Genomic DNA, 288358 nt, shown 5'->3' on the forward strand with positions numbered 1-288358 from the left:
GCCCCTCTCCGCCCCTTGGGTCCAGCCCCCCTTCCACCCACTCCGCCGCCCGCCTCTCCCCGCTGCCTTCCCGCCCCCTCCCCTCCCCGACTGGCTGGGTCGGCTCAGACTCGGCCCCTCGCCCGCCCCGCTCCAGCTCTCTGCGCCTTCGACCGCGGCTCCGCTCTGCGCCTTCGGAGCGGGTTGCCCGGGTCTCCGGGAGTGGGCTGTTTTTGCGCGCGCTAGGCCGGCGACGCGGCAGGTTCCGGACGTCCATCTGTCCGTCGGTCCAAAGAGACTGTTCAGACCCGCAATCTCGGGATGGGGCGGGCTGTGCTGCTGTTCCTGCCGTGGCTCTTCCTCTCCGCGCTCTGGACACGAGGTGAGTGCAAGGGGCCGGGGGTTCGGGGCCGGGGCTTCGCGCCCGGGAGCTCCGGGGAGGGAGCGCGCCGATCGGGGCGCACCCGGCTGCTGGCGAGTTTGCAGACCCCTCCCCGCGCCCCAGAGGTGCCAGGTGCCGAGGTGCAGGGCTCCCGCGTACCCACCGTCCTGGCATCCTGGCTGGGTAGTGGGTGCGCGTCCCCGCGGAGCCGGGAGGGGTGGGCGCCGAGGGCCCACAGTGACCGCGGGGAGGGAAACCGAGCTCGGCCGGTTGCGCTGCAAGTCCTAAAGTTTTCGGCGGAGGGAAATGCGCCAAAAACTTCTCACTGGAAGTGGCTGTGTGTCTGGACCCCAGTTGCTGGCGGGAGTTCTAGGAGCCGCACGCAGACCCCATCTCCACTCTGGGCGACTGGAGACCCGCAGGCTGCGAGAGTTGAGGTCGCAGTCCCGGTGCAGCGATGCACCAAGGCCAAAGCGCGACCGGGAGGGACTAGTCGGGCTGCCCCCCACCCCGGGCCTTCAGGGACTACTTTAGCAGCGACGCCCTGTGAGTGGGTGGGGGGCCAGAAAAAGAGCACGCGCTCTTTTTACCCCTATTATTGCTGAACGGGATCTAACGTGCTTGGTCAGCGTCTAGGCGTATTACCTCTGCGCTGCTGCTGCTAAATCGCTTCAGTGGTGTCCTACTCTGTGCGATCCCATGGCCTGCAGCCTACCAGGCTCCTCCGTCCATGGGATTTTCCAGGCAAGAGTACTGGAGTGGGGTGCCATTGCCTTCTCCGTCTGCACTGCTAGGCATTCCAATATAAGATACTGGATTGGTAAGTAGAGGCACAGGAAGGCAGGTTTCATGGTTCCATTCTGTATCCGCAGCTTGTTTGGAGGGTCAGTGATTAACGAATGGGCTAGAAGTTTAACCTCTGAAGTACTTCTTAAGGAAGCTGGAAGAAACTTAACCAGGCTTTATGCTGAATAAACACACATCAAGCATTTTTCCTTAGCTTAAAGGTTTAGCTTTTATATAAACCTATTGTGGTCAAAGGTGTTTTTGAAGAGTACCTGGAAACTTCAATTATACTTAAGCAGTTTACTTCAGAATTTTTCCTGTGAGAATTTCATTGGAAAGCTGCTCAGTTGCTCAAATCAGAAATTCTTAAGCAGCTGCACCCTCTTGTTACACGTTAAATTACACATACAATTTATAATTTGAGGCAATGTAGCAATTTGAAGCAAACATCCAGAGAGTAAACCAAGCAAAGAATGAAAACAATTCTATTCTTTACCCCAACCACCCACCCCCCCACCAAACCCTCAGAAATTCCTCAGCATTGCTGCTAGATCCGTTTTTCATAATCTGTTATATTTTGCTACCAGGGAAGGCTGGCCATAAATAGTCTTGGATGTAGTAAATGTGGTGAAAATTATGGGAAAAGTAACAGAAGCAGTAGTTTTGGGGAAGATTTTTTTTAATGGAGTTTTTCTTTTTCTACTTTTTTTTAAACATTAATAATAATAAACCTTCTGTAGCTGATAATTACTTTAAGCAGATAATCATAAAAGTCTGTTAAAATCCACCCAACTGGAAGAATGTAAAGTTTCTCTAGTTTTTCTTCTCCTACCTTTTGTTTCTTATCTTGAACTGACCTGTGAGATGTCTGACAGTGTTTCATTTTGGGAAAAGTTCAAAGAATGGGATTCTCACTGGCTGAATGAGAGCAGACCTCTTGGCTCAGATGGTAAAGAATTTGCCCACAGTGTGGGAGAGCTAGGTTCGATCCCCTGGGTCAGGACGATCCCCTGGAGAAGGGAATGGCTATCCACTCGAGTATTCTTGCCTGAAGAGTTCCGTGGACAGAGGAGCATGGCGGGCTGCAGTCTGTGTGGCTGCAAAGAGTCGGACATGATGGAGTAACTAACACTTTCTCACACTCAAGGGTGCTGAAAATGGAAATTGGATTCCTTGTCTAGTTTTACGGTTTTCATATTGCATGTTGTGGCTCTAAGTGGTTTACTCACCAGACAGCAGAGCCAGGAGAGACAGGGTATGAATGTGTGCATAGACTCTACACTGTAGAGGAATGGATAATTACAATTTACACAGCACTTTAACCCTGAAATCTTCCCTACTCCTTACCCCCACCCCATACCCACAAACACCCTTGCACAAAGATAAACACAGAGAACTGAAACTGCTGAACCAGGGGCATTTCTGGGCTCTCCAGTCCTTTCTGTTCCGTCTCTGATGGGGGTGCCAGTGAGCAACAAATCAGCAAAGGGTAGCTCTAGAGGCCCAGGGGAAGCTGGAGGATGAAAATACAGAAGTGGATCTTGCTATGATTTATGGTGGTACCGATGAACCTATTTGCAGGGCAGCAGTGGAGACAGAGACACAGAGCAGACTTATGGCCCAGGGCTGGGGGAGGACCGAGAGGAAGAGAGGCATGGAGAGAGGAGCATGGCAGCACACACACTGCCACATGTAAAGGAGAGCCAGTGGGAATTTGCTCTATGACTCAGGGAGCTCAAACTGGGGCTCTGTGACAACCTAGAGGCGTGGGATGGGGTGGGAGGGAGGGAGGTTCAAGAGGGAGCGGAGATGTGTATATCTGTGGCTAATTCATGTTGATGTATGGCAAAAATCAAACCAATATTGTAAAGCAACTATCCTTCAATTTAAAATAAGTTTTAAAAAACGCAGACGTGGATAAAAGTGAAGGCATTGCAAGGACCTAACCAGTGATGAGGCTATGCTTGCCCCTTAATGCAACCCTTAGAACTAATTGGGCTTTTGTTCTTTTAATCTCACTTTTTTTTTTTTCCATTACTTATTTGGCTTCATCAAGTCTTAGTTGCGGCATTCAGGATCTTTGTTGCATCACGCAGGATCTTTCGTTGCAGCATATGGACTCTCTAGTTGGGGTCCAGGCTTAGTTGCCGGGAGGCCTGTGGGATCTTAGTTAACCGACCAGGGATCAAACCCAAGTCCCCTGCATTGCAAGGTGGATACCACTGGACCAGCAGGGAAGTCCTTAATTGGGTTTTAAAACTCTTCAGTGTTGCGGTTTCTCTCCCAAACTGAAGCTGGCACCGTATTACAATATACTGTAAACATTATCCCAGAAAGAACTTTAAGCTGTCTAGTTGCTCATGGGCTTTGTATAAACGGACTCACATGCTTTGGGAAAGGAAGCAGGTCACATTTCAAAAATAAGTGACTTTTCAAAAGTTATTCTGATCTGCTTCCTTAGAGTGGTGATTCTGTGTGTGTGTGTGTGTGTGTACGCTCAGTCGCTCAGCCGTGTCTGACTCTGCAACCGTGTGGACTGAAGCTCGTCAGGCTCCTCTGTCCACGGAATTTTCCAGGCAAGAATACTGGAGTGGGTTGCCATTTCTTTCTCCAGGGGATCTTTGACACGGGGATTGAACCTGAATTTCTTACTCTGGCAGGCGGATTCTTTACCACTGAGCTACCAGGGAAGCCAACATGATGAACAGAACACTATTATTTTTCAAAATGATAACTATTGTTTCAATCAAAAATAACTTCCAAGTAATCCTAGGAGCAGGGTCAGTAATCCTAGGAGCAGGTTGCCAGTCAGAGTTGGTTAAAAACAGTGCCAGTGAACTGATAATACACCACCAGGTAGAGAGGCTGAGCCTTGCTTTAAACGGGTTCCCCCGCCTGGAAATGAATACGTGCCAACCCGCCACTTTCTGCGTAGTGGCCAGAATGAGACTTTGAGGTTGAATTGGCCTGGGTGGCCTCCCTTTCGGCACCAAGGCTGGCAAGGGCTGGGGTCCTACCTCTCTTCTTCGACTCATTTTCAGTTTCAGTTCTTGCCGCTCCAGCCACAAAGGTCTTTTTGGCCCTTTTTTTGTGGAGGTTCCCTCTGGCTAAAATCTTCCCCAAGATGTCTGCACGCTAACTCATGCTCTCCTGAAGAGGCCTTCCCTCACTGCCACCTCTGCCATGCTCACACACACACTCTATTAAATAACTCTACCGCTGTCTGATGGGTTCCTCTCTGTTTTCCAAGCAGGGTGCTCATTTCAGGTGCTCAGTACCTGCTGTTGTTGACTCGCTAAGTCATATCCTAGTCTTTTTTGACCCCATGGATTGTAGCACGCCAGGCTCCTCTGTCCATGGGATTTCCTGGCAAGAATACTGAAGTGGATTGCCATTTCCTTCTCTAGAGGAGCTACATGACTCAGGGATCGAACCCTTGTCTCCTGTGTGGGCAGGTGGATATTGTAACTACTGAGCCACCAGGGAAGCATCTGCACAGGGAAGTATTTGCTCAGTATCTGCAAAGATCCAGGCCTCTGTGGGTCTCGCTGTGTCTTCCTCCCACTTCTTTCTCCCTTCTGGCTTTTCCAGAAACAGTTGCCGCAGCTCCCAGGCCCTTGTGCTTGGGGCTTGGTTGCTAGAAAACAGTTTTTCATTTCACTGTTATGCCAAAATGATTCCATTACTAGAAAGGTTACGGTAGATTTGTGGACTGTATTAAGGCCAGTAGAGCAAAATTAACATTTTTTTATAGTCTCGACTTAAAATTAAAAGCCAATTTTTCATGTTAAAGATACTGTTTAACAGTTCCTTGTCCAGAGCAGACTGCCTAATTCCCAGGTCACTGTGGCCCGGAGTGTCTTGACTTTGGCGTGTTGTTACTAGTTTAATCTTAACCCGAAACACGGGGCTCAGAGTGGGGGTGGGGGTGGGGGAAATGCATCTCAGCAGGGAGTTAAGTATTATAAAACGTGGAAAAAAAAAGCGGGTTATTCTTAAACCTGTGTGCTTCAAGGGATTGGAATGGAAATGTTAACAGGGGCTGACTGACCAAATGGGCTGGGCTTCCTGTCCTGCCTGGCTGGCCTCTGGGGAGCCCTGGGTGCAGTGACTAACTCTCAGGACCTCAGTTCCCTCAGGGGTCTAGTGGAAATCTTCGTTGTTTGTGGAACCGTTGGGAGGATAAAGGAGGCAATGTCATGTGGTAAAAGCTCTCAAACTATTAGCCATTGTTACCCATGCTCCCTCCCTTCTGAACTCAAATTTTGTAGTAATTGTTTTTCTTAAATAAAAGGTACTGGGGGAAAAGTTTCCCCTTTTCTTACTGAAATGTGTCCTAAATTGAAACCTGAAATATGAGGTCAGATCTGTGCCCGCCCCCTCCCCCCCCCCCCCCCCCGCCAGCTGGTCATAGCGCTTTGGTGGAGGGCTGTGGGGGGTCCATTCTGGAGCACAGAATTCCTTATTCTGTAGGACTGTTTCCTGGTATTTCTGTGAACAGAACCCACACTTGTTACCTCAGACAAGGCAGGACCTGTCCTGACTGCTCCCCTTCCTGCCCCACCATGACCCTCACTCCTTGAATTCAGGCTTAACTTGGTCCAGGAATAGCTTCCCGTCATGTGCCTCTCAGGAAGGTATAAAAATGAAGTCCAGTTCCTGCTCGGTGTTTCCCACACCACTCTACTCTAAAGTGGGTGTGGTTTTGTTTTGGTTACTTTTTTTTTTTTTGGTTGTTTGAGTGTAAACATCCAGATAATTCCTTTCCTTTTTTCCAGCTAAAACTAGGTTTGCCAAATGCAGGCTTCCGGAAGCTCTGTTTCTTGGGCGGTGCTCTTTGCCTGTGTCTGGGTGGCGCGTGCAGGTGGTCTTGTGGCAGATGGGCTGGGCAAGGAGCCCCAGGTGTGCTCCTGGTTTCCAGGTGCATCCTGCCTAGTGGCAGGTGTGAGCAAGCCCCCCAGGTACCCCAGGAGAGGCCCAGACTCCTCTGCCTCCCACACTCTGGGCATTTGCTAACCCCTGACCCAGAGGAAACTTGTTCTCTGTCTTGTTCCTGGTTCTACCCTGCTGCCTCCAGCTAAAATGCTGAAAATGCCACCTGACAGGAAGATCTTGCAGCCTGTTTTGGAGAGCAAGAATACTCAGAGTACCTACCAGCCAGCACTTTCTCCCTCCTGGGCCTTAGTTTTCTTTGAAGTGAGGCTGTTGAACTGTATAGAAGATTTTTTTTTTTTTAATGGACCATTAAAAAAAATAATTGTATTTATTTTTGACTGTGTTGGGTCTTCCTTCATTGCTGTTCGGGCTTTTTCTCTAATTGCTGTGTGGGTACACATGCTAAATCGCTTCAGTCCTGCCTGACTCTGTGCGCCAGATTCTCCAGGCAAGAATACTGGAATGGGTTGCTATGCCCGCCTCCCGGGGATCCCTCCGACCAAGGGATCGAACTCTAATCTTTTACGTCTCCTGCACTGAGAGGCGTCAAGTGCGGGCTACCCTCTAGTTTTGGTGCGTGGGCTGCTCATTGCGGTGGCTTCTCTTGTTGCAGAGCATGACCTCTAGGGTGCCTGGGCTTCAGTAGTTATGGCTCCTGGGCTCTAGAGCTCAGGCGAAATAGTTCTGGTGCACGGCTTTCGTTGCCCCTCTGCACGTGGGATCCTCCCGGATCAGGGATGGAACCCGTGTCACTTGCATTGGCAGACGAATTGCTTACCGCTGAGCCACCAGGACAGCGCGGGGTGTGGACGATTTTTAAAGTCTTACGTTTGTTACAGCATTGTTTCTGTTTTCTGTTGAGGCCTGTTGGCCCCGAGGCACGTGGGATCTTAGTTCCCTCGCCAGGGACCAGACCCGCACCCCCTGCGTTCGAAGGCGAAGTCTTAACCCCCGGATGAGCAGGGAAGTTCCACGGAAGATTCTTAACCACAGCGAAAGCCCAGGTTTTCCTTGGGCTCATGAGGCCTGGAAGCTTGGCCCCACCAGCTGCTGGGCAGCTTGCCCTCTTGGTCGCCATTTCCACTCTGAGCCTCTCTTAGCCAGCAGGATCCAGCGGGCGTGGCCTGGCTGCCACCTCAGGTCACCTCCTTAGGTCCCAGTGTTTTAAAGTGAAGTAAGGATGTTGCTGCTGTTGTTATTTAGTTGCTAAGTCATGTCCAGCTCTACTTGTGACCCCATGGACCATAGCCCACCAGGGTCCTCTGTCCATGGGATTTTCTAGGCAAGAATGCTGGAGTGCATTGCTGTTTCCTTGTCCAAGGGATCTTCCCCACCCAAGAATCGAATCCGAGTCAAGGAAGAATAGTTATGTCTTAAAGAGTTGGTTGAAAATTCTGCACTCCATTCTAAAACATTTTATTTCATCCTTTTGTCCCCACTCCAGTATTCTTGGGCTTCCCTTGTGGCTCAGCTGGTAAAGAATCCGCCTGCAATGCAGGAGACCTGGGTTCTATCCCTGGGTTGGGAAGATCCCCTGGAGAAGGGAGAGGCTACCCACTCCAGTATTCTGGCCTGGAGAATTCCACGGACTGTATAGTCCATGGGTCACAAAGGGTCGGACACAACTGAACGACTTTCACTTCACTCACTTGTCCATTTCATCCACTGTTAGATCATTTTTCACTTAATGGTAAAATGGATTTTGCATGAGTCTTGAGGGAAGACTGGGTGGGGTGAGGGAAGGAGCAGGGCAGAGGGGAGAGGGAGGAAAAGACAGAGGAGACATGTTGACCTTATGTTTGGACGGAGATCATACATTTACACCAAAAGCTAAGCATGTTGGAGTGACGTAGGCTTGGAGAAAAACCATTGCATTTCATAATCACAATGCATAGGTGTTTGTGGCAGCAGATTTTATGCTTGTGTGTTTCTCCCTGTCCTCAGACATTAATAGGGTCTTCTGGATTTTTCCTAGTCAGGCCCTTCATAGGTGTTGTCTAGCTTCTGGGGAGTCAAGCAAGGCCCGGCAATATCTGATCATCACTGGGTTAGAGCTTTGCCCCAGTTCACTCTGGGATGGGCCCCATCCTCAGGATTTAGGTCTCGGGCTGGAACTTGAGGATCAGGCAAGCGCTGTCTGAAAAGCACCCTTTTCTTTATAACCTGCTTTTGGGTGCAGGGATTGGGGGTGGGGGGTGACGGCTCTAGTTGTGTCAACATTCAGGGCCGGTGGACGTCTTAGAGTTTGCCTTAGCTCTGGTCCTTCCTCTCCTTGGACATACAAAGGAAAGCCTTGTTTATTTTGGAGAAGGGATTGTTTTGCTATTGTAAGCCACAGGGCTTTCAAAGCTGCTCATAGAAGACCGACCTCACTATCGTTTTCGAAAATGATCTTTTCTACAAGTAAGAACAGGCTGTCTTCATGGAGAATATTAGAGCATAAACTCGCTGAAAGTACTTTTCTGTCCCGGTGCTGCTTAATGAATGCGCAGTGAGGTGATGAATATTCATGGCCTCCCAAGGGTGGCCTGTTTTCCACTCAGCACAGTTCAGGGCAGGCTGCCTCCACACAGGAAGTGAAAGCACCCTTTGAGCCTCTTTTTTCTTTTTTTTAAAATTTGGGCACATGATTTGAAGATTTGTTGATGAAAACAATGTTCTTTGAAAGTTTGAGGACAAAGGAAAAAGGAAGCTCTTAGACTTTAGCAGGAAATCTACAGCATTAGGTTAAAAAAAAAAACACTTTGAGAGTCTGAAGATGTAAGTCCTCAGCCCGGTTGCAATGTGCAGGGAGAGTCATGCTGCAGAAATTGCATGTCTCCGTTGATCAAATAGGGGGCAGATAGGTGATTCTGGGATCTCTTCTGGGCAGGACACAGGTTGCATCTGAGAGATGTGGGCTGGAACAGTTTCTCTCCTCGAGAGTCAAACACAGGGCCTGCATGAGATCAACCCACCCGCCCCTGCCCTCTGCCTGACTCTGGCTATTAAGTGTCCTCAGGCATCAATCAGCCTAGAAATGGGGCCTGAGGCAGTGTAGGGTGTCCCTTAAAAATGAGTTGTGGGACTTCCCTGGCATTCCAATGGTTAAGACTCTGTGCTTCCACAGCAAGGGACACCGGCTTGATCCCTGGTCAGGGAACTAAAGATCCTGCATGCCTTTTGGCGTGGCCAAAAGCTAACTAGCTAAATAAAGTAATAATAAAGTCTTAATAATTCCCTGGTGCTCCAGTGGTTAGGACTCAGCACTTTCACTGCCATGGGCCTAGGTCAAAAAATAAATGAAGTCTGAAAAAAAAAAAAAGCCTTGCCTGTATGACTTCTTTCCTGTGGGCAGCTACCATTCCCTGCTGCCCTTGCTGACTGTGGCCCCATGAACTGCCCTCCTCTCCCCATCTCCCCACCCCCAGCTCTATCTGGAGCAACAAAAGAGTCTGGAAACACAGAGGTGTATTTCTGAGGATCCTGGACGTGCTCAAAATCCTTCAAGCTAGGCTTCAGCAGTACTTGAATTGAGAACTTCCAGATGTACAAGCTGGGTTTAGAAAAGGCAGAGGAACCAGAGATCAAATTGCCAACATTCATTGGATCATAGAGAAAGCAAGGGAATTCCAGAAAAACATCAGTTACTGTTTCATTAATTACTTGAAAGCCTTTGATTGTGGGGATCACATAAAGCTGGAATATTGTTAAAGAGGTGGGATTACCAGACCACCTTACCTGCCTGCTGAGAAACCTGTGTGCAGATCAAGAAGCAACAGTTAGAACTGGACATGGAACAGTGTACTGGTTCAAAATTGGGAAAGAAGTACGTCAAGGCTATATATTGTCACCCTGCTTCTGTAACCTGTATGCAGAGTACATCATGCAAAATGCTGGGCTGAATGACGCACAAGCTGGAATCAAGATTTCCAGGAGGAAAATCAACAACCTCAGATATGCATATGACACCACTCTAATGGCAGAAAGCGAAGAGGAACTAAAGAGCCTCTTGATGAGGGTGAAAGAGGAGAGTGAAAAAGCTGGCTTAAAACTCAACATTCCAAAAACGAAGATCATGGCATCTGGCCTCATCACTTCCTGGCAAATGGAAGGAGAAAAAGTGGAAGCAGTGACATATTTTCTCTTCTCGGGTGACTGCAGCCATGAAATTAGGGGACTCTTGCTTCTTGGAAAGAAAACTATGACAAGCCGAGACAGCGTTTTAAAAAGCAAAGACATCACTTTTGCTGACAAAGATCCATGTAATCAAAGCTATGGTCTTTCCAGTAATCATGTGTGGATGTGAGAGCTGAACCATAAAGAAGGCTGAGCACTGAAGAATTGATGCTTTCAAATTGTTGGCCTGCAGAAGACTCTTGAGAGTCTTTGGACAGCAAGCAGATTAAACCAGTCAATCCTAAAGGAAACCAACCCTGAATAATCATTGGAAGGACTGATGCTGAAGCTGACGCTCCAATACTTTGGCTACCTGATGCAAACAGTAGGCTCATTGGAAAAGACCCTGATTCTGGGAAAGACTGAAGGCAAAAGAAGAAGATGGCAGAGGCTGAGATGGTTGGATGGCCTCACCAGTTCAATGGATATGAACTTGGGCAAACTCCAGAAGATAGTGAGGGACAGGGAGGCTGGCGGTGCTACAGTCCATGGGGTCGCAAAGAGTCAGACACGACTTAAAGATGAAACAACAACGGTGTGTGGGATTGATGTTAATTCTTCTTTAAGCATTTGGTGTAATTCTCCAGTGAAATTGTTTGGGCCTGGAAATTTGTTTTGTGGGTGTTCGTTAAACTATAAATTCAATTTCCTTACCTGGCGCTGTTCAAATTATCTATTTTATATTGAGTGAGTTGTGGTTCAGTTCAATTCAGTCGCTCAGTCATGTCCAACTCTTTGTGACCCCAGGGACTGCAGCACACCAGGCCTCCCTGTCCATCACCAACTCCTAGAGTTTACTCAAACTCATGACCATTGAGTCAGTGATGCCATCCAACCATCTCATCCTCTGTCGTCCCCTTCTCCTCCTGCCTTCAGTCTTTCCCAGCATCAGAGTCTTTGCAACTGAGTCAGTTCTTCGCATCAGGTGGCCCAAGTATTTGGGAGTTTCAGCTTCAACATCAGTCCTTCCGATGAATATTCAGGACGGATTTCCTTTAGGATGGACCGGTTGGATTTCCTTGCAGTCCAAGGACTTGTGAGTTGTGGTAGTTGTGTTTTTTGAGGAGCTGGTCCATTTCCTCTATGTTGTTGAATTTGTATGTAGAGTTGTTCATAGTATTTAGTTATCATTATTGTGATTTTTACGGTGTTTTGCCAGGAAAGTAGGATTTATTGGTGGGCATGAGTAAGGAGGGGACAGTGCCAAGGCTCTCGGGAGTGCAGAGCCTGCCACTTGTCCAGGGGCCATGATTAGGATGTATTTAACCACACAGCTATCTGGGATGAGCTGCTTTTCTGTCACCGTGTCTTCAAACTCATCTGCAGTAAACTTGGTCAGTCCCCACATCTCGGAGATGTGGATCTTCTGGCAGCCTGGGAACTTGACCTTGGCCCTGTGACGGGCCGCAATCACATGCTCTTTATTCTGCAGCTTGTTGTGGGTGGACATTATGACTTGGCCAATGTGGACTCTGCCCACTGTGCCCTGGGGCTTTCCAGAGGCACTGTGTACACTTGTCTGGAGCCTAGATTGGGGACAGCATACTAGACCTGAGTGTCCACTGGAAAGGGCTGTCTGCAGGGTCCCTCAGAGCAACCCATGCAGGCAGCAGGCTGCAGAAACTACGGAGGAGGCTGCTGTGTGCAGCTGTTGCACACTAGACTCCCACAGGGCAAGGAGCACAGTGGGCTTAGTTGGTAGCAAACATAGTATTTCATTATTATACTTTTGACATCTTCAGAGTCTGTAGTTATAGTCCCTGTTTCATTCCTGATATTAGTAATTTGTGTCTTTTTTTTCTTTGTCAGTCTTGCTAGAGACTTATCAATTTTATTGAATTTTTTTCAAACAACTAGGTCTTTGTTTCATTGATTTACCCTATAGTTTTTCCTTTTTCAATTTATTTCCTATATTTATTTTCTTCCTTCTTTTTGTTTTGGGTTTGGCTTGCTCTTCTTTTTCTATCTCATGAGCACAGACTACTAAATAAAATTTCCTCTCAAAACTGTGTCAACTATGTCCCACATAGTTTGATATATTGTAACTTCATTTTCACTCTGTTCAGTGTATTTTTAAAAATTTCCCTTGAGGCTCTGCCTTTGCTCCACAGATTATTTAGCTGTTAGTGTGCAAGTATTTGGAAAATTTCTAGTTACCTTCTGTTATTAATTTATATTTCTTTCCATTGTAATCTGGGCATACATACTGCACCACTTTAGTTCTTTTAAATTTGTTGAGATTGGCTTTATGGCTCACGATGTGGTTTATCTTAGTTTATATCCCATCACCATTTGGAAAGGATGTGTGTTCTGCTGCTGTTGGGTGGAATGTTCTATAAACGTAGTCTAGATTCTTTTCATTGGCAGTCTTATCAAGTTCTTCCATATCCTGGTTTATTTTGTGCCCCAGTTCTTTTTTCAGTTGTTGAAAGAGAGATGTTGAAGTCTTCCCTATAACTGTTGATTTCTTTACGTCTCCTTTCAGGCCTTTTGGGTTTTGCTTCACATACTTTGCAGCTCTTTGCTTTGGCTCATACTCATTTAAGACTGCGATGTCTTCTTGGTAGACGGACTTTTATCATTACATAATATGTCTTACTGGTAATTTTCCTTGTTTTGAAATCTGCTTTATCTGATGTTAATGTAGGCATCCTGCTTTTCTTTTCGTTGTGGTTGTATGATTTTTTTTTCTATCTTTTATATTCAACTTGCCTGTATCATTTTATTTGGAGTGACTTTTTTAATAAATGGCAGATAGTTGGGTCATGTTTCTTTAATCTACTCTGGCAATCTTTGTATTTTAATAGAAGTATTTAGATCATTTATATTTAATGTGATTAGTGGTCTATTAGGTGTTGATGTTTTACCAGTTCAAGTGAATTATATAATTTCTACTTCCTTTTAAATCCCTTTCATTTCAGTTCAGTCACTCATTCGTGTCCGACTCTTTGCGTCCCCATGAACCGCAGCACGCCAGGCCTCCCTGTCTATCACCAACTCTGGGGGTTCACCCAAACCCATGTCCATTGAGTTGGTGATACCATCCAGCCATCTCATCCTTTCTCATCCCCTTCTCCTCCTGCCCTCAATCTTTCCCAGCATCAGGGTCTTTTCCAGTGAGTCAGTTCTTTGCATCAGGTGGCCAAAGTATTGGAATTTCAGCCTCAGCATCATTCCTTCCAATAAACACCCAGGACTGATCTCCTTTAGGATGGACTGGTTGGATCTCCTTGCTGTCCAAGGGACTCTCAAGAGTCTTCTCCAACACTACACTTCAAAAGCATCAATTCTTCGGTGCTCAGCTTTCTTTATAGTCCAACTCTCACATCCATACATGACCACTGGAAAACCATAGCCTTGACTAGATGGACCTTTGTTGACAAAGTAATGTCTCTGCTTTTTAATATGCTGTCTAGGTTGGTCATAACTTTCCTTCCAAGGAGTAAGTGTCTTTTAATTTCATGGCTGCAGTCACCATCTGCAGTGATTTTTGGAGCCCAGAAAAGTAAAGTCAGCCACTGTTTCCACTGTTGCCCCATCTATCTGCCATGAAGTGATAGGACCAGATGCCATGATCTTTTTCCTGATTGTTGAGCTTTAAGCCAACTTTTTCACTCTCCTCTTTCATTTACATCAAGAGGCTCTTTAGTTCTTCTTCACTTTCTGCCATAAGGGTGGTACTATCTGCATATCTGAAATTACTGATTAAGTCCCTTTAGCTCCCCAATTAAGCATAATTATCTTAAATATTTCTTCATCATATATAAAATCACATCAGTGTTACAGTTTTTCTCCAAACATCAGACATAGTTTAGAAAAAGAGAAGAAATTCTATTGTATTGATCAATATTTTTGTTTTCTGTATTTTTTTCTTCCTCCTAATGATTTAGGCTTTATTTTTTATTGTTTCCATTCTATTTGCAGAATATCCTTTAGCTATTCTTTTAGAGTAGGTCTGCTGATGACAAATTCTCTTAGTATGAAAATATTTTGGTTTTCCTTTCATTCCAGAAGAATTCTGAGTTGACATTCCTTCTCTCTTATCACTTAGGAAAATGTGCCACTTCCTTCTAGAAATTCACTGTCATTTGAATTGGTTTCCCCTGTAAGTAAGGTATCGTCTCTCTTAGTGCTTTAAAAACTCTTTTTATTTTGTCTTTAGGATTCAGAAATTTGACTGTAATGTGTCTTGGTGTGGATATGTTTGAGCTTATCTTATTTTGGATTCGTTCAGGTGTTTTACTTTGTAGGTTTATATCTTTTGTCATATTTGGGGAGTTATCAGCCTTTATTTCTTCAAGTGCTTTTTCAGCCTTGCCCTCTTTGTCTTTTCCTTCCAGAACTCTGATGATACAAATGTTAGATCTTTAGTAATGGTCCTACAGGTTGCAGAGACTCCGTTCATTTTTTTCTGTTGTTCAGATTGGATAATTTCCTATTGCTCTATCTTCTGGTTCACTTATTCTTTCCTCTGCCCCTTCGTTCTGCTATTGAGCCCATCCACTGAGTTTTTTATTTTGATTATTGTATTTTTTAGTTCAAAAGTTCCCATTTGTTTCTCTTCTCACTCTTCTAGTTCTTTACTGAGACTTTATATGTATTTGCTAAAAGGCTTCCTATTTTATTCATGAATTTCATGTTCAGTGAAGTCTTTTTTAAATATCTATTTCACTGCACCAGGCCTTGGTTGTGGCATGCAGGATCTTCAGTCTTTGTTGCAGCATGTGGGTTGTTTATTTGCGATGTGTGGGATCTTTGAGTTATGGTATGAGAACTCCTAGCTGTGGCATGTGCGATCTAGTTCTCCAACGAGGGACTGAACCCAGGCACCTCACATTGGAAGTCGGAGTCTTAGCTGCTGGACCACCAGGAAAGTCCCTCATTGAAGTATTTTTATGATTTCTTCTTTAAAAGCTTTTTTGAATAACTTTCTGTTATCTTGGTTTTTGTATTTCATTCAGTTTGAGACAGAATTTTTTTTTTTAATTGAAACCTAGACATTGAGAGCATTATGTGACTGACCCTTATGTGTCTTTTGTTTTACGTAGTTTCCTCTGAACTGCCGTGGGGGTAGAATTCTAGGTTCCCCAGTGGGTAGCCTTTTCCTTCTCCAGGGGACCTTCCCAACCCAGGGATCCAACCCGGGTCTCCCACGTGCAGGTGGATTCTTAACCAGCTGAGCTATGAGGAAAGCCCTGGGTTCCCCACTCAACCTCCATTGACATCTAAGGGTGGGATGTTGTTGCCAGTCAGAGGTAGGGTGGGAGTTCTGGCTGGGGAAAGGGTAAGAGTGCCTGATTACTTTATGACAGTTCCCACCTGACCGCCACTGACCCTAGGGGAGTAGTGAAATCTCTGACTCTCAACTGGTTCTCCTCTCATACCACCCTGCTGGGGACAAGGAGAGATGCCTTGTTCATGATGTGTGGGAATCCCCTATGGGCTTTACTAACAGCAGCCAGTGGGGTGAAAATGCCACCTCTCTTCTTGGCCTTCTCTGATACCACCCAGTGGAGCATTTGTGGCACCTCCTTATGGCCTGGTCAGGGTTCAAGTCTAGGTTGCCCACTTGACCTTTGCTGGCATGGGTGGGGATGGGGCCATGGCTTTTTCTGGATTGTTTGCCTGGAGAGGAGCAGTTTACTGTTTAAAAGCCTTCTGTCTTGCCCAGCTGCCCTTTCCTAGTCCTTTGATTAGAGATAACAGGCTTTTGTTTTTGTTTTTTGTCTTTGCCTGTTAGCATTTCCAAATCTGGGATGCCCTGAACAAAAGGACACTCAGGGAATTCATCACCATGTTGTTCTTAGGTCCCCCGGGTCCCTAGTCAGACTACTGTCTCTCCACTTTTCATAGTTTTTTTAAAAGTTCCTTTCATATGTAATACCCTGTGTTTTTAGGTGTACTTAGTGCAAGAAGTAGGGAAAGATCCATCTACTCTGCTTTCGGAGGGAATTCTTTGCCCTCTTATCACTTGGGAAAGATATGGACAAACGGTGCTGACTAAGGTGTTCGGACCTTAGAGATGGTGACTTTTTTTTTTTAATGATTTATTTATTCACTTAATTGTTGGCTGTGCTGGGTCTTCGCTGCTACACTCAGGCTTTCCCTGGTTGTGGTGAGAAGGGCTGCTCTTCATTGCGGTGCACAGGCTCCTCATTGAGGCGGCTTCTCCTGCCGTGGAACATGGGCTCTAGGCTCATGGGCTTCAGCAGTCGCAGCTCATGGGCTCCATAGTTGTGGTGCATGGCCTTAGCTGCCCCTTGGCTTGGGGGGGTCTTCCCAGACCAGGGATCGAACCCATGTTCCCTGCATTGGCAGGTGGATTCTTAACCACTGGACCACAGGAAAGTCTGAGATGGTCACATTTTTAAAGGAAATGTTTCTTCCTGAAAAGAATGGCTAAAATTAATAGGATTTCAAGTATTAGGGGGCTGGAGGATGTGTGTTGCGGGTGGCAGGGCAGAGGAGTTAAACTTGGGGACAGGGCATCTCTCCTGGGTCTTGTGAAAGCCACAGCTGGCCCTTGCAGAGAGCCAGCCCCAGACACGGGGGCCAAACTTTACCACTCTGGCCAGAAAGTGTCCCCTCAGCCTGTCTGTGACACTTGGTGTGCTGCCAAAGGGGAAAGAGAAGGAAAACCACCCTTGCTTGGGTAAACATATATTCCTGTTTCCCTGCCAGAGGCTGAACAAGCCAAGTCAGCATAATCGGTTCCATGTGTGCGCCTGTGGCAGTCCAGGCGTGACTGGCTGTGCCTTGGAAGCAAAGCAGATCAGCCGTTCCGGGTGTCATGCGCCTGGGCACTGCTCTCGTCTGCTGGCTGAGAGGGGCAGGCGTTCCACGTCTTCCTTCACAGGCCAGGAGAGCGAGTCTCAGAAGGACACGCGACTGGGGAAGGGAATTTCTGGTGGTCTAGTGGATAAGACTCTGGACTTCCACTGTGAGGGATGCAGGTTCAATCTCCGATCAAAGAACTATTAATAAGGTCCCACATGCCTCTGTGGTATGGCCAGAACAAGAAAGGACAAGTGACTGGTACACGGTCACCTGGCTTCTGAGTGGCTGAGCCAGACCTGAACTCTGATATCATACGTCTTGTTCATCCCAGGATCCCAAGCCACAGTGCATTTAAAATATCAGGGTTCCCAGGCAGGAGCCCCCCACCCCCAAGATGATTTGGTCCACCAGATGGATCCATTCCCTAATACCCTAGGAATTAGGTCTGACCCCAATTCCTCTAGAATCACTAGAGGAGATTTTTTAAAATCCCAATATCTAAGCTGTACTGCTGGCCAATAAATTCAACCTCTGGGTGAAGCACAGGCATCAGAGTTTTGAAAGCTTCCCTGGCGATCCTGACATTCTGCTGGTTTTGAGAGCATGGTGGAGAGTTAGGAGATAATGGTGAAGATTCATAGTCTGAATCTGGAGCTCTGTTTTCTGGGTGCATTAGTGCTCAACTTTCAGAAAGGACTGGACTTCCCAGGTGGCTCACTGGGAAAGAATTCACCACACAGTTCAGTCCCTGGGTTGTGCAGATCCCCTGGAGAAGGAGATGGCAGCCCACTCCAGTATTCTTTCCTGGAGAATCCCGTGGACGGAGGAGCCTGGCAGGGGCTGCAAAGAGTGAGACACATCTGAGCAACTGAGCACGCAAGCAACAGAAAGGACCAGGGGGTCACAGACTGCTGGGAAAGGTGCCTTTGCAAAGCACTTCTATTAAGAAAAAGTCAAATGCTCAAATCAAAAAATGGGTGCAAGCTCAAGTGGGTGATGGGGGGCTATAAAGCCCTTCAGGCTTCTTGCAACTTCTTTGGCTGAAGTGTGTGCACAGGTTCTGATCTTGGAAGGAGAGCTGTGAGCAGTCCTGAAGAGAGATCTTAGTTCCCAGCCCAGGAATTAAACCTGGGTAACCTGGAAAAACAAGAATTCTAGCCACTAGACCACCAGGGGCTAGAAGCAAAGTGGCCTGAGTTCTTGACCCTGTTTGAAAGCAAGAATGTTTCAAGGAGGCAAAAACTGCAAACAGACACAGTTTATTATTAGAGACACAGTATAATATATGGGAGAGACTGAGTGTGAGGGAAACTGGGTCTTGTTCCATTAGTCTTTCCCATCAGGAAGCTTCCATAAGCCTCTTATCCTTCTCTGTCAGAGGGCTGACAGAATAAAACCCACAGTCACAGAAAACAAATCAAACTGATCACATGGACCACAGCCTTGTCTAACTCAATGAAACTAACCCATGCTGAGTAGGGTCACTCAAGACGGACAGGTCATGGTGGAAAGTTCTGACAAAATGTGGTCCGCTGGAGAAGGCAAACCACTTCAGTATTCTTGCCTTGAGAATGAAAAGGCAAAAAGATAGGACACTGAAAGATGAACTCCCAAGGTCGGTAGGTGTCCAGTATGCTACTGGAGATCAGTGGAGAAATACCTCCAGAAAGGATGAAGGGATGGAGCCAAAGCAAAAACAACACCCAGTTGTGGATGTGACTGGTGATGGAAGCAAGGTCCGATGCTGTAAAGAGCAATATTGCATAGGAACCTGGAATGTCAGGTCCATGAATCTAGGCAAATCGGAAGTGGTCAAACAGGAGATGGCAAGAGTGAACATCGAAATTCTAGGAATCAGCGAACTAAAATGAACTGGAATGGGTGAATTTAACTAAGATGACCATTATATCTACTACTGCGGGCAGGAATCCCTCAGAAGAAATGGAGTAGCCATCATGGTCAACAAAAGAGTCCGAAATGCTGTACTTGGGAGCAGTCTCAAAAACAACAGAATGATCTCTGTTTGTTTCCAAGGCAAACCATTCAATATCACAGTAATCCAAGTCTATGCCCCGACCAGTAATGCTGAAGAAGCTGAGTTAAACAGTTCTATGAAGACCTATAAGACCTTCTAGAACTAACACACAAAAAAGATGTCCTTTTCACCATAGGGGGCTGGAATGCAAAAGTAGGAAGTCAAGAAACACCTGGAGTAACAGGCAAATTTGGCCTTGGAATACAGAATGAAGCAGGGCAAAGGCTAACAGAGTTCTGCCAAGACAATGCACTGGTCATAGCGAACACCCTCTTCCAACAACACAAGAGAAGACTCTACACATGGACATGACCAGATGGTCAACACCAAAATCAGATTGATTATATTCTTTGCAGCCAAAGATGGAGAAGCTCTGTACAGTGAGCAAAAACAAGACCAGGAGCTGACTGTGGCTCAGATCATGAACTCCTTATTGCCAAGTTCAGACTTAAATTGAAGAAAGTAGGGAAAACCACTAGACCATTCAGGTATCAACTAAATCAAATCCCTTACAAATATACAGTGAAAGTGACAAATAGATTCAAGAGATTAGATCTGATAGAGTGCCTGAAGAATTGGACAGAGGTTCGTGACACTGTACAGGAGGCAGTGATCAAGACCATCCCCAAGAAAAAGAAATGCAAAAGGCAAAATAGTCGTCTGAGGAGGCCTTACAAATAGCTGTGAAAAGAAGAGAAGTGAAAAGCAAAGGATGAAAGCAAAGATACACCCATTTGAATGCAGAGTTCCAAAGACTAGCAAGGAATAAGAAACAACAAAGAATAAGAAAACCTTCCTCAGCGATCAATGCAGAGAAATAGAGGAAAACAATAGAATGGGAAAGACTGGAGGTCTCTTCTGGAAAATTAGAGATACCAAGGGAATATCTCATGCAGATGGGCACAATAAAGGACAGAAATGGTATGGACCTAACAGAAGGAGAAGATATGAAGAAGAGGTGGCAAGAATACACAGAAGAACTATACAAAAAAGATCTTCGTGACCCAGATAACCACAATGGTGTCATCACTCACCTAGAGCCCAACATCCTGGAATGCAAAATTAAGTGGGTCTTATGAAGCATCACTATGAACAAAGCTAGTGGAGGTGATGGAATTCCAGTCAAGCTATTTTAAATTCTAAAACATGATGCTGTTTAAGTGCTACACTCACTGTGTCCTCAAATTTGGAAAACTCAGCAGTGGCCACAAGATTGGAAAAGCTCAGTTTTCATTCCAGTCCCAAAGAAGGACAATGCCAAAAAATGTTCAAACTACTGCTCAATTTCACTTATCTCTGCTGCTGCTAAGTCACTTTAGTCGTGTCCGACTCTCTGCAACCCCATAGACGGCAGCCCACCAGGCTCCCCCGTCCCTGGGATTCTCCAGGCAAGAACACTGGAGTAGGTTGCCGTTTCCTTCTCCAATACACTCATCTCACACGCTAGCAAAGTAATGCTCAAAATTCTCCAAGCCAGGCTTCAACAGTAGATGAACTTTGAACTTCCAGATGTTCAAGCTGGATTTAGAAAAGGCAGAGGAACGAAAGGTAAAATTGCCAATACCCGTTGGAACAAAAGCAAGAAAGTTCCAGAAAAACATCTACTTCTGCTGTGACTACACCGAAACCTTTCACTGTCTGGATCACAACAAACTATTGAAAATTCTTCAAGAGATGGGAAGACCAGACCACCTGACCTGCTTCTTGAGAAAACTGTATGCAGGTCAAGAAGCAGCAGTTGGAACCAGACATGGAACAACGGACTGGTTCCAAATTGGGAAAGGAGTACGTCAAGGCTGTATATTGTCACCCTGCGTATTTAACTTCTATGCAGAGTACATCATGAGAAACGCTGGACTGGATGAAGCACAGCTGGAGTCAAGATTGCCAGGGGAAGTATCAGTAACCTCAGATACACAGATGACACCACCCTTATGGCAGAAAGTGAGGAAGAACTAAAGAGCCTCTTGATGAAAGTAAAAGAGGAGAGTGAAAAAGCTGGTTTAAAACTCAACACTAAAAAAACTAAGATCATGGCATCTGGTCCCATCACTTCAAGGCAGAGAGATGAGAAAACAAAGGAAACTGTGACAGACTTTATTTCTTGGGCTCTAAGATCACTTCAGATGGTGATTGCAGCCATGAAATTAAAAGACACTTACTCCTTGGGAGGAAAGTTACAACCAACCTGGATAGCATATTAAAAAGCACAGAATTATTTTGCCAGCAAAGGTCCATCTAGTCAAAACTATGATTTTTCCAGTAGTCACATATGGATGTGAGACTTGGACTATAAAGAAAGCTGAGTGCTGAAGAATTAATGCTTTCAGACTGTGGTGTTGGAGAAGACTCTTGAGAGTCCCTTGGAATGCAGGGAGATTCACCCAGTCCATCCTAAAGGAAATCAGTCCTGAATATTCACTGGAAGGACTGATGCTGAATCTGAAACTCCAATACTTTGGCCACCTGATGTGAAGAACTGACTCATTTGAAAAGACTCTGATGCTGGCAAAGATTGAGGGCGGGAGGAGAAGGGGACAACAGAGGATGAGATGGTTGGATGGCATCACTGACTCAATGGACATGGGTTTGGGTGGACTCTGGGAATTGGTGATGGACAGGTAGGCTTGGTGTGCTGCGGTTCATGGGGTCCCAAAGAGTTGGACAAAACTGAGTGACTGAACTGAACTGAACTGAACGGACCAGTTAGGTGTTAAGAAAGAAACAAGATAATTGGCCAAAGGTAAATGAAGACCTGGAAGGACTGTCCTGTATAAGTGATTAACATCACCTCCTTACTGTGCACCTCCTCACTCAGTTCAGTTCAGTCCAGTTGCTCAGTCATGTCCGACTCTTTGCGACCCCTTGAACCGCAGTACACCAGCCCTCCCTGTCCATCACCAACTCCCGGAGTCCACCCAAACCCATGTCCATTGAGTTGGTGATGCCATCCAACCATCTCATCCTCTCTCATCCCCTTCTCCTCCTGCCCTCAATCTTTCCCAGCATCAGATTCTTTTCAAATGAGTCAGTTCTTCGCGTCAGGTGGCCAAAGTATTGGAGTTTCAGCTTCCACATCAGTCCTTCCAGTGAATATTCAGGACTGATTTCCTTTAGCTTAGACTGGTTGGATCTCCTTGCAGTTCAAGGGACTCTCAAGAGTCTTCTTCAACACCACAGTTGGAGAATCAGTTCAAAAGCATCAATTCTTCGGCTCTCAGCTTTCTTTATGGTCCAACTCTCACATCCATACGTGACTACTGGAAAAACCATAGCCTTGACTAGACGGACCTTTGTTGGCAAGGTAATGTCTCTGCTTTTTAATATGTTGTTTAGGTTGGTCATAACTTTTCTTCCAAGGAGTAAGCGTCTTTTAATTTCATGGCTGCAGTCACCATGGTCTTGTAGACCCCCAAAATGAAGTCGGTCACTGTTTCCTCTGTTTTCCATATCTATCTGCCATGAAGTGATGGGACCAGATGCCATGATCTTTTCTGAACTTTTGAGCTTTACACCAACTTTTCCGCTTTCCTCTTTCACTTTCATCAAGAGACTCTTTAGTTCTTCTTCACTTTCTGCCATAAGGGTGGTATCATCTGTGTATCTGAGATTACTGATATTTTCCCTGGAAATCTTGACTCCAGCTTGTGCTTCATCCAGCCCAGCGTTTCTCATGACGTATTCTGCATATAAGTTGAAAATAAGCAGGGTGACAGTATACAGCCTTGACGTACTCCTTTCCCGATTTGGAACCGGTCTGTTGTTCCATGTACAGTTCTGGTCCGTGGACCCTCCCCAAAATGTGTGTGCAACTTTTTTCTAAGATGGATCCCACCACAGAGGCCTATGAGTATGTGTCCGCACTTATTATGGGGTGGGGGTCAGCTCCCTTTTCCATCCCCAAGAAGCCATCCTGTGCATGTGTAGGCAGGAAAGTTTTTTTGACCTCTGGAGTGGACACCTTATCTCTTCTTTTAGCAGAGCTCAGCTTCTGCCACTAGCTTTGTCCTTGGAGTGTCTGAGTGAGAACAGAGGTTCAGTTTTACCCCACTTGACAAACACCAGGTGTCCAGCCCAGAGGCCCACCGTCTCCTATCTCAGTTCCACATTTTTTATTGAGCCAGTGTATTGGGGGGACCAACGGAAGTAGAATTAGCCTGATAATCGTGGGTTTGGCTCTGAGGCCCAGGCCCTTGCACGCCCTCAGGTCAGGGCTCAGAGAGGGTGGGTAGCAGGCTTATTGTGTTGGGGTCCTTGTTTGCCCCTTTGGACCCCCTCCTCACTCTGCTCTCTGCCCTAGGAGGCCAGTCTATGGGGGCGGGGGTGAAAATGAACTCCCTGGGCTGTGGCTCCAGCCAGTTTGTGCTGAAAGAGACCAAGTTGTATTTATTTAACTAAGTATAAACCACATAGGCATTGTTTATTTGAAGTTCCAGTATAACTGGGGCATCCTGCTTGTTAATCTGGCAACTATCCCAACCCTCTCCCCCACCGCACCCCACCCCCCATGTAGAAATTCTGGCCTGCCAGCACTGTTTCATACCAGCCCCACTTTCTTCTCTCTGTGCAGCGCTCAGTTCACTGGCGTCTCTGCTTTTTTCCTGCTGAGGCTGTGACCCCTCCAGGCATATGCAATCTACCAATTATTCCTCTTTCTTTCCGGAAAGCCCCTGCTGGGCCCCCCTCCCTCAGGTCAGCTCATGGTTTCTGCCTTGCAGGCTTTTGCTGCGCTGTTAAATTTTCTCCAAGTGACGGAGTGCTCTTGTTTACCATTTATAGTTTGGTAGCAGTCAGGTCGGAGGAGCCTGGTGGACTGCAGTCCATGGGGTCGCTAAGAGTCGGACACTACTGAAGCGACTTCACTTTCACGATTCACTTTCATGCATTAGAGAAGGAAATGGCAACCCACTCCAGTGTTCTTGCCTGGAGAGTCCCAGGGACGGGGGCGCCTGGTGGGCTGCCGTCTCTGGGGTCGCACAGAGTTGAACACGACTGAAGTGACTTAGCAGCAGCAGCAGCAACCAGGTCAAGTGATTTCAGGTTGAAAGGTTTTTGAAAAAATGTCCTCTTATCAGTGTTGCTTCTCTTTATCAGTTGAGACTCCTGTTTTCATAAAGTGACTTGATACTAAGTAGAAAGTTTTTGCTTGTTCTGGGTTTGGCCTCAGCCAGTTTTGGGGATGAGAGGATCAGGTTTTAACCAAGTAACAGGGAAGCCACTCAGGGACATGATTCAAATATCAGCCAGGGAGGGGGGCACACATGGAAGGGGTGTCCTCTGGTCCACATGCAGCCCTCTTTCCTGGGGTGGGGGGACAGGGGGCGTGACAAGGGAGGGGGACAGGGAAGTGGTCACCAACAGGATTCCAGGTGCCAGAAGCCTTTTCTGTGAACTGCAAGCTCACCCCAGAAGGGGGCCTTTCTCCTTCCAGCCATGGGGGCTGCTTGATAGCAAATGTCACCCTGGGACAGAGGGGCTGAGGAGCTCTTAGCGCCTGGGCGAAGCACATCCTGGGCTTCCCGGGTTACTCAGCGGTAAAGAACCCATCTGCCAGTGCAGGAGAGGTGGGTTCAGTCCTCGGGTCGGGAAGACCCCCTGGAGGAGGTAATGCCAACCCACTCCAGTATTCTTGCCTGGAGAATCCGTGGACAGAGGGCCTGGGCGGGCTACAGTCCCTGGGATTGCAAAGAGCCAGACATGACTTAGCGACTACACAGCAAAAGCGCATTGTCCCGGCCCACTCCTGCTGTGCAGTGCGGGGCATGACACCCCTGAGTTCAGCAATAAGTCCTCACTCTTGCAGCCTCCTCTGGGCCTTCGGGTTTTGAGGCTGAATTTCAGAGAGGTCCGCTCATGTCACCAGCTGTTCTGTTGTCTGAAAAGGAGTACAAAGAGCCAGATGTGGGCTATATGACTGACGCTTCAGCCCTGCCCTTATTTGACCCATCTGGCCAGGGCGCTTCCGGTCCCTCCCCGGGTCCTGGGGCGATAAAGCAGGCGCCCGGAGCAGCAGTCTGCATTCTCGCTCCCGCCCGGGCTGCTGCCCTGCCCAGCTCTCCTCCCACAGCCTGGAGGGCCTCCAGGGTCAGGAGGGGGCGGAAGGCTGCCTCTCCACCCACTCCTCCGAGTCCTGCCCTTTCAGTAGCTGCTGCCTTGATCCACCTTGGGTTGCGGTCCTACAGCTTCGAGAGAATCGGAAGGCTCTCCTGCTGGGAGAGGGTGGTGACCAGCCCCGGGAGACTCCTTCGAGCCAGAGTTCTTTGGGTATCACAGACCGGAAGTGTGACTTTTCCTCTGCTTCATGGGTGGCAGTCATGTGGCCGCCACGTTGCTGTTCTATGCATTGTCTGAGACAGACCTCACCTGTTAGTCCCAGCACTCATCCCACAAAGCCCCAAAATTCCTCCTTCCGGCGTTCAACAGGTCGGGTTCAGGGCTTCCCTGGTGGTGGTCCAGTGAGTAAGAATCCACCTGCCAGTGGAGGGGACGTGGGTTCAATCCCTGGTCCAGGAAGATGCCATGTGCCAGGGAGCCGTTAAGCAGGTGCGCCTGGCACCTGGAGCCTGTGGCATGAAACGGAAGGAGCCAGTGCGGTGAGAGGCCCACGCACCACAGCTAGAGAGCAGCCCGTCCTCGACGGAGAGAGGCCGGCACACAGCAGCAAAGACGCAGCACAGCCAGAGAAAAACAGACCGGGCCAGGTTCAGAAGCAGGCAGGGCACAACAGCAGCCAGTGTCTGTGCAGTTTGCTGATGGACCTGGGACATCTGATCGTTGCCTTCTCTCTATACCCCCCACAGGTACTTTTGTCCTTGAAGAGGATCAGCCAGTTACAGAACTTTCCCGAGGTCACCTCTCAGGCATCCCGGGACTGGGTGGGCCTCGGTGCTAAACACTGAGCTACTGGTTAGCCCTGAGTGTCACTGCCCATCAACCTGTTTGCTATCATGCACGCTCAGCGAGTGCTCAGCAAATATTCATGAATTTAAGGGTGGGGCGCACTATGTGATCACACAGATAATAGCCTATTTTTTTAAAATTTATTTTATCAACATATAATTGATTTACAATGTTGTGTTAGTTGCACGTATATAGCAAAGTGATTCCATTATATAATGTTTTTATATTCATATTCTTTTCCATTATAGTTCATTACAGGACACTGAAGATAGTGCTCTGTGCTATACAGTAGGACCTAGTTGATTATCCATCTTATGTATAATAGTTTATGTCTACTGATCCTGATCCATCCTCCCCCTCTCCTCTCCTCCATGGCAACCACACACGTGCTCTCTGTCTGTGAGTCTGTTTCTGTTTCATAGATACGTTCGTTTGTTTCATGTTTTAGATTCCACATATGAAGGATGTCACACGGTGTTTGTCTTTCTTTGACTTACTGCGCTTAGTGTGATAATCTCTAGTTCCATCGTGTTGCTGCAGATGGCATTATTTCACTCTTTTTATGGCTGAGTAATCCACATCTTCTTTAGATCCAACCAGTTTCATGCACTGGAGTAGGAAATGGCAACCCACTCCAGTGTTCTTGCCTGGAGAATCCCAGGGACGGTGGAGTCTGTGGGGTCGCACAGAGTCGGACACGACTGAAGCGACTTAGCAGCAGCAGTCCATCCTGGGTGTTCATTGGAAGGACTGATGTTGAAGCTGAAACTCCAATACTTTGGCCACCTGATGCGAAGAGCTGCCTCATTGGAAAAGACCCTGATGCTGGGAAAGATTGAAGGCAGGAGGAGAAGGGGATGACAGAGGATGAGATGGCTGGATGGCATCGCCGACTCAATGGACATGAGTTTGGATGAACTCTGGGAATTGGTGATGGACAGGAAGGCCTGGCGTGCTGCGGTTCATGGGGTTGCGAAGAGTCTGACACGACTGAGCGACTGAACTGAAACTGAACCACATCTTCTTTAGCCATTCATCTGTCGGTAGACATTTAGGTCGTTTTCTGTGTCTCATCTATTGTCAACAGTGCTGTTGTGAACATAAGGGTGCATGTATCTTTTTGAATGAGTTTTGTCCAGATATATGTCCAGGAGTGGAATTGCTGGACCATGCATTCAGTCACTCAGTCGTGTCTGACTCTTTGTGACCCCCAGACTATAGTCCACCAGGTCCATGGGATTCTCCAGGCAAGAATACTGGGGTGGGTGGCTATTTCCTTCTCCAGGGGAGTCTTGCAGACCCAGGAATCGAGCCCACACCTCCTGTGTCTCCTGCATTGCCAGGTGGATTCTCTATCACTGCGCCATCTGGCATTGCTGGATCATATGGCAACTCAATTTTTGGTTCAGAAAATAGCTCTTTCCTTAGTGTTCCCTCATGTACCAGTTTTGAGTCTGAGAGGCTACGATCCCTCAGTATCTGCCCCTCCACAGTTTCGCTGTGGTTGGGGGAAGACGTGCTGCTGCAGAGCCCTGGCTCCAGCCCCACCACAGTCCCGCTTCTGGTCATAGCAGTGTCCCCTGCCTGTATTACACTCATTTATCCCATAGATGCTCACTGCACGGTGACTCCATGCCAGGCATCAGCCTGGGTTCAGAGAATGCCAGTTCCAGCCCTCAGGGAAGCTACAGGTAGATTTGTTCAGAAGAACTTGGCAAACCCCACACAGTGGACAATAGATCTAATCATGTACTCATTGGCTAGAGAAACATTTGCTAATCTTATCTCCTGGAGCCTGTCCCCCGACCTGAGCACTGGAGGAAGATGGTGGACACACAGTCCCTTGTCTTTATGAAGGTGACCTTGGAATCTGGTCAAGGGCCGGAAACGCATGGGAACCGGGCAGGGGCGCTCCATGACCAACTCCAGGATGGGTGTGGCCCCTGGGGTTGGCAAACCCAGCTGCTGGGACCCCTGGGCAGCTGCGCTTGGACGTGAGTGGGAGGCCGCTCATCCGGGTTGCTCAACTGTGTCTGCTTGTGAGGCAGAACGTCCCACTTTAGCTACTGTCCAGTCCATACGCGGAAGTAACCTTAAAAGAAGAAAAGAGGGGAAAGAAGAGGAGGAACGGTTTCTGCTGAATTTCACAAGCAGCCTGCTTTTCCAGCTGTTCCATGGAGAAAGGATGAAATCCTCGTTAAGTCTGGGGCAGTGGTGTTTGATACATCTCTGACATGGGCTGAAAAAATGGTCTCCACAGTGGGGACCATCAGGCAGGCCCACCACGTTCACTGTGTCATCTTGAAGATGCTCTAATGAGAACGTGGTAATAATCAAAAGCTTTAAAATGTTTGACCTACTTTCATCCTCCCACCATCGCTCGCTCCCAAATAATTTTAAAGTGTTCTACTTCTTCGAGGAAAGACAGGGAGGGGCATTTTACAGCCGACGTAGAACACTGAAAGATTAGCAGCTTAAAATCGCATTTATTTTTAAAAAATGATTTCTGTTTACTTGTTGATTCTGGGTCTTCGTGGCTGCACGGGCCTCTCTCCGGTTGTGGTGAGCGGGAGCCACGCGGTAGTTGTGGTGTGCAGGCCTCTCTTTGTGGTGGCTTCTCTCCTTACTGAGCAGACTCTGGGGCACGTGGACTTCAGTCACTGCAGCCCCCAGGCTCTAGGGCACAGACTCAGTCGTTGTGGCCCAAGGGCTTAGTTGCTGTGCAGCACGTGGGATCTTCCCAGACCAGGGATCAAACCCCAATCTCTTGCATTGACAGGCAGTTCTTTTATCCCTGAGCCACCAGGGAAGCCCAAGTGTCATTTGTAATTGATCATTGCCCTGACCCTGGGGTCCAAAGCCTTGGACCAGTTCTCATTGTGCCTTTTTCCACATTGTCTATGTTCATTTAGCCAAGGCCACCTCATAGGTCATGGGTCTGGGGAGGCTATGCACAGCATAGCACCTGCTGTGAAGCCCCGTTTACACTGAAGACTGTGTGAATGGCAGCACCCCACCCCAGACACACCTCTTGCCAGAGCTCTGCAGTGAGGACCTCACGGAGTCCCCAGCGTCAACCCCTGTGAACAGCGATTCTTAAGGATTGGGCCGTGGCAGGTTTTATGGATCCACAATGAAAAGGGAAAATAATTTAAGTACCAACAGCTAATTTTATTGAGTGCTTATGATGAGCCAGACATAGCAATGACTCTCTTATTTCTGTTGGTGATCCTGTGGGACACCATTGTTACCATCCCCATGTTCCCAATGGGGGCCCTGCGCTTCAAACCACGGCCAGGATTAACCTGCCAAATGGCCACTTCTGAGAACTATTCTGAGTCCGGAGATTATGTCCTTCCTAAATATTTGTGTCCGATTTACCTCTTTTTTTTTTTTTTAAGATGTTTTTGACATGGACCATTTGTTAAAAAGTCTGTGCTAAATTTGTTACAATATTGCTTCTGTTTTTTGTTTTGGTTTTTTTGCCTGGAGGCATGTGGAATCTTTGCTCCCTGACCAGGATTTGAACCTGCACCCTTTGCACCTGAGGGTGAAGTGTTAACCGTTGGACCGCCAGGGAAGTCCTGTGACATTTTTTTTTTAGTGCATTTAAAATTTTATTTTATTGAAGTATAGCTGATTTACATTGTTTTGTTAGTTGCAGGTATACAACAAAGTAATTCAGTATTATATATAATGTGTATATATATATAATGCGTATATATATGTCCGTTTTCACATTCTTTTGCATTATGGGTTATCACAAGATATTGAATGTGGGCTTCCCTGGTGCCTCAGATGGTAAAGAATCTGCCTGGAATTCAGGCAGCATGAGTTCAGTCGCTGGGTTGGGAAGATCCCCTGGAGAAAGAAATGGCAACCCACTCCAGTGTTCTCGCCTGGAGAATCCCATGAACAGAGGAGCCAGGCAGGCTGCAGTCCATGGGGTCGCAAAGAGTTGGACACAACTGAATGACTAACATTTTCTATTGAATATAGCTCCCTGTGCTATACAGTAGAACCTTGTTGGTTATCCACTCTGTATATAGGAATTTGCATCTGAAACTGACCTTTCCTTTTGGAAAGATGGTAATGCTGAGCGCTGCCAGGATCAGCCCTGTCTGTCTCCAGCATCCTTTCTCGTAGTTAGGCCTTAATGCCTTCCTTCTGGCTTTCCCACTTCCTGGCCTCTCCTTCTTGCTCCTCTCCCTCCCTCCTGTGGCCTGGTCAAGCACAGCTCTGATCTCCCTCCCCTGCTCAGAAATCTTCCAGGCATCCCTCCTGCCTCAGCTGGGATTCAGGGCTCTCCACGTTCAGCCTAATTCCATTTTTTTTTTTTTTAAATTTTTATTTAGTTGGCTGCTCTGGGTCTTAGCTGTGGCGTGTGAGATCTAGTTCCCTGACCAGGGATTGAATCCAGGCCCCCTGCATTGGGAGTGAGGAGTCTTAACCACTGGGCCACCAGGGACGTCCTCTAATTCCACTTCATCTCTTTTTCTCCTAGCACAGAAATGCCACGCTGAAGCTAAATTGGTATTCCCAAACTCTTAGGGCCTCTTCCTTTCCGTCTAGTTTTCCACCACCTTGGCCCCTTGAAACCCTGTCTCTCTTCCCCTACTCCTCCTTGAATTCATTCCTTTACTTAGTCACTCAACAAACCTGTAATAGTTTGAGTGCCTGCTAGGAACTGACTACAGTGTGGGGCTTTCAGTCAGTCCAGCAGCAGAGAGAGAACTGGGGAGTTATTACAGCAGATGCTACCAAAGTGGTGGGTCCGAGTCCCTGACGTGGGAGCTTAACTAGACAGAGTGGGGTGGAGCCTGGGGAAGGCCTCCCCACAGTTAGCTGTGTCCCACCCCCTTCAACTCCCGGGACTCTCTGCTCCCCCTCTGCTGGGACATTCGCCTTTCTGTATCCCATTTGACAGTCACAGCTAATCTTAGACCTGCAAGTGCTGTATAAATAATGTTAGCAGTTAAATCATGCTGTACCAGCTTCTGGCAAATCAAATTCTGGAGATGAGTTATCTTTTAAACCATCCATAGTGATTACAGGTTTTGGCTGTGCCCCAATCTCAGTGATGTCATCTGACTGGGGGGCTTTGCCATTAGTTTGTTCGGTGAGCTGCTCAGCTCATGGAAAACTAAAGCTTATACCCTAAACTGTAATCAGAGGTTATCTTGCAGGGTTGGGATTATAAAATAGGTTTCCATCTTATACTTTCTGTGCTCCCATAAATATTTGAATTTTTTACAGCAGACTTGTACTACCTTTATAATTAGAAATATTCAGTGTTTTTAAGGAAATGAAACAAACCAAAAGAAGCATTACCCTCTTCTCCCAGTCTACTTTTTTTGCCCTATGTTTAACATATAACAGAAAAGTTGGAGACTTCTCTGGTGGTCCAGTGGTTAAGACTCCAGGCTTCCACTGCATGGGGCATGGGTTTAATCCCTGGTCAGGGAAGTAAGATCCTGCATGCCATATGGTGTGGCAAAAAAAAAAAAGAAAAGAAAGAAAGAAAAGTTATTTGGACAAAACCTCTGACTCCCAAGCTCAACAAATAGGAAGTGCTTCAGGTAAGCGGGCCTCTAAGAGGCACAAGTGAATTGTAAGTGTTTTGAAGCCTGTAGAAAAAGTATTCTTGAGGAGGGTCTGCAGACAGACCAGATAAATAGTCAGAGCATCCATAACTGCAGAAGGGACCCCAACATCAGAGAAGGTGGACTTCACCTCTTCCTACCATCCCTGTGCGAAAATTTCCCTGGCGTGAGGGTGACAGGAGGGGCAGGGGCCCCTCTCGGTACAGTCACTCTGATCTCGACTCCTTGGAATAAGGGACAGCTCCCATCAGAGCACACTCATCTGTCTGGATGACTGGGCTCCAGGCCAGCCAGCAGCTGACTCACAAAGCCCTCTCCCAGAGGCTGCAAAGGACACCTGCACTCCAAGAGCCCCTGAGACCTCAGCCTCAAGAACAAGCAACAAGCTTTACCTGTTTTTAGAGTGAAACCTCTTGTCCTTCAACCTGGAGTTCACCCAGAAAGCGCCTCCCAAGTACAGCAACCATGAGAGTCTCCCTGGTGGGAGAGAGAGCTGGGTGGAGAGGGCTTCTGTCAGGAAGTCATTGAGGCAGGAAGTCCAGCCCTCCACTGAGGGGTGAGTGTGGTCCAAAGCGACCTGCAGGGAGGAAGCCAGAGGAATACATTCTGATTCCTCCTTCTACCCCCAAATCTGCTTGTACCTCTATCCACCAAATAAGTACTTAACTGAATACTTTCATTAAAAGTTACTTGTTGTTTATCTGAAGTTCAAGTTTAACTGAGCGTCTTTTTGTTGTAATTTGCTTAATCTGCCCTCTCTGCGTGTGCGCGCGCGCGTGCACACACACACACACACTCTCTCTCTCTCTCTCTCTCTCAGAGAGCCCGGGAGGTGTGATATCCTGAGAGTGGTAGGAAACACAGCCCTTGTGCAGGACTAGGTGGCTCTGTGTACCCCCATCACTCACCCACAACATGCCAGCCTGTGTCTCTCCTCCCTGCCTGTTTCACCACCTGTGGTCAATGTGCTATTTTAAAAAATGCTCCTTCCCCCCATGGAATGTGCCTTTTGTTTTTGGCCATGCCACACAGCATGTAGGATCTTAGTTTCCCAACCAGGGATTGAATCCATGTCCCCTGCATTGCAAGAGCTGAGTCTTAACCACTGGACCATCAGGAAAGTCCTGATGTGTTTGAATAAATGACAACTATTAATAGTATAGAATGTATGTTCCAAAACTGCCATTAACACTAAGAGCACAACAGAAATTTTAGAAATTCTTGTGGGTCAGATGAAATCAGAATATTTCCAGGTCTATTCCAGCAGGCAGACGTTTTGCTAGAAGCTCCAAGTCACTGTATAAGCACACGATGACTTTTCCCCCATCCCTGGAAATGGGTCTTGCTGAGGCACCAGAATTGCAAACGTGCCCCTTTGTGGCCAGCAGCAGCCTTTCCCAGACTGTTGGCCGAGTCTGCTGTATCAAGTCCTGTGACTGACGGGGCAGAAGGGAGGCGCTCTCAGGCGCCAGCACCTGCCCGCCTGCTGGTGAGTTAAGGAGGAGGGATTTGGAATGAGTCGCAGTTCCAAAAATGAGTGAAGGTGGTCAACGGTACAAACTTCCAGTTTTAAAATAATTAAGTCCTGGGGGTGTAATGTCGAGCATGCTGACTGTAGTTAGTAATACTGTATCGTAGGAAATTCCCTGGTGTTCCAGCGATTAGGACTCTGTGCTGTCATTGCTGAGGTCCCAAGTTCAATCCCTGATCAGGGAACTAAAATCCTGCAAATGGCTATTTGAAAGTTATTAATGGTGGATCTTAAAAGTTCTCATCACAAGAAAAAAATTTCCATTTGTGAAAATGGATATTAACTAGACTTATCCTGGCAGTTATTTTGCAAAACTATACAAATATGGAATCATTCTGCCATACAGCTGGAACTAATATATTATATATATGTCAATTGTATTTCAAATTTTAAAAATTTTGATGGTGAAGATTATATTTCTTAAGTTTTCTATAGAAGGAAGTCTACAAATGAATAAAATTGTGAAAGAAAATATTCACACTATTCATGTGTGTTAAATAAATTCTGATCATGATTTCTGAGGATATTGAGGATGCCCAGTTCTCTCTCATGCTGGCCTAAAAAGTTGGGAACCTACTTGGGAAACTCCATTATTTAAAAGGCTAAAAATCCAGGACTTCCCTGGCAGTCCAGTGGTTAACACCCTGCCCTTCCAATGCAGAGGGCGCGGGTTCAATCCCTGATTGGGGAACAAAGATCCCACATGCTGTGTGGCTCAGCCAAAAAGTGAAAAAGTTAAATAAAAAAGAGGGTGGGATGAATAGAGAGAGTAGCGTGGAAACATATACATTACCGTATGTAAAATAGATAGCTGGTGGGAATTTGCTCTGTGACGCAGGGAGGTTCTGTGACACCCCTAAAGGGGTGGGATGGAGGGCGAGGTGGGAGGTGGAGGGTGGGAGGGAGGTTCAAGAGAGAGGATGTGTGTATGCTTATGGCTGATTCATGTTGATGTACGACAGCAACCAACACCCTGTTGTAAAGCAATTATCCTCCAGTTAAAAAATAATTTAAAAATTTAACATGGTGGAATTAGCAATTAGATTAGATATATGTTAGGGAACATGTTGACAGGGGAGACTATCCATGATATATTTTCAAGAAAAAAGGAAGTTTTTTCAAGTTCAGTTTGATCCAAGTTTGTCACATATGTGTTTTTTATGTGTTGAAAAAATGAAAGGCTTATACCTAAAAAAAAAAAAGGGCTAAAAATCCGATATTCTGTTTTGCAGCTATTGCTGAGATGAAGGAAGGAACCAGCCCCAACCTGCTGTTCTCTGGTTCTCTCCCAGGAAGCTTACAGGCTGACCACACGCCATTTTTCTTTCCTCACACTGGTCGCTACCAGCCCACCGCTGTGTCTCCACCCATCCAGCCTGGAACACCAATCCCTGGAAATGTAGCCTTTCCCAGCGTGACCTCCGCCAGGTCCAAGCTCCTACCGCCTCTTGCATTTAATCATACGGTTGGCCATATAATACTTTCTGAACACAAAGATGTCAAGTTTAATTGCTCCATCAACATACCTAACATCTACCAGGACAGTGCAACTATTTCTTGGTGGAAAGATGGGAAGGAATTGTTGGGGGTCCATCATGCAATTACTCAGTTTTATCCGGATAATGAAGTTACAGCAGTCATTGCTTCCTTCAGGTAAGTGTTCTCTCTCCCTTTCTTTGAAAATGTTATGCTTTTGCTGATTCAAAAGCAAAAGGCTTGTCAGTAATCAAAACAGCCTTTTGTTTTCTATGTTAGCAGCCTCACCAGTCCATTCAGAGTGTAGATTAATAGTCAATTGTATTGTTGATCTCTTTTCATTGGATTTTGGCCCCAGTGGAATTCTTGGTGATCAGACGTTCTTCCCAGCTGTCCTGCAAGTACCCCCAAGTCCTGCTGGACTCCAGAACTCTCCCAGTGGGTGAGAGCTGTGTCCTTGCCTGGCATGAGGAGACATCAGAATCGTTGGGTGGGCGTGGAGCTTGTCAAACAGTGCAGCCCTGCATCCCTTTCGTTTGCTCCGTCTCTTCTTCCTCCCTCCTCTCCCAGCAGCCCTTGTGGCTACAGATACTGGTACTGATGTTGACCTCGTGTTGGGGCGGAAGAACCCCGAAAGTGTGAAGTCTGGGAAGCTGAGACAGACCTTCACGCACTTGGCTCTCCATCTCAACATTCCACTTTGTATTGGCCCAGGCAGGCAGAGTGAGTTGAGGGAGAGACAGCAATAAGCCAGGCCAGGACGTAACCCAATAACCCATCATCCCAAGGACTGAGTCCATATACGCCAGATCCTGGAGACAGTGAGACAGTGGCTCCTCTTCCCACCATCCCTTTTCATTCTCTCTCTCTCTCTTTTTTGACTGTGTCATGTGACATGTGGGATGTTAGTTCCCCAACCAGGGATCGAACCCATGTCCCCTGCAGTTCTGCAGTGGAAGCATGGAGTTAAACCACTGGACCTCCAGGGGATTCCCTCCCTCTTCATTCTCTCCTGTCTCCTCTTAGCCAGGAGGGTGTTTGTTTGTGGGTGTTTACGTCAGGACCGCCCAGCATATGCAGGTTTAGAACTAGGTGGACTGCAGTCAGGCTTACCAGGCGGCACTGGTGGTGGAGCATTCTCCCGCCAGTGCAGGAGATGCAAGAGACGCAGGTTTGGTCCCTGGGTTGGGACGATACCCTGGAGGAGGGCATGGCAACCCACTCTGGTATTTTTGCCTGGAGAATCCCATAGTCGGAGAAGTCTAGCGGGTGATAGTCCATGAGTTCGCAAAGAATCAGACACGACTGAAGCAGCTTAGCAGGCATGCACAGACTGTAGTCACTAAAAGCTCAAGATGAGGTCGGAGCCCGGCAGCGATGATGCAAGAGCCTTTTCTCTGGGACTCCTCCACGCTGAGGGGAGCCTCTTTGATCTGTTGTTTTTACTTTCTCTGACCTGATGTTTGGGCCACTTCCAGGCTGTGTCATGTCTTTGGGTGAATCACTGTATGTTTCCTTTTCAGAAAAACCACCTCTGAGTTACCACAGACCTGATGACTCCAGTTGGAGTTTAGTGTGTCAACACTTCCATAAGATTCCCCCCCTTTTTTTCTGCATTTTCTAAGTTATCCTGGTCATCATCAAGGCACAGAAAACAGCTTGCGTCTCTTTCATTGGTCGATTTAGAGTCTGGCTTGATCTCCTGGGCTGCCATTCTCAGCTAGTGACTGAGACCCCTCGGGAGGCTTGACTGTATTTTTTTCTCCATCATCTGCAAAACACAGATGTTTTTCCATTATACAGACATAGCTCCTGATGGGAGAACTAAAATCACCATTTCATAATAAATAAGGTTAAAAGGCCTATAAAAACAAAAGTCCGACCAAAGTCTTGGTCCCACCGAGTATCATTTAGAAGGAAAGCACAGCCCTGCTGTCTGGGCTGGGAGTTTCAGCTTGGGGTCCTGCCACTGGCTCCCATGAGACCGTAAGTGAGCCTCCACGTCTTTCTTGGTCTTCTTGCTAAAGAGATGGAATTGGATCACCTGACTGAAAGCTCTGAAGGGCCATGAGATATTCAAAAGACTTGGAGAATTTTTACACCTAGAGTAGGCAGTCTTTTTTTAAAATTTAATTAATTTATTTTACTTTACAATATTGTGTTGGTTTTGCCATTCATTGACTTGAATCCACCATGAGTGTACACGTGTTTCCCATCCTGAACCACGCTCCCACCTCCATCCCCATCCCATCCCTCTGGGTCATCCCAGTGCACCAGCCCCGAGCACCCTGTCTCGTGCATCGAACCTCGACTGTCGATTCATTTCACATATGATAATCTACATGTTACAGTGCCATTCTCCCATATCATCCCATCCTCTCCCTCTCCCACAGAGTCCGAAAGTCTGTTCTATACTTCTGTGTCTCTTTTGCTGTCTCGCATACAGGGTTATCGTTACCTTCTTTCTAAATTCCATATATATGTGTTAGTATACTGTATTGTTTTTCTTTCTGGCTTACTTCACTCTGTATAATCAGCTCAAGTTTCATCCACCTCATTAGAACTGATTCAAATGTATTCTTTTTAATGGCTGAGTAATACTCCATTATGTATACGTACCCACAGCTTTCTTATCCATTCCTCTGCTGATGGACATCTAGGTTGTTTCCATGTCCTGGCTATTATAAACAGTGCTGTGATGAACATTGGGGTGCACGTGTCTCTTTCAATTCTGGTTTCCTTGGTGTGTATGCCCAGCAGTGGGATTGCTGGATCTTAAAGATCTAAACGTAAGACCAGAAACTATTAAACTTCTAGAGGAAAACATAGGCAAAACACTCTCCGACATAAACCACAGCAGGATCCTCTATGACCTACCTCCCAGAATATTGGAAATAAACGCAAAAATAAACAAATTGGACCTAATTAAAATTAAAAGCTTCTGTACAACAAAGGAAACTATAAGCAAGGTGAAAAGAGAGCCTTCAGAATGGGAGAATATAATAGCAAACGAAGCAACAGACAAAGAATTAATCTCAAAAATATACAAGAAACTCCTGCAGCTCATTTCCGGAAAAATAAAAGACCCAATCAAAAAGTGGGCCAAGAAACTAAACAAATATTTCTCCAAAGAAGACATACAGATGATGGCTAACAAACACATCAAAAGATGCTCAATGTCACTCATTATCAGAGCAATGCAAATCAAAACCACAATGAGGTACCATTTCATACCAGTCAGAATGACTGCGATCCAAAAGTCTACAAGTGATAAATGCTGAAGAGGGTGTGGAGAAAAGGGAACCCTCTTACACTGTTGGTGGGAATGCAAACTAGTACAGCCACTATGGAGAACAGCAGAGTCTTATTTTGAACTTAGGTCTTTAGATATTGGAAGGTGACTAGGTGAAATTTTGAGAACTTTAGAGAAAAATGTATACTTTTGCACATATTTGGTTGAACTCTCATAAAGTTATTTGGAAGGGAAGCAAATCTTATGTGACCTCCCAACTGAGCAAATTTAGTGATCAGAATTCTTACAATGGATGGACCCTCAGCTGAACCGAGTAATATTTGGAGCAGCATCAAGTCCACCACTGACATATTCAGTTTGTTAGTGTTCAGGTGACACTGTAGCTGTGGGTAATTCAATGAAGTAAATTAAAGTAACTTGATCAAGATGATCAATATCTGTATAATTTCTTTGCAAGATAGAAGGATGTTGGAGAGCCTAATTTGATGTCTTTTAGATGAGGACCCTGAGGTCCTTATAAATTAGGATGACTGGCCCAGGGTAACTAGATAGTAAGCTGGGAGTAAATTTAACTAGGGAGCCTGATTTGCACACCTCTCCTCATATCCTCTCTTCTCATGTCTCATGGGCCCCAAGGAAATCCACTCTGGTTCTCAGCAAAGTGAAAAGTTAAAAACTAGTTCTAAGCTTTCAGTGGATGCCATCTTACCAGGAATTCATTAGCTTGCAATTTTGTTGGAGATGCCACTAAGAGTACTGCATGGACCACGTTTATTTAAGCAAATGTGCAAATGAGAGATGACTACGTATAGCAGGGATCAGATGTCTGTTAGTATTGATAGGGTCAAGAGTCATCTGGCATTAATGGGTGTAGGGAGCACTCAGTGTCTGGTTGGAGTATTCCTAATCAATAGCTTGGTGGTTAAAACAGAAAATCTCCACCAACACCCCTCCTTACTCCTGGCCCCATACCCCCCACCCCATGCCTAATCCTGGATGGTGCATCACTCGAAAGTAGTTGCTAGACCTCCGTTGTAGGACTTGTCACCAGGCTGGACGTCTCCCCCTTGACACTCCAACCAGTATCCTACCCCATCTACACCTGATATCAGCTCAAAGCATAGGGTATCCATTCGTCTAGCCTGGGAACCCTGCATAGCCAAGACCTCCTGATGAAGTCTCTAAAGAAGAGTGTAATTCCTGGGGCAGTTATTTCTAAGGGCTTCCAAGTTGGCACAGTGATAAAGAGTCTGCCTGCCAATGCAGGAGATGGAGGTTAGATCCCTGAATCAGAAATATTTCCTGGAGAAGGGAATGGCAACCCACTCCAGTATTCTTGCCCAGGAAATCCCCATGGACAAAGGAGCCTGATGGGCTACAGTCCTTGGGGTCGCAAAGAATCAGAGACGACTTAGAGACTAGACAACAGCAGTTAGCTCTAAAGTCTGGTGTAAGGTATAGAAAAGCTCTCTGGCTTAGGTTGAAACACTCATCAGGTAAAAATTTCCAGGAAGGCACCAGCCTTCAGATAGAAGACTTGAGGAGACCCTCCCTCTAGCAAAAACGAAAGCTGATAGTCCTGTGTATCGACAGGCCCTGCAGATTTACTCACTGGGTGGTTCATGGCAGAGGGAGAGTGTTTGATATTTGTTTTCTTTGTAGTCCAAGAGTTCCCAATGCTCTTTAAACTCTGGCGTCCTTCCCAGTGGCTCAAGCTGCACGGATTTTACCTTCGTAGTGCGTTTTCCTGGTGAACATGGTAAATGGGTAGTTTGGGTTCCTGCGTGCTCCTTGTGCCTGAGAGACTTGTGTTGGCGGGCCCCTGCAGGCTCTTAAGAGCCAAGACCCTTGCCCCACCCTGCCCCAGCTGGGTCTGCCTGATGCCATCGCTGGTTGTTCTTTATCCTGCTGCTGTTGGTGACCCCAAAGATGGAATCGTACATGAGAGATCAGCCAAACATCTAGAAAGTAAGGACATCATTTGTTCAAAAAAGCCATCAGTTGGAAAAGCTAATTTTAGCCACAGATTGCTGAGATTTTCAGACTTAGTTTATATGAAATTCAAACTTCTTTTCAGGTCAGATTTTGTACCAGATTCCTGAACTCAGTTTTTCCATGGAATCCTGTCAGCACCATTTGAATGACGGCTAGTTAAATATCAGTGGATCTTTGTATTCTTTTTTTAGTATTTTTTTCTTTCATTTTTAATATTTGTTTGTTTGTTTTTGATTGTTGTAACATACATATAACATGAGCTTCCCAGGTGGTTCAATGGTAAAATAATCCACCTGCTAATATGGGTTCGATCCCTGGATTGCAACGATCCCCTAGAGGAGGAAATGGCAACCCACTCCAGTTTATTCTTGCCTGGGAAATCCCATGGACAGAGGAACCTGGTGGGCTACAGTCCATGGGTTCACAAAGAGTCAGGCATGACTTAGCTAGAGATGTGTGTCCTTGTAGGATGTTCTGGGGCTATGTTAGCTGAGGGGATCTTGGTGGGGACGAGCTTTTGCAGCTGCCAGCCCCTCTTCTCACCTTGGCTCTCTCCAGATGGTTCCTGTCTAGACATCGGGTCTGGGGCTATGGTTTCTTTGGTCTTCTCCCGTTCAGATGTTTGACCAAAATCTGTTGAAATTCTTAAACCTTTATTAAAAAGTGCCTGCACATGGTAAAGTAGTCTGTCTATCCCACTCTGGCCCCCAGTGCTTTCCTGATAGGGAGCAGAGGTGGCCCACTGATTGGGTAGCTTTCCAGAGATATTCAATCCACGAGTCCTCTGTGTGTGTGTGTGTGTGTGTGTGTGTGTGTGTGTGTGTGTGTGTGGTGTCTCTGTGTGTGTGTGTCTGTGTGTGTGTGTGTTGTCTGTGTGTGTGTGTCTGTGTGGGGTGTGTGTGTGTATGTGTGTGTGTGTGGTGTGCGTGCATACCCGCGCCAGGCCCCAGCATGGTGTGTTAATCTAATATATTAGAGTATTACACATGGCTGTGGTTAAATCAGTACCCAGGGTTCACAATTTCTGTGGCTGTGGAAATGCTATTTTCAGCCGAATCATGTCGTCAGACTGTAATTACATTGGCCTTCTTGTCGAGCTTTTTGATCTTCCTGAATTTAATAGTTTCCTTGCCTGCCTGTTAGTTCACTTAATTTTCTAATTTTTGATTGCTCATCCTCCTCCACGTTCAAAAGGAAAATAAGCGTGTCCTCTCAAAATGACACAATTCTCAGGACTGGAGTTTTTTCCTTGGAGGTGCCAGACCTGGAACCGTTCCTTTCTCTCCAGGCCTGGGTCTGGCTGAGTCATCTTTGCTCTTGCTGTTGGGAGCCTCATTCCTCCTGATTTCTAGCTCCTGTCTCCCAGAGCCCAGCTTCCCCTCTTCCTGGCTTACTCCTTCACTTTACGCGGCGCCCACCCCCTCCACTTGCTTTCTGGGCTCTTGAATATCTGAAAATACCAGATTTTTCCTACTCTCACCAAAAGACAGTTTGACCAGATACAGAATTTAAAAGGAAAACAATTTCCTGCCGTTATCTTTTTGCTCCGAGAGTTGTTCTTGAGAAGCATGATGCTGTTCTGATTCACTCATAAATTACCTGCTTTTCATTTCTCTGGAGGCTTTTGGAGGTCTCTGCTTTATCTTAGATGTGTGACATGTCTAAGGGGCTCGGTGAAGCCCCTTGGTGGGTCTTTTCTCTCTTGCTGTGCTGCCCGGCCTAATGGTCAGGTTTGGAAAGATCCATATCTCCAGTCCTGGGCATTTTCTTGAATCATATCCTCCCCCTCCCCTCTCTGTGTTCTTTCTGGAATTCCTTACTCAGTCGTCGGAATGTCTAGATTGCTATTCTGTGAGCGGAGCCTTTCCTGCTGTTTCTGCCGGGGAGAGGGAGGAGATGGGGGACCACTTTCCCATCTTGAGTCCCAGCTGCACCCTGCCTTCATCCTGGGAGCCTTTATGTTATGTCTATAAAACAGAAAGTAGAATTATTTGGGAAAAACTGTTCCTGTGGTACAGATAAGATGAGTCTGGACTTGGTAATTAATGCAGACACAAATAGTCCTTCTAACCAGATGCTGCTAAACCCTGCCTAAAGCAAATGAGTAAAGACCAAGTGTTTGTTTTCAGGCAAGGCTTTATTGATTCTTTCATGTATTTCTTTCTTTAAAAAAAAAAAAAAGTGACCAAATATTTACTGAGTTTTGTGTTCTCCTGCTCTTCTCCTACTCTGAATTTTCCTTGCTGGCTGGCTGAAGACACGCCTGGACGTCCTGTGCAGTCTGATTCCCGCCGCCGCGTGTGCCGCTCCGTGGTTATCTGCGCCTGCTGATGTCCCGGGTTCTGGTGTGCTGCGCACCCTTGGCCTGGGTGCAGCCTCACTGGGGCTGTGGCCTGCCTTCCTCTCTGGCTGTCTCTTCCCCTCTGGTTCCTGGCTCACTGAGTCTTGGGTCTCATCGTCCACTCTGTTCAGCTCCTCCCTAGGTTTTCCTGCAAGAAAATGATGCCTCTTTCAAGGTGAACGTGTGAAATGAGTGGAAATGCTCTTCAGTAGCCATAACCTTGGTTTCCCTTAGAACTGCAAAGAAGGCTAGACTGATCAGCATACAGAATCTGCCAGGAGCTGTGTGCACTATCCAGCCCCTGGTTGTTACCCGCGTGAGCAGCACACCTGCTCGTCTTCCTCTTTCTTCATCCCCTTCGGGTAACCACGACATCCCAACACATTCTCAGAGAGGGTCCGCTAACCCCTTATTTGGAGATCTTTGTCCTGTGAGGTCTCTTTCCATGTTCTGGTGACCTCTAGGCACTCTGACATAAAGCTTGGCTTTGCTGGTGGCTCAGACGGTAAAGAATCTGCCTGCAGGAGAGTCGGGTTCAATTTCTGGGTTTGGAAGATTCCCCTGGAGAAGGGAATGGCAACCCACTCCAGTATTCTTGCCATGTTGCGAATTCCACGGACAGAGAGGAGCCTGGTGGGCTAGAGTCTGTGATATTGTAAAGAGTTAGACACGACTGAGCGACTAACACTTTCACAAATAAGTTGCATCGAGGAGCAAGCTGCTAGGAAGACAAGTAGACCTCTCCGCATTTTTCTTTTTTTCCCTTTTTCCTCTATCACAGTCTTCTTGGTTGTGTCTGATGCACAGAGAAGAAACCAGTGCTGTGGGACTACTAAAGGTGTCCTCTTTCAGGGAGCATCTGAGAGTATTTCAGAGTGTTCCGTACTCTCTCATCCCTTCCTGCCCCAGCTAAGAGGAGGTGTCACCTCTGTGGTATATCTCCCTGTTTGTAAACATGTTGAGAAATTGACAAGCAGGACTCTGAACCTTTTGAGCCAAGGCCTCCTGTTTATATCAGATATTTAATAACGTACCGTGTTTACCCTGTAATATGAGGAAAACAAAAGGAAGGTGACTGAAAATTAAATAGTATGAACATGAATGTGTAAATACTGGGTGTGACCACACCAAGAGAGGAAATAAAGTCCACGGTGACTTGCGCCATGCACACGGCCACTGCAGACAGAGATGCTGTAGTCATCCTTTTTCCAGACGATGGCCGAGTCACTGCCAAGTTCAAAATGGGACGAGGAGGTACTAGCCTACCATTTTCATGGTCCTGGGCAATGAAATGGATATTAACACCAGGCAAAATACTTTATGTGTGTACGATGGGGTTAGGTTCCAGTCTCTGAAGATCATTTGGGTTGTGGAAAAGTTGCCTCTGTCCCCTGAAAGCTATGTTGGCCCCTAGTTATGTGACCATCCAGAACAGTCCCACCAATTTGCAAAATGCCTTGAGAGGTTGTACTCTGATGTGGAGAGCCCTGGTGTAGAGCCTACCATAGAAATACAGACAAGTGAGCACACAGACGTTAGGCAGGGTTCTTAGGAGAAACAGAACCAACAGGATGCACACATGTGAAAAGAGAGAGAGCAAAAAAAAAAATTATTTTAAAGATTGATGTCATTTTAAAGACTTAATGTCACTGTTGTTGTTGTTGAAGTCGTGTCCGACTCTGTGACCCCCATGGACTGTAGCCCATGGGGCTGCTCTGTCCATGGGATTTCCCAGGCAAGGATACTGGAGTGGGTCGACATTTCCTTCTCCAGGGGGTCTTCTCAACCCAGGGATCAGACCCACATCTCCTTCACTGGCAGGTGGAGTCTTTACCACTGAGCCTCTAGGGAAACCCCCAATGTAATTGTTGCTCAGTCGCTCAGTCATGTCTGACTCTGTGACCCCATGGACTGCAGCACGCCAGGCTTCCCTGTCCTTCACTATCTCCTGGAGTCTGCTCAAACTTATGTCCATTGAGTTGGTGATACCATCCAACCATCTCATCCTCTGCCTCCCTCTTCTCCTTTTGCCCTCAGTCTGTCTCAGCATCAGGTAATTGTGGGTGCTGCCCAATCTGAAATCTGTGGAGTGTCAGTGGGAGACCCAGGGGAGAGCTGCTGTTGCAGCCTTGAGTTCCAAAGACAGTTTGGAGACAGAATTCCTTGTTCCTCAGAGGACCTCAGTCTAGGCTCCTAAGACATTTAAGTGACTAAATGAGACCCACTCAAGCAATAAAGGATAATCTGCCTTACTCTGAGTCTACTGACTTGAATATGAATCACATCTGAAAAATACCTTCACAGAAAAATATCTGCATCTAGAGTAATGATTGACCAAGTATCGAGGTGCCAAGACCTAGCCATGTTGACATACACGGTTAATCATCACAGTGAAAGACAAAGAATGTTGATTCCTGTAGTAGAAACTCGAAAGGTCATCAGTGAAATATCTTTGTGTTTCTCTCTCAAGCATAACCAGTGTGCAGCGTTCAGACAATGGGTCGTACATCTGTAAGATGAAAATAAACAGTGAAGAGATCGTGTCTGACCCCATCTACGTCGAGGTTCAAGGTGAGTCCAAAGGCCACGATGTCCAGTTGCTGCTTGGTGGTTTCTTTTAGAGCCTGCGTGAATTGCTTTGTGTATAATGCTCCAGAGTTTGGCATGCCCATTTATTTGCCATTGGGTTTTAAAAAGAATTTTTAATTGAAGTTGATATACCATGTTGTGTAAGTTTCAGGTGTATAGTAAAGTGACTCAGATATAGATAGATAGATAGATAGATACATGTATATACACATATACATATATGCTGCTGCTGCTGCTAAGTCGCTTCAGTTGTGTCCGACTCTGTGCAACCCCATAGACTGCAGCCCCCCAGGCTCCTCCGTCCGTGGGATTCTCCAGGCAAGAGTACTGGAGTAGGGTGCCATTGCCTTCTCCATATACATATATAGAGAATACATATATGTGTGTATGTATATATATGTACATATGTTTCATATTTAATCGCTAAGTTGTATCTGACTCTTTCGTGACCTCATGGACTGTAGCCCACCAGGTTTCTCTGTCCACGAGATTTTCCAGGCAAGAATACTAGAATGGGTTGCCATTTCCTTTCCCAAAAGATCTTCCCAACCCAGGGATTGAACCCATGTCTCTGTGTTGGCAGCTTTACCGCTCAGCTTTACTGCTGAGCCACCAAGGAAACCATGTGTGTGTGTATATATATTCTTTTTCAGATTCTTTTCCCATATAAGCTATTATAAAATACTGAGTGTAGTTCCCTGTGCCATACAGTAGGTCTTTGATGTTTAACTATTATATATAAAGTAGTGTGTTCATGTTACCCTCAGATTCCTAATTTATCCCATTTGTATGCATACTCTGATGCAAAACTTACAGATCTGTAAACACTGAGATTTTAAAGGCCATCTTCTTTCTTAGATTATAGGTAGTTGTGAAATAAACTGAATTCTTAAAGATTTAGCTCTCTGCTAGATACTAAGCCTGAGATAAAAAGGGATTGTGGACCTCCTTGCCTTAAGGTTATTTACAATTTAAAAAGCTAGTCTTAAGACTTCCCTGGTGGTCCAGTGGTAAGGAATCCACCTTCCAATTCAGGGGATGTGGGTTTAATGCCTGGTCAGGGCACTAAGGTCCCACATACTCCGGGGCAGCTAAGACCCAGCACAGCCAAAAACAAAACAACAAAAAACAAAACCTGAAGTCTATTTTAGGAGGCAAAATGCAGTCTATTAAACAGTTCTCAGTGCTGGCGCTAGATGCCACTCACCGGGTCAAGTGCCAGTATTTACTATTTAGTACCCTTTACTGCAGTGGTCTCCACCCTTTGCGGCACTGGGGATCAGTTTCATGGAAAATAATTTTTCCCCAGACAGAGGGGTGGACAGCAGGGCTGGGGGAGGGGGGTGGTTATGGTTTCGAGATGATTCAAGTACATTACATTTATTATACCTGTTGTTTCTATTATCACATCCGCACCACCTCAGATCATCAGGCTTTAGATCCTGGAGGTTGGGGACCCCTGCTTTCCTATGTTGCTTATGTGGACAGTGAAACCAGGGAGAATAAGCTAGTTTCAACTGTGCCTGGGATTCCTTTTTCAATCCTTAGGGTTTCTCAGGCACGTGATTCAGTGCAGTTCTGATGCCATGACATGACGTGGGCCTGGTAGGGGAGAACTGGGGCATCAGGCAGGAAGAGGCAATCTCTGCCCTCGAGGAGCCTGAACTCTCGTGGGGACATGAGCTGACGCACAGGTGAGCCAGGCCAGGTCCTGCATCTTGGGCCTTGCCTGTCTGGTTCGGCAACGGCAGGGCCTGCCAAGAGGGGTTTCGAGGAAGAAACATCTTCATTATCAACCCAAGTGGCCACTCCCCGCTGTCCCAGGGACTTGACCTCCAGGGTCTCTGCATCCCTGCTCGCCAAGACACCCCCATCTACAGTGTCATCAGGAGAATGACTTAGCTGCTTTCTCCTCACTGTTGTCCTCACAGGCTTTAGAGAAGGTGATTAGCTTCTCAGCGAAGTTTAAGGAGACTCGTCTCCCTCTGAAAGGCAACTGTGCTGTCCATTCTTGTCTAAACCTGAACTTGATACCTGCTGACGCTGCAGCAGGCGCAAGAGAGGGAGGGCCCTCACGGGGGTCTCTTTTGGAGCTTTGCTCTGAGCCCATCTCAGACTTCCCTGCACAGCTTCCCAGGTAGTGCTAGTAGTAAAGAACCCACCTGCCAATGCAGGAGGCCTAAGGGACACAGGTCCAGTCCCTGGATCGTTGGGAAGATCCCCTGGGAGAAGGACGTAGCCTGACCGGCACAATCCATGGGGTCACACAGAGTCGGACATGACTGAAGTGACTTGGCGGGCACACATGCACGGTCCCAAACTGGATGGCTATGCCAGAGAGTTCTGCCAGTATCCACCAGAGGGAAGGGTTCCTACGTTTGCTGCTACTCTGGAAAAACTATTCAGAAGACATTTTACTTGTAAAGTCCCAGGAAAAAAATGCGCAGGGTAGGAATGAGTTAGGTTCAAATGAAGTTTGGTAAAACACTGAAGCTTGAAAAAAAGAATCCCATTTTACCAATCCCATGTTATTCCTGCTGGGACTGGATCTGTGAACTCCCAGTCCCCAAATAACACAATTTAAATGCTGGAAGTCAGTTCGCTTGATCTGTTAACATTTTGGCACATGCCCCAAATAAGTACCAACTGGCTGTCTCTGAGCTGTTCTTAACGTCACTTCCCTGTGACCCCAGTTCTGGAATCAAAGTGGGAGATCTTGAGGTTGTAACTGTGTAACTCTGTCTACACTGTTTTCATGAGTTTAGGCTTGGAAAAACTGCAGTCTTACACAAGTGTACAGATTTTAAAATTTATTATCACCAATATGAAAGTCTCACATATAACAGGTTGTCCTCAAAAATGGACCACACCAGTCAGAATGACTGTGATCAAAAAGTCTACAGATGATAAACGCTGGAGAGGGTGTGGCGAAAAAGGAACCCTCCTATACTGTTGGTGGAAGTATAAATTGGTAACCACTATGGAAAACTGTATGCTGCTGCTAAGTCGCCTCAGTCGTGTCTGACTCTGTGCGACCCCATAGACGGCAGCCCACCAGGCTCCTCTGTCTCTGGGATTCTCCAGGCAAGAACAATGGAGTGGGTTGCCATTTCCTTCTCCAATGCATGAAAGTGAAAAGTGAAAGTGAAGTCGCTTAGTTGTGTCCGACTCTTAGCGACCCCATGGACTACAGCCCACCAGGCTTCTCCGTCCATGGGATTTTCCAGGCAAGAGTACCGGAGTGGGGTGCCATTGCCTTCTCCAATGGAAAACTGTATGGAGGGTCCTCAAAAAACTAAAATTACAGTTACCATGTGATTCACCAATCCTACTCCTGGACAAATATCCAGGAAAGATGAAAACTTCAATTTGAAAGGATACATGCAGCCCAGTGTTCACAGCAGTGCTGTTTACAATCTCCAAGACATGGGAGCAGTCTAAGTGTCCACCAACAGCTGCATGGATAAAGAAGATGTGCCGTATAACGGAATATTGTGTGTGTGCTAAGTCACTAAGTTGTGTCTGACTCTTTGCAACCCCATGGACTGTAGCCCTCCAAGCTCCTCTGTTCATGGGATTTCTCAGGCAAGAATCCCTGGGTTGTCATTTCCTTCTCCAGGGGACCTTCCTGACCTGCATCTCTGGCATTGGCAGACAGATTTTTGACCGCTGAGCCACCAGGAAACCCATAATGGAATATTACTCAGCCATGAAAAATGAAATAATGCCACTTGCAGAAACAGATGGACCTAGAGATTATCATACTAAGTGAAGTCAGAGAGAGAAAGACAAATATATGCTATGGCTTATACGTGGAAATGAAAAAAAAGATACAAATGAACTTATTTATAAAACAGAACCAGACTCAGAAAAAGAAAACAAACTTCTGGTCACCAAAGAGGAAGGAGTGGAAATTTCCGATGAATAGGTACACAACACCGTGTATCAAATAAACAAGCATAGCACAGGGAACTCTATTCAGTATCTTGCAACAACCTGTAATGGAAAAGAATCTGAAAGAATATATATTTTTGCATATGTATAACTGAATCACTTCACCATACACCTGAAACTAATACAGCATTATAAATCAAGTATGCATGCTCAGTTGCTCCGTCATGTCCATCTCTTTGCAACCCCATGAACTGTAGCTCACCAGGCTCCTCTGTTCATGGAATTCTCCAGGCAAGAATACTGGAGTGGGTTGCCATTTCCTCCTCCAAGAGATCTTCCCAACCCAGAGACTGAACCCACGTCCCCTGCGTCTCCTGCATTGGCAGGTCGATTCTTTATTCTGCACCACCTGGGAAGCCGTAAATCAAGTATACTTAAACTTAAAAAAAAAAAAAAAAAAGGCGGGGCAGACCTCGCACGTGGCTTTGTTTTCACTCTGTGTTTATTGGTGAGGAATCCTGCCAGCCTTTCCCAGGAGCTTAAGCAACACCTAATTTCACAACTGCCAGGCCTCCCTTCTGGAAAAACCAGTTCTGAATCACCATTGCTCCTTTGGGAAAGTGTCCTAGAAAGCCGGCTAGAGCTAGACTGGTAAGAATTAGATTCTGTGTGCTTTCTTACTCAACTTCATCAAGGTGAAAACTGAGCATTTCACACCTGGGTGGTGGACAGAAAGTAAAAGTTCAATCACTCAGTCGTGTCTGACTCTTTGCGACCTCATGGACTGTAGCCTACCAGGCTCCTCTGTCCATGGGATTTCCCTGACAAGACTACTGGAGTGGGTTGCCAATTCCTTCTGCAGGAGATCTTCCCAACCCAGAGATCAAACCCAAGTCTCCTACACTGCAGGGTGGTGGACAGAGAGGACTACTGCTGAATTCTGGTGTGGCTTCCGTTCACCTGGGGGCTGTGTCTTGACCTGTGAATCTCAAACCTTCTTCCACTTACCACTTCCTCCGCAGGGCTTCCTTACTTTATGAGGCACCCGGAGAGCATGAATGTCACCAGAAACACAGCCTTCAACCTCACCTGTCAGGCTGTGGGTCCACCCGAGCCCGTCAGCATTTACTGGGTTCAAAACAGCAGCCGTGTTAATGAACTTCCAGAAAGATCCCCCTCTGTTCTGACTGTTCCTGGTGAGTCTCAGTTGTGGCATTTGTTTATTGTTTGCTTTCTGACGGTGGAAGGGAGCAGAAGGTGGGTGAATGCTGTAGTGTACAGCAGCGGGCACTCGACGAGGATGAAAACACAGGTGGGGCAGCCCGGGATGGGGACCAGATGGGGAGGCAGGTGGAAGTCTCGGGGCTCAGAGGTCACAGCACAGGATGGGTGTCTGTGCTTACATCAATCAAGTGGCCGGAATCTTCAAGCCAGGGCGGCCGGGAAGCCCTGCTCACATCTCCTGTGGCAGCTGTGCGCCAGCTGGCCTGGCAGGCCTTGCCTTTCAGGAACCACTGATGTGAGGACCTCAGTGAGGTGGCGGCGAGGAAAACGCCTTGGTCATGGAGGCAGTTGTGGGAGGACTGAGTCACTGTGGGGCTGTGAGTGCCGTGAAGGTCAGCAGTCATCTGATTTCCATCCAAGTGGGTGTGGCCTGGCTTCGGGCCCAGCCCTCCTCCCACACTGCTCCTAGGGGCAGCGCCGTGTTCTGTGCTGCGAAATCCGATGGGCTCCTCTTTGCCTCCTCTCCTCGCATCTCCCAGCAACGTCCGGTAAGGTTACCACCCCCTAACCTTCCCAATCTGCGTGTACCCAGGGCGTATTCTGTGAGGATGCTGCACGCCAAAGGTGACCTTCCGAAACCACTGTCTTCCTGGCTTCCTTCCTGCCTCAGTGCTCTTCCTCTGCCCACGACAGGAGTTCTGAACATGCTGGGTGCCACAGGGCTCAGTCCTGGACTGCTTTCTGCTCCCTCTGAGGCACTCCTGCCTGGGAGATCTCCTCTGGATCCTGGCTTCATGACCATCCATGTGATGATGACTTTGAACTTGGTACCTCTGGCTCAGACTACCCTCCTGAGCTTCATGCTCCTTTCCTGGCATGTCCACTTACTGGATATGCAAGTGTGTTAAAATGAAACTCTTAGTTTCCACCCCCATACTCGGACTTGTTCTGCCACAGAGTTTCCCATCCACTCGGACTTGTTCTGCCACAGAGTTCCTCATCCTACTAAAGCGTGTCACCGTCTGCTCCATCCTTCCTGCTGCTCACTGTTTAGACTGACTACATCAGGAGGTTGCCAGTTGTCTTCCTACAATACATCTCAAATCTCTTTTCTGCCTGTCTGCTGCAGGACCCCGGTCCAGGTCACCACCACCTCTTACCAGCATCTCTGCAGTAGCATCCTACCTGGTCTCTTTGCTGCTGCTGCTAAGTCGCTTCAGTCGTGTCCAACTCTTGTGCAACCCCATAGACGGCAGCCCATCAGGCTCCCCCGTCCCTAGGATTCTCAAGGCAAGAACACTGGAGTGGGTTGCCATTTCCTTCTCCAATGCGTGAAAGTGAAGTTGCTCAGTCGTGTCTGACTCTTAGCGACCCCGTGGACTGCAGCCCACCAGGCTCCTCCGTCCATGGGATTCTCCAGGCACGAGTACTGAAGTGGGGTGCCATGGCCTTTTGCTTCCAGCCTTATCCCCACTCTTGTTCTCCATGGTAGGTCATGTCCCCTGCCTGCTGGAACTCTTCAGTGGCTGCCCGTTGTCTTTGACTCTCTCTCAAGAGGCCTATCTGCTCCTCATAGGATCTGTGTGCCCCGGGCCCCACTCTACTTTCCAGTTCCACCCCACCCGCTCTTTCCGCGCTGCTAATTAAGCGCCAGTCACACTGGTTGTCTTGTTTCCTTAGAAACATCCCCCTCTCCCTGCCTCAGGACCTTTGCACCGCCTCTCTGTCTGCCTGCAATGTCGTTCCGTTTGCCCTTCCTCCGTGACGTGTGCCAGGTAACGCTTCTGCACAGAGGTCCTTCCTGCTCGTGCTTCCGGGTCCTCCTCACTCCTGTATTGACTCTCAGGCATGGCACATATTCTTGTGGGCTTCCTTCGCTGCACATCACAGTCTGTCATTACCTTCTTTATTGTTTAATCTCCTTGTCTGTCTTCTTAGAGAACGTATGCTTAGTAAGGACAAGGGCTTTGTCTCTCCCAAGACAGAGCCTGACTCATGGCAATGCTCACTGAATGTTTATGGTGAGAATGGGCCAGCAAGTGATTGCCAGTCAGAGGTATTGTCTCTGAGTCACTTTTCTCACTCCTGACTCCTCGAGGAATGTTATCATTGTCTCTGCCTTCATCTGAGTTTTCTTTGAGTTTCTCTGAGGAATTGATCATCAAGTGACTTATTTGTTCAAAATCAACTTTAAAAAACTACATTCCACCTTCTCTGGATGATTGTTTTGAAGTCCTGTAAAGAACATTTATGGGGCATACAATGAAATACGTAGGTTAAATTGACATATAATTAAATGCATAGAACTTAAGTACACAATCAATGAGTCATGATAAATGTAGACAGTCATGTAACCACCACTTCAGTCAGTATATAGAGCATTGCTATATATTGTATATATAGCAAGTACCCCCTTTTCCCTTTGGGTCAGGCTGCCCCGCCCCGTAGGTGACCTTGTTCTGATGTCTAGTTTCATATATAAATTTTGCCTGTTATTGAAATTTACAGAAATGGAATCAGAAGGTATGTATTCTTTAGTGTGGGGCCTCTGCATCTATTGAGGTCATATCGTTTTTCACCTTTATTCTCTTCATGTGGCAAATTACATTGATTGGACTTTCATATTTTAAACCAGTGTTGCATTTCTGGGCTAAACTCTGCTTGGTCCTGATGGATTGTGATAGATTCCATTGGCTGGTAGATATTAAGTTAAGTATTTTTGCATTTAAGCTTTTTCTGGGATAACACCGACCGCTTGTACTGTGAGCCGGTTCTGCTCCTAATTACTGTGAGTTAGTGAAGACCCCGTGGTCAGGACAGCATCTGCCACAAGACTGCGCTCACCTCAGCTGCCATCCACGAGTCTCAAGGGAGTCCCCAAGCCACCTGTATTCCTTACTTACTGGCTGATCAATTTGGAGGTTCCCGCGGCCCCCTTGGGTTTCCCAAATGGCTCGGTGGTAAAGAATCCACCTCCAATGCAGGAGACATGGGTTTACTCCCTGGATTGGGAAGGTCCCCTGGAGAAGGAAATGGCAACCCACTCCAGTATTCTTGCCTGGGAAATCCCATGGACAGAGGAGCCTGGTGGGCCACAGTCCATGGGGTCGCAAAGAGACCCTCTGGTGTTGCCTCAGACTTTGTGACTAAACAGCAGGCATCATGACCCGTTTGGGCTCAGTGATTTTCTAGAATAACTCGGATCTCAGAACAGTGCTCTGCTTACGTTATAGTCTGTTTCACCAAGGATACACACAGGATGAAGTCTGGGCGGGTCCCAAATGCAGAGCTTTTCTGCCTTGTCGAGTGTCACTTGCTGCATCACTGTGTTCACAGAACAGAGCTTTGGTGTTCAGAATTTTTTTTATTGGGGCTTCATTATGTGGTATAACTGATTAAAGCATTAACCATGGTGGAATACTGTCTCCAGACCTCCCTCTCTTTTCTGGACGCCAGGAACTTGAGCTAATATCACGTGGATCAAAGCCCCAGCCTTCCCATCACATGATTTAGTCATTCTGGTGACCAGTCCCCATCTGGAAGTTACCCGTGGATCCACCTGATTTACCTCATTAGCATAACAAAGCCGCTCTCATTACTCAGTCAGTTACCAGGGACAGAGGCTAGTCCAAGTCTTTATCACACAACAGTGTTCATGAAGGAAACTGGTTTATAATTTTGTTTTTGTGATGTCGGTTTTGCCATCTGGGTAGCGTTGACCTCATAAAACATAGTTGGAAAGTGTTCCCAACTCCTCTCTTTGTTGAAAGAGCTTGGTAGCGTTGGTGTTGTTTTGGAAAGATGTGTGTGAAGTTAAGTGGAGGTTGTAACCTCTTGTGTTTTGAATATATTTTTTTTAACCTTGCTTTTTTTTAAAAAAAAAAACTTTTTATTTTATATTGGAGTTAGCCAGTTAACGGTGTTGTGATAGTTTCAGGTGGACAGCAAAGGGACTCAGCCAAACATATACAGGCATCCATTCTCCCCCAAACTCCCATGCCATTCATGCTGCTGCGTAGCACTGAACAGAGTTCCCTGGGCTACACAGTAGGACCTTGTTGGTTATCCATTTTAAATAAATTGAATGCTTTATTTCTGATAATGCAGTTTACGTTACCTTTTTGGTGAGGTTAATGTATTGGTTCATGTTGAGTCTGAGGTTAACTGAAATCCCCAAGCATTTTTCTCATAAATTGCTGCAAAATCAAGGCTCTCCTGCTTTTTGTATATTTAATTACTTTGAAATTTCAGCCCACCATGTGACCTTTATCCCTATGAAAATTTATCTCATCATCCCAATCTACTAAGGCCATTTTGAACCTTGATTCTCTTATTGGATTAGCAAATTCTCTCCCTGTTTCCTGTCTAGATTCTAATCTAACCGAGGACAAAACACAGTGGCCGTCAGGCAACCTCTGAGTTGATATCAATTCATGAAATCAGCTCTTTTGTCTACTTTTCAGTCAGCAGTAAATCTGCCTAATTTTATTTTTTCCACCATTTATCTCTCCATCTTGTCTTCTGAGATATTCTGTGATACTTTGGACTAGGAACTGTCCTGGAAAGGCTGGAAATCAGTTTGCAATTCATTCTGAAATCAGGCTTGACTTCCTGTTGGTGAGCTGAACTACATGCCTGTCCTCCTAGGCCAGGTGTCCTAGGCACCAATTTGATAACCTTCTCTAAAGTTCTACTGTGGATTCTGTCTCTCACTGATTTTGTACTTGCCAAAATCAGTATCATTTTTTTATGAAAGCAAGGACAAAGTCTGTCCATCTCTGTTCATCTAGAATTAATTTTGTTTTACATTTTGGCCACTGCTCAGCATGTGGGATCTAGTTCCCTGACCAAGGATTGAACTCACATCCCCTGCATTGGAAGTAAGGGGTCCCAGTCACTGGACCACCAGGGTGGTCCCCGTCTCTGTTCTTCTAGAGGTCTTCCTCTTCAGTTTTCTTAGCAAGTAGAAGGATCTGCAAAATTTAATCCCCAAGGCTATATGTATTGATATAAATTGTCTCAACTTGGTGACCTTACTTATTTCTAACTGGTCAGATATACCATTACAAGTGACGCTTATTTTGGGCTTTAGCTTCTTTACAGTCTTCATTTTACTTTCTTTAATTTGAAGATTTTTTTTTCCTTTTGGTTAAGAAGATAGACGTAAAATAGAAATTGAGCATTCTACAGGCTAATAGTATGCTTTCTAACATAGACTTTAATGGGATATGGTTACATGAAGCTACACATGTGATGAACTCACGCAAAGCAACACATCCGCACAAATGAGTCCACATGTAACTGGAAAAATCTGAATAAGCTCTGTGGAAGGTACCAGTATCAGTTTGCCGGTTTTGACACTATAGTTATTTGAGACATTAACATTGGGAAGGTAGGGTGAAGGACACATGGAACTCCCTGTCTGTTTCTGTAAATATATAATTAACATTTCAGAATAAAAAATGTTTTATACTGTTAAAATTTGTAGCACTGTGAAAGAACTACATTCAAACTTATTTACATCTATTCTTAACTTAGAAGACAAGTTAGTGAGATACCCGAGCCCCTTCCAGTAAGTAGGTGGTATTTAGGGAACTAGGCTGAGGCTGTTTTGACTTGAGATGGCTTTGCTGGGCTGTGTACCCACTCAGAGCCTGCCTGGAGCAGGCACATTTAGGAACAGGAAGATGATACAGTTTTCCCTCATGCTACCAGTTGTTTTTTCTTCTGTGACCTAAGTGCTGTCTTTAAGAAATGTAAGCGAAGAAGTACTTTGTCTAAAGGGCATGATTCTGAGCCAACAAAACCAGTCTCAAAGGTAATGTGCCGTGTAATTCCATTTAGGTAACATTCTCAAAATGAAAGGGTTATAGTGATGATGTACACATCAGCTCTTGCAGGGGTTAGGTTGACAGAAGGAGGTTTGTAAAAAGGGTGGCATGGGGGAGCTTTTTGTGTTTTGGCTCTACCACTAGGGCATGTGGGGTCTTAGTTCCCCAACCAGGGGTCAAACCCGCACCCCTGCAGTCGAGGCTCAGAGTCTTAACCACTGGACCCCCAGGGAAGGCCCTGGAAGCTTCTTTTTGGTGATGAAACAGTTGATTTGTATACATATTTATACCTGTAATAAAATTTCATAGAAATTTCATAAAAATCCCTCCTCCCCCTAATAAAGCAAAACCAAAAGCTAGTGAAATCTGAATAAGACCTGCCTGTATTTTAGTTACTAGTATTGGGCTTCCTGAGTGGTTCAACTGCAGGAGACACAAGAGATACAGGTTCGATCCCTGGGTTGGGAAGATCCCCTGGTGTAGGAAATGGCAACCCCCTCCAGTATTCTTGCCTGGAAAAGCCCTTAGACAGAGGAGCCTGGTGGGCTACAGTCCAGAGGGTTGCAAAGAGCTGGACACGACTGGACACCTGAGCACGTGTACAGTGTTCCAGAGTCCCTTGATCACGCTACTGTGATTACGTAAGATGTTGCCATTAGGGGAACCTGGGTGAAGGGCGCTGGGAACTCTGCACTAGTTCTGTAATTTCTTGTGAATGGAAAACTATTTCAAAACAAAGTTACAATCTTTCCCCCCAAGGAAGTACTTTGCCATCAACAAATGGAGTCCCAAAATAAAGAGCAGAACTACAGAAAGCTTTTGCTCTATGGTGTTCAGCGACAGGATGTGTTATAGCTTAAGTGGTTAAGATCCCGTTAACTAATGTCAGTTCACCATTGTGTGTCCCTAGGCAAGCTACTTGCCTTCTTTATATACGATAGGGATAATAACAGTGTCTGCCTCACAGAACATTTATGAAGATTCGATGAAATAATGTATGTAAGGGCTTCGGTACAGAAGCAACCTACAGAAATGACTCAGATGTTACCTGAAACAAATTTTTATTGGAACAGTTACTAACTCACTGTCCATTTTGAGCTACCTTCCTACCAAGATCAGGGACTTAGGCTGATCTTACTGGGTTTTACTTTTTAAAAAGGCTTTATTTGCTTCTGTATCTTTGGCTCTGCGGGGTCTTCACTGCTGCTCGGGCTCTTCTCTCAGTTGCATGGACCTGGGCTTTCCATTGCGGTGCCTTCTCTTGCTGCGGAACACAGGCTAAGTCACTGTGGGGCACTGGCTTAGCTGTTCCCCAGCATGTGGGATCTTCCCAGAGGAGGGAGCGAACCCCTGTCTCCTGCATTGGCAGGTGGATTCTTTACCACTCTGCCACCAGGAACGTCCTGGTTTTTACTTTTAAAATATACGTGTTTTATGTTAAAATCCACATTTAGAAAACAGCTAAGCTAGTTTTGCTTTTAGTTAATTGGCTATAGTGCTTTTTTTTAAAATTATTACTATTTTTTGGCCATACAGCAAGGCATGCAGGATTCTTAGTTCCTGGACCAGGGGTTGAACTGGCGCTCCTTGCCGTGAAAGCATGGAGTCTTAATCACTGGACTAGCAGGGCAGTCCCTGTAGTTCTTATTACTCGTTGTGATGACAACAGTAACAATAATAACTGGAATTTGTGTGTCAGTTTGTAATTCTTACAGTGCCTTCAGCAAAGAACCTCATAGCAGTCAATGATACAGTTAGATGTTTTCTAATTACCATTTTACAGATCAGGAAGAAATTTGGAGCAAGTAAGGGACCTGCGTGCCTAAGGTCTAGCCTTTGTGTGGCAGCTGGAACAAGCCTCATAAAACATAGATTAGGTCATATCAGTCTTCTGCTCAAAGCCCCAGGTTTCCCATCTCTCTTGGAGGACAAAGAAAGAAAGAAAGTGAAATCGCTCCGTCGTGTCCGACTCTTTGCGACCCTGTGGACTGTAGCCTACCAGGCTCCTCTGTCCGTGGGATTCTCGGCAGGCAAGAATACTGGAGTGGGCTGCCATTTCCTTCTCCAGTGGGTCTTCCTGACCCAAGGATCGAACCCAGGTCTCCTGAATTGGAGGCAGACACTTTAACTTCTGAGCCACTAGGGAAGCCTGACCCATATATTTCCTGACTTCAAACCTTCCCTCAACCTCCAGAATAAACTTGGCCCGTTCCCTCACCCCAAGTCTTTCCTCAGAGGACATTTCTCAAGGAGCCATCTCTGACCCGCATGTTTAAAATAACTACCACTTCTCCACACACCCTGACCGCCTGATCCTCTTCTGTTTTTCCCGAGTACTAATTACCTTCTAATACAGCATGCAGCTTATCAAACAGAGCAGGTCTTTGCCTCCCCTTACTTGCCCCCTCACCCATGTCTTCTGCCTGCCTTTTGTGTCTGGAAAACTTTACTCAAAGAATAAGTTTAATCAGAGAAGTGAGAAATGTGGAAACAAAGGAAAACAATCAAAGGAGACTAGATAATAATGATGTAGTCATTAAGCACAGTCAGGGAGCTTTAGCGCTTTCTCAAGGTCTATAGATAAGATTCTGAGCCACATCCTGTGAGCTGCCTTATAGATGCCTAGCTGGAGAAGTGAACTACATGATGAGCAGACTGTAGCCAGGACATGAGCTGCCACAATTCCTACAATTGGCCACAAAAAAATGGGAACAAATGGACCCTAGAACTAAAGATTAACTGCACCTAAGACAACCAAGGTGATGCTGGTCAGATCGCTGATGACCAGTTTGAAGATAACTTAGAACTGTGCTCTTCCTGCATGGAGACCGCCCCCCACAATCTGTCTCTCAAAGCTCTCACCTGCTGCTTGTTGGGGTTGGAAGTTGGGGAAGTTGGCCTTTGGACAGATGTCTGCCACCCTCCTCCACCCAGTTGCCGGCACCTGAAATAAAGCACTTTCCTTTCCACCAATCTGGCCTGTTCATTGGCTTTTGAGGGGCAAGCAGCTGGACCTGCAAAGTCCTTTTTGTAACATTTATTAAGGCTATTATTTCTCACCCTCTTTTGTCCTTGAGAATGTGAGCTTTATAAGGGCTGTATCTTTACTTTATTCATGGATAGATCCCAGGTGCCTGGAAAACAGCTGGCACATAGCAGCTACGCAGTAAATGTTGAGTGAATGAACTCAGGGCAGAAAGTGAGTTCCAAGTTCGTAAATGTAAGCCCTTCATTTATGCAGCATATTATTGTATTTCTCTCCTCTCTGGGTAGAAAGATGAACACCAGGGGAAAAAAACAAGACAGGATTGCTTAACCCAGAAGTCAAAGAAACACCCTAACTGTGCTCTTAGGAACTGCCTCCTCAGCAGTTCTGATTGTCTTTCCCTTGAGGGGGCATCCTGTGGCTGCATGTTCCCTAAAATATCTTTCAGACCTTGTGTCAGGGGCTGTCTTTTTTTAAACCAGCAGAGTACCAAGCAAGAGGGGCGCACACCGTCATAGTGAACTGGGGTGGGTGTCATGGAGTCAGGGGGTGTCCACGAGAAGGAGGCCTGGCAACAGGAAATGCGGAGGCGCTGCTGTCGGGGACGTTTGGGAGACTGGATGGGAGGGTGGAGACGTGGTGGGTGGGTGCACTTCTCCTTGGAAAGCCACAGGGTTGGGCTCTAAAACGTCAAGATCCTTTCTAGTCTAGTAGTTGAGGGAGGGAGACGGAGAAGTGATGAGGTAGCTCTCTTTCTTAGCCCATCTTGTTTGCGGCAGTCAACTCAAGTTTATAAATGAGCCTCCAAGTGGGAAGCTAATGTCCTTAAGCCAAAAAAAAAAAAAAAGTATCACCAGATACATTAAGCCAGGAAGCCTATATTTGGCCTAAAGTTCTCACCCATTCAGTTCTGGAGAAAGTTAATCTGGGTTGGAATCAGCCTCCGTTTCTCTTTGCTAGCTTCTGTTTGGCCTCTGGGCATTCACCACCTCAGCCTGCCGGATAAAACTACTGCCCTTGATGGTTTCGCTTCTTGTGGGCAGTTCCGAGTCGGAATGGGTGCCTTGTGCCAGGGCATTAGCTGCTGACTTTGTGTGTCCTCCGAAGAGAAGCACGGAGAGGAAAAATGTCTTCCTCCTTAACATAAAATCCTGTTCCGGGAGGAGTGGTTTCACTCTCGACATCGATCAACCTTGCAGGACTGAGAAACCATGGGCCTAACTCATCTTACTTTGGGATCTGTAAGGAGATGGTAGATCCCAAGGAAATAGGTCCATCCTGTCGTTTCCTTGCAGGGCCAGGCTTGCCCTCACCACCGGTTGTCAGAGGGATTCATAGATTGTTTCCAAGGGTTTCCCAAGAGTTTGGACAAGGATGATTGAAGTCAAATGACTGGTTTTAGCCTGCAGAAGTCTGCTCAAATATGTACAAAATGTAAGTTGCCTAGCAGCTCCCAGGGTCTTATGATCAAGCCAAAGCTGATTTTTCTAAACATAAGCCAGGTTTTGCCAGTTCACGTTGCCTGGTGAAACAGGCATGCCATTTGGGAACTAACGACCTGGAAGGTTAAAGGTGATACTCCAGCAGGAAAAGCCAAAGGTCACAGGCCTGCTTGTGAAAAAGTGGTGGGCAACAGGGGCCCCAGGTGGTGGCTTAGAGCTGTGGTCACCAGCCATTTTGGCACCAGGGACCAGTTTCATGGAAGACAATTTTTTCTTGGACCGGAGGTGGTGGATAAGGGGGATGGTTTGGGGATGATTCAAGTGCATTACAGTTATTGTGCACTTTATTATTATTATTATATCATAATAATATATTATTATATTATAAATAATTATGTATTATATTGCACACTCTATTATATATTATATTATTATGTATCTGGCTGTGCTGAGTCTTAATTAGTGGCACATGGGCTCTAGTTCCCTGAACAGGGATCAAACCTGGGCCCCCTGCACTGGGAACTCAGAGTCCTAGCCACTGGACCACCAGGGAAGTCCCCAAGCATGCCTTTTTATCCACTGAAATGTCCTTCCAGTAAGTAAGCCTGAAACTAGCATGTAGCTGACTATTCCATCACCCCTGAAAATTCCCAAGACATTGTCATCAGCTAAAGTCCATAGTTTATTCAGGTGTTCTTAGTCTTTACCTAATGTCCTTTTACTGGCCTAGGATTTGGTTGTGTCTCCTTCAGCTTCTCTTGGTTGTGACCGTGTCTCAAACTTCCCTTGTTTTTAGGGACATGGATGGTTTGGAGTACGGGTCAGGTCTTTTTTTTGTTTTGTGTCCCGCAGTTTGGACCCGTCTGACGTTTACCTCCTTTTTCTCATGGTGAGATTTGGGTTCTGTGCTTTGGCGGGGAGGACCCCAGAGGGGAAGTGCCATTCTCATCACGTCACATCGAGGGTACACTGTCAGCATGGCTTACAGCATTGCCCTTGATCTTGACTCTCCACCTGAGTTGTGTTTGTCAGTGTCTCACTTGAAAGTTTTTCTTTGATTCCCCTTTCCATATCAATCTCTTTGGAAGGAAGTCATTGGATTAATGTTCCTCTTTAGGAGCGGAGCATCAATATAAAAATCACTTGCAATTCTTCTGCATGGGGGTTTGTCTCTTCTCCCATGTATTTAATCACTTGTATATATTGGAAAAGGAGCTTCCTAGGTGGCTTAGCAGTAAAGAATCCGCCTGCCAGTGCAGGAGATGCAGGTTCCGTCCCGGGGTCAGGAAGATCCCCTGGAGGAGGGCATGGCAACCCACTCCAGTATTCTTGCCTGGGAAATCCATCCCATGGACAGAGGAGCCTGGTGGGATGTAGTCCATGGGGTCAAAAAAGAGTTGGACACAACTGAGCAACTAAACAACGGCAGCAGCAACAGATATCGTTATAGACTCATGGATAATTATCTTATACTTGGGGCTGCAATCTAATGCTACCTAGTTTTCTTGCTCAACTTGTTCCCACTTTAGTGATTGGGAGTTTTTTTAGCTGGCTCCTCTGTCTCTTGGCCACCGCCCCCACCCGTCCCTTTTGTGCGTGCGTGGGTGTGTGTGGGTGTCGTATGTTTTATATCTTGCTCCAGGCTCATCTTACATGTTTACTGCTCCAAACTGAAAATCAGCATTTCTCCGAGGAACTCTGGCTCCTTTCTCTGGCGAATAGTATTATAAGAAACCAAGGGGGGACTTCCCTGGTGGACCAGTGGCTAAGACTCCATGCTCCCAGTACAGGAGGCCTGGGTTTGATCCTACATGCTGTAACTAAGACCTAGTACAACCAAATAAATAAAAATATTTTAAAAAGAAAGAAAGAAACCGAGATCTCGGGACTTCCCTGGAAGTCCAGTGGTTAAGACTCTGTGCTTCCAATGAGGAACTAAGATCCCACATGCCACATAGCACAGTCGAAAGAATTAAAATGAAAATAAAGAAACCAAGGTCTGGATTGCTTCTCTTCCTTCCTCCTTAAAATTAATGAATCAACTGAATATGTTTCGCTTCTGAGATGTCTTCAAACCTCTGAAATGGTAGAATTTCTCTTCGTTCAGCACCAGTGTCTTCAAGTAATAGTGATGCCTTGTGTTTACATAATTCCTTAGGAATACATTGATATTTACTATTAAAAAAGGATCACTGCAACAGAAACTTCATTCATCAGAAGTTTTAAAAACTGTGACTTTTCTCCTGCTGTTTCTGGAGTCCTGACATGTGCACAGCGTGTAGCATAGGATATATGGGGATGCTAAGCACGGGGCTGTCTAGGCGAGCCTCATAAACCACTTTTCTTAATATTGGGGCCAGTAATTCCTACTGCAGGCTTCCCAGGTGGCACACTGGTAAAGAATCTGCCTGCCAGTGCAGGAGATGCAGGTTCGATCCCTGGGTTGGGAAGATCCCCTAAAGGAGGAAATGGCAACTGATTCCAGTATTCTTGCCTGGAAAATTCCATGGACAGCCCACGTGGTCGCAGAGTTGGACACGACTGAGGGATTGAGCACACACACAATTCCCATAGCTCCTTGCTGAAATTTTAAAACGAAATGATACTGCTTTGTTACCTCATGTCTCATCATTGGGAAAAAATAAAGAATTTTAATGAATTACAGATGTCTTTTAAGCCCATTGTTGCCTTGCTCCTGGTACCTAGGATTTAATCCTAGGTTTGTTTTTCAAACACCAACACACATTTTTCATTAACTTTGCATTTATGGCTTGGAACACTGAACCACGAAGTAAAAGGATGCCCAGACTCCCGCAGGATTCTGATAAACAGCAGCCTATCTCTCCACCCCTGGTCTCATGGGTCTCCTTCTCCTCTAGGTCTGACCAGGACCACAATCTTCAGTTGTGAGGCCCACAATCAAAAAGGGCTGACCGTGTCCAAAAGCGTGCAGATCAACATCAAAGGTAAGTGTCAGGGTGGTGTCTTGCCGGGGAAGGACACTGTGAGCTGTGCAGCCAGCTGCCTGGGATTGAGCCCTGGCTTCCCTTTGTGACCTTGAACAAGTCATTCAGCAACTTCAGTGTGCCCCTCTGTAAAATGGAGATAATTACAGAACCTATCTCTTCTTGAGGGTTCAATGAAATAATGCAAGCAGAAATACTCATAACAGGGCCTGACACTCGTCTGTGATCAACAGTAACTAGTTTAGTTTTCTGCTCAGTCAGAAAAGAAAATAGGCCGAAATGTTGACCCAGATCATCTTAGCTCCTCTTTCTACTCTTCCACACTGAACTAGCGCCCGTTGATCTAGGGATGGGCTGTGTCCTTCCCTGGGCAGCTGGAGCTGGGGCCCGTCCTCCCAGCAGCTGCTCTGAGGAGGGAGGAGGTCAGAGTCACGCCTCTCCTCCGGGCCCAAGGCTCTGGTCCGGCTTTCTCCTAATCTCTGTCGCACTCCTTGCTTCCCCTAGGCTGGGATGTAACAAAATGAAAGGCAGGTGTTGGAAGGCTAGTAGAGACATTCCAATCCAACATTCTGTGTCTTCCTCCCCATTCTGTGGGATCAAAGATATTTAAACCTGAAACTTTGGAAAATTGACACAGATGAACCTATGTGCAAAGCGAAATAGAGACCCAGATGTAGAGAGCAAACTGAAGCTGGGGTAGGAGGGATTGAGACTGATGTACATATACTATTGATACTGTGTATAAAATACTGTATAAAAAAGTGTTTAAAATAAATCATTAATGAGAGCTCAATATATAGCCCAGGGAATGCTACTCAGTGCTCTGTGGTGACCTAAATGGGAAGGAAATAAAAAAATAAGAGGGATATATGTATATATATAACTTATTCACTTGGCTATACAACAGAAACTAACACAACATTCTAAAGCAACTATACTCCAATAAAAAACTTTAAAAAAATAAAATAAAAATCTGAAACTTGAAAGGAAAACCTTTTGTTACCTTTTCAAGTCATCTCCTTAACCTTTCTCATAGAAATTCAAGGAAATGATATATTTTAGTATTTGTTTTTAATTTATATTTTAATTAATGAATGAATTTTTGTTGAAGTATAGTTGGTTTACAATATTGTGTTAATTACTGCTGTACAGCAAAGTGATTCAGTCTTTACATATATATATATATATATGTTTTTTTTAATATTCTTTTCCATTATGGTTTATCACAGGTTATTGAATATGTAGTTCTTCATTATCTACAATAGAACCTTGTTGTTTTCCATCCTATATATGAAAGGTTACATCTGCTAACCCCAGATGTAAACTTTACCATTGCATCCCTCCCTTACCCCCCTCCACCTTGGGGGTTATTTGTTCTATTCTCTACATTATTTGTTCTTAATTTAAATATTGAGAAGGAAATATTGAGTTCGTACTCCTTTTGTCCTTGGAGGAAATGATAGAGGGAAAAAGCAGAGTGTGTTTAATAACGAGTTAAAGGGTGGGTAAGGCGTAGCAGAAGACTCAAGGTACTGATGTCTGTTGCTGTTGCGCAGACGTGTCTGACTCTCTGCGACCCCATGAACTGCAGCACACCAAGCTTTGCTGCTGGTGTTTAGTTTCAGCAAATCAGCTGGAAGAAGCTATGAGAGGGTATTTTCTAAAATTTCGCTGGAAAGGAAAAATGAGCCAACCGAAAGTTATTACAAGAGGAACTGTATAACTTCCTTCCTTCATTACAAATTGCATTATTACAATTTTCAAAAGAAATGCTGGGAATTTCAGGAATCCACCAGTGGGCGTAAATTTATAAAGACATTTTCATAAAGCATCAATATCTTAAAGTTTAAAAATCCATAAAATGAGAAGCACTGCTTGAATTTTACTTTTCAGACAGAATCTCAACTAGGACTTTTAACAAGTCCTATTTCTGAAACTCAGGTTTTGGGCTTTCTTAAACATGTATGTCAAAGCAACCAAAACTCCCTGCCAATCTGTCATCAATTGAGGTGTATGTGGCCAGATTTGGATCTGGAAAAGCAGATAATGTATTTCGGAAAGTGAGTCAGACGGAAGGCTGGCTTTCTCACTCATCAAGCTGTGTGTCTCCTGGTAAAACTGGAATCCTGAACATACCCTGTGGGTGCTTAATATGGTCTTTTCTTCCCCTCATCCGTGCCTCCTGTCCTTGCCTTCATCACCAGTGTATCTCCCCCAGACCTCGTGCGTGTGTTAGTTACCTCATTTCAGCCCCATCGAACAGTGCAATCTCTCCCCGAGCAATAGAAGAGAGAGCTGAGTGGAGAGGGCACTGAGCTGTGCCACGGTGGGCCATGCAGCCGATTCAGTGGTGATCACTCTCCAGCCCATGCTGGTCTTCACGCTGGTCTGCTCCCTGCTCCCACAGCCAGCCACCAGCGTCCTGTTGAGATACGGACATACGGAGCTCTGGGGTGAGGCAGACCTGACTTCAAGTCCCCATTCTGTTGCTAGTGAGCTCTGTGAGCTTCGGCAAGTTTTTAACTTCTTTGGTCCGCACATTTCCCCTTCCATCTATGGAGATTGTAAGACTGCTTCTCTCATAGGGTTCTAATCATGATCCAGTGAAGTCCATAAAGACTCCTGGCACATGGTAAGCACTCATTCAAAAACAGTAGTCATCTTTTTGGATTATAAATGTTGTTGTGTGTGTGTTGGTCGCTTAATTGTGTCTGACTTTGCAAGCCTGAGGACTGTAGCCCACCAGGCCTCTGTCCATGGGCTTCTCCAGGCAAGATACTGGAGTGAGTTTCTGTCCCCTTCTCCATGGGATCTTCCCTACCCAGGGATGGAACCTGGGTGTCCTGCATTACAGGCAGATTCTCTACTCTCTGAACCACCAGGGAAGCCCATAAATGTGGTTATTAATGTTAATTAAGAGTTTAGGGACTTCCCTGGTGGTCCAGTGGTTAAGATGTTGCCTCCCAATGCAGGGGGTGCAAGTTCAATCCCCAGTTGGGGAGCTAACATCCCACATACTTCACTTTCAAAAAGTCAAAATCTAAAGCAGAAGCAATATTGTAACAAATTCAATAACAACTTTAAAAAACTAATATCAAAATATTACATATATCAAAAAAAAAGTTTAATGTATGAGTATTCTCTGGCGGTCCAGTGGTTAGGACTTCGGGCTTTCACTGCCAAGGGCAAGGGTTCGATTCCTGGCTGGGGCACTAGGAATCTTGCAAGCCATGTGGCGCAGCCAAAAGTAAATAAATAAATAAATAATGAAAGCAGGATCGATTCACAGATTTTAATACGTTAAAAACAGATCTGTGTTGAATGCTATCAATGATGTGTTGGATTCTATTAATAATAGATTATTAGTAATAGTCTATTACTAATGAATATCTAGCCACGCCCCACCTGTGACTGAGGTCATCACACACTCATTACGGCCTGCCTTCCCTCCCCACGAGCAGATGCACTTGGCTCTTTGGCTTGAGCTGACTCTCACCCATTTCCTCGGCCAGGAACGCTTCCTCCCCGCATCACACAGGCACACAGGCACACAAGCACACGCATGCACGTTCCCATGGTGCGCCTCTTTTTCTCAGGGCAAGCCGCTCCTCTGCGGTTAATGTAGGTCTCCCCAGCTTAGCGTTTAGCTGAGGGATGAAGACACCCAGGTCCAATTCCTGGGTCCAAAAGATTCCCCTGGTGTAGGAAATGGCAGCACACTCCAATATTCTTGCCTGGGAAATCCTGTGGACAGAGAACCCTGGTGGATACAGTCCATGGGGTTGGAAAGCAGTCAGACATGACTGAGCGATTGAGCACACACACAAAGGCAGATAGAGAAAAAATGGAAGTAGTGACAGATTTCCTCTTCGTGTGCTCCCAAATCACTGTGAATGGTGACTGTAGACATGAAATTAAAAGATGCTTGATCCTTGGAAGGAAAGCTACGACAAACCCAGACAGTATTAAAAAGCAAAGACATCACTTTGCAGACAAAGATCCGTCTAGTCAAAGCTATGGTTTTTCCAGTAGTCATTTATGAATGTAAGAATTGGACCATAAAAAAAGCTGAGCGCCAAAGAACTGATGTTTTCAAACTGTGGTGCTGGAGAAAACTCCTGAAAGTCCCTTGGACTGCAAGGAGATCAAACCAGTCAATCCTAAAGGAATTCAACCCTGAATATTCATTGGAAGGACTGATGCTGAAGCTGAAACTCCAATACTTTGGCCACCTCATGCGAAGAGCTGTCTCATTGGAAAAAACCCTAATGCTGGAAAAAATTGAAGATGAAAAGAGAAGGGGGTGACAGAGGTTGAGATGGAAAGGTAGCATGACCAACTCAATGGACATAAATTTGAGCAAACTCCGGGAGATAGCGAAGGACAGGGGAGCCTGGCGTGCTGCAGTCCATCGGGTTGCAAAGAGTCGGACACGACTTGGCGACTGAGCAACAACTGTCACAGCATAAGGCAGATAGAGGGCCATGGCTCTGCCCCCATTTAGAGCACCAGTGACAGCCCTGCACAGAGCAGGAGGAAACGGCTATCTCGCTGTTCTTGTCCAGCTAAAAGTTCCCATGTCATCAGTGGGCAGGAGCACAGGTCTGCATCCCACGTCTCTGGTCCAGGCAGAGTCATCCTGTCACTGCAAGACCAACCTAGAGGCTCGTATGATCACCCTCACCCAGAGGGTAGCTCCTCTTTAAAACTCGTGTTTAATTTTCCCAGTCTCGAGACGCAGACATGGGCTTGGCTTTAATGCACCTGTTTGGTAGCTGTGACCTCCTGTGGTTTATAATTGTGTCTGTGGTGTGTCTTTTGTCTTTTACGTAGCAATTCCCTCCCCACCTGCTGAAGTCAGGGTCCACAACAGCTCCGCACACAGCCTCCTCATCTCCTGGGTCCCGGGTTTTGACGGCTACTCCCCGCTGAGCGATTGCAGAATTCAGGTAACCTTTCTTGATGAAGAGAAATATCTATCTGGGGCTCAGTGACTCTGCCTGATTTATTTTCCGCCTGAGGAGTGGCACAGACGTCAAGTTGACACCCATGTTCAGAAGCCCTTGGCCTGCCGCCTGCCCCGTGTCCACCAGGCATGTGCCGTTTTGTGATGTTCTGCCCGCCTGGGGCGCTGTGCCCTTCTTTGTGCGTGGTCCAGGGCCCAACTAGAGGAGAAACATGTTTCTAAGACAGAACATCATGAGGCCAGGGAGAATGAATTTTTAAGGTACAAAAACACATCTGGCTTGTGACCAGGAGTTCAGGAAGCCAGGCACGCCCCAGCCTGGCTCCTCCTGCGTTGGTGGCCATAAAGGACAGCAGGAGACAAGTCGTCCTCACTACTGAATGGACCGACTCCGCCTCCTGGAAAAATCGGGGGTGACAGACCTTGTAGAGTCATCTCTCAGTATCTAAAATTGACATAAAATAGAGCTACGAGAAATATAGGTTAGGCATCCTAAAGTGGAGGCCTCCCAGAGGGTGCAGTGGTAAAGAATCCGCCTGTCACAGCAGAAGATGCACGAGATGCAGGCTCATTCCCCGGGTCGGGAAGATCCCCTGGAGTAGGAAGTGGCAACCCACACCAGTATTCTGGCCTGGAAAATTCCATGGACAGAGGAGCCTGGCAGTCACAGAGTCGCACATGGCTGAGCACACATACACATCCTAAAATGATACCTCGCCATGAAACAGACTCTGCTGCGCGCATTCACTCCATAAAAAATGGAAGGGCAGCAGTAACACTGTCTTCTTGAGTGCCCACACATGGCCTTGCATATGTTCGATCCTGGAGAACGTTCTGTGTGCACTTGGGGAGAAGGTGTGTCAGGCTATGGCTGGGTAGAGCATTGGCAACGTCTGTCAGGTCCAGATGGTTTATATACAGTCTTGTTCACTTATTCTGTTTCTTGTTAATCTTCTGCCCTGCGGTTTTATCTGTTATCGAAAGTAGGAAATTGGGATCTCAACTATTATTTTTGAATTGTCTGTTTCTCCCTGCAGTTCTCTCAGGTTTTGCTTCATGTATTCCAGGACTCTGTTGTTTTAGGGAACAACAGGGCCTGTTTCCCTGTCTGTGGGCATAACGGTCCCTATATATGGACATAAATGAAGCATGGACCAGCCTCCCTTTTCTGAAGTACAATTTCAATTGTACAAAATAGTGGTTCAGATTTCTTATAGATCATACTCCATTTATGTGCTGTGCAGTGCTTAGTTTCTCAGACATGTCAGACCCTTTGTGACCCCCTGGACTGCAGCCTGCCAGACTCCTCTGTCCATGGGAGTCTCCAGGCAAGAATACTGGAGTGGGTTGCCGTGCCCTCCTCCAGGGGATCTTCCCAACCCAGGGAACAAACCCGGGTCTCCTGCATGGTAGGTGGATTCTTTACCCTCTGAGCCACCAAGGAAACCCAAGAATACTGGAATGGGTAAGCCTATCCTTTCTCCAAGGGGGACTTCCTGGCCTAGGAATCAAACCAGATCTCCTGCATTGCAGGTGGATTCTTTACGAGCTGAGGTACACAGGAAGCCAATACTCTATTTATAGTTATTATAAAACGTGGTTATCTTCCCTATGTGGACTGGCCTTTTTAAAGATTGTTTCCAGTTACTGAGCTGCTTGAAGTGTCCAAGAGGATCATGAGACTCCTTCCTGTAGGAGGTTGTTACGTTCCCCCCGCCCCTGCCACCCCCAAGAAGAGTGGTTCTCAGGGTTGATGTGAGGTAGAATAGGGGGGTTGGGAAGTCTGAAAGCACCAGGTCACCCCTCCAGGAGGAAGACGGGTCTCCACAAGCTTCACTTGCTTTCTGTCTCTCTTCGCCCGGGCTTTGGGTGGCTGTGGTACGAAGAGCCGTCTGAGGCTGCCAAATTGCAGCCCCCTTGCCCATGTTGGATCCTGTGGTTATCCTGTCTTTGTCCCACCAGCTAGCTCAGACTGCCTTCACCCATTCTCCTCTCCATCTTTCCAGATTTAGCAAATAGAAACGTAGTTACTTTATAAGATAATTACACTGCTGACTTTGTGTCATATGTACACCCATAATTATTGGTTGTCTATTTGAACTTCGCTGGAGCAGCCATAAATAGATTCCCCACGTCCAAGGTCAGGAGCACTGGCTGCACTTCGCTGGACCGGCCATGTGGAGATACCCCACGTCCAAGGTCAGAGAAACCCCAGAGATGATAGGCGCTGGAGCTGCTGTGAGGAGATACCCCATGTCCAAGGGCAAAGGAGAAGCCCCAGCCAGATGGTAGGAGGGGCGATTCGCATTTAGAATCAAACCCCATTCCCGCCAGAGATGCCCAGAGGGCTCCAACAGACCTTGTGTGCACCAGACCCAGGAACCCACAGAGACTGAGGCAGAACTGCGTTTGGCGTCTCCTGCAGAGGTCCGGGTCAGCAGTAGTCTGCTGCAGGGGCGGGGCTCTGGCTGTGGGTATGGCATAAGTCCTCTTGGGGGAGGTCACCATTAACCCCACCATAGAGCTGCCAGAACTTGCGTAGGACTGGGAAATAGAGTCTTGGAGGGCAAACAGAACCTTGTGCACCAGGACCCAGGAGAAAGCAGCAGTGACCCCACAGCAGACTTGCCTGTGGGTGTCCGGGAGTGTCTGGTGGAAGTGTGGTGGTGGTCTGCTGCAGGGTTGGGGGCATGGACTGTAGCAGTACATGCATGGGACCTTTTGAGGGAGGTCACCATTATTTTCATTACCTCCACCATAGTTTCAGTTCAGTTCAGTTCAATCGCTCAGTCGTGTCCAACTCTTTGTGACCCCATGAATCGCAGCACGCCAGGCCTCCCTATCCATCACCAACTCCCAGAGTTCACCCAGACTCACGTCCATCGAGTCAGTGATGCCATCCAGCCATCTCATCCTCTGTCGTCCCCTTCTCCTCCTGCCCCCAATCTCTCCCAGCATTAGAGTCTTTTCCAATGAGTCAACTCTTCGCATGAGGTGGCCAAAGTACTGGAGTTTCAGCTTCAGCATCATTCCCTCCAAAGAAATCCCAGGGCTGATCTCCTTTAGAATGGACTGGTTGGATCTCCTTACTGTCCAAGGGACTCTCAAGAGTCTTCTCCACTTCAAAAGCATCAATTCTTCGATGCTCAGCCTTCTTCACAGTCCAACTCTCATATCCATACATGACTACTGGAAAAACCATAGCCTTGACTAGACGGACCTTACTTGGCAAAGTAATGTCTCTGCTTTTGAATATGCCATCTAGGTTGGTCATAACTTTTCTTCAAAGGAGTAAGCGTCTTTTAATTTCATGGCTGCAGTCACCATCTGCAGTGATTTTGGAGCCCAAAAAAATAAAGTCTGACACTGTTTCCACTGTTTCCCCATCTATTTCCCATGAAGTGATGGGACCGGATGCCATGATCTTCGTTTTCTGAATGTTGAGTTTTAAGCCAACCTTTTCACTCTCCTCTTTCACTTTCAACAAGAGTCTTTTTAGTTCCTCTTCACTTTCTGCCATAAAGGTGGTGTCATCTGCATATCTGAGGTTATTGATATTTCTCCTGGCAATCTTGATTCCAGCATGTGTTTCTTCCAGTCCAGCTTTTCTCATGATGTACTCTGCAGGAGTCTTTGGCCCCAGGTAAATAGCAGGGAGGGAACACAGCTCCACCCATCAACAGAAAATTGGATTAAAGATTTACTGAGCATGGCCCCACCCATCAGAACAAGACCCAGTTTCCCCCTCAGTCAGTCTCTCCTATCAGGAAGCTTCCATAAGCCTCTTATTCTTCTCCATCAGAGAGCAGACAGACTGAAAGCCACAGTCACAGAAAATTAACCAATATAATCACATGTACCACAGCCTTGTCTAACTCAATGAAACTATGAGCCATGCTGTGTAGGACCACCCGAGACAGACGGGTCATGGTGGAGAGTTCTGACAAAATGTGGTCCACTGGAGAAGGGAATGCAAACTACTTCAGTATTCCTACCTTGAGAACCCCATGAACAGTATGAAAAGGCAAAAAGATAGGACACTGAAAGATGAACTCCCCAGGTCGGTAGATGCCCAATATGCTACTGGAGACGAGTGGAGAAATAACTCCAGAAAGAATGAAGAGACAGAGCCAGAGCAAAAACAACACCCTGTTGTGGATGTGACTGGTGATGGAAGCAAGGTCCGATGCTGTAAAGAGCAATATTGCATCAGAACCTGGAATGTTAGGTACAAGAATCAAGGCAAATTGGAAGTGGTCAAACAGGAGATGGCAAGAGTGAATGTCAACATTTTAGGAATCAGTGAACTAAAATGTACTGGAATGGGTAAATTTAACTCAGATGACCATTATATCTACTACTGTGGGCAAGAATCCCTTAGAAGAAATGGAGTAGCCATCATAGTCAACAAAAGAGTCTGAAATGCAGTACTTGGGAGCAGTCTCAAAAATGACAGAATGATCTCTGTTCATTTCAAAGGCAAACCATTCAATATCATGGTAATCCAAGTCTATACCCCAACCAGTAATGCTGAAGAAGCTGAAGTTGAACGGTTTCATGAAGACCTATAAAACTTTCTTAGAATTAACACCCAAAAAAGATGTCCTTTTCACATAGGGGACTGGAATGCAAAAGTAGGAAGGCAAGAAACACCTGGAGTAACAGGTAAATTTGGCCTTGGAGTACAGAATGAAGCAGGGCAAAGGCTAATAGAATTCTGCCAAGACAGCACACTGGTCATAGCAAACACCCTCTTCCAACAACACAGGAGAAGATGCTACCAGATGATTAATACTGAAATCAGATTGATTATATTCTTTGCAGCCAAAGATAGAGAAGCTCTATACAGTCAGCAAAAACAAGACCAGGAGCTGACTATGACTCAGATCATGAATTCCTTATTGCCAAAGTCAGACTTAAATTGAAGAAAGTAGGGAAAACCACTAGACTATTCAGGTATGACCTAAATCAAATCCCTAATGCTTATACAGTGGAAGTGAGAAATAGGTTTAAGGGACTAGATCTGATAAAGTGCCTGATGAACTATGGACGGAGGTTTGTGACATTATACAGGAGACAGGGATCAAGGCCATCCCCAAGAAAAAGAAATGCAAAAAAAGAAAATGGCTGTCTGAGGAGGCCTTACAAATAGCTGTGAAAAGAAGAGAAGCCAAAAGCAAAGGAGAAAAGGAAAGATATAAGCATCTGAATGCAGAATTCCAAAGAATAGCAAGGAGAGATAAGAAAGCCTTCATTAATGATCAGTGCAAAGAAATAGAGGAAAACAATAGAATGGGAAAGACTAGATCTCTTCAAGAAAAGTAGAGATACCAAGGGAACATTTCATGCAAAGATGGGCTCAATAAAGGACAGAAATGGTATGGACCTAACAAGCAGAAGATATGAAGAAGAGGTGGCAAGAATACATGGAAGAACTATACAAAAAAGATCTTCATAACCCAGATAACCACGATAGTGTGATCATCCATCTAGAGACAGACATCTTGGAATGCGAAATCAAGCGGGCCTTAGGAAGCATCGCTATGAACAAAGCTAGTGGAGGTGATGGAATACCAGTTGGGCTATTTCAAATCCTAAAAGATAATGCTGTGAAAGTCCTTCACTCAGTATGCCAGCAAATTTGGAAAACTCAGCAGTGGCCACAGGACTGGAAAAGGTCAGTTTTCATTCCAATCCCAAAGAAAGGCAATGCCAAAGAATGCTCAAACTACCGCAAAATTGCACTTATCTCACATACTAGCAAAGTAATGCTCAAAATTCTCCAACCCAAGCTTCAACAACACATGAACTGTGAACTTCCGGATGTTCAAGCTGGTTTTAGAAAAGGCAGAGGAACCAGAGATCAAATTGCCAACATCTGCTGGATCATGGAAAAAAGCAAGAGAGTTCCAGAAAAACATCTATTTCTGCTTTATTGACTATGCCAAAGCCTTTGACTGTGTGGATCACAAGAAACTGTGGAAAATTCTGAGAGAGATGGGAATACCAGACCACCTGACCTGCCTCTTGAGAAACGTATAAGCAGGTCAGGAAGCAACAGTTAAAACTGGACATGGAACAACAGACTGGTTCCAAATAGGAAAAGGAGTATGTCAAGGCTGTATATTGTCACCCTGCTTATTTAACTTATATGCAGAGTACATCATGAGAAACGCTGGGCTGGAAGAAGCACAAGTTGGACTCAAGATTGCTGGGAGAAATATCAATAACTTCACGTATGCAGATGACACCACCCTTATGGCAGAAAGTGAAGAAGAAGTAAAGAGCCTCTTGATGAAAGTGAAAGAGGAGAGTGAAAAAGTTGGCTTAAAGCTCAGTATTCAGAAAACTAAGATCATGGCATCCGATCCCATCACTTCATGGCAAATAGGTGGAGAAACAGTGGAAACAGTGGCTGACTTTATTTTTCTGGGCTCCAAAATCACTGCAGATGATGACTGCAGCCATGAAATTAAAAGACGCTTACTCCTTTGAAGAAAAGTTATGACCAACCTAGATAGCATGTTAACAATCAGAGACATTACTTTGCCAACAAAAGTTCGTCTAGTCAAGGCTATGGTTTTTCCAGTGGTCATGTATGAATGTGAGTTGGACTGTGAAGAAAGCTGATCCCCGAAGAATTGATGCTTTTGAACTGTGGTGTTGGAGAAGACTCTTGAGAGTCCCTTGGACTGCAAGGGGATCCAACCAGTCTATGCTAAGGAGGTCAGTCCTGAGTGTTCATTGGAAGGACTGATGCTGAAGTTGAAACTCCAGTACTTTGGCCACTTGATGCGAAGAGATGACTCATTTGAAAAGACCCTGATGCTCGGAAAGATTGAGGGCAGGAGGAGAAGGGAATGACAAAGGATGAGATGGTTGGATGGCATCACTGACTCAATGGACATGAGTTTGAGTAATCTCTGGGACTTGGTGATGGACAGGGAGGCCTGGTGTGTCCATGGGGTTGCAAAGAGTCAGACACAACTGAGCGACTGAACTGAACTGAACTGAACTGACTTGAACTTTAAATATAATTAGGCGTGCTGTATTTTCTCTGGCAGTCCTAGCAAAGTTGGTCAGAATTGGCTCCACAAGTTGTATACTTTTATATTGTTTTTTTAATTGGAATATAATTGCTTTACAATATTGTGGTAGTTTCTGCTGTACAACAACATGAATTGGCTAAATGTATACATATATCTCCTCTCACCCCACCCACCATGCCACCCCTCTAGGTCATCACAGAGCAGCAAGCTGTTGATTAACAGTGTATTCCCATTTCTGATGGGACCAAGTATAGTTTTGTAGCAGATTCCCAGTTCCTTGTTATTTTAAACTCTGACTTAGTAACAAATGAATGCTTTGGACAAGATTCAGATCCACACACTAGCAGGACACACCCTCTCACTTCCTTTGGTCCTTGGTTTCATTTTTCACCCATTTTTGGGCTCTGGACTCCATTTCTATTTTCACCTCTCCCACGTAATCTTACTGTTTCATGCCCCAGGACCCACCGAGCACGGTTACAGAAACCGCGGCTTCTTCTAGGAACATGCCGTAAAGAGTGTCCCTGTGAGGGGCAGCAGGCCAGTGCAGTGCCCCGGAAATGGGCAGGGGTGGGAGCCAGGGTTTCTTGCAGCTTAGTTCCAGTGCTTGGACACCAGGAAGTAGGTGCAGACTTTAAAGAGAAGAAACAGAAAGTAGTTTCTGCCAACAGCCACCACCGAGATCAGCACCCAGCTCCTGGGCTCTCCCCTGGTGGCTCCTCAGGCCAATGGGCTTCCATCTTGTCACCCGGTGGAGCCTGTGGGTCTGAGTCAGATGTGAAACTCGAGCCCAGTGCACCCCCTCATCATATCCACTGGGGGATTTAGAATTCCAAAATGTCAGCTTGTGGCCCCTTGACCTAAATTTCAAACATATATCTCCTGAAATAACAAGATTGTATATCCACACGCTATAATTTCAAGCCTATTATTATCAGGAATACATTTTGTGGGTTTAAGATTTTTTTCCCAAATTGTTCTTGGTGACTTCTGTTTTGTCCAGTCCTATTTAGTCTTTTCTTATTTTTATCAGTACAACATGTTTTAGAAATAGAAATATGCATTGAAGGCTTCCCTGGTGGCTCAAACGGTGACAAACCTGCCTGCAGTGCCAGACACCCAGGTTCGATCCCTGGGTTGGGAAGATTCCCTGGAGCAGGGCATGGCAATTCACTCCAGTATTCCTGCCTGTAGAATTCCCTGGATGGAGGAGCCTGGTGGGTACAGTCCATGGGGTCGCAAGGGGTCAGACATGACTGAACGGCTAACACTGTCACTTCACTTTCGAAAACATACAGTGAAGGAAGACTCCGCATGATCCCTATCCCCAGATAGGAGGTTTCCAAGAGAAAAGCTGGAAGTTTCCATAAGACCAGATTTGCTGGGGATTCCCCCCTCTTGCCTATACATACAGAAGGCATCGGGAGAGGGATATGGAGAGACTGGCGGTGTTTATGAAGGGAAAGATGGGGTACAGGACTCAGAAGAAAGAGCTGATAGGTTTTCTAAAGCTTTGGAGAAAAGCTTGTTGGGTAAGGTACAGATGGTCGTTTCCTATATCTCTCCACCAAAAAATGCCATAAAATCTGCACCGTCTGTGTGTGCTTTTGGAGTTGGGTTGATATTGGAGTGGGAATTGGGGCTTAAGAATAAAGGGCGTGCTCAACTAGCCTCAAGACAATAGCAGAATTCCTCAGGTTACATAATGAAACGCAGATTTTTTTTTTTTTTTTTAATTAAGGGTCTCATCTTCTAAAGCAGGATTTAGGAAATGTTTTCTTTAAAGGGTCAGATTCTATATATTTCAGGTCGTTTTTGTATATTATGTGAAACAACTGCAAAAAAAAGGATCAGAAATTAAAGTGGTTCTGAGAGAGGAAAAGCTACTTTTCTTTTTGGTTAAATGTAAATTATAAGGATTATAGTGTTCAGTTCAGTTCAGTCGCTCAGTCGTGTCTGACTCTTTGTGACCCCATGAATCACAGGCCTCGCTGTCCATCACCAACTCCCAGAGTTCACCCAAACTCATGTCCATTGAGTCGGTGATGCCATCCAGCCATTTCATCCTCTGTCGTCCCCTTCCCCTCCTGCACCCAATCCCTCCCAGCATCGGGGTCTTTCCCAATGAGTCAACTCTTAGCATGAGGTGGCCAAAGTATTGGAATTTCAGCCTCAGTATCAGTCCTTCCAACGAACACCCAGGACTGATCTCCTTGCAGTCCAAGGGACTCTCAAGAGTCTTCTCCAACACCACAGTTCAAAAGCGTCAATTCTTCGGCGCTCAGCTTTCTTCACAGTCCAACTCTCACATCCATACGTGACCACTGGAAAAATCATAGCCTTGACTAGACGGACCTTTGTTGGCAAAGTAATATCTCTGCTTTGTAATATGCTGTCTAGGTTGGTCATAACTTTCCTTCCAAGGAGTAAGTGTCTTTTAATTTCATGGCTGCAGTCACCATCTGCAGTGATTTTGGAGCCCAAAAAAATAAAGTCTGACACTGTTTTGAAGATGATGATTTATTTGCTCTGTTACCTGCCACGGTGAGAACACTTATTTCAAGCGTTTTTCATCAGGTTCCCAGTTGTTGCTCAAGTAAGTAGCATGAGTAACGCACTGGTGGGAAATTTAGGGTGTGACCCAAAAGGAAGCAGGTACTTCCGCTCGGTGCAGAGGAAGGGCCGTGCACACTGGATGCGTGGATACCCCAAGCCTAACATTCCTACTACCTTACTCACGCCTGGTCCCCAATTTTTACTCTTCATTTAGGTCAAGGAAGTTGAGCCGCTGAGTCATGGCCCAGTCAGGATTTTTAACACCTCCGGTTCAGCACATCTGTATCAAATTGAGCAGCTGGAGGCTCTGGCGAATTACAGCATCGGCGTGTCCTGCATGAATGAAGTCGGCTGGTCTGCAATAAGCCCTTGGATTCTGGCCAGCACAACCGAAGGAGGTAATTCCTGGGGTTCAGAAATGAATATTGTGCCGGATGGCATGTGATGATATAAATCCTTCCTTATGGGCTGGTTCAGACTTTAACTTTTGTTTGTGCGGCTTTTGTCTCCAGAAGAGAATTTTAGGGAGATGACCAGTGAAAATGGGAAAGATGTTTCCTTCCATATAGTAAGCTCCCTACATACAAACCTTTTAAGTTTCGAGTTTTCACAGATGCAGACTTGCGTGTGGTTGCAGCAAGGAACCGGAACCTGTGCTATCAATGTCGCAGCTTGCCCTCCGTCTCCTGTTGCCGACGATCCTTCAGCTCTGCCATCTTCCACCTCCTCTCCCTCCTTCAGGCAGTAACTCTTCTTGCCTGTTCACTGGATGTTGACCCCTGTGTGCCAGCCGTTGTACTGTACTACTGTACTTTTTAAAACACAAAAAAAGTTTTATTTTTGGTTTGCTTTTTTATGTATTATTTGTATGAAAAGAATTATTGTAGGGTAAGGGAGTTAGAGAAGGTGAGGTTTGGAAAAAGAATGAGACCAGCACTTTACAGAAACAGATCACCTTCAATGAGGCGAGAAGGGGCAGCAGTCAGATTAGTGAGCTGCTGCACTAACCCAAGGAAAGAGCAAGTATGTATAGGCATGTATGTGGAAAGCTACTCTCTTAAAGGGGCCTGTTCTCTAAGGTTGTTCGGAGTAGATATCTCTTAAACGGCTGGGGCAAGAAATGCTAGAGATCAGCCAGAGGCTGGGACCGGCTAGGAGCTGGGTGTAATCAATCTTAATGTCCATTTTTTCCTTCCGGTGAGAGAGTTCTTTGTTTTGCATAGAACGGTGGGGATGACCCCAAGGGGAGTTTTAGCTCCAGGCTATTTTGAGCTGTGTAACTTTCCTTCAATTTTAAACCTATTACAGCATAGTACTATATAGCCAATTGTGTTAGTTGGGTACCTAGGCTAGCTTTGTTGGACTTACAAAGAAATTTTTATAAATGCCCTTTCGGAAAAAGAACTCGGTGGTATGTAGGGGAGTTACTGTATTTGAAAAGGGTTTAGTGACAAACCTTATACTTACTATGTATCAGTGATGTTTTCTTTTATATAGGAAAATATTAATAGTAGCACACTCTTTATAGCATATATTAATTAAGACATAACTGCCTCCCAGGTGGCACTAGTGAGGACCTGCCCACAATGCAGGACATGTAAGAGACGCCCTCAGTCCCTCTGTTGGGAAGATCCCCTGGAGAAGGAAATGGCAGCCCACTCCAGTATTCTTTTCTGGACAGTCCCATGGACAGAGGAGCCTGGCAGACTGTGGTCCACTGGGTCAGACACGACTGAAGTGTCTTAGCATGAAGCATATATGAAAGTTATTACTCATAGCATTAAAGTCAAGAAACTAATAAATATGAAGGCAGCTAATGTTCAAGAAGCACCTACTATGTGTCAATGACCATCTTAGGTACTTTATGTGCATTATTTCATTAGCTCCTTGTAGCAACCATATGAAGTAGGTACTGTTGGTTCTATAGTATTTTCTCATAGCAAATTTTATTTGCATCTGTAAACTTTCTGTGTACTGCTTTTGATTTCCAAGATCGTACATTTTTTCTATGAAGATTGAAGTGAATACTGTATTATAGTTATGTTAGATTTCAGTTGTGCAGTTTCTGTGATTTCTCAGTTTAGAGTTCTGGATTGCTTAGAGTCTTTCCTGCCCTGAACTCCCGCCTTACCTAATCAGTGCTCTAATTTTCATACAGACTGTGGGAAAGGTCTAGATCACAAATTGTTAGGGCTTAATCCTTGCACAAATGAAACGAGTGCCAAGGTTGTAGAATATCTTAAATGAGGAAGAAAAACCTTTGAGAATGATTTTTATCTGCTGTTTCATTTTTATTCAGCTCAAAATATTAACACTTTCTGGTTTCTGTTTTGATTTCTTCTTTGAGGTATTAGTTATTTAGGTGTCTAATGTAATTTCCAAAATATTTAAGGGGTTTTCCAGAGATCTTTGTATGACTGACTTCTAATTTCATTCTCCTGGGGTCAAAGAACATAATTTGTGTTGCTTGAATCCTTCAGTGTTTATCATGACTCATTTCACGGTCCAGAACATGGTGTACCCTGATAAATGTTCAGTGTGCACGTGAAGAGAATGTGCATCCTGCTCTGATCCGATGGTTTCTGTTGTTGTTCAGTTGCTCGGTCATGTCCAACTCTTTGTGACCCCATGGACTGCAGCACTCCAGGATTCCCTATCCATCAGCATCTCCCAGAGTTTGCTCAAACTCATGTCCATTGAATCGGTGATGCCATCCAACCATCTCATCCTCTGTTGCCCCTTCTCCTCCTGACTTCATTCTTTCCCAGCTTCAGGGTCTTTTCCAATGAGTCAGTTCTTTGCATCAGGTGGCCAAAATATTGGAGCTTCAGCTTCAGCATCAGTCCTTCCAAGTGAATATTCAGGGTTGATTTCCTTTAGGGTTGACTGGTTTGATCTCCTTGCAGTCCAAGGGATGCTCAAGAGTCTTCTCCAGCACCACAGTTCGAAAATATCAATTCTTCAGTGCTCAGCCTTCTTTATGGTCCAACTCTCACATCTGAACATGAATACTGGAAAAACCATAGCTTTGACCATATGGACCTTTGTCAGCCAAATGATATCTGTGCTTTTTAATATGCTATCTAGGTTTGTCATAGATGGAGTGCTCTATAAACGTCAACTTGGTCAGGTTTGTGGGTAGTGTTTTTCGAACAGTATTCTTAATGACTTTCTGCTTCCTTTTTCTATCAATCATGTAGGCAAGTGCATTAAAGTCTGCAGTTATGATTGTGAATTTACCTATTTCTATTTGCAGGTCTAGCAGTCCAGATACTTTAAAGTGCTGTTGTTGCTTTTTTTTAAATTGGGGACCCAACTGTTTTCTTATATATTTGACTGTGCTGGGTCTCCATTGCAGCAGTGGAATCTTTAGTTGTGGCATGTGGGATCCTGTTCCCTGACCAGGGGTTGAATCTAGGCCCCCTGCATTGGGAGTATGGGGTCTTAGCCACTGGACCACCAGAGAAATCCCTGAAGTTCTGTTATTTTTGGCATAAATGTTTAGTATTACTGTGCTTTCTGAATAAATTGGCCACTTTATCATTATGAAATGATTTTCTTTATTTTTGGTATTAATAGTATTATCTGTGAAATCTTTTTTACCTGATATTCATATAGGCATTTTAGCTCTCTTTTGATTACATGGTGTATCATTTATTCATACTTATTTTAACTAATTTGGATCTTTATAGTCGATGTGTGTTTCATGTCAGGAGTAGTTTACTTCACAGTTGTTGCCTTTGAATTGGGATAGTCAGCCCAGTGAAATGTATGTTATCATTCACACGGATTGGTGTGCTGCTGTCTGGTCACTGCGTCGTGTCTGACTCTTTTGTGACCCCATGGACCGTAGCCCGCCCAGCTTCTCTTTCCATGGGACTTCCCAGGCAAGAATGCTGGAAGGGGTTACCATTGCCTTTCCATCTCCTGCATGGGCAGGTAGGGGTTTTTTTGTGTGTGTTTTTTAAATCGCTGTGCCACCAGAGAAGCCCATGCATAGATTTACACCTACCATATTTTCTACTGGTTCTGTCTATAACTTCACCCACTTTCTTCTTTTGGATTCGTTGAATGTTTTTCGTTTCCTGTGCATTTCTCCGTGGCTCCTCATCCTTCTCCCCTTTTCCTTTTGTAGCCCCATCAGTAGCACCTCTGAACGTCACCATGTTCCTGAATGAGTCCAGCAACAAGGTGGCCATTAGCTGGATCAAGCCTCCCATTAAGCGGCAGGACGGGGATCTCGTGGGCTATCACATCTCTCATGTGTGGCAGAGTGCGGAGACATCCGTAAGTCTGAACTGTGACAGGGTGCTCTTGTCTCCGTGCATCTGTTGACGTATACTGCTTTAGGAACTTTGTTTTTGTAGTGAAAAGACCTGATATTCCTGGGTTAGGCAAGGCACCTTCCAGCGGGAGATAAACAGTGTTAAAATTGCTGGCTTGCTTAGTTATTCAGTCGTGTCCAGCTGTCTGTGACCCTATGGACCATAGCCCACCAGGCCCCTCTGTTTATGGGACTTTTCTGGCAAGAATACTGCAGTGGGTTGCCGTGTCCTCCTCCAGGGGGTCTTCCTGACCCAGGGATGGAACCTGGGTCTCCTGCATTGCAGAAGGGATTCTTTACCATCTGAGCCACCAGCTGCTGGAGACGAAGAAGAACACTGAAGGGAAGCTCTCCCTCCGAGGAACCTAGAACCTCCGTCTGAACTGAAGCTTGAAATGAACTCTGTGTCCATCACTTAGGTTCCCTAATCTGCCTTCATTTCCAAAGAGCAAGAGTTCAACACAGCTTCCCCTGAAAATTGTCCTTTCACTTTCATTTTAAAAAAATTGTTATTGGGACTTCCCTTGTGGTCCAGTGGTTAAGACTCTGCCCTTCCCATGCAGGGGGCACTGGGTTGATCCCTGTTTGAGGATCTAAGATCCAGCATATCACAGGGCACCACCAAAAAATAAAAACAAAAAAAAGGGGGAGGAATATGTACACGCTTCTGTATTTAAAATGGATAACCCGCAAGGTCTTACTGTGCAGCACAGGGAACTCTGCTCAGTGTTGTGTGGCAGCCTGGATGGGAGGGGAGTCTGGGGGAGAATGGATGCATGTATATGTATGGCTGAGCCCCTTTGCTGTCCACCTGAAACTGTCACAATGTTGTTCATCATCTATACTCCAGTATAAAGTAAAAAGTTCTAAAAAGAGAAAACTGTTACTAAAGCTGCATTTTCTTCATGCAAGGTGATGAAATTGGATATTTTGGAAGATATTCCAACTTACTACTCTAATGAAGATTTTTTTTTTTTCGGTATAGAATTTCAGAACTTTCTTGAAGTAGTCTTTGGGTGGGTTTACAGTTTGCTGAAAACTGTAATAACCCACCAAAGTGTTCAAAGTTTGTACCTTCATTATCTTACAACTGTTGTGTCGCTTCACACTAAAAAACTCCTGATATTTATTATATGGACATTTTCTGTATCTTTTATATATACATATATATATATATATACACTTGGCTGTGCTGGGTCTTAGTTACTGCATGTGGGGTCTAGTTCCCTTATCAGGGATCAAACCTGGGTCGCCCGCTTTGGAAGCATGGAGTCTTAGCCACTGGACCACCAGGGAAGTCCCCGTTTTCCGTATCTTGATGAAGATTTCAGCATTTTTTTGTTCTCTGTTTCTTGCTATCCCTTGCCTTCTAAATCAAAGCTTGAAATATAAAGGTCAGGATCAAGTAAAATTTGTTCTCCTTTAAGTTGGAACTGTGCCTTCCTCATCTTTGCACCATCTGAACACAGGACCTTGAACTTGCTTTGTAGGCAGGACACTACGGACTTCATGCATGGTCCTGCCTGACATCTAAACCAGAAGAATTTCTCTCTGTGAAGGGGACAGCCTTTTGATGAACGTGGACTAGTATTTCTTGTCCCATTCCCATGAAGTGTCTGTAGACCTGTGAGAATTCAGTGAGAAGACAAGTTTATAAATATGCTGCATATTATAAGCCCTTCTTCAAGACCCACAGTATATACTGGCAAGTTCAAGGCTCTCCAGTGTTCTACAGGAGATAAATCTGTTTACCTTTGACTTGGACACAAAGAGTCAGACCCGACTTAGTGACTGAACAACAACAGCCTTTAACTCATAATTGCCTGAACCATAGAGACTCACACAAAATTTACTTCCTGTGCCAGAGAACATCATGATAGTTGAGGTTTGGAAGCAAAGGAGAAAGCACTCTGCTGCTGCTAAGTCGAGTCAGTCGTGTCCGACTCTGTGCGACCCCATTGACGGCAGCCCAACAGGCTCCCCCGTCCCTGGGATTCTCCAGGCAAGAACGCTGGAGTGGGTTGCCATTTCCTTCTCCAATGCATGATAGTGCAAAGTGAAAGTGAAGTCACTCAGTCGTGTCCGACTCTTCACGCCCCCATTGACTGCAGCCTACCAGGCTCCTCCATCCATGGGATTTTCGAGGCAAGAGTACTGGAATGGGGTGCCATTGCCTTCTCCGAGAAAGCACTCTATAAGCACTTAATTCTGTTTTGCTTTTTTTTTTTCAAGCATCTTCTCCGCATTCCCTCCCCCGTGTTTTATTGGCTCAAGTAGCACACCAGTGGCTTTAAAACAAGATAAATAAGTAAGGCCAGATTTTTTTAAATGGAGCACATTTTCCCTGGAAGAGAAAGTGTCAGTGCCTTCCTAAATGTTGGTTTTAGTCACATCTCTTAGAATTGGAAAGAACGGGAGCCCACCCATGCTGGTGCAAGGACAATGGGAGGTGGTCAGTGTCACGGTTCAGAGCAGCTCCTGGGCAGTGCTCTGTGGGGACTGAGGGTGGGGATCTTGAATAGATAGTTTTGTTTTTTCTTCATGTGCTTTTTTCTCAGAAAAGTTAAACATTTATCTACTGTGTTCCCACAGTTTCAGAAAAGAGAGCAATGCAGCCATTGGGATAGTAGAGCATTAATTTTTCATTGCATACAGTAATGAAGTCATGCAATGATGCAATGGTACAATGCCCTAACTCAATGTAACTTTTCATTACATTTTTAAAAATTTATTTTTAACTGGAGGATAATTGCTTTACAATATTGTGTTGATTTCTGCCGTACATCAACATGAATCAGCCATAGGTATACATATGTCCCCTGCTTTCTGAGCCTCCCTCCCACCTCCCACCCCATCCCACCCCTGTAGGTTGTCACAGAGCTCCTCCTTCTTTTTTTTTTTTTTTAATTTGACTGCGCCGGGTCTTAGTTGCAATATGTGGGATCTAGTTCTATCCCATTCAGGGATGGAGCCAGGGCGCCCTGCATTGCAATGTGGAATTGTAGCCATTGGACCACCAAGAAGACAGCCTTGCTCTTCCCTTCAAGTGCATCCGCCACATGCTCCTCTGCTTCCAGAGGTTTCCCTGAGCCCTCCTGCACAGCTCCAGTAAGCCAAGACTCCCAAGGCCTGAGGATGCTGCCAGCCCATCCTGCATCCCTGCCTCCCTTTTGCCTCCCTTAGCTGTGGCCTGAGTGAGGAAGGGATGTGGTGGAAACACAGCCACTGCCCCTGGGATGTGGGTGGGACCACTTTCCTTAGAAGAACTCCTCTTGGAAGGACAAGGCCCCTGGTGCCTCAGTATTTCACTTCCTTTCCTTTCCTGTCTGCCCCCCCAGAAAGAGCTCTTGGAAGAAGTTGGCCAGAACCGCAGCCTTGCTCAGCTTTCTGTTCAAGCACACAATGCCACATGTACCGTGAGGATTGCTGCCGTCACCAAAGGGGGTGTGGGGCCCTTCAGTGACCCAGTGAAGATCTTCATCCCTGCACGCGGTAAGAGCTGGTGCCAGATCGGCTAATGGGAGTATCAGTCCAGGCGACATGTGGGTTGCCAGAGAGCAGCTGGTGGGATGGGCAGCTTGTTTAAGAATGAAAAATAGGGGCTTCCCTGGTGTCCAGTGGTTAAGACCCCGAGCTTCTACTGCAGGGCACAGGGTTCCACCCCTGGTTGGGAAACTAAGGTCCCACATGCTGAGTGGCTCCTCCAAAAAACAAAAACCAGAATGAAAAAGACCAAAAGGAAATTCTACAGTGATGAAGATAGCTGACAGGATAATACGCTTCACAGAGCTGCTGGTTCCCATGAGTCCGCCCACTGTCGCTCTCCAGGGTGATAACGTCCTAGGAAGTTTCAGCCTTTCAGAACCCAGAGTCCGACTGGACTTACCAAACAGCTGTTGGGGCTTTTACCGTGGTATAGATTTGCAGTGTTGTGTTCCTGCTGTACAAGGTGAATCAGATGTACACGTATATATGTATATGTGCCTGTGTATGCTTATTCAGTTGTGTCCGACTTTGCGACCCCATGGTCTATAGCCCGCCACTCTCCTCCGTCCATAGAATTCTCCGGGCAAGAACACTGCAGTGGGTTGCCATTCCCTTCTCTAGGGAATCTTTCTGACTCAGGAGTCAAACCTGTGTCTCCTGCATTGGCAGGCAGATTCTTTACCACTGAGCCACCTGGGAGGTCTTTTTAAATTCTGTTCATTCCTTTTCAGATTCTTGTCCCATATGGATTATTGCAGGGTATTGAGGAGAGTTCCCTGTGCTCTGTGTAGGTTCTTATTAGTTATCTATTTTATATATAGTACTGAATTTAGTTCACTTTTTATTATGGAGAATAATTGCTTCACAGCGTTGTGTTAGTTTCTGTGTAGAGCAAAATGAATCAGCCATATATACACACAAACCCCCTCCCTCCTGAGCCTCCCTCCCACCCCAGTATCCCCCTGCTCCAGGTCATCACAGAGCACCGAGCTGAGCTCCGTGCAGCAGCTTCCCACTAGCTGCTTCACGCATGGCAGTGCGTGCATGTAGCGCTGCTTTCTCCATTCGGCCTGGCCTCCCTCTGTGTCCACGCGCTCCTTCTCGACACCTTCCTCTCCTGTTCCTGCCCTGCAAACAGGCTCATCTGTACCGTTTTTCTACATTCCATTTTTATAAGTTAATATACCATATTTGTTTTTCTCTTTCTGACTGCTGAATTTAGTTAGAATGATGTATACAGGGCTGAATTTTGGATTAATGAGAGTGGCTAATCCTCAGCTCTTTATAATTAGCACTGTTTATTTGCTGGTGTTTGTTATAAGCAGTCCAGCTTGCCCTGTGATGAGTCATTCAAGCCTTGGGTAATGTGCTTCATAACTGGGTGAGAACATGATGGGTACAGAGCATGAAGCATTTCCTATAGAGACATCTTTAGACAGTGCTGGCTCACCCAGCTAAATGCTCAGCCCTGCATATTGGCCTCTGCGTATTGTTGGAGTGGCCTTTGGCAAGGTGACACTATGGTGCCTCGAGGGGCCCAAATACTGTGTTTGCTCAGATAGACCAGGGAAGCCGCCTTCTTCTGACTCTGACCTGCCCTAAGTTGTTTGGTAGTGAACCACTGTCATCAGCTCCCCACGGACATCTACGTGGATACGATTTGTACGTTTACAAAGTTCTTGCCAAATATGGCCTTTGTACCTATAGCAGACAAGACTTGGGAGCAGACCACTGAGTTCCCATCTCTCTGTCCCAGTGACCCTCAAACCTGCTCTCCCTTGCAGTTGCTGAATTGAACCCTTATTTCAGCTCCTACAGACCATAGGCTCTGTCCCTAGGGAACATTAATTACCTATGATGGGGACTCAGGGTATGTCTGCCTGGAAGAAATTCAGGGATGATTCTGATTCTAAAGGCACAGGTTAAAAATCAGAGCTAAACACAAGACATAGAAAACATACAGTTACCAAAGGGGAAAGGGGCTGGGGGAGGGACAAATTAGGAGTTTAGGATTAGCAAATAAAATAGACAGTAGCACAGGGAACCATATTCAGAATCATATAATAAACCGTAATGGAAAAGAATGTGTAAAAGAATATATATACATACACGTGTGTGTGTGTATGTGTGTGTATACAGGGCTTCCCAGGTGGCTCAGTGTAAAGAATCCACTTGGCAAGGAGACATGGGTTTGATCCTGGGGTCGGGAAGATCCCCTGGAGTAGGAAATGGCAACCCACTCCAGTATTTTGCCTGGGAAATCCCATGGACAGAGGAGCCTGGTGGGCTACAGAGCAGGGGGTCACAAAGCATCAGTCGGACACGACTGAGTGACTGAGCACGCAGACACACACATACATGTAACTGAATCACTTTTCTGTACACCAGAAACTAACACAGTATTAGAAATCAATTATACTTCAGTTTAAGAAAAAAAAATTAGAGTTTAAGATGACAGACTTTTCCTTGTCATACATAATAATTATAAAAGGCTTTGCTGTCCTAGCAGGCCTGCCTTTGCAAAGTTCTAATCTTCATATATTTCAGTTACTACAGTTTAGGTAAATCACAGCCGTTCCCAACAGTACAGTTCAAAGTTAAGTTACCAGCCTGTATCAACAGTGATTGTGTGTTCGTCTCCAGCAGCTCTGCAGTACGCAAATCACTCCACAAGCAACAGGTGTATCTTGGTTGTGACCAGTCGGGTCACTTCTCTCCAAGTCTGTCTGTGGTTGGTCACCATGCTTTCCTTAGTCTGTTCACACACATCTAAGAGGCGCAGAGCTGGGCTGCTTCCTTTCTCCCAGGGGCAAAACTCACATGACATTTCACAAAAGGAGATATTTGAAAGATGGAGCTGGTGAACAAAGGTGAAAGTGCAGAGAAGAAAGGAAAGGAGATGATGTTGGAAGTAGAGTTTGAATTGAACGTGTGTGGAGTTATGGAAGAAATCGCTGACCAGGGCATGTTGATGCTGCTACCATTTTGTCCATGAGATGAGCAGCCATTGCGTAGGATGGTCTTAGCCACATGAGTGAAATGGCTGTGCTAAAAAGGAGGAGGATGTCCCAGAGGAAGCTGCACTGGCCACAGTCTTCTCAAGTGTGCTGCCCTGCCACCCCCGTACTGGTGTACTGCACTGAGAAAATGCAGATCACGACCTCCTGAATGAGGAGCACATACCAGACACGTGGGGTCTGGTTAATTAACTGGGGGCAGGCAGTTAATTCCCTCTGCATCTGAGCCCCGACGTTGGGGAAGTGAAAACTCTGAGGTCATTTTGATGGGCAGTTTCAATACCCCCACACAAAGGAAGTAGAGTCACAAGATTGATTTACAAATCCCAGATGTGGGGGTGGGTGAGGGGGTGAGAGAGCCAGAGGAAGGGCAGTCCTCTGTCCCAGGTCACAGCAGGTGGTAGAGGGTGGGTAGCAAATGCCTGTACTTAACTTTTCAAAGGCTCAGCTCTAAGTGGTTATTTTAAAAGGTGCCCCAGGAAAAGCAAAGTGGGAACTTGCAGCAAGACTTCTAAGTTCAGATCCTTATCAAAATGTCCGGGCTCTGCTGTAAGAGGGATTGTCATACTGTAAAACGCCCCAGGAGTAACTCAAAATAGCTGTTTTCTCATCACAACATTTAAGGAACTCACAGAGGTATTTTACAGCATTGAAAGTGCAGAGGATGAAACACTGGAAGCTGATCCAAACTTGGAAAGGAGTTTGACATTCACCAGAGCATGGAAAATATTAGTACATTCTCTCTATATCCCAAGCTGTGTAACTAGAACCTGGCAAGCACGGTGCAAACTACTCTTGATACATTTTTTTTTTAAACAACAACAAAAAGCATTTTGATTCTCAATATTTCTAGTGTTTTAGAGTATACCAGTTAAATATTAGTTTTACTATTTTTCAGGTGGCCCAGTGCTAAAGAACCTGCCTGCCAGTGCAAAAGATACAGGAGGTATCAGTCCAATCGCTGGGTCAGGAGAATCCCTGGAGAAGGAAATGGCAACCCACTCCAGTATTCTTGCCTGGAGAATCCCATGGACAGAGGAGCATGGCAGGCTACAGTCCATGGGGTCAAAGAGAGTCGGACACGGCTGAGCACCTGAACATGCTTACTATTTTTTCAGTTTGCTATACATTTATAACTGACTTGAATAGAGTTTCCCTGATATTGTAAATCGACTACCCCGAATCCCACGGAGATGTTTGAATGTATTCTGTTTGTGTTTTACCAGGTTCGATAGACTTTGCTCCCTCATCTACCCCAGCACCTGGCAACACAGATCCTGTGCTCATAATCCTTGGCTGCGTTTGTGGATTTGTTTTGATTGGGTTGGTTTTATACATTTCTCTGGCCATCAGGAAAAGAATCCAGGAGACGAAGTTTGGGTAAGTTTCTCAGTTTAAAATGTTTTGCTCAGTGGTGTTGATGAAGTTGCCATGTGAAGTGATATTGCCTCTTCTGCTGGCCTTGCTCCTATATCCAGCTTGGTCCCTGTCTTACGCACCTCTTGGAGGCAGGCTGCTTCTTTAATTCGGCCAGTGTCACAAAGGCAGCCAATAGTGAAAGTTTTTTACTTGTTTCAAAGTCTCTTCCTGGTACTCTTCTTTCTTGTTTTTCTTCAGAAAGAAACTTAACATTTTTTAGGGCATTAAATGTTGTGAAGTATTTTGATACTCATTTCAAGATACATTAAAGTCAAAGTGCTAGAATGACATCCCATCATAATAGCATGAGAATAATAATGTTCCTAAGAAGAAACCCAATATATGTCCAAAAGCTTTGTGGAAAAATTTATTAAACTTTATTGACATTACAGAAGAAAACTCAAATAAATGGAAAGATGTGTACCATGTTCATGGATGGGAAGGCTCAGCTTTGTCAAGAGATCATTTCCCCCCAAGTTGACCATAAATTCAACTCAATCACCATCTAAATTGCTGCAGGGTTGTCAATAAAAGCTGATTTGAAAATGTATCTTTAGGACTAAATGGGCAGAGAGAATCATGACAGTTTTGAAATATACAAAAATTTGGGTGGAGAAGGCTAGTCCTACTAAGTATAAAAACATGTTTAGTGATTGGGACAGAGAGGTATTGTTACATATAGAGAAAGCTCAGTCTGTGGACATCACAGGGCGCCCATATCAGGTGGGAGTAGAATAAACATGAAGATTCTATTTCACATCTTTGCAGGAAGGAAAGAATATGAAAAAAAATACACACAGCCTGTTCTGTGCATTGAATGCAGAGAGCTGAGCAGGACAGACATGAGGCTGTTTAGAAGTCTGGCAGTTAAGAAGTGCAGAATAAAATACTCCAAGTGAAAATATTTCTATCAGCTAGGCCTCCACTACCTCATGGTTCCACAGAAGCTAAAAGTTTACCACCAGAACAGATATATGTGAATCAGATAAGGTCTTATCTGATTCAACCTTAGCTTGAATAACTTGGTACTGTTTGAGGTTGAATGTTCTAGAACTTCCCAGAGTGGAGTTATGAAGTACAGCAAATATATTAACAAAATTACAGGACTGCTTCAAATAGTTCAGAATAAAATTATCAGGAACCATTACCAGGAACCATTGAGCAGAGGCTGTAAACAAGTGATAGGTTGATCATAAATTATTTTTATACTAGAGTCAGTTTCCATGGGTTTTCACTGCAAACCCCTAGATTCATTTGTTCATTCATTTGTCCAAGCACCTTTCATTTATTCATTTTTAATGAAAATACATTAATTTCCTACTTATAAAATTAATATTCTTATAGTTTTTTTGTTGTTAAAAAATCAAATTATATAGAATAGTTGAAAGTAGAAGGTGAAACTTGTCTGTAACTCCATGGTTGATACACCATGGTCTCAGTTGCTATTTTGGCATAAATCCTTCCAAATTGTTTGCCTTGCATATAAATATATTATTTTTAACGTGTTTTCTATTTTAAAATAATCTATATACATAAGAAAAAGTGAGGTTAAGTCTATAATCTAGACTCACTAATTCATAATACTTTCATACCAATTAGGCTAAAGCAGTGACTAAATGGATTTTTTAAAATAGGCTTTATTTTTTAGGGAAGTTTTGTAATTACCAAAAAATTGAGAAGGCAGTATAGAAACTTTTCATATACATCACATCCAGGATCCCCTGTTATTAACATTTTATGTTAGTGCATTAGTGCATTTTATGTTAGTTATCTTTGCTACAATCAGTCAAACAGTATGAATACATTATCATTAACTAAAGTCCATACTTTATTCAGATTTCCTTTGTTTTTACCTGCTATCCCTCTTCTATTCTGGGGTCCTACCCGGGACACCACACTACATTTTGTTGTCATATCTCCTTAGGCTCCATAAGTTTCCCAGACTTTCCTTGTTTTTGATGAACTTGATAGTTTTCAGGAGAACTGGCCAGATATTTTGTAGGATACTCTCTGTTAGAATTTGTATGGTGTTCTCGCCATGATTAGATTAGGGTGGTGGACTATTGAAAGGAAGACCACAGAGGCAGAGTAGCATCTTCATCCTGTTACATCAAGGATACACACTGTCAGTGTGATTTCACTGTTGATGTTGATCCTGATCACCTAGCGGAGGCAGTCTCTGCCTAGTTTCTCTACCATAGTTATTTGTTTCTCCCTTTTTATACTGGGCTCTTTGGAAGCAAGTCAGTGCTTGCAGCTCACATTTACAGGGTGAGGAGTTAACACTCCCCCCATCTCTTATAGACAGAAAGTGTTAGTCGTTGTCAGTCATGTCTGACTCTTTGCAACCCCATGAACTGTATCCCACCAGGCTCCTTTGTCCAAGGGATTTCCCAGACAAGAATACTGGAGTCAGTTGCCATTTCCTTCTCCAAGGTATCTTCCCAACCCAGGGATGGAACCTGGATCACCTGTATTTCAGGCGGATTCTTTAACGTCTGAACCTCCAGGGAAGCCCTAAAATACAGAGTATGTATATGAAATATTCGGAATTCTTCTGCACAGGAGACTTGTTTCTCTTCCCCTCTTTATTTATTTATACACACACATATGCATGTATATACACAAGCATGTATATATGTATCAATTTGGACTCATGGATATTCCTTTTATACTTGGGGTTATAATCCAACACAACTTCATTGTGTTGCTCAAAGTGTACAGCTTTGGCTCTTGGGAGCTTATCAGTTGTTCTAAACTCTCCATGGTTCCTAGACAGAGTCCTAAAATGGATCTAAGGAAGAAGCTTGTTTCTCCTGGTGGGAAATGTTTCTGGCCTAGAAGAGCTCTCTTAACACGCAGCAGCCTAGTAGCATCTCATGGACTCAGCCCCAGCCTGGGTAGCTCTCTGTTTCTAGTCTGAGATATCCGTTATCTAATTCACCCAGGAGCGCCTTCACAGAGGAGGATTCTGAATTGGTCATCAGCTACATGGCAAAGCAGTCCTTCTGCCGGCAAGCCATCGAACTCACCTGTAAGTTGACTTTCATTTCTTTCTTTTGGCAAAAGCCATGATTATTGAGGGGCTTCCCTGATATCCAGTGATTTAGACTCCATGCTTCCAATGTAGAGGATGAGGGTTCAGTCCCTGGTCAGGGGACTAATTTCCCACATGCTATGTGACCAAAAAGAAATTATTAAGAACAAGCAAAGAACCACAGATTAATTGATGGATTTCTAACAAAAGCCAAAGGAGTTGAAGAATGTCTATCTTTAATGTGCAAAATGTCTTTGGAAAGCAACAAGCAGAGAATCCAACATGGCCCTGGGCTTCCCCGCCGGGCAATTCCCTGGAAACCTGGAGCTGTACTCGAGGTGAAGGCCCTGGGGTTAAGGACTCCTGGTGCTTTGAAACATGGGAGGAAGAAGGAACTCTCAGGGTGAGAGGAGAAGATGCGGGCAGAGGGACTTAAAAGAATCAGCAAAGCAACTGTCACAACCTCAGAGCTCATTTCCTGTTTTTTCCTGGCAACCAAGTCAGAGAACAACTTCCTGACATACTTTGTGACAATTATGGTTTGAACTTTGCTGAATCAGAGCAGCAACTCTTAGTCTCAAAAAATGGGAATAAACAGCTCTGTTCTTGAATAATTTCAGAAACAGTGTAGAAAGTATTTGAATATTATCAAATTCAAGTGTTTGGATGTTTGCCAAAAAACAAAACAATAAATAAATATAAAGATGATGGAATGCAGATTGCTATGGAACAAAAATTCATTTGATGTACTATCTTATTAATTCCTTCTGTTATCTAGAAGTTTTGAGGTTTAGGTGTCTATTCTTGCATTAAAAAAAAAAATCCTCCATTTGGACCAATTTTTTTCTCTGATGGGGGGATGATTTGGGTAAAATTTATCCACTGAGAGCTAATGTGTTATTTCTAATGATCCACATTATTTTTCGCTCTTTCAAAGTCTTGCTTATTCCTGAACTATGGCACAAACTGAATCATTTGCCGGTAGTTACCAAATTGGTCTCCGTTTCTTGGTTAATACGTCTTGTTGATAACATTGGTTGTACAGTATATCTACACCTTACGGGAAATCTTAGTCTTCAGTCTCCCCACCAAGTATTCCACTTAGCTCCTCCTATGTCATTAGAGCACGATTCTACGCACCATATGCAAAACAGACTGTGCCTTGTTCTCGACATGTTTCCCGTGGATTCTGTGCCAACTTCCCCAGCTGGGAGGGCAGGGGAGATGTCCTGATGACGGTTTCGTATCCCATAGTTAGGGGTATAATAGTAAATACTTAGAAAGAATATTGACTTGCCTTCCTCACTCTTTTAAGGGCAAAGCTCCCCTGCATGAATCGGATTGCCAGCTGCTGCTACTGCCCAATGGGAATGGTTCTGATTTTTATAATCGTTCAGGATTAATTTTGCCCTGATGGATTGATTTTACTCACTTTAATCACAGCGGGATTAAATATGATATTTCATTACTGACATTTGGCAGGGAGAGCTATGCATATGAAATGAGAAAACTGTTAAACTTGTTTATGGAACTTTATAATTTTAAGTATGTTCACATGAAAGGAAGCATCCTGACAGGTCATATGTGTTCTGCCACTCCTTCTATAGTACAGAGCTTGGGAGTCAGTGAGGAACTGCAAAATAAACTGGAGGATGTCGTGATTGACAGGAGCCTTCTTATTCTTGGCAAAATTCTGGGTGAAGGTAAGCAGTTTTTTTCTTTCAAAATATGAGTAAAAAGGTAAGCAGTTCACAGTCATTCTTTAAAAGATATATATTAAATAGAATACCATTCTTGTGACTTTAACTTATAATACAAATATTCATAGTTCTATTTTATAACTTTTAAAATGAAAAAGTAAACAGTGATTTCTGAAACTCAGATGTGACCTATGAAAAGAGCCTCAGACTTCCCTGGTTGCCCAGTGTTAAAGAATCTGCCTACCAATGCAGGGGCCGTGGGTTCAGTCCCTGGTCAGGGAAGATCCCACATGCCGCGGGGCAGCTAAGCCTGTGTGTTGCTGAGCCCCAAGCTCTGCAACAAGAGAAGCTACCACAGTGAGAAAGCCACACACCACAACTAGCGAAATCCCAAAGACCCAACACAGCCAAAAGTAAATAAATAAATAATAAAATTTTAAAAAGAAAAGAGCCTGTGTGAAAAGAGCCTCTTAAAAATGTCAATTCCCTTCCTTCATTAAAAAGCATCAGTTCGTACACTTTCAATGTTTTCCTCTAGTTCTTAAGCTTACTATCCTTTGCACCTGCCAAGTTACATAGGACCAAAAGTGAAGATACACATTTCATGTCAAAATCATCTTAGGATGAATGATAGAAGTATTAAGAGTTTGTACTTGACACATGTCAGTAACAGTTTCCAGGTTGTCTTATAAGTTTCCTGGATCAGTTTTGATGCATACTAAAGTGATGAACTGAGGTAAGTCTGAGCCAAACAAGCCTGTGACAAGCAGGAAGCTAGTGCACAGCCTGTGCCCTGGGTTGACCAGTGTAGGTGGCCTGGGCCGGCTCTGACCAGCTGCTGTGTGGAGGTCACTCTGGGGTCTCATGAAAATAACAGCTCTGGTACTATCCCACTTTTGTGGGCAAGAAAGATTTTGCACAAGGTCAATATAGATGTTTTATTTCACAGGAGAGTTTGGGTCTGTCATGGAAGGAAATCTTAATCAGGAAGATGGGACCTCTCAGAAGGTGGCTGTGAAAACCATGAAGTGTGAGTTAACCCCAATTGTTCTAGAGGCGGGCAGCTATTTTAGTGTCTGGTGCTTCATCAGGCCAGTGATGGATGATGGAGTTCATATGTCATGATCCCTATCGAGTCACAGAAGGAGAGCTACTATAATGAACTGTTCATATGTGCATCATATATTCTTTTCTTTTTTAATGTTTTGTTTATTTATGTATTTATTATTGAAGTATTGTTGATTTATGGGCTTCCCAGGTGGTGCTAGTGGTAAAGAAACTGCCTGAAATGCAGGAGACAAGAGTTTGATCCCTGGGATGGGAAGATCCCCTGGGGAAGGGAATGGCAACCCATTCCAGTACTCTTGCCTGGAGAATCCCCATGGACAGAGGAGCCTGGTGGGCTACAGTCCATGGGGCCACAAAGAGTCGGACACAACTGAGTCACTGAGCGTGCACGCACACAGTTGGCTTACAGTGTTTCAGGGGTACAGCAAAGTGATTCAATTACACAGATATATTTTTGCATATTCTTTACACTTGCCAGGGAAGGGGAAATTTGCCTCCCCACCCATCTTAAGTTCTCATGGCTGGCCTAATAATAAAATTGACACAGGACAGATTAAAAGGAGAAAACACATAAATTTTAATTAATGTCCAGGAAGATCTCATAGAAATGGGACTTAAAAAGTGGCCAAAGGAGGCACTGTGTAAATGTTTTAGAGAAACACCACCATTGTAAGGAAATGACAGGACAAAGAAACTTGAGTTTGAGATGTCCAATTAAGTGAAGAATCCAAACAGAGTTTGGGCTTGGGGTAGTCAATTTAAAGACCTATCAAGGTTTGTTTATACAGGCTTCTTCAGCCTGAATTCCCTTTCTCTGGTGATAAGGATGTCCTTCATCTTTCACGTGAGAGATTTATTTCCTGTTTTCAGGAAGACAGAAAGGAGGGTCAGAGCGTCCCTCTTGCATTAGCTGTTTTCTGCTGCTGCTGCTAAGTCGCTTCAGTCGTGTCTGACTCTGTGCGACCCGGTAGACGGCAGCCCATGAGGCTCTGCCGTCCCTGGGATTCTCCAGGCAAGAACACTGGAGTGGGTTGCCGTTGAAGTAACTGTAATTCAGAATAATCCGTATGCATTATGGATTATGGCGTATTTTGGGATGACCCACCCTGAGCCCCGACACACGAGGCAATAGCGTTTGTTGTTTACTCCCTACCTCCCTGCCTCTGTCACCTAGTAGAGATAATGATTCCAAAGTAAGGCGTGAATTTCCAAGGCAGGGTGGATCTGGTAGCAGCATCTGACCCTAGGGGTCATTCTGGCTTAGCTTGGTGGATTCACTTCCTCACATGAGGGTGGCTGTGTGGGTCTGCAGGAAGCTGTGGGCTGCCTGGAAGAAAGGATTCTCAGAGAGAGGAGAAGTGTTCTTTGCCCAAAGGCATAGGAAGGAGAGCTGTGATCACAAACTACAGTCTCCAAGTGAGCTGAGGAGAGTGCCTACATCTGGGTCAGGAAGGGCCCGAAAAGTCATCACAGAGTCTGCTTCCAACCCATGAGTGGTAAACCACTGTTAAGAGTCTTCAGCAAATGAGAAGCAAGAGCGTTCTGGAACGTTCACTCTGGTTGCAGTGCGGAGGAGGAGGAACTATTAATACAGCGTTGGCAAAAATAGTGATAGACGCCAATTAGGACACTCCAGAATCTGTGCTGGAGTCCAGGGAGACACCGGCTTGATTCCTGAGTTGGGAAGATCCCCTGGAGAAGGAAATGGCAACCCACTCCAGTATTCTCACCTGGAAATTTCCATGGACAGAGGAGCCTGGGAGGCTACAGTCCACGGGGTCTCCAAGAGTCGGACACGACTAAGCGACTGAACACGCACAGGACTTCCCTGGTGGCCCTGTGAGTAAGACTCTGTGCTTCCACGGCAGGGGGCACTGACCGAATCCCTGAGGGATCTCTGGTCAGGGGACTAAGGTCCCACGTGCCATGCAGTGCGGCCACAAAATAAATAAATAAAAGCACCTTTTAAGAAAAGAATGAAAGAAAATAGAAAATTAGGGTCATTTGTGTAGGAATCGCATCCATGCTAATGAGCAAAGGTTGAAAGCCCAGTCGTCTCTGGCCTCCAAGTCACACACTCATCTACACTGGCCTGGAGGGGTTGCACCACGGGGGAGGGTTTTGCCCACCATCACACTTGGTTGGTTGGGGCAAAGTGGGCAGACATTCCCTGAGTCTACTTTGATAGGAGGATTAGAGGCACAAACCCTGTACTACATGCTTTTATATGTGACTCCAGACAACACTCCACTCCTATTACTGTGCATTCCCTAAGGTGTGCCGGCTTTATGTTTGATTTTTTCCCCTATTTTTTTGGTGGGGGTGCACCCTGCAAGATTTGCAGAATCTTAATTCCACAACCAGAGACTGAACCAGGGCCTTTAGCAGTGAAAGTGCAGAATCCTAACCACTGGACCACCTGGGAATTCCCTATGGTTGATTTTAATTGTAGCAGCTCAGTGGTAAAGAATCCTCCTGCCAATGCAGGAGACATGGGTTCAACCCCTGGGTCAGGAAGATCCCCTGGAGAAGGGAAAGACAAACTGCTCCAGTATTCTTGCCTGGGAAATCCCATAGACAGTGGAGCTTGGCGGGCTACAGTCCATGGGGTTGCAAAGAGTTGGACACAATACAGCGACTAAAAATAACACAAAATACATCATCCTGAGACGGGTTCCAAACAGGAAAAGGAGTATGTCAAGGCTGTATATTGTCACCCTGCTTATTTAACTTACATCGTTAAGTAGTGTACATTGTGAGAAACGCTGGGCTGGAGGAAGCACAAGCTGGAATCAAGATTGCCGGGAGAAATATCAATAACCCCAGATATGCAGATGATACCACCCTTATGGCAGGAAGTGAAGAAGAAGTAAAGAGCCTCTTGATGAAAGTGAAAGAGGAGAATGAAAAAGTTGGCTTAAAGCTCAACATTCAGAAAACGAAGATCATGGCATCCAGTCCCATTACTTCATGGGAAATAGATGGGGAAACAGTGGAAACAGTGGCTGACTTTATTTTGGGGGGCTCCAAAATCACTGCAGATGGTGATTGCAGCCATGAAATTAAAAGACGCTTACTCCTTGGAAGGAAAGTTATGACCAACCTAGATAGCATATTAAAAAGCAGAGACATTAGTTTGTGAACAAAGGTCCATCTAGTCAAGGCTATGGTTTTTCCAGTGGTCATGTATGGATGTGAGAGTTGGTCTATAAAGAAAGCTGAACACCGAAGAATTGATGCCTTTGAACTGTGGTGTTGAAGAAGACTCCTGAGAGTCCCTTGGACTGCAAGGAGATCCAACCAGTCCATCCTAAAGGAGATCGGTCCTCGGTGTTCATTGGAAGGACTGACGCTGAAGCTGAAACTCCAGTACTTTGGCCACCTGATACGAAGAGCTGACTCATTTGAAAAGACCCTGCTGCTGGAAAAGATTGAGGGCAGGAGGAGAAGGTAATGACAGAGGATGAGATGGCTGGATGGCATCACCAACTCAATGGACATGAGTTTGGGTAGACTCCAGGAATTTGTGATGGACAGGGAAGCCTGATGTGCTGCGGTTCATGGGGTCGCAGAGTCGAACATGACTGAGTGAGTGGACTGAACTGAACTGAAGAATCTTTTCAATTTACAGTTCAGAGACATTGAGTACATTCATATTCTTGTGCAACCATCACCACCATCCACCTCCATAACTTTTTCACCTCACAAAACTGAACTGCATACCCATTAAAGAACAACCCCCATTCTCCCCACCCCTTCTTGCACCTGGCACTCACCATTCAATTTTCTGTGAATTGGACTTCTCTAAATACTTCACAGAAGTGGAATCATACAGTATTTGTCCTTGTGTGACTGGCTTATTTCACTTAGCCTAATTATAGAATTTTAAATGTTTCTTTTGAGCTGGCGTGATTCCAGAAACTTGGTATGAAAGTGCATCTAGTTCACAAGGCAGAATGGGGCAGCCAGACTTGCAAGAAATGTGCTGAGAGAGAGAAGCAATTTGCTCTTTTTGTGAGGCAAAAATCATTGCAACAGACCAGTTGGATTCTATTTTAGATGTGGTTTTTTTTTTTTTTTTTTTTTTGCTATTAATAATCAGTTCAGTTCAGTTGCTCAGTCATGTCCAACTCTTTGTGACCCTATGGACTGCAGCATCCCAAGCTTTGCTGTCCATCACCAACTCCTGGAGCTTGCTCATACTCAGTGTTCATTGAGTTGGTGATGCCACCCAAATATCTCATCCTCTGTTGTCCCCTTCTCCTCCTGCCTTCAATCTTTCCAAGCATCAGGGTCTTTTGCAGTGAGTCAGTTCTTCACATTAGATGGCCAAAGTATTGGCATTTCAGCTTCAGTGTCAGTCCTTCCAATAAATATTCAGGACTAATTTCTTTGAGGATTGACTGGTTTGATCACTTAATTTTTAGAATGGTTTTAGATTTACAGAAGGGGGCTTTCCTGATGGCTCCAGCAGTAAAGAATCCACTTGGCAATGCAGGAGACATGGGTTTGATCCCTGGGTCAAGAAGATCCGCAGGAGAAGGGCATGGCAGCCCACTCCAGTATTGCCTGGGAAATCCCAAGAGGAGCCTGGTGGGCTACAGTCCAACAGAGTCATGAAGAGTTGGACACAACTTGCAGAGTAAACAGCAACAGCAGGTGACATTAGGGTCCAGCTTGGGTTGTATGTTCTGTAGGGTTTGACAAATGCATTATGTCCTGTGTCCACCATCCCAGGGTCACACAGAAGTTTCACCTGCTGAAAATCCCTGTAGGCAACCGATTCATCCCTCCCCCAACCAGTCCCTGGCAACCACTCTTACTGTCCCTATCATTTTGCCTTTTCCTGATTTTACTTTTAAAGAATAAAATTGCTATTCCTCTTTCCCCTTCCCTGAGTAATAACTCACGGCTAACCTTTTCCATCTTTTCTTTTAGTGGACAACTTTTCGCAGCGAGAGATTGAGGAATTTCTCAGTGAGGCCGCGTGCATGAAAGACTTCAACCATCCGAACGTCATTCGGCTCCTAGGTACTCATGGAAATGCAGCATTGGGTGGCCGGAGGGCCTCGGCTGATATGCTCTAGGCCAAAGCAAAAATCTCGGGGGCAGATAAACATTATGCTTTGTATAAGCCCAGAGTACTTCATCACATTGGGTTTTTGTGAATTCCCTGGCAGTCAAGTGATTAGGACTCAGCACTTCCTCTGCAGGAGGCCTGAGTTCAATCCCTGGTTGGGGAACTAATATCCTGCAAAAAAAAAAAAAAAAAAGAGTTGGTTTTTCTCCCAAAAGACTTTTTATGGTTGCATTTTTCTGAAGCTGGTTGTAAAAATAGGCCTGAATTTCCTGGACACCAGTGAACTCAGGAATGTTTAGTGTCCACAGAATTCTAAGTTGCTGTGGATTAAAATAGCCTCAGTTACCCCCACCCCCACCCCCCGCCCCCACCCTTACAAGGTTTCCCTTATGGCTCAGTTGGTAAAGAATCTGCCTGCAATTCAGGAGATCTGGGTTCATTCCCTGGGTTGCAAAGATCCCCTGGAGAAGGAAATGGCTCCTCCAGTATTCTCCCTCTCCAGTATTCTTGCCTGAAGAATTCCATGGACAGAGGAGCTTGGCGGGCTACAGTCCATGAGGTCGAAACAGTCAGACACGACGTAGCCCTTGAACCACCACTACCACCCCGCTTACAAGACGTGAAAGCTGGTTATGCTGTCATTTGTCTTGATTTCAGGTTGCACATGAATCAAATGCTAGTAGGGTAGAGCTGTAAATTAGACAAATTCCACAGATCATTTTCGAAAAACAATTTTTCTTAAAACTTTTTTTAGCTCTACCAAGTGACATACGGGATCTTAGTTCCCCTCAGGGATTTAGTCTGCTCCCTGCAGTGTAAGCTAGGAGTACTAACCACTGGACCCCTAGAAAGTCCTGAGAAACAGTTTTTAAATCAGTTGAATCAAGTCCCATGAAATTGTCAATACAGAGCCCAAGAAATGTGGCTTCCCTGGCGGCTCAGACAGTGAGGGATTTGCCTACAATGAGAGACACTGGATTCAATCCTGGGTTGGGAAGATCTTCTGGAGGAGGGCATGGCAACCCACTCCAGTATTCTAGCCTGGAGAATCCCATGGACAGAGGAGCCTGGCGGGCTACAGTCCATGGGGTCACAAAGAGTCAGACACGACAGAGCAACTAAGCACAGCACAACCTAAGAAATCAGTACTTGAAAAGATATTAACATTTTTTTAACTTACTAATTTCTTGGGATTTATGTTGGCAGTTTCATGGGATTTGAGTCAGTGATTTAACAATGAGAATTTGGTTTTGTGACACCGTTTACTAACAAATACTCAATGGAGAGCTGGTCTCAAGTGGTTGGTGTGTGATGTTCTTCCAAAAGGGGGGAGCAACCTAAAAATAATTGAATGTTCTGCTGACTTCTTTTTTTGCCGTCCTTTAACTTGATAAATGCTATATTCTTGGGGGAATTTTCAATGTTTATTATGATGGACACTGCCAGAGAGATGGGAAAACTAATGTTTGGAGACAGTATTGTGTCAAAGAAACTACTGTTGCTCATTTGTAGCTGTTGACTTCGGCAGAGTCTGAGGACAGTGGTGTTTAGTCCTTGACTACCATGTGCAAGAGCTTTGCGAACCTGACCTCAGACAGACTCTGATTCAAGCATCTGTGACAAATGATGTGGAGCTTTCCTGTGTATAACTGTTAACATTTAGAGACATGGATTTCACCTATAGGCCCTCAGAATTAATTCTTCCAATAGTTTTAAGTATTTGGTTGCAGGGGACTTAATATGATTAATTATTTAACTGTCTGAAACTAGTTTGCCCTCGAATTCTCTTGTGGTCACCTCCCCCTCAGTTTGACTCGGCGTAACAAAAACTCCATGAGTTTCTACAGCTATACTTGTTTTTGTTGTTTAGTCACTAAGTTGTGTCTGACTCTTTCGTGACCCTGTGGACTCACCAGGTTCCTCTGTCCATGGGATTCCTCAGGCAAGAATACTGGAGTGGGTTGCCATATCCTTCTCCATAGCTGTACTTGGTATTGATTACTTTTTTGAGAATTTTCATGCAAAGATTGGCACTAGTCTGAAAGAAAAAAAAATACCAAGAAGTGGACCCCAGTGTGTGTTCCATATTCTAGAACACAGAGTGTGTGAGTTATGAGTGTTTTTTTTTTTTAACTGTTCATTTGAGAGTGCGTGGTTTCAATTACCCAGCGCTCCTGCAGCGCGTTTTCTGGTCACTGCTAACAAGGGCTCTTTGTAACTTACTCTCTGGTTTTAATTCCAGGCGTATGTATAGACATGAGCCCTCAGGGCATCCCCAGGCCCATGGTGATTTTACCCTTCATGAAATACGGGGATCTGCACACCTACCTCCTCCGTTCCCGACTGGAGGCAGGACCGAAGGTAATTCATCACCCCATTGTCTGAACAGTACTCGGGGCTCCCGCCACAGGGCCAGGACAACCTCAGCGTCTAACCTAGAAAGGGAAGCAGGGGATGCTGGCTTTGTCCAGTGCTCACTGCAGCCCCTGGGTGTTGATGTAGGGTGTCTGTCGTCACAGCAGACCTGCCCACAGGCTTCATCACTCTCATCTTATGTGGGGGAGAAGCCAGCTGGGAGTGGAGCTGAGTGGGCCCCTCTTGCTATGAGTGGCTCTTTCCTTCAAAGTCTCCTTTTGTGGATTGTTCACTATGGAATCACCAGATGTCGGAGCCATCTCAGTTCCCAGTTGCACGGAGCTTTTTTCAGAGAACCGGAGGGGAAATTGGTTGCATCCATCTTTCTATTTGTCCCGAGCCCCTCTGTCCTCAGAATCAGAAAGCATGTTAGGAGTGGGTGGACCTGCCTGCCTACCTTCCATGGTGCCCCTGAGAGAGGGCCACCCCTGAGACCCCACAGGGCAAGCCTTGCCCTCAAGCCCCACAGCACAGAGAAAGCAACCAGAAACGGGCCCTTAGACTGCAGCACCTCGCCCCCCAGCCCCAGGTGGTGGAAGGGGTCCTGATGAGAGAGCAGTAGCAACGTGGTACCTGGGAGCGCCGCAGGGGAAGGTCCTCATCCCCCGAGACACGCGGACCTGGAGGAACGGCCACTCACCAGAAAGTTTATCGAGACAGCTGGAGAAACCACAGACCTGGGCTTCTCTGGTGGTCTAGTGGATGAGAATCCACCTGCCAGTGCAGAGGACACGTGTTCCATCCCTGGTCCAGGAAGATCCCATACGCCACGGAGCAACCAAGTCAGTGCTCCACATCTAGTGAGCCTGTGCCCTGTAGCCTGGGAGCCCCGGCTGCTGAAGGCCTGCACCTAGAGCCCGGGTCCCAGCAACAGAAGCCGCTACAAGGAGAAGCCCCGCATCAGAATGCTGAGTAGTCCCCGCTCACTGCTACTAGAGCAAAGCCTATACAGCGAAGTCAAACCTAAAGTGAACACGGACTTCCCCGGCGGTCCACTGGTTAAGACTCTGCACTCTCAGGACAGGTGGCCTGTGTTCCATCCCTAGTCAGAGAACTAGAGCCCACCTGTTTCAACTAAAGATCCCACGTGCGGGGATCGAAGACTCCAACTGCTGCAACTAAGACACGGCACAGCCAAATGAATAAATAAAATACAATTATTTTTAAAAACAAAATAAATCTTAAAAAAAAAACATAAAACCTGAGACCAGTTTACAGAGAACATTTTCTGGAGCCTTCTCTCCTGTACCTTGCTTCCCCTGTTGGTATTGTATGCAAGTGTTATGGAAACACCAAGAGATTTATTTTCTTTCTCTTGGTTTTGTCCTGTTCTTTTGAGGGATGGCGGGAAGAACCTAAAAGGGAAGGAGTTCCTGCCTTCTTCTGGCTCCCGTGGTGGTCCCATGCTCATGCCTGTTTTGGTTTTTACAATTCATGTGTTTATTTTTGGTTGCTCTGGGTCTTTGTTGCTGTGCTTGGGCTTTCTGTATTTTCGGTGGGTTGGGGCCGCTCTTCCTTGTGGTCCAGGAGCTTATTGTGGTGGTTTCTCTTGCTGTAGAGCACAGGCTCGGGGGGGTGGCACCTTTGGTGGTTTAGCACGTGGGCTCAGTGGCTGTGTCCCGCGGGCCCGGGAACAGCTGGGCCTCAGTGCTCGTGGCACCCGGGCTTCAGCTGCCCAGTGGCTTTAGTCACTCCCTTGAATCTTCCAAGATCAGGGATGAAACCCTTGTCTCCTCTGTTGGCATGTGGATTCTCATCTCATCAGTTTTTTTTTTAATGGATCATACTTGTTATGATCTTGGACTTGATCATTTGTTATGTCTAAGGACTCTTTGCCTAACCCTAGATATAAGAGATTTTCTTCTATGTTTTCTTCTAAAAATTTGTTTACATGTTGTGTTTGAGTCTGTGAGCTATTTTTCATTACTGGGGTGAAATTTAGTCTGTTGCTCTTTTGTTTATAGATGACCAGCATCATTTGTGAAAGGCTGTCCTTCATCCATTCATTGCTTTTGCACCTTTGTCAAAAATCAACTGTGTGTACACGTGTGGGTCTGCTTCTGAGTTCTCTGCTCTGTTCCATCAAGCTCTGGGCCATCCTTTGCCCTTACCACATCATCGACATTACTGTGGTTTTATTGTCGTAAGATCGGGTAATGTGATTCCTCCAAATTTATCCTACTTTTTCAGAATTGTTCTCACTATTCTAGTTTTGTTGCTCTTCCATGTAAATTCTAGAATCGGTTTGTCTGTGTCTGCCAGAAATAACTGCTGTCATCTTATGTTTTTTTGAACAAAATAAGTAAAGAAACAAAAAATAAAAACGTTTTTAAAAAATAACAGGTAAGGAAACAAGTACACAGCATTTTACTTGCTAATGAATTATTTCTATTTGCAAAAATACAGGTATATTTCCAATGATGAAAACCCCCAGGTTGTTATAAAAATTTTAAAGGGGTATATTTTTATATTTTACTACCTTATAGCCACTGGAAGTCACAAAATGCTTCATAGGCAAACTAGAAAATCAAGCTTCTATTCAAGTCTCTGCTGCCTTGTCAGTCAGGTCCCTGGGAAGAGGTGCCTTCTGTTCCTTCTGGAGTGGTCTCAGTCACGCGAAGATGCTTTTTCTGCAGGACTTGGTGCCACACTGTTCTTTGCGTTCGTAGCACCCCTGGTCTTCTGATCCATGGACACTGGACGCTTCTCTATTAATTTAGAACTGATTTAATTATTTTGCTTTATAGTTGTCAGAGTATACGTTTTGCACTTCTTTTGTTGAATTTCTTCCTAAGTATTTTGTTAATTCTTTTGTAGATGTTTTCTTAATTTCATTTTTGGACAGTTCATTGTTTAGGGCATAGAAACGCAATTGAGTTTTGTATGTCAACCTAGTATCCGGTGGCCTTATTGAACTCATTTACTAGTTTTGCTCCACATTCATCTTTTACATGACCTTTGGTCACAGTCTGCAGGAATAATGTAGTTGTGCTTGGGAAAAAAATGACACAAATCAATAGCACCTGATATTCATTATCCTTTCACAAATGTCAGCAGATTTGATATTTCTTAGCACCCAAATCCTTTCCTAGAAATTAGAATATAGAAAACCAAATGCCCCAAATATACAGAATAGAGGCATAAGGTTTCATGCCTGATTTGCTTACATTTTCCTTAAGGGTAAAGGATAATGAAAGCATTTTGTTATACAGTCTATTATTGATGTGTGTCTTAGTTGGGAAATATAAATCATTGAAAATTCAGTGTCTTGGGACTTTCCTGGTGGTCCTATAGCTAAGACTTCACGCTCCCCGTGCGGGGGGCCTAGGTTCAAGCCCTAGTCAGGGAGCTAGGTCCTACATGACACAGCTAAAGATCCCAGTGCCACAGCAAAGAGCTGGCACAGCCGAAATAAGTCCGTTTCTAAAAATTCCAGTGTCCTCATCAGCACCACTTCAGAAGGCTCAGGTGCCGTAGAGAGTAGGCCATGACAGTCCAGCCCCCTGGGGGAGAATGTATCAAGGATGGACTCGTTATGAGTTCTGTGAACTTGTGAACCCTTCTCTTTAGGGCTCCGATTGCACTAAAACCTTGGATTACTACACAGAAGTCTTGCTGAATCAGCACCCTCATAATTAATCCCAACATGGAAGATTTTCTAACACACAGTCTGGTTTGATTTTTACAACCTAGGGGGAAAAATACACACTAGACTGTTCAAACTTAAAGAAAGGCCCCGTAGAGAAACAAAAATGAAAATTCCTAAATCCTTACTTGTGGTTCTTTGGTCCCATGATAAGGAGTAAAGACTGTCCTACTTTCTGTCCAGAAGAAGAAAAGTATCTTTCAAAACATTTTAAAGTGAAATGATAGCAGATGTGGGTGCATAATTGGAAACAGCTACTTCTCAGAGCGCTTTTTGCCATCCAAACCCTAGACCTTCCCCCCTCACCCTCCCCAACTGAAACCAGACCTCCCCTCCTTTCCCCTGTTGGTCCCACTGCCGCTCAGAAGGACACAAGGATCCCATTTGACCTTATGACTTGTGAAAAGACTATTACTCACTGTCCATACTCCTAAAGAAACAGTAAAATATGATATTTACAAGACGTTTTAGGGTTTGTTGATTTTGTCTGTGTGTCTTCATCCCTTTTCAAAACCTCATTTGTGAGGTTGCATGCATGCTCAGTCTCCTGAGTCGTGTCTGACTTTTTGTGACCCCATTGGCTGCAGCCCGCCAGGCTCCTCTGTCCATGGGATTCTGCAGGCAAGAATACTGGAGCGGGTTGCCATGCCCTCCTCCAGGGGATCTTCCCGACCCAGGGAGCAAACCCTCGTGTCCTGCATCTCCTGCATTAGCAGGCAACTTCTGTACCACTGAGCCACTGACGTTAGTGATGTGGAAATTTCCTTGTTTCATGGCCACACTTCTAAGAAATAAAGCCATCATTTTCCCCCTCAAAGGGAAATAACTCGGTTTCCTTTTAAAAAAATAATCTGTCAGGAATTGCAGCAGTTAGGACTTGGCACTTTCACTGCCATGGCCTGTATTCAGTCTCTGTGCCACTCAGTCATGTCTGACTCTTTCTGACCCTATGGACTGTAGCCCACAAGGCTCCTCTGTCCACGGAATCCCCCAGGCAAGAATACTGGAGTGGGTAGCCATTCCCTTCTCCAGGGGATCTTCCCGACCCAGGAATTGAACCTGGGTCTCCTGCATTGCAGGTGGATTCTTTACCATCTGAGCCACTGAAGAAGATTCTCTGAAGAAGGAAACGGCATCCCATTCCAGTATTCTTGCCTGGAAAATCCCATGAATGGAGAAGCTTGGTGGGCTATAGTCTATGGGGTCTTAAAGAGTCCGACATAACTGAGCAACTCGCTTTAAGCTGCACAACAGAACCAAATAATAATAACAGTCTCTCTCCTCATGTCTTCCACCCCCTAGCATATCCCCCTGCAGACACTGCTGAAGTTCATGGTGGACATTTCCCAGGGAATGGAGTATCTGAGCAACAGGAACTTTCTTCACCGGGATTTAGCTGCTCGAAACTGCATGTAAGAGTCCTGGTCCGTCCTGGAGGCGGTTGGGGCCTCATGGTGGTAGATATTGGTAGGAGTGCTGGGTGGCACGTTGCTGTTAAAATACAGAGGAGGGCTGGATTTGGGAGAGGGACAGTGCGGCTGGCCCTGGAGACGGAATTTCTACCACCCTGAGATACAGCTGGGTTTTCTGCTTGAGGATTTTCACTATCTCTGCCTCCAAGAGTCTGGTTGACTTCCAAAACTTTGCCCTGTGACATTTTTAAAAAATTCTTTACTGGAGTCTGGTTGAGTTGCAATGTTGTTTTAGTTTCAGGTGTACAGCAAAGTGAATCAGTTGTACATACACTCATATACCCACTCTTTTTACATTATTTTGCCGTTATAGGTCATGACAGAATATTGAGTAGAGTTCCCTATGCTAGGCAGTAGGTCCTTATTATCTGTTTTTTATATAGTAGTGTGTATATATGACTACTTTATTTTCACACTCTGATGCAACTCGGAGTCCTAGCTGTGACTTTGGGACCCTCCCCAACTGCCATCAGGTTTTTTGGATCCAGAATTACATATAAGTCAACTCATCATGCCTGAGAAATCCCACGGACAGAGGAGCCTAGCAGGCTACAGTCCATGGAGACACAGAGTCAGGCACAACTTGGGGACTAAACTGCAATCATGAAGACAGTCATGAGCAGCATAACAGTTCTGTCCCTGAGTTTTCATGATGCTATCTTGTGAAGCAGTTTTGTCCTGACTACACCAAAACTTTCCTTCTGCAGCGAAGAGATAAGGGCTTATACAAGAACTTTGAACATCAGCTTCCCCTTCTCTTCAGTCGACTTCAGTACCCATTGTTGATGCTCAGTCACTCAGTCGTGTCTGACTCTTTGTGACCCCTTGGACTGTAGCCCACCTGGCTTCTCTGTCTATGAGATTTCCCAGGCAAGAATACTGGAGGGGGTTGCCATTTCCTCCTCCAAGGAGTCTTCCTGATTGAACCTATGTCTCCTGCATTCCAGGCAGATACTTTACCGCTGATCCACTGGGGAAGCCCATTTTTTGTACTTATCCTGACTGTTTTCAGCTGCATTGGGCGCGGACCTGGGATTTAAGGCTTTGCCTCTGATGTCGCTGAGGATGTAAACTCACTCTGTCTCTCTCTGTAGGTTGCGAGATGACATGACTGTCTGCGTGGCGGACTTTGGCCTCTCTAAGAAGATCTACAGCGGTGATTACTACCGCCAGGGGCGCATCGCGAAGATGCCTGTGAAATGGATCGCCATAGAGAGTCTCGCAGACCGAGTCTACACCAGTAAAAGTGATGTGGTATGTTCAGAGCTTTGATTCGGGGCCTCGCATTGCAAAGATGAAGGCAAGTGGAAAGAAATGACCTCAGCTGGTGCCACAGGACCAGTTACTCTTTGATGAACTGAGGATTGGGGCAGGCTCACCCTTCTCTTTTATTTTTTGCTTGATGCTTTAATTCTAGGTGGGATACTAGATTCTGGTGAAGTAGCCTGACATGCAAAGGCCCTTCATTTATCCCCACTTTCCTCTGCTACAATATAGTGACTAAGATATTCCAGATTTACATTAAATTAAATGAATTCATCCAGTAGCTGTTTGAACCAAGATGCTGTATAAAAGGTGCTGTGTAACGACAGATAACCTTAACCAGAGATTTGGGAAAAGAAAACAGGGCTTTCCAGGTGGCTCAGTGGTAAAGAACCCGCCTTCCAGTGCAGGAAATGTGGGTTTGATCCTGGGGCTGGGAAGATCCCCTGGAGGAGGAAATGGCAACCCACTCCAGTATCCTTGCCTGGAGAATTCCATGGGCAGAGGAGCCTCGTGGGCTACAGTCCATGGGGTCACAAAGAGCTGGACAGAACTGAGCCCACATGCAGAAGAAAACCCTTGCCAACACCAGTAGGAAGAGAACGTTAAACAGAGCAGTGATGTGACAGAAGCCTAGCCTGCCTTTGTCTCATTTCCCAGACAACTCTAGTAGAAATGGGGAGCTGTGCCGTTCCAACCCGTGTCACTGCCGCGTTGGGAGAGCGGCGTGTCCCTAACGTCTTTGTCAGCTCTGTGTGCCGTTGCCAGGGCTCTGAGGAAATGGCCTTTCCCAGTGAAGAAGTCCATTCAGCCTTTCTGGAAAGACTTGAGCCCTTATGTTGTCGCTTTATCCTCAGTGGGCATTTGGCGTGACCATGTGGGAAATAGCCACACGAGGAATGACCCCCTACCCCGGAGTCCAGAACCACGAGATCTATGACTATCTTCTCCACGGCCACCGGCTGAAGCAGCCCGAGGATTGCCTGGATGAATTGTGAGTCAGTTGCTCTCCATCTTGGGGCAGCCGGCAAAGATCTGGGGACACACGGCCACTGGGGTGGGGCCGCTTACAGGGGGGCGTGGGCAGAGGGTGACAGTCACAGACACTGGGACCAGAAGCCGCTCGTGGGGGTAGGTGGCGTGTGCTCATCTCCGGTGAGCCGACACGTGCCCTCAACACCTGTAATCACCTCTAGGAAACTCAGTTGGCCTTCTGTGTGGGTGGAGGCAGAACCCGCAGGTAAAGAGAGCCAAGGGTAAGGGACTTGAGCATCTGCAGTGTTTGGTATCCACTGGGCTTTGGAAAACAATCCGCCATGGGTATGACGGAGGACTGTAAATCCTCCGAGACACAGGTTGACTTCACAGTGCATGGGGTACTTGGATGATTCACTGCTCTCTCTCTTTTCAGGAAAGGTTGGCTTTATCTGTGAGTGGGGACAACTCTTCATCGCAGCTCTCGGGCTGCTCACTGCGGTGGCTTCTCACTGCGGTGGCTTCTCACTGCAGTGGCTTCTCCCCTTGTGGAGCACGGGCTGGAGAGCTCAGGCTCAGTAGTTGTGACGCACGGGATCGTCCTTGCCGTGTGTGGGCTTCTTGTTGTGGCCCATGAGCTTAGCTACCCCGCAGTATCTTAGTTCTCCAACCAGGATCTAACCCATGTTCCTGCATTGGCAGGTGGATTCTTAATCACTGGACCACCAGAGAAGCCCCTTTGCAGATTTTATAAAAATAATTTCCTGTGGCTCCAAGGAGAGGGGCATTCTCACCATGTTTAACAAGAACTTTTCGGGACCGGGTACCTGCGTGGGCTCCATCATGGAATGCCTTGCCGGGCTGCCAGGGCAGGTGGGCCTGTGCAGGACACCCCCCCACACCCAGACATACTCACACTCGCACGCTGGCTCTGCTTTCTCACACCCCTGAGAAGTCCCCTGTCAGTTTGTTCATGGGCCTCCGACGTCCCATCTTAGCCAAACAAAAGGAAGCTTTTTTGATCAGAGCCTTACTCTGCTTGGAGGTGGTGGTGGTGATTATGGTTGTAAACCCATAAAATTTAGAACAGACACAGAAAACCCAAGCCCTTTAAAAGAAAATCATGAAATCCTAAGTTAATTAGATCTGGGGTTTCACGGTCATTTCTGCAATGGCCACGTGAATGAAATGTTTGCTTCTGCAGATGAGGAAGCCCTTTCCATGAAGCAATATTGAATAGGGCGTTTTGTGGCTGCTTCTCTCTTTGCTTCTCTTGTGCTCCAGGAGAAGCTGACTGTGAGGTCTTAGCAAGGTCTACGCTGTGTCACACTGTGGTCTCAGATGATTCATGTAGAGCCAAGGCGAAGGAAGGCTGAGTCGGTTTTCTGAGAGATTTTGTAGGTGAAAGAGCCTCAGTCTCAGCAATGCCGGGTGGCTGGGAAGCCGGATAAAGCAGCGACTCTGTGGTCTCTGTGCCCAGACTGCCCCTCACGCCACTGTGGGCTTGCAGAGGCTCTGGTGAACCAGGCCTGCTTCCCAGGTCCCCTCTAGAGTCTGGATGCTGGGCCAGAGAAGCCTCTGTGTTTCGAAATCTGGGGCCTTTTCTCTTAAAAATGAGGCAGGCCCTGCTGATACTTCCCTGGTGGTGCACTGGTTGCGACTCTGGGCTTCTAGTGCAGGGGCACAGGTTTGACCCCTGGTCAGGGAAGTTCCTCATGCCATGTGCTGAGGCCAAAAAGAAAAAAAAAAAAAATTCTTAATAAAAATGAGGCAGATCCTTCTGAACATCTCTGTTTGCTGTCTAAACTTAGTGGAGACAAGTTGACCCCTGTGTTTGGTTGCCCCTCGGTCAGGTTATAGCTTCCCTGGTGGCTTAGTGGTAAAGAAACTGCCTGCAACACAGGAGACCCAGGTTCCATCCCTGAATCGGGAAGATCCCCCAGAGAAGGAAATGGCAACCCACCGCAGCTATTCTTGCCAGGAAATCCCACGGACAGGGGAGCCTAGTGGGCTATAGTCCAAGGGATCACAAAGAGTTGGGTATGACTGAGCACGCAGAACACGTGCACAGTCCTTTTCCGGTCAAGTCTGAGAAACACAGAGATGCACGTAGCGGCGTGCACTTGGAGCCCTGCTCCCTGCTGCCGTCTCTTCTTGTGGCATCACCCCTGCCTCCGAATGCCCAGGCTACAGGCCCCGCTCCCCATCACCTCCAGGCGACATTCCCAAACTGAACTCACGGCCTCCCAGCTGCAGCTGCTGTGATTAGCACTGTCACTGTCCCCCGCTCCAAGGTGACACCCGAAGCCGCCGTGTTCTTCCTTTTCCTGCTGTGTCCCATCAGCCGGCAGGTATGGTTCAGGGTACTCCGGCCATCCCTCCCCCCAGTACAGGCCCACCTCCCGGCTATCGTGGGTTCAGCTCCAGAGTACTGCAGTATGGTGAGTCACAGGACTTTTTGGTTTCCCAGTGCATATAAAAGTTACACTGTAGTCTAAGTATGCAATAGCATTATGTCTAAAAAAATGATGTACATATCTTAATTTTTAAAACACTTTATTGCTAAAAAATGCTAACCATCATCAGAGCCTTCCTCAAGTCATAATCTTTTTGCTGGTGGAGGCTCTGGCCTTGATGGTGGTGGCTGTTGGCTGATCAGGGTGGTGGCTGATGAAGGTTGGGGTGGCCGTGGTGAATTCTTAAAATAAGATGATCGATCGACTTTTCCTGTCATGAATAATTTCTCTGTAACAGGCGATGCTCTTTGATACCATTTATCCCACAGGAGAACCTCCTTCAAACGTGGAGGCAGTCCTCTCAAATCCTGCTGCTGCTTTATCAAATTTGTTGTTGGTGCTGCTGGTATTGCTGTTGTTGTTCCGACTCTTTGCAACCTCGTGGACTGCAGCACACCAGGCTCCCCCGTCCTTCACCATCTCCCAGAGCTTGCTCAAACTCATGTCCATTGAGTCGGTGATGCTATGTAATCATCTCATCCTCTGCCACCCTGTTCTCACCCTGCCGTCAATCTTTCCCAGCATCAGGGTCTTTTCCAGTTAGTTGGCTCTTCAAATCAGGTGGTCAAAGTATTGGAGCAATTTCTTCCTCAACTGAAGCCTTGACCCTCAAAGTCATCCATGATGGTTGGAATCAGCTTCTTTCAAACTCCTACGTATGATGATATTTTGACCTCTTACCATGAATTACAAATGTTCTAATGGCATCTATCAATAGAATACTGAATCTTTTCAAGAATGTTTTCAATTTACTTTGCTCAGATTCATCAAAGAAATCTCTATCCACAGCACCTATAGCTTTACAGAATATATTTCTTGAGTAATAAGACTTGAAAATCTAAATTACTCCTTGATCCATGGGCTACAGTATGATATTGTGTTAGCCGGCAGAAAATAGCATAAATCTCGTACGTCTCCATCAGAGCTCATGGGTGATCAGGTACATTGTCAATGAGCAGCATTATTTTTAAAGGAGTCTATTTCTCTGAGCAATTGATCTCAACAGTGGGCTGAAAATATTCAGGAAACCATGCTATAAACAGATTTGTGATCCAGGCTTTGTTGTTCTCTTTATAGAGCACAGGCAGAGCAGATTTAGGGTAATTCTCCAGGGCCCCAGGACTTTTGAAATGGTAAAAAAAAAAAAAAAAAAGACACTGGTTTCCACTTAAAGTCATCTGCTAATTGCATTAGTTCCAAACAAGAGAGTCAGTCTGTCCCTTGAAGCTTTGAAGCTTTGATTTCTGCTCTCTGGCTATGAAAGTCCTGGATGGCATCTTCTTCCAATCAGGACTATTTTGTCAATTCTGAAAATCTGTTGTTTGGGCTGTCACCGTCCTTCATTATCCGAGCTACATCTTCCGTGTAATTAGCTTCTACGTAACACTGCTGCGTCACTCTGCACTTCTATATTATAGCGACGGCTTCTTTCCTAAAACCTCAGGGTAGTTTCACACTTTTCTTCTGCACCTTCCTCACCTCTGAGCCTTCATAGAATTGAAGAGAGTTAGGGCCTTGCTCTGAATTTGGTTTTGGCTTAAGGGAATGCTGTGGCTGGTTTGATTTTCTGTCCAGACCACTGAAACTCTTCCCTATCAGCAATAAGGCTGTTTTGCTTTCTCATCATTCGTGCGTTCCCTGGAGCAGCACTTTCAGTTTCCGGCAAGAATTCTCCCTTTGCTTTCACAACTCGGCTAACTGTCTGGCCCAAGAGGCTTCTGGCCTGTCTTGGCTTTCACTCTTGACATGCCTTCCTCACTAAGGTTGATCATGTCTAGCGTTTGATTTAAAGCGAGAGACGTGTGACTCTTCCTTGCGCTTGAACACTTAGGGGCCATTGCACGGTTATTAATAGCTTAATTTCAATATTGTTATATCTCAGAAATATAACAATCTCTCTCTCAGAAGAGAGAGGTCCAAGGAGAGGGAACGGGACCGAAGAATAGCCAGTGGGCAGAGCCATCAGAACACACGCAGCATCCATTGATTAAATCTGCCGTCTTCCATGGGCAGTTTGCGGCATCTCAAAAATATTATAATAGTAACCTCAAAGAACACTGAATCACAGGTCACCCTAACAAACATTAATAATGAAACAGTTTGAAATATTGTGAGAATTACTGGACTGTGACACAGTCTAATGCTGTTGGGAAAATGGCACCGACAGACTTGCTCACCACGGGGTTGCCACAAACCTTCAATTTGTGAAAAACAGGGACTTCCCTTGCAGTTCAGTGGCCAAGACTCCGTGCTCCCAATGCAAAGGGTCTGGCTTTGATCCCTGGTCAGGGAACTAGATCTTGCATGCCACAACTAGAGATCCCATGTGCTGCCACGAAGAGTGGAAATCTTTGTGCCACAGCTAAGACCCAGCGCAACCAAATAAGTCAATAAAAATTTTTAATTTGTAAAAAACACAGTATCTTGAAGTGTGATAAAATGAAATGCTAGAAGGAGCATGGGTTTATGCCTGTGGTGGGGGGGAGGGGGGGAATGCAATAAAACAGGGTCCACTTGTGCTATCAAACCACAGAAGCCCAGGGCTGGGCAGGGCCTAGAGCGGTCACACTTGTGGGAACCTAGGCACAGTGGCATCACAGAGCATGTAAATGAATGAGCAGTTCAGGGCCCTCTTTCCTGCAAGAGTGCACGGGCTATCCTTTCTCCTGTGTTCCTCTTTTCATCACCCTCAGGATCCTAGCATATCCTTTGGGTGGCATCCAAACCTACTTTTCTTAAAATTATCATCTGATCATGAAAATGCTGCTTAACACAATCTTTCCATGGTCCCCCATTTGCCCAGAGAGTAGAAGCCAGACGCCTGAGGGTCTGACCCATGGCAGGCGGGGCAGCTCAGTGGTTAAGAACATGGGCTGGGGCACCAGACACTCCTCAATGTGGGTCAGTTTCCCCCTCAAACTAGGAAGGGCCAAGCATCACCCTCTCTGGAGACTTGTCTATAAAATGAGTTTAACAGTACTTGTGTGGGGACATGTGTTGCTGCCAAGCTAACATGTCTAAAAGTACCTTAAATGACAGCTGTTAGTAAATACTACGGTCAGTCATTCGTTTTACTGGAGAAGGTAGAGGTCACGGGCAAGAGCAGGGGTCCCCGTGTCTGTGAGTGGCCGTGCCTGTCTGCTTCATGGGGCAGCAGCAGACGGCCAAGACGCAGCAGCCCCACACATGCCTGAAGCTGCAGCCACCCCAGATCAAGGGCTGTCTGAGCCCAGGGCTCACCTGCTGCTGTTATAGCACTGCCCTCACAGCTCACACACCTGTCCACCCTAGCCCACCTCTCGACTTCATTCCTCGAGGCTTGCAGGGCCTGGAATGATGGTGAGGGTGGAGCCAGGACACTGACCCCCACTCTCACCTCCATCCGCAAGCCCCTCCATTCCCTCCTGAGTGGGACAACCGGATGGTTGGCACGTGGGCTCTGGGTGCTGTGCTGGGGAGGTCACGTGCTCTTCTTCACTTCCAGGTATGAAATCATGCACTCGTGCTGGAGAGCTGAGCCCCTGGACCGCCCCACCTTTTCAGTGCTGAGACTGCAGCTAGAAAAGCTCTTGGAGAGTCTGCCTGTGGCTGGGGACAAAGCCGATGTCATTTATGTCAACACACAGCTTCCAGAAAGCGGAGAGGGCCGGGCCCAGGGCTCGGCACTGACTCAGCTGGACTTGAGCATCGATCCCGACTCCATCATTGCTTCCTGCATGCCCAGCGCCACCATCAGCGTGGTCACAGCAGAAGTTCATGAGCACAGACCTCAGGAGGGACGGTACATCCTGAATGGGGGCAATGAGGGATGGGAAGAGCTAGCTATGGCTTCCCCCACCACAGGAACAGTGGAAAAGAACCGGGTTCTACCGGAGGACACACTGGTGAGGAATGGGGTCTCTTGGTCCCAGTCCAGCACATTGCCCTTGGGGACCTCAGGGCCGGATGAACTTTTATTTGCTGATGACTCCTCGGAAGGCTCAGAACTCCTCATGTGAGGAGAGCTGAGATACTACTCCCAAACCCTGGAAATTCCTACTTTGAAGACCCTTGGTTTTTTTCTTTTGTATTTGCCTTCCTTAACAAGTAAGTGCCCCAGCTGGAAAGCACCATGTGAATGCTGTCAAGTAAGTCATCATTGTTTAAAGTACATAATATATATTTATTTAAAGAGATAGTATCTATATGTATATGGTGGAAAGAGACAAAGATATTCTATTTTAATAAAAGATGACTGGTATCATGTCACTTTTCTAGCAGATAGTAACATTTAAGCCCTAACAGCCTCATCTCTACGGCAGTTCCTGGATGTTAACATTGGCACAAATTTTTTTTTTTTAAGTTGTTTGTCTTTTTCATGACTATTAAATATTTGTAAAATGAAATACCCTATTTGCCATTGCTCCTGGTCTTAAGAAAAATCTGGTGTTCCCACCTGAATCATGTATTTGGTAAGAGTGATTCATGTTTAAAGTTTTATAATTAATGAATTCTCTGATTGGCTTCCTAATAAGATATGAATGAGGAAGAATGTGTGGTACTTACTTGAGACTTGGGAGAATATGGTCACTGGCTGCCTCAGTGCCTTTGCAAAGGACTTCTCTTGATGCCAGGCCCTTGATGCAGTTGCTCTGACCACTCTTGATAATGTTTTTTAAAGATATGGAAGAGACTTCAGTGGTGGCCCACTGGTTAAAAATCCACCTTGCTATGCAGAGAATGTGGGTTTAATCCCTGATCAGGGAATTACGATCCCACATGCCGCAGGGCAACTAAGCTTGGGTACTGCAACTCGAGAGGCCTCTCGTATGGCAGCTACTGAGCCATCGCTCTCTAGAGCCCATGTGCCACAACTGGAGAAAGCCCAAGCGCAGCAGCACAGACCCAGTACAGCCAAAAAAAGGTATGGAAAAACCCTCCAGAGAGCCCAGAGATGAAAAGCAAACAATATTAGAGGGTTGAAAAATACCATCTGCATGGAAAGATTTAAAATAAATCATAAGGGACTTCTCTGGTGGTCCAGTGGTTAGGACTGCACACTTCCATTGCAGAGGACACAGGTCCCATCCCTGAGCAGGACACTGTGATCCCGCTTGCCATGCAGCTCTGCTGAAAAAAAGAAAATCATAGATGAGTCCAAGAGGTAAAGCAGTTTTCTGTGGGAAGGCATGACTCATGGGAGGGAGATGTGGGCAGTGGACAGGAAACAAGCTTAGAGCTCAGGACCCCTCAGTTCACATCCCGGCTCCGCTGGGTCATAACAGTCATTGCTGGCTGAGCACGTCTTATGTCTCAAGCACTTTATGAAAACTACCTTAATCTGTACGTCACTAACATGGGTAGCGGTGGCATCATCACCCGTGGGCCGGTAAACCGAGGCTGGAAAGGTTGAGGGTCCTCTATGGCCCCTGTCTGGAGAGGGCGGGAGCCAGACTTCAGAACCAAGGGATCCGTTTCGGGCTGGCTCAAGCATGTGATCTGGGGAGTCTGTTCCAGAGCTTCTTGACCTTTTAACAAACACATGCATGCGTGCATGCTAAGTCACTTCAGTTGTGGCTGACTCTTTTTGGCCCCATGGTCTGTAGCCCACCAGGCTCCTCTGTCCATGCGATTCTCCAAGCGAGAATACTGGAGTGGGTTGCCATGCCCTCCCCCAGGGTAACAAACACATGGACAGCACTTACCATGTGGCCAGGCCAGGAGTCATTTAATCCTCATAGTGACCCTCCAGGCATTGTTTGTTGTTTAGTTGCTCAGGTCTGATTGACTCTTCCGAGAACCCATGGGCTGTAGCCCACCAGGCTCCTCTGTCCATGGAATTTCCCAGGCAAGAATACTGGAGTGGGTTGCTGTTTCCTTCTGCAGGGGATCTTCCTGACCAAGGGATTGAACTTGCGTCTCCTGCGCTGGCAGGAGGCTTCTTCACTACCAAGCCACCAGGGAAGACCAGGTAGGTACTACTGTTATCTCCATTTCACACGTGGGCAGATGAGGCAAGAGAAGGTTAACTTACTCTGCTAGTAAAGCAGTCAACTGATGTGATCACTTTCAGTGGTGATCCTTCCAGCGCCCGTGGCAGCCGGGCAGGCCAAGCCCTCTGGCATCCTCAGGCCTGTTTCACTCGTCAATAGCTTCCTGCGAGCCACTACAGCCTGCAGAAAGCAGCCTGTGGCCCTCCTAGCCTGGGTCCTCACCCCAGCTGCCAGCCCAGGTGCCCCAGTCTCCAGGGCCAGCTGACCCTATTGTTACTGAAATGCTCCAGACCAGAAAGTTCTGGGGAGTGGAAAGGAGTCTGCACTGCTGTGAGAAATGCCAGCACCACATTTCATCAGTGAAGGGAGAAATAAACAAAAGGCTGTTAGAACCTATCAAGGTAATTTCTACCTGTTGGAAATTTTTGAATGGTTATTTGAAAATCAATAAAAGATTTTGTATCACCTGCTTTGTATCATCTGCTTGTGCAAATAAAGTTTCCTGTTGGCGATGACTATCGAGAATGTCTTTTCCATGCAATCGGGATTTTAAAAGTAACGGAAACATGCTTTGGGGAAATCATGAACCAACTGACGAGTTCAAGCAAAAAAACCCAAGTTAAAAAGGTGTGTTCATGGCAACTTCCCTGGTGGTCCAGTGGTAAGGACTCTGCACTTCCACTGTAGGGGGCAAGAGTTCAATCCCTGGTCAGGGAACTAAGACCCACAAGGGCCAGGTGGCCAAAAAAAAAAGATATGTTTGAATCTGTTAAATAAAGTAGCAAATTGAAAACATACTTGGGGTTTTCATACACATTTAATGTCACATATCTAAAGTAACATGCTTTGTGTTTTGTATTTCTAATTTTAATTACATAATGTAAGCAAATATATAATGAATAAGTCATCAAATGCCCTCGGCTCCCCCAAATCCTGTCCAGTGTGCTCAGTACATGCTGTGTGGCCTGTGAAGGTCTGGGAAGCCAGGGTCTGTTCTGCTGTAGAGAGAAAGCCATGGCTTCCAGCTTTTCCTGAGACGTGGCAGAGAAATTAACTTTGCCCAACCCCACAGCGATGCACCAGGGCCTTGGGCAAATGGGACGTAATGGCAGAACACCTCTCACCACCTCCTTTTCACAAGAGGAGAATACAGCCGGACTGTTCTTCATCAGGGGGCTTCCCAGGTGGCTCTGGTGAAGAATCCGCCTGCCAGTGCAGGAGATGCGGGTTTGAACCCTGGGGTGGGAAGAGCCCCTGGAGCAGGGAATGGCACTCCACTCCAGTATTCTTGCCTGGGAAATCCCATGGACAGAGGAGCCTGGAGGGCTTCAGTCTTTGGGGTTGCAAAGAGTCAGACATGACTTAGCGACTAAACAACCCTTGCTGTTGACACTTGTAGTCCCCTAACCAAGACAGTCAGAACCACTGCATTCTTCTCTCGGCCACATTGGAATATCTAAAAGCTCTAACTTTCGGAGGACCTGATCCCTGATAAAGTGTTGTCCGGTCTTCTGATCGTGAACTGATACATAGCCTTTCAAGTTCGCTTTTGTATAAACTCAGATTACTTATGTAAGTGGCTCTTAGGAGCAAAGAGAAAAAAAAAAAGCCTGGGGAAGAGAAAGCAGGGAGAAACAGGTTGGGTCATTCTCTTTAGCTGGGCTGGGACCGAGCTGGGGAGGGCGAGCAAAATAAACAAACACCTGAAATGCTCTTGACCTTCAGGTTGAGACTAAGTCTGCCTGGGGAGCTGTTTTTCCCTCCCTTTCTTCCTTCTTTCCCTCTCTTCCCACCTCTTCCCTTTCTTTCTTCTTTTCTTTATCCTTTTCTTTGCTTTTCTGCCAACTCCTGCTCCACTCCTTTTTTTCATCTTTCTGAGTAGAAAGGAGAAGTAAGGATTAGGGCATCGTGAGTCAGTCATGCAGCCAGCAGCAAGGGCCAGACAGGAACCAGTCCTGTGAGCCTTCCTCCAGTCTTCTTGAGCCGGTCACTTTGTTCTCTCTGAGGCCAAGTGTCCATCGGTGTGCAGTAGAGACAACGCCGCCTTCTCCTGCAACCCCTTGGGTGGTTGTGTGGGGAAAGGGAGGTGGCAAAGTCTTTGAAAGGACCTTATACTCGTTATCAAGGTTTTTCCCAATTAGAGCCTTCTCTCCGTTCCATTCCTTATGCAGTGCAAACTCAGCATCTGTCACAGTAGAAACACTGTCCCTGATTATGTTACCAACTGCCTCCAATGTAATGGAAATCAACTTAAAATGCACTATGTGAGAGTTGCAAGTTAAGTGTTATTTGGGGCAAGACGAGAACTATAGCCCAGGAGACAGCACCTCACATAACTCTGAGAAAGAAGAAGGGGGAAGGTCAGTATATATGTGAGTCTGGCAAGGAAGAATATGCAGTCAAGTACGTGTTGAACTTTTTTCAGTGGGTGTTGAAGGTCAGCAGCTGCGGCTGCGCATGATTTAATCCTTTCGGAGGTGGATGGCAAGTGCCAATTTGTAGTTGACACAAAGTAACTCAGAAAAAGACTTAATCTGTGCCAGTGATGCACGCAGTGGGGACACTGGCAGAGTGCAGGAGATGGGCCCTTATGCCTGAGAGCAAGCGACTCCCTACACGTCTGTATAAGAACCATATCTGATGCCCAGATATCATTTCTATTGGTCTCCCCCAGGGGTTTAGTTATTTGAGCCTTGTTGACTATTCTCTTTCCATATATGGGTGATCAAGCAGTGGTGGCTTGATCAACAGGATTTGAGGACCTAAGTTGTCAGAGTGCCCTCTAGGGATGGAGAGACCCTCCCTCTGCCTCCCAGTCCCCCAGACCAAGCAGATTCCCCGCTTAGGAAATGGCCAAACCAGAGCTCTTATCTTACAAATCAGGCTGATGCTGGCCACACTTGTCCTAACTCATGACAGTAAAGACTTTTGTAACTTCTCCGTGTAAATGACAAAAGCAAGTTGGAACTTCTGATGAATCAGTGGGAAAATAACTCACCCGAAAATAAACCAGTTACAACAGCAACTTAACTTCTCTAAAGACATTTAGGTACTTTGAGTGACAAATGGGAAAACAGGAAGTTTTGCTTTCTTTAATGAACACTTCAGTAATGAATGGTGTTTCTACGTACAAATCTACATTAAAATGTAGATTTTATTTTCTCCCTTTTAAACCTCTAATGACAGAAGTAAAACTGCCAATACTATTTAACGTTAGCATGCCTAAATTACCCAATTCATTTGTATTGTAACAAAATAATTATTTTTGGAAATTGTGGCCCAAAGATCACTACTTTAGAATATTTTCATGTAAAATTTACTAAAAACCATTGAATTTTCACTTATAGTATGTGAATTTTATGGTATATACGTTATATCTCAATAAAATTTTTTAAGTTTTAGGACTTTGCTCTGCCAGATGTTTCATTCAGATCCTGCTTTATCTCTATCTTGGTGAACTATGGCCTGGTGAAAAGCAAGTTCTTCAGGACTCCTCAAAGTGATCAGTCCATGGTTATTCATTTTTGCTTAACCATTCAAGAAATTAGACAAAACTTGCAGTTTTTGCAATGTTTTAAATTAAGATAGTTTAAACATATAGAAAATTATACATATGTATATAATGTAGGAAATTAGAATACGCCACCTCAAAATATGCCACTTTGGCATAAGGATAACTTTTTTTTCCAATTATCTTTTATCTTTAAAACAAAATCTTATTGGAGTATAGTTGCTTTACAATGTTATATTGTATTCTGTTGTACAGCAAAGTGAACCAGCTGTGCGTACATCCCCTCTGTTCCCGATCTCCTCCCCATTCGGGTCACCACAGGGCATTAAGGAGAGCTCTTTGTCCCATACAGCAGGCTCTCATTAGTCATCCGTTTCATACGGAGTAGCGTGTAAACGTCAGTCCCATTCTCCCCCCTTGGTGTCTGTTCTCTACATCTGCGTCTTGAAGGATAATTTTAAGTGAGAATCAACAGATGCAGAAAGAAGGCCTCTCAAGCTTCCCTTATCTGACTAAAAGCAGAAACCTCTGGAATATGTGGACTTCCATAAATCTCCTTTCCAGGGCAAGTTTTATGGCTACAAAGCAGACAGAAAGTCGGGTCTGATATGGACCTGCATAACTGAACCTTACTCCTTCACCTTCCCCCAAATGTTTGCCTTCTGCTCTTTGCCACTCTTGGAAACATAAAACCCCTTTCCCTCTATCTTGTCACTTCCCTACAAATTTATTGTTCTTTATTAAAATACTCTGTAAATCCCAGGTACCAACCATCCCTTTGAGTTACTAATCACAGAGTTCTTCTATGTATATGCGTAATACATGTGTTAATAAACTGATTTTCTCTTGTTAACATTTCATCAGTCTGATTTGCAGGGTCCCAGATGAGAACCTAGGACCATAGAGTAAAAAGTTAAGTTTTTCCTCCGCTATAATAGAACTCTGGAGAAGGCAATGGCACCCCACTGCAGTACTCTTGCCTCGAAAATCCCATGGACGGAGGAGCCTGGTGGGCTGCAGTCCATGGGGTCGCTGAGGATCAGACACGACCAAGCAACTTCACTTTCACTTTTCACTTTCATGCATTGGAGAAGGAAATGGCAACCCACTCCAGTGTTCTTGCCTGGAGAATCCCAGGGACGGGGGAGTCTGTTGGGCTGCCGTCTACGGGGTCTCACAGAGTCGGACACAACTAAAGCGACTTAGCAGCAGCAACAGAATAGAACTCATGTACCCACCTTCCTAAATTCACCAGTATGAACATTTTACCAGATTATGGTCTGTCTTGGTAAATGATTGTGTGGACTTGAAAAGAATGTGTATTCTCTTGTTTCAGAGTTAAATGTTTGATTAAGATTAATCAGGTCAAGTTGGTTGATTGTATTGTTCCAGTCAATTATATCCTGACAGATTGTTTTGTTTTATTTCTGTCAATTATTCAGGGAAGATTATTGAAATCTCCAACTATAACTGTGGATTTTTCTCTATTTCTTATTAGTTTTCCCTTCATTTGTCTTAAGCTCTGTTAATAGGAACATAAATGTATAGGATCGTTACATCTTTCTAATGAAATGACCTCTTTATTATTATGAAATGACCTTGCTATATCCCTTATAATAGTTTCTGCTGTGAAATCTACTTTGATGTTAATATAGTCACTCCAGCTTTCCTCTGTACTGTCAGCAGGTCATATTATATTTCATTCTTTCAATTTTAACCCACTTGTGTCTTGATATATAAAGCGCCTTTCTTGTAAGTAGAATACAATTGGATACTGTTTTTTTAATCATCTGATGGTTTTTTAAAAAACCATCTGTTTTTTTAGCTGCTGCCTTTTAAGTAGGGCAGATAAACATGTATGGTAGATAAGTCATGTATGGATGTGAGAGTTGGACTATAAGAAAATCTGAGCATTGAAGAATTGATGCTTTTGGTGTTGGAGAAGACTCTTAAGAGTCCCCTGAACAGCAAGGAGATCAAACCAGTCAATGCTAAAGGAAATCAGTCCTGAATATTCGCTGGAAAGACTGATGTTGAAGCTGAAACTCCAAAACTTTGGCCGCCTGATGTGAAGAGCTGACTCACATTTGAAAAGACCCTGATGCTGTGAAAGACTGAGGGCAGAAGGAGAAGGGGACGACAGAGGATGAGATGGTTGGGTGGTATCACCGACTCAATGGACATGAGTTTGAGTAAACTCCGGGAGTTGGTGATGGACAGGGAGGCCTGGCGTGCTACAGTCAGTCCATGGGGTCGCAAAGAGTCGGACATGACTGGACAACTGAACTGAAACATGATTATTGATACACTTGGGTTTCAGTCAGTCACCTTGCTATGTGTTTTCTGTTTTATCTGTTCTTAATTCACTTTATTTACTTTTTCTGCCTTCTTTTGGAATAATCAAATTTTTTTATGATTTTATCTCCTATAGGTTGTTAGCTATATCTTTGTTTTTGTTCTTCAAGGTTTATAGTAGATATGCTTAACTTATAACAGCTTCTGTTAAATGATTTAAAATGTAGTATTAAAAGTCTTACAGTGGGGACTTCCCTGGTCCAGTGGTTGGGAATCCAGCTTCCAATGCAGAAGATGTGGGTTCAATCCCTGGTCAAGGAACTAAGCCTGCAAGCCACAACCAAGACCCAACACAGCAAATAGATAAATGCCCACTCATAGCAGCCTGGAATTGACAGTGTAATTGGTGCCTTCGGCCAAGAACTAACAGGTATGACTAAATAAATATTCCAGCTTGGGCTTCTCTGGTAGTTCAGTGGTAAAGCATCTGCCTGCCAGTGTGGGAGACATGGGTTCAATCCCCGCTCCAGGAGGATCCCACCTGCCCTGGAGCAGCTAAGGCCACGCACCACGGCTACTGAACCTGCACGCTGGAGCCCGGGAGCCACAGCTGCTGAGCCCACGGACTGCAAACGCTGAAGCCTGGGCACCCCAGTTAGGGAGCAGCCCCTGCTCACTGCAACAGAGAAAAGCCTGTGCAGCGGTGAGGACCCAGCACAGCCATACATAAGCGAAAAATAAATATCCCAGCTCCCTCGTCCCTGTGAGCTGACTCTGAGGCATGTGCCTCACATTTCCCGTAAGTCTCTTTTTGGGATACACCCCCCACCTTGCCTACAAAGATGCTGACTTGATAACTCCCCCTGTATTTTCCTTCCCTGTCACGTTTCCTCACTCCCTGTATCAGTGTGCTAGGGGAGTCAAAACAAAGCGCCACAGGCTGGGCCACTTAAATAACAGAAATTTATTTTCCTAGGCTTCACTCAAGGGGTCAGGGATCAAGGTACTGGCAGGTTTGGTTTCTTCTGAGGCCTCTCTCCTTGGCTTGTAAATGGCCGTCTTCCCCCTATGTCTTCACGTGGTCTTTTTCCTGTGTGTGTCTGTGTCCTAATCTCCTCTTCTTACAAAGACCTAGTCATACTGGAATTGTTGTTCTTTAGTTGCTAAATCGTGTCTGACTTTTTGTGACCCCAAGGATTATAGCCCTCCAGACTCCTCTGTCCATGGGATTCTCCAGGCAAGAATTCTGGAGTAGGTTGCCATTCCCTCCTCCAGGGAATCTTCCCAACCCAGAGATCAAACGGATGTCTCTTGCAACTCCTGCATTGGGAGGTGGATTCTTTACCACTGAGCCACCAGGGAAGTCCTGGGCTCACCTGTGTGACTTCATTTTTACCTTAATTATCTCTTTAAAGGCCCTGTCTCCATATATAGTTGCATTCTGAGGTATTGGAGGTTAAGGCTTTAATATATGAATTAGGGGGTGGGGATTACAATTCAGTCCATGACATTCCCCTCCTGGTGTTTACTGCACCTCTCAAATGAACTGCTCCCACCTAAATCCTTATCTCAGGACCTGATTTTGATCTTGCATGGCCTTGGTCTGCAGTGGCTGGAAGCATGATCTCAGCTCTGGCCAGAGACTGAAGTCAGGCCGTGACGGTGAGAGTGCCGAATCCCAGCCACTAGACCAGTGGTCAGTGACAAGCCCCTGGCCCATACGGCTTTGCAGGAAAGAAATTTCCACAAAGAAAAGGAAAGTAGTGAAATAAGTAGAATTTATTAGGAGGAAAAGGATAAACACACAGGTGGGCACAGAGAGAGAGCTGTGCCCGCATGGTGGTTTGGATCACCTATGTGGGGCATTTCTTCCAGGTTGCCTTTGGTCATCTCGCTTTGCTTGCTTCTGAATCCGTACTTGGTTTTTGTCAGGGTCCTCCCATGTGTGCACATGCATCTCTTAGCCAAGATGGATTCTAGAGAAGAGGCCTATGATTAGGTTGACATTACTCCATTTTCAACCTCCAAGGAGCCTTGCTGTGCATGTACAGTCAGGAAGGTTTCCTTGACTTGGAGAAAGAAATGTGTGGTCTCTTATCTGGGCAGGGCTTAGCTTCTCTCCTCTTAATCTTGGCGTATCTGTCCACAGGGGACAGGCTCCAGCTGTTCAGCCTGCCTCACTTCTGGGGGAATGCTAAAGAAATGTCTAAGAAATAAAAGCTCTTGAAAAGAACTAAGCAAATCCCCCCAATACACTCATGATATCCACACTTCTGGGCTTCACCTTGTATTGGTGGTACAGTTGCTCAGTCATGTCCTACTCTTGGACTGTAGCCCACCAAGCTCTTCTGCTCATGAGATTTCCCAGGCATTTCCCAGGTTCCTCTCCAGGGGATCTTTCCGACCCAGGGATTGAACCCACGTCTCCTGCATTGCAGGAGGTCTCCTGTATTACAGGCGGGCTCCGCTACTGCAGGTAGATTCTTTACCAACGGAGCCACCAGGGAAGCCCTTACCTTGTGTTACATTGTACTGTTGACCCCTTCCAGGTTCATTTCCTCACAGTGGTGGAACTACACTTGGTAGGTCTCTGTATCCTTGTCCAGGCAGTGCTTGGAGGTAGAAAATACCAATTTTACTTGATTTGCTTAAGTCAATGACGTTAGTTATAATCTTTCTTGGAAACTATGTCATAACAGAAATGCAGAAAGAAACATAAATACCATTCGTTCTTTAATAATGTAAAATCCCTACTATGTCCATTACCAGCAATCTGTACAAATGTGTGATAAATAGTACTGAGTAAGGCACACAATGTTTGTTGACTGATTAAAGTTTTAATGATTTATTTATTTATATAATTGATACAATTGTATTTTTTTGCCCATTGGGCTTGCAGGATCTTAGTTCTCTGACCAGGCTCCCAGCATTGAAAGTGCAGAGTCTAACCACAGGACTACCAGGGAATTCCCATGGTTTTAATGATTTAAATTATGTATGTGTGTATGTATGCATTTATGTATATCATCATCAGTTGAAGTTGGAAGATGAAAACTCTGGATTAAAAAGCCATTTAGACAGTGTTTTCTATAAAATATCTTCAATCTGCTAATGTTACCTACTGGAGAGACTTGGCTAGTGTTCCACTAGTGCTCTTGAATTTTGATGGTTGTATCACAAGGGGTCTGTATGAAGTGTTTGTTGTTCTTATTGTTTAAGTCACTAAGTCGTGTCCGACTCTTTTGTGACCCCATGGACTGTAGCCCACCAGGCTCCTCTGTCCATGGGATTTCCCAGGCAAGATTACTGGAGTGGGTTGCCATTTCCTCCTCCAGGGGATCTTTCTGACCCAGGAATCGAACCCATGTCTCCTGCATTGGAAGGTGGATTCTTCATCAATGAGCCACCAGGGAGGTCTGTGTGAAGCATTAGTAAACAATACAATTTAGATAGAACAGAAAAATATATGATATACAAGTTTCTTGTGAAAAGGAACAGTTAGAAATTCAATCTAGCTAGTCGCTTTGTAGAATGTTCATTTTGAGTTTATCTGAAGTTTCCTCATGATTTGATTCAGGTAATGCATTTCTGGCAGGAAAACCACAGAAGTGATGCTGTTTCTTTTCAGGGCATCATGTCATGAGACATATGAAGTCAATTTGTCCCACTTGTTGTGATGTTAACTTTGATCATTAAGGTGGTGTCTGCCAGGTTTCTCTATTATAAAATTACTACTTTTCCCTTTATAATTAATAAGTGTTTGTGACAGATACTTTCTTATCAAATTTTTAATTTTAGAATCCAGCTGATGATTCTTTCTGAATTAAGTCTCAGTTCAGTTCAGTCACTCAGTCATTTCTGACTCTTTGTGACCCCATGGACTGCAGCATGCCAGACTTCCCTGTCTATCACCAACTCCCAGAGCTTGCTCAAACTCATGTCCATCGAGTCGGTGATGCCATCCAACCATCTCATCCTCTGTCGTCCCCTTCTCCTTCTGCCTTCAATCTTTCCCAGCATCAGGGTCTTTTCCAATGAGTTAGCTCTTTGCATCAGGTGGCCAAAGTTTTGGAGTCTCAGCTTCAACATCAGTCCTTCCAATGAATATGCAGGATTGACTGGTTTGATTTCCTTGCAGCCCAAGGGACTCTCACGAGTCTTCTACAACACCACAGTTCAAAAGTATCAATTCTCTGGTGCTCAGTTTTCTTTGCAATCCAACTCTCACAACCATACATGACTACTGGAAAAACCATAGCTTTGACTAGACGGACCTCTGCTGGCAAAGTAATGTCTCTGCTTTTTAATATACTGTCTAGGTTGGTCATTCTTGCCTGAAAAATTTCATGGCTAGAGGAGCCTGGTGGGTTACAGTCCATGGGGTCTCAGAGAGTCAGACACGACTGAGCAACTAAATTTCTTTCTTTCTTCTTTTCTAGGTTGGTCATAGCTTTTCTTCCAAGGAGCAAGTGTCTTTTCATTTCATGGCTGCAGTCACCATCCACAGTGATTTTGGAGCTGAAGAAAATAGTCTCTCACTGTTTCCATTGTTTCCCCATCTATTTGCCATGATGTGATAGGACTGGATGCCATGATCTTAGTTTTTTGAATTTTGAGTTTTAAGCCAGCTATTTCACTCTCCTCTTTTACTTTCGTCAAGAGGCTCTTTAGTTCCTCTTCACTTTCTGCCATAAGGGTGGTGTTGTCTGCGTATCTGAGGTTATTAATATTTCTCCTGGCAATGTTGATTCCAGCTTGTGCTTCATCCAACCCAGTATTTCACATGATGTACTCTGCATGTAAGTTAAATAAGGGTGACAATATACAGCCTTGATTTATTCCTTTCCCAATTTGGAACCAGTCTGTTGTTCCATGTCCAGTTCTAACTATTTCTTCTTGACCTGCATACAGATTTCTCAAGAGGCAGGTAAGGTGGTCTGGTATTCCCATATCTTGAAGAATTTTCCACAGTTTGTTGTGATCCACACAGTCAAAGTCTTTGGCGTAGTCAATAAAGCAGAAGTAGGTGTTTCTCTGGGACTCTTGCTTTTTCCATGATACAACAGATATTGGCAATTTGATCTCTGGTTCTTCTGCCTTTATATTCTTTGCAGCCAAATACTTATATAAAAAATCATATTATTTGCAGGCAAAGATGGAGAAGCTCTAGACTGTCAGCAAAAACAAGACCAGGAGCTGACTATGGCTAAGATTGTGAACTCTTTATTGCAAAATTCAGACTTAAATTGAAGAAAGTAGGGAAAACCACTAGACCACATTCAGGTATGACCTAAATCGAATCCTTTATGATTATACTGTGGAAGTGACAAATAGATTCAAGGGATTTGATCTGATAGACAGAGTGCCTGAAGAACTATGGAAGGAGGTACATGACATTGTATATGAGGCAGTGATCAAGACCATCCCCAAGAAAAAGAAATGCAGACAGGCAAAATGGTTATCTGATGAGGGCTTACAAATAGCTGAGAAAAGAAGAGAAGTGAAAGGCAAAGGAGAAAAGAAAAGATATACTCATATGAATGCAGAGTTCCAAAGAATAGCGAGGAGAGATAAGAAAGCCTTCCTCAGTGATCAGTGCAAAGAAATAGAGGAAAACAATAGAATGGGAAAGACTAGAGATCTCTTCAAGAAAATTAGAGATACCAGGAGAATATTTCATGCAAAGATGGGGACATTAAAGGACAGAAAGAATATGGGCCTAACAGAAGCAGAAGATATTAAGAAGAGGTGGCAAGAATACACAGAAGAACTATACAAAAAAGATCTTCATGACCCAGATAACCACAAAAGTGTGATCATCCATCTAGAGCCAGACATCCTGGAATGCGAAGTCAAGTGGGCCTCAGGAAGCATCACTACGAACAAAGCTAGTGCAGGTGATGGAATTCCAGTTGAGCTATTTCAAATCCTAAAAGATGATGCTGTGCAAGAGCTGCACCAATATGCCAGCAAATTTGGAAAACTCAGCAGTGGCCACAGGACTGGAAAAGTTCAGTTTTCATTCCAATCCCACAGAAAGGCAATGCCAAAGAATCAAGTATGACAGTTACCAAATGATAATTTTCTAACTCCATTAATTCTTTATTTGTTGGTGTGTTACAGTAAGGAAGAGGTTTTTTTTTCTCTTATTTAATCATTCGTGTATTATTATTTATTTAATATTGATAATAGAAATTAAAATAAGTGTTAGGTGATATCTTATTGCGGTTTTAACTTCCATTTCCCTGATGGTTAGTTATGTTGAGCATCTTTTCACGTGCAGCTGCATTTCACTCTTGCCTAGGGTGGCCTTGAAAGACAAGGTCGAGGATGAAATCCTGTCCACATCTCCAGGGTGGGGCATGGGGATAGCGGCTTTAAGCAATGCATCTGGTTATTCACTTTTCATAGAAAGAGTTGTCTGAAGTTGAAACATACATGGATTTATGGGCAGTGGTTAATGGCTTGGCCGGCTGATCAAGAATCGGGAGGAAAAAGATCAGATGTGAGAGAAGGTCTGGGATAGAAGCATGGGAGTGGATCAGTGGAAAAGGACGTAAAGTGTCCTCCATTAATAACAATAATGGGAGCACCTACCGTGGAAGAGGCATTAGATGGTGATATGATGGTAACCACCACTGCATCTTTTAAATGCAGCACTAATTTCTGCCATTCCCCCCAGGAGATAAGATGGTTTGGTCAGCGGGGCAGATTCAGAGGCTTCTACTTAGCCATCTCCACTAAAACAGCTCTTCTCTTAGACACCAAGAACCAGTGTTAGGCAGTGTTAGCTATCAACTATGCATATTCCAATTATACTATCTGGAAGCAGGAAAACTACCAGATGTGGGTCTGTGGACCCAATAGATCGAACTATGGACCCAGACTCTCTTTATTACCTGGCCCCTTAGGCCTTCCATTCCAATAGGGAGCCAATACCAACTCAGACTCTGTCCTATAGTCCTTGGATTGTTTGGGCATCCCTCTTTCCCCAGTGTACGGTTGCTCAAATGAATTATCCCTTGTGGAGCCCTCTGGTCCTAGACCTCCTAACTTTTCTTCTCCTCCAGATGTTCCACAACTCACTTATTCCAGCCAAGAACCTTGGTTCCTCCCTTAACTCCTCTCCTTCCTAAGCGCCAATATCTAATCAATCACCAAGGTTGTTTTTTTTTTTAATCTCCATCTCCCATATCTGTGGAATCCATCCAAATCCCCATTCTCATTGAAGCTTCTGTGGTTGAGACCATCATCTCTGAATTACTGTAATTTATTCTTCACTGATCATACAAACCACTGATGTATTCTTAACTAATCATCTCATTGCCCTTCTTAACACAGTTTCCATAGGATAACCAAAATGATCTGGTCACTTCATCCTCCTTGCTTAAGAACCCTTACTGCTTCTCTGATGTCTTAGACTAAACTGCTTAGGAGGACCCTGATTTTCTACTACTGTTTAAATATTCCCAGTCTTCCCATTGTCCATCTCACACCAATGACTAGTCATCTGGTAGGTCTTTCTGTTCCTCTAGGCCCTTGGCATAGGCTATTATTTCCATCCACATAGCAATGATATCAACTACTTGTTGGGAAAGGCACAGATGGAATGCATGTGCAATCTTTATTATGCATTAGGCTCTCAATACAGTTTTCAAGTGGCTCAGCAGTAAAGAATCCGCTTGCTAATACAGGAGACACAGGAGATGTAGGTTCGAACCCTGGGTCAGGAAAATCCTTTGGAAGAGGAAACAGCAACCCATTCCATCTTTCTTGCCTGGAAAATCCCATGGACAGAGGAACTGTGGGGTCGCAAAGAGTCTGATATCACTGAGCACACACATACTGCACTGCTGGCTCTCAATAATTACTGGCTAAACAAGTGACTAGCAAATGGATCAGTTCCTGGTGGCTCAGACAGTAAAGAATCCGCCTGCAATGTGGGAGACCTCGGTTTGATCCCTGGGATGGGAAGATTCCCTGGAAGAGGGCATGGCAACCCACTCCAGTATTCTTGCCTGGAGAATCCCCATGGACAGAGGAGCCTGGTGGGCTACAGTCCATGAGGTTACAAAGAATCAGACACAACCAAGCGACTAAGCACAGCACAGGGTGACTGATAAGGCCATGTCCTCTTGACTATAAATTGGTCATATTTTACATTAATGATTGTTAAAACCAGGATTTCATTCTCCCTCTGGACATTATTTACATTTAATAATAAATGAACAATTGCAGTTCTCTTTGACAGCAAGACATTTGTTCACTTTTCACAGTTGAAAATGCCTGGTGAAGTAAACAATTAAGACAGACAAAAGCTTTACCCCTCTGAGCTTTAAACAGTAACCAGGCAACTTCATTCATTCTAAAAATTATTAACCATCCCACTGACAATATAGTCACAATACAGTGCCTTGGGTTCAACTGACCTGACCTCAAAGCACTTTGCAGGTACTCACCATGAATTTAGAAAACAATTTGTTTCCCATGAGATGAGGGGCTTGGGGTATGAACAAATGCAAAGGATCCAAGAAACTGAATCACACAGAGAACTTTAACTAGTAGCTAGTAGCTCCACCCTATAAGCCTCTGTCACCCTGTTTGTTTAACCTATACACTGAACACATCACGAGAAATGACAGGCTGGAATCAGCATAGGTGGGAGAAACATCAACAACCTCAGATATGTGGATGATACCACTCTGATGGCAGAAAGCAAAGAGGAAGTAAAGAGCCTCTTGATGAGGGTGAAGGAGCGAGTGAAAGAGTCGACTTAAGACTAAACATTAAAAAAACTAAGATCATGGCATCTGGCCACATTACTGCATGGCAAATAGAAGGGGAAAAGGTGGAAGAAGTGACAGATTTCCTCTTCTTGGACTCCAAAATCACTGCAGACAGTGACTGCTGCCATGAAATCAGAAGACGATTGTTTCTTGGCAGGAAAGCGATGACAAACCTAAACAGTGTGTTGAAAAGCAGGGACATTACTCTGCCAACAGTGGTCTGCATAGTCAAGGCTATGGTCTTCCCAATGGTCACATATGGTTGTGGGAGCTGGACTGTAAAGAAGGCAGAACGCCAAAGAACTGATGCCTTCGAACTGTGGTGCTGGAGAAGACTCCCAAAAGCCCCTTGGAGAGCAAGGAGACCGAACCAGTCAATCTTAAGGGAGCTCAACCCTGATTATTCACTAGAAGGACTGACGCTGAAGTTGAAGCTCCAGTATCTTGGTCATATGTTGCGAACAGACGACTCATTGGAAAAGTCCCTGATGCTGGGAAAGACTGAGGGCAGAACGAGAAGAGGGCGTCAGAAGATGAGATGGCTGGACTGCATCACGGAGTCAATGAACATGAACTTGGGCAAACTCCAGGAGATGATGAGGGACACGGAGGCCTGGCGTGCTGCAGTCCATGGGATAAGAGAGTCTGGACACGACTGGGCTCCTGAACAACAACAAAAGTTGACCACAGCCACGTGGAGTCTGGGACCTGAGCTTTCGGCCTCTGGCTAAAGCCACCTCCAGCTCAGGTAGATTCAGAGCCCCGCCTCCCCTCCCACCCGCTTCCACACTCCTGCCCCACGCTGAGCCCCGCCCCTCGCCTCCTCTGCCGGCTCCTCTCCCTACCTGGCTCCGCCTTCATACTTGGACCCCTCTTCCTCCCCGCCCCTTTTTCTATCCACGCTCGTGCCACGCCCCGTCCAGCCCTGAGCCCCGCCCCTCGCTTCCACTCCGGACCCCCGCGTTCACGTGAGCCTGGTTCAGAGCTCCGCCTCCCCTCCCGCCCCGCCTTCACACTGCGGCCCAACCCCTCCGGGCCCCGCCCCTCGCCTCCCCTCCATGCCCCGCCTCCCCGCCTGGCCCCACCTCCACGCTCTGGGCACCCCCTTCCGCCCCGGCCCTGAGCCACGCCCCTCGCCTCCCCTCCAGGCCCCGCCTCCCCGCCTGGCCCCACCTCCACGCTCGGACCCCACCCCGCCCCTCCCCCTCTACTCTTCACGCTCTGGCCCCTCCCCCTGCCCCCCTCTCTCCGCCCCCTCTGGCCCTGAGCCCAGTCTCCACGTCCCATCCAGACTTCCTGGGCCCGAACCCGCCTCCCGGGGGCGGGCCTGCACCAGGTGCGGGCTTGCGGTGTGGCGGAGCGCCAGGTGCGGCTTCCGCGTAAAGATGGCTGCCGCCTGCCGCGACGGGGTCTGGCTCCCGGCCCGCCGCCGCCTTCCTGCCCGGCGCCCGCTGCTGCGCTTCGCCCTGTGCCTCCTGTGCTGCGGCCCGGCGGCTGTGGGCGCCGTCCCCGAGGTCGGGCTCTGGACCGCGACGATCAGTGACGTAAGCGGAATGTCGGGACCCAGGCGAGGCGCGTCTCGGGCCCGCAGGGTTCTCTGGCCCCCGCTGGGAGCCAGTCCCTGGCTTGCTCATCTGGCCAGGCCTGCTCTGGGCGCCCAATAGGTTTCCTGGGCCTTTTGTCCGCTGTGGGCGGGGTGCGCCCCCTCCTCCGGCCAGACCTGGCCTGTGGGGAAGACGAGTCAGGCTTCTGTGCAGGGGGGCGGCTCTCCCTTCTGAACCCTGTTAGTGAAAATCATCTTTCCCGTAGTCCTGGCCTCTCGCTCTGCTCGGACAGCCTCTGGCTAGATCAGGCCCTTCTTTATTCAGACCTGAGCCCTGAACCGCTTGGCACTCCTCGCGGCATCTTTGGATTTGACCCCTCGTGCCGGGGTGCAGCCACAGTGCCACACCCGCGTGGCCACAGGAAGGGCTTTCCAGGGTTTCAGTTTCCGCATACATTTATAAAGCGTGTGCGTCTTTATTCCTCTCTCTCTCTTCCTCCCTCCCTCCCTTTTTCTTCCTTCTTCCTTCCTTCCAGAAGGGAACAGGCAACAGTCATGCCACTTTCCCTCTTTCTGGGTTTCTGAATTTCTCTCTGGCTCCTATCACAGTTCTGGGAGTATGTGTGGTTGGGGGGCGGGGGCGGGGGCGGGACATTTGCAAGGCTAGTCCGGAGGCTTGAGCCCGTGGAAACTCTTCCTTTCCAGGGCAGGCCATTTGAGAACTTGACATCCGGAAGTTTCATGTCTCATGTTGGGAGGAATGCCGGGGTAGAATTTTGGAAAAATTTGCTTAAGAGGGACAGGAAATCGAAGAGGCCTTACTACCACTTTTCTAGAGTCAGATGATTCATCCATCTCTGTTTGAGATGAATATTTTCCACATGTATAGAAGCGATGTCTGAATTCTTTTTATTAATTTATTTTTATTTATGGCTGCGCTGGGTCTTCCTTGCTGCCTGTGGGTTTTCTCCGTTTGCTGTGAGCGGGAACTACTTCTGGTTGAGGTGCTCAGGCCTCTCATTGCAGAGGCTTTTCTTGCTGTAGTGCAGGGTCTTTAGGACTGGAGCTTCAGTAGTTGTGGTGAGCCTGCAGCATATGGGATCTTCCTGGACCAGGGATCCAACCCATGTCCTCTGCATTGGCAGACTGATTGTTAACCTCTGGACCACCCGGGAAGTCTGGATGTCCGAATTCTGAAGGCAAAACTTACATTTTGAATTCCTCAATCAGAAAAAGAAAGTAATGTAGGAGACTACAAATTCTTTATATAGCACAAAAGCTACATAGAGGCTAGAGTATGTATCTTTCTGAATCTTTAAGACCCAGTGCAACCATTTCTTCCAGGAGTTTCCTGGGTTGGTGCCCTATTTTGTGTACCAGTCATAGAGCCTACGTATCTCCATTATTGAATTTCTCTGAACAGTTAAAAGCAAAATTCAGAGTGTGAGGTAAGGGAGTTAGAAGGCGAGGTTCAGAAAAAGAACAAGACTGGCACTTTATAGAACAGATCACCTTCAATGAGGTGAGAAGGGGCAGCAGTCAGATTAGTGAGCTGCTGCACTAACCCGAGAAAAGAGTAAGTTTGTATAGGCATATATGTGGAAAGCTATTGTCTTAAGGGGGCCGGTTCTTCTCCAAGGTTGTTCAGAGTAGTTATCTCCTAAACGGCTGGGGCAAAGAATTCTGGAGCTTGGCCAGAGGCTGGACAGGCTGGGAGCTGGGCCCAGCTAGGTATAGTCAACCTTAACGTCCATCTTTCTTCCGGTGAGAGAGTTCTTTGTTTTGCATAGAATGGTGGGGAGGACCTGGAGGGGAGTTTTAACACCAGGCTATTTTGAGCCAAGTAACTTTACTTCACAGAGAACCACACTTAAGGTTTCCTGCTGCTTCTGTAGTGAATAGCATAAACTAAGTCAGAATAAATTGGAAATAAATTGGCTGCAAACAGACTGCTTTACCATATTGTTAGATAAAAGACCAGGACACCAAAAGAGCATCTAACAGGCTTTTTAATGGCGAAGCCCTCCCGGTTGGGGTTCCTGGACCCCAACGAGGCAGTTCGAGGAAGTCTGCGACAAGACCGTGTTGGGGGTGGTTTTTATACGTTCGTTGCTAGGGATGGTCAGGCTAGATGGACAGGGGTTTGGATAGGTTGCCAGGCCGAGGCGTCGCCGGCTGACAGGTCCTTCTGCGTGGCTGGGGTGGGGTGGCTTTAGCCGGCGAAGTGTGCTGTCATTGGTCCCTGGGATCTGGGAGGCTCCTTCCATTAGGGACTTCCCCCGCTGGCGGAAGGGAGAGGAGGTCCAGCTTTGCACATATCTGTAAAGATCTTTGCCAAGTACACTTAGGATAGGGAGATTTCTAAAGCCATGGGGAGAAAATAACTTTGCTTCTTGCATGAGAAAGAAAATTTTTCTTTGGATCCCATATAGTCTTTATTTTTATTGTTTAGTCGCTGAGTGTTGTCCGACTCTTCTGTGAGCCAATGGACTGTAACCCGTTAGGCTCCCCTGTCCATGGGGTTTCCCAGGCAAGGATACTAGAGCGGGTTATCATTTTCTTCTCCAGGGGATCTTCCTGACCCAGGGATCAAACCCTTGTCTCTTGCATTGGCAGGTGGATTTTTTTTACCACTGAGCCACCAGGAAAGCCCCACGTGATCTTTAGTCCTGTGTAATTCAGGACAGTAGCAATCCATAAAGCTCTTTGCAAAGGGGAGGCTGATGTTTTTTTTTCCTCTCTCCTATTTTAATTTGTCACAACTTGTTATTCAGCACTGGAAAGGAAAGTGTAGTTTTCTTTCATTTGTCCTGCAAATTCATCCAGAGATGGTTCTTTCGATTGTAAAGGCTAACAGTTTAAGTGCCTGCCTACCATGTGCCATGCACTACACTGGCCATCGCTGTTGGAAGGATGTGTTTTAGACACAGCCGCCTCTCTCAGGAAGCTCACACAGTGATAGGGAGAGCAGATTCGTGGGTAGTAATTACACACATGGTGGCATTCTTGGGATATTACTGGAGCACTGAGGAAATCACCTAACCCCACTTTCTGGAGTTGGTGCCTGGCTGACTCTGAAAGGATGCGTAGATGAAGAAGGAGGCGGCAAGTATAGCAGCAGCCATGTAGAAACTCTTGTTGAGTCTGCTGACAAGGCAGGAGTGTTAGTTGGGATTGGACCACCATAAGCCTTCCGTCCATGAGCTTGGCCTTGAGCTTGTGGACAGGGATCTCAAACTCAAGGACCTGTGGGGGCTGAGGCAAGTCCTATCAGTGAGTGAAGCAAGTTACGTTTGGGGCTGGTGGGGAATGCTGTGAATTGCAGATGACATGCCACTGCTGAAGAGGGTGCTTGCCATTCAGCTCTAGCTGTGGATGCTGTAGGGCGGTCGGTACATTTTTTATCTTTTCTGGCTGCACCACACAGCATGTGGGATCTTAGTTCCCCAACCGGGTGTCAGTCCCTCACCCCCTGCAGGGAAAGAGCAGAATCTTAACCTTTGGACCTTCAGGGAAGTCTGTATATTTCTACTGTGTCAACTAATTCAGAAAAAGTTTTAAAAGGCTCCTTGTGGGCCCAACACAACCCATTTTGTAGGTTGAATTTATATGTTGGCCACCAGTAGCAATGTGGGAGTGTGGATGAGGGCGAGCCATGGAAGAGTTTAGACATCCCTGCTAATCACGGTGGCTGCTACCCAAGGGTGAGCTGTAGGCGCCAGTCTGGAGGCAGCGGTCCCAGTTAATTGCAGGAGCGTAGGCCTGGATCAGGGCAGTGGTGGCAGGGATGGGGTGGGTGCTTGCTCTGTCACTCAGTCGTGACTGACTCTGTGGCCCCTCTGTCCATGGGATTTCCCAGGCAAGAATGCTGGAGTGGGTTGCCATTTCCTCCTCGGGGGGCCTCCCCAATGCAGGGACTGAGCCCATGTCTCCTGCATTGGCAGGTGGATTCTTACCACTGAGCCACCAGGGAGGCCCTGCAGGAATGAAGGGAAAGGGCTAAATCTGAGAAGTGTCTGTGAGATAAAGGAGGCGTGCCTTGGAGAGGTCCTGATGGAGGTGAGAGACCGGAAGAAACCATGACTTGGGTGATTGGGGATGGCATAACCTACATACAGCCGGGCTGGTCAGCACCGGCAGAGCTGGTGAGGAGCAGAGGGGGAGGCGTCTGCTTAGTGCAGGTGAAAGAGGTTAACGCGTCTGCCTGCAATGCGGGAGACCTGGGTTCAACCCCTGGGTTGGGAATATCCCCTGGAGAAGGAAATGGCAACCCACTCCAGTACTCTTGCCTGGAGAATCCCATGGACGGAAGAGCCTGGTGGGCTACAGTCCATGGGGTCGCAGAGTCGGACACGACTGAACAACTTCACTCACTCACTCACTCACTCAAATGTGGACAGTATTGGACATCCCAGAGGGCATGACCTCTGGGTAATTGGGTATGTGGACGTGCAGCTCAGAGGGGGGATCTGGACCAAGGTTTTATTGATGTTGAAACTGTTGAGGAGGGATGGGATTTCCCTGGTGGTCCAGTGGTTAAGAGTGCACCTTCTAATGCAGGGGGTGTAGGTTTGATCCCTGGTCGGGGAATTAAGATCCTACATGCCTCAAGGACAAAAACCCCAAACATAAAACAGAAGCAATATTGTAGCAAATTCAATAAAGACTTTAAAAAAGAATGATCTGCATTTAAAAAAAAATCTTGAAAAAAACCATCAGGTAGGGAAAAGTGTTATCAAGAAAGAACCATTTCTCCTATCACGGTTTTCCTGTAATTCCTAACCACTTGTTCGTTTAACTTAATCTCTTCTCACAGAATTTTTATTCTTGGTGAGGGCAGACATGGACCAAACCAGTCAATCCTAAAGGAAATTAGCCCTGAATATTCATTGGAAGGACTGATACTGAAGCTGAAACTCCAGTACTTTGGCCACCTGATGGGAAGAACTTGATGCTGGGAAAGATTGAAGGCGGGAGGAGAAGGGGACGACAGAGGATGAGATGGTTGGATGGCATCATCAGCTCAATGGACATGAGTTTGAGCAAATTCCAGGATTTAGTGATGGACAGGGAAGCCTGGCGTGCTGCGGTCCATGGGGTGGCAAAGAGCTGGACACAACTGAGTGACTGAACTGACTGAGGGCAGACATGAAATAACTAGCTAGTACAAGGTTTCATTGTGCTTGTGTTAAGGGATGTAAGGAATGGGTCCCACGAACCTTGGAAGGGAGGCCTGGCCTGGTATGGGCCCTGGTGGAAGATGCCCTGAGGAAGGGGATTTTGAGCTGGGCTTTCAGGCGTCAGAAGGAAATAACTAGAGGAAGAGTAAATTTTCAGGTTAGTTTTCAGGTTGACCACTAAGGTCCTGAGGGCTGGAAGGAGTATTATGTTTTTGAGGACCAGGTCTTGGGTATACCGGGCCCTGGGAGCCCCAGGGAGATTTGGTCTGTTGTAAAGAGACAGTCTGTGGTATAGTGCAGTGGTAAAGAATCTGCCTGCCAGTACAGGAGATGCAAGAGATGCAGGTTTGATCCCTGGATCAGGAAGATCCCTTGGAGAAGGAAATTGGAATCCGCTTCCTTATTGCCTGGGAAATCCCATAGACAGAGGAGCCTGGCGGCCTACAGTCCGTGAAGTGTCGAAGAGTCAGACATGACTGAGCGCACACACAGAGGGTGGTAAGCCACAGCTCAGAGAGAGGGTCAGCTGTTCTATCAAAGGTGCGTTTATGTTGGTGCCAGGAGAGCAGGTGCAGGCGCACAGACTCGCAGCCCTCCCTCAGCCCCTGTGCGCTGCTGGCCTCGGGCTGTGAGCCTTGTGGGGTGTCACGTCCGCTGCAGGGAGTAGATTACACGGGACAAGGCTCTGAGCCAGACAGTGATGGGACTAGGTTTATGGGTTGCTGTGTTTTTTCTCTTTTTGACCACACACCATGTGGGATCTTAGTTCCCTCACCAGGGATCAAGGCTGTGACCTCTGCATTGGAAGCATGTTGTCTTAACCACTGGACCACCAGGGAAGTCCCAGATTTACATTAAAGTCTACAAGCAGTAAATGCTGGAGAGGGTGTGGAGAAAAGGGAGCCCTCCTACACTGTTGGTGGGAATGCAAACTCGTACAGCCACTATGGAGAACAGTGTGGAGATTCCTTAAAAAACTGGAAATAAAACTGCCTTATGACCCAGCAATCCCACTGCTGGGCATACACACTGAGGAAACCAGAACTGAAAGAGACACGTGCACCCCAATGTTCATTGCAGCACTGTTTATAATAGCCAAGGACATGGAAGCAACCTAGATGTCCATCAGCAGAGGAATGGATAAGAAAGCTGTGGTACATATACACAATGGAGTATTACTCAGCCATTAAAAAGAATACATTTGAATCAGTTCTAATGAGGTGGATGAAACTGGAGCCGATTATACAGAGTGAAGTAAGCCAGAAAGAAGAACACCAATACAGTATACTAACGCATATATATGGAGTTTAGAAAGATGGTAACGATAACCCTGTATGTGAGACAGCAAAAGAGACACAGATGTATAGAACAGACTTTTGGACTCTGTGGGAGAGGGCGAGGGTGGGATGATTTGGGAGAATGGCATTGAAACATGTATAATATCATATATGAAATGAATTGCCAGTCCAGGTTCGATGCAGGATACAGGATGCTTGGGGCTGGTGCACTGGGATGACCCAGAGGGATGGTACCGGGGAGGGAGGTGGGAGGGGGGTTCAGGATGGGGAACACGTGTATACCTGTGGTGGATTCATGTTGATGTATGGCAAAACCAATACAATATTGTAAAGCAATTAACCTCCAATTAAAATAAATTTATATTAAAAGAAAAGAAAGTAAAAAAATAATCGATTTGGTCATAGTGGGGAGTGAAAGGATTGTTGTTCAGTCGCAAAATCGTGTCCGACTCTTTGCGACCCCATGGACCGCAGCACTCCAGGCTTCCTTCACCATCTCCCAGAGTTTGCTCAAATTCATGTCCGTTGAGTCAGTGATGCCATCCAACCATCTCATCCTTTGTCGTCCCCTTCTTCTTTTGGTTTCAATCTTTCCCAACATCAGGATCTTTTCCAGTGAATTGGCTCTTCACATCAGAGGGCCAAAGGATTGGAGCTTCAGCTTTAGCATCAGTCCTCCCAGTGAATATTCAGAGTTGATTTCCTTTAGGATTCATGGTTCAGTCTTGCAGTCCAAGGGACTCTCAAGAATATTCTCCAGCACCACAATTCAAAAACGTCAGTTCTTCGGTGCTTATTTTCCAGAATACAGTAGTACTTTTAGACAGTAGAGAGAAATGTTTTTAACAAGCTTTTTCTTTATTAGTTTTTAAAAATACATGTGTATATATATATGTTGGTTGCGGTGAATATTCGTTGCTGTGTGAGGGCTTTCTCCAGGTGCAGCGAGCAGGGGCTACTCTCTACTTGCAGTGCGTGGGCTGCTAATTGCGGTGGCTTCTCCTGCAGCAGAGTGCGGGCTCTGGGCGAGCGGGTGGTCGTGGCACCCGGGCTTAGTTGTTCTGTGGCATATGCAGTCTTCCCAGGTCAGGGATCAAACCCAGGTCTCCTGCATTGGCAGCTGACTCTTATCCACTTACCACCAGGGAAGTCCAGTATATTTATTTCTTAATTTGGCTGTACCGGGTATTAGCTGTGCTTAGTTAGCTAGTTACTAGTTAGATGTGGGATCTAGTTTTCTGACCAGGGATCACACCTGACCCCCTGCTTGAGGAGCAGGGAATCCTGCCTAGCCACTGGACCACGAGGGAAGTCCCTAACAAGATCTTTCCATATTTCTTTGTTTCTCATTACAGAAATCAGGACCTTTGATATTTAGGAAAACTATGTTTAACTCTACTGAGATCAAGTTTTCTGGTAAGTATAATAAGCTAATATAATACTGAAGTAACTAAATTATAAGTAAGCAACATATAATCTAATACATTAGTATAATATAAACTAACATGACACATTATGATATTATGTACTTTAAACTAGGCAGATGTTTTTGGGTGATTATAACATTTTAAAAGTCTCTTGATCCAGCAGAAAATGTAGTTATTTTCAAGAATGGATTTTTCTAATCTTGTCTCAGAAAATGTAATATGAATCATTCTTTAAAAATTATAGTTAAAGCCTAATAAAGGAATCTTCAGCAAAAAAGTATTTCACCTCTGTGAAATTTGACTTTGAATCCTTTTTAAAGTACAATAAATTCTTTTTATGTATATAGGAAATGCCATGATTGTGATGAAACCTTTGTGCCTCTGAAATCTGTCTAAATATACACGATTCTAGTATGAAATAAAAATTATTAGACACTGATATTTTAATTAGGATTTTAGGGGTTATGAAAGCGAAAATACTGCTCGGGACTCTTGTCTGTGTAAATACCGATATGTCATGACAAGTCATAGAGGGAGAGGTTTTCAGTATGTTTAGTGGGCTTCCAGGCTTTCCTAGTGGCTCAGCAGTGAAGAACCCACCTATCAATGCAGGAGATGCGGCTTCGATCCCTGGGTCGTGCAGATCCCCTGGAGGTGGAAATGGCACCCCACTCCACTGGTCTTGCCTGGAGAATCCCATGGACAGAGGAGCCTGGAGGGCCACAGTCCATGGAGGTGCAAAGGGTTGGACACGACTGAGCGACTAAATAGCAACAAGTGGGTTTACACTGGATCTTAGTGTTTTTTGGTAAACTTAGTGGGTTTACTGTGCTCTCACGCCTCTTGGTGTTTCCAGTAAGTTGACTAGGTCAGTTGGTCGCCAGGACAAAAGTCTGGGGATAAGGAGTGGTTTTTTTTGTTGGGTAGAGCAACTTGGCTTCGTGGACTCCACAGCCATGCCCATTTCTCTCTCATGCCATCCTCTGATAATCTGTTGGGCTGTCCTGCCCTGTGTGGTCTCTGCTGATGGAAGTAGGCGAGTCATTAGGTAGAAAGCAGAGGCGAATTCAAAGCAGCTCCCTGAGATCATAGATCTTTGGTCGGTGATAACAACTTGGTAAGAAGAAATCAAAGCCCAAGGTGGGTGAGGAAACGATTTTGGCATCTCAGTGCTTTAATAAATTCATGTCACAGTGTCTAGACAAGATTTAAAACACTGGTGCAGACAAAAAAGCTCTGTGGGGAGTAAAAGGTTATATGGACCGGTGAAACAGAGAATTTGGTTTTTAGGCTCAAGCGGTAAAGAATCGCCTGCGGTGCAGGAGACACAGGAGACACGGGTTCAGTTCCTGGTTCGGGAAGATCCCCTGGAGGAGGAAATGGCAACCCACTCCAGTATTCTCGCCTGGAGAATCCCATGGGCAGGGGAGCCTGGTGGGCTACAGTCCGTGGGGGGCGCAAAGAGTCTGACATGACTGAGCAAGCATGCAACCCAATGTGAATGTCTGAGATCAGGCTTGAAGTAGATCACAGTTTAGTATTAACATATCTAAAGGGACAGAGAGTGAGGCAGCAGGAGGGAGTTAGGAACAAAGGCATTTTTTTTTAAAATGAGGGTTTAGTCCGGTGAAAGCTGGCAGTGCCTCAGCGCTGGTGGGCAAGAAGTCTTGAGCTGTGACCAAGGCTCTGACAGGTGGCTGGCAGGGGTGGGTGCACCAGAGCCTCCTGCTCTGCCATGCTCCCATGTTCGCCAGGCAACCTCCTCGTCACGCTGGGCGTCCAGGAAGGCTTGTTGAAGAGTCAGTCGACCGTTACATGTCTGCTGTATAGTTACTATTTATTTTAAGTGAGCAATTGGGCATTTGGGTTTATACATGTGCAGCTGTAGTGCGAAAGAGGAGACAGCATCTCTGAGTTCTCACAGAGCAAAACTTTAGTGCCTGCAAAGTTAAGCATTGGTCCCTTGGATGTGTGTCTGTGCTGTTTGGTGGATCCGACTTCAGGCTTTCCCCTTGGTAGCTCAGAGGTTAAAGCGTCTGCCTGCAATGTGGGAGACCCAGGTTCGATTCCTGGGTTGGGAAGATCCCCTGGAGAAGGAAATGGCAACCCACTCCAGTATTCTTGGCCTGGAGAATCCCATGGATGGAGGAGCCTGGTGGGCTACAGTCTGTGGGGTCACAAAGACTCCGACACGACTGAGTGACTTAACTTTCACTTTCTTTAGGTGACCCCATATTCCTTCGCAAACTGCCTCAGGCGGTCATACTTCTGCCATACCCTCACGCCTCCTGGGCCTTTGCTGTCCACCCACCTCTTCCCTGGGTGGACTTCTGTCCTTTGCTCGTGAGCCTGCTGGGGCCCCATTCTTCACGCCCACCTGACTGTGTTAGGCACCTTGCCCAGGGCTTGCTTAATCCCCTCTTCTCAGCCCCCTCCTCCATCAAAGGTGCCTGTTTAACTGTTAACTCTCCTTTCCCCTAATTCCTCTTGTCAAGCATCCAGGGATTATTCTGGTTTACCATTATGTCCCTTCCTGGCACACAAGGGCTGCTGACTCAGTACTTTTTGGGTGGATAAGTCAGTGAAGAGAATGTTTCAGAGTGAAATAAACAGTGACTGAGCATATCTGGGTACGCAGTTTATTTTAACACTGGACTTAACATATAGATGAAATGACTAGTCTTACAGCAACATTTGGTTCACTGTGATAATGTAATGAACATCTGTCCATTTTGTGGTGATTTTTTGGAGGAATTAGGTAATATTTTACTCATTGTTTTCTGAAGGTAGCCTATTTTAAATTGAATTCTTGAAACCTGAAATTTAAATTGGGGTATATAATATTGTTTACAGTATTGTTACTACAAAATGAGACTTTCTTTTTCTAAACAGTTAAGTCGTTCAGTTGTCCCAGGCCTGTGAAGTTTACCATAGAGTGGCATTTGGAGCATCATACCTGTCACAATGAATATTCTGAGTTGGAAGTAAGTAAAATGCAAATTTTAAATGAGTGTAAAGCTATGAAGGAAAAATTACGGAGTATAAAGATTTATTTGCTCATTAAGTGAGAAGTCTAGGACTAGAGACTGTAGTTTTAGAAGTGCCACAGATTTATTTGGGGACTTAACAATAAATGCTTTAATTATGTCAAAATATATGCTTTCTGAGAATACAAATCTATCAGTTTCCTTGTATCTTATGAAAAACATTAGTAATTATTTAAATCAGAGTTATAGGAACCATTGATAAAGGGATTGTGAATCATACATAAATAAAAGCCAACTTAATTTAAAGAAGAAATGTAAAAATTTCATTCATCTCAGAGAATGAGTAGCAGGGAACCTAGGGCTTTGGTGCGGATGAGCAGATTTCATGAGAATGAGTAGATCTCATCAAGAGGTGAGGAGGGAGACGGGGGAGTGTGAGAGGAGGAAAAAGAGGCCAGGCAGGGTCAGTGTGTGCTTCCTAAGGAAATCACAAAAATATTCACTTAGATTGCATAGGACATCAGATTTAGGACATTTAATGTTGCTACTACCCTATTAGCTGATAAATCTTATTCAGATTTTGCCAGTGTCCCAAGAACGTCCTTTTTAGCAGCTTTTATGTTTTCTTTCTTTTTCTGATACAGAATCCAATCCAGGATCACCTTGTATTTCTGCAGGGTTTTTTTTTTTTTGGGCGGAGGTCGGGGGCAGGGGGTGGCTGTCATTCATGACATGACACCGATATGTACACTCGATTTATTTTTATAAAATGTCCCTCAATTTGAGTGTTTCTCACATTTTCTCATGAATAAATTCAGGTTATATTTTTGTCAGACATACCATACCCTGGAGAAGGAAAAGGCAACCCACTCCAGTATTCTTGCCTGGAGAAGCTCATGGATAGAGGAGCCTGGCAGGCTACAGTCCATGGGGTCACAAAGAGTCGGACACAGCTGAAGTGACTTAGTGTGCACGCACTAGAAAATACACTGTTCTGTCCCATTTTTGATGATGTTAATTTGCTCAGTCAGTTAAGGAAGTTTCTGTCAGTTTTCCACCGTAAAGCTGCTACTTTTCTCTCTGTTGTTAACAATAATTTGTGAAGAAATACTTTGTATTTACACGTACGTATCCTGTGTTTTCATCGGTCCTTGTTTTAATGTTCTTTGATTCTTGCCAGATTAGTTAGTTGTTAGTGATGATTGCTGGGGCTTCGCAGGTGGTGCTACCAGTAAGGAACCCACTAGACAGTGCAGGCAGATGTAAGAGGTGCAGGTTCGAACCCTAGGTCGAGGGGATCCACTGGAGAAGGGAAGGGTAACGCAGTCCAGTATTCTTGCCTGGAGAATCCCGTGGACAGAGGAGTCTGGTGGGCTCCAATCACAGAGTCAGACATGACTGAATCGACAGCCCTCACACACGTGACGACTGCTAAATGGTGGTTCTCCAATTCTATGCTTTCTTCCACATTTACCAGCGCCCTGCTATGAGAATGCACTCTCTCTTTTCCTTTATCTTTTCTATCAGACAGTCAGTTATCAAGATGGACTCACTGATTTTTAGTTGGTTGGGTGGGTTATAATCTCTTACTGTTTTTATGTATTTTGCTCAAATTGTCCCATATTTGGCCAGTTGTTGTTGTTCAGTCCCTCAGTCATATCTGACTCTTTGTGACCCCGTGGACTGCAGTACACCAGGCCTCCCTGTCCTTCACCATCTCCCAGTTTGTTTAAACTCAAGTCCATGGCCTTCCATTTGGCCATTGAAAGCCTCTTAATCTTTGCTTGGGAGCCTGGTTTTATTCATCCACCCAGGAGCCTGGAACCTCATTGTTAGTTGATGTGTAAATGAAATTTCCCCTGCATTCACTTGGGTTTTGCCGTCTGTGCTCTATGTTACTATGTGTTTGGGTTTACCTTTCCTTGTAATTGAATACTGCTGCTCTCTCTAAAATCCTTTATACGTGGAGTGGAATGAAAGTAATCCCAGGACAAAGTATTATACACAAAATTATATGCAAAGCTTTTTTTCTTTTTGGTATTTTGTTCTACTGAATGTTTCAAGTGTTCCAAACAAAGTAAATTTTTGGTATTGTTTAGATATTAAGTGAAAATAAATTATGACATAGAACTTTACCTTGCATAGGAGCTGTCACAGAAACATGAACTTCAGGTCACTGAAGACTTTTGTGGCCATTATTTCAAGAACAGTGAATGTTGGACAACAAAAAATGAAAATGTAGAGTGCAGCAGTGATTTACAGGTGTTTCCCCCACTGAATGTGAGTATCTGTCTCACCGTGTTGAGATCAGGTGTATTTGTTTCCCAGTGAATATAAGTGCCAATTTAACCTCTGTTTCACCAGTATTGTGATAAAGAAAGATCTTAATTCATCAGCTTTAGGTTCGGTTCTTCTGTGTGTGGCAGGACATAGTGAGTGAGATGTTGGCACCACCGGTTCCTGCCTTTGTGCCCTGTGCAGCAGCATCCTTGAAAGAGGACCCTTTAATCACCCTTTCGTGATCGACTGTCGCTGCACGCCTCTCTTCTGCCCACCCCAGGCGGGCCTCTGCCACCCTTACCCCATCAGAATAGCGCTCGTCAGGGTGATCTGTGACCTCCATGTTGTTAGACCCCGCGTCTGTTGCTCCAGCATTTGACACACTTGAAAACTGTCCTCTATGCACTTTCTCCTACTAAACCTGGAAGACTGGACTCTAAAATGTTGATAGTGATCATCCCTGGGTAGTGAGGCTGTGGGTCATTTTAACTGATTTTTTTTGTCCTGTAAATTCCGAAGTGAAAATGTCTTTAATAAAAATTTTGGGAATTTCCGCGGTGGTCCAGAAGCTAATACTCGGATGTGGGGACCTGAGTTCAATCCCCGGTCAGGGAACTAGATCCCCCGTGCCACAGCTGAGACCCCACATGCCTCAGTGACGACTGAAGATCCCAACACTGCAGCTAAGACCTGGCGCAGCCAGATAAATATTTTTTTATATCTTAAAAAAATGTTTTTCAAAGAGTTCTTTTAAAAATTTATGTTGTGGTATAATAAACATAAAGCATGCGTATCACAAGTGTAGGGCTTAATGAATTTTCACAACCCGAACCCACCCCCATAGACCCAGATCAAGTATAGACCATCTGAGCACTTTTAATCCCTTTTGGGTTCCTAACACCCTCACTGCCAACAGAAACCACTGCCCTGAAGAAGGAAGTCATTTTTCAAGTGTAGGATTTTGTTACGAGTGTTTAGGGTACAGTGAGATTTGTTCTCTGGTGTTTGCCTTCAAATCTTTACTTTTTTTGTAACAGCTTTCCCCCCGCCTCAATTTGTTAGAACTATTTTTCCTCATGGAAATGCAAAAGTATAAAATGGAATTATTTTGTTCTTTTTTCCAGAATAAACAACTAATATCAAATACCGGAAATGTCTCAAACCAGGAAGGATCAACAGTAAGTCACTTTCTTTGCCTTTAAATCAAATATATACAAGTTAGAGTAAGACTGAACAGAATCTGCTGATGGATAGATACTCATGATCCTAAGTAGGGTGAGTAGAATTAGGAAAGAAAAAAAGAAGTGTAATTTAAAACAGTGTATTTTCTTACATATGTCTGTGTGAATTCCGTACATACTTGTTTAAAAAATCTCTTTAAAGCCATAATTTAAGGGTAACTTCTGTGTAGTCTTCCTTTACTTTGAAAAATAAAATTGCACTGTCACATGCCTTAGACAGTAGAGCAGTGGGCTAGTCGGTAACACCTTTAGGGAAATAAAGAAACAGAAACTACGATGTAGCACCAGGTGGAGGGAAAATTTAGAATTGGGGGGAATTACTAAAAGTCAGAAGACTAAGAGGTTGAGAGGGTTATAGACAGTTGAGTGTAGGGACCGAAAGCAGATTTAGGAGAGCTTGATGTTTGCTTTTAGACTGGGACTCTGCTTTTATGGTCTTCTTCAACCGTCTTAGGGAATAGTCTGATAGTGGGAAGGCATTCAGCCTGCAGTGGTGCTGAGCCAACTCTTTGCTTTGTACACATGCTCTCACAGGTGGAGGAGTAGGCAGTGACAGGGAAGACTAGGAAATGCTCAGGAAGGAGGAGTGTGAGAAGTTTGGTCCAACCACATGGGGGCGTTGGAGGGCCCCAGGCAGTTCCCAGGCAGGCGGGTTCAGCTTCTCAGTGGGTCTGAACTCTAGCAACAGAGTGCCTGAAGGAATCTAAACAGTGTAGCCCAGCAGCCCCCGACCTTTTTGCTACCGTGGAAGACAGTTTGTCCACAGACCTGGGGTGGGGGGTGGTTTCAGGATGACCCAAGGCCATTGCACTTATATGCCAGCACTGATCTGCCAGTCAGAGCTCAGGCAGTAATGTCAGCGATGGGGAACAGTTGTAAATACGGAAAGCTTTGCTCGCTCACCCACCGCTCACCTCCTACTGTGTGGCCCAGTCCTAACAGCCCATGGACTGGTACTGCTCTGTGGCCTAGGGGGGGTTGAGGACCCCTGTTTTAGCCTATATACTGTATTTGAGTCATTTTCAATCATGTTATATGACATCTTTCTTCCCCTGTTTAATTTTAAAACGCACACATTTAAAAACCAAATGCTTGATGATATTAAACTATTTGAAAGGTAATATAGAATGGTAACTTTAGGAGGAAACCTGTAGAAATACGAGAAGTAGAAAATATTGGCAAGTGGAAAAGGCTTTTTCCCTCCTCCATCCTTTGGGTCTGGAAGGATGGTGGCGGAAAAAAATGGAGGAAATCTTCTGCTCCCCACTGTCCTGCAGCCCGCCTCTGTGTGTAAGGAGCCCGCTTCGTTTGTGTTTGCTGCATTGGGTCTGCCGTGCGGTGCCAGGTTCTCGGCTGCAGCACGCAGCCCTTCTCTAGTTGTGGGACTTAGGCTCCTCTTGTTGCGGAGCACAGGCTCTAGGGTGCAGAGACTCAGTAGTTGCAGCGCATAGGCCTGGTTGCCCCCTGGCTTGTGGGATCTTAGTTCCCCGACCAGGGATCAAACCCATATCCCCTGCATTGGAAGGTGGATTCTTAATTGCTGGACCACCAGGGAAGTCCCCCCAGTTCGATTCTTAACGGTTGATTTAAAACATGGTGAACAGTTGTTTAGCTATATCTTACAAAAGCAATTTTAAAAAGTAACTCAAAGGATTCTTTTTTTCTCATTTCAGGATGTTGTAGCGAAAACACAAAGAGATGGGTTTCATATCTTTATTGTTTCTGTTAAAACAGAGAAAACAGATGCAAGCTGGAATTTGAACGGTATAGTTAAACAGTATACATGTTTACAGTCTGTTTTTACTGTATTCTGTATTTTTGTCGTTAATTCAAATCTACATTCTCTGTTAAAATATATTATTCAAAAAGAAATTTCTTTAATCACAAAACTGAATAATCTGTTTATTTCTGGGACTTAAAACTTTATGCTTATCTTAACTCTGATATTTATTTTTTTAACAGACTAGAAATTCTGTTTCTTGAAAATGGCCATCATTGGGGGTTTAAAAATTTGTTCTTTAAAAAGTTCTAAAAAGAAACAAAAAACATGTGTTTGTAGCCTAGGAGTAGAAGTAGCATCTCTGGCTTCTGTGGCTTGCCCTGAGCTCCCCTGCCCGCCCAATGAGGTAGACCCTCTGTCACGGGAAGCTGTGGCTCCTGGTGCCTAGTGTGAGCCCAGGCTTGCATCACACAGTTTTCAAGGGAGCAGATGCTCTCATAGGTCCTGGAATTGCCTTGTTGCTCACTTTCTAGGCTGGGCATCTGCTGGGCTGACAGTAGCCAAACAGCATGTGAGCATCTTGGGAGTTTACAAACTGCCCTGATTGAACCACTGGGACACAGAGGTGAAGCCACAGTCTGTCTCTGAGGGGCACCCAGTCCAAAGGGGAGGGAGAAAGCAATGAGATGAGGGCATGGCTGCAGAGGAGACCCAGAGCTGTTCTTCCCACTGAAGCTGGTAAAGAGGCTGCTCTGGAGAATGTGAAGCAGGGCTTCCTCCTGGAGGTGCTGTAATGGGCCAGACTGGGCCACACAGGGGGCAGGGCCCCTGCTGCCACCCTGCCCCCCGCCTCCTTTCTTTGATACCAGGAGGCAGCTTTAAGCTTCTGCTGAAGAGTGAATGGTGCAGTAGCAGTTGCTGAGCCCTGCCAGGCTTGCGCTGTACCTGCCACTCTGTTATTGCTGTCTCAGACAACAACCCAAACTAGATTCTGGAGTCCAGTGATTTGTCCAAGTTACGTCACAAAAAACAAAGTCCTCAGTGAGGTCAGGGACTCAGCCAGGGCCCGTCTCTGACCAGGACTACTTTGCTCTCTGCATAAGAGCAGAAGAGCCAACTTAGCCCGTGCTGTGTAACACCATTTCTATAAGTGAAGATAGCTTGATAAGGTCACATAATCAGACAACTAGTAATTACCTAGTACTTTGTGTGTGCTAGGTAAAAATTTAGTGTTTGTTCACTTGGTTTATATTCTTGGAGCCTTAGAATGAGCTTGCATCGAAAAACTTATGAAAAACCTATTAATTTTAATACCTTAATTTCTTTATCCCCATCCTGCCTTCTCCAGTTTCTCTTTCTATGTTGGGACCTTATGGATATATCTCTGCGTCAGATTGGCCTCTAATGATTGTGAGTATCTCTGATAATTTTTTTCCTTTTTTAAAAAATGAGTTTTGTATCCTAATTAGAATATTCCAAAAATTTAAAGAGATCAGTGGCAGTGATTCCTTAGTAGCTAACACTGACACACCCTCTATTTCTGGTTCCATGGTGACTGGAAGATAAAGCATTGCAAACCTGAATGGAGAAATGCCAGTCTTCAGTTTTGTGCCAGCGCCATACTGTTTTAATTGTGACCTTGTAGTACAGTTTGAAGTTAGGGGGCCTGATCTCTCCAGCTTCGTTTTCTTTGCCTTGGCTGTTGTCTTTTGTGCTTCCTAGAAGTCTCAGTTTTCGAATGATCAGAAGGCTTGCCTGACTAAAGTCGCTTCTCTGCCCGCAGTTCTACATGGCGATGTGTATAGTTTATATCCTATATGGTGTGCTGTGGCTGGTGTGGTCCGCCTGTTACTGGAAAGATATATTAAGAATCCAGTTCTGGATTGCAGCTGTTATCTTCCTGGGAATGCTTGAAAAAGCAGTTTTTTATGCTGAATACCAAAACATCAACAGCACTGGGCTATCAAGTAAGTAGTGACTGTGTCCATGAACATGGTATAACCCAAGAGCCTCCTAGCATTCGTGAGCAGAGCAGAGGGGACTCCCCCTCACCACTCACCTTCATCCACTGGTTTGGGAAACCATAGTATAGATGAAAAGGACAGAAGCCGAGAAGAGAGTGTCAAAGTAGGTCTCTGAACTAGGATAGCATGTGTATGGTCTTTGCTTTCTGTGTTCTTGCTGACTTTCCCTGACTTCTCTCCTGGGGAGAAAAAAATTCCCTAAAGTTCAGCTACCAATGACTGGCTTAAAGCAGTACAAAATTCTAGACTGGGGACGTTGGGTGCTGCCAGTCCTTTTAACACATTTCTTTTTTTCATCCATCCTCTTTCTTCTTTCCCCAACAAAAAAGAAAAGAAAGTTTGGTCACAGGAGTTGGATGAGTAGTGTAGGATGGATGGCGCCTGCAGCCTTTTACAAAGAACTTCATGTGACCGTGGGAGGCCCTGTCCCAGTTTACACAGTGGGATGTGGGACGCCGGCCAAGCATTCAGTTGAGCATCTTCAGATGTGCCCCGGACTGCTGAAAGATAGAGTGCACTGTCTATACAGAGGCACTTCCCACTTCCAGTGGTTAAGACTCTGTGCTTCCAGTACAGGGGGCACAGGTTTGATCCCTGGTTAGGGAACTAAGATCCCTTATGCCTCGCAGTGTGGCTGGTAAAAAAAAGCGGGGAGGGAGGTGGCCAGAAAAGTAAAAATACAGTTGATTTCATCGCTGAACCTTTGAAAGAGAGATAGCTCAAAAGGATAGAAAGCACTCAGGATGTACTCGAATGGTCGGTTAGAATTGGTCATGGTGCAGATTTTCAAAGGGTGTAGTTATATCGTTCTTTATTTTAAAATCCTCTGGGGAAAAAAGGGTGAGTTGGAATGTAGATGAGAACAATACAGCATAATGTTGATAAGTATTGGTGCTGAGTGATAGTACATGGGAGTTCATTATATTGCTTTCTCTGTTGGAGAGAGAGAAAACTGTATTGTACTTTCTCAAAAATGAAAAGTTTAAAAGGACAGTATACAAAAGAGTAAAGCAAAGCCACACATCTAGGGAGGCATGTTGGGGGTGTTATTGCTCTCTGAGAAGTTTTAGTGATGTATAAGCACGTGTGTGTGTGTGTGCGCGCGCCTGCCCTAAACCAAATGAGGAAGAAAGGGTAAGTTGCTGCTTATGACTGGGTGTTAAAGCATTCCTGACTGTCAGAGGAGGCAGGTCAGCTTCTTTGCTGCCAGTGGTGAGGGGTCTCTGTCTGGAGAAGGTGGTGTGGACTTGGGTGAGGGGCAGCCGAAGCCTGAGATCTGTGAAGGGAAGGAGAGCCCACCTGCCAGCCTCAGAGCCGTCAAGGCCTCTGAGACGGCCCCACCAGGGCTCGGAATAGAAAGCCTGGGCAGCTGTCCTTGTCTGTGAGGAGTCCTGTGGAAAGAGTGGAGAAGGCAGTGGGACCCCACTCCAGTACTCTTGCCTGGAAAATCCCATGGACGGAGGAGCCTGGTGGGGTGTAGTCCACGGGGTTGCCAAGAGTCGGACACGACTAAGCGACTTCACTTTGACTTTTCACTTTCATGCATTGGAGAAGGAAATGGCAACCCACTCCAGTGTTCTTGCCTGGAGAATCCCAGGGATGGCGGAGCCTGGTGGGCTGCCGACTATGGGGTCACACAGAGTCGGAAACGACTGAAGCGACTTAGCAGCAGCAGTGGAAAAGAGAGGTGCCAGATGGAGCCTGGGCTGATGTTACTTCCAATTTCCCCAAGTGTGGACTCTGAAACCCAGGCTGTCTTGCTTAGCATTGGTCCTGGAAGGACAGAATCTAGAAAATCAAGCAGTGAAGAAACAGTGCTTGTTGGGACATAGCAAGGGTGCGCTAAGGATAGGTCAGTTGGCTAGTGCTTCAGCTAGGCAATTAGGCAAATGTATAAACTTATTGCACGATGTATCTGAACTTCTTCAAGGTATTGGACAAAGCCTCTTCTTGTTTCTTCTGGAGAGGATGGAGAAATGTGAGCTGAAAAGAATAACTAGGTGAATTAAGGGCCGGTTTCTGAGTGTCTTTTTCCTCCTTTCTGTCATCACACCAGAGCTCTCGTCATCTCTTGGCTGGATTCTGGTGTCGTCTCCTAAGCATTTTCCTCTCCTATGTTCCTTTCCAAGCCATTAAGTAGAGCAGTCTTGATAAAATAAAGCTGTCCATTTTATTCTAAGGGTCAGCAAGCTCTTCCTGCAAAACCTACACAGGAAATACTTTTGACTTTGTTGGCTCTGTTGCAACTTCTCAACTACTGTCCTAGGAGCGGAAAGATGCCACAGACAGCAAATGGACATAGCTACATTCTCCAATAAAACTTTTATTTACAAAGCACATGTCAGGCCAGATTTGGCCTATAGGCTGTAGCTCGTCAGTGCATTTTTCACTTTTTTTTTTGACTTATTTATTTATCTGGCTGTTCTGTGTCTTTGTTGTACAACATGTTGGGGTCTTTAGCTGTGGCATGCAGACTTTTGGTTCTGTCACGTGTGATCTGATTTCCTGGCCAGGGGTTGAGCCTGGGCCACCTGTACTGGGCGCAAGGAGTTTTAGCTACTGGAGCACCAGCGAAGTTCCACTCTTATTTTTCATTGTCATTGACTTCCCAGCAACTTTAGCAGCAAGACCAGACTCATGGCTGGCATAAGACCCAGGTGAATGGGCCATGCTTCTGTCCCGGTCTTACTTTGACCTCTCTCATTACATGCCTTGCTGCAGACCTGCCGCACTTTCACGTCTTGCAGCATTTTTTTTTTGGCCATGCCGTGAGGCATGCAGGATCTTACTTCCGTGACCAGGGATTGAACCCACACCTTCTGCAGTGGGAGCGCAGAGTCGTAACCACTAGCCCGCCAGGGAAGCCCCGTCTTGCAGCGTATTTTGCTTCTTCTCTTCCTTCACGCCGCCGCGCGTGCCGTTTCTTTTGCTTTTCCGCTCCCGCCTCTGAACAGTAACTCCTACCCAGCCTTCACCTCCATCGAGTCCCTTGGGCTGCATGGAGATCAAAGCAGTCCATCCGAGAGGAAATCAGCCCGGAACACTGGCAGGACTGATGCTGAAGCTGAAGCGACAGTACTTTGGCCAGCCAACTCATTGGAAAAGACCCTGAAGCTTGAAAAGAATGAAGGCAGGAGGAGGAGGCTGACAGAGGACGAGAAGGTTGGATGGCATCACTGACTCAGCAGACAGGAGTTTGAGCAAGCTCTGGGAGATAGTCAAGAACAGAAAGCCTGGCGTGCTGTAGTCCATGGGGTTGCAAAGAGTTGGAGGCAACTTAGCAACTAAACCACAGCAACAACAGCCTTCAAACCCTGGTGTAGATGTCACTTCTGAGCTTTTCCTGCCCCAGGAGGTGTAGGTCGCTCTCCTTGCCACCCTGGGACGCAGACGGTTTTCTCCAGCTTTTGCTGCATTCTGTCCTGCCCAGAGTCCAGGCTTCACAAGGGCAGGGAACATGGTGTTTCTTTTCCTGTGACAACCACACAGTAGGAGTGGAAATCAGTAAATGATGGGGACAACCTGGAGAAAAGAGAGCTCTTGAGGACATTATGGTTTTCAAGTATTTACAGGACAGGAAGGGACTCTGGGCTTCCCTGCTGGTTCAGATGGTAAAGAATCTGCAATACAGGAGACCTGGGTTCGATCCCTGGGTCAGGAAGATCCCCTGGAGAGGTGAAGGTGAGGTGAGGTGAAGTCGCTCAGTTGTGTCCGACTCTTTGCGACCCCACGGACTGTCGCCTACCAGGCTCTTCCATCCATGGGATTTTCCAGGCAAGAGTACTGGAGTGGGTTGCCATTTCCTTCTCCAGAGGATCTTCCTGACCCAGGGATCGAACCCAGGTCTCGCACATTGTAGGCAGACGCGTTACCATCTGAGCCACCAGGGAAGTCTCCAGGGTCAGGAAGGTCCCCTGGAGAAGGGAATGGCAACTCACTCCAGTATTCTTGCCTGGAGAATCCCATGGATAGAGGAGCGAGCCTGGCAGGCCACAGTCCAGGGGACTGCAGAGAGTCAGACAAAAGTGAGTGACTGCTACTACTAAGGAGCTCTAGTTCTTTAGCCTCAAGCCGGGGAGTGAGAACAGAGGGGAGCTTGAGGAGACCGTGCCCCATAGAGCCGATCTGATACAGAGCGAGTTCTTCAGGAGGTGGAGAATCCCCTTCACCGAGGTTGCAAACAGCATTAGATTAGATGACCTTTAAATTTAAATATGGCTAATTCGTCTGAGGTCAGAATATAGTTGTACATGGTACATGTGTAGAGTCTTGGCGACAGGTGTCCAGGTGGACCCAGAGCAAATGGTTTTCCTTCTTCCCCGTCAGCCCAGGGGTTACTGATATTTGCGGAGTTGATATCTGCGATTAAGAGGACTCTGGCTCGCCTCCTGGTGATCATCGTGAGCTTGGGATACGGCATCGTAAAGTAAGTGGAAAAGACACCTCACCTCCACCCTGTGATCACATCCATCTCCATGATAACCCCTGTGAAACTGGACAGGGAAATACCTGCCAGGATGTGTTTTTTAAGGGACTTTAAATTCTTGAATCAAGTAATTATTCGGGCGCGTCAGGCCTCAGTTGTGGCAGTTGGGGCCTTTATTGCAGCTTGGGCTGCTCTAAGGTGAGGGCTCCAGAGCGCACGGGCTCTCTAGTTGTGGCACAGGCCTAGTTGCCCCGAGGCATGTAGGATCTTGGTTCCCCGACCTGGGACCGAACTCGTGCTCCACCTCTGCACTGAAAAGTGGACTCTTCACCACGGGACCCCCAGGGCAGCGCCTTTAATGGGTTTCCACGCGCTGGCTGTTTTCTGTGTGCGTGCTCAGTGGCTTCAGCTGTGAGCAACTCTTTGCCAGCCTATGGACTGCAGCCCGCCAGGCTCCTCTGTCCATGGGATTCTCCAGGCAAGGATACTGGAGTGGGCTGCCATTTCCTCCTCCAGGGGATCTTCCCAAGCCAGGGATCGAAAGCACGTCTCTTATCTCTCCACTCTCCTGCATTGGTAGGCAAATTCTTTACCACTAATGCCACCTGGGAACTCCTGCTGGTTTATACTTTCCTCAAATAAAGGTACTTTTTATAATTAGATGAATAATCAACTTTAAGGATAATGGAAAATTTTAAATGATTCTTGAGGCTCAGGTCATTTTCTGTTTCCTAGGCAGCACAGTTAGGTGTTATGTTTGTGTTTGAGATATTGTAAGAGAGCATGCTCTGATTAAACACCAGGTCAGCAGAAATTTTTGTCTGAAGCCTGGCTATCCCCTGCAGATCCTATCAAGATCTTTTCTCCCTCTTACCTTTGAGTCCCTGGTTGTGAACATGAAGGAGTCTGTTCCCTAAGACTCTGATTCCCAGAAGCTCAAACCTGCACACTGAACCACAGCTACATCTTTTTTTCTTTTAGTATTTCTTTGTTTATTTGGCTGTGGTGGATCTTAGTTGTGGCATGTGAACTCTTCGTTGCAGCATGTGAGATCGAGTTCCCTGACCAGGGATCAAACCTGGGCCTTGGCATTGCATGCGCTGAGTCCTAACCACTAGACACCAGGGAATCCCGGAAATTTCAGTTCTATTTTCAAATTGCCAGTTGCTAAAAACCATCATCTTTGCATATTCCTGACTCAGTTATACTTTCAAAGAGTCCAAACTGTTCTTTAGTTCTTTTTTAATTTGAAGAATGAAAGCTGAAGTCTGTTAGGACTGTTGTTTGGAGGTATTGAGAGAGAAAGCGGTGGGATTCGATTTCCTGACATCCTGCTCTTTCTCTGCCCACGTCATAGAATCATGGATTATCTCTGACAAAACACATCTCAGAATGGTTTACAATGTATGTTCGTGAAAGACTTAAACAATTAGCTCTGCCAGTGACCCTTAGAAGTTGGCACTTACTTCTCATCAATCTTCTCAACCGTTCTGTAGACATAGTACTTGGGTTATGTTAATTATACTGCTTGGATTTCAGCAGCAAAATCTCCTGGTCTCAGAAATGTTGCCTCCAGAGTTCCCTGGTGGTCCAGTGGTTAAGAATCTGCCTTGCAATGCATGGGACGCTGGTTCAATCCCTGGTCCAGGAAGAGCGCATGTGGCGCAGCACAGCTAAGCCCGTGCTCTGCAACTGCTGAGCCAGGAGCTGCAGCTGCTGAGCCCTTACTCCGCACCTGCTGAAGCCCGTGAGCCCTGGAGCCTGCGCTCTGCAACGGAAGCCCATACATCACAACTAGAGAGAAGCCCAAGCTCAGCAACAAAGACCCAATGCAGCCATAAATGAATAATTTTTTTTTTTAATGTTGTTTCACAGGCATTGATACAGTTTCAAGTCCTAGAGAAGGAGGCCTATTTTTCCTGAGCCTGTTTCTGCCTGTTCCCAGGGAATAACCCTGCTTTAAACAGAGCCCCTCTATGGTGGGAGCTGACAGATGTGATTGGACAGTGACGTCCTTGGTGCTGGAAGCAGGGCTAGCTACTGTACTCAGATGTGCTTTACTTAACCTTTTTCTTTTTTCCTGTTTCCTTCTCCTCATTCCAGGCCTCGTCTAGGAACCGTCATGCACCGGGTCATCGGATTGGGGGTTCTTTATTTTATCTTCGCGGCTATTGAAGGCGTGATGAGAGTCATTGGGGTAAAAACTACATCATTCCACTTGCAATTTTTTTTGTTGTTGCTGTGAAATACAACCTTACTTTCTTATCTCCTGAGATGAATTTTTAAAGATAGGAAATTTGTGAAAAAGGCCCAATTTTGAGTACCCTGCCCCACACCCCGTGGACTATTTCTCTTTTTTAATATGTCCTGAAAGCAAAAGGCTAACCAGAGCACTTTTTAAAATGATATGGTTATGAAGGCACCACCTGGTGTCATCCTAGGAATTGTTAATAGTCCCATCTCACAAGTGTTCATGGTTATTCTTTATGAAGAATGTTCATCTTTATCATTATACGGTCTGAACACGTTCATTTCTCCCTTAACCCTGTGTTTAAACGTGTGAGTGAGCAGAAAGTTAATTTTACCTTCTAAGCACACAGACATTACACGTCATCGCTATTTTAAGTGTCAGGCACTTGCCCATTTTCCCTGACTCTGGTGGGCTCAGTATCGAGGGGATTCAGCGGCCCTGCTCTTGGAGGAACCAGGAAGAGGTAGTGTTCTAGGGAGGAATGGCTCTGGCAGCCAGGGCAGCAGTAGTTTACCCCAGAGCAGAGCGAGTGTTTGTATCTGCGAAGACCCCTAGATGTCTAGCTCTTGGTTTTCCTTCATAGTATGTTTGATAATGACTTAGTGATTAAGGAGCTTATTATATTTTTGTTTGATTCAGAGAACTGTGTGAATTTTTACTCCAAACGTCTTTTGGGTTAGATAGTGAAATTAGACCATTGTACACAGGGTGAATAACCTGTACATTGCCACATACGTTTACTTCACATAGTTTGATCTGATGTTTTAAAGCCGGGCATTTGTCCAATAATGTTAAAAACCTCACCCTTCTTCCAGTATCTTTGACATACGTGCGTTCTGGGTTAGAGACACCTCTCTTCATCTCTGACTCCTTGAAAGGTGCATTTATTATTACTTCTACATAATAGTGAAGAACTTTCTATTTACATATATTATTCATAGAAAGCTTATCTTTGCTGGGAAGAAAATAGAAAGGATAAACATCCCACGGATAGATGACGTATTTCTTTAAACTTTGACATGGTCAGCATCTCAGGTGTGGCAGTTTTGGGTGTGATTCTCTGTCAGCTCTTGAGTAGCATATGCATCCAGTCTGTGGTTTCAGCTCCTTTTCCTTATTTTACCTTTTTCACATCCTTTCACTTGCGGGGGGAAGAGGAGGAGCCCATTGCTTTAGGAGCCATGGCTGCAGGTTTGGTGAGGAGAGGGCAGAGAGAGAAGTGGTTGACCTGAGTTGGGTGGGACATGCTGTGTTTTATTTGCCACTGCATAATGGCAGTTTTACGTTATCTCTAGACAGGCTAATGACAAACTAACATTTGTGGCTACTAAAACAGATAAATTCCATGTGCTCAAATACAATTCTGTTAGGCAACAAAGTCTTTTATATAGCCTTTTATAAAATGATGAGAGGAGGTGAGCTGTTTTTCTTCATCAGATGATTACTATAATGAAATTATTATAATGAAATTTTTACATTCAGATTTTTTCCCTATTTTTATCTTTCAGGGTTCTAACCATTTAGCTGTTGTCCTTGGTGACATTATTTTAGCACTTATTGACTCCATTTTTATATGGTTCATATCCTTTACTGTGTCCTAAAATAGTTTGTTGTTGTGTCATCAAAATCATATTATTTTTAATTTGTAATAATAGCAGAGAGACATATAGTTATGCGTTATAGGAATTTACTTGAAGATGAAAATGTAACAATTCATCAATTAAAAAATATCTTTATTTTTTCCATTAGTTTAGCAAACTTAAATGAACACACTGAGGAATCAGGTAGAGCAGACAAATACTTAACTAGGAACAACATAGCAATAGCAATTGCCATCTTACAGAGGTGCTGTGCAAACAGGAAAGATAGATTAGTTGCAGGCTGACAGTCCAGAAAGACTTCAGGGAGATGGTGACATTTAAACTGAGACTGCATGGACAAAGGGAAATTTACTAGGGAAAGAATTAGGGTTTCCCGGAGGGAACTAGTGGTAAAGAACCCGCCTGCCAGTGCAGGAGACATAGAGATGCAGGTTTGATCCCTGAGTTGGGAAGATCCCCTGGAGGAGGGCATGGCAGCCTACTCCAGTGTTCTTGCCTGGAGAATCCCGTGGACAGAGGAGCCTGGTGGGCTACAGTCCATAGGCTCACAGAGTCAGACACGACTGAAGCAACTTGGCTTGCACGCACAGGAAAAGAACTGGGGAAAAGCCTTCTGGGAAGATATGAGGGGACCAAGAAAATACAGAGACAGTGGTAGAATATCTCAAACCAGCTGGCCTGTAAGTACCACGTGTGGGAGAATCTTAGAAGGTGGGCCAGAAGGGAAAGACCGAAGGACATGCTTCAGAGTTTAGAGTTCTCCGAAGGTGGAAAGTATCAAGGAGTTGAAGCTGCACAGGTGAATGGCATGATCAAATCTTCCAAGAGAGAACTCAAGGATGACTTTCTAAAAAATGTGTCAGAGGACTTGTGGTCCAGTGATTAAGACTTTACCCTGAAACCTGGGCAGGCAGAACTGCAGGGGAGGTGACCTAGCTCCTGGGCTTCCCTAGTGGCTCAGTGGTGAAGAATCCGCCTGCCAGTGCTGGAGACTCAGGTTTGATCCCTGGGTCAGGAAGATCCCGCGGAGGAGGAAATGGCAAGCTACTCCAGTGTTCTTGCCCGGAGGATCCCATGGACAGCGGAGTCTGGCGGGCTGGAGTCCATGGGGCCGTTAAGAGTTGGACACGACTGAGCAACTGCGCACACGCGCAAGCTAGCTACTAGAAGGGCTCAGCGTTACCATCGCCAGCCTTCATGTCTTTTCTTCTGTCATTGCATGTTTAGAAAATGAGCTTAAGATATCTGTTCGGTTTGGAATTATCTTATTTCAAAGCTTGAGTATGCTTATGTGAGGGAGCTTATGTTCCTCCATCAACTACTTGAGCTACAGACTTTGCATTTTAAAAACCTGTGTTATCTTTTCTTCTGGTCATTTACCATGTGTGTTTCAAAGAATTCTTGCTCTTAACCACCCCCAAGGTTGTTCATTGGGAAAAACACACAGTCATGCAAATTGGCCCAAAATTCCAGAGAAAAGTGGTTATAAAGGCTCTAATTCCATCTGGATTTGAATGAGGGTAACTTGCCACCTTTGTGGACAAATTTGGCTTTGGTCCAACACGTCATGAGCCAGATTCAGGTGGGGAGATACAGAAAATAAGGGGAAAGATTTAGCTTGCTCAATTATTGATATTTTTAATAAAGGTCTTAGAGATCAAAGTCATAAAGATACCCAGAAATTGAAATTCTCTTGGTTTGCATTTTATGATGAGAGAAAAGAAAGTTCAACCTGAATTTCTGATGTCTGCTCTTAGATTGCTATTCGGTAGTTTTCATTACTGAGATGCAGAGTCCACTTTCTCTGTACACAGAGGTGGTGGGTTTCCTAAATGATTACCAATGACAAGCAAAGAAGCAGGACCACATCCTGACAGAATCAAGTGCTGGAATCTTGACCATGCTTCCTTTGCTTTCGATGAACCTAATCTAGCTTCTTCTGTAAGAATCTGATTCTACCTACAGTAATAGAAAAAATAGCCTGAAAATGCTGAAAAGCTGTTGCCTCCTGCCTCTCTTTTCCTGCTTGTTTGTTTTATTTATTTTTTTTGCTCTTTTGCTGCAGGCAAATGATTCTGACCTTGTGCTTCTGGCCAGCCTCCCTCTGTCTCTTCTTGACTCTGGCTTGTGCTGGTGGATATCCTTTTCCAACCACAGCAGCAGCGCATGCAAGGTGACTCTCCCGTCAGGATGGTGGGACCTGCGTGCTTTCATTACTCCTTTAAAAGTATTCGGTCTTGATCGTGTTTATTGAATAACATGTATTTCCATGTCTGTAAGTCCTGACAGCAACCTTAATTGGTTGAATTGTGTTCTGATAGAAATTGATCTGTTGCAACTTAATGGGTCATTTGTTATTCATTCGCTAAATTGTGTCCAACTCTTTGTGACCCAATGGACTGCAGCACACCAGACTTCCCTGTCCTTCACCATCTCCCAGAGTTTGCTCAAACTCACATCCATTGAGTCGGTGATGCCATCCAACCATCTCATCCTCTGTCTCCCCTTCTCCTGCCCTCAGTCTTTCCCAGCATCAGGGTCTTTTCCAGTGAGTCAGCTCTTCGCATCAGTGGTAAAGAACATGCCTGCAGTGCAGGAGACACAGGTTTAATCCGGGGTTAGGAAGATCCCCTGGAGGAAGGCATGGCAGCCCACTCCAGTATTGTCGGGAGAATCCTATGGACAGAGGAGCCTGGCAGGCTATGGGTTCACGGGATCACAAAGAGTCACACATGACTGAAGCGACCGAACACAGAAAAATTGAAAAGCAGCTTTGGTAGTTTTAGGACTAAAATGAAGTTTTTGATTAATGAAGTATTGGGAATTTAAAGAGGAGGCATAAATCTGAAATCTGCCACTTGAATTCATTCCCCTTTGCTCAGCTCTGTGATGTATGTTCAGTGGGTGATCCCTACACAGGGCTTGGCAGGCTGCAGAGAAAGCTGCTTGTGTTTACAGAGCTCTGGCTTGAGCACAGCCTCATGGCTGAGGAGCTGGTGGACAGGCCTCTCTCTGCTTCTTCGTATCTGACAATGTCGCTGTTTACCTGAGCTCTGTGCTCCTGGAAAATAGCCACCCTTAAGACAGCCTCCACCCTTTGGTGTTTGGGAAAAGGCTTAAAAGCTGCCTTTCCCCATGGGACTTCAGTGAGCTTCCCAGGTGTTCCCTTGTTTACTTACAACAAGGCTAGACACAAACCTGTGTACCTAGTGACTAATCTGGACAAAATGTCAGACTGCACCTAATTGACTAAGCCTTCGCCTTCCCCCAGGTCCCTGAGCTTTCATCCACCCATAGCCCTCTTTCACAGCCCTTCCTGAGAACCTACAGGCCTCAAGGAAAGTCATAACCCCGAGCAACTGACCCATCAGGCCACCCCCTTCCCACACCTGCCACTCTTGAGTCCTATTTACACCTCCTTACAAAAGCAAAGGGCTTCCCTGATGGCTTAGTGGTGAAGAACCCGCCTGCCAATGCCAGAGATGCAGGTTTGAACCTTGGGTCGGGAAGATCCTCTGGAGAAGGAAATGCAACCCACTCCAGTATTCTTTCCTGGAAAATCCCATGGACAGAGGAGTCTGGCCGGCTGTAGTCCATGGGATCGCATAAGTCTGTTGGATCGGACACGACTTCCAACTAAGCAACAACAACAGTAATAAAAGCAAAGCCCTTCCCTGCCTGACCTTTGGGACTCCTACAGATCTTACAGTCAGAGTATTCTCCGTATTGCAGTAATCTCTTGAATAAATTCTCTCCTTACCTAAGTCGAGATTTGTTTTACTTGACATATTTCAATTTTTTTAAAAATTTATAAAATGGAATTGATAGATGACATGACTTCTTAATTATGATCATTCAGAGGGTAGAATGAGAATAGACCAGAAACAAAAAAATAAGAAAGAAATGGAGGCAGAAAACCACAAGCCGAATGCCATGTCCTGGTGGCATCTGTACCTAGCATTTAGTCTGTGTCCTGCTCTGTCCTGTGTTTCAAGAACTTGGCATTGAAGGAGCACAACACAGGTCTTGATCCTTACATGCTTTTTCCTTGAAGTTTGTTTACTTAGTTCAGACAGTGGTAAATTGTACAACAAAATCTGTAATAAAATTGCTATTGTGATTATACGTTAGTGCAGAAGACATTTTCTGTGTTTTTATTAGTTTTAAATTATAAGAACTCTGTGTAGCAGTAGTTTTGGAAATGTAGAAGATTCTTATTTCGTTTTTTAATCTTAACTATGTATTATTATTTAAAATTTTTCCCTTAACTCTTTTTCACATTTTTATAAGTTTGGCACAAACTATGAAGACTCTCAGGCTAAGAAAGAACACAGTAAAATTTTCTTTATACAGGCACTTTACAAATACCCTGATCTTTGCCATACTGGGTAAGTTATCTGATTTTTCTTTTATAATAAATTATTTTAGTATTGTATGTGTTTCCTTCAGAGGTTGACTTTTTTTTTTTTTTTGGTGTGTTTCAGCATCTGTAGTGTTTATGGTGTGGACAACTAAGACATTTAGGTTTGCAAAATGTCAATCAGTAAGTATAATCTTCCTATGTAAACAGTTTTCGTTTTTAATTGTACTGTTTTATTTTGTGTAAGTTTGAAGAGTTTAGTTTGTGTTTGTAGACCAAAATAATTGTAATAGAGATATTCCATTTACTTGGAATTATTTTGTGCAGGATTAGAAAAACATTTGTCTGCTTTAAACAAGTCTGAAACAAAGTTCCTCCTAAATCTCCGTTTCCAATTATACCCTTTTCTCAGCTTCTTTTGTTGTATTCTGAAAAGGAATCCTCTCCCTGAATTGTCTAAGGTAACAGGAAGTCGTTTTCTTCCAGCACACAGTGTGATTGGGTTGCTTTGTATCTAAGTGGGATTCTAAATCTTAAGTCTGACATGTTTCTAGGATTTTATACATGGTAATAGTATACTCATCATGAACATTCAGGAGGTATTCTCCTTGGATTCTCTAGTTAGAAGATACATTTCTTAGACTGAAAATCTAAAAGGCCCTTGTGGGGATTCCTTGATTTGGAAATAGCCTCTAGTTCTGTATTGGTGGTTGTTCAGTTGCCAAGTCTGACTCTGCGACCCCGTGGACCGCAACACACCAGGCTTCCCTGTCCTTCGCCGTCTTTCAGTTTGCTCAGACTCGTGCCCTTTGAGTCGATGGTGCTGTCCAACCATTTCATCTTCTGTTGCGCCCCTTCTCCTGCCCTTATTCTTTCCCAGCCTCAGGGTCTTTTCCAGTGAGTCAGCTCTTCCAATCAGGTGGCCAAAGTATTGGAGCTTCAGCTTTAGCATCGTTCCTTCCAATGAATATTCAGGGTTGATTTCCTTTAGGATTGACTGGTTTGATCTTCTTGCTAGTTCTATATAATGATAAAGAGCCCTGTGAAAACCCTGGACTTTTGCTGCCTTAGGGAAGATTTCATAAGAAACTCTTCTTGTCTAGAAAATAAATTAATTGACCTCTGAAGCCCCTTTCAGCTCTTAATTCTTTTCATGATACTGTTTAATTTGTTAGGGTTTTATTCGTTGGATTGATTATAAGGCTCAACTGAGCATTAATATGGATTTTAAGATAGAATTTCTTAGTTTTTATGTTTCTTGAAAAAAAAAATGTGCTCATTTTTTTTGAAGACTTACTGGTTGGAAGGGTTTCATTAGTACTTGTCATTATATACTATTTCAGTGGGAAATCTGTTTATAAAAAATTAACTTTTCCTGTTTGAATCATCCTTGTTATAGGATTGGATGGAGCGCTGGGTTGATGATGCATTTTGGAGCTTCCTTTTCTCACTTATTCTTATTGTAATAATGTTTTTGTGGAGACCATCAGCAAATAATCAGAGGTACCTTACATAGTTGGGCAAGGATTTTGTTCATCTTCTGCTACAATGTTAGAAAAGCATTACAGAAACCAGAGAAGTAGTCATTGCTGTTCAGAGCTATACAGTCAAGTGGGGAGACAAATATAACAAAAAGAAGACAGTGAAAAGAGAGATATAAGGGGGAAGAAAGGGGTCTCCCTGCCAGAAGAGGGAAGAGGGGTCCCTGGAATGACTGTTTCAGGTGTAAACTGAACATTGAATAGGTTTAAACACACTAGTAAAACTACTCCTTGTTTTTTATTTAGATATGCCTTCATGCCTTTAATAGATGATTCTGATGATGAAATTGAAGAATTCATGGTAACATCTGAAAATTTAAGTGAGTGATACGTTTTCTTACTAAATAACCATTGTATCAATTGTAACAAAGAAATACTGTGTCTCTACTTGTGATGCAAGGTCAGCAACACTTTTTTTCCTGTAAAACATTTTTAAGACTGTATCGGAGGAAAGCTCTGTTACAGTAGACAGTCACAAGAGGGAAAGTCAGTAATGAAATTTTCCAGATTGTTCCTGTAGTTGGAGCTTTTGTTTGCTCTTCATGTGGAAGTATTGAAGTCAGTACACTTGTTTTCCACAAGACTGATTTGGTATATATTGTACTTAGCTCCCAAATAATAATGATTGCTAAATTTCTCACAGCAGAGATCTTAAAATTCAGTGTGTTGGTTTTGGCTCCAATAATGATGGAATGAATTGTATTGGACAATCTTCCTGCTGATAGCTAGAATAAACTCTGGACAGAATTTTTTTAAATTAATTGTTTAAAGGCACTGGAGAGCAATGAAAGGGAGGCAGAAACTGGAGGAACTTTCATGTTGAAAGAAAAGAGCCGCACTTAATAAGTTCCACGTTTATAGAGCTTAGTCCAGAGTGTCTGCCCAGTCAATGAGACAGGCTAGAGCTCAAGCAGATAGGCGTAATCTCAGTGATGCAAGGAATTGGAGAGTAAAGCTTGAGGCTGTAAGAATGCCTGGAAATTGAGGGAAGAAATCCAGAAAAGAGAGCCACAAAGGAAGAAATTCCACAGTCTTTAAAAAGTCTCTCTAATCTTGTCTGATGCCTGAAAGGGGCATTTTGAGACTCCAAAAGGCCAGGGGGAAAACAATAGCTGTTTGGCTAAGAAGCAGAACAGAAATTTCAGCACATGCCCACTGCAGAGTTTGAAATTCAAATCTCAACAAGTTAAAAGTGCTTGGGTAAATCCCTTGGGTTTTCCATTAAAACCCCAGAAAGGCTACTCCTTAGAAATAAAGACCACAGTCTGGGACCACTGAAATTTACCCTAGTACTAGAGCTAAACTGAAATAAACCCTAATAAAATCTGAAAGCATGTCCCCCAAAGATTAAAGTGATTGAGCCAAAAATAAATAAATAAATAAAATAAAATAAAGTGATTGAGCCATAATCTGAATGCCTTCTGGAACAAAACACTTCTCAGAGATAAGGAAATCCAGAATCTATAAGATACCATGCTCAATGTCCCGTATACAATGATAGATTACTAGTCAGGGAATGAAACTGGAAACTGTGACCCATAGTTAAGGGAAAAATCAGTCAGTAGTTATCTAGAAATGGCCCAGATGGTACAATTAACAAGAAAGACTTTAAAAATAATTGTTATAAATATGTTAAAGAATCTATGGTGCTTTCAAACTGTGATGCTGGAGAAGACTATTGAGAGTTCCCTGGATAGCAAAGAGATCAAACCAGTCCCTCCTAAAGGAAATCAACTCTGAATGTTCATTGGAAGGACTGATGCTGAAGCTGAGGTCCAGTACTTTGGCCACCTGATGCAAAGAACTGACTCATTGGGAAACATCCTGATGCTGGAAAAGATTGAGGACAAGAGGAGAAGGGGGCGACAGAAGATTAGATGGTTGGATGGCATCACTGTCTCATAGACGGGAGTTAGAGAAAACTCTGGGAGATGGTGAAGGATAGGGAAGCCTGGTGTGCTACAGTCCATAGGGTTGCAAAGAGTCGGATACAACCGACTGTTGTTGACTGAACAACAACAACAAAGAACCTATAGGAATAGATTGGTGAAGGCAAGAGGAATTTCAGGAGAGACATGGAAGCTAAAAAAAAGAAGAACCAAATAAAAATACTAAATAAAGAATATCGGAAAGAAGGTGGAAGTGAAGTCACTCAGTCATGTCCAACTCTGTGACCCTGTGGACTGTAGCCTACCAGGCTCCTCGATCCATGGGATTCTCCAGGCCAAGAATACTGGAGTGGGTTGCCATTTCCTTCTCCAGGGGATCTTCCCGACCCAGGGATTGAACCCGGGTCTCCCACATTGCAGGCAGATGCTTTACCCTCTAAGCCACCAGGGAAGCAGAACATCTGAAGTAAATCCATAAAATAGGATTGACAGTAGACAAGTAAATTGGATACAATCAAGTAATAGTGAGCATCTGTAGACAAAGGAAAAGAAATTTTTCAAACTGAAAACCAGAGACAAGAGGCTAGAAACAAAATGAACTAACTTCTGTGACCAGAAAGACAGTATTAAGCAGTCTGCTGCTGCTAAGTCATGTCAGTCATGTCCGACTCTGTGCGACCCCTTCAGCGGCAGCCCACCGGGCTCCTGTCCCTGGGGATCCTCCAGGCAAGAACACTGGAGTGGGTTGCCATTTCTTTCTCCAGTGCGTGAAAGTGAAAAGGGAAAGTGAAGTTGCTCAGTCATGTCTGACTCTTCGGGACCCATGGACTGCAGCCTTCCAGGCTCCTCCGTCCATAGGATTTCCCAGACAACAGTACTGGAGTGGGTTGCCATTGCCTTCTCCGATTAAGCAGTCTAACTGGTACATAATTGAGCTCTAAAAGAGGAAGAGAGAATGAGGCATAAAGAATATTTGAAAAAATATTGGCCAGAAGATTTCCAAAATTGATCAAGAAACAAAAATGAAACTGACTGAAGGAAAAGCACTGAAAGTAGTACATACATGGAGAAATATAAAAAGTCACTATTTAAAAAAAAAATCTTTTTAAAAGTCAACTAACTTTTTGTAGCAAAAATAATAACATGAGATTTATAACATATGTAGACATGAAGTAAATAAAATCAATATTGTATTATAGTTCTTAATAAAGTAGTAAAGCAAATTGCAATTTGAATAGTAAAGCAAAATAGACTTCAGTAACCTATTTTGATAATTAAAATAAATGCAAGTGGGCTACATACTCAATAGGAAGAGATTGTCAGATTGTTAAAAAAAATATATATGAAACTCAGCTGTGTGATGTTTACAAGAGACACCTCAAAAATGTCACAGAAAGGTTGAAAGTATGGAAAAAGGTAAACCATGTAAACACTAAGCATCAGAAAGCTAGTGTGGCTGTGTAGTGTCACTTCCTAATGATAAAAGGATGAATCTATCAAGAAGACATAGTAGTCCTAAATGTGTATATATCTAAGGACAATTCTGTCAAATTTTGATTCATGAATTTTGAAGCTCTAAAGAAAGATACAAATAAGTTGATATTTTAACACTTTCTCTTCAGTGATTAATAAGACATGAAGACATATGTGTAACAATGTACAAGAACTGAGTAAGGCCATTGACCTTATTGATTTGATTGATATTTATTGAACATTACATTTAGCAACTGAACAATAAGTGTTCAAGTCTCCCTTACGTAAAATAACCCATGTGAGCGGCCATTAAAAATGTCTCCATATATTTCAGTAGTTGCAATCACAGAGTATGTTTTATGGTCACAGTGGTTAAATTAGATACATAACAGTATATCTACAAAATAATCAAATGTTTAGAAATTAAATAATATATTTCTAAGTAACTCATGGATCGAAGGAATGTTAAAAGTATTTCATAATAAAATGATAATAAAAACAAAACATCACATTTTATAGGATGCAACTAAACCAATTCTTAGAAAATTAATAGCTCTCAGTGTCTATATTACCAAGAAAAAAAAGACATAAAATCAGTGATGATATGCTTCCATCTTGAGAAGCTAGTAAAACAGTGGCAAATTAAACTGGAGTAGTTAGAAGGAAGGAAATAATAAAGTTAACTGTCTGTATCAGTGAAATAGAAAACAGAGAGAAAGAGAGAAAATCAACAAAGCCAAATGTAGTTTCTTTTAGAAAAGATAAATAAAAATGGATTAGCCTCTAGGTAATCTAAACCAGAAATAGAGACAAACAATATAGCAAGACAAATTTCCAACACTGGAAAAATAGATAAGACATTATTATAGTAAGAAAGTAGGTAAGGGATATTATGAAGAAATTGGGCATTTGGATAAAATGGACAAATTCCTTGAAAAATACACTTAAGAAACTACCCTAATCTAACCCTATGCCGCTAAATTGAAATAGCCCTATATCTCTTAAGGAAATTGGATTGAAGTTTAAAATCTTCCCATAAAGCACCAGACCCAAATGGCTTAACTAACCTTCAGATACTTAAGGAAGAAACATTCTAATCTTACACAAATTCTTCAGAACATAGAGATGGTAAGAATACTTCCTAATGTATTTTATCAGGCCAGCACAACTCAAATGCCAAAATCTAACAAAGACAAAAAAGAAAAAGTTATAGACCAATATCAGTTATGAGTAGAGACATAGTCTTTCCTTAAAAACATGCGTAAATAAAGTCTAGCACAGTATTGAAAGGTCATTATTGTCAAGTGGACTTTACTCCAGAGTTGCAAGCCTGTTTTAACATTTGGAAATCAGTCAATGTAATTCAACTAAAAAATAAGGAAGTAAGATGACGTAATTATCTCAGTAGGTACAGAGAGACATATCACAGAGTTCAGTACCTACTCATTTTATTTTTATATAAAAGCAATCCACTTAGCAAACAAATTAGAGAGTAGTATGAAAAAACTCCACACCTGAAATCATACTTAGTGGTGAAATGGTGAATTTTCTCCCAAGACTGGAAACCAGGTACAGAGATAACTGCTCACCACTGTGACTCAACTTCAGAACAGGAGGTCAGGAAAGGCAAAGCCCACAGGCCAGCCCGAAGAATACTAAAGGCATAAAGCTTGGAAAGAAGGAAATCTGTTTGTATTGGTAGACAGCAGGGTTATGTATGTAGAAAATCCTGAGAAATCTATAGAAAAAAAACACAATAGAACTAATAACTGAATAAAACAGTATCATAAGATGTATGTCCAGTACACAGAAATCAGTTGTTTTGTTTACATACCAGCTGGAAATAATTGTTAAATGAAATTTAAAATATGATTTACAATAGTTTCAAAAATAAAATATTTAAGAATAAATTTAATGGAAAAAATGGGCAAAACTGCACTGAAGAATAAAAACAGTGCCGAGAGAAATTAAAGAATAGGTGAGTGCAGAGCTTTAACATGTTTATGGATTGTAGCTCAATAGTATTAACCCATCACTTCCCTAACTGATACGTAAAATAGATTCAGTACAATCCCAATTGTAAGTCTGGCTGACTAAAAAAAATGGTTAAGCAGATTTAAAATATGTTTTTGTTGTCGTATCTAACTCTATGGTCTGTAGCCTGCCAGGCTCCTCTGTTCATGGAATTTCCCTGGCAAGAATACTGGAGTAGGTTGCCGTTTCCTTCTCCAGGGAATCTTCCCGACCCAGGGATTGAACCTGTGTATCCTGCATTGCAGCTGGATTCTTTACCACTGAGCCACCACGGAAGCCTTTAAAATATATATGGAAATACAAAAGATCTGGAAGAGCCTAACCGTGTTCAGTTACAACGTAGATCTTGAAGCATTATGCTAAGTGCAAGAAACAAATTACGAAAGATTGTACGTTATATGATGCTGTTTACTTGAAAAGTCCAGAATAGATCAATCCATGGAGATAGAAAATAGATTAGTGTCTGCTAGGGGCTTGGTTGGAGAAGGCAGTGGCACCCCACTCCAGTACCCTTGCCTGGAAAATCCCATGGACGGAGGAGCCTGGAGGATCGGACATGACTGAGCAACTTCACTTTCACTTTTCACTTTCATGCGTTGGAGAAGGAAATGGCAACCCACTCCAGTATTCTTGCCTGGAGAATCCCAGGGATGGGGGAGCCTGGTGGGCTGCCGTCTATGGGGTCGCACAGAGTCGGACACGACTGAAGCGACTTAGCAGCAGCAGCAGCAGGGCCTGGTGGAAGGAGTGAATTGAGAGTGACTGCTAATGGGTATGGGAGGTGGTGATGAAAGCTTCTGAAATTAATAGTGGTGATGATTGCATAATTCCATAACTGTCCTGAAATCCACAGATGTGTACCCTTCAAAATGGTGCATTTATGCTGTGAGAATTACGTCTAAATAAAATGAAATTAATGGTCTTACTCTGATTTCAAGACAAAAATTTCAAATGATACTAATCAAGACAGTGTGATATTGGCAGAAGGACAGAGATGTATCGGGTTATCGAAATAGAGTCCAAGAGAGAGATTAATAAATTAGGAGATTAAATGTCAGAAAACTTAAACAGAAGACTCCAGAAATACAGCAACACATATTGCTCAGTGGGTTTTGTTGTTGCTTCAGATTATTTTACCAATGCAATAACACTTTGAAGAATGTATTTGTCAGTCAGCTCAGTCATGTCCAACTCTTTGTGACCCCATGGACTATAGCACGCCAGGCCTCCCTGTCCTCACCAATTCCCAGAGTCCACCCAAACCCATGTCCATTGAGTCGGTGATGCCATCCAACCATCTCATCCTCTGTCGTCCCTTCTCCTCCTGCCCTCAATCTTTCCCAGCATCAGGGTCTTTTCAGACGAGTCAGCTCTTCGCATCAGGTGGCCAAAGTATTGGAGTTTCAGCTTCAACATCAGTCCTTCCAATGAACACCCAGGACTGATTTCCTTTAGGATGGACTGGTTGGATCTCCTTGCAGTCCAAGGGACTCTCAAGAGTCTTCTCCAACACCACAGTTCAAAAGCATCAATTCTTCGGTGCTCAGCTTTCTTTATAGTCCAACTCTCACATCCATACGTGACTATTGGAAAAACCATAGCCTTGACTAGACAGACCTTTGTTGGCAAAGTAATGTCTCTGCTTTTTAATATGCTGCCTAGGTTGGTCATAACTTTTCTTCCAAGGAACAAGTATCTTTTAATTTCATGGCTGCAGTGATTTTGGAGCCCGAAAAATAAAGTTCGTCCCTGTTTCCTCTGTTTCCCCATCTATTTCCCATGAAGTGATGGGACCGGATGCCATGATCTTCGTTTTCTGAATGTTGAGCTTTAAGCCAACTTTTTCACTCTCCTCTTTGACTTTCATCAAGAGGCTCTTTAGTTCTTCCTCACTTTCTGCCATAAGGGTGGTGTCATCTGCATATCTGAGGTTATTGATATTTCTCCCGGTAATCTTGATTCCAGCTTTGCTTCTTCCAGCCCAGCGTTTCTCATGATGTACTCTGCATAGAAGTTAAATAAGCAGGGTGACAATATACAGCCTTTATACAGACAATACATACTCTTTTCCTGATTTGGAATCAGTTTGTTGTCTTTTACTAGTGACAAATTAATTCCAATATAATAGGTTTTTGAAATTAGAAGTCTCTTTACAGAGTTATTAAATGTGAGGCTACAAAGGAAAATGTTATTATTTTATAATTTTATGTATTTCTATAATGTTTCTCATTACAGCTGAAGGAATAAAATTAAGAGCCTCAAAAACAGTTTCCAATGGAACAGCTAAACCTGCTACTTCTGATAATTTTGTAAGTACAGTATATATTTAATAGTCTTCAATACTTTAGAAATCTGTATGAATGTCACATTCATCGACCTTCCAGGGAACATTTTTCACTAGGTTTTTTGTATGAAAGTAAATGTTACCAAGTAGTGGTACTAGTTAAGTCTGACAGCTAACTGCTGTAAACCCTCACTTTTCTGTACATAATTCTGTTTATTTGTTTTTGACTGTACTGGGTCTTGGTTGCTGCTCAGACTTTTCTCTAATTGCAGTGAGTGGTCTGTCTGGTGGCGGTGCCCAGGCTTCTCTTGTTGCAGAGCACGGCCTCTAGGCATGTGGCTTCAGTAGTTGGGGCTCCGGGCCTCCAGAGGTCAGGCTTAATAGTTGTGGTACACAGGCTTAGTTGCTCCGTGACATGTGGGATCTTCCTGGGTCTCCTGCATTGGCAGGTGGATTCTTTACCTCTGAGCCACCAGGGAAGCCCTTTGTTTTTCACGTGCTGTCTTTGGACCAGAATTTCAGGCGTATACCAGACCTACTGAATTTAAATCTGCTTTTTAACAGGATTCCATCGATGAGTCACATGCATATTAAACCTTGAGATGCTTTGTTATAGTAAAAGTTTGTGTTAATTTTTCAGCATTTTTAAGTGATCTTTGAAGCCATTTCAGATGATGTTTATCTGTTGGGGAAGGACTGTTGAACCACATAAGCTCGAATAAAATGGTAAAATGTAGGGTAGAAATGAGTTTTAAAATGTTTTATGCATATTATTTATGTATAAAGTGGTAGTTATGAAAGTAATTAAACAAAATGGAAATGCCTATCATACAGTTTCATATTTGGCTTTCTTACCTCTGTTGTGGTTAATAAGGTGTAAAAATTTATGTACACACCTAAATTCTGACAAGATGGATGGTGTATGCAAGTTTCATTTGTTGGATGTGGTAACTTCTCTAGTTTTTACTTTTGGTAATTAGTAATTCTTTAAAGTATGTTGTTTGAATAGTTTTATGGTAATTTAACTAAGCTTTTAAAAGTGCAAGAGTTTTGGGACTTCCCTGGCAATCCAGTGGCTGACTCTGTGCCTCCACTGTAGGGGCACAGGTTCTGTCCCTGGTCAGGGAACTAAGACCCCACTTGCTGCATGGGCAAACAAGTGAAAGTAATGTACAACAGTTTTATTTATCTGCCTTTAGAACTATTAAACCTTCAGCTTGCTAAGAAAATTTCCTCTTATTTTAGGGATTTGTCTCAGTTTATTTTAAAGCTCAATTTTTGCACGTATAGCAAGGGAAAATGCTTTCATTTCTCGAAATTATGTAGCCAGCTCTTGATCAGAAGTTTGGAACCTTGTCTTTTCTTGATCGACTTATTTCTCCCTGAGATTCACTCAGAGAATTGGGTTCCTATTAGTACTGGCTCAGTTGCTTTTTCTCTCTCTCTAGGTAAGCAAGATATCGTTAATGCTAAAACCAGAGGATTCCATATAGCCAATTTGTCTTATTTTACATTGCAAACCAAAATATTCAGTATACCTTTTATTTTTCTTAGTCTCAGTAAAATGACTATAAGCACATTTTCTATAGAAAAAAAAAACGTAGGTGCCCTAAGTGAAAGTGTCAGTCGCTCAGTCATGTCCGACTCTGCAGCCCCATGGACTGTAGCCCACCAGGCTCCTCTGTCTGTGGAATTCTCCAGGCAAGAATACTGGAGTGGGCAACCATTGCTTTCGCCAGGGGATCTTCCAGAGCCAGGGATCAAACCTGGGTCTCCGGCATTGCGGGCAGATTCTTTACCATCTGAGCCCCCAGGGAAGCCCCCAAACTGACTTGCTTTGCTTTGCTTTTCTCCTGTAGAAAAATGAGCGTTAAACACAAACAGTTGGAATAAATAGGCTTTTATAAAGTTAGAGTATCTCTACCATCATCTTTTTCTTTTGAAAAATTATAAACTCATCTTATGAAATCAGCACATCAGCCATGACGAATGCTGGAAGCAAAACAATGAACACAAATCAGCGTCCATGCTGTGGCTCACCTTACAAATCAATGCTCTTTATTTTCAATGTGGTTTTTCAAGACAAAAAAATAGTACCTTTGCATCTAACTAAAGCCAGAGAAGTACAAAAATCCAAAGTCCAAATGTTTGACTATTTAAGAAAATCCTGGCATAGTTTCTGTGTGGCATGAATGAAGTTCTTAGGCTATGTAGAAATTAAAAGAATGGCATGCATTTAAATGTAAATACTTAAATTATATATATATTCTATTTCAGAATTCTGCTTCCAGGTGTTATTAAGCAAATGCTAATATGTAAATGTTTATTTCTACAGGGTGAAGATTTGAAGTGGGTGGAGGAAAATATTCCTTCTTCATTCACAGATGTGTAAATATCATCTGTTAAAGTTTGAATCTAACATTTAGGCTGTAGTATAAAGGGATAATTTCCATACTTTTTAATGTGCCTTTTAAGCCTCTCTCCTCTGTATGTCTCTGTGGGCCCCCATCACTAGTGGTGGACAGATTAACTTCATGCTGAAATGCAAAGAAAACATAGCCCTGCCTTGGCCTGTCTTTCTCCTCCCTTTTCAGTGCACAGCAGCTATTTTAATACTCCTGCCCTGTCAACCAACTCCTTTTTTTATACAAGTTTATCAGGGCCAGAGTCATTTTGTTTTCACTTTATAATATGGAAAAGTTCAAACTTTTTTTAATTTAAACACATGTAACCACAATAACATGTAGAGTGGGAATGCTTTTGGAGGAGAAACATGAGCTTAGGAAAACTAGCGTGCAGAGGAAGCCTCTTTGGGGACTTGGGGCTCTTTGGGTTCTTCTTTATCGGTGTCTATATCTAACCGCCGTCCCCGGGCCGCAGACTCGTGTCTGTATGTAACTGCAGTCCCTGGGTCACGGACTGGTATTGGCAGGAGGTGAGTGATGGGCAACTGTGAGAAGCTTTATCTATATTTACAGCTGCTCCCCATCACTCACACTGCCTCCTGAGCTCCGCCTCCTATCAGATCAGTGGCGGCATCGTAAATATAATATGCTTGAATCATCCCCAAACCATCCCCACCCCACCCAGTCCCCACCCCAGTCCATGGAAAAATTGTCTTCCCCAAAACTGGTCACTGGGACCAAAAAGATTGGGGGCCGCTGCTGTGTGACACATGGATTCCAGGTAGCTGTTTCCACAGCAGACAGCAGGGTGGCGAGAGGATGTTCCCACATACTGTTTGCTCCTTTCCCTGCTCCCGTTTGCTTCCTATTTAGACCGTTTCTGTCTAAGAAGTTTAGCTCAGTGCTACCCAAAATGCATGTGCTGTTTACATAGCAAGTTTAGAAACTGGACTTCACATCCAGGGGTATGTGAAGTCCTTTTATATGCTTCTGTAGAAATGGAACAAACATTTTACAAGTCATAGGACAGTTTAAACAGATCGTGAATAACCCATATGACCTAGTGTGTTCTCTGCACTCACATGCTGTCTGTCACGGCTTTTCTGTGTCTCTGATAAATGAGAAAGGCCAGCTTAGCGCAGTTCGCCTTCCGTCTCAGCACGCTGATTCCATCTCACTGAGTTTTAGACCGTCCTTTCCCTCACAGCAGGAGCCATTGCTAGTGTTTATCTCTAAATGAGGTGCCAAGCCCCCGGTGGGCTTTCTCCTTGGCCTCCAATGTTCTGGTTCATATTTCCCTAAGGTAGTCGTCTCCCCTGGGTTTTCCTTAACGGTGTTATTCTGAGCCACCTGAGCGCCTCCTCCCGCACATCTCTGAGGCCCCCACTTCACCTTCCTCCGTCTCCACCACGAGCCGCGCTGCCAGTAGCATCTTTTGGATCGTGCGTTGATGTGACTTTCTTGTTGAGACCTTGACACGTAGACCTTTCCTTTGGGCTCTCCCTCTCACTGGTCATCGCACACTGAGGCTCTCCCCTTGTCTTTTCTTCTTACCTGTGTTACTCTCTTTTCTGAACAAAGATGATGTTGTGTAGTTTTTTCTGTTTCCAGCGCCCTTCACAGGTTTGTGTCCAGTCAAGAATAACAATGACATAGGAATTAAATACTTGATTCTATAAATACCACCTTTTGTAATATGTTCACTCATCCACCTTTTTAAAAAGATGTATAATTTTAATTATGATTGTGTTTATTTAAAGTGTGCATGGTGATTTGACATACAGGTTCAGAGTGAGCGGGTGACTACAGTCCAGCCTATTCATCGCTCTTTCATTCTCACAAAAGCAGATGACACGTGGGTTTTCAAATTAGATAGCACATCGCTAGTCAAGACATTTGTCCAGCTATTCAAAGTTAAAAATTACAGGGCCTTAAAAATAAAAATATAATTGGTTGCCCAAGTGTATAGCTTAATACGGTTTTAATATAAGCACACTCATGTAGCCAGCACCCAGATAGCAGATCAAAAGCTGGAAGATCACTAGCACCCTAAAAGCCATCTTGTTTTCCTCCCAAATCATGACCCCACTCTCCCAAAGCTGCTGCCCTACTGATGTCTGTAGCTGTAGATTACTAGTGTTGGTTTTTAAAACTTGATCCCTCAAACCGTCACACCTCCTTTTGGAGGGCTCTACAGTATTCCAGTCCACCAGTCTGCAGCATGTGAAGAACAGTGCTTGTGTGTCTGTTGGTGACACTGGTGCTCATTTCTGTCAACTCTGTCTTCCAGGAATGAGAATTGGTGGATCGTGAGACATACTTATATTCAGCTTCTGTAGATTCACTGGCCTTTTAATAACTTTTTCGACTTTTTTTTCTTTTATTTCAGAGCTCTTCCAGTGTTAGTGGATTCAGATGAGGTAAAATATTTTTGCTTATGTCTCGGAGCTATTATGTTCATAAAGTAGAAATGAATCTCAGAAATTCTGAAAGTTACTTTTTTATATGATTACAAATTAAGCAGATCTAAAGACTACATTGAGTTATGGGTAAAGTTTTGAGGAAGTGGATCCTTGTTTAAAACAGGAGCAAGATACCAACGTAATAATAATATTAATATATAATAAATGCTTACTGGTATAAGAGGAGGGAAGGATTATTCTATTAAGTTTTGAGTCTAAATTTTTAACATCTTAAGATATAAGAGTTTAGAAGACTTCAAGATGGCAGTTTGTCCGTATTGATCCCTTACAGATATTTTCCTGCAGTAAACAGAGTTTTTAACTGATTCACATTTACAAAGTAGGAAATGTGAACAGACGATGTGGGTTTAGGGAGGTTTTGCGGGGGGATTAGTTGTGGGTCACCTGGATACTTCAGTACTTTGTCACACAGCACATTCCCACTGGCACTGTTTGTGGTGGTGTGTATGTTTCCTTACTCTCTCCGCATACCCCCACCTTCTCCTCCTCCCACCCCGCCCACCCCTGTGTCCATAAGTCTGTTTTCTGTCTGTGGGGATTTGACCATAGTAGGGTGGGAACTTCTAGGAAGGCTGCTGTATGCACACACCTTGCTACAAAACCATTGCCCTCGACCTGTTTACAGGGTCGAGTAGCAGTAAAGACACAGATGTAGAAGACAGACTTGTGGACACAGCGGGGAGAGGAGAGGGTGAGAGGGATTGAGAGAGCAGCAGGGAAACAGACATCACTGTATGCAAAATAGATAGCCAGTGGGAGCTCCCTGTACAGACACCCCAGAGTGGGGGATGGAGCGGGGGCGTGGGAGGGAGGGGACATGTATATACCTGTGGTTGATTTGTGTTGATGTATGGCAGAAACCAACACAACATTGTAAAGCAACTATCTTCCAATAAAGTCAATAATTACGCCCCCCCGCCGCAAAAAACTTTTGGACTCCAGGATGTGTATACCATGGAATTACTCTTAAAGGGGCATTTATAGTATTCATTTGATAAATTATTGATTTCTAATTTAAAAAGTACTTAAATAGGTTAAGTCAGACAAATACCTGGATGATTATACTCCATAAGTAGAAGTCTGGACTATATGGTTTTTATTTTTTGTATCTAATATTTCTGTGTATATTGTGGCATGGAAGGCACAAAATTGTGGCTACTTTATAGACACTCTATAGAGAATTGTATTAGGTTTTGGAAGAAGCATCAACATTTGAACGAATATCTCCCCCCCCGCCCCCGCCTTTTTTTTTAAAGGAAATTATGACCAGATCTGAAATGGCAGAAAAAATGTTCTCTTCCGAAAAAATAATGTGATGGAACCCAATAATGATGAAGGACTCCCTCAAGACTAAAAGAGAACTTCGTTTTGATAAAGTGCAACAAGTTTTTATTGCGTCATCTTGGAAATCTATGTGTGAAAATTAAGAATTCAGATGGTAGGAGGTTTCTGTAACCCTTTTTAAACTGACCCCTGAGTGCCAGTTTCATGTCCATTACATTGCCTACTTGGCAATGATCTGAGAGAAGTATTATAATAGAGATAGGTTCCGAGCTACCCTTAGCTGACGGGTGGCAGACATGTGGATTTGGGCATGTGGGTTCTCTCTCTTTTTTTTTTCTTTCTGAAAAATATGACAATTTTTTTAACAAAATATGACAATTTAAAATACCTTACTTACATCAACGTTCCTATTGTTCTTCGAAACAGTGATATGATTCTTCTGAGATATGGTTAAAGCAGTGTCTCCATCTGTTGGGTTTATAGTTATACATTGCAATAATAATTCTCTTAGACTTTCATGCTGAAGTGATTTGCTAATACTGAGTTGGCCAGAAAGTTCATTTGTTCCGTGAGAGGTTACAGGAAAACCTGAACGAACTTTTTGGCCAACCCAGTGAGTAAAACTCGATAAATGTTGGAACATAAGGGTGTATATATGGGTAGTCTTGTTCTGGATGTGCATATGTGTGTGTGCACGGGTCTGTGCAAAAGCCTTGTGTGCAGCTCACACCATGCACATCGAATTGTTGATCTTCTCTGAGCTCAGGGGAACACAGTTCATGGAGAGAGAGATCCCTTCTGAAAATCTGCTCGGCTTGTCCCCTCCCTTAGGTCGGGTGTATACGTGCTGCTGCTGAATGTGCCTGGGACAGGTGGGGTCACCTGGCCACATGGTTCCACCAGAGCACCTCTTCCCTAGCAAGCTGGGAGGTTCATTACCAGTGAGCTTTGAGGAAACTAGAACCTTCTATATCATCCTAGCATATTTGATTTTGTAGTAATGTATTTAACTACATAGTAAGTATATCACTATTAATCTTGTAATTAATTTTTTAACCTTAAACCATGTTTTATACATTATTTTGTTATATATGTAATGTGTGATTTGAAAATTTAAAAAAGTTTTGTTTTTTAATGCTGAGCATGCTAAACTTGAAAAACCATTGGATACAGTTTGACGGAAACGGTAGCTGTTTGGCTGCTTTCCTGACCAAAGATACAGGGCTGGTGGATGTTTAGAATAGGAATTAAAGTTAGAATCTTCTGTGTCTTTCTTTGAATGAGGTCTAACCTTTGGAGTTAAGGATGACTTCAGTTTTTGATGAAGAAGTATCAGGGTCTTAACCAGTACAAACACTTGAATTATAACCTTCCTTTTTTTTCTTTTCCATAGTGAAGCCACAGAGTGAAATGGTTTCTTTGAAAAGGCTACCTTTTGAATTGGTTTCTCGTTTGCTCATTTCATAGGGGTTAGTTAAAAAATAAAAAAGATTTCTAGTAGTAATGACTGTTGAAAGATACTTTCAGCTGTATTTTCAATAGTGAATATTGGACCCTGTTGTACTGAGAAAGGCGTGGCTTTCATCATGCTTTTGCTTTGGGACATCCTTCCCAAGAAAAAAATGTCTTAACAATGTGGGTTCCCTTTCTTCTTTCCGTTTCTGCCAAAGTAGTGGACTCCACCTGAGGTGTTTCCCAGCGTTTATGTCCATTTTTGACTGTGGTGTATATTTGGCCCTCAGCTCAGTTGTTTCAGAGCTGGAGGTGACCATTTCCTTCTTGTTCCTAACATTTGTATCTGGTACCACTCCCCAGATTTTGAAGCAGATTGATCGCCAACTCATATGGCTCCAGCTGGATTTTGAAATCCAGAATCCTGGGCTTCCAGCCGCAGAGGTGGTGGAGTATGAGTAGGCAGTCAGTGGGAAGTGTGCAGTGATAAGGGTTAACCTTGATAGTGTTGATGAAAACACTTCTTTCTGCAGCTGACAAGACAAATAATGCTGTGCCTGCATAGCTCAGCTACGTACCAAAATGCAGACTTTGCTCATCATCACAGAAAGCAGTATTTTCTCCTGATAACCTCATCAGAAATGTTTTCCAAAGGACATATACTGTGTCTGTCATCCTCGGTGGTCAGTGTTGTCTACTGAAGACTCAGCCTGAATCAGTTATTCCTATAGAGGGCCTTCTTGGCCCCCTCGTGTGCCCAGGAGGGGGAGCCCCAGAACTGTAGCCTGAGTTCTTACGAAGGACCCCCAGGGAGAAGTCACACTCAGGAACACCGTCACAGCTCATCACCATTGCTTCTGCACAAAGACTCCGGAAACTGGTGGTCGAGGTCTTTGAGGCTGCCACACCAGTTTATTCTTAGGATGCCATCAGAATGGGTCTCCTTATGAATGCAGGGATCTGAGGGTAAGAGTCCAGTTCTCTTTGTTTCTAGGCAAAATGCTGAAGTGTGCTTACTGTGCCATTTGTGTTAGACTTCTGTGATGTATGACGTTGGCTTAAAAGGGAGCTTTCACGTTTTAAGTTAGAGGAATATTAGTATCTGCTTTAAAGGAAAGTTCATTTCAAACATAAGGAAAAACAGATGAGTGTGTGGATTTTTTGAGCCCAAGAGATAAGATGTTCCTGTACTTTTCTTGTGAAGAAAATATTTGAAATCTTTCATATATCCTATAGAGAGTTCTAGACTTCCCCACTCTAACACAGTATATTTGCACTACTATAATGTGAAGGCTAAGGATATAAAAGATGTACATGTGATTGATTTTTATATCTTTTTTAAAGGGTTTGAGTCTGTTGCACTAAACTATACAAAACTGGTTTATGAGACATGTTATACTAGCTTTATAAGCCCCTTGTGTTGGAACTTGTGTCTTGGTATCGACCAACAACATGCGATAAGCAATGCAAAACACCGCGCCTTAAAGGAAGAAGTTTAATGTATTGGTTAAAGTACTAAAGAATGTATTTAAGTGACAAAAGGAGATTTAAGGACATGGGTATTATAACAGGAGCTCAAGAAGAAACTTCTTTAGAACTAGGAAAACAAGTATTTGGGAGGAAAATTTAGGGGCTAAAGTTGTATATTTTTTATTTAAGAAGTTAAATTATTGTATAATTTGGAAGACGTTGCTTTGAATGTAGCACAAAACTATTTCAAAGATTTTTATTTGAAAAAAACTGATGTATTTTTGTGCCTTAATATTTGTTCTGACTTAATAAAATGCTTTCTTGAGATTTCTGGATGGTTGATTCTTGGTAATATCTATGAGTACTAAAATTATTAAAATCTACAGGAAATGTAGACTCTGATAGGTGGTAGGACATTAACTTCTCAAAAGAGGACAGTAAACATGGACAGTGTTCAACCTCAGTAGTGACAAACGCGAAATGAAAGGACGAACTTTTAAAAGCTCAAATCGAAGTATTTGTAACAATTGTTTTGCTTTCAGTGTCTAAGGAAATGAGCACATCAATAGTGCCAGGCTTCTCTGTTCATGGGATTTCCCAGGCAAGAATACTGGCATGGGTAGTCATCCCCTTCTCCAAAAGATCTTCCTGACCCAGGGATCAAACCCATGTCTCCCGTCTCCTGCATTGCAGGCAGATTCTTTATGGGCTGAGCCACCAGGGAAGCCTGGCTTCTGCATAAAAGTGTTTAGTATAGCATTATTTAAAGTAGAGGAAAAAATAAGCAAACTAAACATCACAATAGAATGGTTAAGGAATTATAGTTTAACCAGCAACTCTGCAACCATTCCATTATGAAGACTATAACAACATAGAAATGTACTTACAAGAAATATGGCACCTCCCTTATGGCAGTGGTTAAGAATCCGCCTGCCAACGCAAGGGACATGAGTTTGACCCCTGGTCCAGGAAGACCCCACATGCCACGGAGCAACTAAGCCCACACTCCGCAACTACTGAGCCCGGGAGCTGCGATAAGAGAAGCCAGCGCTGTGAGGAACCCAGGCACCACAGCTGGAGAATGGTCCTTGCTCACCACAGCTGGAGAAAGCGCGCGCGCAGCAATGGGAACCCAGCAGAGCCACAAAATTTTACAAATACGATATAAAGTTACATGTGAACTCATGTAAACACCAAGTAAAGACAGTGGCAACAAATCACAGGGGCACTTGGAGTATTTAGGTTCAGCTGCTGCTGCAGCTGCTAAGTCGCTTCAGTGGTGTCCGACTCTGTGCGACCCCGTAGACGGCAGCCCACCAGGCTCCCCCCGTCCCTGGGATTCTCCAGGCAAGAACACTGGAGTGGGTTGCCATTGTCTTCTCCAATGCATAAAAGTGAAAAGTGAAAGTGAAGTCGCTCAGTCGTGTCTTCGCAACCCCATGGACTGCAGCCCACCAGGCTCCTCCGCCCATGGGATTTTCCAGGCAAGAGTACTGGAGTGGGGTGCCATCGCCTTCTCCTAGGCTGTAAATAATTATTCAATTACATTTCAAGAGGCTAAGACAAAAAGTCTGTTTCTCCTAACTTGAAGGATAGCTGCAGAGGTGAGCAGGGCAACCCTGCTCCACACGATCCCTCGGGGGCCCAAGGTGTATTTTCATACTGTGGGCCTGCCATCTGCATTCAGCCAGCAGGAGGGGAGGGTTGCTCCAGACGGGGCGTTTTGTAGGGCAAAACCTGAAAGTGGTGCCCATCACTTAGCACAGTTCATTAGCAAAACTCAAGTCACAAAGCCACACCAAACCGCCAGGTGGGCTGGGAAGTGGCACGAGCAGAATGCCTGCCTGCTCTTTTCTTTTTAATGATTGACTTATGTTTTGTCTACGATGGGGCCCCTGTTGCTGTGCGGCCTCTTCTCTAGTTGCAGTGAGTGGGGGCTGCTCTCCAGCCGCAGTGCTCGGCTTTCTCACTGTAGCGGCTTCTCTCGTGGGGCGCAAGCTCCAGGGCACAGACTTCATAGCTGTGGCTCACGGGTTTAGTTGCTTCGAGGCGTGTGGGATCTTCCCGGATCAAGGATGAAACCTGTGTCTCTTGTGTTGGCCCGTGGATTTTTTTTTACTGAGCCACCTGGGAAGCCCTGGGTCGTCACATATATGTATCAAAATGTAAATAAACATTCCACCTTTTGTGACCCAAAATGAAGGAAGGGAGAGGGAGGAAAGAAAGTGCCTAGTGCCCAGGCCTTCCCAAGACAGCTAAGGTTAGTGTTAACGGTGATTGTTGTACACATTACGGAGCTCAAACAGACTCCTCCATACAAAATTCAAACACATTCTAAGGTTTATTTACGTGTGTTAAAATGAAGTTACCCTGGGCTTCTCTGATGGCTCGTTGGTAAAGAATCTACCTGCCAGTGCGGCAGACCTGGGTTCAATCCCTCGTACAGGAAGACCCGACATGCTGTGGAACAGCTAAGCCCCTGTGCCACCACTACTGAACCTGTGCTCCAGAGCCCGGGGGCCGCAACCGCCAAGCCCGGGAGCTGCAACTGCTGAAGCCCGCGCACCTAGAGCCTGCGCTTCACAACTAGAGAGGCCGTGAGAAGCCCGCGCACCGCAGCCAGAGAGAGAGTAGCCCCCCGCCTGCCGCCGTCAGAGAGAAGCCGGCACAGCAAGGGAGACCCAGCACAGTCAAAGACTTTAAAAGTTAAATGACATTACCCAAGGCACGTCCCATGCTCCTTCAATGATGATGGATTGACAGCTAAATTCCTACTAACATAACCTGGTATGCTACTGAATTCAGATGTAAATAATTTTGACAACATTTCCTTTAAATCATTTTGGGAAAGCAATAAGAAGCTGCCAGAGAAGCCTGGCGTGCTGCAGTCCATGGGGTTGCAAAGAGTTGGACATGACTCAGCAACTAAACAACAAAATAAGAAACTGCAATGCAAGTTTCTGTACACGAACACTTTTAACCCTACCCAGCAGATGGTGCCAAACTATGTCTCTGAAGAGGTCTAACCTCAACATTTTTGGTCTCTAATTCTTGCCTTTAAAAAATTTGTAAATTCACTTTTACTTACCAAATGCCAACTAAGAGGCAAAATTTTAGTTTTAAAAAATGTACACTGAGTACCACCATCGCGGCAAAAAAAGGGAGCCAAGGAACAAGCAAGCAAACCTCCCCCTAAAACACTAAAAACCCCTTCTCATTTTGGTATGTTTCTAGTCTCTGTACAGAATTAGAACTTGAAAGCTTGGAAGGGGCCTATGAGCATTTTACAGATGAGAAAATGAGGAACAATTGACTCCAGGTCCCTCTGGCCAGATTTTGCTTTTTCTCACCTCTGGATCCTCAGGGTCAGAGGGAGAGAAATGCTACAGGAGGGTTGAACTGCACATCGAAACTCAAAATATACTTTCTATGATTTGTTTATCCCTTGCTTCCTCATTTTATATTACTGTATTACCTTTCACTCTAGCCTCCAAATTCTTATCTCAACATAAACAGTCATAATTCTGATTCTCTGCTTCTTAATTTGATAAGTGGAGGCATAGTAGAGTCCAGAAAAGACAGTGTCTATTTTATTTTGTTTTGGTTTTTTAAATTTAAATTTATTTTTAATTGGATATTTTATTTTTAACACTACTGAACATACTGATAAAATATTCAATTCTTAAGTTTTTGTTTGCTTTTTTTAAAAAAGAAAATTAAGTGGAGCATGAAGAAGCTGGACTTTTCACTAAGAAATTGCTTTTTAAATAATGCATTTATGATTATAAAATGTACGTGTAGATTTCAAGTTCTGATAATGGGGAAGTACCTTCTTTTGACTGCCTGGACGACAACTCTAGATACAATTAAAATAACTACGCTGAAGATACTAGAGAGAGGTAGGAACAGGGACATACTGGAAATACTGTTCGATACAGGGAATTGCACTGGGCGCATTTCTCGTTTTTATGGCGTTTACACTCAGAGCAGGCCACAGTGTGTCTCACTTGACGATTAAACCCAGTTATAAAACCTGAATTTTACTTGTTGAATTCGAAGATAGGAATTAGAAGAATCACAATAACTAGAAAGGGAACGGATTATTGAAAGAGAGAACCACGCTCTGTGTGTGCTGTGCTGTTCTGAGTCACTCAGTCGTGTCTGATTCTTTGCGACCCCAGGGACTGCAGCCTGTCAGGCTCCTCTGTCCATGGGGATTCTCCAGGCAATATATTGGAACGAGTTGCCATGGCTTTCTCCAGGAGATCTTCCCAACCCAGGGATCAAACCCAGGTCTCCTGCATTGCAGGCAGATTCTTTACGAACTGAGCCACCAGGGCAGCCCACATTCTGTGCATAAACTTCCCAAATCACTAGCTCGCCCTGAACTCTGTGTGTATGGTACAGACTCTTAACGCTAAAGCACAGATGGCCAAGAGGCACACGAAACGATGCTCAGCATCGCTGATCATCAGAGAAATACAAATCAAAACCACAATGAGATGTCACCTATACTTGTCAGAATGGTTATCATCAAGCATACCACAGATAAGTATTGGCGAGCATTAGCACACTGTTGGCAGGGATGTAAATGGGTACAACCACTACAGAAAATTGTATGGAGGTTCCTCAAAAAACTACAAATAGACCTGTCGTCAGTCAGTCAGTTCAGTCACTTGGTCGTGTCCAACTCCTTGTGACCTCGTGGACTGCAGCACGCCAGGCCTCCCTGTCCACCACCAGCTCCCGGAGCTTGCTCAAACTCATGTCCATTGAGTTGGTGATGCCATCCAACCATCTCATCTTCCATCGTTCCCTTCTCCTCCTGCCTTCAATTTGTCATATGATCCAGCTATTCCACTCCTGGGTATATATGGGAAGAAAATGAAAACAATTTTTAAAGATACACTCCAGTGTTCATAGCAGCATTATTTAGAATAGCCAAGATGTGGAAGCAACCTAAGTGTCTACCAACAGGTGAATGGACAGAGAAGTGGTACGTGTATACAATGGGGTATCACTCAGCCATAAAGAGGAATGAAATTCTGCCATTTTGTATTGTATGTGTATCTCCATCTGGATTTATCTAATTTTTTTTTCTCATGATTAGATTGAAGTTACACATTTTTGGCAAAAGAATGTCACAGAAGCCACACTTGTTTGTGCCTCAGATCAGAGGGTACAGGATATTGCCCCATTGATCTACTGTAAATTTAAATTTTTCCCTTTCTAATATATGTAGATACTTGGGGGAAGATACTTTGAGACTATGCAAAATTCCTGTTTCTGCTTACTTATTCACTGATTTCAGCATTCATTGGTGGATCATGCCTGCAACAATTATTACTGTAGTGCTTGAATGGTGCCTTTTCTATTTTTCACACTTTTTTCCTATATTTACTGATTGTAATTTTTTTATAAAGAAGAGTTGTTTCTCCTCCCTTTATTTTTATTCAGCTATGTATTTAGATCTCCATGGACTCATAGATTTGGTTCCACTTCATGAAACAGAAACCCAAGTACCAGTGACTTAACCCAACAGGGGTTTATTGTTTCTTAGATAACAAGACATCCGTAAGAGGCCCAGTATTGTCATGTCTCAGAGAAATCATTAAGGAAGCAAGCTCCCTCTGCTTTCTTTTTTAAAAAAGATTATTGAAGTATAGTTGATTTATAATGTTGTGTTTAATTTCTGCTGTATAACAATGTGACTCAGTTATACATACATACTGAAGTGAAGTCGCTTAGTTGTGTCCGACTCTTTGCGACCCATGGACTGTAGCCCACCAAGCTCCTCCATCCATGGGATTCTCCAGGCAAGAATACTGGAGTGGATTGCCATTTCCTTCTCCAGGGGATCTTCCTGACCCAAGGATCGAACCCAGCTCTCCCACATTGCAGGCAGACGCTTTAACCTCTGCACCACCAGGGAAGCCCTATACATACACATATATATACAAATGTATATATGCATTCTTTTTCGTATTCTTTTCCATTATCACAAGGTATTGAATATAGTGCTCTGTGCTATACAGTAGGACATTGTCATGTATCCATTCTCTATGGAACACTTGCATCGGCTAATTCCAAACTCTCAATCCATCCCTCCCCCGCGCCCCTCCCCCCTTGGCAACCACAAGTCTGTTCTCTGTGTCTGAGTCTGTTTTGTAGATAAATTCATTTGCATCATATTTTAGACTCCGTATCTAAGCGATATCACATGGCATTTGTCTTTTGCTTTCTGACTTCGCTTAGTGTGATAATCTCTAGGTCGGTCCATGTTGCTGCATTGCTTCATTCTTTGTCACGACTGAGTAGTATTCCATTGCATATATGCACCACATCTTTTTCCATTCATCTGCTGCTGCTGCTGCTAAGTCGCTTCAGTCGTGTCCGACTCTGTGCGACCCCATAGACGGCAGCCCACCAGGCTCTGCCATCCCTGGGATTCTCCAGGCAAGAACACTGGAGTGGGTCCATTCATCTGTCAATGACATATAGGTTGTTTCCCTGACTTGCGAGTTGTGACTAGTGCTGCTGTGAACATATGCCTTCTCTCTTTCTAAACCTCCATCCTAAGCACTTGACTGTAATCCCATGGTCATGGAGTTGCTGCTGCAATTCCAAGCACTGGGTCCATGCTCCAAGCAAGAGGAAGAAGGACACACATCTTTAAGACTGTTTCTGTTTGTCAAGAAATTGGCTTTCCTGGGAGCCTCATCTGCTCGGCTTTACTTACATCTCATTAGTCAAAACTGGGTCACACAGCCAAGGGAGTCTAAAGAGGTGGGGTTGGGGGTATTTTTACCTGGGTATATCACAGCCCTAGACCAAGATAGCATTGATTAGCAAGGGGAAAGATTAAGAGTGTCCTCTTGGTGCCTCGCCCTGAGTGTGTGTGTGTGCACAAGCTTCATTGTGTGTCTATTCACCTCATTTCCTGTTAGACCTACAACCTGGAGGGAAAAAATATTTTCAACTTATTGACAATGGTCACTCTATCAGCCAAAAGCCAAGAAATGGCATGCTCAAATGAGGATAATTTGTGGACGATTTATTTACAGGATATGGACAGGATGTACAAAGGCCAACCAGAGGACTGCCCTATCCCAGGGCCACTAATGAAGGCACTGTTGGTATCCCTTGGCCCGGGACAGGGGGAGGGGCTGTGGGAATCCCAAGGGAAGTGAGGGATGGAGAAGAGATTGCCTTGCAAAGAGCAGTGATTTTCTGTCAAGGGACACAGCCAGCTTGACTCAGGCTCAGGGCCTCACCCTTCTCCATCTGATCTCCCACTGCGCATTCTCAGGCTCCAAACACAGAGGACAGAGAGCACACAGGGGTGTTGAGGCCATCCCTTCAGGTTGCCCTCCAGGGCAGAATGCATCCGCAGGGGCAAACTGAGTGTCATCTGGCAGAACTGTCCTGTTTTGAACAATAGCAAGTACGAATAGGCCCAGTGATTAATTTCAACAATTCCTTGGAGGTTATTGTAAATAGGCCTAACTTGTACAAGTGTAATCTTCGCAGTGAAAATGTATCCCTGAAAAATTACCCCTAAAGCTAATTTTTATATACTTGGCTTTGAAAATATCAAACACTGGCCAACAAGAATAATGAGCAAATTCCTATGTTTAGTTTCAACTGCAGCAGAAAGCGTGCTCCTTGGGACCAGACACAGTCAAGCGTAAATCCTGTTTCTCCCGATTACTAACCTGATGTTTGATCTTGGGCAACTAAGCATGCTAAGCCTCAGTTTCCCAATCTGCAAAATGGAAATAATAATAGGACCCATTTTGCTGGGTTGTGAGGGGATAAACTAGAATATTCATGAAAAGCTTAATAAAGGGTCTGGTGCTCAAGAGATGTTGGCTCCTTCTTATGTTGTCCCCATGCAGGACCATCAGAGTCAATTTAGCCAAAGGTGAGTTTGTGGAACCCGGAGTAGCCCATGGCTTATTTTCACAGTTTGTTTGCTCTTAGCAGCCTTGGCAGGTATGGGCTGTGGAGGGCCTGTCTTGATGACCACAGGTCATGGGCTGTTGTGGACAGACAGACCAGGGGGCAGTACTGAGAGGGCAGTGGGACCTTAGAAGGTTCGTTCAGACTGGATGCTAGCGCATGGGAGAGAAGCCAGCCACAGGACAAGGGAAACAAATTGGTAAGCAGGAAAAAAATCTGTGTTGAAACTTAGGAATGCTTGAAAAGTAAAGAAGTAGAGGAAGAAAAAGGAGAAGAAGGGGAATGAGAAGAGGAAAAGGAGGTGGAGGAAGAGAAGGAGAAGGGGGAGCAAGGGAGAAAAAGCGCGCGAGAGAGGGATGAAGGAAGCCAGGAACCAGGAAAAACTCCGTTCCTGTCAACAAAATTTCTGAAATCCTATGACTGAATATTTAAGTCTTTAAAATGTGGGATGAAGGTTGAAGGTAGCCTGTGCTGGAAACAGCCCTGCTCTGGAGACCCTTGAGTCTGCAAACCATAGGCCAGTCACTCGGCCACTCCCAGCTTTCGTTTCTTCATTGGTGAACTCAGGAGTGTCTTCAGGTCCGCGCATCCATTCAGAGGGAAAGTTCTCAGGCACTTCTGCCTGGCTCCAGCGCAAGCAGGCTCCGGGCCGAGAAGCGTTGGTTTTGAGGGTGGCAGTTGCCATGTAAACATCAGGTGGGATAAAATACAAAATAAACACAGCCTCATTGACCAGAAGAAATTCTTCTCTAGGGGTGGAGGAGGGGAGAGTACAAAGAGGGGGACACGGGGCTTTGGCAAAGACAGCAAACGTGAGCGATGGAGGCAGAAATACCACGATTTCCATAGGCTGCGGGTTCCGCCCGGGGCTCCTTGGCCCCCTCCGCCTGGACAGGGAGGAGCAGTGTGCTGCCCAGTGCCCTTCAAGCAGCCTCCCCAGGAGCACCAGTCACAGCACACAGGCGCGCTCTCCTTCCCCCGGCGGCAAGGTGGCGGGGCAGCCCAGCCTGACTTCCTGGGTAGTGTCTGCCCAGGTGGCCAGTCTGCAGCAGGCCCCTCGTTTTCCACGGGACTCCAATTTTCCCCTCTGCCTTCCAAAAGAAAACAGTTCAACTCGAAGGCTACGTAGCCTTCTGAGCTCCGTGCCTTGAGCTCTGAATGGGCTCTGCTAAATGAAATTTGGAAACAGGAAAAATAGATTTGAGGATTGGCCAGACTTGGTGTGCACCATGACATCTGCAGTGTTGCCTTCTGAAAACACTCTTCCAGTAAGAACTTAAACCATGTTTTCCAGGAGCTTGGAGCTGAGGCCATCTGGGTCCTCCCACAGCCCCGGGATGCAGGGGGACTCAGACTGCTAATGTCTGTCCTTCCCAGCGGCGTGTCCCACCCAACCTCAGCAAAGCATCCAGTGTTCCCATAACCCTGCCTCCCAGTTCAAACTGTTTCTCCTTCCACTGGGGAGTGGAGGGCAGCAGCTGAGGAGGGCTGCTGATTCTGAGTCCCTGTGCTTGAGTGTTCTTGTACTCCGACAGCAGTTCTCGGGTGGAGAGCTCGGTCTAAGTTCATGCAGTCCATCTCGCGCCCACACTAGTCCTGTCTTCCGAGTGCCGGGGAGGCATACGTCCGCGCGCGCGCGCTCTGCAGTTGGACAGACCTGGATTTGAATCTCACTTGCTGCTGGATGAGGTCAGCCTCAGTGTCCCCGGGCTGGAGAGGGGCGGGTCAGGAGCGGCCCGGCGCTGGGATGGGCTCCCGGGCCCCGCACGCACGTGCGCGCCGCCTCGGCCGCCTCCCCCGCGAGGGCTCTCAGGATGCCGGCGCTCGTCCTCTGCGTCGCGCCGGGCCTCCTCCGGGAGCCGCGCGGGTTGGGCGCGCTCCCAGGCGCATTCCTGGCCGGGCAGCCCCTCCTCCTCGGCTTTGGCCGAGGGGCCGGCGCCTCCCCGCCTCGCCGGGACTGTCTCGTGCAGGCGGCAGCGGACGCTGGTGGCCGCGGGAGCTCCAGGTCCGCGCGCGGCGCACCTGGATCCGGGACTGCACCTCCCGAGCGCGGCGGGCCGAGCTGGGCTCCCGGGCTCCCGCTTTCCTCCCTACCCGAGCCGATCCGGACCGAGCGGAGCCCGGTTCCCCGCAGGGGCGGCCGCGGCATCGGTTGGGACAGCCTCGGCGGGGGCGGCAGACCAAGTTATCTCCCCTTCCCAAGCAGAAAGGTTCCGGTTGGCAAAGATGGTGCCCAAATGTCCCCGGGCACTCTTCCTTCTGCTGCTCTTCCTCGCCTGCCCCGAATCGCGGGCTTCCCAGGTCAGTGTCCCTCCCGCCAGTTCCCTGATCCTGCTTGCAGGGGAGGCCACGCCGAGGCCGAAGGACCTTGGCTCGCCACATTCCACCGGAATGCTCGGGACGGGGGCTTGGAGCCCGGCTGGGGCTGGGGTTGCGTTCCCGCTTCTGTCATCGGATGCATCGCGGGCCGGGCAGTCTGGGAGGACCGGGGCTGGTCTGAGCAGTCGGTGCGAAAGCCTCGGTCCGCTGGGGGAGAGAGAGACAGAGAGAGACAGAGAGAAGGCTCTGCCTGAGAACTCATGAGACGTTGGTCGTCCTCCGGTCTCCAGAAGAGCTCCGCGCTCACCCGATTAGAGTAGAGGATGTCTCCTGACTCCAACTTCCAACACTTAAATTTCTAACCGAAATATCCTTCTTCCCACCAACTTAAAAAAAAACAAACACTGCTTTTTTTTTTTTTTAACAGCAAAAACATTTTGTACTGGGAGTATAGCCCTGGTAGCTCAGATAGTAAAGAATCTGCCTTCTTCTATGTGGGAGCCCCAGGCCCTATCTCTGGGTGGGGAAGATCCCCTGGAGGAGGGCATGGCAACCCTCCACTCGAGTATTCTTGTCTGGAGAATCCCATGGACAGAGGAGCCCGGTGGGCTGCAGTCCATGGGGTCACAAAGAGTCTGACAGGACTGAGCAACTAACATCATAATAGCCAATTTAAGCGTGTGGCTCCCACCACCAACTTTCTTAGCAGTTCACAGCACTTCCAAGGCAGGGGTGGACAGGGAGGTGTCTGAAGCAGCTTCACTCTGAGCCTGGGGGACCTGAGATTTGGGACTAAGTTTCTTTCCCAAACTTACAGGCAGCTTTCTCTTAGGTTTTCTCTCCCTGACTTGTGGCTATTGGAATCCCGATGGATTTATGTACTTGAACAGATTCACTTTTACGTTAAACAGCAAGGATTGATAGTAAAAATTAAGATAAAAATGCAGATTAAAGGGAGTTCCTTGACAGTCCAGTGGTTAAGACTCCTCACTTCCAAACAGGGGGAGCTGTTTGGATCCCTGGTCAGGGAACCAAGGTCCCACATGCTGTAGCAGTGCTGTAGAAAAAGAAAAAAGAATTCAGTTAAAAGTGCACTGTCAAAGGTAAGATTCGACCTGCTGAATTCCAAGCCAGCTATCACCAGACTGGTTCTGAAAACCGGAGACCCCTCTGTCTGTGACCACGTGTTCTATGAGTTGTAGGGCAGCTACCCGGACAATACCATCCACAGCAATAACAGTAACAGCAGTGTGCGTGTGTGTGTTCAGTCGCTCAGTCGTGTTGGACTCTGCGACCCCTGCAGACTCTAGCCCGCCAGGCTTCTCTGTCAGTGGGATTTCCCAGGCAAGAATCCTGGAGTGGGTTGCCCATTCGGAAGGAAAGCTTGCCGAGTGACGGATGAACGCCTGTTTCTTTGCTAAGCATCTCCCACGCTCTTTATTCTCAGAGCAGCCTTGTGAGTTGGGAACTGTCACCACCCCCATTTTGCAGACGAGGGAGCTGAGGCCCAGGGAGTTTGTGACTTACTCAGGGTCATACAGCCTCATCTCTCTCTCTGGGCTCTAAGCCTTTTCTCTTCTCCACAGACTGTCACCCATGAACTGAATATCTGAACCAAGCAGGCATATCGGTGGCCACTTAGAAGACCTTGGGATGCAGGAAGGGAGATTTAGTTCAGACCAAACTTGGTCCATGTTAGTGTGGAAGGGGGTGAGTTGCCACCGCAGGGAGTCACTCAGCCACCAGGCCGCAGAAGGTCCCCACAAGGAACCCACCAAGCAGAACAATAGGGTTGCCCACTGCAGATTACAAAACAGAGCCTCAGGCCCAGAGTGCAAAGCCAGGAGCACAGGTAGGTGCATCCCTTAGTTGGCCCCCAACCCGGGGCCAGCAGAGGGGGCAGGGTAGACAGGATGCTGCGGGGGGGCGGGGGGTGGCTGTCCTGCTGTTACTTGCTCTCTCAAGGTTACCTGGACAAGGTGAGGCCTTGACAGTTCTCAGATGTTTGCAGCTGCTGTTCAAATAGGGAAGTAAGCTCTTTCAGACTGTGTCCTTGGGGGAAGATCTGGGTCCCATCCCTGCCCTGCCATGTCCAGGCTTCCTCAAATTCCTTATCCTCTAAACCTTGATTTCTTTACCTGCAAAAGCACCTGCCTTACTGGGCTTGGTGAGAGGGAAAGGGAGCAGAAGGGATTCTCAATGGAAGTTGGTTTAAAACTTCTAGTGAAACTGTCCTTTGCCCAAAGTCCTGTGTAGGCTGGGGAATCTCACCCCCAGTGCCTGTCTGGCTTTTCATCATGTCTGTCCTGAGTCACTTTGAAAGACTTTCGAGATCTGCTGTTGGAGAACCGGTGGTCCTGGAAAAGGAGCGGAGGTTGAGCAGTGTGGGGATCCCATAAATGCGGGCCCTTCTCAACACTGCTGCCCACTCTGTGGTCTCGCCCTGGGAAGAGAGACAGCCTTGCGGGGGAGACAAGAAAGGAAGGACGCTTAGCCAAGCCCCACGCCTCACCCTTCTCCCCCATGCTGGCCCTCAACCTCCTGAGTGGCTGTGGGATGCGGCTGCTGTAGTATTTCAGAATACTTCCCTCTCTCCAAAACCTCTCCTTGTGATCAGTTGTTACAGGGTTCCAAAATCCACTGTTAGAGATTCATTCTTTTGACTGTCTACTCCCATTGGATACATTGCTTTTTGGAGTTTATTGGGGGAAAAATGTCTTTAGTGTACATTTCCATGATTTTAACCATAGAGCTATGCTCTATATTTGGCCATCTCCACCACAGTCAGGAGACATAACAGTTCCACCACTCCAAAATGACATCATGATGCCCTATGTAGGCACATGTCTGCCCACCTCAGCCCCTGGCATCACTGACCTATTCTTCATCATTATAGTTTTTCATCTTCATAATGTCATATAAATAGAAGCAAAAAGTACATAGACTTTTGATTCTGACATAATGTATATAAGATCCTTCCATGTCATTCCGGGAATGCACGGTTCCTTCCTATTGCTGAGTAGTGTTCCACTCTGTGGACATATCACAGTTTGTCAGCTTGGCCATTGAACTTAATGACTCCATGCTATCAATTCCAATTTTGGGAGACTATGACGAGAGCTGCTATAAACATTCCCCATACAGCTTTTTGTGGAATGTAAACACTCATTTCTCTTGGGTAAATATCTAAGAGTGGGATTGCTGGGTCATTTGGTAAATGTATCTTTAACTTTGTAAGAAGCAGCTAGGCTATATTCCATTCAGTTTTATTGTTTTTCAGGATCTTCCCTGGTGGCTCAGATAATAAAGCGTCTGCCTACAATGCCTACCATGTGGGAGACCCGGGTTCAATCCCTGGGTCGGGAAGATCTCCTGGAGAAGGAAATGGCAACCCACTCCAGTATTCTTGCCTGGAAAATCCCATGGATGGTGGAACCTGGTAGGCTACAGTCCATGGGGTCGCAAAGAGTCGGACACGACTGAGCGACTTCCGTTTATCATTTTACGTTCCTACCAGCAATGCATAAAAAGCTTAGTTACCCTTCATCTTCACCAGTGCTTAATATTATTAGGTTTGTTTATCTGTCTCCAGGTCACTCTTATGGGTATGGAATGATGTCTCCTTTTGGCTTAAATGCCCATTTCTCTAATGGCTGGTAATACTGGCGTCTCTTCATGTGTGTCTTTGACATTTGGATAGTCTAATGGGTGAAGTGTCTATCCAGACCCTCTGCCCATTTTCCAAACAGGTGGTTAGTTTTCTTATGGTTAAGTTTTAAGTATTCTTTATATATTTTAATTAGAAATCATTTTTTCAGGTGTGTGAGTTGCTAATATTTTCTGCAGCTTGTCTTTTAAATTTTTTATTATTTTTTTAATTTTTAAATTTTATATTAGAGTATAGTTGATTTACAATGCTGTGTTAGTTTCAGGTACACAGCAGAGTGATTTAATTATACATATTCATATATCTGCTCTTTTTCAGATTCTTTTCGCATATGGATTATAACAGAGCATTGAGTATAGGGGCCATGCTCTACAGTAGGTCCTTGTTGGCTGTCTATTTTATATAGAATAGTATGTGTAAGTTAACCCCAAGCTTCTACTTTATCCCTCCCCCCTCACTTTTCCCCTTTGGTAACCATAAATTTGTTTTCTAAGTCTTTGAGTTTGTTTCTGTTTTGTAAATAAGTTCATTTGTATCATTTTTTATTTTTAGATTGTACCTGTAAGTAATATCCTACGGTATTTCTCTGACTCCACTTCATTTAGGGGGATAATCTCTGGATCCACCCATGTTGCTACAAATGGCGTTATTTCATTCACTGCAGCTTGCCTTAACAGTGTCTTTTCCAGAGCAAAGGTTTTTAATTTTGATGAAGTCCAATTGATTAATTTTTTTATTTTTATAGATTTTGCTTTTGGTTTTAAGTCTAAGAACTCTCTGACTTTGGATCATTAAAGTTTTCTTGTACTTTTTTTCTAAAAATTTTGTAGTTTTGCTTCTTTACATTTTGATCTGTGATCTGTTTTGAGTTAATTTTCATATAAAGTGTGAAGTTTATGTTAAGATACACGTTTTTAAAGGCAATTCTCAATTGAAGGGGCTTCCCAGGACGTACAGAACCTGCCTGTGAATGCAGGTGATGTAAGACATGTGGGTTCATGTGGTTCCCTGGGTCGGGAAGATCCCCTGGAGGAGGGCATGGCAACCCACTCCAGTATTCTTGCCTGGAGCATCCCATGGACAGAGGAGCCTGGTGGGCTACAGTCCCTGGGGTCTCAAATAGTTGGACATGACCAAGAACATACACATGTACATACATGGCATTTTAATATTGTTTTCCAGTGACATGAAATTACATGTCTTTCCATTTATTTAGATCTTCCTTGATTTTTTTTCATCAGTATTTTAAAATTTTCAATGTGAATATGCTTTGTTAGATTTAAAATCTAAGTATTTCATTTTTGGAGCTATTTTAAGTAGTATTAGTTTTAAGATTTTTTCATTTCCGATGCTATATTCCTAGACTACAGAAATTCAGTGGGCTTTTCTATGTTGACGTGGTATCCTGTGACTCTGTGGAACTCACTTATTAGCTATAGGAATTTCTTTGTGTAGATTCCCTCAGATTTTTTACATAAAGAATCAGGTTATCTGCAAATAGGGGCAATTTTATTTCACCCTTTTTTATACACGTGCTGTTTATTTATTTATTTAGCCTGATTACACTTATTAAACTTCCAGTACTGTGTTGAGTAACAGAGCGGACATCCATGCTGTGGGAAAGATGCGTTCAGCTTTTTTGTCTGTTTTTAAAATATTTTATTTATTTATTTATTTGGCTGCACTGGGTCTCAGTTGCAGCATGTGGGCTCTAGTTCCCTGACAAGGGATGGAACCCGGGCCCCTTGCCTTCGGAGTGCAATGGATTAGCCACTGGACTACCAGGAATGTCCCGCATTTAGTTTTTTAATGTTAAGTGGGATGCTAGGCTATAGGTCTTTGTAGAAGCCATTTGTCAGGTTAAGGTTTTATAGCATAGCTTAATAGAGTTTTTATTATAGTTCAGTTCAGTCACGCAGTCATGTCTGATTCCTTGCAACCCCATGGACTGCAGTACACCAGGCTTCCCTGTTCATCACCAGCTCCCAGAGCTTACTCAAACTCATGTCCATCGAGTTGGTGATGCCATCCAACCATCTCATCCTCAGTGGTCCCCTTCTCTTCCTGCCCTCAATCTTTCCCAGCATCAGAGTCTTTTCAAATGAGTCAATTCTTTACAACAGGTGGCCAAAGTATTGGAGTTTCAGCTTCAGCATCAGTCCTTCCAATGAATATTCAGGACTGATTTCCTTTAAGATAGACTGATTGGATCTCCTTACAGTCCAAGAGACTCTCAAGAGTCTTCTCCAACACCACAGTTCAAAAGCATCAGTTCTTCAGTGCTCAGCTTTCTTTGTGGTTCATCTGTACATGACTACTGAAAAAACCATAGCTTTGACTAGACAGACTTTTGTTGGCAAAGTAATGTCTCTGCTTTTTAATATGCTGTCTAGATTAGTCATAGCTTTTCTTCCAAAGAGCAAGTGTTTTTTAATTTCATGGCTGCAGTCACCATCTGCAGTGATTTTGGAGCCCAAAAAAATAAAGTCTGACACTCTTTCCATTGTTTCCCCATCTATTTACCATGAAGCGATGGAACCGGATGCCATGATCTTTCTGAATGTTGAGCTTTACGCCAACTTTTTCACTCTCCTCTTTCACTTTCATCAAGAGGCTCTTTAGTTCTTCTTCACTTTCTGCCATAAGTGTGGTGTCATCTGCATATCTGAGGTTATTGATATTTCTCCCAGCTTGATTCCAGCTTGTGCTTCACCCAGCCCAGCATTTCGCATGATGTACTCTGCATAGAAGTTAAATAAGCAGGGTGACAGTATACAGCCTTGATGTACTCCTTTTCTGATTTGGAACCAGTCTGTTGTTCCATGTCCAGTTCTAACTCTTGCTTCTTGACCTGCACACAGATTTCTCAGGAGGCAGGTCAGGTGGTCTGGTATTGCCATCTCTTTTAAGAATTTTTCAGTTTGTTGTGATGCACACAGTCAAAGGCTTTGGCACAGTCAATAAAGCAGAAGTAGATGTTTTTCTGGAACTTTCTTGCTTTTTTGATAATTGAACGGATGTTGGCAATTTGATCTTTGGTTCCTCTGCCTTTTCTAAATCCAGCTTGATCATCTGGAAGTCCACGGTTCATGTACTGTTGAAGCCTGGCTTGGAGAATTTTGAGCATTACTTTGCTAGCGTGTGAGATGAGTGGAACTGTGCAGTAATTTGAGCATTCTTTGGCATTGCCTTTCTTTGAGAATGGAATGAAAACTGATGTTTTCCAGTCCTGTGGCTAGTGCTGAGTTTTCCAGATTTGCTGGCGTATTGAGTGCAGCACTTTCACAGCATCATCTTTTATTATTGTGATGATATTATAGCATCATCACAGCATCTTTTATTATAAATGGATGCTGAATCTTATCACATGCTTTGTCTCTCTCAACTGATATGATCTCGTGGTTATTCTTCAGTCTGTTATTAAAGTGGATAATGTTGGTTGACTTTTTAAAATTTAATTAAAAACTTCAATTGTGGTATAATTGATTTAATTGTGGTATAATACATTATAATGTCATGTGATTTTCTAATTTTGAAACCAGCCTTGCACTCGCAGATAAACTCACAGATAAAGATCATGTCATCTTATACGTTGTGTATATTTCTGGATTCTGCTTGCTAATGTTTTGGGAGAATTCTTGTATCTGGTTGCAGGGGTCAGCAAACTATAGCCCATGAAACATATCCAGCCCACTGGTGCTCAAATCTGGCCACGCTGACTCCCTTACATGTCACCATCGCTGCTTTTTGCACTACTTCCGTACAGGTGAGTAGTTGCAACAGATACTCTATGGGCTGCAAAGTTGGAAAACTTGACTCTCTGGCCCTGTTTCTACAGACAATTTGCTGACCCCTTGTCTGTGTATCTCTTCTGTCTTTGCCTGGGTGCGTTACCATGATGACACTGGCTTCCTAAAATGAACTGTGAGTTGGCCCCTTCTTTCTGTTTTCTGGAAGAGACTACATAGAGGTGGTGTCAGTTCCTCTCACGGTGTTTGATAGAATTGACCAATGAAACCATGTGGGCTTGGAGATTTCTTTCCTGGAAGATTCTTAACTATGAATTCAGTTTCTTTGACAGATACAAAACTCCTTCGGGTAGCTTTTCTTTTTCTTGTGGGGGGATTTTTGGTAGTTTGTGGCTTTCAAGAAATTGTCCCATAGTCCCCTCTCTCTTTCTCTTGAGGCAACTATTTTCAAATGCCCTGGAAATTATTCCACATTTCTACGTAACTGATCTTCTGTGATGACAGATGAGCACTTTGTTCCATTGTTCGGTACAGAGCCAAGCAACCTACCATGATTTCGTTCTTGTGTCACTTTTTGGTTTTCCTCAAAGTTTTTCTCCTTTGCCCCATCCGTCCTCTACATAAGCACAAGAGTTTCCAAAACTCTCTTTCCTGGTCCCTATTCTGCCGGGCTCCTTGCCCCTGGATTCCAGTTTTGCTGAACCTTCTCTGGGCTCATAGCCCTGCGGCTACCCGGGGACTTTGGCCTGGACTGGAGTTTACGTTTTCTGGATCATATGCCTTCCTCTTTCTTGGCTTCTTCCCTTGTGTTTTTGAACACATTGTCAGGAAAATGATGATTTAATTCACCATCCTTGTCCTTCCCAAGTCACTTTCGTACTGTAGATGTTACATTTGTCCTTCTTTGAAACTTTAAAGCAGACAATGGTAGCAGCATTATCCCCACGCTGTAGACGGGGAGCCTGGCGCACCCGAGACAGTAGCAACTGAATCCTTGTATTAGGATCAAAGGCTGAGAGAGGAGCGAGAAGGGGAAAGGATGCCCCCACCCACTGAACCCCACTGATGGAGGTGGAGGGAAAGGAGGTGGCACGGGTTCAGTACCTCTTCCCTGGATGAGATGAAGGGTAGAAACATGGAAATCTGAACACATTCCATCCTGGTGTCGTGTTGTTATCAAGTAGGGTTCTTGGCCCTCCCCAGTCAACAGAAATTGACTAGAAACCAGAGAAGCCCAGACAAGGCCTTATGGGGCCCTGCTGCAGCAGGCAGGATCAAGAACAAGTGGGAATGGGGAAGCTTGTTCCTTATATGGGGGCATAAGCAGGAGTATGGCCAGGGGCATGTGGGAAGGGTGGCTTAGGTGCCTTGCCCACCCCTCTGGTGGTGTGGAGTGCAGAGGGCATACACAGTACCCTGCTTTTGCTCCAGGCTCCTCAAAAGTGGCAGTTGGGCCTTTTGGTCTCTATACCCAGAATCTGCCCCAACTATGCATGCACGCAGTTATTTTTAGTTTCATACAGCTTCTTTGTATTTCCCTACTCAAGGAGAGTTGTGTCCAGCGCTGCAGGGTCCCAGGTCCCAGCCTGTCTCAGTTGTGATCAGTTTATCAATGTCAATTCTGTTGCCAATTTAAACGGATAGCCTGGGGCTGCCTGGAGCCTTGGTTGGGATGGATTGTTGTTCACTTCGGAGCTCAATGTGAAAGAATACCGTGCTTGATCAGAGAGGTATCTGCCATGCTCGTAGCACCAGGAGTATTTGCCAACCCTGCTGCAGGGTTTTATAACCAGTCCTTGTATTAGAGGGCTTTCCAGGTGGTGCTAGTGGTAAAGAATCCAAGTGCCAAATGCAGGAGAGGCAAGAGACGTGGTTTGATCCCTGGGTCTGGAAGATCCCCTGGAGGAGGAAATGGCAGCCCACTTCAGTATTCATGCCTGGAGAATCCCATGGACAGAGGAGCCTGGCAGGCTACAGTCCATGGGGTCACAAAGAGTCAGACACAACCGAGCAACTGATCACCCTGTTTTAGAGATTCGTGGAGATGAACCACAGCTACCAGGATGTGTGAATCATTCAAATCGAAAATGAGTTATTTCATGAAACACATATTTGATGGCTGCCATGGTCCATGGGCTTCCCTGGTGGCTCATATGGTAAAAAATCATGTGATTGATATGTGGGAGACCTGGGTTCAATTCCTGGGTCAGAAAGATCCAACTGAAGAAGGGCGTGGCTGCTCACTCCAGTATTCTCGCCTGGGAAATCCCATGGACAGAGGAGCATGGTGGGCTACAGTCTGTGGAGTTGCAAAGAGTTGGACACGACTGAGTGATTGACACTTTCTTTTATGGCCCATTCACCGAGAACCAAACAGACAAGGATCCTGCATTGGTTCTGATTGAGCTGCTCTGGGTCTGGAATTGGCTGACCAGGTCACCAGTTTGAGCAGGACTCAGAGCAGCTGTTCTGCTCACGGGCTCCAGGCTCCACTCTCTAGGCCTGGGATCCTCTTGGTCTGTGGACAGCTGCTGGGTTAGCCAGGGCTGGGTGGTCCAGGGTGCCTCTGTTTCATGCAGTCCCCCGTCCTCCAGCAGGCTGGCCTGGGCTTTCCGCATGTTGGAAAGTGGCCGAGGGCTAAGGCCAGCAGGAGACACCAGACTTCCTGAGACGCTGTTCTGCCGTGAAGCTAACATTTCGGTTTCAGTCAGGCGGGGTGGGGCCAACAGATCAGGAGACAGTGCTGGGGAAAAGATAGCATGTTATTAACTTAGAGTTCTCGAGAGAAGGAGGTCACAGAGAAAACATCAGGCAGCGAGAGGGATGGAGACTTTGGGAAAGCCTGTACTGGGGGCCTTGAGACAGGGTAAGGACACTAACCGAGTCTGGACTGGCTAGTTGGAATAATGTGAGCGAGATGGCAGTATAAGGCTGTTTCTGGTTGTGTGCTGACGGACCCTGGGGTTGTTGGGGGGGCGTGGCTGGGGTGGGGTGTTCAGGGGGGTGGGCTCAGCTCTGGTTGGCTTGCCACCTAAGGTGTGCTGGGCATGGGCAAGGAGGGTGTTGTGCTGTCTGCTGCCTCTAGGAATTTGCTAGCCACCCCCCCACCCCCCGTGGAACAGTCCGTGCCAAGTCACATAGCCCCAGATGTGAAAACATCAGATTCAGAGACTAGACAATAAGGTTAATCCAGAGCCAGCCTTGGAACTGGTATATCGCTTCCAGTGTGTTCTGCCGGCCAAAGCAAGTCACAAGACCTGCCTGTGTCCGGAGATGGGAAAACAGACGACCCCCTGGATGGGAAGACCAGAAGAGCCCCTTGCAGGGAGGGCGAGATTGCCATTCTGCAGGCCTTCATGAGTACTGGTCCAGGGATTCACTCCCCACAGGCACAGGGTTTAGACAAATGGGTGGGCTCAGGGTGAGGATGGGTGACCGGAAGGCCATCCTGGCATTTCCCCTTTCTCCAGCAGCCTCCATCTTTCCTCGGCACCTTCAGGAGTGTGACTCTTTCCCAGTCCTGTCAAGGACTGCCCTGATCGCAGTGAAGAGCGGAGATCCCTTTGCTCCGCTGGGGCAGTTTCTAGCCCTCACGGGCATTGGTCAGTGCAGGCTGAGGGTGTGGACCGGAGGTGACCAGCTGGGGAAGGAGGCACTGGGTCCTTGGGCTGGGCTGGAGTCTTCCGGGTAGGAACTGATGCCCTCCTAGGCCTGCTCACCACGGCAGGTTCTGTTTGGCACCTGCCTTGATTCTCGGCAGAACCAGCCAGTGGCTGTGGAGTGCTGCCCCTGCCACTGAGGCAGCAGTCTTGCTTACATACGGCCACCCTGACCTGCCTGCTTGTCAGCTGCCCCAGGAGAAGTGTCTGTCTGCTGAGTGGCGCTGGAGACTGGACGATGCCCCTGATCAGCAGGGCCAATGGTGGGACTGCCAGGTTTCTACAAACTTTCCCCAGGCTTATGCAGCCCTGGGGCCATGGGGCAGACTCCCTGGGTGGATAGAACTTTCTTTGTCCTTTCAAAGCCTCCACCCAGTCTTCCCTGCTTCTTTGGGACTGCCTGAAACTTAAAATAAGGACACCACAGACTTTTTCATTTAAAAGAAAATTGTCGTTTAGTTGTTCAGTCATGTCTGACTCTTTGCGACCCCATGGACTGTGGCCCCCGAGGCTCCTCTGTCCATGGAACTTTCCAGGCAAGAATACTGGAGTGGGTTGCCATTTCCTTCTCCAGGGGATTTTTCTGACCGAGGAATCAGGGTCTCCTGCACTGCCGGTGGATTCTTTACCATCTGAGTCACTAGGGAAGCCCAGAACACATGAGTACCTATAGGCAAAAATAGACAAAACACAAAACTGCTTTCAGAAAAACATCAGACACTTTCAGTCATTTACACTGTAATGCGAAAACATACAGACCTGTCAGTATCAGCTTGGCGCTCTTTCTTGGACTGCATGATTAGAGGTTTTACCTTCCCAGAAGGAATCTAGCTAGTAAGATAGTGTGCTCATTCAACAAGTATGTCCGGAGAGCCTGTCCTGCCAGGTGATGTCCTGGGTCTGGGGAGGCAGCCTGTCTGTGTTCTGGCTCCCACTCTTCCTGGCTGAGTGACCCGGGGCAAGTTCCTGCCTTTTGTGAGTCAGTGCTCTCCTCTGAGATCCCTGTCTCATGGGGCTATAGGAAGGACAACGTGAATGACACTCAAAGAACAGATCTCAGTACGTGACTCGCCAAGCATGCAGAGAAAAACCAGACAGACCTGAAAGCATCCAGAGGCAGACAATGGAAATGGGGTGTGTACTGGAGGGTGGCCAGGAGGCTGCCCCACACTCGGTAGGCAGGTAAGGGCTCTCTAAGAAGGGTGCTTCTAGTGAAAGTGGAAAACTGACTTTCAAGGACCAGGGCCAGAATCTGGACAGAGCAAACGGCCAGTGCACAGGCCCTGCGGTTGAAATAAACTTGCTAAGGTTTGTGGAAACTGAGGGCTTCCCAGGTGGCACCAGTGGTGAAGAACCTGCCTGCCAGTGTTGGAAACATAAGAGACACTGGTTCGATCCCTGGGTCAATGGAGAAGATCCCCTAGAGAAGGAAATGGCAACCCACTCCAGTATTCTTGCCTGGAGAATTCCATGGACAGAGGAGCCTGGGGGGCCACAGTCCATAGGGTAGCAAGGAGCTGGACATGACTAAAGCGACTTAGCATGCCGCACAAGGTGTGTGGAGAAACACAGAGGTCTGAATGTTGGAGCCCAGAAGGTGTCCGATCTGGGCACTGTTGGAGGTGGCAGGGCTTGAGCACACAACGTGGGAAGCAGAATAATGCTCCCCTCTCCAAGATATCTATGTTCTTACCCAGGAAATCTAAGAATCTTACCCTGATTTTAGCCCAGCAAGACCCATGTTGGAGTTCTGACCTACCAGACTGTAGGATAATAAATGTGTTGTTTTAAGTGGCCGGGTTTATGTTGATTTGTTAGAGCAGCAACGGGAAAAGAATCCACCCTGTCAGTGACAAGGAGAGGAGTTTTCCTTTATTTTCATGGGTGGGGAGCCACTGGCGGGTGGAAACAAGGAAGTGATGCAGCGTGGCCTCTGACATCTGTCTTCAGGAAGCTTAGATTGCAGGAGGGCCCGGGAGGAGCAGGTGGGACACAGGTCCAGGACAGGATGGTTTTCATTTCACGTCTACCTGCTCACCCAGAAATGCTTGGGATTTTTTGCTAGGGAGGGTAGAAACATCTGAAAGTACACCACGTCTGTTATTCAGCCCTTCACAACTGTGCAGGTGATTTTCTCTAAGGGTGGGACTTCCAAAGCTCCTCCTCTCACGCGTGGCCCATCCTTTCCTTACCTTCTGCCTGTGTTGGTGGCCAAGACCAGGCCCCCGTCCCCCTCCACCTCTTTGCATCAGCCCCAGGAGACCAGGTCAGATCCAGATAATTCACTTTCACAGGTCTCGGAAATCTGGGTTCATGTGTGAATGTGCACACACCTGGGCCGATGTTCCCAGAAGGGTCTGTGCACTTGTGTTGGGAGGGGACTGCCAGGGCACTGAGAGGGTCCTCTGGCAAACTGGGGCCTCCTCTGAGCCCCTTGTCCTGGTTCTTTCGGGCTTAAGAAATGGGCAGAATGTGCTCCTCAAAGGATGGACTGGACACGATGTGGCAGGGAAGGTAGCCCCACCATCCATCAGCCAGATACCTTGAGCCTCAGTTTCTCTAAGCTGTGAAATGGCTAGGCCATGGTGCCCAGATATTTGGTGAAACACCAGTCCCTATGAAGCTATTTTTTAGATGTGATGAGTGTTAAATTGTAGACTTTGAGTAAAGCAGGTTACCTTCCATAAGGAGGGTGGGCTTCATCCCAAAGACTGAGGTCTTGGGAGAAGGAGGGCATTCTGCCTTCAGACAGCCTTTGGATATGCAACACCAGCTCTTCCCAGGTCTCCAGCCCCCACACTGCAGGAGCCAATTCCTTAAATCTCTCTCCTTCTCACTCTCTTGCTGCTGCTGCTGCTGCTGCTGCTGCTGCTAAGTCGCTTCAGTCGTGTCTGACTCTGTGCGACCCCATAGACAGAAGCCCACCAGGCTCCCCCGTCCCTGGGATTCTCCAGGCAAGAACACTGGAGTGGGTATGATGTGCATATATTTAGCTGGCCCAAAAAATTCATTAGGGTTTTTCCGTAAGATGTTATGGAAAAATCTGAACGAACCTTGGGGCCAACCCAATACAATTGGTTCTCCTTGATTCTGTTTTTTTCTGGAGAACTCTAAGATAACAGCCTGCCCCCTAAAATGCCCCCACTCCCCCCAGAAGTGTCCTTCCTTTCAGTGTGGTTGCTGGGTCAAGGTCACTGGGATGAGAGAAGTCAGGGAGTTATAATCTGCTTCTGATTTGGTCTAAAGTTTAAAAAAAAAATCTTTCAGAGAAAAATAACATGTGTGAATTCTACATGACTCACATGCAGAGGGCCTCAAGCCTTGGCTAGCAGGCACACGCTTGGCAAGTGTGCTCTATCCTTTCATAGACCTAAAGTCATCAAAACATCTGTGTTCCCATTAACAACATGCTGACGTGACGCATAGCTGTGGCTTAGAGGAAACCAATGCAAGACAGCCCATCCGAGGTCCAAGGGGTCATCTGCACCCGCTTGGAGGGGCCTGGGGTTCTGTTGTCACTGAGGTGGCTTTTAGAAATAGTCTCTTTGCCAAGACTGATGTGAAGATGGCCATCAAGCCAGGTCACGTGAGAACAGAGCCTCAAGGACACCTCCACCCACCAATCCGGCATGCCCTGGCACTTCAGTGCTTTGAGAACTGGGCTACTTTGTAAACTGAGCCCAGATGGCAAGGAGGCCTGGATGGGGTGGGAGGGTCCACCCACCAAGTCCTGGCACGGGCTTGCAATGAGCTGGGGACACAAACTGTCTTTTTCTGTGTCCAACCCTGGGCCAACAGGTGGGGTCTCTGAGCTGCTTAGTCTCCCAGGAAGAGGAGTGTTTAACCTCTGGAGTGTCCCCACCAGATCCATCAGAATCAATGTTGTAACAGGATGAGTTGGAAAGAAGATAGGCAGGACTTTCCCTGGACGTGGCGTGGGGTGGATGGAGTACACTTCTGTGACCTCCTTGCTCCCAGAAGCCTTAGACTCAGCCGCCTACCACCTGGCTGTCAACATTAGCTAGTGTGTTCTGGAACCATCTCTGCCACCTCCACCCCAGCTTGGAAAGAGCGGGTGGAATGACTGCTGTTGCTACTCCTCTCTCTGCTTCTGGTCTTCTCTGCAAACATCACTCTTGATGTTTAAATTCACTGGAAGGCCAGTGCTCTGAAGGAGAGTTTGATACCAGAAATGGGAAATCTTGATTTTTTTCTCCTCGAGGATAGGAGAGTTTCACTGAATGTCTTTTCTTGGTCCCATTACAAATAAGTTATTAATTCAAAGAAATAAGAACTAATTTTCATTATTTATTGTCAACGGCCTACGCCAAGCATGGATGGAGACCGGTATTGAAAGGATGCAAATGTAGGCCATTTGAAGAGCTCTTTGAGAAAAATATTAAAAGTGAGGGTCCTAGGGACTTTCCTGGTGGTCCAGTGGTTAAGACTGGGCTTCCAGTGCAGGGGATGTATTTGATCGCTGGTCGGGGAACTAAGATCCCATATGTGCACAGTGTGGCCAAACAGTAAAAATTTTAAAAAGTGAGGTCCTGGAAGAGACCTTGGAAAGTGGGGGCCCTAAGATAGGCCTTCCTTCCCTGGTGGAGACCCCTCTTCTTGTCGGCCCCATCCAGACTTGACCTTCACCCAGTCACAGCCTTGGTGAGCCTTCCCACCTAAGTGGGAGGTTCTTTTTTACAGTTAGGGTCTGGGACCCTGAGATGGGAAGCCAGCAGTCACCATGGCAGGGCCAGGCTGAAATGCAGGTGGGTGACACCAGATGGTCCAGCCTGTTTCTTGTCCTGCAGCCTCGCAGGCCCTTGAAGCCCCTCAAAGTCCCCTTGGCTACAAAGAAGGAAATGGTCCGTTCCCTTGTGTGGCGTCTCTTGGCCGAAAGCAGATACTGGTGGGCGTGGGAGGGCAAGTGGGCAGACAAACGGACGCTGACTGAAAGGAACACAGAGGAACAGAAGCAGACTGAGGTGCAGGGTCTGACTTTTGCTCTGCTCACCGGTGTGGAAACAATGCCACAGCTTGGCGCCAAGAATAAAGAGCTAGTGCGGGGCCTGCCTCCGAGGTCCAGCAACTGTCAGGGGACGCTTTTGCGTGTGTGAGTGTATACCTGATCCAAATGTTAAAACCACACTAAACGTGAACAGTGGTTGTCTGTGCTCATGGGACTTGTCCTTTGTTCTGATGTGTTCTTTTGGATTTTGAGTGGTTTTTCAGAAAGTATGCTTTATTTTTCTGACCAAGCAAATTGACAAAGTTTTCTCAGTTTGAAAAGGAGGGATGCTTAGGTTCTCAGCCCCCACCTCGTGACCTCATTTGTCCCTGTATGCCCATATAATGCGGACCTCTTGAGCCCTTGACTCGGTCTGAAGGTTTCTAGCCTGTCCCTCTGCTCTGCAGATGAATTCAGTTATGCCATTGCTGAGGTCCCTACAGGTAACAGATTCTAAGCGTGGCGCCCATGGGCTCCATTTCTAGCAGTTTGGGATCAAGGAGCTGGCCTGTTAGTAGCAGCTGCTGCATAAATCCATCAAACCTCAAGCAATCGTTCTTTCCACTGCTTTGGCACCCCGGTTCTGCCCCTGCCAAGCCAGCTTGCCAAGAGGACAAGGATCTCCCGTTTTTTCCCCTTGTGAATTTTATTTTTCCTCCCTCTCCCAGTTTTATTGAGATAAAATTACATAACATGATATAAACGAGTGATAGCATTGTATTAGTCCAAGACATGGGGCCTCTCCAGTGACTCTAGTGCTGAAGAATCCTCCTGCCGGTGTACGAGATGCAAGAGATATGGGTTTGATCCCTAGGTCAGGAAGATCTCCTGGAGGATGAAATGGCAACCCATTCCAGTGTTCTTGTCTGGAAAATCCCATGAACAGAAGAGCTGGGCTGGCTACAGTCCTTGGGGTCGCAAAGAGTCAGACACAAACAAGCACACATGCACACCACACAGTCCAAGGTATATACAAAATAATGATTTGATATACATATATATTGTGAAATGATCACCACAGTAAATCTAATTAACACCCATCACCTCACATAGTTGCAGTTGTGTTTCTTATGATGGGAGCTTTTGAGATCTATTCTTTTAAGGGACTTTCCTGGCAGTCTGGTGGTTAAGACTCTGTACTTCCAATGCAGGTGCCACAGGCTGCATGGCCAAAAAAAAAAATCTACTCTCATCAGCTTTAAAAAAATTCATTATTTACCTTTGGCTGTGCTGAGTCTTCATTGCTAGTGGGCATTAAAGTTGTTCGCATGTCTTAGCTATTAAAAATAACACTGCAGTGGGCATAGGGGTGTGTATATCTTTTCAAGACATAACTTTGTCTCCTTTGGAATTGCTAGATCATCAGTTCAGTTCAGTTGCTCAGCTGTGTCCAACTCTTTGCGACCCCATGGACTGCAGCACGCCAGGCCTCCCCGTCCATCACCAACTCCTGGAGTTTACCCAAACTTGTTCCATTGTGTCGGTGATGCCATCCAACCATCTCATCCTCCCTCGTCCCCTTCTCCTCCTACCTTCAATCTTTCCCAGCATTAGGGTCTTTCCAGATGAGTCAGCTCTTCACATCAGGTGGCCAGAGTATTGGAGTTTCAGCTTCAGCATCAGTGCTTCCAATGAATATTCAGGGCTGATTTCCTTTAGGATGGACTGGTTGGATCTCCCTGCTAGATCATATGGTAGTTCTATTTTTAATTTTTTAAGTAAACTCCAATCTGTTTTCCATTGTGGCTGCAACAATTTACTTTCCCACAAACAGGGAACGAGGGCTCACATTTCTCCACATCTTCACCAATACTCGTTATTTCTTGTTTCTTCTATAATAGCCATTCAACAGGAATGCGGTAATACTTATTATGGTTTTGATTCACATTTCTCTGATGATTAGTCATCTTGAGCATCTTATTATGTACCTGTTGGCCATCTGTGGAATGTCTTCTTTGGAAAAACTATTTAGAACCTCTCCCCATGTTAAAATCAGATTTTTGTTTCAGTTCAGTTCAGTCGCTCAGTTGTGTCCAACTCCTTGAGACCCCATGGACTGCAGCATGCCAGGATTCCCTGTCCCTCCCCAACTTGAGTTGGAGCTTGTTCAAACTCATGTCCATTGAGTCAGTGATGCCATCCAACCATCTCATTCTCTGTCACCTTCTTCTCCTCCTTCCATCAATCTTTCCCAGGATCAGGGTCTTTTCTAAGGAGTCAGTTCTTCACATCAGATAGCCGAAGTATTTTTTTTTCTGTTTCTTTTTTTGCTCTTGAATTATATGAGTTCTTTGTGTATTTTGGATATTAACCCCTTGTGAGAAATTTTGCAGATGACTTGCAAGTACTCTCTCCCATTCTGTAGACTGCCTTTTCATTTTGCTGCTGGTTTCCTTTGATGTGTGGAAGCTTCCCACTTTGATTTAGCTTCACTTGTTTATGAGTGCATTCATTGCCTTTACTTTTGGTGTCAAATCCAAAAAACAGTCATTGTCAAGACTGATGTCAAAGAGCTTACTGCCTATGTTTTCTTCCAGGAGTTTTATGGTTTCAGGTCTTATGTTTAAATTTTCAATATAATTTGAGTGAATTTTGTGGAGGATGTAAGACAGCGGTCTAGTTTCATCTGTTTGCATGTTACTGTCCAGTTTTTCCCAGTGTCAACTTAAAAAATATTAATAACCTAAAAGGTGAGAGTTATGTTTTATTTGGTGGGAATTCTTAGGACTTCAAGCCTGGGAGGCAGTATCTCAAGCAATCTGGCGAGAACGACTCTGAGGAGGTGAGGGGAGGAACCAGGCTATATAGAAGTTTTGCAACAAATAGCAGGTAGTCTAAACATCAAAAGATTATCGTTAAAGAAAACCAGATATCCCAAGTTAAGGAGTTTAGTGCTTTCTGTGTATGGGAAGATGCAAGTCTGGGCTCACTGAAATCGTTCCTTTCATACGCACCTCAGCTATCTGGGGCGGGTATCATGTGTTTTTTACTTCCTGAGCTTCCTTGGGGCTCACCATAGGGAGGGGCTATAGTCTGATGGCTGCGAGATCTCACGTGTTCTTCTTCCTGAGTGCCCTTAGGGCTCACAGGGTCACACTGGAGGCCTGCAATCCCTGATGACTGTGACATCCTTGTTTAACATGGCAGGAAATATTCCATTCCTCACTAGCACCATTTGTTGAAGAGACTGTGCTTCTGCCATCACATGTTCTTGGCTCCTTGGTCGTAAGTTAATTGACCATATATGCATGGGTTTATTTCTGGGCTCACGGGATCTTTAACACTTAATTCTGTTAGCATCACCCTAGTGAGGCTGGAGGCAGAGATGGCTAAGGTGTCCTGACCTTCCCTCATCAAGCCTGCCCACCACCTTCCTCCTCCATCTCCACCTTTGTGTGGCCTTAGTGTACTTGATCTGGGAGGTTTTCCCATCGTGCCTGGAGAGATGAGCATGTGCATGCTAAGTCACTTCAGCCGTGTCTGACTCTTTGTGACCCCATGGGCTGTAGCGCAGAGGCTCCTCTGTCCATGGGACTCTCCCCCAGGGGATCTTCCCAACCCAGGGATCAAAACATCGAACCCGTGTCTCTTACATCTCCTGCATTGACAGGCAGGTTCTTTACCACTAGCGCCACCTGGGAAGCCTAGATGTGAGCACAGCTCACCTGTAATGAGCACCTTGAGGCAAAGCCAGTGGCGCTTGCTGTTCATGGTGCATAGGTACAGGGTTCCAGGGCAGTGCCACCACAAGCAGAGCGCAGTGTGTCTGGACCTGGGAGCACTGAGTTTCAACTCACTTGGCTTCCCAGAGGCCCCTTTATTTCCGTTCCCGTCTTTCCTTCTGTACTGACTGGAGTACAATGTCCTCTATGCCAGGTTCCCGGCAGAAGCCTTGGCATTGATCTAACGTCTCCTACTTTGAAACGTAGCCCTTCCCTGTCCCCTGGGACTGCCCTCTCCCAGCTGTCACGCCCTGGAGGCAGCTGCTGGCCTGGCTCACTTCGTGAAGCTGTCTCTTCCACTCCACCCACCCCACTTCCTGTCTTCACCGCTCATGCTGGCAAGCTGGAATCCACACAGGAGTTAGAAATCCACTCCTGTGGGATATTTAGCTTGGGTCACAGGGTGATCAATCCCTCATGCAGACTAATCGAGAACCTTCACCACACAGAGGCTTTTGTGAAACAGTGGTAAAGAATCTGCCGGCAATGTGAGAGGCTTGAGCTCGATCCCTGGGTCGGGAAGATCCCCTGGAAGAGGAAATTGCAACCCACTCCAGTGTTCTGGCCTGGAGAATCCCATGGACAGAGGAGCCTGGCGGGCTACAGTCCATGGAGTTGCAGAATCAGACACGACTGAGCGACCAAACACACTAAGGCGTATGACAACCCCGGGGGCATGACTTGTGGGTGGGCGCAATCGATTGGAGTCAGCAGGTCCCCAGCCTGGTGCTGCCGCTCACAGGCCACATGGTTCAGGACAAGTTGCTTGACTTCCAGCCTCTATATCTTGACTGTAAAACAGAGACAGTCCCAGGCTTTCTTCACAGGGCTGCTGCCAGCCAGTAGTCCTTTTGTGTGCTCAGTAGCTTCAGCCTTGTCAAATTCCTTTCGACCCTATGGACTGTAGCCCGCCAGGCTCCTCTGTCCTCCTAGGAGTAGCATATAGCTTGGTACACTGTGAGGAACTTCACAGATGTGAATCACACATGCTATGGAGCAGCATCTCTGGAAGCAGCTCCTTATTATTATTATGTGTTTTTAAAGGGAAGGGAGGTGGGTGTGTGAAGTCTGATCTAGGTGGATGGCTGCACCATGCTGGGCAGGTCAGAGACTGCGAGAGGTCACTGCCCGGGTGCCCAGGGCCTGCGTGGGAAGGACCACAAGGAGGGAGGGAGCAGGAAAGCAAACAAAAGTTCACTTCCCAAAGGTTGTGTTTGAGGCCAGGCCCAGTCAGGCCCTGGTTTTAGGGTGGAGGCCAAGGAGCCCCCAAGGATTAATGAGCTCCAGGGGCATCAGGATTCAGCTTTGTCAAAAGCATCCATTGACCCGGAGCAGTGAGCCTTGTGTTTGGTGAGCTCTCCAAGGTGCGGCGGCCTGGCACCCGCCCTGAGAGAGCGGCCGCGGCTCTGTCTCCGCCGCGGCTCTGTCTCCGCCGCGGTGGCAGCACTCCACTGGCGATGCTGGAAGCCACCCAGGCTGCAGAGGCCACATGCCTCCCGGCTGCCAACCGCTGGCCGCCTTTGAAACCTTTTTTTCTAATTATAAAGCTAATAATCATTGTAGGAAAAAAAATTAAGTATTAAAAAATAAAAGCGGATTCACAAGCCTATCCCCAGAGGTTGCCGTCATCCCACTCTCCTTTGTTCCATGCAGGTCATGTGAGTCAGGCTGGACTAGGCTGTGCTGAGGTAATGTGCACCATGAGAACCAGGGCCTGTCCTGTCTCTGCCCACGGTACTCACCTCTCCTTTCTTTCTTTCTTTTGTTCCCAGTGAGGCAATGTTCTTATTTGTTTATTTATCTTTTTGCACCCTCCCCACCTTGGCATGGGCGACCTTCGTTCGCCGATCAACGATTGAACCTGTGCCCTCTGCGCTGGAAGCGCAGTCTTAACTATGGGACCACCAGGGAAGTCCTCACCTCTCCCTCCTGTTCACGTCCTGGCTCTTAAGGGCAATTAGGATCAGTGCACGTGCAGTCACTTCAGTCCCGTCCGACTCTTTGCAACCCTGCAGACTGTAGCCTGCCAGGCTCCTCTGTCCGTGGGATTTCCCAGGCAAGAATACTGGAGTGGGTTTCTGTTTCCTCCTCCAGGGGATCTTCCTGACCCAAGGGTCGAACCCACCTCTCTTACATCTCCTGCATTGCCAGGCGGGTTCTTTACCACTTAGCGCCACCTGGGAAGCCCCCATTAGGATCAGAAACCTTGAGATTTTTATCACTAGGCATGATACCAAGTGTTGCTTAAAGTTAGTCTTTATCGTGATAAGCACATGCCTCCTTCTTCTGTGTTTTGAGCTTTTCAAAAAGTGTTAGAACTCAGCGTTAACTTTAACTGAATGCTCCTTTAATTCTTCTTACTTGCCCTGTTGCCCTTTCATACTGTTCATGGGGTTCTCAAGGCAAGAATACTGAAGTGGTATGCCATTCCCTTCTCCAGCATTTTCCAATGCTGGGAAAGATTGAAGGCAGGAGGAGAAGGGGACGACAGAGGATGAGATGGTTGGATGATATCACCAATTTGATGGACATGAGTTTGAGCAAGTTTTGGGAGTTGGTAATGGACAGGGAAGCCTGGCGTGCTGCAGTCCATGGAGTCACAAAGAGTTGGACACAACTGAGCGACTGAACTGAACTGAACTTGCCCTGTTATATTTTTTAAATACTTAATTATTTATTTGGCTGTGTCAGGTGTTTAATTGTGGCATATGGGATTTCCTTGAGTCACGTGGGGTCTTCTATTGTTGTTCCGGGGCTTAGTGGTGTCAAGGCATGTGGGATCTTAGTTCCCCAACCAGGGATCGAACTTGCATCCCCTGAATTGCAAGGTAGATTCTTAACCACTGGACCACCAGGGAAGTCCTGTGCCCTGTTACATTTTTAAAAGAATGGGAACCACTGGGCTTCCCTGATTTGCCTGTTTTATGTTATATCATCCATCTGCTTAAAAATGTCCAAGGTAGAGAAAGAAAAAGTTCCTTGAGGCCCAGATTTCAGGGCGTTAACTTGGAGTGAAGAATTAGCAGGATGGAGGTGGGGTGGTCTTTGAAGTAAGACCACTCATATAAGGCACATTGCATTCAGGTAATTCTTCTACCACCCAATCACTTAGAGTCATCACTTCTGCCCTGCACTCTGAAAATCGGAGCTTTATTTTCGTTGAGGGAGGAACTGGGGAGTGCTTTTTGGGGGCCTCACCCGATATATTGTCGGGACATCAGCGGGGCCGCTTCTGTATTGTACTCAGCGGATCCCCAGGGTGTTAGAGCTCAGGGTCCCGGTAACCCCTGGCCCCCCATGCTAGTGGTGGTGATGAATATTTTTTCCTCTCCCCAGAACTGTCTCAACAAACAGCAGTTCCTCATGGCTATCCGCCACCTGCAGCAGTTGCTGAAAGGCCAGGAGACACGCTTCGCCGAGGGCGTCCGTCACATGAAGAGCCGGCTGGCGGCGCTGCAGAGCTCTGTGAGCAAGGCGGGCCCGGATACGCCCCCAGGTGGGTCCCCGGGTCAGCGCCCCGAGCCCCGGGGATCCTCTCCCTGCTCCCATCTCCCATGGCTGGATTGATTCCCAGGCCTTCCCGGCCTCGCCTTCTGTATGGGGCTGGGTGCTAGGAAGACGTGCCCGTTTCCCCCTATCTTCGGAGCTTCCCGGGGGACACTAGTAGTAAACAGCCCACCTGCCAATGCAGGAGACGTAAGAGACTCGGGTTCCATCTCTGGGTCGAAAGATCCCCTGGAGGAGGAAATGGCAGCCCACTCTAGTGTTCTTGACTGGAGAACCCCATGCATAGCTTCTCCAGAGAATGGTCGAAAGGCACAACTTTCGGAGCCTGCACCCCCATCAGGAGAGACCCTACTTGGTTCATTTTTCTTGTTTTGTCATTTAATAGACTATTTTTTTTAGAGCAGTTGTCAATTCACGGTAAACTGAATGAAAAGCAAAGAGGGGTCCCACATACACTCTCCTGGAACAATTATGGCTTCTCCACCATTAATATCTTGCACTCCTGTGGCCTGCTGGGTACAGCCCATGAACCAACACTGGCTTCTGTTTTCCAGGCATGAAAATTATTCCTTTTCCATGAGCCCCCTGTTAGTGCAGTGGGTTGGGATGGAGGGGCTGCTGAGGGCAATTTGCATTTGTCTCTGCTGTCCTCCCCTCTGCCCCCAGACCCCCTCCCCTGGGGTAGGACTCTGACAGACACTGGGCCTTTCCTGGTTGTCCCAGTAATGGATTGCATGCTGTCAAGTCCTGGCATGGGTGGCTGGCCTCTCCTCAGGGTGTCAGGGGTCAGGGAGCCTGTTGTATGTTTGTTTAAGTCATGATGACTCTGGTGGCTCATGCAGTAAAGAATCTGCCTGCAATATGGGAGACCTGGGTACAGTCCTTGGGTTGGGAAGATTCCCCTGGAGAAGGGAACAGCTACCCACTCCAGTATTCTTGCCTGGAGAATCCCATTGACAGAGGAGCCTGGTGGGCTGCAATACATGGGGTCGCAAAAGTCAGACATGAGTGATGCACTAACACTTTTGCTCACATGCACACAGGGTTATGGGGGGCTGGGTAGGGTTGCCATATATTTGTTTAAGTCATCAGCCTGAGGAATATCTAATGTCTTCACTCACTTAAGATGCTTTTCTCCAGGGCCTCCTTGGTGGTGTGAGATGGATTTCCTGGGTTGGATTTTCCACCTTTGCAGACTCTGGTAGCAAATCTAGAGTCTCCACAGCCCTGAGTCAACTCCTGTTTTCTTTGGCTGCATGGGTGCAGAGCTGGACCTGGTGGCCAAAGGCCTCACACTTTCCAAGGTGCCGAGAGGCCGCGGCCTTCGCTGGGGCTTGTCACAGTGTGGCATCCCTCCTTTCGGCTGCAGATGTGGAAACTGAGGCCAAGAAACGTGAGTTAGTGATAGTGGGTTCTGTTCTGGGGATTTTGTTCACTGCTGAGGCTCAACCGCACTGGTCCTTCCTGTTTTCATGGGATCAGAGTGCCTGCGGGTTTCTGGGAGTTTCCGAGAAAAGCCTGCAGAAGGGAATTTCTACAACTGCCCTGCCCATCTTTGAGGTCCCTGTCCATGAATACAGAAAATAAAAGGTAGGGGTTTTCCCTGGTAGTCCAGTGACAAAGACTACGATCCCAATGCAGGGGACCAGGGATCGATCCCTGGTCAGGGAACTGGATCCCACAACTGAAAAAAAAGATCCTTCATGCCGTAGCCAAGACTGAAGATCCTATGTACTGCAACTAAGACCCAGCACAGCCAAATAAATACACATATATGCATATGTATATATTTAAAAAGAAACATAGCTATGGTTAAATTACTAATCTTCTTGCTGCTGGGTTCAAGGTCTTTTTTTCCTGAGCTATGCGAGACCTTTTTAAAGTGGCCAGTTCTTGGGACATTCCTGTTGGTCTAGCGGTTAAGACTCTGCACTATGGTCATGGGTTTGGGATCAGGGAACCAGGATCCCACAGGACACACCTTAAAAAAAAAAGTGGCCAATTCTCTTTTTAAAGAATTGCTGCCGTGCATTTTGTCTCCCTCGTGCATTGGACATGGGGGCGGGCAGCTGTCAGCACCACCTTGCAGGGTAAAGGGCACTGACAGGTGCCCAGGGGAAGCCAAAGGCTTGCCCCAGATCACACTGCAGTTAGAAGGAAAATTACCTTTTCTTTTTTTTAAAAGGGCATTTGCTTGGGAATCAGGAAGAATAATTTCCAGTACCAAAGAATTCTTGGCCTTCTTTCTGGTTTATTTCTGAGTATCTCCCTCCTATTTTCCCAGCCTTTCTTCCCTGAAAACTTCACAGTCCATCAGCTTTAGGACTTATCTCCGCAGCCTCATTCCAATAACGTCCCCAAATCGCCAGGACTGATTTCCTGCTGAGCTCTTTCTTACACGTTACATCCTCTGGGATGGTGGAGGCCCTGTAGGCTCACCAAGAGACGATCATGATGAAATGAACCAGCCAAGGGGCATGTCTTCCCACCCAACAGAATCCTTTGGCTACCATTTGGGAAATGCCTGAAAATTGATTTTTATTGAATCTGTATCCATTCATTGGGACTTCCCAGGTGGTGCTCTTGGTAAAGAACCCACCTGCCAATGCAGGAGGCACAAGAGACGTGGATTTGATCCCAGGGTTGGGAAGATCCCCTGGAGGAGGGTACATCAGCCCCCTGCGGTATTCTTGCCTAAAGATTCCCATGGACAGAGGAGCCTGCTGTGCTACGGTCAGTGGGGTCACAAGGAGTCAGACACAACTGAAGCAACTTCGCATGCACGCATGCACATCCATTCACTAAGTCTGCTGACATGTATGTGGGACTGCTGAGGTAGCTCAAATGGTAAAGAATCCCCTGCAATGCAGGAGACCCAGGTTTGATCCTTGCATTATGGAGCCATGTGGAGATATGATTCCATCCATTCTGATACCATTTGCCTGTGAGTTGCTCCAGTGGGTAAGTTTTCTTTCTTTGAAGGTTTTAAAAATGTCTCTTCCCCATAGAGACCCTACTCCTTTCCCCCAAAGCATTTTAAATCCTCTTCAGCACAATGCAGTAGGAGATATTTCAAAGAGAAATATAAAGTCGTGTACTTGCAGGGAGTGAGCTGGAGGTGCCCAAGTGTTGGGATGTGGGTTTGCCTGGCTTTCTGCTCACAAGGTCATTACTGTGGGTGCCCACTTGGAAGTTCACTAACAGAAGGTCACGTGTCAATTGTCAAATGTTCCCCAGAACCCAAAGGGCACTGAGCGTCCTCAGGGAGTGAACCGGCTCCCACTCTTCTCCCAGGACACGGGGGTGGGGATATGGGGCAGAGATGCAAGTGGCTGCTCCCCCGCCCCTGGAACGATATGCAGACAGATGCTGTCTGCCTAGTAGATGCTGAGCCATTCTCCATCACAAACTACAGCCTACACAGCTGAAGCAACAGCTTTGTTTTCATCTGTCTAAAACCCTGAAAGTATTTTTTACAAATGACATTTGAATCTTACCTTAAAAACGAGTTAGAAGTGACTGAATTTCCAGCTCAGACAAATCCAAACCCAAGCTGTCCCCACTTGGGGCAGGCTTCCTTTAGAGCAGCGTGGACCACGAGTGGAGCTTGGCTGCAGATTGGGGAGGAACAGGGACCGTCTCCCCTCTCCAGCCCCGCCGCACACCAAGAGCAAGTTACGTGGCCTTTTCTCTCCTCTGAGATGCCACGGCACTGCTGTCTCTAACTCCCTATTGCCTCTCTGTCTTCATGCCCTATTGCTGTCCAGTCTGTTCACCCCGCTGCGGTCATGGCGGTCTCCCGGACATTCCTCAGACTTGCCAGGCACATGCCTATCTCAGGGCCTTTGCACCAACTTGATCCCTCTATCCTCCTTGGATACCTGCATGGTCATGCCTTTAGCTTCTTCAGCTCTTTGTCCCAAGGAGGCCTCCCCTGACCACTATACCCAAAACGCACCCCCCCTCTGGCTTCCCCTGTGCTACTTTATTTTCTACACGGCACTTGTCACCTCTTGTCACACTCTGCCATTTGCTTGTGGATCTTGCTTGTCGAGTGTCTTCCCTGATGGAAGGAAGCTTCCTGAGAGCTGAGTTTCATCTGTTTGTTCACTAATGGTCTCAAACTCCTAATAGGGTGCCTGGCAGACAGTAAGAATACAATAAACAATTTTTCATTCATTCATTTGGTCAAGAATTATTTACCAGGCCTTCACTACAAGCTGGTGACGGGGATACAGACGAGACAGGAGGTCAGGCGAGGTCTCTGCCCCACTGGAAGTTCTGAGGGGTAGACGGACATCAAATGTACAAACAAACACGTTGATAAGATAATGCCAACAGTTACAAACATTAGAAGAAAGCCAAGTGAGCTCATGGGCAGGGGAAGAATCTTAGTGGAACCTGATGGAAGAACACCCTGGAAAGCGGTGGGCGTTCAAGTCAAGACCTAGATAGTGAGAAGCCGCCAGAGATGGGCAGTCCTTGGGGAGAGAACATTCTAGGCAGGGAAAAGGGCAAAAACCAGGGCCTGGAGATGGGGCTGAGTATGGCCTGTCTGGGAGAACCAAGGAGACCCTGGGGAGGCTGGGGCTCCAAGAGAGCAGAACGAGTGGGTGGGCCCTACAGGGGTCCCAGCTCCCACCCTTCCACATTGCCAGGCCCTGCACACAGTGTGTCTGAGCCATGACCTCCTCATCTGTCACCAAGCGGGCGTGCATTACCTGTGCCCAAGAGCGCTCTGAGTATTCAGTGACACGCAGTATTTTGAATGTGCAGTCCAAGGACTTCCCTGCCAGTCCAGTGGCTAGGCCTCCGAGCTGTCACTGCCAAGGGCTTGAGTTAGATCATTTATCAGGGAACTAAGACCCTGCAAGCTTTGTCGTGTAGCCAAAACATTTAATACAAAATAAGATGTGGAGCCCAGTGCACAGCTTGCAGCACGCGCTCAGCCTGCGGGTGCTGAGGGTGAGACGCTTTGTCATCCAGTTTGTTGCTGTTTAGTCACGAAGTCATGTCTGATTCTTTTGTGACCCCATGTCTATAGCCCTCCAGGCTCCTCTGTCTGTGGGATTTCCCAGGTAAGAATACTAGAGTGTGTTGCCATTTCCTTCTTCAGGGGGTCTTCCCCACCCAGGATCAGATCCGCATCTCCTGCCCTGGCAGGCAGATTCTTTCTGCTGAACCACTGGGGAAGCCCACTGTAAGGCAGTTGTTGCCCTTCAGTCGTTCCATCTTGTCCGGCTTTTTGTGACCCCACAGACTGCAGTACGCCAGGCTTCCCTGTCCTTCACTATCTGCTGAAGGTTGCTCAAATTCATGTCCATTGAGTCGGTGATGCCATCCAACCATCTCATCCTCTGTTGCCCCCTTGTCCTCCTATCCTCAATCTTTCCCAGCATCAGGGGCTTTTACAGTGAGTGGGCTCTTCGCATCAAATGGCCAGAGACCTGGAGCTTCAGCTTCATGGTTATGAATATCAGGGTTGATTTCCTTTAGGACTGACTGGTTTGATCTCCTTGCTGTCCAAGGGACTCTCAAGAGTCTTCTCTAGCACCATAATTCAAAAGCATCAGTTCTTCTGCACTCAGCCTTCTTCATGGATTGTAATCCAGAATGATGTCTAAATGCTTGTGGGCCTTCCTTTCTTCCTTACAGTTTCCTGCCCTGCTCTGAATGCCCCTCTGGATGGCAGAAAGTTTGGAAGCAAGTACTTAGTGGATCACGAAGTCCATTTTACTTGCAATCCCGGCTTCCGGCTGGTCGGGCCCAGCAGTGTGGTGTGTCTTCCCAACGGCACCTGGACGGGGGAGCAACCCCGCTGTAAAGGTACGGTCCCTCCTTCCCAGGGGCCTGCTGGATGGGAGGGGTCATTCCAAGGGACATTTTCTCCCTGATTTTTCAACACAGAGCTGTAGCCAACCTGTCTGATGACTCACTCCATGCCTGGCCTGGGCTGGCCTCTGTCTCCAGAATCCCTTGCCAGACCCTCTTAACGATTTAGTCTTGTTTTACCTATAGGGAAATGGACGCATAGAGAGGTGAAGGAATTTGCCCAAGGTCACAGCTAGAGGACAGGCTGAACCGGTTGACATATGCACTCTTATCGCAGAGTTGGGGCAAGAAGCCTTCTGTGGGCTGGGGAGGGGCTGGGGAGATATTGCGGAGAGACGCTCCTTATTTGGACTGCTTTGCTCTGGGGCTGCAGTTTGACGGCAAGGTTCTTTGTGATCTATAACGCTGAGGAAATTTCTCAGGAGTCCTTTGTGACTGCATTGGGGCTTGGTGTAGACAAGCTGCAGGAGAAACCATTTAGCTGAGAAGGAGGCATGAAAAGGCTTCCTTTTTTCTCTGTGCTAACCTTGAAAACAGTACATTTTTTTTAAAATTGGAGGATAATTGCTTTACAATATTGTGTTGGCTTCTTCCATACAACAACATGAATCAGCCACTAGTACGCATATGTCCCTCCCTCCTGAACCTCCCTGCTCCCCCTCATGCCACCCCAGCCCTCACGGCTGTCACAGAGCACCAGGCTGAGCTCCTGTGCTAGACAGCAGCTCCCCACCGGCTCTGTCTCACATGTGGTATATGTACGTCAGTGCGCCTCCCTCAGTGCATCCCCTCTCCCTCCCCCACTGTGTCCAAAGTCTGTTCTGTAAATCTTCATGTTTACGCCTGTCCTGCAAATAGGTTCATCAGTACCCATTTTCTAGATTCCAATATGCTTTACTATACTAACTGTGTTTTTCTCTTTCTGACTTACTTCACTCTATAACAAGCCATCCATCTCACTGGAACTGACTCAGATGCATTCCTTTTTGTGGCTGAGTAACATTCCATTGTGTTTATGCACCACACCTTCTTTATCCATTCGTCTGCTGATGGACATCGAGGCTGCTTCCATGTCCTAGCTGATGTAAATAGCGCTCCTGTGAACACTGGGGTACACGTGTCTTTTTCAATTATGGCTTTCTCAGCCTATATGTCCAATAGCAGGGGTGCTGGGTCATAATGTAGTTTTATTCCTAGTTTTTGAAAATAATTTCCATACTGTTCTCCTAGTGGCTATATCAATTTACATTCCCACCACCAGTGCAAGAGGGTCCCCTTTTCTTTACACCCTCTCCAGCATTTATTGCTTGTAGATTTTTTGATGATGGCCTTTCTGAAGGTGTGAGGTGATACCTCATTGCAGTTTTGATTTGCATTTCTCTAATAAAGAATGATGTTGAGCATCTTTTCATGGAAAATAGTACTTTCTTGAGGGAGAGGAAAATCAGCCATGGCACACATAATTTGTTGGCTTTTCAAAAGCATATGGTCAAGGACTTCCCTGGCCATCCAGTGATTGAGACTCCATGATTGCACTGCAGAGGGCACAGGTTTGATCCCTGGATGAGGAACTAAGATTCTACATGTCAACTGGCATGGTCAAAGAAGAAAAGTATATGGTCAAAATATCATGGATACCAGTCATTTTCAGAACAAGAATCATGGGACTTCTGCTGGGGCAGAATGTCCATGACTTGCCCAGGCTTTGAAGGGGAAAATACAAATGTTACATAAATATCAGTAAGTTTATTGTGAAGAGTAGCTTGGAGAGGACTTCTAGTGCATGAACAACTTGAAAATATAAAGGAACATCGGGAAGACAGGCCATCTCTAAAGACAAAAGCGGGCTGATATGACGGGCCCTGGGCAACTGGAGCCATATTCATGCATCTAGACCTCCATTTCCTGTCTCCTGGAAGGAACCATGGTTTGAAGGCTGATGACAGGTACCAGCTCTCACTCAGAGTTATCTGGGAAACACCCAGGAAATCAAGCCATGTGACCTGCAAACACTGAAAATGCCAATATCTGGACTTAGCCTTGACCTTGAAAGCTCTCCATCCAGGATCAGCACCTTATGTGTACTAAACTACGGCAGCAGATGTGGGACTACAGCAGCATTTCATTGCCATCGCTTTGGGTGTCTGTACTTCTAACTTCTAATTCTCCAAGCCAGGCTCCAGCGATACATGAACCGTGACCTTTCAGACGTTCAAGCTGGTTTTAGAAAAGGCAGAGGAACCAGAGATCAAATTGCCAACATCCGCTGGATCATCGAAAAAGCAAGAGAGTTTCAGAAAAACATCTGTTTCTGCTTTATTGACTATGCCAAAGCCTTTGACTGTGTGGATCACAATAAACTGTGGAAAATTCTGAAAGAGATGGGCATACCAGACCACCTGACCTGCCTCTTGAAAAACTTTTATGCAGGTCAGGAAGGAACAATTAGAGCTGGGCATGGAACAACAGACGGGTTCCAAGTAGGAAAAGGAGTACGTCAAGGCTGTATATTGTCACCCTGCTTATTTAACTTCTATGCAGAGTACATCATGAGAAACACTGGGTGGGAGGAAGTACGAGCTGGAATCAAGATTGCTGGGAGAAATATCAGTAACCTCAGATATGCAGATGACACCACCCTTATGGCAGAAAGTGAAGAAGAACTAAACTCTTGATGAAAGTGAAAGAGGAGAGTGAAAAAGCTGGCTTAAAATTCAACATTCAGAAAACTAAGATCATGGCATCTGGTCCCATCAGTTCATGGCAAATAGATGGGGAAACAGTGGAAACAGTGGCTGACTTTATCTTTTGGGGCTCCAAAATCACTGCAGATGGTGATTGCTGCCATGAAATTAAAAGACGCTTACTCCTTGGAAGGAAAGTAGATAGCATATTAAAAAGTAGAGACATTACTTTGCCAACAAAGATCCATCTAGTCAAGGCTATGGTTTTTCCAGTAGTCATGGGTGGATGTGAGAGTTGGACTATAAAGAAAACTGAACGCTGAAGAATTGATGCTTTTGAACTGTGGTGTTGGAGAAGACTCTTGAGAGTCCCTTGGACTGCAAGGAGATCCAACCAGTCCATCCTAAAGGAGATCAGTCCTGGGTGTTCATTGGAAGGACTGATGTTGAAGCTGAAACTCCAGTACTTTGGCCACCTGAGGTGAAGAGCTGACTTATTAGAAAAGACTCTGATGCTGGGAAAGATTGAAGGCAGGAGGAGAAGGGGACGACGGAGATAGATGGTTGGATGGCATCACTGACTTGATGGACATGAGTTTGGGTGGACTCTGAGAGTTGGTAATATACAGGGAGGCCTGGTGTGCTGTGGTTCATGGGGTTGCAAAGAGTCAGACACGACTGAACAACTGAACTGAACTTCTAACTCAGGGCTTCCCTGCTGGCTCAGCTGGTAAAGAATCTGCCTGCAATGCAGGAGACCTGGGTTTGATCCCTGGGTTGGGAAGATCCCTTGGAGAAGGGAATGACTACCCACTGCAGTATTCTGGCCTGGAGAATTCCTTGGACTGTATAGTCTGTGGGGTCACAAAGAGTCAGACTAGCACTGAGTTACAGACCTCAGTTGGTTTCTTTCTCTGAGCACTGGGTGCCTCTGATGGCCATTCTATCTTCCATGAGGTGTGTGGGCATCTCACCTCTTGGTGCCCTTGTCGTGGACGCCCAGGTGACAGTCCCCTCCCCATCACCACCAACAGTGCTGATGAAGTCTTCTTTCCCCACCTCTTTGTCTCTGGGCCATGTATCTGGGGCTGGAGTTGGGGGGCAGTTGGTTGTATGCTCACTTCCTTTGGACCAAGTGCTGTTGTGTTGTTCTTCACAAGATCGAGACCAGCCCCTGCTCTCCTGGTAATGCTGTGGACAGAAGCACGTTTTACTCTTGTGAGAATTTTTCTTTCTTGCTCAGGTCTTCTCCATATTTGGCCCTCAGTTGTGATACACATTTACAGTGAGCATCATCTGGTTTGAATGAAAAGATGGGTTCATAAGAGAAGAGAGCTGAAAAAATGCATATTTAGGCAGATAAATAAGAAACACTGGAGGCTCAGGAACGTAGTCATAAGTTGCTTGACAAAGTTGGGACCCATAGGAGCCCAATGTCATCTTAGTGTAAATATGTGTCATGTGTTATGCATATATATATGTTAATATATGAAATTTGTTTTTCTGATTTACTTCAATCTGTATAACAGGCTCTAGATTCACCCACCTCACTAGAACTGACTCAAATTCTTTCTTATGGCTGAGTAATATCCATTCATTTGTCGATCGGCATCTAAGTTGCTTCTATGGCCTAGCTGTTGTATAGTGCCTTCTCAGAGGATCCTGGGTATGTCTGCCAGCTGCCCTCCTGATCTTACACCTATTAATTATATATTAGCATCTCACCTCCCTGCAGCAGGACCAACCCCCTTAGTGGAAAATGGAGTCTTACCATATCATGGCCTGTGTGCTGTGGATCCCAAACTTTCAGGCACTCCAGGATCATCCAGAAAGCTTATAAAACATAAGTTCTGATGCCCCAACAGGTCTACTGAGTTGGGTGAGATCTTTTTGGATAGGACTTTGGGAATCTGCATTTTTTCATATGATTGTGATGTTAACTGAATTTTAAGAAACACTAAAAATGCTGGGTTTTGCCACTGCCAGAAGTGGGAAGGATATTGAACATTTTGAAGCAGTGATGCGATTGGACCCTCACCAATCAGGACTGCAAGCTATAAGCCAGCAGGAGGGTATGACCAGGTGAGACATACTAGGTATGCTCACCTCCACCTGCACTGTTGTTCTGGGAAGGGTGAGCCAGCCTTGACAAACATCAGGGCACCCAGTCCCACCGAGCAGGCCCCAATCCTGAGATGTGGAGGTCATCCTCCCTGGAGGCCCACTGCCAAGCATGGCCAGCAAGTCTACTGGCCTTTCCCATTGTCCAACATGGTGCTTCTCATTCTCCAGCTTGAACGTCCCAGCTCCTTCCAGACTCGCTGTGTGTTCTTGGTCTCCCCTATCCTCCCAGCCTCCTCCCTAACCACCAGTCCTCCTTCCCTGACTTCCATGCCTGAGGACAGCTTGCAGCAGCCCATCCTGGACTTCTCTGAGGGCCGCACTTATTATCTAAAAGCCTGAGAAGAACTGGCTCAGGGAATGACGTGGCAGCTAGTCCATGCTGAGATTTTTGAGGATGGTTCATCTTAGATGCTCCCCTGGTGGCTTAGATGGTAAAGAGTCCACCTGCAGTGGAGGAGACCTGGGTTCTATCCCCGGGTCAGGAAGATCCCTTGGAGAAGGAAATGGCTACCCACTCCAGTATTCTTGCCTAGAGAATTCCACAGACAGAGGAGCCTGGTGGGCTACAATCCATGGGATCACAACAAGTCAGACACAACTGAGCAACTAACACTTTCATCTTATGGTTTAAGTGTAAACTGGACATGGAGTTCCCCCTTGGGTGGTGATGGAACAGAAACACTGGTGTCACGACCAAGGTGCCCCATCAGCTGCTGGACAGGACCCTTTCCCAAGAGAGTGGACGGTGCCTGGTCGACACTTCTGTTCTCAGCAGGAGTTTGTCTAATGGATGCTATTTCCAGTAAAAGCCTCAAACGGGTGCCACCCAAACCTGTCAAAAAGGAGAAATAGTGCTTCTACCTGCTATTTGGTGGGACAGCATTGATGGGGGCCCAGGACATGGGCTGGAGTTCAACAATCCAACGGCCCCTTCTCCCCACCTCGGAGTGGCCCTATAATCCCACCAGCGGCTACTGCTTGTCCACTTCGTTCACCTTCTCAGGAGTCTTGCAGTCACTTTGTGTGTGACCACAGTGGGGAGATCATCTCATTTACAGGGAACTAATCTCAAGATGCCAAACCTCCGTGTCGCTGAAAAATTTGCGAGTGCTTTAATAATCGCCCCCCCTCCCATCCAGTCAACCGCTTGAAGGAAGGTGATGAACCCAACTTGGCATGAGAGGAGATGACACATAATTACACATTAAAAATGCAGAGGTAGGCTCCGGAACTCCAGAATGGAAAGCAGCCATTTAGCTTCCTGGATTAGTTCCCTGTTTCCTTTCTTAGTCAGAAGAGCATATTTTTAAGATTTGAAGCTTCCTGAACTGAGGAAATCATAACCACAGACCTTGTCCCTTTGACAACATGGGTAACCAAAAAACAGCACGAGAGGAATAAACACCCTTGTCCACCATGCTGGGAAAAAGTATTTACTTTTCTCATCCCCATCCTCCTCTTTTTAAACCTTCATTCATTCAACCAGTTTTCACTGGGTACCAGCTGTGCACCAAGGATCTTGTTAGGGATTCAATGCTGAATCTAACAGATGCTGCCCAACTTGGAGTGTGAGTAGGGCTCACACTCCAAGATGGAGGCAAGACACAGGTCACTGAGCACAGAAGTAAGCAAATCAGCATTTGTGGTCAGTGCTTTGAAAGGACTGACATCAACCCTGAATATTCACTGGAGGGACTGCTGCTGAAGCCGAAGCTCCAATACCACCTGATGCAGAGAGCCGACTCATTTGAAAAGACCCTGATGCTGGGAAAGACTGAAGGCAGGAGGAGAAGGGGACGACAGAGGATGAGATAGTTGGATGGCATCACCGACTCAATGGACATGGGTTTGGGTGGACTCCGGGAGTCGGTGATGGACGAGGAGGCCTGGCGTGCTGCGGTCCATGGGGTTGCAAAGAGCCAAAGAGACACAACTTGGCGACAGCAACAGGGGCCTGGGAATAAAACCTCCTATGGGGTGAGGACAGTTGAGAGCCTCTCTGAGGCAGTGACAGTGATGCTGGGATTGAAAGGATGAGCAGGATCCAACCAGGTGAAAATGGTTATTAGTGGGTGGCATGGAACGATGCCATTCCAGAAAGAGAGAGGAATACGTGCAAAGGCTTAAGAAGGGAAGAATTTGGCATGTTTGAGGAAGTGACAAGGTAAAACATAGAACCTTGTTGCTGGAGCAGCGTGTGAGCTGAGAACGAGTGAGGTTGGGTGGAGAGATTCCTGAGCCAGCTCTTATAGTCCTGAGGACGGGGTGGGTGGTGGAGGTTGTAGTTCTGAGAAAATAAGCCAGGTTTAAGAAGAGGGCTGTACTGATTTGATGGGCACACTGTTGCTGTGTAGACATGAGCTGGAGATGACTAGAAGAGACGGGATGCTGGGAAACCACTTAGGTGGCTCTTAGCAGGTCCAGGGGCCAGATTGAACAGGGGACAGGGAAGATGGAAGGTGAACTGGAAGACAGCATCATGGAACTTATCCCACTAGGGATGCGAGCAGGAAAAGAGGGCAAGCTTCCCAGACTCCATCTTGGGTGACAGGGTGCATGGCGCCATGGGCAGAGACAATGAAGACCCGGTGACAGATGGAGGTTTATTTTTGGTTGTTCTTGCTTTTATTTCACTATAGTTGATTTATAATAGTATGTTAGTTTCAGATGTACAGCTTCAGGTTCTTTTCCATTGTAGGTTATTACAAGATACTGAATAGAGTTCCCTGTGCTACACAGTAAATTTTTGTGGTTTACTATATATATATATAATAGTAGTTGTTGTGGTTTAGTCTCTAGAGTCAGGCCCGACTCTTTGTGACCCCATGGACTGTGTAGACTGCCAGGCTCCTCTGTCCTTGGGATTTTCCAGACAAGAATTCCGGAGTGGGTTGCCATTTCCTTCTCCAAGGGATCTTCCCAACCCAGGGATCGAATCTGTGTCTCCTGCATTGGCAGATAGTTCTTTATCACTGAGCCACTGAGAACACCCGTATTCAGTAGTGTGTATCTGCTAATTCCAAACTCATTCACCACCCCCTCACCTCTCCTCTTTGGTAACCACGATTTTGTTTTCGACGTCTGAGTCAGTTTCTGTTTTGTAGGTGAGTTGACTTGTATTATTAATATTTAGTTAGATTCCATGTTTAAGTGCTGTCGTGTAGTATTTGTCTTTGTATGACTGACTTCAGTTAGTATGATCATCTCCAGGTGCATCCATGTTGCTGCAAATGGCATTATCTCATTCTTTTTCCTGTTGGTGGGGATGTAAATGGTGGGGATGTTTTTTTAAAAACACCTGAGTGTAGGTCGTTGATCAGAATACCATTTTTGTTACCTTAATGCGTCTGTGTGACATTGCAGTGGAGATCCAGTCATTCAACCCACAGGGACCATCACACCCAGCACCGTGCCCTGGTTACCAGTCCCAGGGAGGCTTTAAGTACTCTGCCCACTGCATCTGAATATTGGAGTCACCAAGGAAAATACAAGGCGGTCAGGCCCTGGATGAAGTAGCACTGTCCTCACGCTTCTGGCCAGTGCAAGATCAGTTCCAGCCAAGGGCGTCCACCCCCCAGGGTGGGCAGGTCTCTCAGCAGCAATTGCCCAGGGCAGCTTGCTCGTGTGCAGTGGAAGGATTCCCCACTTCACCAAGGAATCTGAAACACTGGAGCTTCAGGTGAGCCTGAGAGCCATCAGCATACAACCTCAGCAGAACTGAACAGCACTTGTGGAGCGGGAAGAAGGGAAATATACGGCCACATGAGATGGCAAACCCAGCACAGGCCCTAGGAATGCCTCATCTCCTTTTGAGGGCAGGTGCCAGGCCCAGTGTGGGGCCAGAGATTTCCTTTCCCAATAGAGCCAAGTGAACAGTTGGATGTAAAATCTGGAGTCGAGGGCAAAGGAGGGTCGCAGAGACGCAGTTCGGAGTAATTATATTAGCGTGATGGCGGTGCTTAAATGGGCTCCCCAGTGGCTCAGTGGTGAAGAATCCACCGGCCAGTGCAGGAGATGTGGGTTGGATCCCTGGTCCAGGAAGATCCACTGGAGAAGGAAATGGCAACCCGCTCCTGTATTCTTGCCTGGGAAATCCCACTGACTGGGAGCCTGGTGGATTACAGTCCTGTGGGGTCGCACAAGAGTCAGACACGACCTAGCCATTGAGCGCTCCCGCGTGGTGCTTAAATCCAGGACAGTGATCAGAGCACCCGGAGGAGAGGGCGGAGAGAGAAAAGAAGTAGCTCAGAACCAGACAAAGGAGGGTGGAAGAGGCAGGCAGAGTCTGCAGAGGCAGGGAGACTGCAGAAATCACGGTGTTGCACCAGATTCGGTATCTGGAAGGTTATCCTGCAGTCAGAATAGAGCAAAGCTTTGGTTCTCTTACTTTTGGATCATGAGGCTTTCCTCAGAGACCTTTAAACAACATCTGAAAGAGCTGCCTTTGATAGAGTAGCCCCTTGATATTTGGTTACTGTGAAACCAACTGGCTGGCTGATTTATCAAATGTTTGAATGATTGAATGAATGAATGGGGAATTATATTTTAAAACAATTTCCTTCTGACTTTTATCTGAGTCAGATGTATATTTATATATATACACACATACACACAAATTTGGAAAACTCAGCAGTGGCCATAGGACTTGAAAAGGTCAGTTTTCATTCCAATCCCTAAGAAAGGCAAAGAATGCTCAAACTACTGCACAATTGAACTCATCTCACATGCTCAAAATTCTCCAAGCCCAGCTTCAGCAATATGTGAACCGTGAACTTCCAGATGTTCAAGCTGGATTGAGAAAAGGCAGAGGAACCAGAGATCAAATTGCCAACATCCACTGGATCATCAAAAAAGCAAGAGAGTTCCAGAAAAACATCTGTTTCTGCTTTATTGACTATGCCAAAGCCTTTGACTGTGTGGATCACAATAAACTGTGGAAAATTCTGAAAGAGATGGGAATACCAGACCACCTGACCTGCCTCTTTAGAAATCTGTATGCAGATCAGGAAGCAACAGTTAGAACTGGACACGGAACAACAGACTGGTTCCAAATAGGAAAAGGAGTACGGCAAGGCTGTATACTGTCACCCTGCTTATTTAACTTCTATGCAGAGTACATCATGAGAAATGCTGGGCTGGATGAAGCACAAGCTGTAATCAAGATTCTTGGGAGAAATATCAATAACCTTAGATATGCAGATTATACCACCCTTATGGCAGGAAGGGAAGAAGAACTAAAGAGCCTCTTGATGAAAGTGAAAGAGGAGAGTGAAAAAGTTGGCTTAAAGCTCAGTATTCAGAAAACTAAGATCATGGCATCCAGTCCCATCAGTTCATGGCAAATAAATGGGGAAACAGTGGAACAGTGGCTGACTTTATTTTTTGGGGCTCCAAAATCACTGCAGATGGTGACTGCAGCCATGAAATTAAAAGACTCCTTGGAAGGAAAGTTTTGACCAACGTAGACAGCATATTAAAAAGCAGAGATATTACTTTGCCAACAAAGGTCCGTCTAGTCAAGGCTATGGTTTTTTCAGCAGTCATGTATGGATGTAAGAGTTGGACTATAAAGAAAGCTGAGCACCGAAGAATTGATGCTTTTGAAGTGTCATGTTGGAGAAGACTCTTGAGAGTCCCTTGGACTGCAAGGAGATCCAACCAGTCCATCCTAAAGGAGATCAGCCCTGGATGTTCTTTGGAAGGACTGATGCTGAAGCTGAAACTCCAATAATTTGGCCACCTGATGTGAAGAGCTGACTCATTTGAAAAGACCCTGATGCTGGGAAAGATTGAGGGCAGGAGGAGAAGGGGATGACAGAGGATGAGATGGTTGGATGGCATCACTGACTCAGTGGTCATGAATTTGAGTAAACTCCGGGAGTCGGTAATGGACAGGGAGGCCTGGTGTGCTGCAGTTCATGGGGTTGCAAAGAGTTGGACACGACTGACCAACTGAGCTGAACTGAACACACACACACACACACGATATTCCATTGTATGTATACAGATACACACTTTTCACTTACTTTCGGTATTCCATTGTATATGTGTGTATACATATATTCATATATCATATATATATATGGGCTTCCCAGGTGGCACTAGTGGTAAAGAACCCACTTGCCAATGCAGGAGATGCAGGAGACTCAGGTTCGATCCCTGGGTCAGGAAGATCCCCTGGAGGAGGGCATGGCAATCCATTCCAGTATTCTTCCCTGGAGAATGCCATGGACAGGAGCCTAGTGGGCAACAGTTCATAGGGTCACCAAGAGTCGGACACAGTTTGGAGCAGCTTAGCACAGTACAGCATATAAATATACCGTATACCATATCTTCTTTATCCATTCATTAAGACAAGCAATCTTAATGCATTTTCCATTATGGAAAAATTCAAATACACAAAAGTAGAATGAATAGTTTAATGGTCATCATGTACTTGTAGTCCAGTAATGATCAACACAGAAAATCCTTTAATATCTTAAAATTTCTAGTCAGGATAAACATTTCTGCACTTGTCTCTCGTATTTTTAACACTTTGAGCCAGGGTGCAGATAAGTTCTGCACATTACGGTTGGTTGCTGTGTCTCCTACACTTTTTAATCCATAGTTGTCTTGAAGAAGACTGCTCCTCCTCTCTGTCTGCCGTTCCTTTGAAGTTTATCTGTTGAAGAAAATGGCTTGTTTCCCACAACCTTGGATTTTTAAAAATTATTTATCTATTTTTTAGCTGCATTGGGTCTTCATGGGTGCACTCAGACTTTCTCTAGTTGCAGCGAGCAGGGGTTACCCTCTAGCTGCAGTTTGAAGGCTTCTCATTGCGGCGGCCTCTCTCGTTGCAGAGTGTGGGCTCTAGGTGCACAGGCTTAGCTGCCTTGTGGCATGTAGGATCTTCCTGGACTAGGATCAGTCCCGTGTGCCCTGCATTGACAGGTGGATTCTTAACCACTGGACCACCAGGGAAGCCTCCCACCACCTTGATTTTGCTCACTGCATCCCTGTGGGGTTATTTAACAGGATCTGCATTTCTGTTTTGGGGGGTCCAATTTCACTGAAATAAAATGACATATAGCACTGTGTAAGTTTAAGTTGTACAGCATAATAACTTGATTTTCATATACTGTGAAAAGATGATCACAGTAAGTTCAGTTAATATCCATCATCTCATACAAATATAAAAAAAAATAGTTTTTTTTTTCCCCTTGGGATTTAGTCCCTTAACAACTTTCAAATATACTAGATGGCAGTGTTAACCATAATCTTCATATTGTACATTACATGCCTAGTACTTATGACTGGAAGTTTGTTTAAGTTTTTGGTCTCTGTATTTCTTATAAACTCCAGAGGCTTGATCGGATGCCGGTGAGATGTTTCTATCATTTGGGCAGGACGGCAGTACATACTTCTACCAGGAAGCCCCTGTGGCCCATCTCTCTTCTTGTGATGCTGAGCCTTGGTGAGCATCACCGCCCGCCTCACCCTGACCTCTGTCCGGAAGGCTTCTCAAGAGGAACTCACAGGGCAGTTCCTGAGTTCTTACACTTTCAAAACATACACAGCATTACCAACAATGACTGTTCAGCTGGACATAAAACACCTGTCTCATGTTTTCTTTTCTTGAATATCTTAAATATATTCTTCCACATCTCCTGTTTTAACTGTTATTGCTATCATAAGGCTGCCCAAAGAATGTTTTTTCTTTTTCTTGAAAATCCAATAATTGTATTGGGATATGGATCCGTACTGGCATTTCTGGGTCAGTTGTCTCGGATGTGGGGTTTATCTTTGCAACAGGAAGTTTCAATGGCTGGAACAGTCTGGCCCCAAGGATCTCTCAAACTTCCCTAGACCTTTAAAGGTCCATTTTCTAATGGACAGAGAATCCAATTAAGTCAAACAAGGAAAGTTGGTGCAAATGAAAGAGATAGTCCGGATAAAAGTGAGAGAGGAGAGGACAGAGTGGAGCGGAGAAGGCATGAGCTGCCTTAAAAAATGACTAAACGGAGAGACTGTCAGGATGTTGCTGTTGTTCAGTTGCTAAATCATATCCAGCTCTTTGCAACTCCATGGACCGCAGCACACCAGGCTTCCTTGTCTTTTACTATCTCCCTGAGTTTGCTCAAACTCGTGTCCATTGAGTCAGTGATGCCATCCAACCACCTCATCTTCTGTCTTCCCTTTCTTCTGCCTTCAATGTTTTCCAGCATCAGAGTCTTTCCCAATAAGTTGGTTCTTCACAGCAGGTGGCCAAAATATTGGAGCCTCAGCTTCAGCATCAGTCCTTTCAATGAATAGTCAGAAAGTTAGAAAAGCTATATGGGAAAACTTATTTCCCGTAAATATGAGTAACAGAAAAGGACTCTTGTCAAATCCTGCCCAAATTATTATAAGAAAACAAAGTAAACGCTCTACAGTCAATGAAGAAACCCCAGAAAGACATGCCCATGCAAAAGATGAAAACCATGACCTAGTACTTCCGGACAAATGGAAAGAAATTTAAAGAATATAAAAACGATGAAAGGACAACATAAATAAAAATCAGAAAGCCTTAGAAATGAGGTGATGGAAAATTTGAAGCAAGATGACAAAACACAGGAAACAAAAAGAAAAAAGAAAAAATCAGATCATGCATGTGGAACATTTAGCTCAGTTCTGGGAAAATAGCAAGTGCTCAGTAAACAGATTAAAAGAGAATCATAATCCATGCTTTTGGCTTGCCAGCTTCTCCACAGCCTCTGTTAGTGTCCTCCTTTTATAAATTCAAGGGTAGTTGGTTTATAATATTGTTTTAGTTTCGGGCGTGCAGCAAAGTAGTTTGGAATCTGAAAGTTTTCAGATTCTTTTCTGTTATAGGTTATAATAAGATATTGAGTAGGATTCCCTGTGCTCTACCGTAGGACCTTGCTGTTTATCTATTTTATATACACTAACTCAACTGCAGCCCTCCAGGCTCCTCTGTCCATGGGATTCTCCAGGCAAGAATGCTGGAGTGGGTTGCCATTTCCTTCTCCAGGGAATCTTCCTGACCCAGGGATTGAACCCAGGTCTCCTGCACTGCAGGCGGATTCTTTACCGTCTGAGCCCCCAGGGAAGCCCTATATGCTAACTAGTATCTGTCAATCCCATGCTCCTAATTTATCCCTCTTCTCCCTTTTAGTAACCGTAATTTTGTTTTCTATGTCTGTGAGCCTGTGTCTGTTTTGTAAATGAGTTGATCTGTATTATTTTGTTAGGTTCCACATGTAAGTGATATCTTGTGGTGTTTTTCTCTGTCTGACTTCATTTAGCATGAATCTCTAGGTCCATCCACATTGCTGCAATTGGCCATAGTTTATCCTTCTTTATGTTGAATAATATTCCACTGCATACATGTACCACATCTGTATCCTTTTGTCTGCTGATGGATGCTATAGCGCCACTATGAGCGCTGGGGTGTATGTATCTTTTTGATTTAGAGTTTCCATCTTTTCTGGATATATGCCCAGGAGTGGGTTTGTTGGATCATATGGTAGTTCTATTTTCAGTTTTTTGAAGAGTCTCCATACTGGTCTCCATAGTGGCTGTACCAGGTTACATTCCTACCAACAGTGTAGGAGGGTTCCCTTTTCTCCACACCCTCTCCAGCATTTGCTATTTGTAGACTTCTTGATGATAGCCATTCTGACCTGTGTGAGGTGGTATCTCATTGTAGTTTTAATTTTCGTTTCTCTAATAACTAGTGATGTGAAGCATCTTTTCACTTTCCTGTAGGCCATCTGTATCTTCCTCAGAGAAATGTCTATTTAGGTCAGTCCTCTTTACAGTTCTGAAGTCGTCATGCACTCAACTAAATGCCACAGCTTGGACAGACTTGAATGTGATGACAGCTGTACTTCAGTCAGGACACAGAGAGTGTGCCAGAACTGGGCACTGGGCCATGGAATGCCTGACAGTGTATCAAGATAAGAAATGAGAGTCTGAATGGAGCTTGTCTAAGAAATGAAAATCCTGGGTGGCAAGATCCAGACAGGTGCTAGCATACAGGGTCATGGGGCATCTCTTCATTCCTCTATCACGTGAACAACTCCATCCCACCCTACCCTATCCTCACCCACACCAGCCAAGTACAGCCAGGCTCAGTGCCTCCCACCGCAGGCCCTGCGGGGGACTCACACTGGTGCTGGTCCCCACCCCGCTGCAGAGCCAGACTGAAAGATTCTCAGGTTCTCAGCCTAGTGACCGGCCGGCCCACTTTCAGACTATGCTGGGGAGCAAGATGGCAGGAACAGGAATTCCATGTGCTGGTGCATTTGTGTTGTTTCAGACACATTCCTGAAAACCGGTCATCGGCAGAGAGAACATATCAGTGGGGTGGGGGGCGGAGTGGGCGGGGGGCAGGAAGCTGAGGCTCCCTCCCCAGGCCGAGTTTACTGAGAAATTGGAATGGCTTCTTCCCCAGGGAGAAGCAGCATTTCGGATGGTCTGGGTCCTTTCGCAATGAACGGAATCCATGTAATTGTCTGCATAACTTCCCAGTTACAAGGAGGCTGAGGGAAGCCAGAGTCTCTGCCAACCCGCCCACAGGAAGGCTGCTGTTCTCATCAAGAGCAAAGCACCTTCCTCTGCCTCCTGAGAGACACAGCAGGAAAGGATGCTCTGAGGCCAACAAGGAAGTGCTTCCAGTTTCTTTCCCAAGATGCTGTGGTCAGGTCAGTGAACTGACAAATCACTCCTCCTGGTGGAAATGGCCTGTGCCCTGAAACTGGGCCTAAGGAACTCATAGCGAGCGGATGTGGCCTGAGGGCTTAAAATCATTGTCTCCTCATTAGAAAATTTAGAAATGTTCACTGTGGAAAAATGGAAGATTGTTAACAAAATGCTTTTGAACTGTGGTGCTGGAGAAGACTCTTGAGAGTCCCTTGGACAGCAAGGAGCTCAAACCAGTCAATCCTAAGGAAATCAATCCTGAATATTCATTGGAAGGACTGATGCAGAAGCTCCAATGCTTTGGCAACCTGGTGGAAAGAGCCGACTCATTGGAAAAGACCTTGATGCTGGGAAAGGAGGAGAAGCTGGTGACAGAGAATGAGATGGTTGGATGGCATCACTGACTCAAAGGACATGAGTCTGAGCAAACTCTGGGAGATAGTGAACGACAGGAAAGCCTGGCATTCTGCAGTCTACGGGGTTGCAAAGAGTTGGACATGACTTATCGACTGAACAACAACAAATAGAATAATTGTCAATAAACAAAGAAAAATTACCCATAATCTACCACACAGAGAAAAATCTATTAAAGCCTATTACATATTTATTTTATTTTATGACTGCTCCATGTGGCTTGCAGGATCTTAGTTTCCTAATCAGGAATTGAACCTGGACCCTCAGCAGTGAAAGCACAGAATCTTAACCACTGGACTGCCAGGGAATTCACTAAACCTATTAAATTGTTGAACATGTTTAATGTATCTCTCCGATAGCTCAGTTGGTAAAGAATCTGCCTGCAATGCAGGAGACCCCAGTTCTCTTCCTGGGTCGGGAAGATCTGCTGGAGAAGGGATAGGCTACCCACTCCAATATTCTTGGGCTTCCCTTGTGGCTCAGCTGGTAAAGAATCGACCTGCAATGCAGGAGACTTGGGTTTGATCCCTGGGTTAGGAAGATTCCCTGGAGAAGGTAAAAGTTACCCACTCCAGTGTTCTGGCCTGGAGAATGTCATGGCCTATATAGTCCCTGGGGTAGCAAAGAGTTGGACATGACTGAGCGAGTTTCACTTTCACTTTAATACATTTTTCACAGGACTATTTTGTCTATAAACAAGGAATGTTTTCCTTTTCAGGAAAAGGAAAAATTAAGGGTCAAGGTTAACTCCTCCCTATTCCCACAGGGTGGGAATTTGGAAAGAGTTATTTTTCTCCATCTCTGACCATTCTTATGGGCCATCTCTCCCTCTTATAACCCCTTGAATTGAGTTCTTGTTCAAAGAGGGTTCTACCTGGGCACTGGCTGATAGGGGCGGAGTTGAGAGGCAGTAAACTCTACTTAGAGGCAGTGCGGGCCCAGGACAACGTCAGTTCCTTCTGCCCAGCTGCAGTATCTACACTGCAAATTAGAAAATGGCGCCTCTGGATAGAACTGGGCTGAAAGATGGGCAACTCTCACAGGCAGAGCTTCAGGTGGGCACAATGTGTGCCAGGGTCAGTGGCTTGTTGCATGCATGGTGGACTACATCTCAGCCCCCCTGGCTCCCTCCCAGCTCTTGCTGTTGCTGGAAGAGGCTGAGGCAAGGACTGAGTGGGATGGGGAGTGGTCACAAGCTGGAGTCATCCTGTCATGAAAAGAAAGTGACCCCACCTTCGTGTTTTGCTTTAGAATGAGAACTCATGCCTATATTTGAAATTTATTTGTTTTCCTAGATATCAGTGAATGCTCCAGTCAGCCTTGTCAGAATGGTGGCACGTGTGTGCAAGGTGTCAACCAGTACAGATGCATTTGTCCTCCCGGAAGGACTGGGAGCCGCTGTCAGCATCAGGCCCAGACTGGTATGTAGCAGCTCTAGGGCCGGGGAGGACAGTCCGTTATCGAGAAGGGAGGACCCTAGTCACGGGTCACCAAAGGCAGACCAGTGGGATGTTCTCTCTGGTTCACATCATAGATCCCTCTGAGATGGTTATTTGGGATGGCACTTAGTTCTCTTGTGGAACCAGAGTTTTGGTCCCTCCCAGGTGGCTCAGTTAAAGAATCTACCTGCCAATGCAGGAGAAGTGGGTTCAGTCCCAGGTTGGGAAGAGCCCCTGGAGTAGGAAATGGCAACCCACTCCAGTGCTCTCGCCTGGACAATTCCATGGACAGAAGAGCCTGGTGGGCCACAGTCCATGGGGTTGCAAAGAGTCAGACATGACTGAGCACATGCACATACACACTCAGAAAAAGATGCAAGTGCAAGGACTGAGTCCCACCCTAAAACCCTCCAGATGTGGAACTTGGCCTGAGAAGCTTCCTTGCTGCCACCTTCACGTGGTTGACTTTCCTCTGCATATCAGCAGAACAGCTTCTCCTGCAAATGTCCCATGCAAAATCCATAGTTACTGATATAGTATTTTCAGAGCTGGGTAAACTAGACGTTCAACTGGTGATGAGGTTATGATCCACATTTGAGTCCCAGCATTTCTGAAGCCAGAGGTCTAGGTGCCACATGGTGGCTATTTTTGCAGTGAAAGTCACTCAGTCGTGACTGTTTTTGCAGGTGCCAAGAAAATCTGATGATAAGGAGTCTATGGGAGATGGGGGCGGGGAGTGCCATGCTATGCTACAACCATCTTTTTGCTTTTGGCTTCCCCCATATGTAGCTTGTAGGATCTTACTTCCCTGACCGAGGATTGAACTGAACCCATGCCCTCGGCAGTGAAAGTTGAGTCCTAACCACTGGACCACCAGGGGATTCTCTGAGCCACCCTTTCTCATCTAAGAAAGTCAAACCCTAAAGATGTCCTGTTCCATTGCCAGAAAAGCCTGGGGTGTCTGTGTGGTTGTCTTCTGAGTGGAACCTCAGTATAGGGGAAGGAATTGGTGGTTAGCAGAGAACAAGCTTTGTCAGTACTTGGTATCTTTCCACTGGAGCCAGCTCAAGGTCCAGTTTAAGTTTTGTCCCCAGGGATTTGCTGCTTAACGTGTCTTGACTCCATTCAGCTGAGTCACCCTTCTGGGTGCTTTCTCAGGGAGAGCCTGAGGCCCCTTGACAGTGCCTGTCCCTGGAGTTGCCCTGTGTGGAAACAGCCCCACTCCTCCTCCTACTTAGTACCAGGAAGGAAAAAGAAATAGCTACATTTCAACCCAACTGTGCTGATCCTGGACACTGGATCTAAGCCCCACCTGTCTGGGCGTCCACTATTGGAAACTTCAGGCTCCAGGCCACAGATCCTCAGGCTCCTGGATCCTCAGGTCCAGGGCACAGTTAATATAGAAATTATCCCTATGACAGGAATCTCTGCAAGGAAGTGGAAGGAGGGAATGAGCAGGCGCATCTGAAGCTAGTTTATGTCCTTACAGGATCCCCGTGAACAGCCCAGCACACCTCTGGGTTTTTGCTCACGTGGTCCCCCAGCCTACAGCCTTCCTTCTCATCAGCTCTGCCCCTGTCCTTCTGGCTCCCAAGGGGAGCCTCTCTTTAATTACTTAAAAACAAAACAAAACAAAACACATTCACCGTTTTTGTTCACATTGTAAAGTATACATAACAAAATTTACCATTTTAAGTGTGTGGTTCAGTGGCATTAACTACGTTCACCATCACCACCATCCACCTCTAGAACTTTTTTCACCTTGCAAAACTGAAACTCTGTGCCCATGAAACAACTTCTTCCCATCTCCCCAGCAATCATTCTGTTCTCTGTCTGGATGAATTTGATGACTCCAGTGGGATGACTGAGTGTCCTCTTGTGCATCAGATAACATTTACCACCAATCCCTTTAACCATGGAGAGTCCGAAATCCTTTGAAAGCTTTCAAAAATTAACACTTTTTTTTTTCACTGATTAGAACATTGATTTATATTCTTGGTTGAAACAAACAAAAACTTTCGACACTTTAGGAAAATATTTTAAAAATACAAAAAAAGAACCCAGAAAAAAAGGTAGTGTTTTAAGCTATGTAGATTTTTTTTTTGAATTTTTACTTTTTAGCCATGCCATGCAGCATGGTTTTGAACCTGCACCCTCTGCATGGGAAGTACAGAGTCTTAACCACTGGACTTCCAGGGAAGTCTCGCCATAGATTTTTTTTTAAAAGTGTTTTAAAATTAATTTTTATTGGGGTATAGTTGATTTAGTTTCTGCTATACAGCAAAGTGAATCAGTTATACGTATACATATATCCACTCTTTTTTAGATTCTTTTCTAAAATATATATATTATATGCATTGATATGTTTGCTCAATGGTGTCTGACTCTTTGCGACCCCATGGACTGTAGTCTGCCAGGCTCCTCCTTCCATGGGATTTTCCAGGCGAAAATACTGGAGTGGGTTGCCATTTCCTTCTCCAGGGGATCTTCCCAACCCAGGGATTGAACTTGGGTCTCCTGCACTGCAGGCAGACTCTTTACCGTCTGAGCCACCAGGGAAGCCCAGTATATCTACACACACACACACACACACACACACACACACACACACAGTTGTTGCTCTTATTGCTTAGTCACTCAGTTGCGTCCAACTCTTTTGCGACCCCATGGACTGTAGCCCGCCAGGCTCCTCTGTCTATGGAATTCTCCAGGTGAGAATACTGGAGTGGGTTACCATTTCCTTCTCCAGGGGATTTTTCTGACCCTGGGATTGAACCCACATCTGTTGCATTGGCAGGTGGATTCTTTACCACTGAAGCCACCAGGGAAACATATATATATATATATATATATATATATACACACATATATACTACTATATATAGTAATGTAGGGTGTATAGTCAATCCCAATCTCCCAACTTATCCCTCCCCTGTTACCCCTTGGTAAGCATAAGTTTGTTTTCTACAGCTGTGACTCTATTCCTGTTTTGTAAATAGGTTCATTTGTACCATTGGTTTTAGATACCACAAATAAGTGATATCATATGGTATCTGTCTTTGATTTCACTCAGAATGACAATCTCTAGGTCCATCCATGTGGCTGCAAGTGGCATTATTTCGATAAGCTCCGTAGTTTTAACCTCCAGTGCTCACTGCTAGGGCCCTGGTGCGTTACGCCGTTGAAAGTGAAACGCGGCTCTCACCTCACTGTGGTCCTCTGGGTGCGGTTGTGTCGCCTGCTTTTCGTGCATCGTTCTTTTCGTTCTTTTCGGGCGCGTCCCCTTGTCTTCCGCCCGTTTGGGGTGGGCGCTGGCTCACCGGCTGAGTTTCGGTTAATTCCGTGTCTTTCCTCTCCCTACTCCAGAGTAAGCTCTGAGAAGGGGCCGCGCCCCGATCTCGGGGCTGCCCCAAGGTCAGGCCCAGGTGCGCCAGGCCCGGCCCTGAGGATGTCTTCTCCCCGCAGCCGCCCCCGAGGGCAGCGAGGCAGGGGACGCCGCCTTCAGCCGCGCGCCGCGATGCGCGCAGGTGGAGCGGACGCAGCACTGCAGCTGCGAAGCCGGATTCCACCTGAGCGGCGCCGCCGCCGACAGCGTCTGTCAGGGTAGGCGCGGGCTCCATCGGGGGGAGGGGACGCGGGGGTCGTGGGGAGAGGGGCTCCTACCTGCCGCCCTCCCGGGGGGTGCGCCCGCGCCCAGGTGTAGGTGCGAGTGGGCGGGTGGCTTCCTGGGCGTGCTCTCAGAAAGCCCCGCATCTTGCTGCTTAGGTAAGTAGGTGTGGACCTGATGGTTGCTAGGACACAGCTAGCGCGGAGACCTGGGAAGCGGTTCTAAGAAAGCATCCAGGGGTCCCCGGTCTACCCCTAGTCATGCGCACTCGTGTAGAAGTCCCTCTCCCTCCCGGCTAGGATTGCGGGGCAGGTGGCAGGGCGGAGCTAGAATGACAGCCCCTCACCATATCCCATCCCTGTCCCCAGAGCTGTGCAGAGGCTTGGGCTCATTCTTTGGGCGCCTCTCTGCTTAGTCTTACTGACTGGCCCACTTTTGCAAACCTCTTCCTGGATTATCAGACTTCCATCTGAAAACCACTCAAACCAGCAGTTCCAACCTAAGAGTAGCCTGCAGCTACTAAGTCGCTTCAGTCGTGTCCGACTCTGTGCGACCTCAGAGATGGCAGCCCACCAGGCTCCCCCGTCCCTGGGATTCTCCAGGCAAGAACACTGGAGTGGGTGGTCATTTCCTTCTCCAGTGCATGAAAGTGAAAAGTGAAAGTGAAGTCGCTCAGTCGTGTCCGACTCTTAGCGACCCCGTGAACTGCAGCCTTCCAGGCTCCTCCATCCGTGGGATTTGCCAGGCAAGAGTACTGGAGTGGGATGCCAAGAGTTGCCTAGTTGTTACTAACGGCCTCATTTTACAGCCACAGAAGCCGTCTTACACCCGTTCCCAAAGATGAGAAGGATTAAGGCGCGGCGGGGAACCAGGGCAGAAGTCTGGGTCCGCCGCCGCACGCTTTGCTCCCTGGGGAGCAAGGTACTTGCCAGGTTGGACTTGGCAGCCTCGCAGGATCTGCCCAGGTAGTCATTAGCCTTAGAGGAGCGGCCCAGGGTCCCTGCCCGTATCAGCTCCCTCACCTCGTCCCTTCGGCCCTCCAGGTTCTTGGCTTGGGAGAACCGGGAGCACTCCTGCTTCTCTTCTGAGTCCTCTGCAGGGGATCGGCCTTGGCGGCCACTGCAGACCCCGCCCGCTAGCCACAGCTGCCACCGATGGTGACACAGCAGCCATCCTGGGTCATAGCTGGTGGCTGCCCACTGGTGGCTCCTGGAGTTATACTGGGTACTTCTGTCCCCAGATGTGAACGAATGCGAGCTCTATGGACAGGAGGGGCGCCCCCAGCTCTGCATGCACGCCTGCGTGAACACCCCTGGCTCCTACCGCTGTGTCTGCCCCAGTGGATACCGGACTCTGGCTGACGGGAAGAGCTGTGAGGGTGAGTGAGGCTGCGGCAGAGGAAGGTGGTCCCAGACTGTGGCTGGGAACTACTAGGGGAGGAGGGGAGGGCAGAGGGCTCTTTCTACAGACTGACACGGCATCCAAGTGAACAGGGAGCTGCCCAGTGACGTCATAGTGGGGCCCCATGGCTGGGCTCAGAGGAGTGGGTAACCTGGGACTAGAGGAAAAGGCATCCAGATAGCCATCATCCTTCCATCATCCACCCATCTCTCAATCATCTATCCACCTTTCCTTCTATCCTACGAGTATTCACAAAGGCCCGTATAAGATTGTGTGGGGTTTGGAAAGAGGCCAGGAACTCATTGAATATGTGAAGAACAGAGGACATATAAAGGGCATGATATTAGCCACAGAGGGCAGACTCTAGGTCTCGCTGACTGAGGGGGAGGCAGGTCGAGAGAAGTGTTGTGACCAGTGACACTCATTCGTGCCCTCCAGCACCTCTGAAACCTGTCACGTCCGGAGGGGGAGGATGGGGTCCTGGGGAGGGGAGCTCCTCAGGGCTGCCATCAGACCTGGATTTCTAATAGTTAAGAGCGACAGGGCTTCCAGTTATCAGAATCAGTGTTGGACATTTTGGAAAGTTCACTGCGTGTACAGCACCTTTTGCAGTGCCTGCTGGTGCCATTCATGTGGGCCCATCAGTGATGGACGGGTGGCAGGAGATCTTCTTCCTCATTGGGTGCCCACTATTCTTTTTTTTTTTCATCCATGGATTTTATTTTTAATTTTTATTGGAGTTTAGTTGCTTTACAATGTTGTTAGTTTCTACTAACAAAGTGATTTAGTTATATATATATATATACGTATAAAAGCTGACTTAAAACTCAACATCCAAAAAACTAGGATCACAGCCTCCTGTCCTATCACTTCATGGCAAATAGAAGGAGAAAAAGGGGAAACAACGGCAGCTTTATTTTCTAGGGCGGCAAAATCACTGAGGATGGTGACCACAGCCATGAAATTAAAAGACGTTTGCTTCTTGGAAGAAAAGCTATGACAAACCTAGACACTATATTAAAAAGCAGAGACATCACTTTGCAGACAAAGGTTCGGATAGTCAAAGCTGTGGTTTTCCCAGTGTCGTGTACAGATGTGAGAGTAGGACCATAAAGAAGGCTGAGTGCCAAAGAATTGATGCTTTTCAACTGTGGTGCTGGAGAAGACACTTGAGAGTCCCTTTGACTGCAAGGAGATCAAATCAGTCAATCCTAAAGGAAACCAATATTCATTGGAAGGACTAATGCTGAAGCTGAAGCTCCAATACTTTGACCACCTGATGTGAAGAACTGACTTGTTGGAAAAGACCCTGAAGCTGGGAAAGACTGAGGGCAGGAGAAGAAGGGGGCGACAGAGGATGAGATGGCTGGATGGCATCACCAACTCAATGGACATGACTCTGAGCAAACTCAGGGAGATAGTGAAGAACAGGGAAGCCTGGGGTGCTGCAGTCCTTTGGGTCACAAAAAGAGATGGCTTGGTGACTGAAGAGCAGCTCTTTTTTAGATTCTTTTCCCATATGGATCATGACCGAGTACTGAGTAGAGCTCCCTGTGCTGCGCACAGTAGGCTCTTACTAGCTGTCCGCTCTATATAGAGCGCTGTGCATATATTCATCCCAAGCTCCATTCACCCGCACTCTGCCTCACCTGGTGTTTCAGATGTTGATGAATGTGTGGGCACACAGCCTGTGTGCCCCCGGGGGACCGTGTGCATCAACACCGGAGGAGGCTTCCAGTGCGTCAGCCCAGAGTGCCCCGAGGGCGGCAGCAACGTGAGCTATGTGAGGACGTCGCCGTTGTGAGTATGACCAGGGCCGCCCTCAGCTGAGCGCGCTCACCCTCCACCCAGGCCTCCCCAGGGCTGGGCTGCATTCTTCCTAGATGTTCTCGGGAGAAGGGACAGGTATGTCTGATGACAGGCACGGCGCTGTGTCTGGCTTCTCGGAGCTTCCCTCTCTCTCCTTTTAGGGTTTGCATTGAGTGTGCTGCTGCCCTGGGTAGTAGGAATGATGTTCCTGAGCGCTCCCCTGAGGACAGGGAGGCCACTGGGGGGAAGAGGGCAGTGGTGAGGCTGCCAGGAGGTATGTATGGGACACAGATTCAGAAGAGGATCACTTCCTGTGTTCACAGGGTATCTGTACACTTTGCATTATATCACTCTTCTTTGCTGCTGCTACTAGGAGTTTTGATTTCCAGTAACCTCAGCCCCTCACAGACTTTTTTTTCTTCGAAAGATGAAGACAGGCTTTTAAGGAGAATAACAGCAACTATCACAAACAACACATATTTTCTCTGAGAGAGAGATCACAAGAGCCTTAGCATCGTCTTTAGAATGCATTGACCCAGTGAAGCAGCTCCTTGAATAGCTGTGGGGGCTACAGCAGGTTAGAAGCAGCCAGAAAGTTAGTGGCAGTTATTCACCGAGAGTGAAGACACCAGGGTCTTTCTGCAGTGTCACGTCGTGAAGGGACAGAGGGACCTGTATGTCAGGCCTTGGCAGACATCCCTGATGAACAGCCAGAAGTGCTGCTTGACCTCCTTAACGGGGATGATCTGAGTCACCAGAATCGCTAAATCGCATCTATCTCTTGTGTTGGATGGCGCTAGGGGTAAAGAACCCACCTGCCAGTGCAGGAGACTTAAGAGACATGGGTTTGATCCCTGGGTCAGGAAAATCCCCTGGAGGAGGGCATGGCAACCCACTCCAGTATTCTTGCCTGGAGAAGTCCATGGACAGAGGAGCCTAGCAGGCTATAGTCCCTGGGGTCGCAAAGAGTCAGACACAACTGAATCAACTTAGCACTCACGCTTGTGTTGAATGAGGTGAAGAAAAAAAAAAAACAAAACTATCAAAGCACTTTCACAGGACCTTGACTCCACATGCCTACGGAAGGCAGAGTGTCATGCTCAAGAATGAACACTGGGGGGTTCCCGTCGGCCCAGCAGCATGGACTCAGTGCTTTCCCCGCTGTGGCCCTGGTTGGGCAGCTAAGATCCCTTAAGCCATGACACACTGACAAAAAGAAAGAAAGAACACTGGTTGTTTAGCAAGCTCACCACAGGTGGAGAACCAGACTCTAGGATGTCACCAGCTAACTGCTGGGGTCGCAGCACTCTAGAAGGGGCACCTGGTTCGAATGCTAGCACCATCATCATTGAATCTTTGCCGGCTTTATTTTTCTACAGAAACAGTGAAAGAAAAAGGGCTTCCCTGGTGGCTCAGAGGGTAAAGAATCCGCCTGCAATGCAGGAGATCTGGGTTCGATCCCTGGGTTGGGAAGATCTCCTGGAGAAGGGAACGGCAACCGACTCCACTTCTGGCCTAGAGAATTCCACGGACAGAGGAGCCTGGCAGGCTACATTTGCAGAGTCGGAAACAGTAGTAATAGCATGCTATAGTAGTAATAGCATAGTATGTAAACGGTAGTAATAGCCTGTATAAGCATACACGCACACCCAGACATACATGGACAGATGGGTCAGGGAAGCACCTTCTCCTGGCCTGACCCCAGCCACGCTCCCGGGCCTGTGGTTTTGGAGTGCCCGTGTCAAAGAACACATGGCTGGAGGAGTCACTCCAGTGCCTCTTTAGGAAGGCAGGGGGGACAGACCGGCCTGGTCAGAGCAGCCCCTGCTGATTTTCCCCAAGGCTGAGCGTCCCCTACGTTTTGCCTCTCTTCCAGCCAGTGTGAGCGGAACCCCTGCCCCATGGACAGCAGGCCCTGCCGCCACATGCCCAAGACAATCTCCTTCCACTACCTGTCTCTGCCCTCCAACCTGAAGACGCCCATCACACTCTTCCGCATGGCCACAGCCTCAGCCCCTGGTCGGCCGGGGCCCAACAGCCTGCGCTTCGGGATCGTGGGTGGGAATAGCCGCGGCCACTTCGTGATGCAGCGCTCAGACCGCCAGACTGGGGAGCTGATTCTGGTCCAGACCTTGGAGGGGCCTCAGACGCTGGAGGTGGACGTCGACATGTCCGAATACCTGGACCGCTCTTTCCAGGCCAGCCACGTGTCCAAGGTCACCATCTTTGTGTCCCCTTATGACTTCTGAGGGGGTCCTGAGGTCACGGGGTGCAGCAGCCTGGGCTCGTTTCTCTTCCGCAGAGACGTAGCTGCGGGCATGGGCTGAAGCAGACATCTCTCCCCGCCTGCCTGTCCCCGTGGCTCCCAGGACAGCACCGCATGCCATCCCATGATGCTGAAGTGCAAACCCACAGCCCAAACTATTGCTGTCATATGTTCTTCTGCTTTACGGCCTCCCATTAGATGATGCACTTTCTCAAATCTTTGTGTTTTTTTTCACAGGGTAACAGGCAGCTTGTCAAAATGCTGCATGAGTGGCATTATGAGTTTGAAACAGCGGGGGAGGGAGGAGCTTATGGCCTGTGTCTGAGATGGTGGCCCAGCGTCTGTATCGCTAGAGTCAGGCCTCCAGGCACACTGAGGGTGAATCACGGCCCTGTGCTTGTGGCGTGGGGGGCGGGTTCCTGCCACGACTCGGCCCGTCCTTCTGTCTGCACTTCCCTTTGTGCCACGCGGCTGGCCTTCTCACCAGAGTGTCATGGCAGGGCTGGACCCCCACACAGATTCTTCCAGACCAAGGAGCCAGAGTTTTATGTGCAGATTCTGCCTGAATGAATTCCCTTTTGAGAAACCATGTCTCGAAACATAACCTGGTATTATAACTGAAAAAATAAAGTCTGTTGCTCATCCCTGTCCATCTGGCCTCTTCCTGACGGTGAGCTAGCCCAGTTCTTCCCAGGAGGGGATACCCAGCTCTCTCCTGTCTAGGCTGGAATAAACTGGAATAAACAAATGAGAAAGGGAACACAGAGGTGATGTAGGATTGCTCTGTCAATAGGAATTTGGCTTGGCTATGTGGGAGCCTGGTAAGGCAACATCTGCCCGTGGAGAGTTTAAGAAAATGCTCGAGTCGCCGTTGGGTCCCGGTTTCCCCGCTTGCTCAGCTGGGAAAAAATCTGCCAGCCAGTGGAGGAGACAAAAGCGACACGGGTTTCATCCCTGGGTTGGGAAGGTCCCCTGGAGAAGGGAATGGCACCCCCCGCCCTGGCCCTGCAGCCAGTATTCTTGCCTGGAGAATCTCCTGGACAGAGGAGACTGGTGGTCTACAGTCCATGGGGTCGCAGAGTTCGACACAACTGGGCACAAGTGCGTTGCAAACCACTGATTCCAGGGCCTTCTACTCCTGATGGAGGAGCCCAGTGGGGACACCCTCCAGTGACTGAGTTTCGAACACTCTCTCTGGTGTTGGGAGTTGGTGGGGGTGTGGGTGTTCAAAAGACAACTTAGATGCTAGCTGAGTCATCGGGAAATCACGTTCATCCAGGTGAGATTTCATCCCAGATGTCCTACTGAACAGTTCTTTGTGTTGCCCTTGGTGTGAGGTGGCACCCGAGGGAGTGTGTTGCCAGTTTAGTGATCAAGCCCTCCACCAAGGTGGTGCCTAGGATGCCTCTCTTTGTATTACGTCAAAGAGTGAAACACGGCCAAGAGTTCCTTCTGACTCTTCTGGGATCAGCTGTGATTTCTCCAGCAACAGAACTTAGGGCCTGCAGATCTGCTTCCCTGTGTTGTTACAGGTCACTATTAAAACTGTCATCCAGGTGGGAGGGGGCTTAGGGGAGAATGAATACATGTATACGTATGGCTGAGTCCCTTCGCTGATCACCTGAAACTATCACAACATTGTTAATTGGCTATAAAAGTTCAGAAGGAAAAAAAGCCCTATCATTCCAGGAAAAAAACAAGAGTACTTCTCTGGTGGTCCAGCGGTTGAGGCTCCACACTTCCAATGCAGGGAGTACGGGTTCAGTCTCTGGTTGGGGGACTAAGATTCCATGTGTCACGTGGCCAAAAACTAAAAAGATTAAAAAAAAGAAGAAGAAAGAAAACTATCGTCCATGGCTTTGTGTCTCCAAATAGTGCCTGGTGGGTCAGAAGCCTGCCTGTCACCTGATCCCTAGGAGAATGCCAGGTGGGAGGGACCAAGGCGTGGCCATGCTCCTGAAAGTGCAATGTAACAGGAGTGTGGGCCTTCCTCCTTGCTGGGGGGAGGACGAGTGGTGCCAAAGGACAAGCTTCTTACCTCCCAGCAGGTAAGGAGAGATTTGGGGGACTACAGAGCAGATGCCCTCCCTAATTTGTGTAGGATGATGACATAGGCCAAATCAAAACCCAAAATTTCCATCATCACAATCCACCATCATCAAGCCTGTTTCCCACTTATGAATGCCATGCTGAGCCCCAGCGCCTACCTATTAATTCCTGCCTGAGCCCACTGTCTTGTGGGTTATGCCTGGACCTTCCTCCCTGGGTGACATCCTGTTCTTCGCCTCTCTCAACTTTCCCCTATGGAAACCAATTTCTCCATTGCCCATTCATTGCTCCAGTCTGCTAGGTCAGAAGAGCTAGGAGGCTTCCGTAGTGGCTCAGATGGCAAAGAATCTGCCTGCAATGTAGGAGACTTGGGTTCGATCCCTGGGTGGGGATGGTCCCCCCAGAGAAGGAAATGGCAATCCACTCCAGTATTCTTGCCTGGGAAATTCTATGGACAGAGGAGTGTGGTGGGCTACAGTCCATGGGGTCACAAAGAGTTGGACATGACTGAGTGATTAACCTAACAACAGGTATTAATTTGCAGCCCTTTTCATGTAATATAGTTTCATATTATTTGGTAGGGGGCTTCTAAAACTTTTTATTAGACACCGTTGCAAACATAGACGAAAGTACAGATAATGGAATGAATTCCATGTCCAAATCAGCAGGTTCAACAATAGTCTCACAGACAATCTTGTTTCATCTCTGCTCTTACCCCATGCCATGACAATTCTGAAGCAGATCCTGGACTTCACATTTCATCCGTAAATATTTCAGCATGTATATCTAAATGTTCTTATGTATAACCATAAGAACTTAAAAAAAAGAACAAAAACCATGACCTGGATAACAATCCAATCTAAAACATCAGCAATAATTCCATAACACCTTTAAATATTTAGTCATTGTTCATGTTTCTGAGTGGCTCATTGGTTTTTTTGTTTGTTTGTTTGAATTAGGTCCATTCTCTATAATTTGCTGGTTCACCTCTTAAATCTCTAATCCATAGCAGTGGTTCTCAAACTTGAGCATATACTGGAATAACCTGGAGGCTTGTTAAAAGACAGAGAGAGCCCTGGGGCTTCCCTGGTGGCTCAATGGCAAAGAATCCACCTGCCACTGTAGAAGACACAGGATTGATCCCTGGTCCAGGAAGACGCCACATGCCTCAGACCTACTAAGTCCATGAGTCACAACTACTGAGCCTGTGCCCTAGAGCCCAGGAACCACAGCTCCTGAGACTGGGGGCTGCAACTACTGAGGCCCACTCACCTGGAGCCCATGCTACACACAAGGGGCCACTTGGGGCGAGAAGCCTGCACACTGCAACGAAGAGCAGCTCCCACTCTCGGCGGCTAGAGAAAAGCCAGTGCAGCAGTGGAGACACAGCACCGCCAAAAATAAACAAAAACACTAAAAACCCATTTGATTAAATAAAACAAACCCCGAGTACTGGGTCCTGTGTCCTGAGTACTCCTCGCGGTCTAGGTTTTCTCGAGTGCACCTCTGCAGCTTCTTTTAACATGGCCCTCTGTCCTCTCTTCCCTGGCGGCTCAGTGGTAAAGAATCTGCCTGCAATGCAGGGGACCCGGGTTCAGTCTCTGAGTTGGGAAGGTCCCCTGGAGAAGGGAATGGCTACTGACTCCAGTATTCTTGCCTGGAGAACTCCATGGACAGACCAGCCTGGTGGGGTACAGTCCATGGGGTTACAAAAGGTTAGACATGCCTGAGTGACTTCCACGTTCACTTTTCTGTGCTATTTTTTATATGTCAGTAGTTATAGCTAGAAATTAAATTAGAGAGCAGTTAGGTTAATTCTCACAGGACTGCTCTATTGATGACAGGTATTTCCAGTGGGAGCCGTATTCTCTCTGGTTGCCTCTCTTTTCTGATGTCAGCAGCTCCTGAAGATTGTGGTAGAGACCCACTACTTCCTTAGGAGCTGCGAATAATATCCTGGTGCTGTTGTTCATTAGTGGCATACCTTCTAAGGAGAAACTTCCTTTCTTTGGTTATTTGGCTCCCCTGAGGCTTGGTTTGTACTGGAAAGATTGGATAGAATTTTCTTAATTTTTTTCCCCTATTCTTTTTCTTCTTTTTTTATTTGGCTGCACCTCAAGGCATGCAGAACTTCCCCAACCAGGAATCGAACCTGCGTTCCCTGCAGTGGAAGCAGTCTTAAACACTGGACCATTGGGAAGCCCAAGACGACGAATTTTGGATTCTTCCCCTCTTGTCAGTTTCTAAAGTGGTTCCCTGGCATCTTTCTAAGCTTTCCAGTGAGTGTTGTTTTCTTATTGGATATCTTATGAACTTGTGGCTTAGATATATTCGACATATGCTTCAATCTATAGATGTTATTATCTTTACTGTCACTCAAATTGTCCCGTTTGGCTTTTGGGAACTACTTCAAGTTGACTAATTCTTTTTGACATGACTCTACTGGTCTAATCCACTCCAGGATCATTGCCTGGAGAATCCCATGGACAGAGGAGCCTAGTGGGCTACAGTCTGCGGGATCACAAAGAGCTGGACACGACTGAGGGACTAACACACACACTGCTCTTTGGTAATTGTGTCATTATCTTGCAAGACAAGATGTTTCAAACTTGTCTCATTTATTTTATGCTCCAGCCTGAAGTCATTCATTTTCCCCGCCCAGGGATCCATCCGTGTTCTTTCAGTGGGGCATGGTCATTAGATCAAAATCTGAGTGTAAGGAGAGCTCATTGGTAGTGGTTTAGTCATTGTTTCTTGGTTTTAGTGAATAGAGCTGGGAAATAGGTACTATCCATTTTTTTAAAGAAGAAACTCTGCATTCGTTTATACTGATACTTCCAATTCAACTCAAGACTACAGAGTTTTTAATGTAACGTCACTGATCTTACATCTGCTCTTCTGTCATTCTGAAGGCCTCCTTCTCAAAAATGACCAAAATAATTATGTTGTTGTTCAGTCACTCAGTCCTGTCCGACTCTTTGCAACCCACGGACTGCAGCCCGCCAGGCTTCCCAGTCCCTCACCATCTCGCAGAGTTTGCCCAAGTTTATGTCCATTGCATTGGTGGTGCCATCCAGCCATCCTATCCTGTGACACACTCTTCTCCTTCTACCCTCAGTCTTCCCCAGCATCAGGGACTTTTTAAACCCTCAGGATAACAATGCCAAAATTATCACGAAAAAATTACTGAAAAAGTGAAGGTTTTCCTTTTGCATTTTTTTTTTGTCCTTATGGTTTATGATATTGAGGATGTACAATCAAATAATTTGGAATAGTTCCCTGCTCTGTGGTTATGGCCCAAGCGTGAATCAGGGTTAGGATTATTCACTTTGTTTTGCTTCCATTTTTAGATTTTTTTCATTTTAATTTTTAAAAGTCGTGTAAACCATTTACATGGTTATGAAGTCAAATCCACAAAATGAGCAGTGATCAAAGACGTCTATATCCTAACATTGTCCCCTTCACCCTCTTTCCCCCTTCTATCATAATCAAGTTTTTTCCATTTTACCCTTTCATTTAAAAACATATAAACACATGATAAATGACAGCATACTAATTCAACACTTGCCCTGATCTTGGTTTTTTCCCCCCTTAATGATATACTGAATACAAATCCACAGAACCAGATAGAATGTTCTTCTATAAAATGCTGCTTTATGAGGACATATTATTATTTATTCCACCAGTCACCCTTGATTGACATTTGGCTTCTATCTAGTCTGTTGCTATTAAAATACTGCAGCAATACCTGCTTGTCTTTGTGCATTTTTGCCTTGTATCTCTAGGGCTGGTTTCCCTGGTGGCGCGGTGGTAAAGAATCCACCTGCCAACGCAGGAGACACGGGTTCGATCCCTGGGTCGGGAAGATCCTCTGGAGAAGGAAATGGCAACCCACTCCAATATTCTTGCCTGGGAAATACCATGAACAGAGGAGCCTGGCGGGCCACAGTCCCTGGAGTCGCAAAGAATCGGACACGACTGAACGAGCACACAACAGGCACAGGCAGGCGCCTGTTCTCCCACCTCTGTGCCCTTCTGCCCCCTTGTGGCTGGGTCGCAGTATTACAGAGTTCTTTCCCCTCCAAGCTGGCATCTCCACTCAGGTGGAGGCCCCCCTAACAGCGCAGGTGAACTGCTGGCACATAATGTGCGCGGCATGAGCAAAATATGGTCCCAAGCCACAGAGAGTTTATTTTAAATTTTATTTATTTATTTTTGGTCGCATTGGGTCTTCGTTGCTGTATGCCAGTTTTCTGTAGTTGTGGCGAGTGGTAGCTTCACTTGCTGCAGCTCACAGGCTCTAGGCATGCGAGCTCAGTAGTTGCTCCGCTGCATGTGGGATCTTCCCAGACCTGGAACCAAACCCGTGGCCCCTGAATTGGCAGGCAGTGGTCCACTGTACCACCAGGGAAGTCCCACAGAGATTTTAGAGTTGTTACTCCAGCATACCTATCCTGACAATGCAAAGCGAGAGAAAAACGAGGAATCCCTCCTTCACTGACAATGAGATCATGCTATGGGTTGGAGGATGGCACGCACTGAATTCCTTATACCTGCTTTACACCAAACAGAAAACCCACACGCACAAGTGATATCTTACATTGGAAAACTGGGCTACAATGGTAGGTCTCAAAGTTTGGGGTAGCTTCCCTGGCAACACGGAGGAAACTGCAATGAGAAGTCTGCACATCAGAACAGATAGTAGCCCCCTGATTGTTGCAATTAGAGAAAGCCTGCATGCGGCAGTGAAGACCCACCACAGTCAAAAATAAAATAAATTTTAAAATCTTAAAAAAAAGAGAAAGCCCTCAGGTGTCTGGAGTCCAATGTACTGAGATGAAATTCCATTTTTTTAAAAAAGTGATAAAAACAATCACCTCCTTCATGAAATTCCTGCTAAACTGAGAGAAGACCATCTTGCAGTGAATGCAGAGTCACGCTGGGGACATTCAGGAGGCTAATTTTCAAACACTGTGGTCTTTTTTCTGTTTACAAAAGAGAAGTTGGTTGATTTTATAACTAGCAGTGACATAATTCTACTTATTTCAGCAGTCGGAGCTGAAACAAGCAGCCCAATCAGCATATTTCATAAATATTTCATAAATTCATTGACTCCAGGGATATGGAAGGAATTTGGACTCTTAATCCCAACCCTGGATTATTAGGCTAGAAGACTGGACACAGAATCAAAACCATTCTCCCCTCAGGGTCTGCAGAACCAAAAACTTCCTCTCCGAACCCTCATCCTCTCCTTCCCCACAGCCCCTACCTGGCCGCCCCACCCCCACCATCTCTCCAGCAAGATTCCTACAGAAGGACCTCTCTGGTGGCTCAGTGGTAACGAATCTGCCTGCCAGTGCAGGAGACATGGGTTCAGTCCTTGATCTGGGGAGATCCGACGTAGCAGAGCAACAGCCTGCGGGTCACAATTACTGAGCTTGGGCTCTAGAGACCAGAAGCTGCAACTGCTGCCGCCCACATGCCCTAGAGCTCATGCTCAACAAGAGAAGCCCGCGCACCACAGCTAGTGAAAAGCCTGTGCAGCAGTGAAGACCCGGCACAGCTGTAAGCAGATAAATAAAATTATTTAAAAAAAAAAGAAGATTCCTACAGCAGAAGGCAAAGAAGCCCTTCCCCTTACAGTGCAGCCTCGGAAGCCCCTCCTCTGTGGCCCAGCACAGCTGTAAGTAAATAAATAAAATTATTATTAGAAAAAAAGATCCCTACAGCAGGAGGCAAAGAAGCCCTTCCCCTTCCAGTGCAGCCTCGGAAGCCCCTCCTCTGTGGTCTACAGTGAACGAAACTGCTGTCACTCACATCAGGGGGCTTCGTGGAGCAAGTGAAGGACCAGATAAACTTGGGTTCTGCCCTAAAAATGACTGCAAGGCCTGCATTTCCTTCTCTTCTGGTACACACAGAAGGGGAACACAATTCATAATCTTGATCAAAAGTGAGAGGAACTTCCCTAGTGGTTCAGTGGTTAAGACTCTGCAACTCCATGCTTCCAGTGTGGGGGAGAAAGGTTTGAGCCCTAGTTGGAGAACTAAGATCCCCTATAAAGTGGGGCATGGCCAATATATATACGTGTGTGTGAATCAAAAGACAAATGGACGGGAATTCTGCAGAGGGTTCCTGGAAAGTCAGGGCCTTCCTCGAACCTGAGAAACAACCTTGCCAAGTCCATGGGCATTGCTGCACACACACCTACTGGCTACTTGACAGGCAGACAGGTCACTTCCTAGGATTGCTCCACCTCTCATTGGGCCAGTTTCTCCTTGGTAAAAGGGAAAAACTGCTCGGCTGTCAGCCAGCCTTGCGGGGAAACTGAGAATGGAAACAGAAGCCAAAGCTTCTGTGGCTTTTCCAAACAGGCTGCTCCGGGACTTATACCACCCAGAAACTGCACCCATTCAGATGTGAGCGTCACAAACTGCCTAAGCATAAACTTCCAATACCTGCTCACTCCCAGAGACCAGACCACCAGCTTGTCCAGCAACTCTGTACTTAACAAAATCTGCCCCACCCCAGGACTGACTCAAAAACTCTTGTTGGGCTTCCCTGATGATCCAGTGGTTAAGAATCCACCTGCAAATGTGGGGGACACAGCTTCGATCCCTGGTCTGGGAGCATCCCACATGCCTTGGGGCAGCTAAGTCAATATGTGCCAATTTCAGAATATCAGGAAGGGCACCCCTGACACCAGAGAAAATTTGGGTGAGGCCTCAGAAGAGAGGGTCCTTCGTGCAGCTCAATCTTGTTACAGCCACGGTACCTTGTGAGATTTTTTTAAAAAATTTATTCGTTTTTGGCTGTGCTGGGTCTCCATTGCTGCGTGTTTTTCTCTAGCTGCAGTGAGCGGGGGCTATGCCCTAATTGTGGCATGCAGATTTTTCATAGTGGTGGCTTCTTTCGTTGCAGAGGACAGGCTCTAGGGTACTTGGGCTCTAGGGTACGTGTGCGGCGGCGCATGGGCTTAGTTGTCCCAGGGCATGTGGGATCTTCCCGGATCAGGGACTGAACCCAAGTCTCCTGCATTGGCAAGCAGAGTCCTTACCACTGAGCCACCAGGGAAGCCCTCTTGCTGAGATCTGCCAGAACCAAGGCCATGGGGAGCAGCCACCTCGCCATCTGTCCCAGGGTGCTCCCTTCCCCATCCTGCCCTCTAGTCTCCCACCTGGAGGGGCCTGTATATCCCATTCAAAAGTCAGTCACTTCTTTTTTTTTTTTGTGCAGATTTAGCTGGAGGGCGCATCCCCAAGAATTCAGCCCAGCAGAGGTGATGGCAGTCTTGCAGGAGGCTGGGCAGCTTTCTGTTTCCTGAGGGGCAGCTCACATCACCTCTGCAGCTTGGGGAGAACATAGAACCCTTCACGGCCACACAAGGACAGCCATTCAGCACCCGAGACAATCAGGAATTCACTGGGACCAGGTTTTCCTTCTTTTCACACCGAAGGGACCGTTTTATATGTCTTTGGCTAAAAAAGGAGTGTTTCTGTTGAATCTGGATTCACCAAACTGAGCTCTGCGACATGAGGAAGTTGAAATTGGCTTACGGTCCTTGGGTACACAGAAAGGCTGGTGTGTCAGCAGATATGAGCTGAATCATGAATTTGTTCAGGAAGTCCAATATTAAGTCCAGTTTATATTATTATGTAACAAGCTTACCTGCCAAGCAATACATCCACGCAAATAAATTTAAAATATTTTTGTGCAGGATACAGCTGGGATTCAAAACTTGTATTTACTTAAGACTTGTATGAATGGTAAATAAGGCCACTTCTGCGGAACCCCTGAAAGAGGCAGTTTAAATATCTGGAGCAGGAGTGATGGCCTTACCCACTCAGAAATGAGGAACATCAGGCTGGAAAGATGAGTTCCTGGACCGCCAGGCAGGAAAGGGGGATTCTGAAATAAAAGACTAGAAGATGGGACACCTGCAGTCTTCATACCAGGCAAAGATAAGCATTTCTAAAGTGCAGACATGGTAGAAAACCATGTCAAACAATACTTCAGAAGGGATGTTGTCATCCCTCCTGAAAGGACAAAGGGTCTCTGAAATCTACTGCTTCATAAAAAGTATGAGAGGACAATGACCAAAACAGTGAAAATTAAATTTTTTTTTCAGAATTCTGGAAATTAAAGGCTTACAATTCAAAGAGAATTTTACTCAAGAAAAACAGCTGAAAGGACTTCCCTGGAAGTCCAGTGGTTGAGACTCCGCACTTCCAATGCAGGGGATATAGGTTCGATCACTGGTTGGGGAACTAAGATCCCACATGCCATGTGGCACAGCCAGAAAAAAAAAAGAAAAAGAAAAAATAGCTGAATCTGGGTAAAATGTCTTGTGGCAATGACTTCCCTAATCTCACTCTTCTCTCCCTGGCAGCGTTAAAGATCGAGACCTCCCAAAGTAACACCTGAACTCTGGTCTGCAGTCCCAAGACCAGGCAGAGGCAGTGCATGCATGCTGCTGTGTTCAGCTCCTGAACCCATGGACTGCAGCCTGCCAGGCTCCTCTGTCCATGGGACTCTCCAGGCAAGAGTACTGGAGTGGGCTGTCATGCCCTCCTCCAGGGGATCTTCCTGACCCAGGGACTGAACCCACGCCTCTTGTGTCCTGTATTAGCAGGCGGGTTCTTTTACCACTAGGGCCACCTGGGAATGCCCTAGTCTTTTTTAAGGATTCATCTGATTAGTTACAGCCCACCTGTAATCATCTTCTTTTGATGAACTCAGAACCAGCTGATCAGAGATCTCAATGGAGACGATTATGCAGGCTGTTTACACTGGGGTCAAAAATTTGGGGAGCCACCTTAGAATACTGCCTCCCCCATTTTCAAACTGAAATGTCGGTAACTTAATAAAAGCCACCATTTTTAATGCACCAGTAAGAAAAAATAATGTTCAATGAAAATGTGATATTCCATCAGCTATAAGTTCAGTTCAGTTCACTCAGTCGTGTCCGACTCTTTGCAACCTCATGAATTGCAGCACACCAGGCCTTCCTGTCCATCACCGACTCCTGGAGTTCACTCAAACTCACGTCCATCGAGTCGGTGATCCATCCAGCCATCTCATCCTCAGTCGTCCCCTTTTCCTCCTGCTCCCAATCCCTCCCAGCATCAGAGTCTTTTCCAATGAGTCAACTCTTCGCATGAGGTGGCCAAAGCACTGGCGTTTCAGCTGTCAGGTGTATCCCAATTTCAGAGATGCTGACTGTGGAAGGGAGCACGCTTGTTTCTCACTGTTTCTCACGGTGGCGCCTACAGGAACTGACATGGTAAACAGAGTCTAGGTGAGGACAGCGCTGGGTGAGGACTCGTGGCCTCTGGATCAACAAATAGTTTACTTTTGGGTCACGTGGATTAGCTTGTCTTTGACTGCAGCTAACATAAAGCCTAAATGAAAATGGTCTAAACAGTAGAGAGAATATATGATTTCACGTGGCCTAACATGAAATCTGAATGTTGGCCATCTTTTAAGAGTCGTGAGTTCCATGGCTCAGTTGTTCTCAAGGACCCAGGTTCTTCCCAAGTCTCTTCTCTGTCATCTTCCACTGACTAGCCAGCTCCCCTTGAGGTCTTAAGACAGCTGTATCCGTTCTGGGTGTCTGTTTAGACATGGCAACATCTAGTTCCTTACCAAGTATCTCAAGAAATGTTAGCTTTGCCGGGAGTGCAGCAGAGGACCTGAATTTGTATTTCAAGCTTAAGCCAACTAATGGCAAGAATGACTTTTCCATTACTTGTTGAGACCAGTAGTATTCAACCTTGGTTGTGCTCTTGAGTCACCTGAAAGCTACTGAAAAAACCCCAGGTTCACACATCCCAGGCTTCCCTCCAAAACTCCAAAATCAAAATTTCTGCCTGAGTGGGCCCCACGCATCAGTATTTTTTTTAACCCCTGAATGGTTATGTTTAATAAAACTTCTCAGTGAACTGAGCTAACTGTGCTGGATGTCAGGAATCCTATTAAGACTAGGGGCAGGTAATCCAACACTTTTGCACCTGAAATTACTGAAGTTCTACAATTGGGTCAAGTTAACATACTGGAAGACTACATTGTCTTTCAGTTACTAAGTCACGTCCAACTCTTGTGACCCCATGGACTGCAGCACGTGAGGTTTCCCTGTCCTTTACTATCTACCTGAGTTTGCTGAAACTCATGTCCATGGAGTCTGTGATGCCATCCAAACATCTCATTCTCTGTCGTCTCCTTCTCTTCCTGCCTTCAATCTTTCCCAGCATCACGGTCTTTTCCAATGAGTCGGCTCTTCTCATCAGGTGGCCACAGTATTGAAGCTTCAGCTTCAGTATTGGTCCTTCCAATGAATATTCACGGTTGATTTCCATTAGGATTGACTGGTTTGATCTCCTTGCAGTCCCAGGGACTCTTAAGAGTCTTGGCCAGCACCACAGTTCGAAAGCATCAATTCTTCGGCGCTCAGCCTTCTTTATGGTCCAATTCTCACATCTGTACATGATTACAGGAAAAACCACAGCTTGGATTATATGGACCTTGGTCAGCAAAGGGATGTCACTGCATTCTCACATGCTGTCTAGGTTTGTCATAGCTTTTCTTCCAAGGAGCACATATCTTGATTCCATGGCTGGAAGGCTACATACTTGACTTATACTGTCTCACCAACTGACAAACACCGAGTTTTCCTGTCACGTGCCTTTTAGTAACTGACTGCAAAAAAGTTCTATGAAACGTCACAGAGAATCTTAGGAATGAGAAATCTGTTTACGTCCCACTCAGTGATTTCCATAATGAAGACCTATGTAAGAATTGTTTTTATGAAACTATTATTAGAACAGTTAGGTTTTATATCTTTTCTCCTTCCTGAAAATAAGACGTAAACAGATAATCACTTCATCGTCTTTGTTAAGGCTCTAAAAAAGATCAGTGATAGGGTTGTCCTGGTGGTCTAGTGGGTAAGATTTCATGCCCCTACTGCAGGGGGCACTGGTTCGATTCCTGGTCAGGGAACTAAAATTCTGCATGCTGTGCAACATGGCAAAAAAAAAAAAAAAAAAAAAAAACCAGAGATACATTTAATACAGCCACAACCGTGCAGACCAAACGATGTGTAAATTCATGTACAGTTTTCCCCATTACAACTTTTTTATTATTTCCCCTGGTTCGGATTTTTTTTTTTAAACTATGGTTTTATTATGAGCCTTCCTAGTGGCTCAGATGGTAAAGAATCTGCCTGCAACACAGGAGACCTGGGTTCGATACCTGAGTCATGAAGTTCTATGGCTACGGTTTTATTGTACATGTACTTGCTTGTGAGTGCCTCAAGGGTCAGTGAGATTCATCAATAATTTACAGGAGGAAACCAAGGGAAGCAGCAGAGGCTGCAGGCACTTCAGTCTGGTGATGCCCAGGCTTCAGAGTGCTTAAAACTGGGCAGATAAACAGACCCTGATTCAAGGTACAACAGAGTAGAGGCCTGACTGAGGTAGTACCTTGGAAAACCTGCTCTGAGGAAAAGAGAGTGAATTGCAGAGAAGCAAGTGGAAACTGGAGGTTGGAGAGGAGCTGAAAGTGGCTCTAACAGCCCCCACGCAAGCGGCCCACGGCCTGAGGCTGCTTCAGGTACAGAGGGCACCGCTGAGAACATGCCTCTCCTTCAGGATGACTTAATGCCACAAGTTAAAGAGACTCCCCTGACACAGAGATGCTTGCCTCTTCAAAATAATAATAATAGCTGTAGCTATTCAAATTTCCGTGACTCGCAGTCCCTCCAACCTCTGCTTGGGCTTCTAACTTCAGAGGTGAGGTGGGTACTGCCTCTTCGAAAACATACTTTTTTCTTATACATAAACTTTGTATGTATTTAAACTAGACGTTACATGAGGAAAAAATTGTTAAAAACTGTCATAGAAGATTAAATACAAGTATTTTCAAGGCTCATGAAAAGAGAGAAAGTATAAGCTAAATATTTTTATTTCTTTTCTAAGCAATGGATCCCATTATCCACCTCAAAAGGTTTTGAGGCTTAAATTATAAAAAGTCAAACAGTATTGAATAAAATACCCCAGCGCTTGCACATGCTAAGTATGCGCTCATGTTAGCTTACTGCACAATAGCCAATGTTAGCTTACATACAGGTTGGCCATAAAATGTACCTTCTACCACTGCCCAAGACAAGATCTTGAATTCCTTTCAACTGTGTGTGATCTTTAAAGAAGATATAAAATATTAATTCTACAGGTAACATAACCACTCCCTTGAACAATGTCATTAAATAATAGAAGGTTCTTATACCGAACCTTGTTAAATCATCGACTCAGCGTCTCTCCCATGTGGCTTCCTATGGACGATTCTGGTGCATTCTCTTCCCCCTCCGAATCACAGCCATGGAGTAAATCTGGCAGACAGCAACAGGTGCTGAGAGATGACCTGCTCTCAGCTCACAGACTCCCCATGCTAACGGCCCAGGATCCATCCTTGTTTCTTCCTTTCCCAGGTCTTGTCTGATACACCTCTGTTTGAGTATATTCAATTTCCTTTCTGGCTTTTATGGGATTAGGTTACAACCAAAATAATTCTGACTCATATTTTCAAACAGGGCTTTGCTAACAAGTGTCACTAATGCTGGCCTCTACTGTACACAGCACACTTGTGATCCTATTATATATAATGATGATCGTTTCAGTTTCATTGTATTTTTCTAATAATCATCAGTACTACTAAACAAAAGTACATGCTTAGAAGCTTATTATTTGTGCTTGGAAAATTCTGTATTTGAATATTATATTAAGATATCACCATACTCCTATCGGAAAAGACTTTGATGCTGGGAGGGATTGGGGGCAGGAGGAGAAGGGGACGACAGAGAATGAGATGACTGGATGGCATCACTGACTCGATGGTCGTGAATCTGAGTGAACTCTGGGAGTTGGTGATGGACAGGGAGGCCTGGCATGCTGCGATTCATGGGGTTGCAAAGAGTCGGACACGACTGAGCGACTGAACTGAACTGAACACTCCTAAACTTTACACTCTACTGCAGTTTACGAACCAATGAGAAAAAACCATTCTTCTATCTGATCGACAAAAGATTTAGGAACTCCAAGCTTAAGAATGGTATAGCAGAAGCCCCGGCCGTCGCTCCGCAGCGCGCTCCCCGCCCCCTCTGCTCTCACCCGGCCGGCCGCCCAGGGGGGTGTCAGCGCGCACCCTGCGGCCTGCCAAGCTCCGTCCTGCCCGGCCCGCGCGCGGGGCAGGCTTCCGTGGGGACACGCCTTGAGCCCTTGGGCCGGGGCAGCAGAGCGCCAGAGGCTGTGAGGCGGCCAGGGAACGAAACGTCATCACTGGAATTTCTATTAAAAAAAAAAAAGAACGGTATAGCAAGAGACACTGTTCCATTTTATTTATAATAGTAGGAAACTGGAAACAACTTTTTTGTCCAACAACAGGAAATGGGTTTTAAAAAACATCATCAAACCACAATTTAAAACAAAGCTATGAGCAACCATTAACAACATGTTGTGAATGTAGTTAATGACATGAAAAGAGCTAACTGTGTATTTACTGTCTACTATCCAGACGTCTTCTATGAGAAACCTGATGGTTTTCTCTCTTCAAACTCCTATACCTCTTCATCCATCCTTACTCAGTCTAACCTTGCTTCCTATTTTATTGAGAACATGCAATCACTCAGAAGAGACCTCTGCAACCTACTACCATAACATCTGTCCACCAGCTGGCATCTCTGCCATATACACTCCTCCTGTTTCAATGGCTGGAACCATCTTGGTGGAGACCAACCCTTCACATTAGACACCACATGCTATCCCTCCGCACTGTCCACGGAAGAGTTGCACTTCACTGTAATGACACAAGGGGGCGCTCTACACCAGGAATCTTGTAAACCACTCCAAATCAAGTCTTGAATAGTCTTGAACAGGGATAGACAGACACAAGCACTCTTCATCCATACAAAGCTATAGAAGAAAAAACAAAAACACATTAGCTGGGGATTTCCCTGGTGGTCCAGTGGTTAAGATCCTGGGCTTCCAATGCAGGAGGCACGGGTTTGATCCCTGGTTGGGGAACTAAGATCCCATACGCCATGCAGTGTGGCCAAAAAGACCAAGACAAAAAAAAAACACATTATCAGTTGGTAAAAATTATGAACTTAGCCACACACCCCACCTCTAAAGCTATTAAAAAAAAAACAAAACACTAACCTAAACTAACAAAGTTAGTCCAATATAGTCAAGATGCTCCTGAAGAACATTAGAAAAATTATCAAACTATGTGGTGTGGTGCTCAATCACGGTGCACTCACTGCAACTCCGTGGACTGTAGCCCACCAGACTTCCCTGTAAATGGAAGTTTCCAGGCAAGAATACTGGAGCAGGTTGCCATTTCCTACTCCAGGGCATCCTCCCAACCAGCGATCAAGCCCACATCTTGTGTCTCCTGCACTGACAGCAGATTCTCTATCAAACTATATCAAAATCCAGTAAAGCCCCAGTAATTAAAGCAGTAGAGTATTAGAGAAACAGACAAAAGGAGCAGACAGAGATCCCAGAAACAGACCTTCATTTGAAGAAACTCAATATACAACACAGGGGCTATTACAAATCAGTGGGGGAAAGCAGTCTTTTCAGTTGAATGGTTCTGGGAAGTGGTTCTCCATATGGGGAAAAAAAAAGAAAATAAAGTCTTTATCATACCTTGTTAAAAAAAAATCAATTAGCCTTAATTATTCCGTTTTCCCTACACCTATAGCCACTCTCTTTTTCCTGAAATCAGTCCAATATACAAATACTGGCAAAAGAGATTAACAGCATTTCACTAAAGCTGAAGCTCAAAAGCTAGCAAGCATAGGAAAGATGTACAACTTTATGAAAATAAAGCTATGTGACACCATTTCTACATCCAGTAAATTGGTCAAAAATTTTAAATCCTGACAATTAAAGCATTGCTGAAGGTCAGTTCAGTTCAGTCGCTCAGTCGTGTCTGACTGTTGGAGACCCCATGAACCGCAGCACGCCAGGCCTCCCTGTCCATCACCAACTCCCGGTGTCCACTCAAACTCATGTCCACTGAGTTGGTGATGCCATCCAACCATCTCATCCTCTGTCATCCCTTCTCCTCCTGCTCTCAATCTTTCCCAGCATCAGGGTCTTTTCAAATTAGTCAGATCTATGCATCAGGTGGCCAAAGTATTGGAGTTTCAGCTTCAGTCCTTCCAATGAACACCCAGGACTGATCTCCTTTAGGATGGACTGGTTGGATCTCCTTGCAGTCCAAGGGACTCTCAAGAGTCTTCTACAACACCACAGTTCAAAAGCATCAACTTTTCGGCGCTCAGCTTTCTTTACAGTCCAACTCTCAAATCCATACATGACTACTGGAAAAACCATAGCCTTGACTAGATGGACCTTTGTTGGCAAAATAATATCTCTGCTTTTCAATATGCTGTCTAGGTTGGTCATAACTTTCCTTCCAAGGAGTAAGCGTCTTTTAATTTCATGGTTGCAATCACCATCTGTGGTGATTTTGGAGCCCCAAAAGATAGAGTCTGCCACTGTTTCCCCATCTATTTCCTGTGAAGTGATGGGACCAGATGCCATGATCTTAAGTTTTCTGAATGCTGAGCTTTAAGCCAACTTTTTCACTCTCCTCTTTCACTTTCATTAAGAGGCTCTTTAGTTCTTCTTCACTTTCTGCCATAAGGGTGGTGTCATCTGCATATCTGAGGTTATTGATATTTCTCCTGGCAATCTTGATTCCAGCTTGTGCTTCTTCCAGCCCAGTGTTTCTCATGATGTACTCTGCATGTAAGTTAAATAAGCACACTGACAATATATAGCCTTGACGTACTCCTTTTCCTATTTGGAACCAGTCTGTTGTTCCAAGTCCAGTTCTAACTGTTGCTTCCTGACCTGCATACAGGTTTCTCAAGAGGCAGGTCAGGTGGTCTAGTATTCCCATCTTTTTCAGAATTTTACAGTTTATTGTGATCCACACAGTCAAAGGCTTTGGCGTAGTCAATAAAGCAGAAGTAGATGTTTTTCTGGAACTCTCTTGCTTTTTCCATGATCCAGCAGATGTTGGCAATTTGATCTCTGGTTCTTCTGCTTTTCTAAAACCAGCTTGAACATCTGGAAAGTCACGGTTCACGTATTGTTGAAGCCTGGCTTGGAGAATTTTGAGCATTACTTTACTAGCGTGTGAGATGAGTGCAATTGTGCGGTAGTTTGAACATTCTTTGGCATTGCCCTTCTTTGGGATTGGAATGAAAACTGACCTTTTCCAGTCTGGTGGCCACTGCTGTTTTCCAAATTTGCTGGCATATTGAGTGCAGCACTTTCACAGCATCATCTTTTAGGATTTGAAATAGCTCAACTGGGATTCCATCACCTCCACTAGCTTTGTTCATAGTGATGCTTCCTAAGGCCCACTTAATTTCACACTCCAGGATGTCTGGCTCTAGGTGAGTGATCACACCATCATGATTATCTGGGTCATGAAGATCTTTTTTGTACAGTTCTTCTGTGTATTCCTGCCACCTCTTCTTAATATCTTTTGGTTCTGTCAGGTCCATACCATTTCTGAAGGTGGAGTAATGGAATTTCTTTTACATAGTTGGTGGGAATAAAAACTGTAAGAACTACTTTAGAAAAGACTGGCATTATCCTAAGTTTATTATTTTCTTAATTGGAAAAAAATTGCTTTACAATGTTGTATTGGTTTCTGCTGTACCACAATATAAATCAGGCATAAGTATAAAGATTATCTTAAGTTTTAAGATGATACAACAATTCTATTTCCTGATTCATACTCAGGACAACTCACACATATTTCCATCAGAAGACAGGTAAAACACTTATTTATAATAAGTGTTTGTATTTTAAAAATTGAAAATAACCTCAATGTCCATCAACACTAGAATGTATCAATAAATTGTAATATATTCATAGAAAAAAATGCTATACAAGAGTACAAATGAATGACAGCTGCATGCATATACATGAATGAATCTTAGAAGCATAATGATGAGTAAAAATAGCAAGTCACTAATAAATATCAAATATGATACTGTTTAAAATAATATCCAAACCCAAGCATAATATTCAGTTAACCTTACACGTTTGGTAAATCTACAAAGAATAAAACAAGAGAATAAAAATACAAAAAGATAGTGACAAATCCAGAGTGGGAAGACAGAGACCCACATATATATCTATTTATATCTATCAAATATTGTATAATTTTTTTAAGTGAGCAAAAAAAAGACTTCTATTTGAGAAAATATTATGTTCCCATGCCAATTTCTAGAGACATTTCATGGGGAAAAAAAAAATGTTAAAGTTTAATTTTACCTTTTTCATCTATTTTATTTTCATGATGACTTCCTTTCAGGATCCAAAATCTAATATAGAGGGAAAAAAATTCACAATCATTTTCATGTACTATCTAATTCAGGTACATCATCATACTCTTGTAATTTTCCTTTTTTTTTCTTCTTGTAATTTTCTAAAGATTCCTACACCATTAATTCTAGTAATCACCTAATAATATTTACTAAAAGGGGAATTGGAAAATGAATTCTACATACATCATTTCTTCCATATATGCTTCATGGTAATAAACAACCAAATATTTGCTATAATTTCTAATTCCAGGATAACTCTTCCTATTTCAAAACTAAAAACATAAGGACCTTTGACTTTCCAGAAATAAGGACCTTTGACTTTCCAATATTTGCATATGCTCAAGGGAGTTTTTGTTGCAAGATTAAACAGTTTGGTTTCAAAAGAATCTTTTCGGAGAGTGTTTTGCCTATGTTCTCCTCTAGGAGTTTTATAGTTTTGGGTCTTATGTTTAGATCTTTAATCCATTTTGAGTTTATTTTTGTGTGTGGTATTAGAAAGTGATTTAGTTTCATTCTTTTACAAGTGGTTGACCAGTTTTCCCAGCACCACTTGTTAAAGAGATTGCACATCCCAGAATACTGGAAATAAAAGCAAAAATAAATAAATGGGATCTAATTAAAATTAAAAGCTTCTGCACAACAAAGGAAACTATAAGCAAGGTGCAAAGACAGCCTTCTGAATGGGAGAAAATTATAGCAAATGAAGCAACTGACAAACAACTAATCTCAAAAATATACAAGCAACTTATGCCGCTCAATTCCAGAAAAATAAATGACCCAATCAAAAAATGGGCCAAAGAACTAAATAGACATTTCTCCCAAGAAGACATACAGATGGCTAACAAACACATGAAAAGATGCTCAACATCACTCATTATCAGAGAAATGCAAATCAAGACCACAATGAGGTACCATTTCACACCAGTCAGAATGGCTGCGATCCAAAAGTCCGCAAGCAATAAATGCTGGAGAGGGTGTGGAGGAAAGGGAACCCTCTTACACTGTTGGTGGGAATGCAAACTAGTACAGCCACTATGGAGAACAGTGTGGAGATTCCTTAAAAAATTGCAGATAGAACTGCCTTATGACCCAGCAATCCCACTGCTGGGCATACACACTGAGGAAACCAGAATTGAAAGAGACATGTGTACCCCAATGTTCATCGCAGCACTGTTTATGATAGCCAGGACATGGAAACAACCTAGACGTACATCAGCAGATGAATGGATAAGAAAGCTGTGGTACATATACACAATGGAATATCACTCAGCCATTAAAAAGAATACATTTGAATCAGTTCTAATGAGATGGAGGAAACTGGAGCCGATTATACAGAGTGAAGTAAGCCAGAAAGAAAAACACCAATACAGTATACTAACACATATATATGGAATTTAGAAAGATGTTAAGGATAACTCTGTATGCGAGACAGCAAAAGAGACACAGATATATAGAATGGACTTTTGGACTCTGAGGGAGAGGGAGAGGGTGGGATGATTTGGGAGAATGGCATTGAAACATGTATACTATCACGTAAGAAACGAATTGCCAGTCTATGTTCTATACAGGATGCAGGATGCTTGGGGCTGGTACACAGGGATGATCCAGAGAGATGATATGGGGTGGGAGGTGGGAGGGGGGTTCAGGATTAGGAACTCATGTACATCCGTGGCGGATTCATGTCAATGTATGGCAAAACCAATACAGTGTTGTAAAGTAAAATAAAGTAAAAATTTAAAAAAAAAAAAGAAAAAAAAAAGAAAAAAAAGAATCTTTTCTTTTCACTCACATTTCAATTTAATTTTGAAGAGATCAGGTCCAACTCACACATGGAAATGAAAGGACATAAACAACTATTATTTTTCAACTATCTTTTCTTACAATCTGAAAGAGCTTTTGAAGAAAACTTTGAAATAATCATTTGAGTATGCTTTGATGTAACTCTAAAATATTTATCAACCAATGATCCTTAACTTTCCTTCTAAGAGTGTATCAGGAGTACTATTTCTCCTATCTGCTTTGTTTTCCATTGGCCGACATCGCTACTGAAGTCGCTAAATACACTGAAGTTTTTAAGGACATTTCAATTTATACCAGCAACAAGTATAAATTTTCCTTTAAGCTACAAGGGAAAACATACAAATGAATAATAATTTTCTATACTGAAGTAAGTTGTCATAATATAACCCATATGCTAACCCATGAAGCACTCTGCTTAAATAAGTGTCTTTTTAAATTCCCACCCTTAGGTTCAAATGTATTCTTTAAAAAAGAAAAACAAAAATTAAAATTGTACTTACTTTAGCCAACAGTTCTTGTGTTTCATCAGTCAATGGAGCATGTGAAAACTTGCAATATTCTCCCTGGTAACATTTTGCTCCTGTATGGTAAAACTTGCAAGGATATTCATGTAACTCAGGTGTTAAGGAAGAGAAAAATTTTAATCCTGCTAAAATAACTTATTATTAATCTAATAACTTTATTTTTCCTTCATGAAGTTCTTTTCTACTAGTGGAAACATTAAATTCTCTATGTAAAATATGAGACGACAGGACGTCCCTGGTGGTCCACTGGCTGAGACTCAGCACTCCTGACGCAGGGTCCCGGGTTCGATCCCTGGTCAGGGAACTAAAGCCCACATGCTAAAGATCCCACGTGCTGCAACTAAGATCCAGGACAGCCAAATAAATTAATGAATAAAAAATAAAAAGATCCATTCTTAACAAAATAAAGCACAAGACAATAAATTATTAACTGGGTTATAAGAAAATTAACTTTAGGATGATTATACACATGAAGTTTATTGGCTATCACAGGACAAGTTTCTCCCTCATAATCATTCTTAAACCACAGGTATGTTTCACTGATAAGACAAAAGAGATGTGCATTTTAAATACTTGGAGAAATTTGACTATTTTTAATGCATTCTTTTGGGGTGAGGGAATTAAAGTCAATAATAATAATGTGTCTTGCAAATCTGGATCCTTGTTAGACTTGTTTAAAATGGGATCCATATACACAACTCCGGTATTATTTTCCAGGAAAAATTTCTCAAGTTAGGGTTTGAGATTTCTTATATTGAATGACTTAAAGGAAAACAACTTTTGTGGTGACCAAATGTGCAGTTGTCCTAAAATGTTATGTTCCATGTCTTCACAGCATGTCTAGACCATTTATACTCAAGAGTTAGGGTTACTCTTCAATTAAGGGACAATTAATCTCTATACAGCACAGAGTATAACAGAAAAGAAGTACTCCCAAACTAGGCAATTCCTGCCTCTTTTATGAAGTAGATTTCATGAATACAGATTCAATTCAGGGATGTCACAGCAGAAATTCTGAGAAAGTTTTCCTGGGCCCTAAAATGTAAGGTCTCATGACCCTGTTACACTACCCAGTTAGAGAGGATGTACATTTGAGAGAATTTCTAATCTGTGAACAATTTAATCACTTCAATACTGAGTTGAGCTTAGATAATATAATTTCGCCATGGTTAAAACATTTGTTTCATTCAAGATTTTACATTCATGTAAACATTTACGAAAAGTAAATTTACTGTATCTTGTGATAAAGGATATTATGCAAATAAAGGCAGTTTTCCCCTCTGGTACAATATCCTTGTACATAAAACTTACACATTTCCTTTTTCTTCTCTATCTCTGCATCATGATCAAATTTACATTGGTCTCCCTGGGCCAAAGGAAGAAACAAGGGAAAGCTATTATTTCTCACAGTTAAGCCATTACAATTCCTACTTAATTCTGGATAAGCAAATGATTCCAGAAGAAAACAAAGTCTTAGTTAGAAGCAGTATAGTCTGCTTTTTAAAGAGCTATTATAACTGCATCGTATTACATATTTTGGCTTGCAATTTGTCAAGTCCTTAACATTTTTAACACAAAGCATTGAAAAAAAATTATCTGTTTTCAGAGACATAAAACAAGGTACAAAAATTTCATGGTCTAAAGTTTTAAAATCATACAGACTCTGTTCTCTTATTACTGTGGAATTACATTACTACTTTTTAACTACAAAAGAATATTTCAGTAAAATTTTCTACTTGAAACCTTTCCAGAAGAAAACAGTTCTAAAATTATACAGGTATGCTTTTGGAGTGTCTAACAGAAACAGAAGCTGGTTTTAGAGCATTTTTGCTATACCTTACATCTTAATGTATTTTTGCTTATACTATACCTTAATACACTTCCTTTCAAGAAAGTATTTACAAATTTGCTTTCCCTGGCGTTGCACTGTATGTTGGTTGATGAACCCCTGACTCATTCTCACAGGCTGCTGCTGCTCTTTAGATTTCCCATTCTATGAAGACAAAAACAAAAAACGAAAAGTGAAAAATGAGATTAAACATTTGATTCCACTGTACAAAATTATCTTAAACCACCTTTTAAAAGATTAAAAAGTAACTCTTCTGAATTGCCCTTCAGGTAAGACTTGGATTTTTGTATATCATTTGAAACAAATGAACGATTGTCAGTTTTGGTATCATTCCACCACTGAACATTAGTGTTTGTGCAATCTGATTTTTATTGTATCTTGACTGCATGCTAACTGTGTCCGGCTCTTTGCGACCCCATGGACTGAAGCCTGTGAGGCTCCTCTGTCCATGAAATTCTTCAGGCAAGAATCCTGGAGTGGGCTGCATTTCTTCCTTCAGGGGACCTTCCCAACCCCAGGGATCAAACCTGAGTTTCCTGCAGCTCCTGAATTGGTAGGTGGATTCTTTACCTACCAATTCTTTCTTACTGCACCACCTGAGATTATATTGTACTTGCCCTCACTTAAAAAATTTAAAAATTTTTAAAAAGTAAGTTCCACTCATTGTGATAAACAGTGAAGTCTAAGAACAAGGCTCTTTAGAACACTGGGGACAAACCTCAAAATCAAAAGGTAAACCAACCACAAGTAGCGTAATCTTTCATTTCAATGACAGGCTCATTAGGTGCGAGCTGAGTATACTGATGAGCTCAAATTAGTAAACATAATTAGAAACAGACCCTCCAAGATGGTGATAAAGGTAAGAAAACAAAATGGGACTTTCACATAAAAATGAAAGGGGAATTTTATTACAGGTCTTTAGAAACATAAATCACTTTCAGCGTGTTAACTTGTGGTACAACTTACAGCATCTACATATGGTATTCCCACATACAGTCTTAGGAATTCCACAGGTACAAAGAAGGGAGCTGACTGCACACTTATGTGAGCTGCTCTGTAATAATGTCAAAATTCCACTCAGCACTCTCAAAATCATGTGCCTAACAAGTATGCCAGTTTTAACTCTCGGTTTTATTTGATCATGTGATTGAATTCTAACAAACATGTTTACAATTTGTTTCTCATGTAGAAGAGCTGTCAGTTATGGTGGAATAATCACTTGAGTCAATCTAAACCAAAGGAAAGGGAACACTGCCTGAGTGCAGCCCTGCCTGGCCCTGGGTGACTACAGACCTAAACCCTATGGCTTCACAGTCGCCTTTTGTAAAACAAATTTTACATAAATACATTTCAGTCCATAATATATGGTGTTTCTAATATTTTACCAAGCCCTAACTCTTGTCTCCTGAACCAAGCTTAACAAATGGCTGCCATCCAGCTTAGAAGCCCTCAGAAAAGTAGAGTCCACAAGAGTCACTTACTGCTCTACTGTGATTACATCTGCAGACCAAGGAAGAACAACTTCTAGAAGGCAAAATCAAAATACCAGAGGGGATGGGGGGGGGTCTGGTATCTGGAAGGGGGTGTCTCAAAAATATTCACTTTTAATTTCCAGAGGGAGTCAAAAACCAATAGACCAATGGCCGTTAGAATGCCCTCACAGCTATCTAGGGACTTTCCTGGCAGTCCAGTGGTCTGGGTTTCCCAGGTGGTGCGGTGGTGAAGAATCCACCTGTCAGTGTAGGAGACACAGAGATGTGGGTTCAATCCCTGGGTCGGGAAGATCCCCTGGAGGAGGAAATGGCACCCACTCCAGTGTTTCTGCCTGGGAAATCCCATGGACAGAGGAGCCTGGCGGGCTACAGTCCACGGGGCTGCAAAGAGCTGGGCGTGACTTAGCACGCATGCACCCGTGGCTGTTTTCTCTTTTCCTTGCTTCCCACATCTGTTTTTTCACAGTCATCGACAGCACAGCACTCAGAAATCAGGGGGCTTGTGCCTATGTATTCAGGGGCAGCAGGTACGACACTAAAGTTTGAGTGTGAGGAAGGGAGCCTAACAGGGAGAAGGAAGCATGTGGGGAGCCTGCTGGGGGTAAAGGAGGCCCCCCTGAGGTGTGAGATGCAGTGCCTTCCGACACACGTGGATTCTCATACCTGGTCCTGTGAGCCACTGCTCCTCAGGGAAGCATTTCCTTTGTCTCCAGGGCCAGGACACTTTCGCTTCATTTTCTTCTTTTTACCATTCTTGTGAACAGCTTTAAGGTTTTTATTTTTTTGCTTAACAGCTAACAACAACAACAACAACAAAAATTTAACTTAAAGACAATATAAAACACCAACAGCAGTTTACTCTTACGAGGGATATTCTATAATAATGCAGGAAAAGTTCTCCACTATTCAAAAAGTAAAAAGTGGGATGATGTGGACCTGTCCTTCCAACAGCTCTGGGATTAATATACTCTGGATCCCAAATTCATTCCTTGTGAAAATATATAAGGCACTGCCAGGAAAAAAGCAAGATAATTAACGAAATCATTCTTGCGAGCCACCAGCCCAGATTCTTTCAAAGTGCGATGGATCTCATCAGGAATTGCTATAGCGCTGCAATAGTAAAAGCTTCAAAGGACCTCATATATGGCTGTCAGATTATTCACTGAAAACATTTTATATAGATTAAGTTGATCTATAGATCCATTTAAAATAGAAAAACATTTCAACAGGGGGAAAAATGAGAGGATTGAGAATTTTACTTACAATTGTCCCTTATTGTCATATCTATGGCTTAATTTTATTTCAGTAATCTCAAAGAATATATTCCTGGGAGACTTCTCTGGTGGTCCAATGGTTAAGAGTCTGCCTTGCAATGTGGGGAACATGGGTTTGACCCTTGGTCATGGAACTAAGATCCCACATGCCATGAAGCAACTAACACTTGATGCAGCCAAACATAAATATTTATAAAAAGGAACATATTCCCAAGTTTAGTCTCATACACTATTACCCCAATCTATTCTTCTTCAAAGGAAAGGAACCAGAAAAGGTATTTCCTGTCCTTTACATACGCTGAAGCCAGGGATTTAGCATTCTCCCTTGCAAAGTTGTCATGTCCTTTAAAAATTTTATTTATATGGCCTTACTAGGTCTGAGTTGTGTACACGGGATTTTTAGGTGCCACATATAGGATCTAGTTCCCTGACCAGGGATCGAACCTGGGCACCCTGTATTGGGAGTTCAGAGTCTTAGCTACTGAACCACCAGGGGAGCCCCAAAGTGGTCATCCTTTGAAAACTCTGCTGCACCCTCCACTCCTCTTGCAAACTGAGCATCTGTACACCAAGTGACCAGCTCACATTTGATGTCAAGATTCAAGAAAATCTGGTCTTACCATGAGATAAAATGCAGACCCCACCCCCACCTCCATCCATGGACAGTGGTGACTACTCCTCCCGGTAACTTTAAATGATCAAGCAGTTTGACTCTTACCTTTCGTGGTCTCCTTTGCTGTCTCTTTCTTCACAGATCCTTCAGGACACAGTAGGGACTGAGTAACACTTGCCATCTCTTTAGCTTGTATGTACTGCTGAAGCTCCTTAGCGAAATTATCTTCTGGCTCCTGATTGCAGATGTCATCGTCACTATATGCATCATAGTCCTTACTTCTTGATTTCCTATGTTGCAAATTCTTCAGAGATGTAGAGCTTCCAGAGTGCCTAAACTAAGTAAAAATTAAATTTTCAAATTTAAAAACCTAGCATGATTTGAAACAATCTGATCATGAAGGAGAAATAAAGGCTGGCTGTGAACTGATCATTGTTGAAGCTGACTGATGAGAACACAAGGATTTCATATGCTAGTCTTGCCACTTCGATGTATATGAAATCTTTCGGAATTAAAAAAAACAAAAACACATGCATCCACACTTAAAAGATGCTTTGAGGGAAGACTATCTGTTCACTGTGTGTACTTTACTAGATTGAAAGACTAAAGCCCCACAACTTAATTATTTGCTATAAAAGAAGTACAGTAATATAGTCCACATTTTATTTCTCCCTCTGCATTGACCATCTTTTTAGGTTTAACTCAGTAATCTGTCATCGAGAGTTGGAAATCCACCTCACCAGCTACCAGAGTCTGCTTCCTCCCTTAGCTCGGAGCATTGCCGGCAGGGGATGCAGCAGCAATGGCGACAGGAAACTGCCAAGCTGCCCAAGCAGCAGACGCCTTCCAGCACTTGGCGCAGAAACACCCCCAAGTACGGGTTACGGGTGTCTGTACTTCGAGACACCAGGGCTAATCGAGAGTTATTATTACAACCGGTACTGACAATACATTTTAATTAAACAGTTTATCTGTAAAAGGCCCAGTTGTCTAGTTCAGTTGCTCAGTCGTGTCTGACTCTTTGCAACACCAAGGACTGCAGCACGCCAGCCTTTCCTGTCCATCACCAACTCCCGGAGCTTGCTTAAACTCATGTCCATCAGATCGGCGATGTCATCCAAGCATCTCATCCTCTATGGTCCCCTTCTCCTTCTGTCTTCAATCCTGCTCAGCATCACCATGTTTTTCAATGAGTCACCTCTGCATCAAGTGGCCAAAGTACTGGACTTTCACCTTCAGGATCAGTCCTTTCAATGAACATTCAGGACTGATTTCCTTTAGGATGGACTGCTTGGATCTCCTTGCAGTACAAGGGACTCTCAAGAGTCTTCTCCAACACCACAGTTTAAAAGCATCAATTCTTCAGCGTTCAGCTTTCTTTATGGTCTAACACTCACATCCATACATGACCACTGGGAAGACCATAGCTTTGACTAGACAGAACTTTGTTGGCAAAGTAACGACTCTGCTTTTTAATATGCTGTCTAGGTTTGTCGTAACTTCTTAAAAGAGCAAGTGTCTTTTAATTTCATGGCTGCAGTCACCATCTGCACTGATTTTAGAGCCCAAGAAAATAAAGTCTCTCACTGTTTCCATTGTTTCCCATTTATTTGCCATGAAGTGATGAGACTGGATGCCACATCTTTGTTTTCAGAATGGTGAGTTTTAAGCCAGTTTTTTCACTTTCACCAGGAGGGTCTTTAGTTCCTCTTCTCTTTCTGCCGTAAGGGTGGTGTCATCTGCACATCTGAGGTTATTGGTATTTCTCCCAGCAAACTTGATTCCAGCTTGTGTTTCACCAGCCCAGCATTTCACATGATGTACTCTGCATACAAGTTAAATAAGCAGGGTGACAATATACAGCCTTGACGTACTCTTTTCCTGATTTGGAACCAGTGCATTGTTCCATGTTTGGTTCTGTTGGTTCTTGACCTGCACACAGATTTCTCAGGAGGCAGGTCAGGCGGTCTGGTATTCCCATCTCTTTACAGTTTATTGTGATCCACACAGTCAAAGGCATTGGCATAGTCAATAAAGCAGAAATAGATGTTTTTCTGAAATTCTCCTGCATTTTCTATGCTCCAGTGGATGTTGGCAATTTGATCTCTGGTTCCTCTGCCTTTTCTCAAGCCAGCTCGAACATTTGGAAATTCATAGTTCACATATGGTTGAAGCCTGGCTTGGAGAATTTTGAGCACTACTTTGCTAGAGTGTGAGATGAGTACAATTGCTTGGTAGTTTGAATATTCTTTGGCATTGCCTTTCTTTGGAATTGGAATGAAAACTGACCTTTTCCAGTCCTGCGGTCACTGCTGAGTTTTCCAAATTTGCTGGCATACTGAGGGCAGCACTTTCACAGCATCATCTTTTTGGATTTGAAATAGTTCAACTGGAATGCCATCACCTCCACTAGCTTTGTTCATAGTGATGCTTCCTCAGGCCCACTTGACTTCACATTCCAGGATGTCGGGCTCTAGGTGAGTGATCACACCATCATGATTATCTGGGTCATGAAGATCTTTTTTGTATAGTTCTTCTGTGTATTCCTGCCACCTCTTCTTATTACCTTCTGCTTCTGTTAGGTCCATACCATTTCTGACCTTTATCGAGCCCATCTTTATATGAAATGTTCCCTTGATACCTCTAATTTTCTTGAAGAGATCTCTAGTCTTTCCCATTCTATTGGTTTCCTCTATTTCTTTGCACTGATCATTGATGAAGGCTTTCTTATCTCTCCTTGCTATTCTTTGGAACTCTGCATTCAGATGGGTATCTCTCTCCTTTTCTCCTTTGCCTTTTACTCTTCTTTTTTTCTCAGCTATTTGTAAGGTCTCAGGCAACCATTTTGCCTTTTTTTGCATTTCTTCTACTTGGAGATGGTCTTGATCACAGCCTCCTATACTTGTCACAAACCTCCGTCCATAGTTCATCAGGCATTCTGTCTATCAGATCTAGTCCCTTAAATCTATTCCTCACTTCCACTGTGTAATCATAAGGGATTTGATTTAGGTCATACATGAATGGTCTAGTGGTTTTCCTTACTTTCTTCAATTAAAGTCTGAATTTGGCAATAAGGAGTTCATGATCTGAGCCACAGTCAGTTCCTGGTCTTGTTTTTGCTGACTGTATAGAGCTTCTCCATCTTTGGCTGCAAAGAATATAATCAATCTGATTTCAGTATTGACCATCTGGTGATGTCCATGTGTAGAGTTGTCTCTTGTGTTGCTGGAAGCGGGTGTTTGCTATGACCAGTGCATTGTCTTGGCAAGTCTCTGTTAGCCTTTGCCCTGCTTTATTTTGTACTCCAAGGCCAAACTTGCCTGTTACTCCAGGTATCTCTCGACTTCTTACTTTTGCATTCCAGTCCTCTATGATGAAAGGACATCTTTTTGGGTGTTAGTTCTAGAAGGTCTTGTAGGTCTTCATAGAGCCATTCAACTTCAGCTTCTTTGGCATTAGAGGTTGGGGCATAGACTTGAATTACTGTGATATTGAATGGTTTGCCTTGGAAACTAACAGATATCATTCTGTCGTTTTTGAGATTGCAAGTTTATCACAATAAACTGTGGAAAATTCTGAAAGACATGGGAATACCAGATCACCTGACCTGCCTCTTGAGAGATCTGTATGGAGGTCCAGAAGCAACAGTTAGAACTAGACATGGAACAACAGATGGGGTCTAAATAGGGAAAGGAGTACATCAAGGCTGTATATTGTCACCCTGCTTATTTAACTTATATGCAGAGTACATCGTAAGAGACGCTGGGCTGGAGGAAGCACAAGCTGGAATCAAGATTGCCGGGAGAAATATCAATCACCTCAGATATGCAGATGACACGACCCTTACAGCAGAAAGTGAAGAAGAACTAAAGAACCTCTTGATGAAAGTAAAAGAGGAGAGTGAAAACGTTGGCTTAAAGCTCAACATTCAGAAAACTAAGATCATGGCATCCAGTACCATCACTTCACGGCAAAGAGATGGGCAAATAGTGGCTATTTTTTGGGGCTCCAAAATCACTGCAGATGGTGACTGCAGCCATGAAATTAAAAGACACTCCTTGAAAGAAAAGTTACGATAAACCTAGACAGCATATTAAAAAGCAGAGACATTACTCTGCCAACAAAGGTCCATCTAGCCAAAACTATGGTTTTTCCAGTGGTCATGTATGGATGTGAGAGTTGGACTATAAAGAAAGCTGAGCGCTCAAGAATGGACACTTTTGAACTGTGGTGCTGGAGAAGACTCTTTAGAGACTGCAAGGAGATCCAACCAGTCCATCCTAAAGGAAATCAATCCTGACTATTCACTGGAAGGACTGAGGTTGAAGCTGAAACTCCAGTACTTTGGCCACCGTATGGGAAGAGCTGACTCATTTGAAAAGACCCTGATACTGGGAAAGATTGAAGGCGGGAGAAGGAGATGACAAAAGATGAGATGAAGGAGATGACAAAAGATGAGATGATTGGATGGCATCACTGACTCAATGGGCATGAGTTTGAGTAAAGTCTGGGAGCTGGTGATGGACAGGGCAGCCTAGCATGCTGCAGCCCATGGGATCACACAGAGTCGGACGTGACTGAGCCACCATACTGAACTGCATTTTGGACTCTTCTGTCGACTATAAGGGCTACTCCATTTCTTCTAAGGGATTCTTGCCCACAGTACTAGTTATAATGGTCATCTGAAATAAATTTGCCAAATTCACTCTTGCCATTTCCTGTGTGACCACTTCCAATTTACTTTGATTCATGGACCTAACATTCCAGGTTCCTATGCAATATTGTTCTTTAAAGCATCAGACTTTACTTCCGTCACCAGTCACATCCACAACTGGGAGTCGTTTTTGCTTTGGCTCTGTCACCTCATTCTTTCTAGAGTTATTTCTCCACTGATCTCCAGTAGCATATTGGGCACCTACCAACCTGGGGAGTTCCTCTTTTGGTGTCTTTTTTGCCTTTTCATACTGTTCATGGGGTTCTCAAGGCAAGAATACTGAAGTGGCTTGCCAGTCCCTTCTCCAGTGGACCATGTTTTGTCAGAACTCTCCACCATGACCCGTCTGTCTTGGGTGGCCCCACACGGCATGGCTCATAGTTTCATTGAGTTAGACAAGGCTGTGGTCCATGTGATCAGTTTGGTTAGTTTTCTGTGACTGTGGTTTTCATTTCTGTCTGCCCTCTGATGGAGAAGGACAAGAGGCTTGTGGGGAGCTTCCTGATGGGAGAGACTGACTGTGGGGGAATCTGGGTCTTGTTCTGATGGGCGGGGCCATGCTCAGTACATCTTTAATCCAAATTTCTGCTGATGGGTGGGGCTGTGAGAATAACTACGTTTACCTTGGTTTCAGCCTTTCACATTATTTAGCAGGCAGAGGGAGAACCAAAAAAATCATTCAAGTGCAACAGTGCACATGAAGTTTAGCACAACCATGGGATTCTATTCAGTGCATCTGAATCAAAACATTACAAGGATCCAGATGAATGATATCACATGTCCCCCCAACACCCCCACCCCACAAGACCCACAGGCCTGCAATCCTGAAGCCGACCCTTTTCACTACAAGCAGTAACGAAAGTGACTCGCTTGTATTAAATGAAGAGATGAGACGACTTGGTAACATTATAAAGCCAGGACGATCATCAGCTATGCTGCTTTATTAGACATTAGAGAGAGTAAAAGTGTTGTTGCTCAGTCGTGTTTGACTCTTTGCCACCCCCTGGACTGTAGCCCAATGTACTCCTCTGCCCGTGGGATCCTCCAGGCAAGAACACTGGAGTGGGTTGCCAAGCCCTCCTCCACGGGATCTTTTTGACCCATGGATTGAACCAACATTTCTTATATATCTCTGGCATTCACAGGCAGGTTCTTTACCATCTGAGCCCCCAGGGAAGCCCATACATTAGAGAAGCATTTCTAATTGACATTCTTTTCAGAGGGCACTGAGAAATACAATATATTAACACAATGATTGCTTAAATATGTCCTCATGCAGCTGCTATAAACTCATTGCTCTGATGTCTGTTGTTCTCTATATAACTTCGAAACTATAAGAACACAATATTACAACTTATCCCCCTTCCATAAGAAAGTCTGAAGTATTTGTCTCCTCTTTTAAGTGAAAGATTTTCTTGCACTTGATTCAGAATGGTTTATACAACTAGTATGGTCTCCTGAAATTCCACAGAAATAAAAGTACAGAAATGTAGAAATTAATAGTCTCAAAAGAGTGTGTGCATAGGGAGTGGGGGAAATGAAGTACAGTTTGTCAGGAAGGAATTAAGAAGGGCTCAACAAATTCCTGGCAAGTTTTTGACAAACATAAAGCAAGCTATAATTTGGGGCTTAGGTTGCAGTGTGAGAAATAGGGCTATAAAGGAGAATGAATTAAAATGCTACATAAAAAAACAAAAACAAAGCTACTGTAACAAATTATCTCTGACCACCCCCTCTCAACCCAGAATATAACCAAACAAAAATTTACCCCATGCCAAAAAGAGGGTTATTCTCTAAAGAAATTTATTAAAATGTCTGATAAAGGCCAAGTCTTCTTGCACGAGTACTAAGACCCCAGAATGAAATCCTTCACATTCTGACATGTGGCAACAACTTCCATCAGAAAAACACTCCATCCTCTATTCTATATCAGGGGTTCATAACCTGCTGTCCGGAGATGCATGCCCCTCTCCTGCCTGCCCCTGGCCAAGGGTCTATGGACAGAACGATAGAATTCAATGGACTTGGATGAGAATAAAAATCACATGTTAATTTTCATCAACCTGTAAAGTGACATTTAGCATTTTCTTCTGTTTTGAACACTGGCTGCAACCACAGTAGTATCAGCAGTAGCTGCAACTGTCACGGACAGAAATCACAGGGACTTTTCATGTTATACTTACTGCAGATCTCAAAGTATGTTATGTTTTATGGTCATCACTTTGCCAACATAATATTTAGACCTACAACACAGTAATGAGACCTACAGCTGGATCTAATTATTTAGTGCATCAACAAAGAATATACTACTCTTACCTCATTTCTTAATATTTTGATAACTGTGTTTCAATAAAATCAACTTCCATTACAACCCAACGTATTTTATTTTATTCACTTAAAAACATTATTCTGAGAAGGGGCCCAAGAGCTTTGCCAGACTGCCAAAGGGGATACACGGCACATAAGGAGTAGTTCTTAAACTACTATGCTGCTGGATGGAGAAGGCGATGGCACCCCACTCCAGTACTCTTGCCTGGAAAACCCCATGGACGGAGGAGCCTGGAAGGCTGCAGTCCATGGGGTCGCGAAGAGTCGGACACGACTGAGTGATTTCACTTTCACTTTTCACTTGCAGGCATTGGAGAAGGAAATGGCAACCCACTCCAGTGTTCTTGCCTGGAGAATCCCAGAGATGGGGGAGCCTGGTGGGCTGCCGTCTATGGGGTCGCACAGCGTTGGACACGACTAAAGCGACTTAGCAGCAGCAGCATGCTGCTGGAAACCTACAGATGCACACAGCCCACTCAGGTATCAAGCGCCCAATCAGGCTTCCCATTGAGAAGAAATGCCTATGGAGACCCACCAGCAGATCAGCAAAGGACTTTCATCAATTCCCCAGGCCTTTCTTAATTCAAAGGACATAAAGAAAAACAAAAGCAGGGCTTCCCTGGTGGCTCAGTGGTAAAGACAATGCAGGAGACACAGGGGGAAGCCCTGATCCGGGAAGATCCTACATGCGGAAGAGCAAGCAGGCCCGCAGCCACAACTGCTGAGCCTGTGCTCTAGAACCCATGCCCTGCAACAGAAGCCACTGCAACGAGAAACCTGAGAGCAAAACAAAACAGATCTAGAGAATAAAACAAAAAAGTGGGACAAAGAGAAAACCTGACCCAGAAGAAGAAATACAATTCAAGGGAAAGAAAAGAACACAAAAAATTTAAACAAATACACAAAGATATCAACATGGTATATATATTTTTAACGCTAGAAAGTTATAACAAGACAGCAGAACAAGAAAGAACTCTTGAATCATTAAATTATGACTCATGAAATGTAGATAAACAGAAAGAGGAAGTTTTTTAGAATATAAAGATAAAAGACAAAGAATAAAAATAAAACACATTCCTTGTGCATGAAGGGTATGAATAGTTTCACCAAATACTTAAGGACAATGAATGAGAAGATTCATAGTCTCTAACAATACCGGGAATAAAGAGAAGAATGTAAAAGCTCCCAGAACAGGATGCTTACGAAGCAACTAGAACCAGACTGGCAAGACTCACACTGGCAACATGGATAGCAGAAGAGAACAGGGCAAATACCCTCAAGCTTAAGTCTATTTCAGCCAAAATACCTATCAGCGATGAGGATAAAGTCAGTATTCTCAGAAACGTTTACAGGAACTCAAAAGCTTTATCCCATGCATTCCTATATAATAGAACATGCCAGCTAAATGAAAATAAGTTAAAAATAGTGCTTAAAAAAAAAAAAAAGATGTAATTCACAAAAGCCTCATCAGACACCCAGCATTAAATCTAACAAAAGGTATGTAAGATATCTACAAAGAAAATTATAAAACACTGCTAAGACAATTAAAAGAGGACCTAAAGACTGGACAATCCAATATTCTAAAGATGTCAATTCTCTCCCAAATGACCTAGAGTTTCAATGCATTCCCAAGTGAGAGTCCCACAAGCGTTTTCTGTGGAACTTGACAAACTATTTCTAAAATTTATATGGAAATAATGAAGGGCTAAGAATAGCCAAGACAGTTAAAGAAGAAAAACGTGAGATGACTTACTTATTTGATATCCAAACTCATTATCATTAAGCTGTACTAATTAATACAATGAGGTCTTAAGGGGAGGGGTAGACACATAAACCAGTGGATGAGAAAAGAGACTCTAGAAATGGATCCATCAGAACACAAACACTTTCCAAACACCTGATTTTTGACAACAGTGACACTGAAGATTCATGGGAAAAGAACCGCCGTTTCCCCCAATGAATGGTGTTGAAACAACTGAGTAGGATAATGGAAAAAAAAGTAATCCAAAATTTGTCCCCTCTACCTCATTGTAAACACAAAAATCAATTGTGGGTGATTATAAACTTAAATGGAAAGGAAAAACAGCAAAACTTTTAGATGACACTGTATGGAAATATTTTTATTATCTCAGGATATGTAAATAAAACACAGAAAGCATTAACTATGAAAAAACGATTAATAGACTTGAATACATTAAAATCATTAACTTTTTATCAAAAATTGCTATTAACTTGGGAAAAAAGCTACAAAATGAGCTGATACCTGCAACACATAAATCCACACGGGGGAAAAAAATCCCATATATCCGGAATAAAGAAAAAAGAAAAAAAGGTAAAAAGACTTAAACTGGCACACAAAAAAGGGAAATCTAAATTGGACAAACATGAAAAGATGCTCCATCTTAACAGTAACCAATAAAATGCAAACTAAATGACAATGAAGGTATCTCACCAGATGGCAAAATTTAAGAAAGTGTGGAGATATCTCTGTAGAAATACAGACTCTCATTACACCGCCTTTGGGAATAAAAATCAGTAGAATGACTTTGGAATACAGCTTGGCATCATGGTAGAGGGAAAGATGCTTATCCTCTAAGACCCAGCGGTTCTACTCCACAGGAACTGCAGAGCAGATGTGCAGCAGGACACCACTGAGACGCAGCAGCACTGATCACAACCTCCAAAGCTGGAAGTGAGGCCAAATGTCTACCAATGCCAGCACCTAGTATACTCAATAATGGAATGCTATGTGGTTAAGAAAATGAACAAATAAGAATACATCACTTGCGTGCACTATGCATATTCTATAAGTATACGTTATGCATACCATGAGTCTTAAAAATATCATGTTAAGAAAAAGGAGACAAAAGGACAACAACACTATTCTACCAAGTGCAAAAATAGCCACGAGAAAACGACACTCTTAAGGAGGACAGCATTAGTAGGAAAACTGCAAACAAGCAAGTGGTTCGTGCCCAAGTTGGGACAGTAGTCGTCTCTGGAAGGAAAAAAAGGAACACGACCGAGAAAAGCAGAGCTGCACAGTGTTTACTTGAGTTCTTTTTTTAATTAGCTGTGATATACTTATGTTTTATACACTTGTAAGCAAAGAGCCTGGCCTGAAGTAAGCCTACTTACAAATAATCTAGGTGTCTACATTCTCATAGTATTGTTTCTGAGAAACTCCTTAAGATAACCATAGAAGGTTGTATCTGCCTGTATCCTGTATGGGGTTCTATATGTACTGGGGAACTTTAAGTGGGCACAAAGGACTGGGGCTTATGTGATTAATATTAAAAATTTTTTAAAGTAGTGTTATTTACTTATTTCGGCTGTGCTGGGTCTTCATTGCTGCGTGCAGGCTTTCTCTAGTTGCATCGAGGCGGGGGGCGGGGAGGGGGTTCTCTGGAGCGCATGCGCTTCTCACGTCAGTGGCTTCTCTCATCAGAGCACAGGCTTCAGCAGCTGCGGCTTGTGGGCTCTAGAGCGTGGGTGCAGTAGCAGCGGTGCACAAGTCAGTGTTTGTTGTGCTGTGCTGTGCTGTGTCTTTGTTGCTACGCGGGCCTTTCTCTAGTTTCAGGCTTTGCAGCGCAGTGGCTCCTGTTGCGGAGCAGGGGCTCCAGCAGCTGTGGCCCATGGGCTCAGTAGCTGCAGCGCCCGGCTCTATAGCACAGGCTCAACAGTTGTGGAGCACAACCTTAGTTGCTCTGCAGCACATGGAATCTTCCTTGAGGAGGGATCGAACCTGTGCCCCTGCCTTGGTGGGCGGATTCTTATACATTGCACCACCAAGGAAGTTAAAAAAAATTTTTTTTTAAGTATTAAAAACGTCTGGGAAATTCACGCTATCATTTCTCAGTTTTAACCAGGGCTCTCGTCTATAGCAGCCATATATGCCCCAAAGGGCAAAAGAAGTTATGTCCCTGGGTAGCTGAGAGGCCTTCTGAGACGAAGATGCTATACTTTCCGCCCTGAATCCTTTTATAAAGCTGACTATAACAGTATTATATTAAAGGCCATGTATGTCTTGCAGATCTCACTGCCAATTTGAACTCATTCTTTTGTAGTGTGTTAAAGTTCACAATAACAAAGGTTCCAAAAGAGAAAAAGCAAGAGAGAAGCAGATGTTGGCTTTGCTGTGGGTTGGCTGTGTCCTCCCCAAATTGAAGTCC

General features: G+C 45.3%; 4 protein-coding genes and 1 non-coding gene across 7 annotated transcripts in view; 3 read left to right on the forward strand and 2 right to left on the reverse strand.

Annotated features, from left to right (window-relative positions):
- The first annotated feature begins 300 nt into the window (after nt 1–300).
- Nucleotides 301–117157, forward strand: MERTK (MER proto-oncogene, tyrosine kinase). The gene is made up of 19 exons (XM_068967478.1): nt 301–544; nt 34319–34739; nt 44622–44722; nt 49657–49830; nt 62997–63083; nt 67917–68032; nt 77869–78052; nt 81790–81941; nt 85317–85470; nt 89708–89861; nt 92849–92934; nt 94545–94640; nt 95587–95667; nt 100644–100736; nt 103028–103146; nt 108149–108258; nt 109413–109572; nt 110439–110575; nt 116557–117157. Exons 1-19 carry the CDS (start codon nt 301–303, stop codon nt 117068–117070), a joined length of 3183 nt encoding a protein of 1060 aa, XP_068823579.1. The 3' UTR covers nt 117071–117157.
- Nucleotides 11811–11945, reverse strand: LOC138093815 (small nucleolar RNA SNORA70). Its single transcript, XR_011146156.1, has one exon. It is a non-coding gene; the product is annotated as a small nucleolar RNA SNORA70 (small nucleolar RNA).
- Nucleotides 117158–135021: 17864 nt separating the features above from the next.
- On the forward strand, nt 135022–181672 carry TMEM87B (transmembrane protein 87B). 2 transcript variants are annotated; one of them, XM_068974163.1, is made up of 19 exons: nt 135022–135180; nt 143013–143073; nt 145977–146068; nt 148217–148351; nt 149476–149529; nt 151266–151356; nt 152661–152722; nt 153096–153279; nt 157663–157762; nt 159866–159959; nt 161522–161593; nt 165894–166002; nt 166099–166157; nt 167374–167477; nt 167762–167835; nt 175147–175220; nt 177531–177583; nt 179990–180020; nt 181340–181672. In XM_068974163.1, the coding sequence occupies exons 1-19, from the start codon at nt 135022–135024 to the stop codon at nt 181397–181399; spliced, it is 1668 nt and encodes a 555-aa protein (XP_068830264.1). In that variant the 3' UTR covers nt 181400–181672. The 2 variants fall into 2 exon arrangements, with proteins under 2 accessions (XP_068830264.1, XP_068830273.1); XM_068974172.1 differs by lacking the exon at nt 161522–161593 and adding an exon at nt 163680–163751.
- A 12570-nt stretch (nt 181673–194242) lies between these two features.
- Nucleotides 194243–250557, forward strand: FBLN7 (fibulin 7). Of its 2 annotated transcripts, XM_068981530.1 has the most exons (8): nt 194243–194552; nt 217709–217868; nt 223535–223705; nt 240912–241037; nt 244521–244658; nt 245903–246040; nt 247725–247863; nt 249749–250557. In XM_068981530.1, the coding sequence occupies exons 1-8, from the start codon at nt 194478–194480 to the stop codon at nt 250119–250121; spliced, it is 1320 nt and encodes a 439-aa protein (XP_068837631.1). In that variant the 5' UTR covers nt 194243–194477; the 3' UTR covers nt 250122–250557. The 2 variants fall into 2 exon arrangements, with proteins under 2 accessions (XP_068837631.1, XP_068837632.1); XM_068981531.1 differs by lacking the exon at nt 244521–244658.
- A 15063-nt stretch (nt 250558–265620) lies between these two features.
- The window catches only part of ZC3H8 (zinc finger CCCH-type containing 8), a 27422-nt gene continuing 4684 nt past the window's right edge, over nt 265621–288358 (reverse strand). The window contains exons 3-9 of the mRNA XM_068971556.1: nt 277250–277481; nt 275921–276051; nt 273786–273908; nt 273170–273281; nt 271892–272001; nt 269539–269588; nt 265621–266145 (exon numbers count right to left, since the gene is read on the reverse strand). Coding sequence (XP_068827657.1) covers nt 269559–269588; nt 271892–272001; nt 273170–273281; nt 273786–273908; nt 275921–276051; nt 277250–277481 — 738 coding nt within the window. The 3' untranslated portion in view covers nt 265621–266145; nt 269539–269558. The remainder of the gene's footprint in view (nt 266146–269538; nt 269589–271891; nt 272002–273169; nt 273282–273785; nt 273909–275920; nt 276052–277249; nt 277482–288358) is intronic.

The sequence above is a fragment of the Capricornis sumatraensis genome, chromosome 1 (genome assembly GCF_032405125.1).
Source record: "Capricornis sumatraensis isolate serow.1 chromosome 1, serow.2, whole genome shotgun sequence".
In the NCBI taxonomy this organism is placed as follows: Eukaryota; Metazoa; Chordata; class Mammalia; order Artiodactyla; family Bovidae; genus Capricornis; species Capricornis sumatraensis.

Bases quoted from the DNA above. Each gene is read 5' to 3' on its own strand.
- MERTK (XM_068967478.1), top strand. From the start codon at position 301: ATGGGGCGGGCTGTGCTGCTGTTCCTGCCGTGGCTCTTCCTCTCCGCG. The intron at 63,084-67,916 runs GTAAGTGTCAGG...TCTTTTACGTAG, and splicing joins CGTGCAGATCAACATCAAAG to CAATTCCCTCCCCACCTGCT. The intron at 103,147-108,148 runs GTAATTCATCAC...TCCACCCCCTAG, and splicing joins GACTGGAGGCAGGACCGAAG to CATATCCCCCTGCAGACACT.
- TMEM87B (XM_068974163.1), top strand. From the start codon at position 135,022: ATGGCTGCCGCCTGCCGCGACGGGGTCTGGCTCCCGGCCCGCCGCCGC. The intron at 157,763-159,865 runs GTAAGTGGAAAA...TCCTCATTCCAG, and splicing joins TTGGGATACGGCATCGTAAA to GCCTCGTCTAGGAACCGTCA. The intron at 159,960-161,521 runs GTAAAAACTACA...TTTATCTTTCAG, and splicing joins GCGTGATGAGAGTCATTGGG to GGTTCTAACCATTTAGCTGT.
- FBLN7 (XM_068981530.1), top strand. From the start codon at position 194,478: ATGGTGCCCAAATGTCCCCGGGCACTCTTCCTTCTGCTGCTCTTCCTC. The intron at 194,553-217,708 runs GTCAGTGTCCCT...TCCTCTCCCCAG, and splicing joins CCGAATCGCGGGCTTCCCAG to AACTGTCTCAACAAACAGCA. The intron at 244,659-245,902 runs GTAGGCGCGGGC...TTCTGTCCCCAG, and splicing joins CGCCGACAGCGTCTGTCAGG to ATGTGAACGAATGCGAGCTC.